At 49.8% G+C, this 282,384-nt stretch overlaps 8 protein-coding genes across 22 annotated transcripts in view; 5 read left to right on the top strand and 3 right to left on the bottom strand.

Annotated features, from left to right (window-relative positions):
- Positions 1-97,414, bottom strand: part of UNC13B (unc-13 homolog B) — a 199,285-nt gene extending 101,871 nt beyond the window's left edge. Inside the window, exons 1-10 of the mRNA XM_061376549.1 lie at positions 97,254-97,414; positions 70,958-70,987; positions 68,778-68,877; positions 65,243-65,360; positions 64,167-64,290; positions 55,640-55,710; positions 51,725-51,782; positions 32,075-32,297; positions 16,535-16,852; positions 14,545-14,635 (exon numbers count right to left, since the gene is read on the bottom strand). Coding sequence (XP_061232533.1) covers positions 14,545-14,635; positions 16,535-16,852; positions 32,075-32,297; positions 51,725-51,782; positions 55,640-55,710; positions 64,167-64,290; positions 65,243-65,360; positions 68,778-68,877; positions 70,958-70,987; positions 97,254-97,275 — 1,155 coding nt within the window. The 5' untranslated portion in view covers positions 97,276-97,414. The remainder of the gene's footprint in view (positions 1-14,544; positions 14,636-16,534; positions 16,853-32,074; positions 32,298-51,724; positions 51,783-55,639; positions 55,711-64,166; positions 64,291-65,242; positions 65,361-68,777; positions 68,878-70,957; positions 70,988-97,253) is intronic.
- Positions 97,415-116,580: 19,166 nt separating this feature from the next.
- ATOSB (atos homolog B) lies at positions 116,581-156,218 on the top strand. 8 transcript variants are annotated; one of them, XM_061376553.1, is made up of 11 exons: positions 116,628-116,670; positions 133,279-133,676; positions 146,316-146,408; positions 146,934-147,208; positions 149,029-150,288; positions 151,781-151,839; positions 152,080-152,176; positions 153,014-153,172; positions 154,252-154,320; positions 155,187-155,392; positions 155,685-156,218. In XM_061376553.1, exons 5-11 carry the CDS (start codon positions 149,209-149,211, stop codon positions 155,836-155,838), a joined length of 1,824 nt encoding a protein of 607 aa, XP_061232537.1. In that variant the 5' UTR covers positions 116,628-116,670; positions 133,279-133,676; positions 146,316-146,408; positions 146,934-147,208; positions 149,029-149,208; the 3' UTR covers positions 155,839-156,218. The 8 variants fall into 8 exon arrangements, with proteins under 8 accessions (XP_061232536.1, XP_061232537.1, XP_061232535.1 ...); XM_061376551.1 differs by lacking the exon at positions 133,279-133,676 and adding an exon at positions 122,581-122,802 and having other exon boundaries at positions 116,629-116,670; XM_061376552.1 differs by lacking the exon at positions 133,279-133,676 and having other exon boundaries at positions 116,581-116,670.
- A 725-nt stretch (positions 156,219-156,943) lies between these two features.
- STOML2 (stomatin like 2) lies at positions 156,944-161,713 on the top strand. Its single transcript, XM_061376528.1, has 10 exons — positions 156,944-157,032; positions 157,923-158,075; positions 158,356-158,455; positions 159,129-159,187; positions 159,474-159,575; positions 160,201-160,335; positions 160,444-160,588; positions 160,897-160,976; positions 161,171-161,299; positions 161,415-161,713. Exons 1-10 carry the CDS (start codon positions 156,982-156,984, stop codon positions 161,544-161,546), a joined length of 1,086 nt encoding a protein of 361 aa, XP_061232512.1. The 5' UTR covers positions 156,944-156,981; the 3' UTR covers positions 161,547-161,713.
- A 770-nt stretch (positions 161,714-162,483) lies between these two features.
- On the top strand, positions 162,484-176,320 carry PIGO (phosphatidylinositol glycan anchor biosynthesis class O). Of its 3 annotated transcripts, XM_061376539.1 has the most exons (12): positions 162,484-162,537; positions 162,842-163,335; positions 164,667-164,810; positions 167,026-167,149; positions 168,121-168,280; positions 168,715-168,888; positions 170,743-172,315; positions 172,815-173,018; positions 173,328-173,530; positions 174,287-174,357; positions 174,954-175,070; positions 175,322-176,320. In XM_061376539.1, exons 2-12 carry the CDS (start codon positions 162,843-162,845, stop codon positions 175,491-175,493), a joined length of 3,435 nt encoding a protein of 1,144 aa, XP_061232523.1. In that variant the 5' UTR covers positions 162,484-162,537; position 162,842; the 3' UTR covers positions 175,494-176,320. The 3 variants fall into 3 exon arrangements, with proteins under 3 accessions (XP_061232523.1, XP_061232524.1, XP_061232525.1); XM_061376540.1 differs by lacking the exons at positions 174,287-174,357; positions 174,954-175,070; positions 175,322-176,320 and adding an exon at positions 173,865-174,035; XM_061376541.1 differs by lacking the exons at positions 174,287-174,357; positions 174,954-175,070; positions 175,322-176,320 and having other exon boundaries at positions 173,324-173,504.
- Positions 176,321-180,246: 3,926 nt separating this feature from the next.
- On the top strand, positions 180,247-191,026 carry FANCG (FA complementation group G). Of its 3 annotated transcripts, none has more exons than XM_061376544.1 (14): positions 180,247-180,359; positions 180,496-180,577; positions 182,994-183,122; positions 184,036-184,229; positions 184,914-185,067; positions 186,064-186,194; positions 186,563-186,709; positions 187,513-187,673; positions 187,918-187,984; positions 188,366-188,703; positions 188,830-188,885; positions 189,367-189,504; positions 190,392-190,524; positions 190,869-191,026. In XM_061376544.1, exons 1-14 carry the CDS (start codon positions 180,273-180,275, stop codon positions 190,930-190,932), a joined length of 1,881 nt encoding a protein of 626 aa, XP_061232528.1. In that variant the 5' UTR covers positions 180,247-180,272; the 3' UTR covers positions 190,933-191,026. The 3 variants fall into 3 exon arrangements, with proteins under 3 accessions (XP_061232528.1, XP_061232527.1, XP_061232526.1); XM_061376543.1 differs by having other exon boundaries at positions 190,815-191,026; XM_061376542.1 differs by having other exon boundaries at positions 190,803-191,026.
- A 1,110-nt stretch (positions 191,027-192,136) lies between these two features.
- Positions 192,137-214,944, top strand: VCP (valosin containing protein). Its single transcript, XM_061376550.1, has 17 exons — positions 192,137-192,292; positions 197,684-197,795; positions 198,167-198,339; positions 201,393-201,535; positions 202,519-202,649; positions 204,291-204,422; positions 204,794-204,896; positions 206,632-206,765; positions 207,009-207,144; positions 208,174-208,286; positions 208,931-209,095; positions 209,199-209,321; positions 210,376-210,588; positions 211,795-212,103; positions 213,076-213,231; positions 213,467-213,621; positions 214,489-214,944. The coding sequence occupies exons 1-17, from the start codon at positions 192,276-192,278 to the stop codon at positions 214,592-214,594; spliced, it is 2,421 nt and encodes an 806-aa protein (XP_061232534.1). The 5' UTR covers positions 192,137-192,275; the 3' UTR covers positions 214,595-214,944.
- A 4,955-nt stretch (positions 214,945-219,899) lies between these two features.
- On the bottom strand, positions 219,900-233,400 carry DNAJB5 (DnaJ heat shock protein family (Hsp40) member B5). Of its 4 annotated transcripts, none has more exons than XM_061376561.1 (4): positions 233,353-233,400; positions 226,761-227,005; positions 224,118-224,716; positions 219,900-220,240 (listed from the first exon to the last, which is right to left on the bottom strand). In XM_061376561.1, the coding sequence occupies exons 2-4, from the start codon at positions 226,969-226,971 to the stop codon at positions 220,007-220,009; spliced, it is 1,044 nt and encodes a 347-aa protein (XP_061232545.1). In that variant the 5' UTR covers positions 226,972-227,005; positions 233,353-233,400; the 3' UTR covers positions 219,900-220,006. The 4 variants fall into 4 exon arrangements, with proteins under 4 accessions (XP_061232545.1, XP_061232544.1, XP_061232543.1 ...); XM_061376560.1 differs by lacking the exon at positions 233,353-233,400 and adding an exon at positions 230,813-231,020; XM_061376559.1 differs by lacking the exon at positions 233,353-233,400 and adding an exon at positions 229,861-230,759.
- Positions 233,401-250,230: 16,830 nt separating this feature from the next.
- Positions 250,231-260,405, bottom strand: PHF24 (PHD finger protein 24). Its single transcript, XM_061376537.1, has 8 exons — positions 260,011-260,405; positions 253,953-254,322; positions 252,548-252,733; positions 252,083-252,161; positions 251,790-251,992; positions 251,086-251,252; positions 250,867-250,968; positions 250,231-250,790 (listed from the first exon to the last, which is right to left on the bottom strand). The coding sequence occupies exons 2-8, from the start codon at positions 254,316-254,318 to the stop codon at positions 250,694-250,696; spliced, it is 1,200 nt and encodes a 399-aa protein (XP_061232521.1). The 5' UTR covers positions 254,319-254,322; positions 260,011-260,405; the 3' UTR covers positions 250,231-250,693.
- Positions 260,406-282,384: the final 21,979 nt, after the last annotated feature.

Here is a 282,384-nt window from a genome sequence, read left to right as displayed (position 1 = left end):
CTTCTCTAACTGAAGCACCCATTCACCACTTTTTAATCCAGATGTACAGGTAGATGAACTCATAGCAAATCTGAGCTCCTGCCCTGCAACTCAGTTGACTCGAAAATTTTACTATGTGAGTGCCCACATTTCAGAAACAGCTGTGAATCTGGCTTTTAAGGCTAGAGTCAGCTTGAATACCTTAGGTCAACAGGCAGTGAGAAAGCATCTACAGCAGAGAAAACTCTCCCTCTGCTGCTTCCTCCTTCAAATTACATCTCTCTCCCTCCTAATGGTATCCAGAACATAAGGACTTGGTATTTCATGCAATTAGAAAATTACAATCAATGTCTTAATTGCACATCTAATTAAATAATCAGCATCACTAAAACGCAGAGGCATCTGAGCATAGGCATGTGCTGGGGGTGGAAAAACCTGAAATTATACTCAATTATACTCTCAGTTAGAGCAGTAATTGCTTTTGATCAAGAAACCTGGGAATGAGAAGTTGCAGATGCTGTGAAATACAGATCTCAGGTAGATGTAACAGCCTTCAAACACAAAGTAGTTGTGACAAGCACAACAGAAGTAAACTATTAAGCATTTCTACTGTAAATACAGATACAGAAATAACAGGCTTAACTTGCAGCAGTGGAAAGCTAGGTTAGACATCTAGAAAAGTTTTCAATCGTAAGTATAAATGAGTGTGGAAGCTACAAAATCTCCATCCCATAAGGTTTTAGCAAGAAAATGTATTTTTCAGAGATGCTTATGAGGAAGATGGATGGTCTAGTTAATCTCTTCACATACTGCCTGGGTTTTGGCTTTACTGCTCCTTACCTCTGTCATTCCAGAACTTGTCTCAGGTAGGGAACCCCAAGCTAACACATGTACCTGCTTAAAAGGCATGAAAGTGTGCTGCTCCCCACAGATGGTCTGAGTGACAACCCAGCTGTCCACAACATAACAGCTTAGTTCAAATGCTTTTGAGCATGTTTTCCTACCTGGGCTTGACAGTGAGAACAGGGAAATGGTCTCTAACAACTGTTCATGCATTCTGCAGAAACACAGGTCCAGCATCCAAGGATGTGGCTACAGGAATTCAATGCCTTGATCCTACAGGGTAGCACCCAGTATGAACTTAAAAGTAGATTCTTTTTACAGTGCAGGTAAGCCTCCTTCTCAGGAAGAAGAGTGGGTATTCTCCTGCCCACTGAGCAAGAAACTGTTTAATATTGTTTTCTTTGTGTTATTCAAAGCATGACTGCATGCAGGATTTACTGTATCACAGCCAGGCCCTAAAATTACATGCAGTTACACCACTGTTCAATGCAGGGGGCTAAGGAGTGTTCTCTGCACTCACCACCATATTGCTCAAGGAATTCAAGCACTAATTGGTGTTTTCATAGCATACCTGTGAAGTGAGAAAGTCCCTATTACAATTGAAGAATGAGGACAGAGTCAGGTTAAGACCTTCTCTGTTTGGACAGCCATCCCAAGACAACAAAACCCTCATTTTTCAGAGTAATTAAGTTTGGAGCATATCAAACACTGTGAAGTCTGGCTTCCAGTGACTTCTCTTACTGCTCTGATGGCTCGTTTCCAGAATCTTAAATCTAATAACCAGAAATCAGTTCCTGGATCAGAAGGAGAGAAAATGGAAAAACCCTTTTCAAAAGCCAGCATGGCTTGTCCATCATCATGCAATAACATGCCAGAGGAGTTACAACTAGTGACCTGATGGAGTACTGCCCAGCTACCTTTGCTGACAGATTGTGCCCTATACCAGCACCTTCTTCCTCATTTGCCACAGATGCACCAACATTCAAACAGCAGGGAAAAAAAACGTTTTACTGCCCTACCTTCCTTTTTATGACTTCTGCCTTAAATAATACACTTTTCTCTTAGGCAGGAATAACTTCCTGTATTTATATTCCCCACAGAAGGCAGCAGTTGATTAACAAGCCTAAATATCCCATAAATAATTGTTACAGACCACATATAAGCCTCTGTCAGTCTCTGAGGACACTGTTAGCGTAGGCACTGAACACGAAAAAAGGGGCATTGCCCCACTGTACCTCTGACAAAGCTGATCTCCAGCAATCATACTCATATTAATAAGCCCACCCAGTAAAGACACTTGTCAGGCTCTGCAGAATGGTCCTGGATTAACCGTGTCTAGAAATCCAGTCAGTCTGCTCCCCTGATGGGAAGGGACAGGGAAGGAAATTTAATGCAAACAAAACCGGAGAATAACTGGATTTAGAAAGCATCTGCAAGGGGATGAAAACTGTACTACAAGGCAGGCTTTGATTACATAGCTGACCTAAGCCCAGTGTCTGGGAGGCCAATTAGCCCCTTCAGCAAGACTGTGACAGGATAGGCAAGCAGACTGACCAAAACACACCCAAACGAGGAGCATGGGTGGCTGGGGTCATTCCAGTAGCTGCTGCCTCTGCTATTTGCTCTCAAGTCACAGAAATCAGTCCACCTTCACCAAAACTGGAGAGAGGTGGATGTAAAGACGGTTAAAAAGGGATGATTCTAGCAGCTGCACACTGTTGTGTATTAACTAGCTATTACTACTGCGAGCTAAAATTAGTGTGATTTAATTAGGATGAGTAACATGTATCCATGTCACTAAATATGAAGGAGACTTGTACTTGCTTTAAATTAAATTCCTTAAATTAGGCATAACAAAATTCAGAGTGAATGCACCAGCCAATCTATACAGTTTTGTGTAGACAAAACTGGATCCTTCAAGTACCCGCTATATGAGATATCACAAAACCACTTGCATGCATTTCAATCTGCTGCACTAACAAGATACATTGAATAAATACAGAAAAATCTAAATAAATTGCAAAAGAATTTAGCACTCTCTGTTTCTCAATAACAGTTTCTCCAAAACGTGTGTGTTATTTTAAAATACAAGGTGAATATTGACTCATTAACAAAAATAAAAAACAGATGGAAATATGGTTAAAATAAACTGGTCTTTTACATAAAGCAGTCTCAATTTGTATTGCATTTATTTCTGTATGTAACTTCTTAAAGTAACCAAAGTGAGGCTAAATAGATCTATCAGTTCACAGCTAAATCTGAATACCCAGCTATCTCTAGTATCTCCTTTTTAGGGCACAGAGCCAATTCTGTCTTGATACTCCCTTGCTTTTCAAGCTCTCCTACGAAATAATTTTCCAGCATTAGCTTTTAAAAACTTTTAATGAACAAAGGTTCAATTGCAATTTACTGTCTAAATAAGCAACTGAAATCCCATGAGGAATTTTAGAAATCTCATTTAAGAATAAGCCTGTTTACAAACTACACCATATTTTCTGAAACTATTCCCACTTGAACATTTGTCAGAAAATAAAATTATATCTATGACAGGTTCATTATCAGGCATGAGTCACTAATAAGTACTGTTCTTCAAGTACAATACTTGAACCCTCTCGCTGTCTAGCATCATTAATGTCTATTGCGCAACTGCATGGAAAAGCCATCCAAGAAGGACTGCAATGTGATTTTCACAATTCTGTATCACTGACGGCATCTAAGTAGCAAATAACCTCTCCTACACACCTCTGGTTGTGCTCTGAAAACCACAGGGTCCTGCAAAGCGGCACAGCTTGGCAGCAAAGGCAGGAAGGTGGACAGCGTAAGCACAGGGAGGACATGCTGTGTAAAACAGTTATGGAGGCTGTGGGTCCATGGGCGTTTCTCACAGCCTACTTACGAGACTTTCTGGATGATGAAGTCCCATTCTTTGCTCCCACAAGTGACTGTCATACAATAGCTTTCATAAACAGACACAGTTTAGATTAATTAGAAACAGAAAGGGCAAAGAAACCCATTTGGAAGCTGTTCACTAACAATTAGAAAATCACTTTCTGATTTTTAGCCTGGGTTTGTTCATAACCAGCTTATAACCTTCTGTTCTTGTGCTAACATTAACCTTTATCTGAAATGGCTGTAAGCTTGCCAATGTTTACTCCCATGCTCTATTAGTACACGGCAGCAACATCCACTCTCAGCTTCCCGTCTGCTAGCTGAGACATACTTACTTGGTCTCATCTCACACCTTCAGCACCTCCCTTGCCAGGGCTTCTGCAGTGTCCCCTCTCCCACTTCTCTAACTTACTCTGTAATTTTTCCAATAGTCCCCATCTTCTTCAAACAATTTGCTGGCTTCCTACATGGCATATTAGACATATGATGGAAATACAGGCAGATGAGACCTACTGCCCACCTGGTATGTCACAGCGTAGCACTGAATATAAAGCAGCATGCAATTACTGTCTTCACTAATAGCCCATTTTCCAGGCAGCAACTTTCTTTCCCAATTGTTTCTACACCCATGCTAGTGAAGGCAGACTAAACGAGCCTAAAGGTAGCCAGTATAGCCCTTCTTTCTCTCTTCCTCATCCAGCACATATGAGTGGCTTAAACAGGATCCTCTTGTTTTTAGCAGGACAGTCCCATAGGCCAGAGAGTAGCACCACTGGTCACCTGGTACCACAACATCCTGCAAGCCTGAAGGCACAAGCCACCCTGTATGGCAAGACACTTGCTGCCTACAGCGCGCCAGTAAATTAGCACTCACACTTACAACAGCCATTCCAGCACCTGGTACCTGCATGCTTGAGAAACAGGTGACAGTCCCAAGCTACATTTGGGATTTCACTCCAGCTTTATGCCTAAATTATCTTTAGTTTCATGTCATAGAAAGGATGAAGGTGTCAACGTGTTCAGGAAACTCTCCCTGCAGAACAGATACGCCATACCTTGATGTTCTCCAGAGCCTTTCAGCAGAGGATGTATATTACAGACCCAGTTCACAGGTCACCAGGAAAGGCTGCAGGCATTTCTTACAGATTCAAAAGCCAAGAAAGGGAAGAACCAGTCCCACTTTTACCACACACTGGTTTCTAATGAGACCAGACCACCAAAAAGCCCTTTTGAAAGTTCCAGTGATTAACCATCAAAGCAATGGAAATGAACACACAGCTTGACCCAGGTCAGTCCTCCATAATGTCACAAAATTGTTCAGACTGTAAATACGAGCAGACAGTAGACAGCTTGTTGGTGGCCATTACATGGCTTAAAAGTCCTGTTCCGAATGCCAAGAAGGGAGTCTGGACGCAAAGAAAGTTCTTGTATCACCTGCCAAGAATTACATTCTCATGAGCAGCATTCACTTGCTGTACCAGAAGACCTTCAAGTGGCTTTAATTCTATAAATCAAATACATTTAAATGATTGAAAATAAAATTCAAGTGCTACTCTATTCTATAATCTATGCAGCACCAGCCAGAACTGGAGTCCTGCTAGCTTCAGGCATTACATTAAGCATTAATAACAGGACTTTGACTTCCAAATGCCACCTTTACAATGGGGGAGGAAAAGCAATCATTTTAAAGACAGATGCATGGTACGAGAAGATTTCGGCTAAAAAAACCTTACACAACTCCAGAAATTAGCTCAGAAGCATGCACCTAAAGAAGTTGTGTAACTATGCAGCCTGAAAAACAAGAAACAAGGAAAAACAACACTAAAAGACAAAACCGTCATGCACTAAGCCCCTTTTTCTGACCCACTGCCACCTTCTTTTTCTACAAAGTCATGATGCTATTCAAAGGGTTTTCTAACGCTGCATGAAGGGTTAACATTTCATTTATGATGCTCTCAGCCTGTGCTAGTTAGTTCATTTCTCCCCCAAGACTTGTGCTTTGTAAGCCAAAGCCCACTGCTATCTCCTCGGTGCAGCATTTCTTGCACAGATTGCTTCAGTAATACACAACACTGGGAAATATCCCCTCCTCCCACACAGAGCCTTAAAAATAACAGTGTGAAGTCTGGCTCTCCCAACAGCCAATGCTATTTTTAATGGCTGCGTATGTGGCAGGTAGGAGTCCCCCCACCCACCTTTCCCATTGCACCCCTATTCAGAGCAGGAGGAACTGACTTACTCCAATGCCAGATGAATCTCTCTTGATTTCTATTGATGAGCATGATGCATGCCATGGTCAGGACACCACAGGTTTCTGTGCCCCACTCCACAGCAGATAAAAGTCTCCATCAATAGAGCACACTTCTGTAATTCTTTCTGCCATTACACCCCCAAAACAAAGAGGGGAGTTATGCTTAAGGCAGCAATGATCACTTCATCTCCACCATTTTTAGTATTACCATACAGTCTTTGACATATACTATATAGAGGACTTGGTCCACTCTCCAAACAGGTCTGGTTCCATTTTTCTTGAAAGCTTTAGGCAACTGCAGCAGCAGGTCTTGGGAAAAGAAAATCACTTGTGCAAAGAAGTATTTGGATGAGTCTTGGTACACATGTGAGTGGAAGCTGGGCAGCACCAGGCAGTGGAAAAGGGCTCACTGCAGTTCACCCTGGTTCAGAGGTGCTCTGGGCACACAGATAATTCCTTCAGCCTGCAACATGCAAGTCAATTCTGCAGATAACAACAACAGACATTGCTGCAACCAGACTGCCTAAGAGAAATGATGCCAGAGACAAAAAGGCAGCAATTCTGGGTATGCAGTCTGACTGGGAAAACGTAGGTCATCTATCCCCACTGCCAGCCCAGTGCTGCTACCCGCATCTTGCTCTCTGATGAGCAGAGGTGCCACCTTCCATGGAGAGGAAGGAAGGTGACCAAGACACATTTTCCTTCAGAAAACACCAATTTGTCAGAATCAAAAATCTGATTTATAGGACAATGATGAATTTGAACAGGAGTATTTCTCTTGTCTAAGATGTCCAAACAGGTGAGGGAGCACAGGGAAAAGTGATTTCCTAGAAGAAATACACAAGCTGTGCGAAACCTAGATTAAAATCTCAGTATTGCACAGTTTAGGCCAGGAAAGAGAGTCCCATTCCCCCCTCATTTTAAACGTAGTCTAGCTTAAAATACTGGCTCTTCCACAGTGGGCTCTCCCATCTGTCATATCCCAGTCACTCTCAAAAAGTCAAAATCCCAAAGTCTAACCCCCCACCCACCCCAAAAGACCTCCACACTTTGCAAAACCAGCAGGCACTTTCCATCCAGCTTCACCCCAGAAGTCAAACACCCACACATAAAACGTTTCAAGTAAAAAAAATACATATAATGGCAGACTACGCACATGCCTTCCAGTAGTATCATTTTGACCTTTACAAGTCAAGAGAAGAAAAGCTTTTACACACAGTTCAGCCAAACAGATCTACTTGAACTTAATGTGCACAAAGTACAAGATCCACCCAATAGGGGAACACCCTATGTTTGTAAACTGTGTTCGGGCTGTTGCATAAACGGTTCCTCTCTTTATAAGCAAATCAATGGAATAAACCTTGGAAGATGAGTAAATTGCACTTGGATTCCCATTCAAAGGCTTCTTATGAATTTTGACTTACAGGTGTCTAGAGTTTACAATACAAAACTAGAGAAGCAAAGCTATAACCCTAAATAAAACTACAGATCAGGGAAAGAAAAAACATGCCAGGATTCTTTGCCTTCTTATGGAGGCTACCCCTGGTCTTGCAAGCCCACAGAAGTTTGCAGTGAAAAAGTAAAAACAGCGTTAGAGGAAAGTTAGGTATCCACACTGCAGACTACTGTTAATGACTGGAAAACTCCTCAATTTTGTTTGGTTTTCTTTTTCCAATGGACAACAAGAAGATATGGAGGAACTTGTTGTCACAGGAGGTGACAGATGTCCTGTGTCAGTGGAATACAGACCATCAACACCAGAGCTGCTTTTTAGCAGAGGTTAACGAAGTTGAGTGTCAGAACTACCAGTTGAGTGCTATGTTCAGAGAAGCTTGCAGAAAATCCTGTTAATGATTTAACAGGCTCATAGCTGCTGTGATCATTATGGAAAGTGTGTCTGACCAGTACATTACCCTACAAGACAGTATTTATCTTAATTTTAGCGTAGCTACTCTAAAAAGGTCAAGCCTGCTGATTTTTTGAGATAACGTTATCAAAAAGCGACTCAAAAATCACAACAGCAGTTAATTAAGGCACATTATTATTTTCCTCTATGTGCATACAAACATGTCTCTGCTGTAACATAATTGTGAATTTTCGCTGTAAAGCAGGTTAAAAAATGATAGTAGGTATCAAAGAATCCCAGTAAGGAGTAATAAACATGCATTTTATACCAAACAAATGCAAATAGGTATTTTATTCAAGAGACTTGAGGATAAAAGAAGCTTTTCCTCCTCTGAGTAAAGCATGTAGGCTGAACCTTTCCTTGCAGAGAGGGAACCAGAGGAGGCAACAGACACAGGTTGTTCAAGCATCAGGTAGTCAGGCACTAACAACTGCCTGGGGAAAGACAAAATGGGTTTTGGGGAGTCCCATAAGTCTTGCCAGCCTGCAGACTCAGACGCAACACAGGGAAATAAGACTTTACAGCATGCAGAGGTAGCAGAACAGCTCCAGTACTTTTGCATTTTTAAATACAAATGGTTTCTAAATAATTACCATTATGCAATCCGTAAGGGATCTGAAAGTCACTTATGCATTTTATAGATAAGGTGTGCAGAAAGCATTTTTGAGTGCCCTTGTGAGCACAGTCACCTGATAACAGTCTCTACCTACAGCCAGCAGTGACCTTTGGGTTGTGCCTTACCTACACAGATCTCTCATGCAGGAACAGTGATTTCATGTCCACAAGGGTGCTCTGCAAGTCCCCACCAACCCCGATCCCTGGGAAATTCGATTAGCAATGATGGTGTTTTGGTGGAGGTTTAAGATAACCTTCATAAAGAAAATAGGTGAAAAAGAAGTAAGATATTTAACTGGAGATGCCTGTATGAAGAGAAATTTCTAGCAACTGTTAAGAGTCACAGTGCTTCAGTTTGTTTCTTCGCCACTGTGTGGGAGGCTTTGAAAATGCAGAGCTTACTCATCTTCACGGGACTGATAAAAGGACACCTAGGCAACAAAGCTTAAGAGAAATAAAATGCCAAAAGTAAACTATTGCATGGACTGTACAGTTCCTGAGAGATGGAAGGGGCAGTTTCTAATCCTTTCATGACTGGCTTAAAGGAGATGTGTCCTCCACTAACCATCTGGGCTCAGTTGGGGTTGTTAGGCCTGGAGAAGAGAAGGCTGCATGGAGACCTCATAGCAGCCTTCCAGCATCTGAAGGGGGCCTACAGGGATGCTGGGGATGGACTCTTCATTAGGGACTGTAGTGACAGGACAAGGGGTAACGGGTTAAAACTTAAACAGGGGAAATTTAGATTGGATATAAGGAGGAAATTCTTTCCTGTTAGGGTGGTGAGGCACTGGAATGGGTTGCCCAGGGAGGTTGTGAATGCTCCATCCCTGGCAGCGTTCAAGGCCAGGTTGGACGTGGCCTTGGGTGACATGGTTTAGTGTGAGGTGTCCCTGCCCATGGCAGGGGGGTTGGAACTTGATGATCTTAAGGTCCTTTCCAACCCTAACTATTCTGTGATTCTATGACCTGGATTCAGATGTTAGGAGTAGGGTGAGGCAGGTAAGTTAAAACCAAACTAACAATCAAAACTGGAACCAGCTGGTGTCTTGCTGGTCCCCCCACTAACTGGAAGTCCAGAGAGGGCTCTTGAGAGCATCCTACAGCTATGTAAGATGAAATAGTGGTGGTTTACACCAACTGCTTGCTTTCCCAAAATAAATAAAACTGGGCTTCAGGCTCCAAAATATCAGTACAAAAACCTCCCTGGACCAGGGCTTTTAAAAGTGAGGCCCTGATGGTTTTTAGGTGTTTGCAGGTGCTTGATCAGAAGAGATGACTGTGAAGCTATGGGGCATAGGAAAAGAAAACTAAGGGTACAACTGGGTACTAAAGTCTGGCTAAAGGAGAACAAACACTTAGTCCTTCCACTGCTGGTGCTTATCATATTCCAGAAAAACAATTGCATGAACTGCACCAGTGTATGATCTAGTTACACAGCAGTCAAAAAGAACAGGCTATTATTTAACAGGCAAAGACAAAAATTAATTATTATAAAATGGCATCTAGAAGAAGAAAAAACAAGTAGGAAACACTGCCCAGTGACTTTGGTTTTGAAAAGAAAATGCGTAAATTGATGTATTTAAATTCGTGACACAAAAGAGGAAAACTATGCATAAGGCTTCTTCTCCTGTAAACAAATTCAATGTGAATGGATAAAATCCAAGACCCCACACCCTCTCGTAATACTTAAATATATTGAAGAGAATTGGTAGGGAGAGACAACTGGATGATTTGACTGAATTTTTGCTCTTCTCCACTCTGCCAATCCTTCTGTTTTACAAAACTTATGTTCAGATTCGTGTACCTTTAAAAGTCACAGAGCCAAGTCCCCAACTGAAGGCTATTTTGGTTAAAGAAGTTGCAGATGCAATAGATGTGTGTTTGTTCTTCTGGAAAAGAAGCTCTCACAGAAGGACTGCAGCAGATGAGCTATCAATTAATCCCCCTTTGTAGTCAAAGTTCTAAGTGTGAAGGTGAGAATTATTGAGTCATTCCTCCCAGGGCTGAGAACCCTAGTTTTATTCTGGCATAATTAAGTTTCTTCTTCACAAACACAAGAGAAAAAAGCAAAACAGCAGAACTGAAGGGGGGGGGAAAGTGCATGCCACCACAAAGCTTTTCTTTTTAATTTTTTCTTTAACATGCATGGTTACAAATTTCTGTGCCTTATAACCGACAAGTCTTAATTAAAATACAACATTTCTCTGACTCATGGTGCTGTAGGATGCATGTAATATTATTCACGTGAATATTAATCTGTTCCCAGGTAGGAGGCTGTATTGCCAAGGGGATTTATAATCCCATCACATACGGAAATTTCTTGGGTGTATTTTTTTCCCCTCCTTTTCTTTCTTTCAAATTTCAGACAGATCATTAACAATTAAGAGCCATAAGAACCATTCCAGTAGTCTATGTGAGAGGAATCGAGGAGTTCGGATCCATGAGCTGGAACTCCACACGTATTAATGAAATTATATTGCACATTGAGGAAGGGGAACACGGAAAAGAGCTGAGGGCAGCGCTTTGAAGAATAAGGACATAAGCAGCTGCTCTAAGCACTGGAACAAATGAGAAGGATACTCCTCTTGAAAGCTTTTAGGTAATGATAGAAGATGGGAAGATGTTAATAGGGTGACCACAGAAATGAGACATGACCTTTTCTAACTGCCACCAGTATTAGCCGTTTAGACTACTATCACAGAGACCTTTAATATCCTGATATTTATCTAGATAGTCTGTATCCATATCACTGACATTCAAACAAGACCTAGGAACCAAATGATGATACACAAGGTGAGAAAGCAACTAGCAGAGATGCTCTTCTGTATTTGAGCTAAAGTGCAGAGAAAAAGGGATGCAAATGCATCCAAGAAAACAGTCTTCCGGATACCATACAAGGAAAGGAATTAAGACAAACCAGAAAAACACAAACTGATAAAAACTCAGAAATCCGTAGCTAGAGCTCATGAGAAACAGGCTTGAAAGGAATAGGGAGTTCAGGAAGCTGTTAAGTTAATGAAATAGCAGTAAGAGACAAAAATCACAAGCTAACCCAGCGAAGAGGACGGAAAGGACCTGTCCCCTTCTTCAGAGGGTGTGAAGCCTCTCCTTGTGGAAGCTTTTAAAGACAAGCATGACTGCACAGGGAAGAAATCAAAAGGCCAATGCACAAAAAAAAATCTCCACCTAGCCATGAACACACAGTATGACAAAAACCCCTCATGGCTGCTTCTCATAAAGACAAAGCTATCATCAGGTGGCATTAAAGAGGCTGTAACATCTGATGCCTTAATTGCTTCATGTCTTCACTAGCAGGGACAACTGCATTCAGGCAGCTGGTAGAATTATTACTGCTCTTTGTTAAAAAAAAAAAAAGAAAAAAGGAAAGGAATACGAAAGTTCAGCAAGTTATAAAAACCAGGATGCACTAAAAAAAACCAACCAAAACCCAAATCTGAAAGAAAACCAATAAGGTAGTTATTTCTAATTCAGCTGGCCCTGAGAAATCTCCATCCTCAGGTACTAGACTACACACTAACAACCACAAAGCACTAAAAACTTGAAAAACAGGCAATGCACTTGAAGATTTGAAAAGGGCAAAACAAGCTTTTACGGTTAAAAATAGGAAAAGGAGGACTTGGACAACTATGAAAGCACTAACTTGACTTCTTCCCACACACCCCTGGGAATTCAAGACTGGAACAAATAATAAATTATTATCTTCAAGAACATAAAAAGGAGAGAAATAACAGCAAGCATGTTCTCTTCTTCAAGAGAAGAACTGTGTCAAATCCATTTAACTTCCTTCTGTGACAAGGTAAATTAGCCTTAGGTGCAGGAGAAGAACAGTAAAAGTTTTATATCCTGAGGTCTAGGTAACCTGGTAAAACAGATCCAAACACACTGGGAAAAAGTCACTACTTGGAGTAGCCAAATTCAAAGCATGTATGAAGCAGGGGTCCCTCAGGCAGCTCTGGCAGCACACAGCCTGGCAGCTTTGGTACCATGCAACTTTTCATACACAACCTGAAGGATCTGTAGGCATAACAGATTAGGCAGAGACAGACAGCAATGTGCTTAAGGAGTGAAAAACCACACAATTCTATAAGGAAAAGTGCAAAGCCATATTCAGCTGTAATCCAATCCAAATATAGGCTAGGTAAAAAACAACAAAGCCCTTCTTCAGAAGGAAGCTCAGTCCTGGAAAGGATAAGAGGCAAACTATGCATCAGTGCTAGTCTGTAATAAAAACGCACCATCACAGCGGGATACTGGTATCTTGGGATATCAGGATCACGGCCTGGAGAACAAAGTTGTCATTGTTCTGTAGTGCACATGAGCAAGCTCTCAGCTGAGAGCATGCTGAACTTCTACAGTCAGCTTTGGACACCGCACTTCATAAAAAACAAAGAAAGGAAGGGTGAGGGTGGGCAGCAAGAAGATAGGCTGATTAAAAGTGTCATTTCGTGAACTTGAAGTGGGGCTTCATCCTCTCTTTGCAGTAGCCCTTCACTATTTTACAGAGGGAGGGAAACCATTCTGCTCCTTTACTACTTGGCCTAATCATGAGAAATGGATTTATTCAGCAAAAGAAAGATCTAGAGCAGAGGTTAGGAAGCCTTTGGACAGTAAACACAGCTAAAACCTGGAGTAAGCCGCTGGAAAGCTCTGTATCTTATGGGTTTTGTTTTAAGGTAATTTTTGCTCAACAGGCGTGGTCAAGGCAAAGCAAGTCATGATATTATGGTATCATAACTAAACCAGTGTCTCTGTAACAGTCATCTCAAAGCATGTGTTCCATCCAGTTCTGCAGAAACACAAAGAATGATGCTGAAACACCTCACGGACCTTGTAGTCTCTCAAAAAAAAAAGGGACAGATATGCACAGGGAGACGCATCATTCAATCTTTTGTTCCTTTTAGTATGCTCTGCCTCATTTTCCAAAAGGCACAGAACTAAACTGTTTTGCTTGCATGCGCTACAAAACCGCAACAGAAGTTCTTAGATACTAAGGGTGTACTTAGATTTCACTTTCCATGTCAGTATGACAGTTTTGAACTAAATGCCTTCTGCTCAGAAGTGAAGTAACACAGTAATTCTTAGATGTGAAAGAATTTACAAACCAGATAAACCATTTCTGCTGTGGCACTTCAGATACCTCCCCAGATGCAAGGAATAAAGAATAAAAATTGTTTTCCTAACACCTTGCAACAAATCCATAAAAGAGAAGTCCAGCTATTGGTAGCAAGATGCTGTCAAATAATTCCTTATAGAAAACAAAACAGGGGAACTATAGCTGAAGGTAGTATTTCTAAATAAAATATATTAACTGCATTTTAGCTAGTAGGCAATAGTTTATCATCTATAGAATATGAACACCATATGTTATCTTTCTGTGGGCATACAGATGGATGAAAGCAGAAGATCCTTAAAAGAAAAACAACTTTTTAGGTCTTAATCGCTGTTTTCTAAAACAAGCGTGTTTATACTGCTGAAGAAAATGTCACAACCTTTTCCTTTTGACTTCCCAAATCAGGATTTTTTTATTTTTAAATCATACTTTCATGAGATGGAAATACCAAGACTTATTATACACCCACTTTCAATTAGTATATATAAAAATATTTGATGTAAAGTTTCCCAAGGAACATTTTCACATGAAAAATAATACAGAAACTCCAAGTAAGCTAACAAGCTATCCTCAAGTTGCCTTGAGAAAAAGTCTTAATTTTTAACAGTTTAACACAAACCGTTTAGTCCCAGACGTTATTATTACTATTTACAAATTCAGAGCTAATTTCTCTGCTACTACATTTTCTCTGATATTCATCTCCAGTTCCACACAATGATGTTCAAATTGTTTGGTAGAATTAGACAACTCTAATAAGACCATCACAACAGGCTGCAGCCCTATACAATACACTTGATTAAATCTTTCTCTGCAAAACATCAAAACTGTGAGAGGTGTCTTACAAGGAAGAAGAAATGAAACCTTTAGACACAGATCTAAAACCCAGGCAGGTTCCTTCCAGAGAAGGAACAAAGCAATACTCCATCCTACCTCTTGAAGCCTCAGTCGAACTTTGCTAATAGCTCTAATCCAATGGGCTCTTGCTGGAGGAAATGGTGGTGCCTCATTGTCACCGTGGTAGCTTAAAAGCAAGAAACAGAAAATCACTGTATGAAATACACTCATCTGTAGCAAAGATTTAATGTTACACAGTGCAATCACAGTTTCAGCTCTGGAACATGAAGTAACCAACAGCCTCCAGGCAACACAGGCCCGCACATGTTCTGGGAATTGAGAATCTAAAGCAGAGGTTTCCTTATACACAGGAACCACTGTGGAAACTGATGAGCTGAAAGATATAAGCCAGGCTACAATCCAGCTCCAGAGTAAGATGACTTTGGTCAGAACATCAAGAAATCAGCCCAAGATACCTGATCAAGCTGGCTCAACACACTGGTATCATAACTGCACACACCAAAGAGGCAGAAGGAAGACTTTAGATCCCCATGCCTGTTGCAGATCCCTTCTAACCACTGCCTCTTGTTGATCATCCCTACTGCTACAAATTCACAGGCCCTTCTCAGTGGAAACACTGGCCACAGGGCTCAGCTGCGGTTATCCTCATTCACTGCCCCTTTCTCTCTCCACCCCTTTCCTATAGCATTTCAAGGGGCATGTGTATCTGGCAGCAGTGCTCCATCTCACTGCCCCACAGCACATTTTATACTCCATAATCTCATCACACATTGGGCGTTTGGTTGCACTCCTTTTATATATTACTGAGATGCAAATCTCTGAAATAGACCTTTCTGTCTGAAAAGCACCCAGCCCTGCTAACAGTATAAAAAAAAACATAGCTGAGGGCATCATGCATCCATGCTGCACAACTAGATCAGATGCAACTCTAAGGTTCAATGTTCAGAGCTCAGTTCCACGCATACTCCATGGAGACAGTAAAGCATTGCCAGAGAGTGGAGAGAAAGGGAGCCAATAATACATGAGTACCCAAGCTAGATGCCTAAATTAGCCTGAAACAGACTATGTGAATAACCCTCCTTGTGAACAAATATAGGCCAACAGTTCTGGGACCAGACTCCTGCTGCTCCCTAAGGAGAAGAGGAAAGTGAGACAGAGTTGAAACAGTTCAACACTTTTGCTAGTTTTGTTTCCCTGTCTTCATTTTAAGTGTAAGGGTTGCCTACACAAGAACTGTTGCAGTTAATTCTCTCATGTAAGTACAGTGACATCAGATGTACCCTCCAAAGGGTAGAGACAGAAAGACATCTTTCTGTGGATCTCACTGAAACAGATAAAAATATCATACCTATATAAGTATACCCATCTTTACTCTAGGGGCTGCAATGACTTGATTACCTCAAGGAAAAAAATGTCACTCCCAAAGTTAAGTAGCAAAATTAAAAATTCCTGTAAAAAAACAGCCCCATTATAACACACATTACAACTTTTGAACTTTTTGAATTACATCTCACATTACAACTTCTTTTTACTCATTACAACTTTTGAAGCCTGTTTTCAATACTGTTGACAACTTGGAAAGCCCAAGTGCAAGGACAAGGCAAGCTGCCACACTGAGTCAAAGGAACGTGTCTATTCGTCATGTAATTCTACAACCTGCACCTACATAAACACTAATTGTGGTAGCCTACTACATAAGAAAGGAATTAGTGCAGCTCTGACCATGACTACAAGTAGTTCTTGGTTGCTCACACGTAAGCTTGATCACAAATGAGCAATGGAAGCAGGTATTTGGGCAGACTACATTCATGAAACCAGAAATGGTAAATACAGCACATGAGCTTCAAGGCACTAGCAGGCTTTCTTCTGTACATACAGAGCAAACACGGTTTAAGCTTACCCAATGTCTCATAAATAACCGGTCCTGCACATAAAGATGCTTCACAGATCAGCAACACCAAGTTAGCTTTTGGAGAAGGCTAAAAGTAACTTCCCCAGGAAATAGCGGAGAGAGGTATCCTCTTTGAATTAGGTGAAAATAACTTACTAACATAGTTTCACTTACCTCACATGGGCTCCTGCATCAACATCCTTGGGCTTCTCAAGTTCCAGAGCTACAGAACGGTCTGCACATTTCTCCTCTGTCTCATAGATCTTCCCCTCCTCTCCTTTGCCATGAGGTTCCTCCTGCTCCCTGTGCCATGCCTGACCATCCTTCTGGTAGCTGCCTGAACTGTGGTAGGAATGATTCGAGACTCTTTCCTGGTGATCATCTTCTTGCTCAGAGCCATGGGCACTTTCATGGGAATGGTCCAGCTCGCTGAGGTGAGAGCTTCCCTGGCTGACGTTACAAGAGGAGCCATATCTACTACTGCCAGCAGGACTATGAGAGAATAAGAAAGTCCATCAGAAAATAAACAGTGGCTTGGGGAAATACAAAGCAATCTGCACATCTAAGAAATGGAGTGGAACACGAAAGATTACTGAAAAGATGTGTTATAAAGTCAGATTTATCTATTATGCTCCCTGAAGTAGATCTAGACTTCTGAACCTCAAAAATCTGGCAGGCAGTAGAAATACTTCATACACAGCCTACCAGTATATAGACCACATATGCCAGTGGTCTTTTTTTCATTAACTAACTACTACTTCACCCTTCATTAGCTAGAAACTGCCAGTGAAGATATTCTAATAACCAGACAGGAATAAGAATGGAAACATAGCAATTCAGAGTGGAAGTGTTTCTGTCTTCTGCAGATTCACTGCAGCTAAGTTCTTTACCCTAACCATTTTAAGCAGACTATTATTGAGAAGTACAGTTAACTTTACATATATATATATGTTTATGATAAAATATATTGCAGTCAAAATCAAGGTTGTCAAGACTATCAACTTAAAACCTTTTACAAAAGTAGAGCAATGGAGGAAGCTACAAGTGTAGCTCCAATAAAGCTTGTTGAAGAGTTCACCAAGGGGGCATGATCTCTGTATTTCAAGACACCACTTCCAGGACTGAATTGCTAGAATCCTCAGACAAAATACAGTGGATCAAAATTTCTCATGCAGTCAGGAAAACTACAGCAAAGAATTAAGTAGCACTGATGTTTCTCGCACTTGCACGCTTAGGAGAATTTCAAGCTAGACAGGAAGTTTTGGAAGTGCAGTGTTGCAATTGTATGACCACAGGCACATGCTTCACTTCTTGTATCATGAAAAGTTTAGCAAGTCACTGCTTTGATTTTTGAGGGCAAATGTAACTTAACACATGCAAAAGACCGAATACAGACTGATGGAACACTAGTAACTTCCTTTAGTGACTTTCCTAGCTGCATGAAAAAACCTTTGCACAGATTTTAGGAAGAGAAGCATTAGAATACCTTCACTGATATCTCTGGAAATGTTTTTAAGATCTTCAATAATGTGAAATTAACCTAATTAGCTGTGTAATATATTACCAGTAAATCAAATTTCTCTCTAAAATTAAAAGCCTTTACCTTGCATTTTGAAAAAAAAAACAAATTAACCCTTGTTCTGTCCAACACATTCTACATACTGTTACTTATTTCTTAGCAAATACAACATAATTATCACTAAACAAGAAAGCAAAGTGATTGTATTGAGCAGAATTAACACACAAGGAATGTAGCTTCTGAAAAGCTAATGAAATTAGCAGTAGAAGCATCTCATTCAGCACGAGAAAAGCATTCTCACACACAGTGTGAGAACATGGGAAATTCAATTACATTTACAGAAAAAAAAAAGAGTGGAAAGAGGTGAGAAAATGGTCTAAAGGCCTATATGTAACTAGTGACTGCAGTTTGCCACATCCTCAGTGACAAATATCAGTAATACTACAAACACTTGACAACAAATAGCAGATGGAACTGGCTACAAACATCAGGCACCAAGGTATCTACTGCAGCAGTATTGCATTATAAATGGTCAAAAACTTGGAACCATTTATTATGCTTCATTTGTAACTAGCCTTTTCTCATTCAGTTGTTCCACACTATTCAGATCTGCAGCCTGTGTGCTAGGATGAAGCATTGCTCCCTCAGGAGCAGAACCAAGCTCAGTTTCTTTCAGTTCAGGCCCAGCTGGAGCATGCTCTTCTGCCCGATCTTCTTTCTGCAGTTCACCTGAAATCACATTCTGATGGTCTTCTGACTCTTTATCAACCTTCTCCCTCAGCTCTTTGTTGGATGAATCAACAGTGCTTGCACCAGATGGTTCTTCAGAAAGTTCATTGTCTACAGCATCAGGCTGATTTGAAGACAAGTTTATTTCTATATTTGCATCAGTCAGTTGATCTAAGACTGCAGATTCTGAGTTTTCATCTGAACTGACTGTTCCTAACACCTTGTCATCTGGTTTTGACAAAGCCTGTGGTGGTGTATGTGGTTCCCTTTTGGCAGAGGTCTCCCTGTTGTCTTTTTGCCAGGGAAAGGAGAAATCTAGCTTTTTCCCAAATACTGCTCCTTGGGCACTCTCTGGTTTACCCACCTTTTCTTCACTACCTCCTTCAAAGAGAGTAGAAGAAAGTTTCTTAAAGCTGGACATGAGGCCCTGATCTGTCCCTGCTTTATTAACTGAAGGTGGCTGCTGAGAGAAGAATGACCCAAATGGCTTTCCACTATCAGCAGATGACATAAAGCTGAATTTTGGCAAACTGGGCATGCTTGGTATTTCAAACACTGGTTTATTACTGTTCGCATCTGGAGGAAGACCATTAGGCTTCTTCAAGTCACATATGGAAGCAGTGCCTTTTGCAGGCACCTTGTCAGCTGCTGAATGTGCAGCAGCTTGCTGTTCTACCTCACTTGTCTTCTTTTCATCTAGCTGGAGCACATGAACACTGGGCTCATCAGCTGGAGGCAGGGGTTCTCTACCATTACTACTGATTGTGTCTTGCTGATCAATGCCAGCATTGGGCTGATCCCCTGTAACAACAGGCTGAGACTCAAGCGTAGCACTCTCATCCAATTGGGAAAGGTTTGTGTCTTCCCCATTAGCTGGGGCTTCCATTTCCACTGCAAGCTCATCAGTAGAGCCAGCCTGAAGGATGTCAGTAGCTGCGCTGTTTGTAGGAGCAGCCTGTTCCTCGGTTACATGTGAAGATCCCACATCAAGCTGGCATGTATCTCCATCAGTCTGGTCAGTGGCCTTAGCCTGCACTGTATCAATGGCATTACTGAAATCAGACTGGCATGGCTTAGTATCCACCACCTCAGAGGGCTGTTCATCATTGTCCAACTCCACAACCTCAAGGCACTGATTTTCAGTAGACAGTGCTGTTTCCGGAGTGATCATCAAAGGTTCCTCTTTACAGGTTTCAGAGTTCCTGTTTTCCTCAGCTTCTGTTTTCACAGCAGACTCTTTTGTGGAGTTCTCTTCTGTTGAAACAGGTAATACACCCTTCTTCAGAGAGCTTGTGACATCTCTTTTAGGCTCTCTGGCTGCAGCTGTGTTTTCTGTTTCTCTAGAGTCTTTTGGTGGAACAGATGCAGTGACATCTTTCACACTACTGCTTTGAGGTTTAGGGGTGGATTTTGGAGGCATCTCTTTTGGAGATTCTTTTGGACCTTTGAAGATGCCAAAGAGATCATTTGTGAAAGCTGGTGCTGGACCAGTTGGGAGGGATGAGAAACCAAAGAAAGAGGAGCTTTTCTTCTGTGCAGTGGGAGGTGCAGTAGCTTGAGGCTGGGAAAAGAAACCAGATAATGTTTTGGGCGGTTTCATTTTTGTCATAAAACTTGAAAACATTTCAACTGAAGAATCCAGTACTGATTTATCATTCTCAGGTTCCTTAGGTTTGTTTTGCAAATTAGAAGCCTCTGCCATTTTAGAAGGAGACGGTGGCTCTCGTGCTTCTTGTAACCCTTCACCAAGAGTTTGTTCAGGTAATTTATGTTCTGGCAACTCATTCTGTGAGCACACTTCTTCAGAGACCACTTCATTTTTAATGTCACTCACACTATTTAAGTCATTTAGACTCTGGGAATCCGTTTTGTTCCCTGAGGCCGTGCTATAATCCTCCTTTTCGGAAGTTTCTTCTTTTGAAGAATAAGTCTCTTCTTTATCAACAGGAAATACAACACTGTCCATTTTCCCTGTGCTGCCCAAAGTATTTTCTTCTAAAGAAACAGCCTGTTGGCCCTGAGAGCCCTCCTGCACACTGGGAGTCTGAAGGCAAGGACCAGAGGCAGCTACATTGCCTACTGCAGTGTCATCAGTCTGTGGAAGCTTCTCTAAGTCAGTCTCTTCAGCTACCTCAGCAACACTTTCTACTGTTTCCACTGCCAGCATTTCTGATTTGTTTTCTTGGATCATTTCTGGGATCGTTTGTTTGCCAGTCACTGCTGCAATAATATCAACCTCTTCTTTATTGTTTGCTTCCTGTTGCCTGGCAGAACTGCTAATTTTGACACTAGAGTCGGTGGCAATATTTTGCTTCACATATGGCTTGGAGTTCACTGGCTTAGCTGGTTTTCTATTATTCTCCTGTCTTGGAGCAGCTTGTGGTTTCTCATCCAAAAAGGATGTCAAATTGAAGAAGCTAAAGCTAGTACTTCTTTGAGGTATGCTCTTCTCAGCAGTTGGACCGCTGGAGAAGAAGGAGGGCAGATGAAACAGCCCCTCTGTTTCCTGCTGCTTCCCACTAGCAGGAGCAGGTGGTGAAGGCTTTGCCTCGTCTGATCCCGTGAAGAAGGAGAATATGTTCCTACTGGCTGGCTGTGCTGGCTGTGATTTCGAAGCAGTGATATCAGAAAAGCTGAATGGCAAACTGAAGCCTGACTCTTTACGTGCTTCATCTGGCTTTGGTTTTGGCTGAGTAACTGGGCCTCCTGGACGATCTCCTCCTTGTTGCTTTGGTGTCACCGTGGGTATGCTGCTTTGCTGCACAGCTGACTGACTCAGCTGGCCAATTTTGGGGTGTACACCCACTGCCTTCTGTGAAATGTTCCCAGGAAGCACTTTTTTACTCTCAGGAGACTCCTCCTCAGCTTTTCTGCTTCGTTGTTCCATTTGCACCCCAGAGCTAGGAGAAACCTGCCCATCCGTGCCCTCTGTTCTCACCCCTTCCTTCTGGGTGGAGGACAGACATGGCATGCTGGCACTCTGAAGACCCCCAGACTTCTCCTTCTGTTGTCTCGACTCAGTTCTGCTACCGGTTTTTGGAAGAGTACTTGAGGTTGGTTGAGCAGGCACAGGCTCCGCTTTGAAGAGATCCCCAAGGGATCCAAATAACGATGAGAAGCTGGAGGTTTCCTTCTGTTCTGGCTGTACCACCTTTTCCGGTTTATCACTTTGACTTCTTCCCAAATCTGGGGACGGCTGTGGGGCTTTGCTTACTTGTGTTTTAAAGAAGTCAAAAAATCCAGAAGCTTGTGGTTTGTTGGCAGTGGAGCTTGCAGGAGAATCTTCTCCAAGGCTGAATAGCTTCAGAGCGCTCTTAAATAACGTCTCCTCCGGCTCAGTGGTTGGCTGGCTCTGATTTGGCTGTGACCGACTCGATTCATTAATATTTGCATGCCCTTCAAGATGTCTGGAAGATGGTGTTGCTTTAACAGGCCTCTCTTCTCGTATGGGCCTGCCATCTGGAACAGTTTGGCTCAGCAGAGAAGGAGATTTAGTTAATCCCTTTTTTTTAACATGGAGGTTTTCGTTCTGATTTAAGTCTGGCTTTTCATTTCTAGCAGCCTCCAAATTAAGTTCTGATGAAGTATTTCTTCTCGGTTCTGACGTAACAGGAAACTTTATCCCTGCTTGTGCCTCCTCTGATTTCCTATTTGGTGCAAGCGATAAAGCATCAGTTTTATTTTCAGATGATACTGACTGTGTGTCTTTTCTTTTCAAGGCAGAATCTCCTGATGTCTCCGGGTCAGGACCTGAAGACTTTCCAATCAGTCCACCCAAAGCAGAAAATAAAGAGCTAACTTTGTTCACTGGTGTTTTCTTATCTTCCTCAGTCTTTTTTGCTTCTGCTACACTTTCATTAGATGCCACAGTTTCTTCAGTTTTAGGAGTAGACTGAAACAGATGGAAACCAAAGAATCCTGATGACCCACTCCCTGTAGCTGTCACAGGGACAGCCTTATCTGCTTCCTTAGTGTGAACTTCCTTACTCAGTGATTTATTTAAAGCCGCTCTGGAATGTGTTCGGAGATCAAGGGTTAGCGGAGATTCCTCTGAATATTTCAGGGTTTCCTTTTCAGGTCTAAAATCTACTTTGAGTTTTTGAAGTTTATACCCTGAGAAATCTAAGGGCTGCTCTCTCTGATAATAAATGGACTCTTCAAACATTTGTGAAAAGGTCTCCAAATTCATGTTCATTAGCTGATCACTCCTCTGCAAAGCTACTGACAGGTCCAGGGGCTTATTTGTTGTATAATCACCAAAAGACTCCTCTTCAGCAAACCAAAACAGCTCATCTTCACTGCCAAGAGGGACTTTAAAACCACAGACAGCAATCGTGTTGTCTTCTAGCATAGCACTTGGAATGGAATCCATCTGAAAATTATAACCCCAGTAGTCTGGATAGGAATATGCTTCGGGAGCACATACATAGACATATTGTCCAGTGGGATCAGTGAGCAGTGAATATACATACTGGTTATCGCTGTACATGTAATATCCACAGTCACCATCTTCTGATGGCCACCATATACCCTGCTCAAGCATCATCAGCCACTCCTGATACTCCTGGCTATAGGAGGAGTACGTAAAGCTCTCATCCATACTTAAAGTCTCCTGGTCAATTAGAGTCCACATAGTTCCATCACAGCCAGAGGAGTAGCTTAAATCCATGGGCAACTCTTCTAATGAGTAACTGCCATCTCTTTCAAATGGTGAAAAGTTATGGTAACTGTCATTGACAGAATCAGCAGTCCATGCATCGTTTTCTCCTGAACAAACATCTCGAAACATTAACTGGTCAAATGACTCATAGGACATCACACTTAAATCTAAACTTTGTCCATCAAAATTGGCATTAGTCTGCCAATCCATCACATTTGCATTCCCATCCTTCTTACAGAGATTCACTACCGCATCATTTTCAGGCCAGTCCAAGAACTGAGGGGGCAGAACAGAGTTCTGGTTTAACACATAGTAAATTGGTACTGCTATTTCACGAGTGCCAGCCAGCTCCCCCACTTCATATTCCCATTCAAAGCTAGAATGGCTTCTTGTTTCTTGATAAGCCGAGTACTGCTCCGTACTGTTACAGCTTTTATTAGTCAAATTGAGAAATTCATTTGATCCTTTGTTTAAAAGAGTTGGGAAAACTCTACATATTTCATCCTGGTAAGGGTTATGCCTACCATTTACAGGCTTTCCAGATAAGTCCTGTGCCTTGTCTTGAAGATTTAGAGCATCAGGGAGCAGAGGAGGCCTGCAGTGGGGAACATGGGGCTCAGGTGTTTTATTCTGTCTTGCACTGGACTGGTGGTCAGTCATTTTGGAAGATTCCATCGTTTTCACATTATCCAGTTTCTCCTTTGGTTTGGGCAGGAGATTTTTCAAGAAGCTGGAAGATTCCTGCTTTTCTCCAGTGCTGCATTGAGTGTCAGAAGCCATTCCTGAGTTGCTGGGTTTTGTCTCTGAGCTAGCATCTTCACCTCTATCAAAAAGCTTCATGAAGCCTAGAGGGTTTGTTTTCACCTTCTCTTGCTTACATTCAGACAAGTTTTCACTTAAAGCAAATTTAAATAAGCCAGAAAATAATCCAGGAGAAGTGCTTTTCTGGCCATCACTCTCACTTTTAGCAGCCAAGTCTTGATTACTGTCTGTGTTTTCACTGGAAGGAATGTGAAGAAACCCAGAAAGAAAACCTGGAGAGCGCTTCTTCTGCGTATCATCTGCACTTGCAGCTTTTGGTCCTCTGGCTGAAAAGGTGGGTTCAGCTGAGCTGTCATTTAAGTCTGGTGCATTGAGTTCTTCTCTCATCAATCCTCCCTTTAGATTTCTATGTTCTTCCTGAGTATTTGTAGTTGTTTGCTGCTCTCCTGAAGCCTTGAAGGTAGCAGAGGCACTGTCCTGGTGGTTTTTAATATTTATTTGGGCATTAGATAGGTTTCCTTTAGTCACGTTTTTTGTTTGTACAAGTTCCTCCCTATGGTCTGATAAATCTGGAACAGAGCTAGATTTTAATGAAATGGCATTTTCTGATTTACTGTTTCTGTCTTCGTGCAAAGCAGTGCTGTTAGGATTCTGATTACTTCTTTGGTCCTGTGAAGGTGCTAGATTTTCTGCGGAAGAAAATTTAAATAGTGAAGGAATAAAGCCTCCTTTATCATTTCTACGTTCCTGCTTTTCTGAAAAACCCAACCCACTGAGAAAAGAAAGTTTCCCAGAGAAAGGAAATGAGTGTTCATTCGATGAACTATTTTGTCTTACGTCCTCCTCAGACTTATGGCCTTTAAAATGCCCAGATGTACTTTCCTTCTGTCCTTGTTCAGCAGAAGGAAGCAACAACTGACTGAAAGACTTCTTGAGTGGACTGAAAAAGCTTTCAGCTGCTGTACTCTGATCTTGAGGCTGTGAATTAGGTTCCACATTATCTCTGTTTTGCTTGTTTCCTGGTCCATGACCTGTAGCATGCTGATCCCCTAAGCGATTTTCAGGAGGCTGCTCCCTGGCAGTGGGTGCACCCTCTTTCAGAGTGGCATCTGGCTGGTTTGTAACGTGATGCGAATCTGACTGCTTCTGTGTCACATCCTGCTGCTTGGGAGCCAAAAGACCATCAAAATTGGCTTTCAGACTGAAGGAACTGACTGAGTTTGTGAGCCTGCCAAAGATAGAAGACACAGAAGTGCTATTTGCGTTCACCTCTGCCTCATTTCTAGTCTCACTTGTCCGTGTCTCTGGAATGATGCTGCTGGTCTTAGCTGCCATCTCTTCAGATGGTTTCTCACTTCTGTTTGCCTCATCAACTTTCACAGCATGGCTGTCCTCTTTGGTGTGTTCCTCTTTTATGACTTCTTGTTTTGGCACTTCCTTCTCAGAGAAGACCTTTAAAGGATTGAACATGCCTAGAACAGAATTCACAACCGAATGTTTGTTCTGCTGGGTGTCGGTGGTTGTTCCTTGTGGTTGCCGGAGATCATGTGGCGTGGAAGCCTTACTGTCCACCTCAGTGGTTTCTGGCTTGCTGGGGTTTATGTTCTGGGGTTTTATATTACCACTCACCTGGGATGGTAGCAAAGAGTGAATGGAGAACTTGATGTCAGCTTTATTATCTGCTGTCACTCCAGAAGACGAACTCTCACTTTTGTACTTACCAGGAAAGATACTTGAGATTCCACCTTCTGATGAGTTTCTGGTTTCTGTTTTCTCTGGAGTGGCAGAAACAAGCTTTTCAACAGAGGCTGTAAGCTGTTTTGTGCTTGACCCCACCTTTTCAGTGAAAGAGCTGAACAGGGAATTCACTGTATTTTTCACACCTGACAAGTCTGGGAGAGATTCAGATTTGACCTTCGTACTCTCCTCTGCAGCAGGATGGTTGGTCTGTTCAGACTTCCTACCCTCTACTGAATTATCAGCATTATCCTGCTTCACTGACATGTTCTCAACATTTTTCCTGGTCTCTGTCAACGTACCAAATTTGTTGATTTCTTCTTCCTTTTCAGCCAAGTATTCTGAAACTGATTCTACCAGACACTGTAGTTCATCCATCGTGTCTATGTACTCCTCACTGGGCTCTTCAACAGGAGAGAGTGTTAAGTCTTGCATAGGATGACCATGCTTGCTCCCTTTAGCCTTGGGTTTTTTATCACAGCTAGCTTTCAACTGGGAGCCCAAATTTGCAGGGTAATTAACAGTGAGGTTTCTCAAATGGCTGATATCAGAATCAGACCATGTTTGTGAAAGCGAAGACAGTTCTTCCATTTCATCGTCTGAAACAGGTGAGTACTGGAACTCATCAGAAGCACTGCTGTCAAATTCCTCAAGGATATCCACAGGCACAAAAGTGTTATCTGGCATGCCTATTACTTGCATGTCATCACTGTTACTGAGGTGAAGTGAGCCCTCATGGTTCACTCCCTGCTTGCTCAGAGACCTGCCACTTTTAACCATTAAGCCATTTTTGTACGGACGCAGGATGGGATAAGCAGGCAACTGCTCCTTACTTTCAGAGCTACTGGTATATTTCCCAGTTCTATCATATACTGGGAAACCATCGCTAGATTCAGAACTAGTTGCCACACCATTGATATAAACCGTTTTCTCCTCAGGAAACTGCAGACCTTCATTACTTCGCAGGCTTATTTGTTCACTCTCATCAAAACGGTATCGCAGCTTCTTTTTCCTTCTCCTATCTATTGTGTCATATTCCTGAGGATACCTAGGGACATCTACAGACCCTGACTCCACACACGCATTTTGGCAGCACCTTGATCTTTCACAGTGGTTGAAATTTTCTCTTTTTGAGAGAGTTGGCATCTTTTTAATGTTTGTTTCCTGCCAACTTCTATTTTTATGACTCTTTTCTAAGAATTCCTCTATTAGCAGTTTTCCTAGTTCTTCATAGTTACTCTCCTGTTCTTCTTCTCCATCTTCGCAGTCAAATGGAATGATCCTGACTCTTTCTTTTCTAGCTAGAGATTCTTGTCTAAGATGAGAAATAAAGAGGGTAGGAGGGAAAGGAAGAAAGGCAGAAAAGGGAAGAAAAGAAAAAAAAAAGGAAAGGGAAAATAACATTTAAAAAAAGATCTAGAAAGGACAGAAAAAAATAGTAATGAGAAACCATGCATTAAATAAAGAAAAACTAAAATCAGAAACATCCAGAGATAACAAAACTGAAACCCTGCCTATCTACCACCATTACATTTCAATCAGTCAAAAAAAAAAAGCAGCATAGGTTATGATATTCCACCAGTTAGAGCTGCACAAAATTTAGAAATGCTTGTTTGAAGCAGAAGAGCTTTTTGTGATCAAGTGAGGGCACACAGCCTTGGCTGTATTAGTACTCTGCTGTTGCTTTTTTAGGCATGCTGAAAAAAGTCACTTATTACAGTAACAGGACTACTTTGAGATCTAGAGCCCACACACAACGCTCCACTATGCTGTGCATGCATTTTGGTCACTCTAGGCTGCAGAATTTGCTTTATCAGTATTCATAAGGCACACAGGCACTTTGTTTCTCCTAAGGGTGGCTAAGGAGCAGAGACTCAGGAGTCACTGGACGCCAGGGAAGTGGGGATGGGGGACAAAATGCAAACTGTACACAGCAGCAACATGAGGAGTTCCAGCTATTCCGCTCTTCAAGTGTTCAAAAAACACATACATGAGGCCCTTAGTGGCATGGTTTAGTGGTGGACTTGGCAGGCCTGAGATAAAGGCTGGGCTTGATGATCTTAAAGGTGTTTTCCAACCTCGCTGATTCTATGATTCTCTGCTGGGAGGGCTCTTGCTTTAGCTAATATCCTCAGGGGGCTTCCACCAACACAAAATGAAGGTCCTCAGAGCTGTTACTGATCAGAAAGCAGAACAAAACATTGGCTATGGATATTAGCCCATTATAAGCCTCAGATGCTTTTCAGGATCTATACTTCCCACATAGAACGTATCTAAGCACATTCAGCAATTTACACTTGTCCATTGTGGGAAACTTAATTAAAGCAGGTAATGTTTTGCTATCAAACGATCTGAAGCTTCACAGAAACCAAAGTAAATGACCCTGGGGATTCTGGGATTAGTTCCCAGATGCTGATCAGGAGGATTATCTCAATTGTTCAACCACATGAAGGCTAATAGCCAGAAAGCTTCCTCTCTAGATACATCTCATAAGAAGAGCTCCTGCCAGCTGCATAAAAATAAACAGGTAGAAAGGGAATGTAAAAAAATCCAAGTGCTCCTCTGAAAGATGTAGCTTTGTCTCACATCATTCATTGCTGAGAACTAAGGAGCATGAGGACACACCTGACCCTGTGAGTGGGGCAAGAAAAGGGAAAGGGCAAAAGGCTTGTGGGCATTGTATGAATGCTGCTAATAAAAGGGTCTTCACCTTGAGAGGTACCTGGGGCACCCCAATTTAAGATACTGATGGGATAGCCTTGGAAGAGAAACAGCTCACTGCATTTTCAGTACTGCTGCTTTAGTACTTCATTTCCACCACTATTAGCCAATTTACGCTAATTGGAAAGATACTCATTACTTTAAACGAGCCCTGTTGTACACAGTTTAGAATGCTTACTACACTTCTTGCTTGCAACTTTAGGCTGATAATTGAAATAATTTTCTTGAAAAAGCTAATGAAATTTAAAAGACTCCCAGGGCCACTATAGTTACTGGATCGAGCCCTTCCAAATCTCTGCTGCAAGCAATGGGAGCTACATGAATGCCTGAAGAGCCACTAACTGTAAATGCTGAATCAACAATTGACTAATTTAGGCATAAAGAAAATTACTTTTCTTCCTAATTGAGCACCTCCCCCACCGTGTTTCCCCTGCTATTTACTAGAAATGAAGTGATGACAAGAAGTCCAACACCAGAGAGGAGAAAAAGATGACAACATCAGCCTGGCATTAAACTAACACAGATCTGAAACAGAGCCAAGGCAAACAGCGAGTTGAGTATCAGCTGAAACGTTATCACAAGACCACTTTACAGCAGCAACAGCAAGGAGACAGGCACACAGGCTGCAAAGAGGTTAACCCACCTATCAGACCGATCTAGAGAGCGCCTGCTTCCTATCGAGCACTGGCGGCTTGTCATTTGACTAGACTCAGATGTGGACTCTAGGTCAGTTCGGCCACTCACAGTGGAATCTATGCTATCATATCGCCTTGGAAGTAAATAGAGCAAGAGCAGGGAGACATGGAGGACACATGGTTACACAAAATGAACATTGCAAAGAAAAGTTAGTGCTTTAAAACAAAAAATCCAAAGGGAAGACGTCTGCTAATTCTGAAGCCAATACTCCAGGGATAAATAAGAATAATGGTTGTTAGGAGAGGGGGGAATAAAATATACATATTTCTACCAAAAGAACACAATCATAGGTAGCAGCTAATAACGATCAGAAGTTTTCCAGCCAAACTCAAATGTTTTAACAAAAAACACCCAATTTCAATTGAAGCATTTCGGCATAAGTCAACTTTTCGTCCAATTCAAGACAGGTTCTAGCAGAACCTTGTCTGTTGCCTCTGGGTTTGCCCAGGACAGCCTCCTACGAGCTGTCATTTCCTCAGCAATTACCAACTGCAGCCTGCCAGGAACACTGATTTCATGAGGTCCTGCCTGGTCCACAGCACTTAGAGCTGCTAGGAGAGAAAGGCAAACACAATTTGGTTGTGCAGTACTTAGTGTTTTGAAAATATTTAAGATCCTCCCACATGCTTCTTTTCAGCCAGCTCTCATTAGAAATACATTTCTGATAAGAAAGAGAATCCCACATAGCTTCTCTGGAAGGCTTATTTGCATTTTCTAAGTTTTAAGTTTAAATATGTGGCAGAAAATCTTGCTGAGCATGTGGAAAAAGCACATGGGAACAGGAATGCTCAGAGAATCACCATGTAGGACTTGCCTTCCTGTAGCGGAAGTAATTTTAGACCAGAGCAGACTACAGAGCTCATAGGTTTTAAGTAAATTTTATCAGTCCAGATCCTTTCATATCAATACTTCCAGGAAATCATAAAAATCAGGAAAAAAAACCCAACAACAAATCCAAACATGTTGCATCTTAGTATTCTCTAACAATTCAAACCATACGTGCCTCTTCAGAAGGTCCTACAAACACATTTATCCATTACTTAGAGTTAAAAGTTCACCCCCTGCCTCCAAGCAAGGTGAGTCATGGAAGATTATTTGTATTGTCAACACCAAGAAGTCACGTAACTGTTGGAACACCCAGCCTTCATTAGCTTCCCCAATACTGCTGTTAGGCTTGGCTCTTCCATGAACAAAAAGCTTCAGTTCAACTTCCCAGGCTCGCAGTAAGATCTTCAGCAATTTTACCACTGCACACCGGCAGAACAGAATAGCATGGGAAAGGGAGTAATGTGCCCATACAAGGTATTTAGTGGACTAGGAAAAGAGCACCAAGAATGACATGTTACACTGCAGTAAATGCATTTTGTTGGCACATTTGCTCTGCTTCTTGAAATCTCAATAACAGTAACAACATTAAGTGTTACCACTGAACTTCAGCTTTTACCATTAAAGACCATAAGGCAAACAAGAATAAGACTTAACCTCAGTCATGCACCCATGATGACAACTGAACGCAGCTTCAAGCTTCAGGAAACTAGATCATTCTTACTAAGGGGGATATGGTAAAACAAATTAGTCATGTACCTCTAACTGTCACAGTGTTCAAGCAACTGCCCCCTCCTCCCACATCAAAGGCATAAGCAGCAGCATGGCAGGTTCTACACACCCATTATTACCAAGCCAACCAGGACCTTTTAAGGTCTTCTGCTTTCCCCTTACACTTACCTAACTATTTGGAACAGTGGTTTTGTAAAGTTTCCACAGTTCCCAGCACAACCAGCTCTAGCTCACAGCCACTGATCTTGGTAAGCTAGTGATGTAACGCTTTGGGGACTGGAGCACCTCCCGTATGAAGATAGGCTGAGAAAGTTGGGGCTGCTCAGCCTGGAGAAGAGAAGGCTGCGTGGAGACCTCATAGCAGCCTTCCAGTATCTGAAGGGGGCCTATAGGGATGCTGGGGAGGGACTCTTCATTAGGGACTGTAGTGACAGGACAAGGGGTAATGGGTTAAAACTTAAACAGGGGAAGTTTAGATTGGATATAAGGAGGAAGTTCTTTACTGTGAGGGTGGTGAGGCACTGGAATGCGTTCCCCAGGGAGGTTGTGAATGCTCCATCCCTGGCAGTGTTCAAGACCAGGTTGGACGAAGCCTTGGGTGAGATGGTTTAGTGTGAGGTGTTCCTGCCCATGGCATGGGGGTTGGAACTGGATGATCTTAAGGTCCTTTCCAACCTTAACTATTCTGTGATTTTATGATAATACTTAAAGATGATGTAAGCAGTTGTAAAACTACTGATGTATGGTCAAAAAGCTAATTTAAAGCAAGCAAACTATCTTTCATACAGCTCAAATGAAACCAAAAGAGAAAAAAAAACGCTATTTAATGGATCTAGATGGTAACTAGGTAAGGAAATAAAAAAAATAATAAAATAATTGGTTACAGACTTTCTTCTTGAATATGCTGCTTTGTCAGAGCTACTGGAAGAATAGAAGCCAATCCAGAACAGAAGATAAATCTGGCTCATGTTTAGAAACTCCTAATAGGATAACTCTGCTATACTGTGTTTAACTGGCTTGGGAGGCATACTCATGCCGTAGTACCAGAGCAACCAATTACCCAGTGCTCCAGCCTTCCAAAGGCGAGTTGAAGGTATGACCAAGACTAAATGAGCTCATTGGGGCACATCTTTAAAAGTGACTTCTTTAAACTGTCAGATCTGGAGTAACACATTGCATAAAGGGGCTTTCCTAGTTCACAGTGTTAACAAAACATGCAACACCTTCCTTTCAGAGCCCTTGAAGCGCCCTCCTCTGCTAGCCTCACACCTTCAGGCTCTGCTATGGCAAAAATCAATGGGAAAAGAGAAGCCACCCAGAAGACAGCGCCTACCTGATGGCCACGTGCTCCTGATAATCCAGATCATAGTTCTGTAAGGAGTCAGCACAGGTTTCCCTCAAGACCCCTTGCTGCTGCAGGCGTGACGGCACAGTGAACTGGTGCACAGAGGCATTGGGCTGCACAGTCGTGTGGTATGGAGGAGGAATGCTGTTACTTGTCTCACTGCGGTAGTCACTATCTCGATCATCCACAGCGCTGTCAGCATCTTCAAAGGCTAAGAAACAAAAGCAGTTAAGGGCATGGCTCCCTCGAGTTGATTTGCTTGGACACTGAAGCCCACTTAGTTTTTAGTGGGCTTTTTTTAGTTTAAAGAATGACAAAAACCCCTGTTTCTGCTATGGATATGTCTCCATCTGGTAGCTGGTTATAACCCCCAGTTCTCTCAAGTATGTGCCAAGGACTTCCAGTGATCACCTCCATACACCTTTTTCACACTTCCTATCATAGGAGGTTAGCTCTCTTTAGTCATTCCCAGTAAGTGGATAAGACATTTTTACTTAAAACAAACACCCCAACACCCAAAATGTTAGGTTCTTTGCTGCTGCCAAAATCAACATTTATATGTTGGGTGGAAAAAAAGTCAACCCACAATATTCTTTTATGGAAAGGAGCATTTTCCTAGAACTTTTCAACCTTTAATCTGTAATAATAGCTCTTCTTAACATCCTTATCCAGTACTTTGGGCTTCTGGATTTACCCGTTTTTTGTTTAGTGCCTCCTTTTTTTAAGTTTTTGGGTTTTTTCTTTAACTATTAGTTTAAGTTAAGAGAAACTAATGAAAAGCACTCAGTAGGAAAATCAGAACTGGGAAAGTAGCTCTGCTTGTAACTGATTATGCTACTTCTTACACAGGAAAATTGCTATATTTAACACACGCAGAGGTACATTAGCTTAAGTTAGTAGTGAAAGACTAATGACAACCTTCACAAAGGAAAAAAGCTCCTTTCCAGTGAGTCCCTCTCCTTGCAGAAACACTTCTGCTTGCTAACCCTTCAGGGAAAGAGAATGCAGAGTTACAGTGAGGAAAGGTATCAAAAATGCAATATTGGTGTCTGGCTGTGTTTGGCTGTGCAGGATGCAAGGTTATCTTTGCAAGCTTAAAGTGAAATACACACACCGTAAGGCAGCGGAGTGCATCATTAACATGCTTGAAACAAAGGGAAATAAGGATCAGTCATTATTCACTCTCTCCGCCACCAAAAGCCTGTGTAAAAAGGACAATCAAATTAAAGTCCCCTCTGGTAAGTTATTCAATGGTGTGTGTCCTACACAGCAATTCACCACAGGCTGTACAATGAAGGGAAAGTGCTGGTTTCATGCCAGATCCTTAAAGAAACCTGAATTTAACTGCAGAAATTCCAAGCAGATAGAATGCAGCACCAGGAAACACCTCTCTTCTACTGGCACTTCCCAAACCTCCAATTCAATTTTGATTTCTTTTAATCCAAGGTAGAGTTTGTTCTTAGCGATATCCTCAGTTCCTTCCCAACTAAGATTCTATCTGCCCTGAAGCAGATGGAGAGCAGAAAACAACTCCAGCAGAAAACGTCTGTGCAACACAAACCACTTGAAAAAGCCTGCCTCTACCCCCTTAATCACAATCAATTCAATTTGATTGTCCATACTGAAAATGGAGTTAAGCCTCCTGCTTTTTAGTATTTAAATGCTGCGGAGTTCTTGTCAGTCTCTAGTCAATTGAATATAAATGAACAGCAATCATATACTGCTTTATTCAGCTGTATTAAAAGCACAATGTCCCTCAATTTAAATACAGTTCAGCACATAGAAGAAACACTCAAGAAGTGCTACACAAAAATGATTTGATGTGCCAAAGGACCACTAAATTTCCAGCCTGTGGACCCAGGACCGACCTATTTGTAGATCACAAGGCACAAGCCATCTTCAGAAGGACAATGAGCTATTACTCACCTGGGCAATGTCACTGCTAAACACTTCAGTGATTACTGTCCAAGCCACAATAATTGCTTTTATTTGGACAGAAATACTGTTTCAAAGTGCCTTCTAATGCCTCACTTTGGAGCTTGTCTGATTTCTTCTTTTCATCAGATGCAACTCTCATTTAAGGTAAAGCCTAAATAATTCTGGTATGATTTAAAGTACTCCAGCTGTGGCTGCACAGTCATGATAAGAACTTGCAGGAGCTTAAATCAGCCCAACTGAGTTACAGGTTCTAGATCTGGCAGAAGACACCCCACCAACAGATTTAAACTATTTATCTCATCACAACACTGCAATAACAAATAAAAATCTGTAGTACAATTATCTGGGTCAGAAAACCAGTGAATGCACTAACTCACTAACAATGGGCTAAACTCAATGTCAGGGTGTGCAAAGACTTATACAATTATGATTATGAGGAAGCAGGAAACAGCTCCTCTGGGTCAGCAACTATGCCCAGTTGATAGGCTCAAGAGACTTCAAATTCCCTAATTAGACTGTTTCAGAAGCACTATCTGGATTTGTTAGCCTCTGCACTACCAAATGAAGATTTCCCATGTGAAGCACAGAATCTCTAAGCAACATGTAAAAATAGAATCATAGAATCACAGAATGGTTAGGGTTGGAAAGGACCTTATGATAGCAGATTAGTTTAAATGTTAATCAAACTTTTACAGAATGCATGTTTATACAAGGTGGCATTCTTTATGAAGAATTTCTTCAGCCTTTACTAGTGTTTAGCATGAGTAAGTCTCTTGGAGGTCTCAACACAAAATGCACCCCTGATGACGTTTGAAGGATGCAAGGCTCCACTTACCACAAATGTCGATGAGGCAGGAGCACATTGTTTCTCTGATATATGCACCTACAACATCCATAGATGTTAATACCAGGCAGAAATCCTCAACTGACTCATAAATAAAGCCCAGCTCTAGAAACTCTGGTTCGTACTGAATTTCACCTACTTTATGAGCAATCTCACTTCAACAAAAGCATTCACAAATCAAGACATAGCTCAGCCTGATTAAAGGCACCAAAACCTGGCCCATATGTGGCATATAGCACACATTACCTTTGCAAGAAACTATACTGTGAAATTCCTGCACATGGTGATGATCCTATTCATTAACATACTTGACACCTAAATTTTATCTAAGCAAGAGACTGACAAGAACTTGCAGAAGCAGCTTTGGGATGCAGCATCCCTTCAAAAGGAGGGGTCAGGCATTATTACAGCCCATGTTTCAGCAAAATAACCCTCACAACACACATTGTAGTGTGACAAATTCAAGCAGTATCTTCTTCAAACAGATGATACACCAAGTCTTCCATAAGGAAAATTACAGCTTATCCTCAGCCTCTGAATATCAGTTAATTAATAAGAACATACATAACAATAAACATAAAAAGCCAATAATTGGTTTATCCCAGTCTGAGAAACCTCGTAAACACCAAAGAGCTCTCAAGGGATGAAAACAGTTTCTTTGTCACTGGACACACTGTGCAGAGAGTGGGGGGTAAGGCTGAAGGGGCAGGACAGAAGCATGCTGTTTGTATTTAATAATTGAATATTCATGCATATAGGCAGCTTAAGAAGAAAACCCATCGGACAGTCACATCACACAGTAGGATTTTATTACAAAGAGCAGGGAAAATCAAGAAAGGGCATAGCTTCTCTGAAGCAAACTGCCTCCTGGAAACCATGTTATTCCTCCCCAGTCCTGCCTCCAGAATTGATTACACCACTGCTGCAGGGCAGAACACAGGGAGCTTTTAATACACTAACCTCAAAAACACTTTGCACAGTCCTGTCACACTAGCTCTACTGGTCACATTTAACCTCTGGCAACTTTCTTTACATCAAGTTTAGGAGAGGAAGGAAAGCAAATTATCACAGATGACTGGACGAATGCACTTTCAGAAGTGGTTCTGTTGTTTTAAGGTCCCAGTGCACAGCAGGAGCTCTTCTCAAGGCTGCAATCCTCTAAAATCGCCTCCTGCTTTTCTAGATGTGATGTATCATCAGCCATGGGAGCTGAAGTCCAGTCCCTAAGCTTTATCCTCCACAAAAGCAAGCAAAAACGTGGACAAAAGCACTAAGTGCAGCACACAGAGGCACTCAGGAAGAAGGAGGTTCACGTAAGGTTCTGTATCTCAAAATCCCCATCACTTCTCTAAAATAAGGCACCGAGCTTTCCACAGCTCTTGTCTATTTGTGTAATAGTAGAAAAGAAGAAAGTGTACTAACTGAAGCTATGATTTCCACTTTAAGTCCAGAAGAGATCTCTGGCAGCTCCACACCAAGGCCTTTGCAACACACCTTCCCCACTCCTCATCCATCTACACTGCTTTTCACAATAGCTGCCAATGACTTTTCTCCTTAAGTCTCAGACCCAAAAACTCCATTGTCTACCCAACCACTGGTCCCTTCCAACAATCATGTGCACTTTCTGAAATCTTATAATCAAAATTTATATTAATGATCTTCCGTATCTACCATAAAAATTCACAGAAATTATTTAAATACACCTTTACACTTCATTAGTCCATCCTATTGCCCTCATCAGTTAAAAATACATTAGAAACTTGCATAATTTTTAGACAGCAAGTTAGCAATATCCAGTCTTCAGTGTAAGAGCTTTCGTAACCCTTTTTTCTCCACTTGAAAGTACTTTCTGCTGCTGAAAGTCAACAGCTGGACTGATGGCCTGAAGTATAAAAAATATATAACCTACTTCTTTAAGTCTTTCCCTTTCCTTAAATGAAACCAGGAGGTTTTCATTCATCAGGAGGACAACTTAAGGAAAACTGTCCTTCTTTTAATTCCCCCTCTTCCCAACTAGTAAGGCTCAGCACTCCTCTTGCAAGAAGCTTTCACCAGTAATATCTTCCATCTACCAACATGCTGTTTCTGCTGCTTCCTTCTCAGCTCATTTTTAAGTTTACAATTAGAAGTATATTTTTTATTACACTGTCAAGCTAATGGAGTTCACTAGTAAACATCATCAGCACAGGCAGAGGCCTGTTTATCAGTATACTAACATGATTTCAAAGAGGACAGCACAGGACAGATGAAGTAGAGGCAGGGAGGGAGGGAGGGAGCTCCATGAATACAAGTACCATTTAAAACAAAAACACCATACACCAACACCACAGGTATACAGGAGAAATAACCTCTGCACAACCCTCCTAAATCTCTGACTGACCAATGCTTAAACATCCGAATTCCCCCTCAAACACACAAAATTAGAGAATAGAAGAAAGCTATTTAAGACACTGATCTTTGTTTTAGTACTATACAAAACTTCAGTTAGTTCTCAGTTATCACACCTGAACAATTGAGACAACCAACAGTGACAGCATGAGAAGCTGGGTCAACAATGTCAATGCCCAAAGAACATGTGATTTGATCAAATACAAGGGAACAAGGAGAACAAAACATGTTGTGGGGGGAGAAACTGGGAAGTCACTGTTGGAAGACTTCAAGAATGCAGAGCAGGTCCACGTGTGAAATGCACTGTAGCATCAGCTGGACCTGAAGTTACTTGACTGTAGTAAGTGTCCTCTCCAAATCTCATTGTGTCCTTTCCCAATTCCATTGTGTCAGAAATAGAAAAGCATCAGGCAGAATCTCCTACCTGCTGGCAGCAGTCACAGGGATCACTCTTTCCATGCTCCCCTCAGCATATTCCCCATGTCAATCCCTGTGTGAAACCTCACCCTTAGTTTTGACACAGGAAACAGATACCTTTGTTTTTAAGATTGACTGATCAATCTTTGCAGGTCTATAGGCAGTAGAACCCATGCACCATATCTTGAGCAGAAGCGTTGCTTCTTGGAACCTGTAGGACTTCCAACAAAGTGAAGATGTTTTGTGCACGTTTTTCTGGGAAAATTAACAAAAATTTTGTGGCCTCCAGTGGCCACCAGTCTTTAGGTGCAGGCATTAGCTCTGCAGATCACCGACTGCTGTGGTATCTGAGTTTTACCTTTCCAAGGCTGGTAAGCACCAGCTAAAGCAAACCCCAATCACTTTTGCCATGGTACTGTCTCACTGATCTGGAATAAGCTTTCAGATTTTACTTCTAGATTCTGAAACCCAAATTCTGCTTTCAGATTTACTCTTAGTTGTAGTATTTGGAGTTCCTGTGATCACTTCCTCCATATCCGTGCATCCTGGTAAAATGATTACTACTCATTCACTTACGGTTTTTGGTTACTCCACACACTGATTTGGGCTTACATGGACATGAAGGCCAACACAGAAGATGCATACAAGCATAAAAACAGAATCAACTTTGTTGATTAAAGGAAAAAAAGTCTAATTCTGCCATCTTATCCTCAAATTTCAGTAGAAGGTACAAACAACTCATTTAAAACATGGCCAAAACAAAGCTCAACAGTGAAAAAATGAACAACCATCCACACACAAATATGAAAACTCAGTGAAAGAAAATATAATGGAACAGATTTTCTATATGCATGAATATTTCCACTTTCCTTACACCGGAGCATGCTGCATCACTATAGGATCAAAAAACTTGCAAGAAATCAAACTGTTACGTACTCAGCTGCTCTCCCCATCCGAAATAACTCCAGTTGCCTGCATGTAACACAAATGGCAGCAAAGAATAGGAATGGGGAAAAAAAGCTTAGAAAAAAGAAACCACAAGCATACTTTCCATGTATTTAAAATGCCTTACGGGTTGCAAGTTTGAAAACATAATGATGATTTTTGCTTTATAAATACAACATCAAATTTATTTTGAAGCTTACTTGTAACTGTCCAGTTTGTTTATAAGACATTCTGAATATTTAAATCACTATAAACTCTAGGGATTCTTAAGCAATCGTGTATTTATTCACACTCGTAGACACAACACTTATCAACACACTAAGCAAGAGCAGTTAAAACACTGTTATTTCCTACATCAGTATCCAATTCTAGGCTAAACTGTGCAAGTCATGTCCAAAGTTGCTTCATGTTTCCATTTCTGCCCCCTTTCCAGAACAAAGTTAACCCAAAAGCACCATACCAGTAATACAGCATGAAAAACTACCTGTAAGCAAATCTCACTATGTTAGAATTAAAGGTAACAACGAATTTAGCTAAACTACAAGTTGATAAGACAGTTATTATTTATCAACAACCATGTTGTCACCCCAAGGTCATAGTTAGTATGATTAAGGCAACAAACTACTACATACAAACCTCAAAGCACCTCAGAGGCATGCACACAACTTGCTACTCCAAGAAAAGCTTCAGAACCAGCATAGCTAGAAAATGGTCTGTAAAAACACTTCAGAAAGTGAAGTTTACATACAGGAGTGTTGATGCGTATGCAAAGCAGGCAATAAACAAATCCTTCACATGCTGGCAGAGAACAGGAGAGCTTTCTGTCCTGAATATCATCTCCTAGCTACAGGCAAGGAGCTCAGAAGATTCAACAAATCCCTTTCCTTGGCCTTGTTAACAAAAGTCCCAAAGTTAGAATGGACTTCTTGCTTTTAGTTAAAACTGCAAAAAAGAGTTTTGGGAAAAAAAAAAAAAAAGAAAAAAAATCTTTGTCTTAAAAAATCACCACCAGAGTAGTACTTAAATAAGCAGTAACTGGTCCTGGTGAGTAACTTGGCTTCCCAATGTTTTAGTCCCTCTATACATGTACTGCAGAAGGGCTCTCCTGCTGTTTCAACTCTACTGGGGACAAAAAGGTGGGCAGGAAAAACAGAAACAGGCACAGATGTGGACTACTCCAAGGAAAAACAAAATCATAAAAAAAAAAGGCAAACCAGGTTTTAACCTGCTCTCCCTATGTGGGAAATAATGGCGCATCACAGCCACAACCAGGTTGCTCCTTTCTTCTCAGACATAAAAGTTTCACAAAGCAATGCAGGTCCCCAGATACAGGTCAGTACTTCAGTGTCCCTGTACTCCAGGCTCTCATCTCAGGCTTGGTTTTTACAATAAAAATCCATGGATTGCCTAGTGATCAGCTTTGACAGAGGCCTGAGTGTTCTTCAGGGGAAAAGGAGGTGAGAAAGAGGAACACACCACCAACGTGGCAAAGGAAACAAGGCAAAACACATGCAGCGAAGAGAGATAAGAAGGGAAGACAATCAGAAGAAAGTGAGAAAGGCTATTGAAATAAAAGGCAGGAAGAGCAAGAGCATCAGAGAGAGACATGGAGAAAGGTCTGAGGAAAAAGAGCACGTAGTTGACAGAACCTTGCAATGAGCTTTAATTTGCTCTATTAAATAGTGCATGTCAAAAAGAAGACAATTTGCTATTAATGTGTAAGTCAAACAACAGTTTATGTGTATGTCATTCCTGAAAATCTCAAGCAAGTAACACAGGGGATAGCAACCTCAGCACCTCCTTCCATCAAAACGTTCCTACTTAAGGTAAACAGTGAGAAGCAAAGGAAGCCACCATTCAGGCATTTGCAGCCTGGGTTACTATTAATGACCCAGAGTAATTCTGCAGTGGCACAATGTTGTTGCACTCAGATTACCTGGTAGTTAAACCCATGTCATTAGTCACAAATGCACATGTAACATCCCAAAGCAACTGAGGAAGAAATATCAGAAGATTCTGTAAATTTCCAAAATCAATATGCAGATCAGAAAAACTATGGAGGAAATGGAGCGTACCTGTCCTGCACCTTTTCCCAAAGTCACAACTCCCAAGACTGACAGCCTCTGCACAAACCACTCTAATCTGCACAGACGGAATGAGTGGCTCTTTAAGGGAAAACAGAGCTCTGAAACCACCTCAAACTCTCTTTGCCCTTGTTTTGTTGACAGCAAATGGCCCAATGGTTGGCACAACACTACCCACAGTTGCAAACTGCAACAAGGAGAATGCCATCAAAAGCTAAATCAAGCCTCGCAGATACAAGGTCTTCCCTGCTGGTAGAAACATTACCACCTCCAATAGACATGAGTCCTCAAAGTGCCAGCGATATCCCTGAGCCACCTACTTACCATACATCTACAAGTTCCTTATGAACAGCAGGAAAACCCCACAAACTTTCAAAAGCAGATTAGAGACAGTTGTTCCCATGCCTAAGACAAATGACAGTCTATGGGTGGAGACAAGAACAGCTTCCTTTAGACACCAGCTCCTTACCCTGCAAGTTTCCTTACATTGAGAAGTTGGGTCTTGGCTGCAACTAGAGAATAACTAGGAAGGTAATGCTGCAGAAGCAAACAGAAAGACATGCAGTAACACAAAGGGATCTTCAGCCAGAATCTCAAAACTCTGCTTTTGTTTGTTTTTACTAACACCCACTTCACTTCAGCATCTAACATTCTGGATAGAAGATGGATTTATTAAAGAGTCAACACATATGCTGCTTCATTTAAGATTCAGGAGCTAACAGCATATATCTCGGTCCTTCAGCATCATCGCAGAAGACCTGGGCTGACAGTCTTGATATTTTGAAGGTTAATGAAAACAGAACATCTTTTTAGCCTTTTCAAGCTGTTTTTCTGCTCCATAAAAATAATGTGCATGACCCCAATTTGTTAAGAAAACATCCTTTCCGGATCACCTTTAGAAACAAATTTAAGCCTGTAAGAACTTGAAGACACCAAGAAGTCCAGACAGACAGAACATGGAAAGTGGTAATGCGGAAAACACAAAACCACAACATACACTAACACTGGAATAGATGATACAGGCAAGTCAGCCTAGTAACTCTGTGTGCTCTTAAATACCCAACAGTGTGTGTCTTGGTTATCACATTATTTTGTATTCGTAAGTTTCAGTACTCAAAAAATGAGGTTTCATATAAACCTCCAATTAAGGACTAAGCGATGCCAGCAGCCTGGTGCCTTGGAAGCTACAACATTCTTGTCGTTAACACATTTTATAAAGCACATCTAAGTTCCCACAGTTAGCTGAACATAACATATGCTCGCTCTGTGTCTCAATTATGCAACTATTCAAGGAGGAACTCCTCCTCCCCACTTCACACTGTCAAGCCTTGATCAGCAGGGACACTGCAGAAAAGCAGAATATTCCAAGTTTTTAATGCAGTCAAATTAGACTGCCTGCGTGCCATTTTGTTCTGTTTACATGTCTCTGAGAGCGGCTGGATCTACTAATAGATAAGATACTTCCCCATCAGAACATTATCATTTACTGCTGTCCACTGCTTGAAGTCAGGCTGGTAAATTATTTAATCCTCCTGTTATATCCCATGCTGAGTAAAGACATGGGCATCTAAACAAGTTTATAGAAGTAAACTGAGATCAGGAAATCAGACTGTATTTGGTGCTGATAAATTACTGTTTATAGAATACGAACAGAGCAGGGAAGATCCTGGTCAGTTCTTTCTTCTAGATTTAATAAACCTCCTTTTCTTCTCACTAAGACCCTCAACACAGAGCTCACAGATCCCAGATTCCATAAAAATGTACATTCTTCCAGTATACTGGAAGTATACTTCCCAAAATTAAATGTGGTATTTTAGTGGGATAAGCTTCTAAAATACAAAACAAATGTAGAATAGCTTTTTAGAACGAAGCCAAGATTTTAGTAAGCAGCATACCAAGAGGGTTTCATAATAAGAAACACTATTCCCAGTTGAGTCTTGGAGCACCATAGAAGAGGGCCAAGACCTCTTCAGTAGGTAAGAAAGCACAAGAGGGAAATGAGCTAAAACGACCTGACAGAGATAAGAACAGGCACTAGAGTACAATACCAGAGTACTTTTATTTCACTAAATGAAATGACCCTTCTGGCCACTTTTACCATGGCTGAACAAAATCAGATTGAGAGCTGAGAATTTAAGCAGGGCTTGGATCACCATCAAACCATCACGAGTACCCACTAAGTTACCACAAGCTCGTGCAAGTCATTAATTAAAAAGAATCAGGCAAAGTGCCACTTAGTTTTATCTAAAATGGGAACATTTCTATCACTGCACTAGTACCTAACACAGCTGTCTCATCTTACAAATTTCTGGGCTACTGAGTCACGTAGGCTATTTGGCTAACAGATGTAAACACAACTGAAAGGTTTATACACTCCTCATGAGACACAATTTTGCATTACAGTGGATCACCTCACATTACATATAAGTGCAATAGCAAAGAGGAATATAGTGTTCTACAGCAGCTGAGATAAAAGTTTTGGTGCCTTTTTCCCTTCTGATTTTCAATCTTGGATTTTAAGTGTAAGCCTCATTGCTCAAGAACACATATTTATGTCTTGTGCACAAAGTTGAGCAATACTTTTTCCATCAGTTTAAAAATCTTTAACTTTTTTTAAGGTTATATTCCATTGTGGCAACAAAATTAATTTTCTGTTATTGCTATGACATTAAAGGATGAATAATAAAGGTTCAGGGTCCTTAAAAAAAAATCCTAACCAGGAAAACAAAAAACAAGCATTCACAAAGAGGACTAAACAAATTATGAAAGCTAGAGTGATTAACTGAGCCATTTAGTTTTTTTGATCACCGCTCATAGAGACACAGGTCGCTATTAGCAGTGTTCAGCATCTCAGTAAAAAAGAGCTTTAGGTCTGGGGCTTATTTAAAAGCCAAAGCTTTATTTCCTTGTCAACACCTTTCAGAATACAGCACGTACTCCTGGAAACAATTAACAAAGGACATTTAGAGGATCAGCAGCAAAACCACAGATTGCTTTCTGTAGAGTCTGTAGAGTTCAGCAGCGAGTCAAACCTTGTTAAAGCTTAATCTTCTAATACTTTTATTTTTACCTTCTATTTGCTGAGTACTTTCCCTCAGACATCCAGGCCTGCAGTAGCAGCTTTAGCCTAGAAATGCAGGCAGACATTTTAAAGAAAGACCCTGACTCTGTGTTCCTCTGAGCAAACCTATCTTGTCTTCAGCCAGCCCAGGCAGTCAAGTGCTGCAAAGCCACAAGAAAGCAAGTCTCTCAGATGGAATTTATCCTAAACGAAGAACAGGAGCTATCAGTTAACCAGAAGCAGAAAGGCCAAGGAGCTTGCTTTCCCAGCCCATCAGCAAACTACCACGAAACAGCCTATATAATGCTTTCACTTGTACAGACAAGAGTAGCTTTCCTTCTGCCCAGCTTAATTTCCTTCTTTTTTAAAAAGAGGTCATTCATGTGTCCTGTTTTGAATTACACTTACACTGTGGGGTTTTTTGAGGACTGTTGTAAGGTTACTGTTTGCATTGTGGCAAGTAGTTTTACTGGATCACAGCTTTCCAATAACAGCAGCAGGATTCTTAGTGTCACCTACCCTTGAGAAGGGTGAAATAATCACTGACCTCTTCCTCGCTGGCCTGGTCTACAGATGCTGTAGGTAGCTGCTACTTCTCTTGTTTCTAAGTGCGGAAGCAGGCTGGTAACCATCAAAAAAGAACAGCTAGAAGTATAGCATACACCTCAAGAACAAAGAGAGCAATTATCACCGCCCAGCAATCACAGCCAATACGCTGCCCACCACTGCACCACTGAAGATCATACATCTCTATGAACAATTAAGAAGGTCAACTTGTGGCTTGCTTAAAAGTGTTTTGATGCTACCTAGCATTGATCTAGTATAGCAGATCATTTTTGTATATATTGTTACCAGAGAGGGAAAAGAAAATAATCTCTTAATAGGTGATTTCAGCACATTTGCTGCCATAGGGTCAGTTTGTTCAGTTCAACTCTGGTGGGTGGCAGGCAACATTATTTTTGTCTAGAATAATTCACAGAAATAAACAACAGCACAAGATGGCATGCTCAAAGGAGTGCACGTGTAACCCTGGTTGTCTATGACTTCATTCAGGCTTCAAGGCATATCCTGACAACCAAGCTCTATAAGCAAGAGATTTACCCAGCTGTCTTGGACCCACAACCTATCAAGATCTCAGTGATGCTGCTCTATCCCACAGCCACATCATCTATGATGAGGGAATCCGAGCAGCAGGGTTCGATAGCCCCAACCCAAGCACACACTAACAGCAGCATAAAGATGCTACGTCCACACGCACAGTGCAGCATCCTAAGCACAAAATCACTGTGGATGTTTTCAGCGTTTCCTGGGGAGCTTGGGGCAGTGAAGGCAGTCATGTGGCTTTTTAACAAAGCTCCTCATCCGTGCCATGGAAAACACCGTAATCTCAGCATTAGTCAGCCTATGAAGAGGAACATACAAGCACTCTGATGCATCAGTGGCATTTGATCTCCTAAAGAGAACTAATGGATCAGGAATGAAACCTCTCAAAGCCAGCATTTGGTACTTTTGAAATAGCAATGCACACGTAGATATTAACTGAATTCTGCCTTACATATTTTGCAGAAAGAGAGCTCTTCAAATATTAATGAGAAAGAAGGGTCAAAGCAACAGACTGATGTGGTATCGAATTACAGCCATTCCTGCAACACATCTTGAATATTCTGCCAGTTTTTAAGTAGTTAAAAGACTGCTTATGTATCTACAGTTTTCCTGCATGCATGTGCACACACACACGTTCCAGACAGCACTTAAGGTTCCTTCTTGTTCGCCTAGGGAAATGTCTTGCTTCTTTCTTTCTGATCTGCTGGCAGATCAAGCACAGGCTAGCTTTGGTTCTGGTATAGCACTGTACCATTAAAGTTCTTTCTTTGTTATATGAACTCACAAGCCAGAGCCAATCAACAAATTTAACTTCTTCTGGAAGAAAAGAAACCCAACAAAACCCACAATAAAAAGAATAATAAAGCATCCCTGACAGCAGTAATAGACAGGAATTTTACAGAGCGAAGGACATGCAAGACAAAACTGTGGTGAACTGTGGTGCATCAGGCTCTTACTGTGGAAAGTGCAACACCGCAGACTCAACAAAGGGCAAATAAAAACCTATGCAGAGAAGAGAGGGCAAAGCATTCTCAGGTTATCAATAAAGGAGAATAAACACAACTGACTGATTCAGTAGCATTCAGGTTATCTTTCCTGATAATCATACTGAGCAAACCTGTTGTCTTCCAGATTTTAAACTGCCTGACAAAAGGTACAGGGCACTATTTACAGCAGTTGGCAAATCTTTTCCACAAAGATGAAGAATACCCTTCTCAACCCACTTTGAATGCTGTCTCCTCCAAGTCAGAGATGCAACTTAAATACTGACAGCGTGACTCACTTATGGATTATAATGGACTTTTATGTGCTTTTATGCCAGAAATTATCTTCAGCATACAAGGAAAATAAGTCTCTATCTACCACAATAAATGTCTTTGAACTTACTGACTCAGTAAATGCCAAAGTAATCACAGGTTTTTTGGTTTTTTTTTTGTTTTTTTTTATCTGCTTAATTCAAAGTGAATTTCCAGACAACAAAATTGTGTCACAGAATCAAAGAATGGTTGGGTCAGAACAGACCTTAAAGCTCATCCAGTTCCAACCCCTGCCACAGGCAGGGACACCTTCCACTGGAGCAGGTTGCTCCAAGCCCCTGTGTCCAACCTGGTCTTGAACACTGCCAGGGATGGGGCAGCCACAGCTTCTCTGGGCACCCTGTGCCAGCGCCTCAGCACCTTCACAGAGAAGAATTTATTCCTAATGTCTAATCTAAATCTCCTCCCTATCAGGTTAAAGCCATTCCCTCTTGCCCTGCCACTGCATGTCCTTGTAGAAAGTCTCTCTCCACATTTCTTGTAGGCCCTTTAGGCACTGGAAGCTGCTTTAAGGTCTCTCTGGAGCCTTCTCTTCTCCAGGCTGAACAAGCCCAGCTCTCTCAGCCTGTCTCCATAGGAAAGGTGCTCCAGCCCTTAGAGAATCTTTGTGACCCTCCTCTAGACTTGCTCCAACAGCTCCACAGCCCTCCTGTGTTGGGGAACCCAGAGCTGAACACAGTGCTCCAGGTGGGGTCTCACACGAGCAGAGTAGAGGGACAGAATCCCCTCCTTTGACTTGCCAGTCATGCTCCTTTTAGTGCAGCCTAGGATGCAGCTGGCTTTCTTGGCTGCGAATGCACACTGCTGGCTCATGTCCAGTTTTTTATCAACCAACACTCCAAAGTCCTTTTCAGCTGCTCTCAATCCATTCTCTGCCCAGCCTGTATTTGTTCTGGGGATTGCCTGACCCAGGTGCAGGACCTTGCACTTGGCCTTCCTGAACTTCATGAGGTTGGCAATGGCCCATCTCTCAAGTGTGTCAAGGTGGATGGTAACCCTTTCCCCCCGTGTGCCAACTACACCACACAGCTTGGTGTCATCAGCAAACCAGCAGGCTTGCTGAGGGCGCATCAATCCCACAGTCCATGTTGCCATCAAAGACGTTGAACATTGCCACTCACAACACTGACCCCTGAGGAACACCACTTGTCACTGGTCCCTACCTGGACATCAAGCTGTTGACTGCAACTTTGACCATCCAGCCAATTCCTTATACACCAAGTGGTACATCCATCAAATCCATGTCTTTTCAGTTTAGAGACAAGGGTGTTGTGCAGGACAGTTTCAGCAGCTTTGCACAAGTCCAGACAGATGACATCAGTCACTCTTCCCCATCACAGAAGGCCACCAAACTTATCATGCATGATTTGCCCTTAGTGAAGCCATGCTGGCCAACGCCACACACCCCCTTATTGTCCATGTGCCTTTGCAAAGACTCCAGGAGGACCTGCTCCACGACCTTTTTGGGAACTGAGGTGAGAGCAACTAACCTGTAGTTCCCCGGGTCTTCCTTGTGTCCTTTCCCCTTTCCAGCCAGTGAAACCTCACTGGGCTGCCATAATTTTCAGACACAATGGAGAGCAGCCTGGCCATTTCACCCACCAGTTCCCTTGGGCCCATGGAAGCATCTCATCAAGTCCCACGCACTTGTGAACCTTCATCTGCTTTAGAAGGTCTCAAACTTGATCTTTTCCTACAGCAGGGGTTCATCATTGTCCCTGTCCCTGCCTTTGCTTTCTGTGACTGGGGCAGTCTGGCTGGAGCTCTTGCCAGTGAAGACTGAAGCAAACAAATCACTGAGTACCTTGGCCTTCTCCATGTCCTGGGTAGCCAGGTCTCCCCTTTCCATTTGGAAAGGGCCCACATTTTCCCTTTTCTGCCTTTTATCACCAAGATACCTGTAGATGCTTTTCTTGCTGTCCTTGATCTCCATGGCCAGATTTAACCCTGTCGGGGCTTCAGCTTTCCTAACCTCAGCCTTGGCAGCTCTGACAGTTTCTCTGTGTTCCTGCCAGGATACCTGTCCTTGCTTCCACCCCCTGTAGGCTTCCTTTTGGTGTTGGGAGTTTGTCCAGGAGCCCCTTGCTCATGCACACAGGCCTCCAGGAGCTTTTACCTGACTTCCATTTTGCTGGGACAATCGTTCTTGATCTTGGAGGAGGTGACCCTTTAATGCTAACCAGCTTTCTCAGTCTCCTCTTCCCCAGAGGGCTTTGTCCCATGGCACTTTACCATGCCAATCCCTGGAGGGGTGAAAGTCTCCTCTCCTGAGTTCCAGGATAGTGAGCTTGCTTTCTTTTTTTTATTTGCATTCAATTTCAGGTTGTGAGTAAAAGGCCATATAAGGATGCTGCAGTTATCCAACAGTGAGGTATCAGGAAATTAAGAATTACAATTACATTTACTAGAAATAAAAACAAAACTGGATTCATGGGCACTATTGTGCTTTGCTTGTTGCTTGGGATCACTGAAATTGGAACCATGTGACCTTTCTGGGGCAGGAGAAATACAGAGGGAAGTACACAAGCTGGGGAGGTAAAAATGAAATGGCTAAATATGATGAAGGAAGACACAGGAAATGCTAAAATCAGTAGGGCTTAGAAGAGACTTCATGTACAAAAACAGAGCCACCTGCTTCATTTAAGAGTAGGTAGGAAGCCCAAATCCTGCATTACCTCAGAAATCATGGGTCAGACTCATCTATGAACAAAGCAGCATCTGAGACTGTGGAAGTGGGCTGAAAGCTCCATAATCTCCATGAAAAATTAGAACACCTCGTCTGGGCTGAGATTTCCTGTGGCACAATGCCGAGGCAGCAGCCTACACAAGACCAGAGATGAAAACCCACCCTCACAGATCAGATGCTGGCTTTCAGACACGGCCCAGCTTTCTTCCATCACATCCCGCTCTGTCCTTCTTCCTCTCTACTTGGCGGAGGTAACAGCAGAAATTGCATCTATGCAGGAAATGGGGAAACAACCATGCGAAAAAGGGGGTTTGGGAAAGGGAACAGAAGTATGGAAAATACAGAAACAGAACAGGGCAGAAGTATAATCTAATTTTAACATATAAGGGACATGTATTGCCCTATTTAATGAACCTGACTGCCTGCTGGAGTAGGATTTCCTCTAGTAGAGTGAAGAAGGCAGAAGAGTCTTCTAATGGCTGCAAGAGGGCTAAGCAGGACAGCAGTGGCATGTATCCTGTATGAAACATTTTGCAGCACTTCTCCTCTACAGCACATCAGGTTTTAAGATAATTTTGTATTTTTCAGGATTAGGGAAGATATTCTCGTGAGGCAAAAACTACTGACACCGATGAGGTCTTTTACTCCTTCTAGATACTTAATCTGTTGTCCAGCTGATAGTGTCCTGTGCTCCCAGTGATCATATCTCATCATAATGGAAAACTGAATGAGTGTTACAAATACCTTCAAGAATATTTTTTATTATATCTGAAAACATATCTATCAATTATTTGACCACATGGTAAGCATGAACACTTACTTACTGTATTTTAGGTTAGGGAAGGACACCCACCCTTCCCCTATTCAAAAGGGGTTTGAGCTCCTGTATCATATGCAAAGGTCAGATCAGCTTTCAACAGAGCTACAATCAATGCATCTTCCGGGTTGAGTTCTTGAATTCCAAAGGACTACGCTACATTCAGGCAATCTTCTGCACAGATTGATGCAGGCAGAGTTCGTTTTTCAGAAATGCTTCTGCATTAAATGTCTATTTTATATTTGTCTATGTAAATGATTAGATGTTTATAGATGTCAGATACTTGCAGGCAGTAGAAAGCAAAAGTACATGCAGTGCCACAAACTTTATTGAATTACTAGAAAATTCCTAAATACATGGAGCACATACTGCTATGGAATGTTAAACATCAATTCTAATGAGTTTTTTAATCCCATGAATGATTAAATTAATTCTTACATGATACTAATTGTCCAAACCAGGGGCCTTCAATTAATTATTTTAAAAGGTCATCTTCTAGCAAGATACAGGCTGTTAACAGGCAACAAAAAAAGGGCAGCTGCAGTTCCACTCTTCACTATGTCTATGGGAAAGAGCTGAGCTTGTGCTCCAAAGAAAAAACCAGCTACAAGAGCTTGAAGATGGAAAGCACAATGCTGTGGACACAGGTGCAGATACCTTCCCGACACAGAAACATTCCTCCTATTTTACTCATACATCTCAGTACCTTGACAAGTCAATCAAACCAGCTTCTCTTGAACCAAAGCAAAGCCCAAGGCATGCACTCATTTCAGCAAATTATACATTTATTTCTTGGACACTTCATATCAGACCGTTCTGCTTTTGCCAGTAGGTTTTCTCCATACTACACTAATACAATTTAGCAAAATACTAGTTTCTCTAACAATGCCTCTTATCTGCAGGCTTTACAAATCCATTGTACCCTTCTGACTACTTAAGCACAAGCAAACAAAAAGTGTTCTATTCTTTACATATACCTTTTAAAAAAGGGAGGACACATTTGGTATTAGCTAGGGTACCACTGTCAGAGTATTTTCACATAACTTTCCAGCTGCACAACACATTGCTGATTCTAGGCAACTGGTTCATGTCCATGTTTTGTTGAAGTGTTTCTGGATAACATAATAACAGTATACAGAAAAATAAATTCTACTCAAAAAAAGGTAAACAGTAATTAACTTTCCTAATGTTAATTGTTTTGTAGAGATCCTATAATCAGTCTAATGGATAAACAGCCTGCAAAGTGGAGTATGCACATCGCATAGGATTTGAAGTAGAGGATAAAGGATTTGTTTAAATTATGAGACTTGAATTTTATTAATGTTATGCTAAAAGAAGATAAGACATTCACAACAGACATCATTGAGCTTTCATCTACTTTATGTTAAAAGCAGTTTCAGGAATCTAATTTTGCAGACCATCAGATACAGTACATCCTAGGTTATTTTTCCATCCATGTTTTTAGAAGCATTAAAAAAAAAAAGCAAGATGAGATAAGCAGAAATTAGTAAAAATATCCTTCATCCATCATCACAGCACTGAGAAGTAATATCAAAGAAATCAGGCATCAAGTACACAAGCCTCTGGTGCATTTTAAAGGGCTACAGGCAGTATGCCACCATCTATTTTCCTCCTCTTAAAATGTCATGAAAATAATATTCAACACATGATGTACAGAGAGAACACAGCCTAACCTAAATTAGATTGAAAAAAAAAAATTAAAAAAAATTGGCATTTTCTTACTTGCACCAGTATTTCAAAATTCCGACAATCTAGGTGATTTTAAACATATTTTGACAGAGACTGAAAACTCAAGGACAGATTTCACATTCTAGAATCAGAAACTTTTAACCAACATTTTGAGTGGCACAGTTTTTCATGGCTGACAAAAGTTACTGGCTTCACATAGATCTGCGTGTTTTCAACAAGAAAATATTGTTCAGCTGATTTGATACCATCATTTGATAACTAACCAGAGAAGGAAATAAAATACACTGAAAGACAACACACAGCTCAGAAGAAATGCAGTCTAACTTACAACACTGGGAGGCAGCACTGGGCAACGGTTTCTTCTTGACTTCCTCCTGAAAGGAATACTGAAGGAGAAAAAAGAAAAAAAAAGGGGAACACAGAGAGGTAAGAAAAAAGTGATAACTCGTAAATGGTAACTTCAAGAAACAGCTTTCAGGGTACAGCATGCCACACATCAGAGGAAACATCCCTGGTAGTACAGCATTAAACATTGTCCTTAATATCCATGTTGAAACATACTTCCAGAAGCATTCCTGTTTGTTTTTTTTAATGCCAAAACCAGCTGTTAAATGTGCACATCCGGTTAAAGTAAGATCTGTTCTACTACGAGCACAGGTCCTATTCTCAATTGTTAAAACTTCAAATCAGACAGCTAAAAGATCCAGTTCTCCACACTACAATGTCACTGCGATGGGAAGCTCAGCACTTCGTAAGCCTGTTTATATTTAGACACATGAACACGACTTCAACAGTTCAAAACTCACCTTGCCTCGCAGCAAGGCTGCAGTAGGAGATTGAAGTGTTTAACTAATTAGCATGCCCAGCAGGGCAGTAACACAATGTTTGCCCAGCCAACACTTACAGACTCTCCTGTGATGCACCGCACATACAAAGTGAAGAGTTTTTCATCTCACTTAATACTAATTAGAGAACATAGACATATTTCAATTAATTAGCTTTGACTTTTTACAAAGCTGTTTGTTACAGCATCAAAGCATTCCCTAGAGGAACGCCAGTGGGTTTGTTTTGTTTTTCTCCTCTGTCTCATATTACAATAGAGATGTGAGAAATTTGGGACAACTGATCGAAATAATGAGAACAGTCTCCACTATGAAAAAAAGGTCTGATAACAAAAGAAGTGGCAAAAGTGCTGCAATCTGTGCAAACAGAGCCTCCAGAAAGCCCCTGCCTGGACTTGGTAAAGATTAATGACCAGTTCATTACATGGAAGGTGACAATCTGCAGACTTCAGTCATGGCTATCTTCCAATCTGTGCCATTTAAAATGCACAAGTGATCCTGAAAGGTGGTTAGTCTTATCATCAACAAACTGCCAACTCACTGAGTTAATCAGGACTGCGAAAACAAGAACTGCTGGATCTCACAGCACTGACTGCTTGTCAAAGTGGTGAGAAGAAGTCTGTTCATGAGCAATTTCAGCAGCACAGCAATGGGTTCCAAATTATTATACGCAAGAGATCCAAATTCAGCAGTAGTTCATTCTTTTTCAGGCATCAGCCCAACGGCCATCAGCAGTCCCCAAAAGAAGAATTAATATTAAAGTGTTTGTAGGAATCGAGCTTGGAAAGCTTTTTTATAATTCCTATCAGCTCCAAAAGAACCTGCTTCTGTTTGTCCATGGACTCAAACTGTGGATGGATTTTTAGCAAAGAATGCCCACGCTCCCAGGTCAACAAGTGCCTACGTGGAGCTCGATATGAACTGACGATTAGGAAGGAGGTGGGTAAGGAAGCAAGAGTAAGGGTGCAAGCAAGATAAGGAGAAACTGGACTGTGCTAAGATACAAAATAGTGAACTGTTAGCAAGTTTTAAAGGTTAAGTTTCCATATGCTTATTTGATTAATTGTATACTAGTTGCTGTGTGCTGCAAGAATACATATCAAAGCATAATATACTAAGCTATTGTATATGTATCTAATTATACTACAGCAAGCTATTGTATATGTATCCAAATATAATACAGCAAGCTATTGTGTATGCAGCCGTAGCTGCTGTGTGTTACAAGAATATGTATTCGATTATAATACAGCAAGCTATTGTAAGCAGATGCAGACAACGGCATAAAAAGGATAGATGCTTTGTAATAAACGGCTTTAGTCTGATCACATTGATCTCTGACTGAGGAATAGAGCTTGGAAAGCTTTTTTATAATACCTATCAGCTCCAAAAGAACTTGCTTCTGTTTGTCGATGGACTCAAACCAAGATAGCTGAACTTTAAAAGAAAATAAGATAAGGGCACAAAGTTGTCCTGTACTAAATACCATCACGCAGACTAGGACTCTGCAGCCCAAAAGCCATGCAAGAAGGCAAGGTCTCTAAGGCCGAGTGGTACAGAGTAAATGAATGAGGATCAATCATTCAATTTCTCCAAATGAACCTGCCTGCAGCTGGTTTCACAATGTAGGGCTTGTTTGCTCAGAGCAAATAAGATATTTCTTCAGGCAGTGCACAATTAAGGTGCTGAATTCCTATGGTGTTTGCTACAACACAACTGACCTGCATGCATTCAAAAGGCACCTGACATTCACAGAAGAAAAATCTACTGAGTGTTGCTAAGGATACTCCCCCTCTTGTTCTGGAAGATCCTGGGTTATAAATCGTTGCAAATCAAGGCAATATGCAATGAAGTTGACATCCCCATTCTGGGTCGCTGTCAGACATGGGACAAGATGAACCTTAGGTCAGGCCCTGCATGGGTGCTCTGACATGCTTTCATTTCTCACTGGTGACAGGGGAGGTCCATAATAAATGTGAGATCACTGGGTCACCAGTACAGGGTCAAATTTTATTACTAGGATTTAATAAAAGCACACACTTAGCATGCAGATGGATGGCATTCCAGGGAACGGGGCGTTTCACAAAGCCCAGGATGTTTTCCAGCAGTACCAGTTCAGGGATGCACTAGAGGGCACCTGTGCTTCACTGAAGTACCTGGCACAAGCTGCTGCTACAGTTCGCAGTAGCAGGGAGGCACCACAGCAGCATCACCAACAGAACACATCACAGACTGAGCTCTGCATCAACACGAAGTGGCACTCAGATTTCTAGGGAAGGCAGGACAGGTTGCCCTCAAGCAGGTACGTGTTTATCCACCCAAATATTGGTGTGTCCTCAGTCAAAAAGAAAACCCATCCTATTTTTCTTCATCTGTACAGTAAACTGAATGACTCACTTGAGGAGAAGGAAAAAACAGATGAAGGATCCCAGAACAAAAACCTCCTAAGTCACTGTCAGCTTGGAGGAAAGAAGGCTCTAGAGAGCGCTTAGAGCAGCTTTCAGTAGCTAAAGGGTGCCTATGAGAAATCCTGATTCAGAGAGGCTTTTTACAAAGACATGTAGGGACAGGACAAAGGGGAATGGCTTCACAGTGACAGAGGGGAGACTGACATTTGACACTAGGAAGAGTTCTTCCCTGTGAGGGTGCTGAGGCGCTGGCACAGGGTGCCCAGAGAAGCTGTGGCTGCCCCATCCCTGGCAGTGTTCAAGGCCAGGTTGGACACAGGGGCTTGGAGCAACCTGCTCTAGTGGAAGGGGTCCTTGCCCATGGCAGGGGGTGGTATGTCAAACATTATTTTGAAAACAGTAGGAACTGTAAAGAAATCTTTAAATCATATAACAAACTGACTTTAAAAAAAAAAATCAACTCTAATTTACAGCTGTTCAGCCAAGTACACACTAGGAAAGAGAGCAAAGCCATAGCTAGTAGGTATCATACTACAAGTTACATATAAACTGAGCCATTAACAACTGGATTAGGACACAAGCTAACAACTCCAACAGTCCTTTATTCCAAGTAACTTGCTTTGTCTTCTTCCTAGAGAAGGGCAACTGCAAAAATGTCCTTTTTGACTTGATTTCACAAATGATGAGAACCTACCACAGCTTTTCAGAAACAGCTTCACCCTGTTCCGAGATGAAAATACAGTATTACCCTTCCTTTGAGTGTACACGCATCCAACAAAACTGTTCTCAATACTCAAGCACTTCCAGCATGCAAAAAAAGTGTTCCTCTCCTAATACTAACAGTACACTTGAGAAAATAGAACTACAAAAAGTTCACGGAAGACTTGTAAATAATGAACATTTAGTAGTTACTTTAATCACAGGGATCCAATACAAAGAATAAAAGCAAGTTATAAGGCATTCAGGGCTACATTCATCTTCAATTTAGATACTTACCTCATCATCTCCCAGTGAATTTATTTGTTCTAATTTTCTGGTCCAGTATCTGGCCTCTTCTTCAGGGATATCTATACCAAAAAAGTAAGCCACACCATATTATTAACCAGTTAAATTTACATTTAGCACCAATAGCATTAAAACAGAGAGGGTATTCAAAGATCACACCACACAAAAAAAAACAACCCACACACAGTTTGAAGTTATAGGACTCTCTTGTGTTAGCACGCAGATGAAAAAAAAAGCAACCCACCATTGTAGACAGTTAACAGTTCAAGAACTTACATTGCTTTCTTGTTTAAAGGTGCACACTGCACAAAGGTAGGAAGGAGTAAGTCAGACTGATTCATACTCAATTCATCTATTAGTTTATTAAAAGCTATTTCACACATTAACACGCTTGCTATCTGCTTGATAACATATAGCAAGATCAAGAGCTTCTTCTGGAGGTTTTTACAACCTCAATAGAACAGGGCTCCTTCTGAACAGCACATCGTGCACACACACTTGCTGTAACACAGATTAAATACCAAAAAAGAAACGGTCTCTTGTATTCCTTTGCAGGCAAAAAGTCAAATCTTTTGAGGTAATGATCAGTGTTACAGGCAGTCATATTCACACGAAAGCACATTCCCATTTTTATACCACACTGCAGTTCATTGTGAAATGAAGTCACAACCACCCTTTTACCTTCTAGATTTGCCAAGTTGATGACTGACAGCAAGTGGAAAGCATTATCACCTTTATTTTGGTAATTATTTTCTGTTTCACACTTTGAAGTAATACAGTGTCCTAAATGGTTTGAAGAAAGCACAAACTTCTGCCAAGAAGAAGTTTCATCTCTCAAAGTGCACCCTTGGAAGTGCAGACTAACTGCTTTGGAAAGCTTAACAAAGGTAAGTTAGGTACAAACTGCTCAAGGAACAGAGCAAGAGGTGCACAGCATCAAGGGAAACAACCCACTGAAAGAAAACACATCAGCCAGGCTCTCAATCCAGGACAATTAGGTAAATTATTTAGGAATGGGATAGTATAAAATCATTGGAAAGATGGAAAAAAAAAATGGGATTTTTTCTGTTTGTTGGGCATTTTTTGTTTTTTTAGCCACTCAACATCCTCCTGACTGTAATGACTTCTAAAATTTGGCTAATTATGGCACAAAAACACACCAATGAAGGATCTTCTTAGCTCAAACAGGAAGAAGTGGAGGGAGTGCTCCAGGTAGACACCACCAACCCTGCAAGCTGACAAATGAAGGTAATACCAATTTATCAAGTTTTTCCAGCTCTTTTAACTCTTTACACTCTTAGGTGCCTCATTAGGAGCTAAGAAGTTTACATTTAACAAGTTTGTTTTCCTGCAATGAACCATATCCCACGAACACAACTGTAATCATACGGTAAGCTACGCATTGGCAAGAATGGGAGAAGTAGGCTGTAATGGTCTTCTGATGAAAAGGTGGTTCTATAAGTTACATCCATTCTTGCTCCTGAGAGAAATAAGAACAAGACTTACAGGCAGGTAAGCATTCCATTAGGACCTACAATGCTTTCGTATACTTAGATGGTATACCTGTCCTACACATGTCCTCTCTCAGCCCCATAAACCATCATCTCGTGAAGTCAATGACCCCAAAACATCTGGAGATAATAGTGGCCAGAATGCTAGAACACAAACTGCTTTCCACAACAACAAGGAACGTGCCAGATTTAGTGGAATTCGAGATTTTGGAAGCAGGGATTTCCTTGGACTATGAATTAATGGCTACGCTTTTGTAACACAAACACCACTGCATTTTTATGCAGCTAGTCTCACCCAGACAAGGAGGATAAAACAGGCCCCACCTGAGAAAGTTTTAGGGAGCTGGAAAATTAGAACCTGGCTCTAGAAAACCTGCGTTAAGTAGGAAAAAAGACAACCTATTTCTCCTTCCTTCAAGGGAGACTAATTTATTTTAGCCATAATACGCAGAGCTAGTTCTAATGTACAGTATATTGCTTTGTTGTTACATGCTATTAAGAAACAACAGAAACATAAGAAAGTCTTCCACAATTACAGGAGTTATAGAAAAATATACATGCTTTTGATTAGCAGGGCTATGGATCACAGCTGGACAGATTTATTAGATGAACTCTGCACAAGTTAGGGATGGGATTCAAAGGAAATCTGGACAGAACCAACTAGAAAGAAGACATCAATTAACTGAAAGACTATCAGCATACAACTTGATGAGATTTAGAAGAACAAACTCCCAACGAGCACCTGAAGCAAGCCAAACATTAAAGCAAAGCATATGGAATTTTATCTCTGAAAGCCATCATTTCTCTAAAAGATGAAAGAAAACCTCACGAACTGAGGACTAAAGGTCAGAGCCAAAACAACGGAACTCTGGAGCCTGAAATCAAATAGATCTAGGTGGGATGAAGCAATGGATTACCATGAACACTAAAGAAAATGCAGCTGTCTCAGGGTAGGCTTCAGTGTTGGCCCCACAGGCCACAGTCTAGCATGCCCAGGCACCAAGCAGCACCATCTTCCTTGGATACAAGATAGGAACAACAGCTCCATCCTCCAAGATGCCCATTTCATAGATAGAGTTATCAGATATTCAGGGCAGGATTGTTGCTATTCCATTGAAATAGCTTCTTATGCAAGTCAAAGATAAAAATCTATAAAAAAAAAATCTACTACTGTCTAGATACTGGCTGCCTTCAGGACATCTTCTTGACCTTAGAGAAACCCTTTTCATCAATACAACTGCCAGTACAGTTACTGCACAGCAAATCCTGAACATGAAAGTTTAAAATCTTAAAACAGCAACTGGCCTAGGAACTTGAGTCAAGTTACCTGCTCATAAGAAACACCCAATGAGACAGAATTCTCTATCTTTTGAGGAAACAGTTTAGAATTATTTTTCAGTTTCATCATCCATTTTCGTGTCATCTCAGTCAGCTGTGTTGTTGAAGCCAGTTCTTTGGAATGCAGAGAATGAAAATCCCTGTGGCAGAGATCACAGACTGACTGCTTGTAAGGCCATGTCCACTGGCCAGCTCCTACGTCACTGCTCAGCTTTGATTACAAGTGCAAGTTACTCCGCTACATTAACTTTTGCTTGCGAGATAAATAGCTGAACTACTCCAAACAGAGGCCACCTGATGCCAGCTCAGGACTCTGCTGACATCATGCTTAGTAAACAGAGGAGCAAGGCCATACATCAGTGAAACACTGCTGAAAAGGAAAGAGAGGAGATGAGCAGAGGAGATGAGCAGATACATTCACTAGCCTGATACCAACATGGAAGCATTGCAAGCTTTATTACCCTTGTTCCTACTGCCATCTTCAGTTGGAAGCTGAACCCAGTGTCTTCTATAGGCTTCTGGTGCTAGGGAGCAGTAAGGTCTGGATTCTCCCTAAAGGAGGAGAGGCAAAGGATACCCCATGATTGGCAGGGCAGAGGACTTGCCAGTCAGGGCCCCATCCTACAGCACCTGAGGAAGGTGAGCACAAAGACCAGGTTCAATCAGGAGCCCACATCTGCAGGTAGGTCTGAGGTCAAGCCAGGAAGTCAGCCCACATCTTGGCCTGGTTCTGTGGGTTCCATAAGCAGGCACAGACTTCGTAATGGCTGAGGTGGGGGATCAGTAACTCCCATAGCATCACTCAGGACTGAAGGCTCAGAGCTAAGCTGAAGTAGGGCTCCCAGGCCCATGAGCAGAGAGTGCAAGTGGTCACACATAAGACTGCTCACAGCAATTAGGACTCATCAGTGCCCCCGTGGCCCTGACACCTGGATACATTACAGAACCACAGAAGGGGACACAGCAGTATAGAGGATTAGCAGACTGAGGACAGAATTAGAGAAGAATTTGCCTCATTGTGCAGACCACTTCTTTCAGTTAGACCCCTCAGGTACCTAAACATTCCCACTTAGAGATTGCTAGCTTGGCAATAACCAGGAGTTTCAGCCCTAAATCTTTTCTTCACCTCAGGCTTGGTGGTCCATGCTCTACTCCTTGCACATCAACATGTGTCACCTGAGGTTTTCTCAGGCAGCAAGCCCTGGGCTGGGGCATACTTCAGGTTGGTAAGAATGAAAACAAGTGCTGGAAGTAAAAGTAATACCCCCCTCTCTCTCCACTTTCTTACAAGCCTTCACCTGGCTTCCTCTCTTCCCAGACCCAATTTCTCCCCTTTCCAGATGTACAGGAATCTTCACAGGTTCTCACTGAAATAACTTCACGGTGCTGAGCATTCCCCTTTCCGTACAGCTCCCAAGATAATAAAACAACAAAGCACATTTACTCCACCTGATGGCTAGATGCAGATCAGCATGCTCCTAGCCTGGGAGTGGCGAGAACACTAAAAGCATTTTCACTCCAATGATCTATAAAAACAGCCTGGCACAGACCCAAACTGCTGTAGTTCAGGTGCCAAAAGCATATTTGAGTTCTCTATCCTGTGAGGAACTTGCACACAGCCACTGCACTTCTAGAAAAAGGGGGGCAGAGTAAAATTGCTTTTGAATAGCACAATTTTACAGTCGAAAAGCAGCATCTTGGAAAGTCTGTGCCAGCACACATTCACTGCATCAAGAAAATAATAACAAGACTGTCCTTTTCCTACTTCCAAACTGTCTAATACCAAGAAGAAGAGTTGTCTCCTTTCTTTGGTATGTCTGTCTTGTTCCTGAAAAGAAACAGATTATGATCAGTGGAGAAAGCAGCTCCAGCCTGTCTTCACTAACAACAGCTTCCTCCCATCAAGAAGGCAGTTGGTTTATTGCCATTTTTAAAAGACTACCATGCATAAAAATGCTTTGCACCCTAGGGGTTAATATCAACTCTCAGTAACACTTAACATTGCAAATGCTCATGCTTTGCTGCACTTTTATAGAAGAGGACTTTCAGTCATTCTGTTTCTGCAAGATTTAACATTCAAGAACATAGGGCTGGCAGAGAATACTAGATGACAGTGTGGTCCCCAGCAGCATAGTCCATTTCACACAGATGCTCACTGTAGAAGATCCACAAATCTCTCTCCCGTACACCACAAGCTAATGTCATGCTAACATCACTACTGAACACAATGCAAGAGCTGCATCTGGAACATGCAATGGGACACATGAAGCACGTATCACGTCCACCACAGATGTTCTTTGTCCTGGTAGAAATCTGGATATTAACAAGGTTTAACTCCTAGATGACCTCAGGAAAGGTTATTTTATAACACCAGGAGCAAAGACTATAGCTCTCACCAGACTCTGTTAGGAAGTGACTGTGTCCCAACTCCAAGCCGGGTAAGCACCTGAAAACAACTTCATGGTGGTGGTGGGGGGGATATATCTGCATTGCCTTCATCATGTACTACCACTACCACATAAGCACATTCTGCATTTATTTCAGCATTAGCTGTTCCTAGTCTCCAAAGTGCCAGGGAGGAAGAATCCTGGTGGAAGCAGAAGCAGCAAATTAATCCGGGATAAATATAGTACGAACAACAAACCTGTTTCTAAACCTCTTTGCATATCGATCATATTTTACACCGAGGACTTCAGCTTTTCTGGTTTTCAAATTCATTTATAATCTTTCACAATCCCTTAAAAAGTTCTCAAGCTCCACCTAAATACAGTGAGATATTTTAAATACACAAACTGAATAACCTGGAGTACTGCATCCGTGTGCCTCAACTAACCTAAATGAAACTGAGCAGACAGAAGTGATAGGAAAAGTACAGAGAAACAGCCAAACAGAAGAACACTGTTTTTGTTTAAAGACACTATCCCAGACAGCTGTATTTTGCCAGACTTGAAAAGCAGCACAAGCTCTACATGTGCACACATATTACTCTGATTCTCATGTATCTACAATAGCCAGGAGATCTTCACCTGGGAAACAAAATGTGATACACAATGTTCCCAAGCATCACTCCAAACATGCTGTTATTAAAACATAACCTCTATAGCAACAGAGCTGCTGACTAGAGAACTTCCATAGCAGATCAGTGATCCATTTAGTTCTCCATGTAGGTTTAAACCAGCAGTTCCAGCTCATACAACCATTCTTACTGTGGGGCAGTAAGAGTCCATACTGCTATTTTCCCCTTCCAGGGAAACTGACTTACAAATCCATCAGGAGAGATGCGGAGGCAGTGCTGTGAGCTGAGCTACTTCCATGCATCCCTCCAAGTCTCACACTACTGCAAGAGCAGGGAGACAGAGCCTAACCCATGTTGCAGGGTCCTTCTCTACCCTAGACATGATGGCAGAAGACATTCAGTTGTGGTGTGAAGGGAAGCACTGCTGAAGAAGGGGCATGGATAGATGCTATCTTCTAGAGGTACATCCCGCACTCTTACTGCCTACCACTTTTTAACCTGCTTCTGACCTTGCCATGGCATGACAGACTGAAAATTGAGAAGATCCAAGAAAAACTACAGCAGTCTTCAAATGAAGAGCAGCAGAAGACTTGAAAAAAATCACTGATGCACCCATTTTTTCCTGGAAGTTATGGAACACTGGACAGACAACCTTCCACACTAAAATAAAGACCTTCAATACAGCAGAGTGGAGTTCCTGTTATTTTAGTATTTAGCATAATAAGCAAAGGAATAAAGTAATAGATGTGCTTTAAACGATCAGTTGTGTTAAAAACAGAAGAGCCACAAAAGCTGGTTATTTACTTAATGTTTTCAGGTTTCTTCATTAAAGCCCATTTCTCAGCATTCTATGCTCTATAGAATATCATACATTTTACAACAGTAGTTAAAAAACACAAAAACAAACAAATAGTCCTGTGTTTTGAGTATAGTTGTATGGAGAAAAGACACCATTACATGAAATATTTTTTTTATTTTTTAAACCCAGATGCTCTAACACAATGTTTTACAGGAGTCTGTTTTCCTGTACTTGAAAAACAACAGGCCAATCACAAACATAATGCACTCCAAAACATGAATTGCAGAAGCAAGCAAATTTTCTTCTGGATACTCTCTGAATACAGGGAGAGATGAGATCTTCCATTTCCTTTTAACCAGAGAGACTTTGCAAGCAAGAATGTCAGAATTAACTTAGATGAGAAGCAAGCAGCTACAAGCTTTGCCTTTTAGGTACACGTGCTGTGTTCTCTCTCTCCCAGAAGCCTGAACACTCACCCAAAGAACCAATGTTTCAGCTCACAAGGAAATCAAGCGAGTTGCTCCTCCTCTTACATTACAAGCAATTTCAGTAATAAATGTCCCACTGACAGGGTGACAGCAGCAGTGAATCACCAGAACATTTCCACGAGGAAGAGGGATGGCTCCTGAACAGCTTAGTTGTCAAGACAGCCGAGATGTCAGATACCTTTTCCCCTTCACGCACTGGACTGTAGCTAAAGAGTAGTGCCTATTACATCTGTAAAATGATGCACTCACCCTGAATTACACCATCCAGTGGACTGCACTCTCCAATTAGTGCACTCAGAGCACAAGATACGGTTTATATGGTCTGTAGTGCTGCAGAGCCAAACCCTGCATCCTCCCTGACATCCACAATGGGGGTATAGGATTAATAGATGACCTAACTTTTTCCCACAACAGATGGCCAATCCTGACAGTTGCTGGCCAAATGCCAGTGGGTGCACAAACGCTGCACCTGTGCTTAGAGCATGACAAACTGCACACTGCCATGGGATTGGCAGCAAAGAATAAGGAACAGACAGAGGGGGAGAGATGAGCCTTGCAGTGGCAAACACCTTTGAAACACATCAACGCTCAGCTCAGGAGAAAAATAACATGATCCCCAAACACAGCATCTCTGTTCTTGGTCCCAGGAGTCACCTAAATGCTGGAAAGAGAACCTGTGTAAGCCTTGGATTTAACCTGGCCAAGGGCTCACTTCTGGGGTTTGTTCATTTGTTTGGCAAATTTTGATGGAGGTTTCTTTAACGTAAAATAAAATAAAAAAGAAAAATAGATAAAATCACACAAAACTTTACTTGAGATGGGTTTGCTCCAATTAGCTGCTTTTCCATATTCTGTACTTTTCAACCACAAGCAACTGCCAGAAAGGCACTTTTTGTAACACCAAGTTATTTATATCTTCTGCTAATGATAATATTCAGGAGCACTAAGCATTAATGTTTCACTAACTGAACTGCATGCTTCTAATAGGGTTTAAGTGCACCCACCACAGACCAGCTGTAACAACACACCTGACCTCTTCTAGAGCCAAATTTGTCTGGATACAAAGAAGTCAATGTTCCCTGCTCAGGAACAAAATGTGTGACAGCACAATTCTGAAATAGTATTGATAGTTTCTTAAATTGTTGCTAGTCCAAATATTCCAGTACTTGGAGACCTTTAAACCTTTCCTATTTATTCTGATCTTGTTAGAAAGAAGCCCATCAAGAAATGAACGCCAGCAATTTCATTGTGCTGAACTGACTGATAGAAGTGAGAATGAGGACAAATGGATTACAAAACTCAAGTTGCTCTCAAACACTTTCTCTCCACTGCCAGCACCAAGGGTAACTTACTGAATTGTACTCACCGAACGGTAATTCGAATCTTGTGTCCAGCAAAATTTTATGAGGAGTCGGGTTTTTGGTTCCACAGATTTCATCATGTTTCATCACAACTTCTGCCTCCAGCGTAGACCACTCCCCAGGACCTTCCTGTGAATCACGAGCCACGGGTGAATTTACAAGCCTGCCACATCCCTATGCAGCAACTCTCACACATTTGATAAAAGACTTCAGAAAAAACCTTATAGTATTCTCAAGGCCTGGTAATAGATTTTAACATCAAATGACATCAATTCAGCACACACCAGCAGCTCTTCTTCTATATCCCAAAAGGCCTTTATCAAAACAAGCCGCAAACACCTCCTAGCAGAACCTTCTGAGTGGCACTGCAAAGGTAAGACCTCAAAGGCAGGTATCAGCCGTACTTGGACAGCCAGAAGAACTCAGCATCAACCAGACCTTACAGCCACACTGCTGGGCATCCCATTCTTTTCTTTCTATGGAACACGTAAGCTCCCTCTCCCTGCTCAAACTCAATAATCTTTCAAATAAATGTCCTGAAATGTGTAGAAAACAAACACGTCCTGCCTAGCTGCAAGTTAGGGTAGTTACACACATTGGCACACGCCACCTCCTACTTTTTTCAATGCATATTAACACCATTATAGCATCTAATACTACAACCAGAATCTTTAAGATGATGTAGATACGCTCTCGGCCTACCTCAAAAGCTGTCTTGTATTATCAGGACACCCTCTGTCTTCAGCTGGAACTCATACAAACTTGAGCATCAAACTAAACAGTCCTTAAGACTTCAGACATTTGTCAATCATGTGTATGCCTTAAACAGATTAAGCCCTTCTTTCTGAGTCCACATGCATGAAGTGAGACCAAAGACCTCTACTTAAGCCCAGTTTTGGTGTCACTATTGGCAACTTCTTTAGAAAACACAACAATGTGATGCCAACAGCCCTCTCCCCTCACCCAGCCTTCCTCACTTCTCAAGTGGAAGTTTTGCTGAGGAGTAAAGTCTCGGCCAGGTTTGTAACCCATTTACTATCAACACTGCAGCTGTCAAAATAAAGCTCCGTGTCAGCTTCACCTCATCAGATTGATGAATGGCCTTCAGAGCAATCCACACAGTCCCAACCAGGGTGTCCCAGATCAGCCCTTTGTTCCATACTTCAACGATCAGGCCCAGGTCCAACCGACTGATCTCACTGCAACAAAAGAAAAGGCAGCACAGGTGAGAAAAAAGCAGAATACAGTCAAATTCTCCTGTAGGTTCTGCATTAGCACCATTATATATGTGAACAAGTACACCAGTGAACGATTTCCACAGAGCTTTGTCAAGCTACAGGGAGCTTCTGGAAGCATGTGGTCAAGGTGGGTCATACTCACAAGGAACACTATTTTCTAATGACTGATTTCTCACAGTTTAACACTAACTACACAAAGACTGCAAACTAAATCTCTGAACTATGCATGAACTGCCAGCTGGGAACTTATACCTGTAGCCATGTACACAGGAGAAGGAAGTGTATCTTACACCAAAACTTAGAGGCGAGCTGTTCTTTGCCATCAGGCACCCCAGTTCTAACCAAGCAAGTGACTTTTTTCCCCTTGGCAGCACAGCCACACAACCATGCTTGGGCAGGTCCAAACATGCCAATCCTTACCTGTGGGTGTAGCTGCCACACGCCAAAAGTAACAGTCCCAAACCCAGCGTAGCTTCAGCAGCAGCACTGCCTATTGCTTCAGGGTGTGTTGCACTGCTTCTGCTTCTGCTCCAGCACTAGCTTCTTCCTTCGCAGGACACCACAAGGCTTTGAGCCATGTGAGTCTCTGGCAGCCAGTGGCAATGCAGCCACACAACCACCAAGTGCCAAGTTCTTGGAAATACTTATCTGAGGGTTTTCACACATATCTTTCCTCTCAGTAAGGAAAGGATGCACCTCAAAATTACTTCTTCCCAATGCTTCATAGCATTTGTGCCTCCCTCTTCCATGCCCACTTAAGAACAACATACCACATACACACACAGAGCCCAAATGCTGGTGAAAACAACAAAGCAGAGAAGAATCCTGAGCTGTCTGTTGATGCAAACTGTCTTATCATGAAGAAAGAATGCCTCTTGAGCTCAGGACTTCTCTTCAGTACACCCACTAATCCCCAGAAGTAGGTACCTTGGACACAGGGCTGTGGTCTGTCTGTCCAGATGTGCCCACATTAAGTTTATCACGGGAATTTAAAAGCATATTAGTGGCTAATTTCTACAGACTGCAGTCATGGCCAAAAAAAGCACTGCTGGAAATCCCAGCACCTATTTGAGCTTTGCCCTGGAGACTTTCTACAACTTTAGAAGAGAATATTGTATTTACAAGGTTCAAGACAAACCCTACAGCTACAGCAAAGTACATTAGTGTCTATTTTAAACCCGAGTGCTTCTGTTCTTGTTTAAGATACTGGAATTGAGGTCAGGAGTGTCCAGTACTTGTATGACTCATAGCCTAAATAGTTCAAAAGCTATTACACAGCCTTACTATAAGTTTACTGCTAGCATGCTGAAACAGAGTCTCCAGCTTCCTCTGTTTGGATATGGCTACTCGGTAAGGCCAAACTAACAACTACGCACCTGCACCATCGCTGATCTGCCCTCCCAACACTTGACTCTTGGAAGACGCAATAACTGATTGCACTAACTTGCACTAACAACAGAAATGACTGATTTTCTGCTGGCTGGACTAATGTGGGGCCAGAAAGGAAGAAGGAAGAAATTCTCTGTTTTCAGGCACACAGTAAAAAACATGATATTTACTTCAGCATACACTGACAGAGCAAAATATTGCTCTTAAGACACCCGACAGACTTCTGTATAGAACTCCTCAGGACAACCACCACGTAAGAATGAAAAATAAAAGGATTTTCAATATAGTGGCTTTGATTGCCTTCGTGTCTCCCTTTCTCCACCTTCTGGCTAGACTCAGAATAGCTTCAAAGAACAAAAGAACTGAGGAATTTGGTGTCCTTCCCTTTCCACACGCACACAGAATTTAAATGAAAGACATTTCTAAGAATTTCAACACCGATTTAACCATCATGTTCTAAACATCAGTTTTCACTTTCAAGAGCTGTTTGCTGCAAATGTGCAGTCTTCTTAAAGCTACTTCAAAATTAGAAAATGTCCCCAAAGAATACATTAAAGTGCTTTACTGGTCTGGTAAATAAGCAAATCTGAAACAACCAAAGAGCCCCAAAATCTGAAGTGTCATGTCTCACAAGAAAGCAAAAACAACAAGCACAGACAGAAAGCATTTTCTTGGTTGTAGCCTATTCTTCTATTATGCCTCATAAACACAAACAGTAAAAGCATTCTTCCCTCAGGGATAAACTACTGTGCTCAAAAGCCTCTTCCAACTCCACAAAGGAGTGAACAGTAGTACTGGAATATCAGCGTAATTTTGCCTGGGACAACTTAACAAACACAGAATCATGAAAAACATGTTCCCTGCCACTTGCGATGTATTTATTATAAAGAGACATCAGAACTGTGCCGTTGCCTGGCTAAAGCAGAGATGATAATGGCAAGGTAGTTCAGCTAATATTCTGCTTTCATATCCCCTAGCAACTAATTATGGAGCAGCACAGTGACCTTACAGCATGCTAAGCTCCCAGCTCGTATCAGACAGCAGTTCCAGCACCTGGTTGAGGGGAAGGAGGAGGAGTAACTGTGAAAGCCATCACTGAACACAAAGTGGCATTCTTAAATCACCGGTGAGCAGCCTCTGTGGCTGGCCATGTTTTTGCTCCTATCCATAGGATGAGCACAGGCATATGATTTGGCAGACAGGTACAATTCCCTGCCTCAGCCTTACCCCAGTCCTGCATGGTTTGTATCAGTGATAGCCACAGCCTCTGCCTGACCAGGAACTGCAGAGCTGGGAAGATGGTGGCACTCAGCAGCACACGTTTCACTAGACAAAGGAGAGGCTCCAGGCTCTATGCAGGAGCACACACCTCATGCATTGCTCCAAAAACAGAGCACCACAAAAACAAAGGAAACGGGAGCACAGCTATGATGGCAGTACTGCACTGATGCAGGTGAACTCCTCAACCAGAGGGAAAAGCTTCCACCAACTGCTGCTGCATTTAGAAACACACTCACAAAATCTCACGTGGGTCTCTTGCTACACATACCATGAAAACATCTCATGTTAGACTCCACAAGATGAATACTACATCATTATTCCCCCACAACAGCAGTGTCCATGCCAAGTTCAGAGAAAATCACTGGGGGCTCAAGATTTAGTAGATCTAGTTTGCTTTGTCTTACAATGTTAAAGAAACAGAAGCAGATGCAATACATCAGTCATTCATCCACCAGCAAAAGAAAACCAAAGGCCATTCTAAAGATACTAGGAAATCCCAGCTACATGCAAGACCATGAGGCCCAAATCAAATCAGATTCAGAGGTCAGTGTGTACAACATAAAGGCATTTAGGCTGTCACCAGGCTGTGCATTTTATCTATTTAAGTACTCCAACTTATACAATGCAACAGCAGTTCCATATAAACATCAGTGCTGTGGAAAGACTCAACCACAAGCACCCCTCATCACTGCAGAACACCATACTTACAACATGAAGTCCTGTTCCCAGCAGGGTTGATCACCTCGCACAGCTACTGTCGTGCTCTTCACATTTTGCACTTTCAGGGTCACATAGGTATTGAATTTATCTGGGGAATGGGAAACAAAAAGTTATCTCCTCACGTAAGTGCAACATTGCAAGATTTTCAGTCCATACATTGCACCTCAGGGAACCCAAAATGAAAAGTCCATACGCATGGACACTGAGTTAGGGACCCAGGATGTTTTTTACTTCATGTTAGGATGATTTTTACCTACCATCGAATTTTCAATCACAGTTTCATAGAAATTCACACACAAACAAACACTCAATTGAGCACTTCCAGCAAGTCAGGACAAATAAAGTAAAATCCTGAAGAACAAAGACACTTTGTGAGTAAAGAAGCTGTAACTGAAATGCAGACAACAGGAACAGAAGACAGTCTGAAGGAAGAGGGCCCATCATGCAAACTGAAAAACAAACTTGCAAAACATACAGGCAAGAAGCAGTTGGACTGATTGTACATCTCATCTCTTCCCTTCTGACCCAACTGCTCTCCTAGCTCCAAACTGGTTTTCCACCTATGAGTCTACACAGAACTTCACAGACCAGTCTGCAGCAGAAAGAAAATGCAGTGATTTATGACGAATGTGCTAAAACTGATAGGTCAGCTAGCTTAAGCAATACAGATGAGAACCAGATTACACTCACATTTTGGCAAGCTTTGTTCAGATGTTTTGCTTTTTATTTTAAATCTGAAGAAGAAGCCTGAAACAATTTTTTCCTAATGGCTGCTATCTTTTTGCTAATAAAATCAAAAGCAGCCAAGCACAGACACGTACAAAGTTTGAATATCAGTATCCAAGAATGAGCAAATTCATTTTTAAGAGGTGTTACCACCCCAGACCTATCTATCAGTTTAATCAAGCCTGGAACAAGACATGTGCCACATAGCTGGAAAGCGGTGTACATATCTTAATACTTCAGTGTCTTGCTATATTTATTCCCAGCATAAGACAGATCACAGTCCATTTTCATACTGTCAAAATTTGCATGCATCATTGTTGCAGGTTACTATAACATGTCCCAGCATATAGTTTCAAATACCCTAACGGAAATCAAGGAGTGAGAAACTACATGATCCAGAAGCTTAGGAAGAAGTGGAAGTCATTGAAAGGCAGATTCCCTCATATCTAGATACATCACTTGCATCTTCACGGGACACTGGACATGTCAGTGAAATCACACGCTTCAGCTGACTTGAACCTAGACTGCAAGACACAGCCATGAGCAGGCTTCTTGATTACAGAAAGGATAAGGTACACCTATCTTCCTTCCAGTCTTGGCAGTCTGCTTTCCTTGCATGGAAATTCAAGGTTGGTGCACACGCAGATCTTGACCTGACATGGTGCATAGACAAAGGGATTTGGAAAACTTTCCGCTATAACCTGAGGACAGCTAGATCAAGATAATAAAACTGAACAAATAAGTCATGAATACAGCTGTGTAATTGCTTCTGATATAAAACTCTGAGTAGGTGTTATTCCAAAGGCAAACTGCTCATTCTTTTGTAAACTGCACTTCAAATTTCATTCAATAAACATCTCTGCCTGCTAAGGGATTCCTTGCTAGCTACTGAACCGCAGTGAAATAGCTGCCTAGACTGTAAATTTTGGGTGTCACCAGCTGTTTGCTTTTATTTTATTACACAGACACAAAACCTAGCAGATGGGATTTCCATCCCAAGCAGGGCTATTATGGACTGCCACATAAGAGAATGAATCTATTCTGAGACACCATCAGCAATCCTGATCAGGATTGAGGGGGGTCTGCTTGGCAGACATTCTAATATCCTGGTTTTAACAGAGTTTCTTTAACATCCTTTAACAGAGGAAGGATGGGAGGAAAAGGACATGGTGGGGTGGGAACTGGTGACAGTAAAGGAATGTCTTTGCTCACCCATCACCAGGTCAAGTGAGCAGGTAGGTCCTTAGCACTATGACACCAGGTCACAGCCTTAAGCCTTCTATTAACTCAGGCTGCCTGGACTCTCAGGTTAGATTCTGTCACTCCTAAGGAGAACATGGAGGAGCCGAGAGGAGGCAGATGAAACTGGAGTAAGCAACATGAGCAGGAGAGAGGGAACAGGTATCCCCACGGTTGTGAACAAGCAGCAGAGCATGGCTTACCTGGTGGTCCTTGGAGCTTAGCTTTCTTTACTGTAAAGAGAAAAAAAGAAAAGAGGCTATTAGTGATTTGTCCTGCTACAGTCAGAGTCAAAGTGTCACAGGGCATCACATTAATTGTCAACACCCCACCTGAGTCCTGGTAGCTGGAAATCCACACTCATTTTAAGAGTTTAACAGATAGAGAAAAACCTCTTCTGCACTCCATGTCGCCTCTCTAACTCGATGCATTTAAGGAATAATCACAGAATTACTGTTTGGGAAGCAATGTCGTGTTGCTAACACACAGCAATTTCAAAAGCAGTCCTTTGCAAACAGAAGTTACTGATCCTTAGCAAGGCATACTTTCATGTCACCTCACTTAAAAAGTTACACTCTAGAAGAAATTAACATTTCTTTATAAACAAAGATTCTCTCCTAACAACGCAGAGCAGAATCCCAACTGCCTGAATAGTAGCTCTATCGAAGGCTGGCTGTAAATTAAATTAACCCACTACACCAAACAAGCAGCAGTCTAAACTCAAATGTCACTTTTCCTCTTGTTTATTTAATTCCGGGACAGTATTTATCAAAAACAATGGGTAAAACAGCACTGGTTCCTATCTCATCAGATAGAGAAGGTCCATGTCTAGTGGAGCTTTTGTTTACCTTTCTCTTTTAGAAGCCCATATCCTCACTGGTATTACCAAGTGTGAGACGGCATCTCTAGGCTAAAGCTAGTTTTCCCAGTGGAAAACCAACACTAGGAAGAAAACATTTAACAAGCTAGGAAGCACAATACACCAGAGAGCAAAAGTATTTAAAAACTGGTGTAGCGAGTTTTCCTCCAGAAAACAGAGCACACAAAACTTACTAAAGGCTCACAGGGTCCAACTTCCGAGACAAATGCTCTGGACAGACACATTAAAAAATAAAAAATAAATAAAATAATGCACAGAGCTGCCATGGAGTGTGATGCTGTTGAACACCCTTTCTATTTGAGACATTTTCTTTTGCAAGCATCTTCAGTGCAGGTGGATGTTTCCATGAAGGAAACACTGTACCAGGTACAGGATGAACCAGAAGCATCTCAGAAGAGCTGCAGCTTTTATATACACTGCCAAGGCTCACATGCCTTTAGGTGCAAAATAAACAGGTTCATTTTCTCCCAGCTTCAGGGCCTGAAGCATTCCTGAGGCCAAACCTAATGGGGCAAGCAAAACATACAATGGTGGGGGCAAGTGTTCCTGCTGACTGAAGATGTAGATTCCTTTTTAATCTCCAAATCAACCAGCCTGTTTAACCACTGAGAACAGGCAATTTACCCACTTTCTCACTGCCTGTGGATTCCATGCAAAAACAGGCATTTCATGAAATACTGTCCTCAAGTAGGCAGGCACCAGCTTATATCTGATCGTCCCCTCTCCCCTCCTTTGCAAGAGGCAGGAGACAAAGAAACCAATGCATGTGCTCGAGGGAAGTGGATGCCCAGTAAGCTTCAGCAGGTCCCTCTCCCTGTTCATATCAAGTTAGCAGGGAAGCAGAGGCAACCCCAGTGTGGAAGCTCAGCATTATTTGTCAAAAAACCAGCCAGAGTGGGCCAATGGCTCCTAGACACAGAGAGGAGATGATGTCTCTGCAGCAAAAGATACGCAAACTGAGACAGATGCTGTCTGTAGTCTGGATCCCTAAGTATTGAGGTTCATTTGATGAAAGGCAGCAAACCTGGCAATGCCTTGGCATGCTGAAAAGGGTGCCTGCAAGGGGCTTCAGCAAGAGCCATTCCAGGACTCACAGAATGGGATGCCATCTGAGACAGCATCAAGGATGAATGACGATCACAAGCCTGCTACAGACTCACCTAACAACGTGTTCTATCTCCAGTAACTACATAGAATGAACCCCATGCCTCTGGACAATCTGCACATAGTAAGTTACACCTTTAGTGGCAGAAGCATGTAAGCAAGAGCTGGATCCCAAACCTGGGAGTCTCATCACACCAGTACTCCTTTGCTCTATCAGCATGTTTATACAGTGTGTCCAAAAACGCTCCCAAGAAAAGAGACTTCAACATGTTCTAATTTTGTTAGCCCACCTTCCTAAGGGGGTGTGTAAAAATCACTGCAAAGGTGCAGCTCCCATGATATCGCAGGATCAGAACTGGCCATGAGAACCACAGGGTTTCCCCACATAACGAGTTCAGAGCTGGAAGGAGCTGTTAGACATTGCCAAGACCCTGCTTTCCAGCACAGGGAATTCACAGGTAGGGTGAAACACGCAGCACGGCATGCAACACGCCACTGCTGAAGGACCATAGTAAGGGTAGTTTCCCTAGGGAAACTTTTGTACCCACACCTGCTCCTTCTGTCTACATAGACCTCCTCTATGCTAAGTGCTTAAGAAAGAACACAAAGGACTAATGAAGTCGTGAAGAAGCCAGACCTATTAACAGTTAATTGCAGTGCTGCAACAAAGGCTGAAAATTCATTGCTACTCCAGGGCAGGAGGCTGAAATCAAGCCACGTGAAACAGTACATCTTATAAAATAAAACCTGTATCACAAAAGGAAGAAGTTCTATTAACACTCACCAACACCAAGTTCTACAGATACAACTATCTGCCTCTGCGTTGCCACAAAGTAAAATCCTGAAGACAAAAGTCTGTCAAAGGTCTAGATGAGAGATTTCCTGACTCACTTCCATTTATCCCATAGGCACTTCTTGGCAAGCTCATTTTTAAGCTATCTGGAAGTGTTAAATTCCACTCAAGTTTTAAACGGCTCCTCTCACCAAACTGGGCAGCACAGGAAGTCAACCCATTCGGAGGCAAACACTGAACTACCCTGAACCATAATCCTCCTACACCACCAGCAACACCCTATAGTAAGGATACCACGGTGAGAATGAATATGATGGAGAATTAGAAAGGGAAGTGAGACCTAGCCTTTGCACTACCCTGTACGAGCAATATATAGTACAGATGCACAGAGATGCACCTGCTCTCACTGTGCACACAAAGACTCATTCAATCACTGAAAAAGACTCAGTCGTATCAGAGACGCAGCTATTACACCTCAGTTCAAGGAGCTATTAGAAGGCAGATGGGTTGTGCTGAAATAAGCAGATGCAAATTAGACAGACAGATATAAAAGCAATGAAAATTGATGTAAGCATTCAATTCATCCAGAGATATTTTTTTCCTCTGTGAATCTCTCATCATTTTGGTGTTACTTTAAATAAAGAGACAAGGAGAAATTAAGTTGAAGTGTTGCCTGCAACTTGAAAGAAAAAGCTACAAAAGGATTTCCAGATACTCTACAGCTGTCAGTTACAAAAGGCTGGAGTAAGACAGACTCCTGAAGACCAGGAAAAGAAAACATAAGCCAGACACTGCAAAAAAGGTCCAGAATCATTGCGGAAGTGTGGAAAAACAACAGCACATTGTATATTAGAGTATTCCTAAACTCAGTTCTACAGAGAAATTCTTGCTATCCACTATTTTTCAATCTGAGGGACAAATCTTTTCTTGACTAGGTGCTCCGTACACCAGCAAGAGAATTAAAATCAAGCATGCCAGATTACTGAGGTTCAGACAACACACTGCCCGAACCTCCTAAGCAAGAGCACACTCGTATTGTTAAGGGAACCTCTGTGTTCTCAGTATCTGCAGATTCAAGATTACCTTTAACATCTGCCTACAAATCAGAGGGATGCAGACACAGGGAATGCCTGAGCAGATGGCCAAAAGATTACATCCTGACTAAATCCAGCACATGACTTACGAGCTGGTCACTCGTGACACTACCAAAACAACTACATCCTTAGACATGTAAGTGCCATGGAAGGGCTGTGGGAGAAATCAGAAGAATGAAAGGAAGCAGTTTAATTAGTGCTGTTAAAGAAATGCAATGCTGAAAGCATTCAGCGTGCACTTTCACCATCAGCAGTTTGACAAAGAGCTTCCTCTTCCCTGTGAAATGAATGCTCTGTTAATGTGTTTGCGAGAACACTTCCAACTTCTATAGTAACTGACCCCAGCTGAACAGAACAGCACAATCAATATGTGTTTCCATTTCACTCTGTGCTTTTTCCATCTTTCCCAGGTGTTCAGACTTTGTGCACAGTGATAGGCAGCACTAGGTGCAAAGGTTGCTTAAGCAACATAAATAAGAGACCACAGCAAGCGGCTCATACTGCCCAAGACTAAGGCCAGCACGCTAAATTCACAGCCTGCGTGCCTTGCAGCACACACACAGAAGGGAGGGGAATCACTCCTGGTAGTGAAGCACCAGCTAAGCAGTGCTCCAGCCCTTAAGGTCCATTCTGTAGCTGAGTCTTGGCAGTGATTTTGCTGTCTGAACCTTGCACTAACAGCTATAGCACATGTATTCATTGCAGAGCCAGAGTCACCACCTCTGAAACCTGTTTATAAAACCCACTACAGGCTGGCATGTGGCACAAGGCTGACACATCTAACAAGGACTGGGGTGTCCCTGGGCATCCAGCCCTGACACACAGGGACCTCTCCCTCCCCAGAAATCAAAACATTTGATATGCACAGCCAAAGCACATCCTCGCCTCCCACCTGAGGGTGAGGAACCCCTGTTTTTCCCACCACCTGAACCCAAAAGGTGCCCCAGGCTGGACGAAACAGAAGCCATGAAGTGACCTGACCCCTGATTTTAACTCAGGTCACTGTTTTGTTTCCCGTGATCCCTGTAAAAGTCCACCAACATCAGAGGTACACACTAAATGCAATTGCATGTGCCATGGAACTCTTCTCATTATCTCATAACATGAAGAAAGAACTGGATGAAACAGCAGTTTAATGGTTTTCCAAGCCTGTTATGAAGAGCTGACATGTTACAGCCACCTTGCTATTCCCAGTCTCAGGCAGGTACAAAAAGAAAGGCTCCACTGTATACTCATACATTCAGAAGGTAAAGATATCCCTGAACTAGCTCAGAGAAGGCATAATTAAGGGTAATTGCACAGGAAGCCCAGGGACCCACCAGCCCCACTCAGCAGCACCTCAACAGCCTCTGCTGTAACTACAGAGAGCAGGGTCTGCTCGGGCTCCATCTCCTTGGTAGCACAGCCCTACTGAGCTGGGGTCCTCAATGCAGCCTAGAGATTCATTCAGCCCCAGGGGCCACTGAGACACAAGAGACTGAAGTCACATTTACTACTTTATACTTTGTTTTTCTGCCAGGGAAAACAAACCGCTGATTTACATATGAACACTGTTCCACTCCAAGCAGGGAAAAGAGCACTTTATGCCCCAGTGAATGACGTGATGGAAACACAGCGGGTACCTACAGACATAAAAGCTGAGATTGCATTCACAGTAAACAGAGGATAACGTTTTGTTGTTGCTTGATGTGAAGGGAGGGCTGGGCTGACCAGAGAACTGGTCAGAAGGAAGAGCCACTGCCAAAATGGCTTACACTTTGTCAGGTAACTGCCAGAGAGCAGGAACATAACACAGATTTCCATCAGTACCTGATGAACTATGGCTGTAAGGGCATAATTATTCTGACTTGGTAAATGAAATAGCCCTTCAAAAATCCATCACCCATTTGACTGAGACAGTTGAGGAGGAATCCAGATAGCTTCAGCACCAAGCCATTAGTACCACTAAATTCACCTCAACTGAACCAAGAGAGTGATCTGCTTTAATAGGTAGCCCAGAATAAATATAATGGACTTAATAAGAGTTTATTAATTTTTAATAGTTCATCAAAATGAAAAGACAAAAGAAATAAAACAATAGAAAAAAAAACCCACCATTTTTATATTACAGTTCCCACTGATGTAGCAAAGAGCTTTCTTCAACGTGACCACTCTAAATGCCCACAGGACAACTTGACTCACCTGAGAAAGGCATTGGGAACCACATCAAACAAAGGGGAGGCATGCTAGCTTCATCAACCAACCACATTTAAAAAGCATCTATCCATCCCTCTTGGATGCTTCTCAGGAAAGGGGTTGGGGAAAGAGAGAAATTCTATTCTGTTGCCTGTGGTAGAGAATTGATCTACCCAAGGGATTTCCATTCTGCCAGATGTCTTAAGAATGAATTAGAATCCCTCCTAATTCACATGAATTAGCATCTTCGTGCTCAGACGATCTGCTAATTCACTACCCTGTCCAGAGACAGACAAAGCTACTATGTTTATTTGATTTACAATACAATTTCCAACAAACAGCTTTCTACCAGTCACTCCAGCATTTCTGCCCACTGGACAGTGACTGATAGCAGCTGGGACATGTGTGGCTTCTTGGAAGGGTTTTCCAAATTGCTGTGCTAAGAGGAAACACAGTCTAATACTAACACCACTTAACTTCAGCACCACTTCATACAGAAAACACAGGAAAGCAGTACATAAGTAGACATCCCAATAACCATCCATGCCGCCAAACCTCACTAGAAGCTCCACTATACATCTGTAAATTCTCAGATCAGTTAAGACTCAGGGCTTGCATGCACAGAAGTGTTGCAACCCACAGGTAGATAGTACTCCCCTCATTTTCCTCCATAGCCCATATACCCCATAACTTGTGGCTGACAGACATTTCCAGTCCCAATGGATCACTGCAGCTGGCGCCTGGTTCTGCTTGCTGAGCTTCACCCCAGCATTTGTTTCTTGCCAGGATTTTCACAGGCTCAGCATCCCACCACCTGTATGGGCCAAACTCTAGTGAGCAAAGTGCTGAAATCTACCCAGAAAAGCCTAGCTTTTATAAATCATTGTCTTGCATAAAGCTCTATTACTACCATAGCCCATGGGCATCAGAGCGACTAGCACACTGGCAGAGTATCTGGAGTATTCCCCACTGTTTCGTTCACATGAAAGTGGAACAACAACATGATGGACAATCTGCATAAAACTGAGCAAATCCACAGTTAATATACTGTGCTGAACCAGTATCTCATTAAATTGTCTAATTAAAGGTACATCTGACTATTTTGCTCAATCATCAAGTCTGGTCACCTTGGTTAACTAGGTAATTTTACACCTCCTCAGCTCTGATTTTGCATAAAACATGGCAAAATCAGGTCAGATTTTGCATAAAACATGGTAAGTGTGCACAGCACAGCTAAGCTTGCATCAAAGATTCATAATGTTCCACTTATTCCACCCTTACCAAAGGTACTAGATAAACAGAGGAAATTAAAAACCTTGGTAGGACACCCTTCCTGGCAGCTGCAAACACTGCAGTCAAAACCATATTCTCGCACTATATCTGGAACAGGGGAACAATTTGGAGACACTTTGGCAAGAGTTAACTGGGGCTTTGGGGGTTGCTCTTTTTCAGTAAAACCCAGTCCTCATCAGCAAGAGAAGCCTTCTCTTCAAATATCCTAATTCTCTGAAAGGTACTTCATGAAACAGAAAGGGTGCCTACTAGATTTACTTTCTGCAATGGCTTAATGTAGTAGGCAGTTAATGTAAGTAATCTTCTAAACACGTTCAATGACAAATCAGATTCAGACAGTTAGAGAGACATCTGGGCCTTGCTTACACATTAATCTGCTACCAGATTTGATTTGACACACTGACTTAACACTACACAGGTTTTCGACCTTCTGAACTGAGGAGTTCTATATGCATTCTTGTTTGTTGCTTAGCTCAAGAACTCACCTACCTGAAATATTGCTTGAACTATTTCAGTAACAGAAATTCACAGATGAAGAAAATGATACAACAATTTTTAAACTGCAGGAGATACGCCATGGGAAATGCTGCTGTGAACCTGTATCTCAAAGAAACACAAACTGAAAACAAAGCATCTTACCAGGAGAATATAGGACAGGAAAAATGGAACTGAAACTATACCTGTAACTTGTAGAAAGCAACTGTGACAGGGAACAAAATGCAAGAGGAAAACCAAACAGGTCTGCAGCTGGTCCCTTCCCTGACATTAGGATAGGCATCAGACTGCTCTTCCAAACCCAGAACTCCCCTCATCTCTGAACTTGTAATGGATATGGTGATCCTACTAAAAAGCTAGCACGGAACAGGATCTACACTGGAAAAATACAATCTATATACCATGACCATTAGGTACTGCAAAAGGATTCCAGCATGTTAAAAGCCTCAGGAGGTCTTACCAATAAAATGCTTAAAACATTGATAAGTTATTTTATAAACCACAGCTCAAAATATTATTATATTAAGTATTAGCATTTAGTGAAATTTCTGTTTTGCAGTAAGGAAGCTGCAAGAAATTCACTTACAGCTGATCCCAGAAAAAGCTTCCTCTGCATTACAGTAGGAAGCGTTCAATAGATTTCAGGTAAACAGCAGCTGAAATAAGCTTGACAATATTGTTTCTTCTGTTTGGAGAGAGAGGAAAAGGAAGAAAGAAAAAAAAAAAAAAAGGCATATTCATGAACTGTATAGCCAAGAGAAAACCTAGAAACAGATGCTGGGAAGCAGTAAGGAAAGTAGGAACATACAAGCCTTGAACTTTATAACCTCCTGAAACAGATTAGTACTTCCAGTTAATCCAGAGTGCCAACAGCCCATAAAATATTTTCCAGCTTTCATATTAAATATACTTGGGAATGGAAGAACTGCAGAAGCTTCCACTTAACAGGCAGCTTGCGTGGCTAAAAACTGCACAGGAGAGAAAGGACAGCAGTTTGAAAAGTAAAACATGTTGCACTGGAATTCCCAACACCAGGACACTCTTTCAGGAATTCCCATTAGGGCTATCTATGTCCACTTCTCCTGCCTGCATGGTCCCACAGTTGAGCTGGTAGGCAGACAGTCACAGGACACTTCCTCGGCCAACACAAAGCAGATCAACCCATTAACCTCAAGTCACCTTTCAGGTAACTAGAACAAGTTGAAAACCATAAGCCATCTTTTGCACACTTTAGGACTTGCTGGAATGACAGCCTTCCAGTGCCCAAACAAAAGTATTTCCTCTAGCAATGACCTCCCTGTCATCCTTAAAGGCTGCTCAGAAAAGCTCCAGTTCTCAAGAGCCCCCCAGCCTGAGCTGGAATACAAGGTGCTTCAAAGATACATCAAGTCTGTGTGCTGCTCTCCAAAAAAGCCCTTTCCTTCCTTACTCACCTTTCCAACTTCCCTGACAATAATCATGATCTCAATGCAAACTGACAAGTTAATTCCAGTGAGGCAAGAGCCAGCATACTCAAGATACTTACTCAGAATTGTGCTCTGCTTCTTCATAACCTCCCCACTGACATGTTAACACCTACCCAAAACACAACTTCACTCCTACCTGCCACCTCAACATCTCTTTGGAAGTCAAAATTGAAGGCCCATGCTCTGAGACACAGTTTGTGGAGCACTCAAGCTATCTTCAGATGGTTTTCTTCACCAAGGAAGGACCTGGAAGTGTCAGTTTCTATTTCTCCACCAAGAACTGCAACCAAGTCACACAAGAGTGTTCACAAATGATACTCCCCACAGAGACATTTCTGTCATCTTACAGATGTTTGCTTTGCAGTTACTGCCCCTCCCTTACCAGCACCATGACAGATTTGTCAGTCAGATTTGTAAACCACTGTTCCCAAATGTCATTTGTTTAAGTTAAGGCTGACAGTTCCACTGCTCAAATTGGATGCTCTAATTCCCCAAGAGCCACTTTGGCATCAGCGACAGTCCCACACCTAGGTCCCAAAACAGATGTCTCCTGCCTTGCTGACCAGGGGGCCCTTTGCATACCTTCTGCAGGAGTCTGCACTAAAAGAGGTTTTACCACGATGGGAAGGGCTGCAGTGCAAGCCCCTTTAACCTGGTATCTTGTCCATACAAACACCTAGACAGTTCCTAGGAAACAGCAAGACAGCAGTATCTACTCCCTACATTAATATGCCCCCAGCTTCTAAGCTTAGGACCCAGAGGTGGCATTTTTGGAAGCAGAGTTTCACACAGTCTGTTTTACCATCAGATCTCCTCTATTCCCAGTATAACTGCAATTTAAGGTTGCCAACAGCCAATCTAAGGTGCATTCCGCTTTGATATTTCTTCATCAGCAAGGAGGAGCGTGCACTTCAGATAGCTGGTTTCACAATTTAGCTTCTTTGCTATACATGCTTGCTGTCACCTGATTTAAAGTAGGAAGACAACACAAGCAAACTTACCTGACTTTCCACTGAGAAGAAAGGGACTGTCACTCATAAGGAGAGGCAAGATGCTTTGCTACCTGTTTGACAGAGCAAATAGAGTCACCTAGCACAGGCAGGTTGGCACCACCTCCAATTGATTGGTCTGGATCAGTTACATTTTCCTTGAGAAGTGGGAAAACAAGTACACACACAGAAGTTTTGTTTTGTGATTACACACCAAGAGACAATGCCTTTGTCCAAAGTTTGCTTTCCAAGTGGGATGGGGAAACAGTATGGTGATAGAGAAACTGATTTGATACTATTTGTGTAACAGGACAGCTTTTAAACAAAAAGGAAACCAAGAATGCAGGCAACTTCCCTGATTCTACAGGACAGCTCCACCTACTTACATTTACCATTCAAACACCAACACCAGTTGCTAAAAAACACTGATACGAAAAATCTTGTAACGCCTTGGCTGACCAACACAGACACACTGGTGAAGATACACTGAAGTTCTTGCTCAGCAGGTGCTTTGAACTGAGCAGTGAGGACCGGAACAAAATCTCTTATTCAAATCACAGAGATTATGAGAGGTTAATCCTGATGCTGGCAACATGGACAGCACTGTCAGGCGACCTGGTTCCCCCACCAAGAGGTAAATTAAGCAGTAATCCAAGCTGCCTCTTCCCTCAAATACCCTACTGCAGCCTTCATTTTATTACTAAAAGAGCATTTAGGGTGTTTTCTGGAGTGAGTTACTGTTGTTATTGTGAGGACTGGAGTGAGTTACTGAGTTTGTGATTCTCTGAGAAAACGTATTCTGAAAGACTATGCTTTGCTCACTTTGCTTTAAGGAGTTCCCTGCAGGTTACAGATTTCTCCTGAACTTCTGTTTTATGATCAGAAGAGACAGCAACTTTACTCTTGAATCTGACCCTGAATAGGAAAAAAAATTATATACATCCATCAAATCTTTCAGAATTTTTAGATATAGAAGATAAATAACATTGGCCAGAGAATAAAGGAGGCTTCCAATTTTCAGTGGCATAAATTACCCTTCTTTCAAGCTCTGTAAGGTTCAGGAATACATTATTTTAAGTGAGTGGAAATGCCTTAATTGAGTAAGGGAACAAAACCCACGCTACTAAGTTTTACACAAACCAGACTTCAACTCATATATGCCCCCAGCTTTCAAAGACTAAGGAAGTATGCATAATGAAAGCCACATCCTCGCACCAGAAGGCAGGAAAAGAGACAGACTGATAATGTATTAAGTCTGCTGGGAGACAGTCTGAGTAGCTAACCTGACTTTCCTAACAAACCAGTGGTTCAGCTAGTTTATAGGAAAAGCTTCAGTGTGAAAAACCCCACAAAACCAAAAAAAAACCCAAAACTGAACATAACAAACAAAAGCCAAAGAGGAGAAAATAAAAATAAATTAAGAAAACCCAAACATCATTCAGAAACGAGATCAGTAGAAAAAATTGTTTGTTTAGGTTGTTTTGGTTTTTATTTTGAAAACAAGATATACCTCTCACATCTTTACAGAATAATTTCCTCCAAGAAACAAAGCATATGCAGCTGCATTGCACGTACAGGTAAAACGCCAGTTAAGTTATCTGAATCTTGCCAGAGTTACTAGGTCAAATCACACAGCCTGGTCATGGCGAGGTAACAGCTGCTAGAAGACACGTTTATTCCTTGGCACGAAACGAGGAATGAAAAACAGGAATTACAGACAGAACAACTTGTGTGCTTTCCCTTCAGCTGGCATGTGCTTCTCTTCTCAAGTCAACAAGAACACTGAAGTCATCTGTACAGAATCCTGAATGACTCAGGTTTCCACACTCCCTGTTCAAATTTAGTTCAAACAAGATGCACCCTGGAACAAGAGATGCTGACTAATCACATCAGAGGTGACTGCCACTTAATCACAGCCCTGGGGTATTTTCTGGTAGTTTTGATTTAAGTTACAGGATTGCAAGCAATCAGCCAACTGAAACAGGGGCTACTTGTCAAGCAGGACTGAGCACCAGCTTGCCCTGAAAAGCATCGAGGTAAAAACTGATATTAGCAAATCTCATTGTTCAACTTCAGAAGTCTAGCATATTCACCAAAAGAGAAACTCAATCAAAGCAACAGCACATTTGTGGTGGATTCAGTAACTCTCTTATCTTTTTAAAAAGCAAAATCATCCTACCATACTACTGCAAATGATAAGCTTCCAGAAAAAAAACAGCACCTGTGTTTTCCTGTACCAAATAAAGAAGCAGGATTGGTCTAGTTTGAAAACCAGTTTTAAGGAAATATTATGTTACTTAAATATTTAATTGCTTGAGTTCACAAACCAGAGAAAAGATTAATATCTAGAAGATAGAAATAAGCTGACTATGAGCATTAAGAATGAATAAAAGAACTGTTCAGGATACGAGCTACAGAGGAACTGAATGAAAGTCCCAGGCAGGAACAGAATATCCAACAGAACACTGCAGAATAATTCTTTGGCTGAGTTTACTCAGCATTCACAAACTGCTCACACAATACTGGTCCCTGGAGGACACACACAAATTATAGAAACAGGAAACCATGGTTAGATTGGCAGCAACATTTTTGCATTGTTCATGTTGTTTTGGGGTTTCTTGCTTATGGTCTTGGGACATTAATCACAATATCCCCCAAGAAGAAAGCCGAAAATGATGGTTTGGGTGTGTTTGGGTTTTTTAAGTTAAGTTTGTAAAGGCAGAATGTGTTTTATAAAATCCAGCCTGGAGATCACCACCCAAGCAAGCGCATGAGTTTAACTCCATCTGGGAGAAGCACCCAAATGGCTGCTCCCCATGGCAGTTACACAGCATGTGGAAGAGCTGAGTCTCCAAAACATATCAGCACTCAGCTGCCAATACTTTTGTTTTAACACAACATGTATAGAGAGAACTGAACCACAACCAGGTCTTACTAACTACAACCACTATTCATGAGACTATTCGCCTGAAACCATGCTGTTTGCTTGCATTTGGGTCTCCATAAAAATTCCACCAGGCTATTCCATTAGAATCAAACCCATTAACTAAAATAAACAGCCTTAGGTAAGTTCTCTTACATGTAGTTTTGAGTTTTTTATCATTAAAATTTATAACTAAGCAAGATGGTACATCAAAACTTTACCTTAACATTCAATTATCTATAACAAATAGTTGTCATAGCAGTAATTCACATCCTAACAAAGTTAGTGCTGTGAGGATCATAGGACTGGAAGGGCCCTTTGGGGTCACCACCTCTAACACTGGCTCTCCCATCACCTGCCACTTAGGACATTCAAAATCACTCCTGACTTCCAGCTTACACTTCAATTAATGGCACATGTCTACCTTCTGTACCTTACATCAACACTATCCTCACCCATGTTTAATTTCCTGATGGTCTTAATGGACAGAAGTCACATAGCCCATTAATTTCTGGTTATCAGCACCATGGTGCTGATTCATCAAGCATCTCCAACACCTCTCCTTTCACTCAGCTTTGCATTTTTCAGAAACTCTTATCATTTGCATTTAAGGACAATAGCTCTTCCACGTAATATAAACACATTTTCATTACTGCTGTCCACAGGGTCACTGAATCCTTCATACATTATATTTATCTACTTCCAAACTGGTTGTGCCGTTATGACTTGTCATAAAACGAACTTTGACACACACGTTCCTCCTTTTCTTACCATGCCGTAAGTGGAAGACATCTATCTGCTTCTCCCACCAGTTCTCTGTACACTTTACATGGCTTTTGTCAATTCTTGATTTTCTTCAGAAAGAAATGCCTGGTATGGTGATTTGTAAGATCCTATGGTAGTCCAAACAGATGTACACTTTCAACTAGAATCAAGAGGTTGCCCCAGTACAGTCCTCCTCTTACAACCCATGCCGTATTTTATATCCCGTGGCCTTCCACACTGTTTTCACCAATCTATGAAGTTTTTATTATTCCCTTTTTAAAACTTTAAATCTTGCATAGTATCACTGTCTTGCCCGCTCTGGAAGATCTATACTCACCCATTATCATCACCCATCTCCTTACCTTCCCACCAACCCACAGACACCACCTTTCTTGTTCTCCAGTTAGGCAATGCTACTGCTTGCTTACACCAGGAGTTAAACTTCTGCTAAGAGAGTTCAGATTGCAGGTGCTGCATGGTTTAGCACTCTGGGCTACAGATTACCAGACTCAAATTCAAGGTGCTAAAAGTTTTGTTCCTACCCCATATATATCTGTGCATTATTTTCAGTGTCATCCTCTTAAGAGACTTTTCCTACAGTTCAGGAATCACATCCAGATCATCTTTACCCAACTCCCTGTCCCTGGCACAGCAGTACCAGTTCCTTCATTGGCAAGCCAGGCTGTCTCTCCTTTCCATGTGACCAAAGCACCTTCAGTTATTTGTTTTAATACCCTTTGCAACACGTCACTTTGTCTGCCGAGGTGAAATCCACAGCCTTAGCCCTGAACTTCCTGATCCTCAGGATACACCTTCCTTTACAAACTGATTTTTGCCCACACCTGTCAGAGGTTCTGTGTTTGCTCACCAGATCCTGACGCAATGATCAGGTGAATCATCAGCTCTGGGGTTGTTTCCTAGGTGGAGTCTTCTGTTATTTGAGATGCTAATATTTACCCCTGTAGCTTCACTGTATTTCATGCCTTCCCCCGTATCCAAGCTCCTCACTTCACCAGAAAGCTTCTTCAGTCTCGTTAGTGGCTTGACAGCTGCTGGTCCACATGTTTATCTGTTTAACTTATTACTTTAAGTTGTGATCACTGAAACCAAGTTCACTTCTAAGCCCAGCTTCCCCAAAGCATCTTCTGTGATTTTTAAAGCTACAGTTTACAGTTTTACACTTTGTTTTTTTAAGTCTACAGTTAACTCCATGAGTTTTATGGCTCCAGTCACTATCTGATGATGTAACCGCCAGATAAAACAGTCCTCTGTACCCAGCCATTATCAAGAGCGTTCATTCTCTGGTGTGGGGAGTTAGTCTCTCACGGTGACAATACCCAGAGGTACTTCCCTATAACCACATTACAAGATTTCTAGCCACATTTAAATCCTGGACTACGTGCTGCAGATCTCTCGTGCTACCACAGAAAAACCTCTGATCAGCTCTTCCCAATATAATTTCAGCCCAGCTGGTTCTCCTTTATCCACACTAATGCTGCTTTACAATTCTGCATCGCCAACAGAGTGGAATTTTCCCAGTCACCTTTATTCCTCTCTCCAGAACAGGGCATCCCCTCCAACATCTCTGTTCCCTTCATAACCCCTACTCCTCATGGCTCCTGCTAACCCTGAGGGCTCATTCCTAGTCCTGCACCAACAGCCCCCTTCATACCACTTTAAGTCACAAGCTCCTCACTCTGCTTTATAACATTAACGTGTTTGCACCCTCATGGAAACAGATTCAACACTACTAATTAAGTTGCTTTTCACTGTTTACTTTATGTAACTGTGTCACTTGTCATTTCAGGACCATATAATCCCTATTTCATCACAACACCAGCTCTTTCCTGATGCTCTAGGATTAAAAAAGAATACAATGCATATACATGGGATTAATTCATCTGTATTCAGACTTCTGCCACCTGCAGCTCTGCTCCAATAAAGCCTGAACACACTTTTATATCTTTGACAAAAGTGTCAAACCAGTAAATTCAAACTCAAGTTTACAACAGAAGTAAAAGGTTTGTTGGTAGAGCTCTGTTAAACCATGCTCCTCCAACCCAGGCAAGGCGTTAACAAAACACTGATTTAACACTGCGATCCGATAAGTCATGGCATGTCTTGATCTCTTTCCAGCCCTGGGAAAATATGTAAACACCTGTCATTCTAGTCGGATTAGTCATAATACAAAAGCCATGTACCTCTCTACTCAAGTAACAGACATTACCAAACTCCATCCTTCCAAATCCTTAAGTACTTGCAGAGCAAGTAGCACAAGTTTCATACTATACTCTCCAATCTAAGGAAACGCAAACCAACTTCTGCCGTTATGATCATGAAGCTAGAACATCAGTTCAGTCTAAAAAGTATAAAGTTGTCCCATATGATGATGACAGAAAGCTGCCAGAACTACAGAAAATCCTTCATCGATTTTAATTCAGAATCTGATACTTTTCTAGAAGACTGTACCTTGTTATACTAAAAAAATACTATGTCCTACATCTAGTATGTCCTACATATTAGATTATTACAACAATCCAGTCTGCCCTTATAACTACAGAGTTTATAAGCAGTTAATCTCCTAAAAAAATCTCCTACTAAAATGGAGCATACACAGACTCCACTTACTCAATTTGATATATCAAAATCTAATAAAATTTTCCACACTCAGCAAGTTATAGCAGGTAGAAAAGGCTGAAATAAAATTACTGTTTCACATCCATTTTTCCCTCCCCACCAATCCATACCCACGTTGTGTGCCAAATTCAAGATACACACTCCAAGTTTAGGTTCAGATCAGGAGTGCAATGTTGGGGGATGTTTGATCCAGAAAATATCAAGTATTTATTTTGTTAAAACAAGACTTTATTAATCTATGAAATGCATTATGATTTCAGTAGCATCAGAACTCCAAAACCAAAAACTGAAGCCAGCCTCAGCTTTCTAGTAGCTTTTGGCCCCTCAAACTCTGAAAGAGAAGCCACATGAAGTGTGCCTTCCACAGACATCAAATAATCTTATGAAGAACACTGTCTGCTTGCCTGTAAAGAATTCTCATGATGAAGAATAACTCCTGAAATTGGCAAGGTGTACAAAATGTGTGTAGTAGTTTACCCAGCAGTCAAATTCCTTCCTCACCCACAAGGCGATAAGCTACCCTGGCATTACCTCAATTTGTGTCTGGTTTTCCTGGCCCCATAAGAAAAAGCAGCTATTAAAGATTTCCAGAATCTACATATTGTAGATCTCCAGTGTATAATGGCAGTCACAACACTCCACAGGGACTTCATCTGCAAAGGACTATGGTTGTCACAAAAGAAGACTTTGTGACAACTAAATATGAACCATCACAGGTACTGGAAGTCTGAAGTCCCTGGACATTTCCTGAACACGTGTTCTGAGGTTTATACAACCCCCAGGAAAGGGAAATGTCTTTAAAGGGTTTCTCTTTAGAAACTGAAATAACTACATATTCATATATGATTAGATATGAATGGACTGAATCCCTGGAAACTGTTATGTTTGCTAAGCACGTTATTTTCAGTTTACAACATAGCTAGAGTGAGATCTGACCCAGAGTTTCTTCATGCCTAGCTTTTCCATCACTTCCTGACTATATTCTTCCATATAACTTCCCCAAGGAAGTTGTGAATGCTCCATCCCTGGCAGTGTTCCAAGGCCAGGTTGGACAGAGCCATGGGTGACATGGTCTAGGGTGAGGTGTCCCTGCCCATGGCAGGGGGCTGGAACTGGATGACCTTAAGGTCCTTTCCAACCCTAACTATTCTATGATTCTATATGGAACTGTTTTGAAATATCCTTAAAACATATTTTAGAGCCATTTAAAAAATCCACAGGACTCTGCCAGAACTCAATTTGCACAGCAGTTTTTGAACAATCTGGTCAAGGATTTTCTGAAAATTAAAAAAAAGCCTTACAGTAAGTAATCTTGTGATAGTTGGGATGCCAACAATCAGTATAGAGCAGAATAAAGCATACAGCTCCCGATGCTAGAAGTTTATAAGGCTGTATGTCCTTGATCAGGCATCCAGTGGCTCAAAAACTAATGAAGGGAGAGATCTGCTATCACAGAAGGAGTTCAAGCAAAAACTCTGGTCTGTTCCCAAGCCAAACAACCATCTCCCAGCCCAGGCCTTGGACAACAGCCCTATATCATCCTCCAGAACAGGTTTCAGGTGATGCTGTCCCTTCACCAGTTCACACTGCCTTATTCAAGCAAGCTGCATTCCTGCCCCAGGGCCTGTACCACTCTGCTGCCATAAAAGCTCACAAGAATGAAAAGTTTAATGGGCCACCATACTCAGCTCCACTCCTGTCCTCAGAAGAGGTCAATAAAGACAACAGCAGGTTAGGTATATGCAGCAGACTTCATCTGGACAGAAGGGTGACCCAAGAAGTCAGGTAATTAATTCTATTTTTTTTTAACTATGTTTCTTAAACCGAGTATTACTACATTGTCCTCAGCTGAGAAAATAAACACTGAGTGTGTCAATAATCGAAAGTGTAAATCTGCAGTTATCTTAAACCTAATAATTATGTCTCTGTGGTGGAAATGCTGGAGCCTGTTTAGCAGAGCATTTAGCTGTAAAGCATTAAGAGAGTTAAGTCACAGGAGCTTTAAGTAATACGGTTAAAACCAGTATTCCTTAAAGGGACACGGTCAAGGCTGGAAGCCAAACTTCTTTTAAAACACTCCAACAGTTTTAGGCTAGAGATTATCTCAAACAAAGACACCTCCTCTTATCTGTCATCAAACATGCCAATCCAGTCCAATTCACTTTCCATTCATATGGGACTGTTCAGCTGCAAGGAAAAAGGAATGCAAAAAGGGAACAAAACAAAACCAGTGTTTTTATCCCTTTAACATAGTTTCTAACCCACCCACCAGCCCAGCAATGTTAAAACATTGTTAAAACATTGTTAAAACATTGACCAATTTAAGTCTGGCCAGCAAAAGTGAATTCTGCGAACAAAGCCGGTGAGGCAACACCTTGATTTAATTCTCTCTCAACACAGGAGTTCCGTAAGCTGAAGGTCTCTTGTTTCCATGTTGAATGCAGGTAGCTGACTCCCTTACAGTTCTGTATTTAACTGGATCTGTGAACTCATCACAGAAGACAGCATCAGTCATATAAACACAGTTAAACACAGAAATGCTGCAGAGTTCATATGCCTACAAGTGCTTCTTCAACTCCTCTAAAACTTGTAAAAAGCATTCCAACTCAAAAACTGTTAACAGGAGAACAACTATTTTGGATCCACACTACAATTTACTTCTATAAAACAATTACACAAAAGTTCCCTGCAGTCACTGTGATCAAATCAAATAGAACATGGTGTGCCCAAAGACAATCCCCAGTAACAAAACAGGGACATTTCAGAGGGGGTGAATTCCATAAAGCTGAGGGTATTTATTCAAAAATTGACTGAGAAGAATAAATTTGAACTGAAACTGTGATATCAGATGCAGGACCCATTTATTCAGAGTTTTCTAGGGGGGCAAAAAGCAACTACTCCTTAAGCAAGAAGTACAGGTTTAGTCCATTCCACCTCGAATAGGTGTAACCCATGGTAAAATAAACAAGAAAGAAACAGTGTCAACACAGGTTGGGTGTAGGAAATTAGCTGCAGGAAGAAGGAGGAGCATTAAATATAACAAAAACTTATGTTCAAGGAAAAAAACACCAATAAGGATATTGCCCTCCCATCCCATTAATTGACTTTACTGCTAATGGTGAAAAAGCAACAGGCATCCATGCCCTGTGCCCATGGGAAGGCAAGTACCTCTGAGACCACATACTTCCAAGCCCGTCGGTAAGTGAAATGACAGTACATCCAAGATAGAAATAATAAAAATCAGAACAGCTAGATAATTGCTCCTCAGATGGCAAAGTCTGTAGCCCAGTGACATTTGTTTTCAATGCATCCTGAGAGAACAGAAAACAGGCTCCAAGGAGGACAGGTACCTACAGACCACAGAGAACACCAGGCAAGTGCCTGAAGTGTCTAACCAGTTAAAGTTCAGACAAAGTGATGCCTACTATTCAATACCCATTTGGTAAGGCTGATCTATACTGCACAGATTTAACATGCAGAATTTTTTGAGATGTATGACTTGCTAGTGCAGGATAGCCTCATTAACATGTAATGACATAATATGATGGAAAGCCAGTGAAACAGGGCAATGGTTAGCCACTTGAGACACCAGCCATGATTAGTAGGGGTCCCATAGCAAATGCCTTCCTTTGTTTTGACATTTTTGCTCCTAGAATGGGCATTTGCCATTTATAAAAAATCAAGCAGGACACAGCAGCCAGTGAAGAGGCAAATAATAAAAGCAGCATTATGCGCACTAACTTAGTCAGGTGTAAAGAGGGCCTAAGTGAAAAGAAAAACCACCCGAAATCCTGCTAAGTGCAGATAGATCTGATCCAAACACCCAGGATATACCTACAAAATAGGAATCCATACCACAGAAAGCATGTGCCAAATTTTACATGTCACAGTAGACAAGCAAAAAATTATTTTGGCAAAGTCTTTGGCAAAGATTGCTAATGCATGTAAAGATAAGCATGAGCTGGCAATAGGAATAAAGCAGGTTTCAGTTCTCTGCTTAATGATGATGAGATCAGCACAATACTAAAAGCAATTTTCATTTCTATAGAAGCTTTATAAATATGGTCAGAAAATAAAGACTGCAAAGAAGAGCAAACTCGGGTGCTAAAGAGAAACCTTTCAAAATACAGAAGTCCTTCTATCTAACAAGAGACAAGAACAGCAAGTTGCTTTCACACACTTTCACACCCAGGTACAAGCTTTAACCTGCCAAAAAGGCAGAGGAAAACCCTATGGCAGCTTCCAATCTGTTTGCAAAACCACACAGTGAATTATCTGAGAAAGCCAGAGAGCAAGTAAGAGTTACAAGGCACACTACTCTGGTTTAAGCTCTCCTGGAAAAGCATCGAGAACAGCTTTCACCAACTGATTCACGTATTTCTCAAAATATTGAGTAAAATTTGATCACAAGGCATTAAAAAAGGGGGGGGGGGGGGGAGAAAAAAAAAAAAAAGGCAGGAGGAAATTTCAAAGGAAACTTGCACAAGGATCATTTGCCACCAGTCATACGTATTTCACATGCCTCCAAGTCAAATATTTGAAATAAGGTCCTGGATTTAAAAAAAGCAGTCTCGCTTGCTTGGACTTTATACGCCATTATGTAAATTGCAACTAGCTCTCAGGCTGTTACAGTACAAAAACAGGATCTTTCAGCATTAGATTAAATCCAGCACTTCGTTGCATATTAAAACTATTTTAATGACTTTAATTAAAGTTTGACCTGGCAGATCCCAAAGCAAAGGAGTCAACTGAGAGGACACCAAGTGAGTTAAAAAAAGCAGATGCTATTAAAGTTCAGGAATTCCTGCACTTTTCCTTCATCCCACTGAAAATTACAAGGGAGGGTCAAGTAGCTCCTAGCTCCCAAATATTTAAAACAGAGATTCCACACTGTTTGTTGAAGCTTTTGCAGCAACAGCATCCAAACCTGAAGGAGCAATGGTTGGAAACAGGAAAATGAATGCATCACAAGCCAAACGTGGTTTGTAGGTTTTAAACATTCCTACTTAACAACAAAAGCAACTTGAAAGTTTAAAGGTTTTCTCTTCAATTAAGCCACCAATTAACAACTTTACAAACCCCAAATTTAAGTCTCAGTGCAAAGAAGGTCCTTTAGTAGCAAAGACTCTTTTATCTTAGTGTTACTATCCAGATTTCTAATGCGTTTTATTTTGTTCCAACACTACATAGACCGGTAGCTTTCTGACTAATTACAGCTAGAGGAGTTCATAACATTTACATATCAAATTATTCATGAAGCATTATACTTTTATTAATATCCCACCTTTATAACCTGTGCTTCTGCTACTGCTTTTAATGTCTAATTCTGTTCTTTCCCATTTTGATCTACGTAAAGACAAGCAGGATTTCTTTTCCAGTTCTGTGCAATGTAGGGAGCTCCAGCTAGAGACTTTCACCCTTGAGACAGAAAGAGCTGGAGGCACTGCATTCACCCTTATAGAGAATACCAGAGTAAGCCTGAGATTATTGCATCAGGGGAGAAAAAAAACACCTTTAAACACAAATAAAAAGCCCTGATGTTTGACTACCGAGCTTCTAAGTAATGGATATTTCTAAGTACCCCACAAGACAAACAAGTTTTCATTTCTGTTACTATTAGCATCCATTTCAGTTTTCTCTGTTCACTCCCTTCACCTGGATGTCAACAGAGTTGAATTTGGTGGCAGGCACTGGAAGATGAGTTTTGATGGCAATACAGAGACACGCAGCTAAGTTCACTGAGTAGTATTCCAACACTCCAACTGTTCTGATAAAATGATACCGCATGAACAAGTTTTTCCAACTCTTCAGAGCAGCAGCAAAATAAACGGTAGGTAAAAAAAATATAATGATACCGCATGAACAAGTTTTTCCAGCTCTTCAGAGCAGCAGCAAAATAAACGGTAGGTAAAAAAAAATATAACATCTGAGACAGCCAGACAGTGTAATTTCACATAGCAGTCATTAATTAAAGTTTTAGAGTGCAAGACCAGAAGAGATCACCTAACTCAGTCTCCCACATACCTCAGGCAGCCAAACCTCACACAGATACTGCGGATCAGGCCCCAAGACAAAAGCACTTTAAACAAAAGGACTATGCTCTCAGGGAACTAAACCGGGTACCATACACAGGGATGAGGGAAGCTCCCTACTGCCAATATCCTTGCAACAGCAAAGGATTTCAGACATTGACACAGTGAAGATGACAGGCAAGGAATGAGACAGAGACATGTTTTTTATTACTACAGTTATCGGATGAGGTTAGGAGACAAGTTAGACTTGAAGTTAGGAATACAAGGGAACTGTATAACAAATGAAGTTAGGAAGGCAAGAAGTTAGGAATACAACAGCACTGAAGAGACAGCATAAACTGTTATAAATCTGAGAGGAGGTAAAATAGAAGGGAACCGTTGCTATCTTGAGAGCAAGAGCTGTGGACAAAGTAAGATGCAATAAAAGTGAGCAACTGAAAGGGCCTGGTATCTCAGGAAAACAACTGAAACAGAGCAAAAAAACTGATGACAGAGCACGCATGACAGGGTAATCCAACTCCAGCTACAACCCTTGCAAGCTGTGCTGAGAAGAATAAATTTCATTAAGTTGAAATCTGAGGTAAAATCAAGACTTCCAGGAGAAGGCCAAGGAAGTTTAACAATGCAAGACTGGTATGAAAGACTAGACTGCTTCAGCAGGAACAGTTTTATTTAGTATGTACTATTTTCACAAATGCAACACTAAACGCAAACTAATAAAGCAAGCTATGCCAAGAGAAGATTACCAGACATAATCCAGACACAGCTGCTCTGAACAGGAGTATATGCAATCTCTTTTGCACTCTGGCAGTAGAATCAAAATACAGAGAAGTCTCCCCTAAAAGCCTCAGTCATGTAATATTCAGGATTTGTTTTCTCCTTCACTTCACTTACACCCTCTGCATATTTTTCTACTCCAAAAGAGTCCTTTAATTTACTCCTGTAACAGCCTGTTATCACTGGCTCACTTCACACACAGAATCATAGAACAGTTAGGGTTGGAAAGGACCTTAAGATCATCTAATTCCAAGCCCCCTGCCATGGGCAGGGGCACCACACACTAAACCATGTTACCCAAGACCCTGTCCAACCTGGTCTTGAACACCGCAATGGATGGAGCATCCACAACAACCTTGGGCATCTGGTCCTGGTTCATCTAGATTTCCCCTACAGTGACTGGGGAGAGACTGCAGCTCTCCAGTGAAATCCTTGTTATCCCAAGATAAGTTCTGAAGTTGCAGCAAGTGACGCATTTCTCTCCATTGCTACTGCAGGATCCTAAATGACTAGTTTGGATTAGACATCCTCTGAAGATGTGCAGGTGAGCCCAAACTCACAGTTCCTCTGAGCTTCGATTTTCTGTCTGGTACTTCTATGGCAAATACAGCTCAATAATTCTGAAAAGAAAAAAAACAAAAACCAACCAAAGCCCAAAATAAAACAAAAACACCCTGTTTTCTAAGAAGAAAATATAAAAGAAATGTACCGCTAACCATGAATCAAGAAGCCATGTATGTTAGCTGTGCTTTCAGGCACAAAGGCAGCACACAGACACGTTTGGTGTGTGCTGTTTTAGATTAGCCATTCATTAAAATACTATTAATGCGTGTAATTCAAGTGGGAGGGGGAGAAATAAATCAGTGAATTTATCTTTCTGTCCGCCAGGCTTCTTGTTACACTGCCACTCAGGGTTTTTCCACATTTCCCTTTATCTGTTAAACTGCAGTTGAGAGGCTATTAACAGTGCCCCAGTCGCCTACATTTATTTCACAAGATTTTTTAATTGTCTTTCTTTTTTTAATCCCAGGTCTACAGCATCTAACCCCATGCTACTATGCAGTCTTAAGCGTGCACCACTTTTAACGTATTCGTATTAAAAAGCAGTTTTTCCCGCTGTCTTTTCAGTAGGTGCACTGCTTTCTCAGAAAGGTTAGTTCATTTTGGTGGGAAGCTAAAATACAAAAGATATGGTTTTTAGTCTGATGGGGACTTTTTTTTCCCAAAGAAGTGACAATTAAGCCTTCTTCTCCTTGTATCCATTCTCCTGGTAACCGCTTTGTTCTTCAGACTGCTCTACCTCAACACACTTCCATTTCATGTTCAATGGGTTCACACTTGTGAGATCTCATCAGCTTGTTCTTGCAGTCACAGCTATTTCATTTCTTCAAGTTCAGTAAATTGACTGCATTCTGCATTCCAACAATAAAGTTGCCCAGTATCATCTGTCTAAATTACTGTTGGTATTTTCTACTGTCTTAGCACAGCAGATGGAAATGAAAGATGCAATTTTCACAATAATTCCCCATCACACATGGTCACCAGCCACCTCAACTTTCTTATTTTAGCTCTTTACACATAACCAAAGAAAAAGCCAAACAGGAGAGCGTACCGCTCCAGGCTGCTGAAACGCTTTTGTCCCAAAGACTCTACAGACCATGAATTAATATCCTGAAAAGGCAGGACAGTTCCAGTAACTCAATCATCCAGCTCACATTCTTTCACTACTCTTAGTAGATGGTGCACACATCTTTAACACTGTCAGCTTCACATGGCCAAAGCTGGATGGGGCTTTGAGCAACCTGCTCTAATGGAAGGTGTCCCTGACCATGGCATGGGTTAGAACTGGATGAGCTTTAAAGTCCCTTCCAACCCAAACCATTCTATGATTCTAAACACCACATTTCTTTAAAGGACACCCTGAGAACCTTTTGAGGGTGAACCACCAAAAAAGTGAAGAAACACCTGTAACTGAGAAGAATCTTTGAGCCAGTCAGAATTACCTTCAATGAAGATATTTTGGCAAAGACTTCAAAACAAACTGGACAAATCTACCAGACATGCTAACTGCACTTTGCAGTGTACACAGAACTGCATCAAAAGCGTTTTTAAGATAAACTTCACACTTGCACACCTCTAACTCCTTAGACACGATGTATGATTAACAAAAGGGCTGAAAGTTAATTTAAAAGCGCTCTCCCCAAAATAATGCACACTGAAGGATGCTCCATTAACACCACCAGCAAAACAAGGGGTTTTGATTCAAAGAGGTGACAAGCAGCTGAGTGAAGAGGTGCTACCAAACCACCTGATGCAAGCGAAAGAAGAGCTGAACTGTCAGCAGCACACTGGTGCCAGTTATGTTACCGTACCTGGGAAAGGCGTTGAGAACATTAACACTACACTTTAAAGCCGCAGGGCACGGCTGGCGGCCTGGGACACCCTGTGACCGCGGTGTTCAGCACGGAACGCTGACGGCAGGCACGTCCCAGCACCGTCAGTCCTGGCAGGTGGCTTTCTCCAGGGATTTTACTCTTTTCTTTGGCACAAAAGAGCGAGAAACTGAAAACCGCAGACGAGGGAGCAGCCGATAGCGCTGTAATCCAGAAAGTGCTGCCTGCCTTTCAGTAACCTGTTCTGCAAGGGAACAAAGCTCGGCAGCAGGATGAGAATCTAACCAGCAGTGTATCTGAAACAGTACGGCATGTGATGGGTGAGTACATGGAGAGTGACAACTGCTACAGCCCGCGACAGCAACCTGCTCCCTGCGAGCGCGGTTTCACTCCGCGGCAGCGCCTCACCTCGCGTCCAAACCACCTCCAAAGTCAAACACGGCTCCTCCCGGGGCTCGGCACCGGGCGGGACCGCTGCTCCCCGGCATCGCTCCCGACCCCCCGCCTGTCCCCGCTCCCACAGCCGCCGTCTGTCACCACAGCACCTCACGGGCTGCCCGCCTCCCACGGGGCATGGGGTCGGGGTCGGGGTCGGGGTCGGGGTCGGGGTCGGGGTCAGGCGCTCCCGGGGCACCGGCCACCCCCCACCCCGGGCTCCGCCCGGTAGCCACCGCCCCACTCACCTCGCACGCAGAGCAGCGACATGGCGGCATCCACCGCGCCTCAGCCGCGGCCCCTGCAGCCGCCCCCGGCTCCGCTCCTCATGCCGCCCGCTCCACGGGCCGGGCGCGGCGGCGGCACCCACAGCGGGGCGGGTCCGCGCCGCGGAGGGGAGGGGCGGGCACCCGCCATTGCCACCCCGAGGCGGCCCATAGGGGGCGCCGCTGCCGCCCGACCCGTCACCACGGCAACCGGCCGGGCCGGGGTGTTGGGACCCCCGGCCTGCTATGGAGGGACCGGGACACCGGGGCATCGTGTGCCGGTGGGAAGCCCCGGGTAGGCGGCCCGGGTCCCCTCCCGCTGCGTGGACCCAGCGCGGCAGTGCCCGTACCTCAGGAAAGGAGCAGGGGTTTGGTACTTTGCTTCTTTTTCTTCTTATTGTGCTTTTCCTGTTTTTTCTTTTTTTTTTTTTCCCCTGATTTTCTCTCTTTTGTTTGCTGATAGAACTCACTGCATAAGTCACAACCTGCCTGTGTATTTGAAGGAGCCATTCCCACCATTCACACTCCACCACCCTGGGACAGGCTCTGGTTTATCATAGACTTACAGAACAGGTTGGAAAAGACCTTAAAGATCATCTAATTCCAAACCCCTGCCATGGGAATACCAGGTTGGAAGTCACCTTGAGGATCATCTAGTCCAACCTTTCCAGGCAAAGCATGAGCTTTGATGTCCCAGCACCTTGTACAGCAGAGCCTTAAGAGTTGGGGAATCCACCACTTCCCTGGGGAGGTTATTCCAGTTGTTGATTGTTCTCAATGTGAAAACTTTTCCTCGAGTCCAGTTGGAATCTCCCCAGGAGTAATGTGTGCCCATTATCCCTTGTTCTTTCCACCTGACTCCTTGTGAAAAGGGAGTCTGCGTCTTTGTAGCCACCCTTTAAATACTGGAACGTGGTGGTAAGGTTTGCCCTGAAGGCTTATGGCTTTTGCTACCGTGGGGGTATATCGGTGGCTGTTGCTGTGCATCATCTGAGCTTCTTATGGGGATAGGGATTCATATGGGGTGGAACACAGTGCCCAGAGAAGCTGTGGCTGCCCCATCCCTGGCAGTGTTCAAGGCCAAGTTAGACAAAGGGCTTGGAGCAACCTGCTCTAGTGGAAGGTGTCCCTGCCTGTGGCAAGGAGCTGGAACTGAATGAGCTGTAAGGTCCCTTCCGACCCAAACCATCCCATGGTTCTATGATACAATGTGATTATTATTGTATTAATGTTTAGAATAACTCAAAAGTCTGCATAGAAAGTACTCCTAGCTAGGTGTTTCAAAGATATAACCCATCTTGCCAAAACTCAGACATAGACAGGAGAGATTTGATTTCTGCCCTGTCCACCACAGCATGTTTTAGTGCCCTTATGTTTGCCTCACAGAAGTGTATCACTCAAGGAAATGTGTCAAAAGTATACATACAGCTCCTCTGAGATACCAAGAGGAACAACTTGAAAGGACAAACCACGATGTTCCTGCAAACAGACAGGCAGACTGTGTGCTAAAAGTGTTAACAGAGCCAGTCTCCAGGGACTGGGAACAGTTCCACTTAGCAGTGTGAATGGGAACTGTCAGTGCAGGGAGCTGCGAGTGCCAACACTGAGGCAGGCAGGGAAAGAATCTCCTCTTCTTGCCCCTGAACTGGCTTCAGTGCTGCTGAAATTCTGCTAAATTCTTCAAAAGCTCTGGTTTGCTTCCTTATACTCTGTTCAGGTGTAGCAGTGGCAGGCTGTAAGGGCTCTGGCACACTGACCTCTGTGCTTTGGCTGCACATCAACAAAGCTTGCCCTACCTGGGAACAACACTGGATTTCAATTAACTTGAGAGGACATTAGTATTTTGCTCTAAAAAGGCCTTTACTATTTGTCTCCCATGTGTCTTAGGGTAGGACACCACGTCCCCAAAGCCTCAGAGCTTTTTATCAGCAAAAGATCTGCTCAGGGGTCCCTGAGCTGTTCTGGTGCCTTTCCTTTCCCATCTTCCTTTGCAGCCTTGTTGCAGACAAAAGCTCCTGAACTATGCATGAGCTAATCCCTGCCGTAGCCACACAATCCCTTTGTGACTGCTCCCCTCCCTTTGCCAGGCCTCATAGCTCTGCCCATCCCAATTTAAAAATGAAAGCCTTTGAGGACATGATTTTCACCTACTGCATCACACAACACCTGATATAGCAAGTCCCCTATCTTGCCCACAGCTTATAAATGCTACCACGGTACAGAAACTATCTCATCAAGGGCAGATGATGTCGTGTGCATTTTAAGATCATAGTAATGTGCTATTAGCAAGCGTGGCAATCAAGTAAGTATCTTGTAGCTAGCATGAGATATCTTACTACCAGCAGTAACTGAAAGTAGGGATTATCATGGATGTTATGAATTCCCTGCAGTTATGAGGTCTAATTAGACGCAAGTGTTTATCAAATCAAAAGAGATTATTTGTGTAACTCCTGACTCCCATATACAGTTGATAGTTGTGTGTCTGATTCTCCCTCCTCTCATTTCCATTTCAGATATCCTGGAATAATTACCATGCCACTACTGAGAAACTTCTGCAAGGTAGAATTGCCCTCTTCTAAATTATGCTTGTGCCTTGAAATCAACTTCCCTATGTTTTTTCCCTGCCGAAGTGGCATTCCCCAAAATAATCTTTCTTATTTTTTCTCTTATTTTTTCTAGTTCTTCCTCTGTTGTCATAAATATGAAAATAGTTTAGTGATTAAAAACACTGCAATAGAAAGAAGAAAAAAACATACCCAACACCACTTCCTGCGCTGTCCTAAACCTCTTAAATATGAATGATCTTTCCAGATCCGTTCCTATAAATCCACAAAAGGGAATGCCAGGTCCACGAATATTTAACTATAAGCAAAGCCTCAAATCCTGTTGTAGCAGACGTGATCTAAATTCTGCAGCTGACAGCATGCTCTGGAAGCACAGGCAGCACACTCTGTCAGCAGTGTATTTTTTTTTCTAATGAAGAATTCTGCTGAATTAAAGAGGAAAAATACAATGCAGTGAGTATGCTAGAGTAACCTCCATACACTGGAAATATATGCCTTTCTGAACAGAGAACTCTGCAAATTCAGAAAGAGGGAATTGCTGCCAGCTCCAGAGGGATACCCAGTTTTCCCTCTCTGCAGAGAAAGAGTTAATTTTTCCCTGGGTACCCAGACCCCAGCCACTGGTCTTGGTTCACCTGCTGTTGGATAGGAAAGTAATAAATGGGTGATCCTCCACTCACTGCAGCTTGCCAGCTTGTCAGCTGTTTTATTGCTGCCTATTCTCTGTAGTTTCCCTACTCAAAGAGCAATACTCTAGCTATATTTGGAGTTTTAAGTAAAAGGTGTTCTCTTCTTGTTCTTCTGCCTTTTCTGAGGTCTGTATTTCTGCTGCTGGAGAATGGCTCAAGCTGAAACTTGACATGTAGCAAATCTATGTGGGCTTTATTTTAAATCAGAGGGTTCAGATCTGTTAAACTATTTTCCTGTTATGCAACTCACAAAAAAAAAATCATCTCAGACCTTGTTTTTGGGGCTAAGCTCTAAAGATAAGGAAAAAAAGCTTTTAATTTACCCTATGACATTTGGCAGGAATTGAGTGCTGGATGTAGACTAAGTTGATTGATATTCTGATATTGGGAAACAGCTCTCAGATTTGGCTGTAAAGATAACAGACTACTGAAATGGCTTTTACTGGCATTTCTGGTCTATTTGCTTGCTAATAAAATGTAACATTTACAAAACAGTTAGAGGATCACAGGATCTTTTTCATAATGCTGCATGGTGTCTGGTGTGTGAGAGATATTTCAATATCGTCTTGAAACGCTGCTACCTCTGGAGTAGATCACAGCAGACGATGCACTACCTGAAGAACACCATATACATGTACCAAAACCTGCAGGGAAAGCAGCCTCCAATCCCCTCAGTTACACGTAAACCATAATGTTGGTTTTAACACTCAAAAACGCTCAAACAGCATGATCCCTGTGAAATTTTAAAGGTCCAGGAATGGATAGATGAACAGGACAGTAAGGGGCAGCAGCTCCCGTTGAACAACCAGACAAATTTTGGGCTGCAACTTGGGGCATCTTCTTTCCAGTGTTCCAATCTTGGCTTTTCCTAAAGACTGTTGACACCTGGAAGTGACAGTGCTCTGCCAACTGAAAGCATTAATTTTACTGAAGGTGCCTTAATTTTAATTGCCTTTTGAATCAGAGAATCGGCAACTGTCCTGTTCGATCTGCCACCATGCCACTGAAGGCCTCGTACTGAGTCTTTCCTTTCTGAATGCTCAGGAACTCTGTGCAGCCATTCAGCTTTCCTCCCTACATAGCATGGGCACTTGGGTAGGGTTTAGTCTTTGTGCCTTAATTCTCCATCCACAAAATAGAGGTTGTGGTAATTCTTCAAGGAAGCAGGTATAAAAGATAAGAGGTATCCTGATTATAAATACATTAACGATGATAAGATGCTTGGTCACCACATAACTATTTAAAATAGATAGCACAAAGGGATTTGCGTGTTTCAGATTACAAATCCATGCTCAAAAGGCTGGAGAGGCGAGAAGCATCCTTTCATCTCGGGGAAAAAACCCACTGCATAAGAGGGCAGCTTCCATGGGAACTGACCTTTCAATTACAGCTGCTCTGCAGAGAAGTCTTTCAACTGCTTCATGCCAGAATTGATAGAACTGAACCCATTTCTCATGCAATTATCCCTAGCATACCAAATACAGCATTTCTTGTTCCTACTGGGGCGCTTTGTCCTTGAGCAGCACAGCAGGATTGCACTGCAGGCTATGCTCCTGCAGCATGGGGTCTCTGTCTGTCCAAGCAGTGAGCAGCAAAGCTGGCAACACACGATTTGTGTGAAGGATAGACCACACAGGGGTTATTCCCCTGGGATCTGATCCCAGGGGGATGCTAGGAGTGATGCTGTCTGCTAGTGATCCCTCACTTGGCCAGCATGGATGCTCACAGTATTGCTGCTCCTCCAAAGTAGGTGCCATAACATATCCATGAGCTGAAGGATTTTCAGGTGCTCTGAAAGCCTCTGCCTTAGGCTGAAAAGTGATCTTTCTGGTCAGCAGAAATCCTGTCCTTTGGCTACATTCTACCCTTAACTATCCCCATGCCTGCTGTCAGGCAGTCAGGAATCTGGGACACGGGCACACAGGACTGAAGAGAACTCTGGGGTCAGAAGCCCTATCCCTACAGTCCCACTGCCCCCTTCTCCCCAGCCCTGTCTCTTTCACAAACAGCTAGGGGGTTGCTCTGGTACGTTACAGGAACCCCTCGGCAGCCACTATCTCCAACATATTCATGTTCTTCATCTTTCTGTCATCTTCACTTTTTAGCTAAAATAATGTTTCTGTCATCCAAATATTTAGCCATGAGACAGCAACCCCATCCCCTCAGTAATTTTGCTTTGCCAGACTTAAAAAAAAACCCATGTTTTTCAAATAGTCCAGAGACCACTGTCTCTGTATGATTTCCATTCATAGCTCTTACTGTTTAATGCTTCTCAAATACGGATGGCACATACTGGGCACAGCAGGTAGCCTCAGGATCAGGACAGTATTTCCTGATGTTGTGCCTCAGATTAGCTACACAGACCTATGCAGTCCTGGGAAATGGTCATCTTCTGACTTACAGGAATAAGTGACACCCGTTCTGCTATTCCATACTTCGTTTGGATTTGTATTTAAATTGAGCCATGGCTTCCGTATCACAAAGGGAGGGAATAGCTATTTTATTTTAGAGAAATCAGGTATTCTGCCTTTCCAAGAGGAATCACTTTTAACTTGGCACGGTTCAAAACCCCTCACCCCAGCCAGGCTTGTTTCCTGCCTTACAGCTGTGTTTAGTTTTTGTTCTGTTCATATTAACAGACATTTGAGGAGTGCAGGAGGTTGTTCTTCAATAGAGAAGCCTAGGGGGATAGCTTTTCTCTTGCTTTTGTAGTTTTTATTCATTGAAGAGAAACATTTGTCAGATATAAAAGAGGAGCTATTTGTCAAAGTTGAAGTTGTTGGCAAATATAGCTTAAGCAATGGGCTCTGAGGAAGAAGCACTGTGAGACTGCAAAGGACTCTTCTGTCTGCTTGGCCTGCTTCACCATCACAAGAACAGAGTCAGTAGTCACAGAGTCAGTCAACTTCTAGCAAAGAGCATCACAGGCCTAAGGGAAACCATGATAACCTCTTGGGCATACTGGATCCCTCTGTTTGCTGTGGAGCTGCTGCCAGAGCTTCTCCCCATCGGTGTCATTCTGTAAGGTATTTAGCTGTATTTATGAGTAACATAGGATTTTGTCAGAGGATTTTTATAGTGCTCTCATAAAATTACCTTCTGGAGGAATAAAAACATCATTGCAGGAAAAGACCAACCTCACACAGTTTAGCAGAGCCTCCAGACCTGTAGAAGTGGCCGAGTGACTGACATTTCCTATGCAAACAGGCTGTTTAACCTTCCAGCTAAGTTGTTCCATAGGCGCCAGAGTCCCAGTGGCGTGCATGTGTACCATGCCTTCCTGCTACGTGAAGAACAGGGGGAAAGCAGGCAGGCAGGCAGGCTCACCATCCCCCAGGCACACACATCAAGTTTCAAAGCTGCGATAGCAGAATAAAAGCCCTGTTGTGAACACTTTCCGCCACCAGCCTTCTCAGAGGGGTGTGCAAAGGCAAGTATTTAGCAATTCCACCCTCCCCGACTCACCCGTGAGTCTCTCTGGTTCTCATTCTGACTCTCCTTGTCTCCTTTCCCAAAGGATTTAGAAAAATCCTTTTCAAAAGAATTTAAAATGCAAAGATAAGAGAAGCTCATCCGTTTCATTAAATGCCCATGCGACGTCTAGCACTGTGCTGCTGATTCTTGCAGTTTAAGACAATGAATAACTAATAAGTAGGAAGCATCTCATTGTCCAGATTGTAATTTTTCCCATTTCTCCCTCAAATCCCTGTTTTAAAACAAAAAAAAATAAAAATTAAGGAGTCTATAGATTTTACTTATTTATGTCCATAATGCACAGCTGTGGGGCATGATTTCCTTAATAACAGAGTCAGCTGCAGGTGAAGATAAGCCACAGAAGATGTAGCTTTGCAGCCTGAAAGCTGTTGTTTTTATGGACCATAACTCTTCATTACCATGCTGCTGAACTTCACCTTGCATCCCTGCTGGTGGGTCTGATGGGTGGGTTTTGACAGAATAACAAAAATAGAGGATCCTCTTGAAATCTTCCTCAGGAAAGAGTGCAGTAACATCTGTTTGAACAGGATGAATATCACTTAGGGACTATTTCTCAATACTGTTTGATACACCTCTGAATTAAATTAGTGGCTAAAAAGGAAATACAAAAGCAAAATTCAAAACTGTGGCTAAAAATCCCAGATTTCCTGTTTCTTGGCTGGGTATTATCATTCTGTGTTGCAATCAGAACAGACATAACTCATGGGCTCTTCAAGCCTCTTCTTAGAGTTGAGGATAAAAAGGACTAAAATCTTTAAAAAGGAGGAAAATACTTCTCTTCCAAATAGCTTTTCTATCATAAAACAACAAAAAAGGGCAATAAGCCTTTACTCTGTACTAATGGAAATCCAACCCAGCTGTTCACATAAAGTTGCTTAGGAAAATCAGCAAAGGTTCTAGAAAAAATAGCCTGGCACAGATATGGTTGTTTAAACACTGGGGCTGTGATAAGGGGTCTGCAAGGATCCTGCCATGGTTGAGGTTTGCCTTGGCAGCAAGCTGTAAAAGCTGAGAGGTAAAGTCTGTAGTTACTAGATTGTAACTGTGGGGCAGTGGGGCAGACAGTCCTAAGCTTCATCATAATTCCCAGTACCCTTTGCAAGATACTATGATATGCCTGGGACATTTATCCAAACCCACTTAAAGGGAAGCAGCAGGAACCACCAGTGGCTCCAGCCCCCATCTCCAGCCTGAACAGCACCCACATTACCTTGGGGCTGTCATTTCCCTCCCTGCTTTTCTTCTGTTCCCATCTGCCTGAGAAGGGCTTAGCTGAGGCAACTCTCAGAACCTACAACCAGAGCAGGGCCTGCAAACAGCTCATGACTGGGGCTGGCATGAGTTTGACACATCTTGTCTCAAGCAAGTAACTGGTACTTCTTATTGCGGAAAGGGGCACAAAATCAAAACAACAACCCTGGGGATAAAGGCACTGACAGAGTAATGCCACTGAGATCAGGAAAGCGGAGTGGTGTACAGGGCGCTTGGAGAGCCGCTCGGGTCTAGCCTCCCATCCTCTGTGGGAAATGGACTTTCCTGGTCTGCTGGGATGCAATTCCCTATTCTCATTTGTGCAGTTTCTCACATATGAGCACTGAAACCACACAGCCGATAGCAACATCCACCTGTATGAGCTGATAGGATCCTGACAGGGATAGCCAACAGAAGATTAGGTTGGGGTCCATCATTGACCAAGACCTACCCCTGCCAATTAATAGTTGGGGTGTCTAAGATCTAGCAGGAGGCAGAAGTGGCAGCCTAATTTCTAGAATTAAGAAGCCATGAAGAAGCAATTTACCTGCAATACCATTTGCTTAGCCCAGAGCATTTTTGGCCAGTACCAGGCATGTTTTTTATTCTTTTACATTTGCCACTCACTGTTATAAAGCCAAGATCCCAAGTGCATGCACTCACCAGAGACCCTACAACCTTATCCTTAGAGTACTGCTCTTGGTCCCAGCATCCTGGCCAAACTCCATTTGGGCAATTAGACCATGATGAGCTAACTGCTTGTATATGCCATTCCCTTCCCTGTGGAGCCTGGCTCTGAATTATTTGGTGCTGTGGGGATTTCTAGTCATTAGCAAGGCTGTTTCTCTTGCCAATGGGAAAATAAATGCTGTCAGAGCCAGGGGAATGGCTCCACTGTAGATGGCCTGACTGTAGGATGGATATTGCCTGTGTGCCTTGGATATTGCCCATGGTAGTCAGAGGTCCTCCTGCCTTTAAGGGTGATGCTGATAGAGCCTGCTGCTGGAGCTGAGGTGTGATCAGTAAGACCGCCAACTGGGAAAAGAAACCAAGTGTCATTGTTATGCTTAGTGGGTAGGAAAGAAACAGATTGGCAGAGTCATTTACATGTGCTAGGGATCATTTTGTGGTTTGCACACTGAAATTTTTAATGGCAGTCATTACAAGTAGTTTGCTTCCAGATGCTGTTTGCTTTCATGTTGAGAGCTACACACATTAACATAGAAAACTCTACTTGGAAAAATGTTGAGTACTGGCAATCGCACAAATCTAGAAGAAGTCAGCATCCAAAATGCAGGAAGTTTCAGGCAAATTCCATAATTTTGCCCTGTCTTTTGATCTTTAATTGCTATCCGTTTACATCCCATGGGATATTTGTATATGTACAAAAATGATGATGGCTCAGAAAGATACCAGGTAGAAAGATTTTTGCTTCTATCACAAGATCTCTTATTCATCATCTGTCTCTTCTCCTACCCAGCAATTCCTCTCTAGTCTGCAGCTCTTATGCAGCCAGCTATCACCTCCTGTTCCCATCTGGTGGCACCGGTGCTGTCTTCTGTATGCAGAATAATGCAGAAGCTCCTTGCAGCCAACCTTGGCTGACACATCCTCAGGGAAAGGCCCAGTTCCTGAGGATGATTACAGCCTGCAGCATCCATGCCAAGATTGACTGTGAAAAGACATGTTCTGACACCAGAGCCCCCTATAGAAACAGCACAGGTGTAGAAGGAAAGCATCTCTATGTGAATCCATCTTCCCATGAAGCAGCCAAGTTTCTCTAGAGGTCTCCTGTGGAACTACCAAGCAGCCCAAACCCTGATCTTGTGTGCAAAGATCTACTAAGACAGCATCCAGCGGTGATAAAATGCATCTTTCTCTGCAGGATCTGGAGGTTTTAGTGCAGAGGCTGGAAGTACCAAGGAACCCTTTAGGTTAAACCTAATGTGTTTCTTCAGGGTTGCTCCTAATCTGAGGTTTTACCAGAAAACTCCCCAGTTTTTATGTTATTTAGGGAAAGTTCCTCCCTGTGGCCTCACCAATTTAATGCTGATAGAGTGAGTTTCTACAGCCCAAATCTGTAACTAAATGATGCTGTAAAGGCAACACAAATGCCCCTTAGGAAATCAGTTTTGTCTGCCTGTGAGGATGGAGGAGGTGGCATCTCAGCTTCCTGGGAGGAAGAGCAGAGCTGTTCTAGCACTTTAGGTGTGTGGTGGACCATCAGCCATGGACCATGAGCCGTTTCCAGCAGGGAAAAGGCAGTTGCACATTGTAATCTCTGCCAAAAGCCCAGCAGGCAGCTTAGCTCCCTCACTGAAGCAAACCAAGACAAAGGAACTTTCCCTTTGCACTCAGAGGTTTCTCAAAACTCATCTTTGCTCCTTCCTTCAAGGCCACCAGTGCTGAATACTCTCAGCCTCGTCATTTCTACATTTTATGTGTTCATACAGCCACACAGGCAGAGGTGGGATGTGCCAGTGCCTTGGACACGAAGCAAAAGCAGGAGTGGTCACTCTCCCGTGACAGTGAGTTTGTTCAAGCCTGTTCTACTGCTCTCCTCCCCTGCAAAGCTCCTGAGGGCATTTTCTAGCCCCTTCTTAGTCCTTCTGCTGTCCTGCTGCAGTGTTAGAGGGAGAGCAGATGCTTTGTCCTCCCTGATTTGTCACTGCTGCATCACTGAACATGTTTTTTTCCTGGAGAATCCATTTTCCTTCAGATTCTGTGTCCTCACCGGTCATTCCCTCAGAGCATCCTTAGAGCAGGCATCCCATGGGCTTTCTGTGAGATTCCCTCTGGGTCAGAATTGTGCTGGGCAAATGCAGGTGTCCACAGCATGAGTGTCTGTCTCTGAGCTCTTCTCACTGGGTCCCTCTTTATAATCCATGGAAACACTTCTTGGGACCCTCAGATACACGTTTAAACTAGATTGGATGCCCCCAACATACTTATTTTCCCCCAGTGTCCCTTGGTGTTGTCTCTATGTGCTGCTGTGTTTCAGATCACAACCCCTCAGAGACAGGTTTGTTTTTCTATTGTGAGCTTGCACAACAGCAGTTGAAGGACAGCCCCTCTGGAGCAGGTTATTGCTGCAATAACTCAGGCTGCAAGGACTGAAATACACTCTTTGCCTGATTAAATCTGAATAGGGATTAGTAATGGAGGAGGAAAGGGAACTTTAATTCACAAACATTATCCTCTTTCCTTCCCTCACCCATTTGTCAGCAAAGTAGATGCATGGCTGCAGAACAGCACTTTTATGAGAGCTACCTCCACCCGTGTTCCCATGTGTGTTTATTCCACCTGCAGCTAGCAGAGATGAAGCTCCAAAGCCAGCCCTGTCAGGGTGAGAAGCCAGCTTCTGGAATTAGCTCATCCCTGTGGAGCATATCCAGACAGCACAGATACCCCAAAAGTAGCCAAGTGGCTCCCACTGCAGCGCAGCCACCTGCACTTGAAATGAGATAACTGTGATCTCTTCCTGACCCTGCCCTTGGGCTCTCACACCGGACAGCTCTGCTGATGAAAGCTACCCTGTTTGTGCCTTTCTGCTTGCACAACATGGATATGGTGGCCAAAGGACTCACTTAATGGCATAAGGTGCATCAGCAGGTGACATTTATCAGCACTAGGTCACATGTGGCACGTATTTTTCCCCCACTCTGAACTAAAATCAAATCAGCTTTGCTAGTGGGGCTTTTCCTTTTGCAGGTCAAAGTGTGAAAGCTATGGAGGCACGTCGTCTGGGCTGAAAATTGCTGCAGAGAGCCCCAAAACACTTCCATCTACTTCAAGCATCCTCCACTTCCCATCCATCCATTGGTCTCACTGCCAGCATCTTCCACTAGCACAATGCAAAGCCCACAGACAAGAAGGATTTGCTCAGACCCCAAATCACTGTGACACCTCTCCAGTGCAGTGCTGGGGATCTGCATCCTGGATGATGCTTCCCAGGGACAGCCAGGGGCTGAGGCTTCTGCCTCCCCCATGGCTATGACCTGGTTTGTTTGCGCTGAGCTGGCAAGGCTCATCCATCGAGCCCCACGTGGGCAGCTGGCAGGGATTTTTGCATCCTTTAATTCTCAATCCTCCCAAGAGCCTGGTGAGGGATTGAGTACATTCACTGAAATGAAGGGCAGGCGAGAGGGGCAGATAGATCCAGGCACAGGAGCTGAAGAGGCCCAACGAGAGCAGTTTGTTCCCAAACATCCCTTTGAGTTGGAGATGCCAAAACAGGAACAACATCCAGAGTGGGCATTTCTCTGGCCAGCAAACCAGTGACACAGCCAGCAGCTCTCATCCTGCCTGCAAGCAGCTTTGGGAAGGGTCCCAGCTCAGTACAAGCAGATGTGACAGGCAGTGAGGGGAGGGTGGGAAGGTTTGTCCTCTCCACTACCAGCGGCCTGCTGAGCACAGAGATGCCCACGCTGTGGCCCTGTGTGTGTTTGTGCATCTGAGCACAGAGAGCAGCTGTATGCAGGTGGATGCTTAGACAGGGTATTTCTGGATGTCAACAGACACACTGGCAGTGCAGCAGCTTGCTTGTGCTGCCCAGCCCCAGTGCAGGTAGTGCAGCCCCTCCTTCAGATCTTCCCTTCTGCTTTCATGGGCTCCTTCTGACCTGGCTTCTTCTAGTGATGTAGATGTGCTTAGTAAGCACAGAGGTGAAGATCAACTGTTCAATGAGACATCTTTCTGCCATAGTTTCCTACAGACCTCAGGGGACACAGGTAAACCCCAAGCCTGAGCCGGGCACCGTCAGGAATATCAACTGAATTATCCCATAGCAGGAGCTTCTCAGCTTTTCTTGCTCTTACAAAAATGCACCTGGAGATCATGCATGGGCTGGTGGAGAGAAGAAAACGGGAGCCTGCTGTGCCTCCTCATGGCTGTACCATTGAACGTATCCACAGGGAATCTCAGGCACAAACCAGACTCCAACACGCAACACACAGAGGGAAACAACAGGATGCAGGAGTACACTGAACCCCAAGAAGTGAGATTTGATGTCAAAGAACTGGAGCCCCCACAGCATCATGACTTTGTAAAAGCACCTCTCTCCATCCCTTTGATGGAGGTGCATGGCCACATCAGGGTGAGATGCCTATTAGCACTTTTAATGCATCCTAAAACCCCACTTTGGGATGGTTATCACAGGCCTCAGGGTGTCCCTGCTCCCCATGAGGGAAGAGAAGAGCCCATCACTCTCTATCGCTGTGCTGGCTCATTTCCCCCATGCGTACAATGCTCGTTCTCACTCAGAAAGGCCCTGAAAGAAGGTCCTGGTAGCAACCATGTACTTGTAGTGGCCTCATCCCAAGCTCTCTAGTCCAGGAGCTGTGGGACTGGAGTTCACCAGCATGTCCCTTGTCCCCACATCTGCTCACAGAGGGAAGGTGCTGCAGAGCCAGGACAGACAAAATGCAGCCTATTGGTGCCACAGGCAGGGCTGTCCCATGCCTTTGGGTCCTCACTGTCACACATCTGAGCTCAGGGGCAGCCTGAGTGATATGGGTGCAGCCTTCACAGCCCTCCTGCAGGAACACCGAATCATAGAATCAAACAGGTTGGAAAAGACCTTCAAGATCATCAGCCATTGCCAAGGCCACCACTAACCCATGTCACTGAGGGCTTCATCTACACAGTTTTGAACATGTCAGATCAAGGCACAAGACAGGCACTTGTCTGTGCTCGCAGTGGACACACTCTGCAAGGCTTCGCGGAGCTGGCATGGGACATAAGGACACAGGGACATAGGGACATCCTCTGGACACAGGGATCTCTGCCTCCATGGCCACTTTGTCCAACTGACCCAAGGTGGTGCCCCCACTGCTCCCCATGCCCAGATAGGCTGTCTCTTGCAGTGGGGCTTGCAGCTGGGTACCACTGCCCCATAGCAGGGTGCAGCCAGCACTGCAGGGAGGACACACACCTCATGTCTGTAGGGACAGAGGTTCCCAAGCCCAGCTGCCCCCAGAGAGGTGCCGGTCATGGCCCTGCTGAACATAAGCTGGGCTGGGCTGCCACCTTGTGCCAACAGGCAGCATCCACTGACCGAGCCAGGCACGGAACGTCGTTTTCCATCACCCCCAGTTTTCAGTGACCGAAAAGGGAATATAGCCTCAGATGGCAGTTTCCAGATAAACCCTACTGAGCCCAGCCCCTCCCCCAGGGAAGAGGCTTTGCTGTCCCTCCACAGAGCACAGCCCTGGTGCCATCTTCAACCACAACCTAAGGGTTCAAAAATCCCATAGCTGGGATCCTGCCATCCAGCAGCCACATCCTCAGGGACATGCCCGGGTGCTGGAAATTGGGATGAAGCACCCCAAGATGCTGGCACTGTGTGGGGTGCAGGATCCCTGTGAGTGCTCTGAGTCACAGAGCTCAGTGGAAGGGCTCAGCCTCAAACACTGAGCAGAGGATCAATGGTTTGTATTGGAAGGGACCTTACAGCTCATCCAGTTCCAACCCCTGCCATAGGCAGGGACACCTCCCACTAGAGCAGGTTGCTCCAATCCCCTGTGTCCAACCTGGCCTTGAACGCTGCCAGGGATGGGGCAGCCACAGCTTCTCTGGGCACCCTGTGCCAGCGCCTCAGCACCCTCACAGGGAAGAACTGCCTTATATCTAACCTGAATCTCCCCTGTTTCAGTTTGAACCCAGGTCCTGTCATGGCTGGGGAGAAATGCCAAAATTTAGATGGAATCTGGTTCCTGTGGTGAGCAGCGTCATGCCCCGGGGCAGCCTGCAGTGGTGGGATGCATTTCTGGGTGGCCAAGGTGACACCAAAGGGATGTTCACCTTCTGCTATCAGCCCTGGCTCACACACTTGGCACCAGTGAAAGCTGAGGGCAGCAGCAAGGCCGAGATGTCACTGCCCAGCTCAGGGCAGCACAGCATGCACCAGCTCCGGCACAGCCCACACCAGCCGGGTGTATGGGGCCAATGCTATCTGCATGGGTAAACGGAGTTTATCAGTTCCTCTCTTGTTTTTTCCTTTCCTTTTTTGTTCAATGCAGGCACAAAGGAAAAGGGAACGTTTCTGCAGGGAAACTGCAGTGAGAGAAGCTTACGTGCTAGAAACAAGGGAGGGACCTGTTCCCACATCCAGCACTGGGGCACAGCACATCTCTCCCCAGGGCCCGCCCAGACCAGTGGCATCCTCTTTAGAGCCCCTCCCCACTGCCATCCTAAACCTGACCCAACTCCCCAGCTACAGGTCAGGGCAGAGGGCCATTGAGTGAAGCCAAACTGGCCGGAGCAATGGGTGACCTCAAAGGCTGAAATAGCAGCAGAGGGAAGTTTGTGTGGCCAGCAGTGAGGGGTGAGCAGGGATTATTTCCCTGGTGCTAAGCAGGCACATGCTGTCCCCAGGTGCTGTTCCAGCACTGGATATAGGGTGGCAGTTGAGCATCCCCTGAGCACTGCTGGCAGGGACATCCCTAGTGTGAAAACACAACACCAGATCTACTGTGGCTTTGTACTGCAAACCCCCGGGTGTGGAGATCCCTCACCTTGGTACCTGTATGGGGCTGCACATCTCCCCTGCAGAAACTCTTCTTGTTGAGCATCCTCAGCCTGCTAGGCTGCAACCAGCAGCCCTCATCCCTCATTACATTGACTGCCAGCAGCTCCAGGATGGTGCTCTTGGGTGCTGTCCACAGCCAAGCCCCACGTGCATCTCAGAAACAAAGCAGCAGTGGAATGTGGTGGATACAGCACTGGATTAAAGACTTGCATTCAGCTGCATAGCCCTTTGCTCCTTGGAGCCTAAGTCCCTCCATGTCCCATGGAGGTCATACCACCACCCTCCTCTGCAAGGAGATGGGAGATGGATGATGGGAGGGAGACAGTATTGGAGCTCTGAGGGTCATGTGGGGAGGAGTGGAGAAAGAGAGCAGTCAGCCTGACTGCTCATTAAAGCGGGATCAAATCCATCGTTCCTCAGCAGCACTGTCACCAATCCCCTTCCTGTCAGGGCTCTGAAACCCAGCAGACACCCCCAGTCTGGGACAATGCATCAGTGGGCACCAGGGCTCATCTGGATCATCACAGTGACTTCAGCCGTGTTGTGATCTCAAGACATGCGGGATTCCTGCAGTGTCAGAAGGGAACGCCACCCGTTCCCCACAGCCCTTCCTGGGGAGGGCTCCTCCAGCAGGAAACTCTACCAGTGTGATTCATATCTCCAGGTTTACAGCCGTGTTGGTCAAACAGGTAAACCGAGCACCTTGTGGAAACAGGTTCCAGTGGGGGAAAGGTGCTGCAGCACCAGCTCACGCTCCCTCGGGGACATCGCCTGCCTCCAGCGCAGCACCGTGGAACACCAGGATGCATCCCCTCCTTGTGACTGCCACAGGGAAAAAGAAGCAGGTTTTGGCCTGTCTCTCCTCTCCTTGGTAAACACGAGGAGGACAGAAGCATGAAAACCCCCAGAGGCAGCACTGCAGGCTGCGAGAGATAGATAAAAAAGCCTTTCTGCAGCAGCCTGATGAAGAGATGCCTGCACGGCACGCTATTAAGAGGGGAAGTGACACCCAACGCTCCTCTCGCACACCTGCCCCTTGGGCTTTCTCCATCTCCTTTGCCAGATGAGGCTATGAGTCACTGCAGGGTGCCTGGTTCAGCCCTGCTGCTGCTCCACACCCCAACAGCCTGGCACAGCTCACCAGGGGCCCCCCAGCAACCTGACAGCCAATTCCCACCAGCTTCCTCCAATGGCCTTTTAAAATTCCCTGCAATCTTTCCCTGGCAGGGCTCCAGATCTTCCCAGCCTTGCTTCTGCACACGGATCCTTTATGGCTTTACCTACACGGACTTGGATTGGGCGTGCATAGCGTGGGACAGCCTGCTGGTACAGGCAGCATGCGGGTGATGCACGCTTGGCATCACCCTTACGGAGGCACATCTTGCCCCATCATCTCTGGGAGATGATGCGTGTGCTTTTTGAGGGCGCCTGTGCTATTGCAAAACCCACCCACATCAACAAAAGGAGCGTGGGGACGTCACCCTTCCGTGATGAAAGCTATTGGATTCAATTAAAACGGCAGCAGGAACCTTGCTGGTGTCAGCTCCTCAGCCTCCTGGAGCTCTCCATTGGGAGCAGCCAGGCTGGCAAACAGGCCAAGCAGGGATGCAGCTAACCCAGCGATGAACTCACCGGCACCCAGTCACCTCACCAGTGCACCCTTCAAAGGGAAGCCTGGCAGGCAGCAGAGCTCATCACGGAAGGACGTCATTCCACCAGCCAGGACACCTCATCTTCCTGGGGAAACACCCTCCTCCCAAGCACTCCTGGAGGGACAGCCTCTGGAAAGTGGCCAGCCATGGTGCAGAGCCCTGTTTAACTTGGTTAAACCCCCATGCTTGCCTCCACCGACCCTTGTGGAGTCCTTCACAAGACCCCATCATGTGCAGGGAGTGGATGAAGCCCACTCCTGGCAAGCCCTAGGTGGGCTGTCCCTCTGTATGGCTCTGGCAGTCACCTTCCCCCCATCCCCTCCAAGGTTCAGTTGGTTTTCCAGGTACTCTCTAAGCCAGCACCATCTTCCACCTGCATCACTGTTCCCTATCAAATGGCCATGTTTGAGGTTCTGCCCTTCTCCTAAGAGGAGCAGGGGCACCCTCACCCCACCCAGACTGTTAAAAGGAGCTTTTACATCCTGCTCCTTAATCCTGTTTCTGGAACGAGAATGTGTTTTAAAAATCAAGTGGAGGTTGCTAAGGGACAGTGAGCTCAGCAGGGACATCGCTCGCAAACCCGCGGTGCTCAAAAGCAGGAGGTAAATAACTCGAGATATTATTAATCCTTCACTGCCCACATGATAAACAGAAATTTATTATTCTTGTCGAGGACAAAGGAGCCCATATTTCCCTGTAGCCGAGGAGCTGAACCAGCAAATCTTTTGGATTCAGCCCCACAGCGGGTTCAGCTGCGACTGAAGTTGTTCCAGTTCAATTCCCGTTCAGGCCATTAATGGTTCATTAACTGTTTGCTAACCCTGAGCTCATTTCAGCCAGCTTAACCTGGAAAATGCAGCCCGCAGAAGCAGCCATGCGATGGGGACTGAGCCGTTTTCAGCCCATCTGTGGTTTCCAGGGCTTCTGCCCCCATCCTGTTTGGACATCAGAGCTTCTCACGAGCTTGGCAGAGCTGACACATGGGGACAAAGGGCAGAAAAGCTCAGTATTGGCCTGGGAGCACGTACTGTGCTGTGAGGGAGGAGCTGGGTCACTGGCAAACTGACCTGATGGCTCTCTTCCTCCCTGAAACCAGCACCTGCATAAGCATGGTCAACGCATCAGCTCCTAAACCACCAAGTGCACGGACAGATTACACGTTCCCGTCATCACACTTGGAAGTCAAAACACTCCACGCATTAAATACCCTTTAATGGCCCAAAACCCAAACCTGAGGACAACCAGTGGCTATTTAGTAAGAAATCTCCCCCAGCAACAGGCTGAGGCCCTGGGAGGCGGTGAGGTTCTGTGTCAGCACCCACTGCATGGCCATGCAGCAGCACCATTTACTCCCTGCAGAAAGGCACGCGTAGGGCTGGGGTGTTAAAAGGACTGGATGCCCCAGCCTGGATTCCCCCCCTGCTATTCCCAGAGAGCATCCAGTGGGGCTTTATCCATGATGGTGCCTCCAGAAATAAAGCCCCCCCCTCCCAGGACGGCAGCAAGGCGAGAGGGGCGTCAGCCTGTTCGCATGCGGCTCGCAGCACGCCAGGAGACATCTCGGTTTATATTTATCATCCGGCGGTCCCGGCTATATTTAGAGCGCTGCTGCAGCTGCGAGGTGAGTCAGCCGGGGGCAGCTTCACCCCGAACTACCCAAGTCAGGGTGACCCCAGCGGCCCGGGGGGCCCCGCAGTGCTGCCCCTCGGGGCGCTGGCAGAGCCCCTCGCCTCGTTGCTGCTCTGGGTATCTCAGCAGCCATTAATGCACCCACACCGGCACCGGGGGAACCGTGTCTGTGGGTACCGTGCCCGAGGGGCCGTGCCCGGGCCCAGCGCCCCCAGAGCAACCGGGCTGGGGTCAGGGCGATGTCACCCCACCCTGCCCCGGCGCTGAGCCACGCCACGCCCCCTCCATCGGCTGCCAATGAGAAGCCGCTTCTCTTGGCCACGCCCCCTTCCTCGCTGTCATCACACACCCGCACGTGGAGGGGGCGGAGAGAAGGGGGGCTGGCGTCACCGCCTCTCCGCTCGCCCATTGGCTGCTCGGCTCCACTTTCGCCTCGCCCCGCGCCGTGCCCCGCCCAGAAAACCAATCAGCGCGGGGCAGGCGGGCACAGGGGGCGTGTCCACGCCGGCACCCGGAAGGAGCGGACTGAGCCGCGCAACACTCGGGGCCGCGGCGGCGGCGGCAGCAGCAGCGGTAGCGGAGGGGGCGCTGGTGGGTCCGGCGGGGCCGCGGCGGGCAGGGCCGGGGGACGCGGAGCAGGGCCGGGCCGCCTGTGAGGTGTGGGAAGCGGGTTGCGCCCCGTCCCCGCTAACTGCCCCCAGGTTGCAGGAGGTTTGGGGAGCCATGGGGGCCCTGACCGGGAGGGGCCACGGTCGGCGGGGACCGTCACCGCGTAGTACAGGGGAGGTCGTGATGGGATGGGAGGATGTGAGCGGGGGGGGGGGGTGGGGGAGTGACCGAAATGGGAGGCTGTGAGTTTGGCTGGGGGTTGGGGGGGGGGGGAAGCCCGGGACCAGCACGGGAGCCTGTGAGCTTTTGGGGGCAGTGACAGGGATGTGGGGCCGTGAGCGGGGGGGGTCCGTGACAGAAACTGGGGGCTTTGAGCTTGGGGAAGACAGTGACGGGAATGGGGGCTGTGAGCTTGGGGGGGGGGACAGTGGCCGAGATGGAGAGCTGTGATGTGGGGGGAGACCGGGGGAGGCTGTGCCCGGCAGTGCGATGTACCCAGCAGCGGAGGGAGTGTAACCGGGGGGGGGCACGGGGCGGCGCGACCGCAGAGCGCGTTTGGGGAGGAGGGGGTGTACGGGGCGCCCTCCCCTCCCTTCCCGCCTGCGGTCGGTGCTGGGGGGGCTGTGTCAGTGCAGTCAGAGGCAGGGCTGGGGGAACCGGGGGGTGCTGCACTGCGGCGAGACGTCTGTCGTCGTCGTCGTCCGTTCCGTTCCGTCCCCCCCCGGATCCCGGCTCCCAGCCGCCACCGAGCTCCCCGGCCACGTCCCCTCCGCAGTGACACGGGCAGGGATGGGGCCTCCCTCCGCCTTGTTCCTCCTCCGCGCTCAAGCGCGACCGCGGTGGCTGCTGTGGTCCCCCCGGGGACCATCCGGGGCGGAGGGGGGGGGGGGGTGAGGGTGTCCGTGTCGGTGGGGCCATGCCGGAGACCACGGGGGATGCGGGGAGCGGGAGCCGCGGCTCCCCCCCCCCCAGCGCTGCGTGGCCGGCACCTGCCCACCCCGGTGGGTGAACCGCAGGCTCGGAGTGGGGCTGCGAAAACAGCGCTGGAGCGGATGTGAACGGCAGGGAGAGAGGCCTGCTGCCCTCTGGTGACAGCCGCCACGGGCGGAAAGGACCTCGGGGGGGGGGGGGGGGGGGGTATTTACCCACCGACATCTGCAGTTACAGACCTGGGGGGGGAGGTTTGAAGCGTTCCGCTGCGGGCGAGGCACCCGATTTGTGCATAAATCACGCCGCGTGTTCTGGGCAGTGCCAGATGTTGTGTGATGGGAGCTGGGGCCGGGGGCTTCCTTCCAACCCACCTATGAATGGGATCCGTCAGATGATGTGGATGGAGGGCATGGAGTCCTATCTGGGGTTTATAGGCTTCCTTGTTTATCTAATGGAAGGAGTGTGCTGTGGAGCTGCTGTATAAAAGCCTATGGTAGAAGAATGCTGTGCTGTTGTCTTGAGGTATTTTAAAAGTCACTTTCCCCTCGGTGCTGCTTTAAAAAGCATCAAAGATCTGGTGACAGACCTGTCCTCTGCCTGAACTGTGTCTGTGAGCCTTAGCAAAGAGAATGTGGGACTTTGTGAGAGTATAGCAAACTTGAACCTGACAAAGGAGAGTATAGCAAACTTGGTAACACATGCAGAAGGTGAACAAGGTCTGGCAGGTGAAACAGGGGAAAACTCCCAGCGTCACAGCACTGGAGTCACTGTTGCCTGGGCTGTTTTTTAGGCGAGAGGCTGAGGATGGGGAGAATTAAGTCATCCTGTAAAGCCTTGTCACCGCCTTGTTGCACAGCAGCGATTCCCATCCTGCGGGTCTCGGCATGAGCGAGTGGTGGGGCCCTGGCAGGGACTACACGTCCCGGCATGCAGCTCCTGCACAGCCAGACAGCAGGCTGGGAGCTGCAGCCTCCTGGCAGCTCCACATGTGCTGAGGGCTCCTACAGGGTTTGGGTTGGAAAAGGATGATTGCAGAGGAGACAGCGCCTGCCTTCGCCTCCTCTGCTCCCATAGTGTTCTGATAGGCTCCTGCTGACTCTCATGGGGCCCAAACGCATCCCTCCCCATGGGGGTGGCCAGGGTGTGTGGGACAGCAGAGACCTCCTGTCCCTCAGCTGTAGAGCTGTGGTCCTTGGGGAGCTTGTGGACTGAGGTCTGGCCTGCAAGTGAGTAGGGCTGGGGCTGTGCCAGCTCTGCCATTCACCACCTTGTTTGTGTTCCCTGTATGGGAGATTTCGTACTCACTGCCAGAAGGAAAGCTGGGGGATCGTTCTGCATTGGCGTTAGGAGCCCTGCCTTTTGCAGCAGCCTGGGCAGAGCAGCACACAGTGCCCTGCTCTTCACGCCTGCACTATCCAGGAGTGGATAACAAATCATTTTACCTTTACTGATAGCGTTGTTCTTTCACTCCTCGTTGCTTCCTCCAAGGCAGATTGAGCCCCCCATCCATACATCCTCTCCCTGTGGTGCTGAGCTTTCCCAGCCTTTGTTCCTCCTGCAGTTTTGGGTCTTCTGAGCAGTCAGAGCAGGAGGAGGAAAGGAAGCTGCTTCCCTGTGTTCAAGGGACTTCTGGGGGCAGAGAAGCACATCTGAACCCCTGGTCTTCCTACCAGCTGCTTGCCCTGGCATGTTTCTCTATGGCCATGCTGAGTAGCAGAGGCCAGAGATGCCCAAACCTTCCTCACTGCTTCTGAGTCTGAGGGTGGTTCAAGGGGATAGTTATTGATCTGACACTTCAAAGTCAGTGGCTGTCCCCTCTTCCCAAGTCCTTTACCTGCCCTTACTGCTCTGGGTCTGCCCATGCTTGTCCCCTGATAGATTTGGTAGGCTCCATAAGTGTTCTGTGTGGAAGCACACAGTGTTTGGGGGCCAGGTCGCTTCCTGGGTGCAGAACAAGAAAACCTGTTGTCTGTAGGTATGTGAAGTGAAAAAGTGCAGCCATTGGTGTCCTCAGCACACAGTCAATGGAGCTGTAATCAAATTTTCAGAGGCTTCCATGGCTGGAGGAATTGAGTCGGGTTTGAAGCAGGACAAGGCAAGGTGGGAGAAATCCCAACAGGAGACATTTGTGTGTTAACAGTGGCTTGTGGAGGGTGTTGTTGCAGGTTACTTGGCAGTGAGTTTTCTGTAGGAGGATTTTTGCCTCATCCTCCCCACCTCACATCACTTCCAGGGACCGCTTCCTCTATGGAGCTGTGTGGTCCCTGCATCCTGCTAACACCATCGCGTGTTCCTGATGCTTCCTTCAGTCTGCAGTGCCATCAGTCTTCTGATCAGCTCTCTTCCTTTGGTTTCCCATTCTGCTTTCTCTTGTGAGCAAGCGAGCCAGGTAAATGTACCCTGTAGAGAGCTTGGTCCCGTGGAGTTTGAGGTTTGGTTTAACAGTGGTTTCTTTGGCTTTTTCTTTCTTTGAGTCTTTGCAAATCTTTGTTCTCCCTTTGGCTTTGCTCCTCTCTTCCACAGTCTCCCTTGCTTGGCCTCCTGAATGCCCAGCTGCCAATTAGCGTGTTTTCCCCCTGTTTCTCCCAGTGTCTTCAGCTGGTTGTGAATCCTGGATGAAGGGCAGCTGAGCTCACATGCTCTGCATGTCAGAGAGCTTTCTCAGGACTGGCCAGCAGTTTGCAGTCACGCTCGCCTGTGCTGTGGCCTGCACAACCCTGCAGCTAAGCAGCATGGTGGTAGAACAATACTTGGGTGGAAAGCCTTCAGAGGAGTCCTGCGTGAGCCAGTGATTCAGCTGCAAGGGCTTTCCAGTAACGAATCCATGTCCCAGGCCAGGGCTGATGTCAACCTTGTGATTCTTCCTGTTGGAAGTGGACAAAGATGCAAAGCCCTTTATGCAAGAGCCTAGGTGATAATCCAGATCCCCTGGCCTCAGTCCATTTGGGGTAATTGCATTCTTCCTGCATAGTGTTTTCAACCCGTTCCTGTTGGATGCATTGCTGTTGTGTCCTGAGCTGCAGCAGCATGTGTGTGGCAATACTTCAGCCATGTCCACAGCGATTCTTGCCACTGCTCAGGCATAGAGCCTTTTGATCCTTCTCTGGAAGATACTGTGGTAGAGCAGGGACATGGCAGGAGGTTTTATATATCTATATTTACACATACACATGCAGCACTTACTGCATAAGTTCTCCAAAACCATATCCCTGGTGGTTAGCTGGTACAGATTGCAGGTGGGACCTCTTACGGACCCTGGTGCAGGTTGACCTGCTAGCTGTGTAGGTGCAGGTGACATGGAACACAGACTTCCTGGGTGTCTCTGTGACTGTGTTAAGGGCTGGTGCACCAGTAAGGTGGTGTGGCAGTGCGTCCCCACTTTCATCATGTAGGTGCTGTGCTCTGCTCACTGGTCTGTGGCTCTGGTCAGAGCTGGGTGTTGTGGTTTAAGCCCAGAACCATGCTTGCTTCTCCCTCTTTTCTTCCCCCTGGCTGCTGGTGGGATGGGGAGGAGAATGGAAAGAATACAAATCCCACGGGCTGAGGTAAGAACAGTTCAGTAACTAAGGTACAACACAAACCCACTACTATTAACTGCTACTACTAAAAATAATGATAAGGGAAATAACAAGGGGAGACAATATGGGACTAAAAACGGAAGGAAAATAAACCAGCAATAAACAGCAGTGATTCACAATACAATTGCTCACCACCCGCTGACCAGTACCCAGAATGACCCAAGCAGTGATCTGGGCCTTCTGGGTGACTCCCCCCAGTTTCTGTACTGGGCATGACGTGCTGTGGTATGGAATACCCCTTTGGATAGTTGGGGTCAGGTGTCCTGTCTCTTCTTCTTCCCATCTTCCGAGCCTCTCCTCCCTGGCAGAGCATAAGAGACTGAAAAATCCTTGGTCAGGGTAAACATTACTGAGGAACAACTAAAACATCCGTGTGTTATCAGCACTGTTGTCAGACTAAAGCCAAAGCACAGCCCTGCACTAGACACCAGGAGGGAGAAACACAGCTGTTACAGCTGAGCCCAGGGCACTGCGGTATGCTGCCAGTGGTACCATGGGGGGGTTGCCCCTACAGGAGGGCAGGCTGAGGAGCTGGATCTGCCCCTAAGCAGCTTTATCTCATCCTCCCTGCAGCCAGGGGAACGTCAGACCTGGTTTGGGGAGGCTGATCCCATCCTGGTTTTTAGGACCTCCTGGGCACGAGGACCTAACCCCACAGTGCAATCTCCAGTAGTCTGTAATTACAGCATTGTGAGCCCGGGGAGGAGGCTTAAACACCATCTTTGTGACGCTGTTGGCAGGCCCCTCGGAGATTTCTATTAAGCAGTTGTCGTTTTCCCCCCTTTGTTGTAGCCTGGGAAACGCTGCAGTGCTGGATTTGGCTTGGTCTGTTTCGGTTGTTGGGAATGATCTTTTCCAGCAGTGATGCTGGCCCTCCCTGCCCTGGCTCTGTGTCTCTGTGTCTCTGCGAGGTGGTTTAATGGGTGGCTTGTGAGGACCACAGCTTGGTTTTGGCACCCACTCGAGTACCAGCAAAGCCTGTGTGGTGGAGCAATGTACAGCAATGTACAGCTTCTCCACCCTAAGAAGGGTGGAGGAGAACAAAGCAAACACAGAAAGGCCTCTGCTTCCCATTGGAATCTGGGGAAGGGGGATGGTGGGCATGACCATAGCATCCACCCAGAGTCATGATGACTGGGATGGTGACTGGGACCCCAGGAAGGAGCCAGGGCTGCAGCTGGATGGGCGGCCTCAGCACTGATAGAAGATGTAGTGGGATATTTAAGGTGCTGCCATGCTCGGGGTCTGTCTCTTCTGTGCACATGCCTCTAACTGGCTTGGTTGGATGAGCAGTTACTGCCCACCCAGTGTTTGGAAAGCCTTTTTGTGTGGACAGGGCATTGCCAGCCAAGATGAATGTGTGTCTGTGCACTTGTCTTTCCAGATGACTCAAGCAGCCAGAGCAAGCAACCCCACCACCATGCTGCAGGTGCTGACATCTGAGAGCTGCCCTTCCCCTCTGCTTCAGCCCTACACCAAGGTTAGCACCCGTTCCATCATCACTGGTTTCTCTTCCTTCACCAGGGCTGTGTGAAGAAGGAGGGGTGCCCCGTGTTCTCCTCTCTGCTGCCCATAGGGACAGCTCTGCAGGGTATGTGTCACCCAGGTGAGGTGTTCCCACAGCCCAGTGGGTGCTCCTGCCTCCCACCTGGCTGGCAGTGTGTGAAGGGAACCAGGATGTGTGCAACCAGCGCTGCCAGGACCGCTGAACCCTCCACCAGCTGGTGGGAGCTCAAGGGCAGTGAGTTTTAAGCCCCTGGGAACGTGCAGACTGTGCTGTTCTGCTGCACTCATGCTTCTGCATACTGACTGTGTGGAATGGGAGCGTATCCCAGCTGTTGGTCTCTGATGGTTGCTGTCCTTCACCTGAGCAAACAGAGCTAAGGCTTCGCCCAGAGCTCTCAGCAGACATGAGCTTGCTCTCTATCACAGAGTCATAAAATGGTTTGGGTTGGGAGGGACCTTAAAGCTCACCCAGTTCCAACCCCTGCCATGGGCAGGGACACCTTCCACTAGAGCAGGTTGCTCCAAGCCCCTGTGTCCAACCTGGCCTTGGGCACTGCCAGGGATGGGGCAGCCACAGCTTCTCTGGGCACCCTGTGCCAGCGCCTCAGCACCCTCACAGGGAAGAGCTTCTGCCTAAGAGCTCAGCTCAGTCTCTCTTCTGACAGGTTAAAGCCATTCTCCTTGTCCTGTCCCTACAGGCCCTTGTCCCAAGCCCCTCTCCAGGTTTCCTGCAGCCCCTTTAGGCACTGGAGCTGCTCTAAGGTCTCCTCTTCAGGAACCTTCTCTTCTCCAGGCTGAACCAGCCCAGCTCTCTCAGCCTGCGCTTTCTCAGTCTCCGTAGCAGAGGTTCTCCAGCCCCTGGATCACCTTCGTGGCCTCCTCTGGACTTACTCCAATAGGTTCACATCCCTCTTGTGCTGGGGTCCCCAGTGCTGAACGCAGTACTCCAGGTGAGGTCTCGCTAATCACCAGTACCTGCTCAGTGGTCTCTTGGTGATGGTAAAGACACGTTATGTTGCTAAGAACAGATAAAAGGGTTGCCCTCTGTTCTGGTGGAGCTGCTTGCAGATCCCAGTCCACCAAGCTCACAGCACCCTCTCAGGGCTCCTCTGCCTCTTGAAAAGAGGCATTTTAACACAAGGCTCACCATGTTGGATCCACTTTTCTTCCCTCGCCCTGCCCTGCTGAGCAAACAGCTTGATACTGGACAACAGATCTCCTATACATGTGTAATGCAGCAGCTTCTCCATTACTTGTTCTTGGCATGGACCTCTTCTCTGGTTCGGATATCACCTAACCCAGGTGATATTAGTGAACTTGTATTTGGGCTGAGTTAATCATGTTAGTTCAGTTTAGTGCAGCTGGCATTAGTTTGGAAGCTGGTACAACTTGCACACCCTTGGACAGACCTACAGTGCCTGTCTGGAATAGGATGGAATGTTTCACTGGCAGACTCAAAGGTTAGGCACAGTGGAGGTTTTATCTCCAATAGAAAGTGGTCAGCCCAACATCCTTCAGCCTGCTCTTAGCATGTGTGGGCTGCCATCACTCCTTGGTCCGACCAGCTCATCTAAGACTAGGTCTTTTTTCCACTGGAAACCCCAAGAAAATGCAGCCCTCCCCTTCAGAGATGGGGTCCTGTGTCCCATGTGAGTATTGGCACTGGAGTTATGCAAGGAATCCCCTCTTTGCCCTACCATCTTTGCTGCAAGTAGGTCGGGCATTCGAAGACCCTGTTCATGGGAGTGCTGGGACAGCTGGATTCTTGTTCGGTTCTTGCTGCTCCCAAGAATGGAGCAGAGGATCATCTGCTGAGGCTAATTTTAGGTCTCCGAACGTTGCCGGTGTCCCTCTGAGCTCCTATTTGTGTGCAATCCCACAGCTCCCTGCTAAGAGCTATGTGAGAGTCCCGTACCCTCGTGTGTGAAGGCTTTGCTGGAGCATAGCGTCCCAGGGGTTAGGAAGAACTTTGGATTCCTCACTTACCTAAAGCATCTAAGCTGTATCAGATGCATGTGTGACCCCTTTTTTTAGCCTTAGGACCGTGCACACTTTGGACATTGCTTTGTGGGTGCCCACACACTGTGAGGTGGGAAGCAGGATGCAGCTTTCCAGCCTTTTACTGCTAAAAACGCAGCATTCAGTTCCTGTTGTCTTGGATGGGTGCTGCGGAACCTCTGGGTATGGAAATACCCCAAAGCCCACAGCCAGGAGCGATGAGAGCCCAGCTCCAGCCCTCTCTGTACTGCTGAATGGCTGCTGCACATCTGCCATCCCCGTTCCCCAGCCCAGCACAGTGTGAATGAAGCCTCTTGGCCTTTATCTTGTTTGTACACCCTCTGCACTTTCTGTGTTCCACTCACTCAAGTGGAGCTTCATTAAGCGCTGAGCTTTGCTAAGTTTTACGTCAAGGCAAGATGTGGCTCTGCAGTTTTGGCCTGTCTTTATTTTTAGCCCATGTAAGACATGGTTGATGATATCGGAAGGAAGTTGCACAGTCTTCTGAGCTCTGTGACTCATGCTGGATCAGGACTGAGGCTTCAATAGCCTCTGCTGTAACCCACAAGTGATGTAACTGGATGTGATGGGCCCTGCTAGATTTGGGGAAGGACAGAAGGGAGAGGGAAGCAGAGCTTTAGAAGATTTTGGATTTTTAAGCCATTCTATTAAGTCATTGGATTAATCAAGTAAAAAATATGACATATTGCACATGAGCGTGGTTCAGGAGGGTCCTTTTTCTTCTCCTTGTACCCATATGGGAGAGGTGAAAGGGGGAGGAACTCTGCTTATATGCCAGGTTAGGTAACTGTTTAGCAGCACATAGGTAGACAGCAGCTTTTAGGACAGGAAACAAAGCAGGATCCTGTCTCTGGTTCAAGCCCACAGAGAGGTCTGGTGCAGCAGAACAGACCAGCCTGAAGTGGGAATGGGCTGGGACCGGAGAGCAGACACTCAGGAGGTGCCTGCCAGGCTGCAGCAAGAAGAGTCTGGGACCCCCATTTCCACCGAAAGCTGGTACTGAGACAAGGTGGAAAGAGATCCTGACCTGCAGGCAGATGTGTTGTGCTGGGCTGAGCAAGGGCTGTGAGTCACCACCATGGAGAAGGCAGCATGGGACAGTCAATGATGCTGAAGCATCCCTGCCTGCCACAGCACAATGGGGGTTGCAGCTAGAAAGGCCTCTACACCTCAAGTCTGGCTGCTGTGTCATGCATTAGGACCAGACACAGTGAGGTGTGAGGCACCAGGTACAGAGTAGGCACCTTGCCCAAGAAACATGTGGGGATGATGCTTGGGGTGTGTGCTTCCACCTCAGCTCCCTTCCTTCCTCAGGGTGATGAACAGGAGCACGTTGAGGCATTTGGATGTTGTGCAGCAGGTTTTACGTGTAGGGGAGGGGACAGCAAGGTTGGGGGAGCAGAGACAGAGAAGGGAGGCAGGAGCATGCTTGGGGGGATTGCTATGGCAACTTGCCACTGCCAGCATCGCTGCTCTGTGCTTTCCACAGCGCACAGTGAAGGAGTAGCCAGGGCAAATCTGCAACCTGCCACAGCCCTTGATGCAGCCCCATCCCAGCCACGCCATGGGCTCAGCACCACTGGGCCCCTGCATGGCATCCAGCATCCAGAGCCATTCTCATCCATCAGCAGTGTTTTGTCCACCTCCTCCCCTCTTTCGCCCCTCACTGGGGAAGGGTCAGGCAGCTCCTGTTTGCAGACCTGTTGTGTTTGAAGGCTTGAGTTGCAGAGCAGGCTAAACCAGAAAGAAAACCAGTCTCCTGAGCCCTCTCACTGCACCACCGAGGAAAGCAAGTCATTCTGCTGCCCTTGCTTATCCTCAGTTAATCAATGTAAGTGGCTCCAGTCATGCATGTGTCTTCCCAGGATGCCTGGCCCTGTACAGAGCCATCCACCTCTCACAGCCAGTTTGCCTTGCTCTGGGGTATCTGTACTGTGAGGGAGAGCAGAAGCCCTGGTGAGCCCTCTGAGGCAGGTAAATGAGAGGTTAGGCGTTTCTGAAGCTGCCTTTGGGCAGACCCATTGCCACGTGCTGGTGCAGAGCTGGCTCCTGTTGCTGAAGGAAGCAGGGAACACCATGATACTGCTGTGCAGAGAGAATAGGTCAGGAAACCAGCTCCAGCCTGGCCATGTTGTGTACTGTGACCTGACCTGTTGTCCGTGATTTGCCTAAAGCCCTGGGACAGGCTGGCAGCAAGCTACTTTGCCCATCTCAGTGTGGATGGCTGTGTGATCTGTAGAGCTCTCTCATGACACCTCCCGAAGGTCAGTGCTCACAGAGCTGCAATGCCCTGCCTGCAGCTCTGCATCCAGAACAGAGGGGAAGAGGCCTGCCCCACTGCTTCCACCTTTGGAGGATGCCCTGAGCTCACGTGTGTGGGGTTGCCATGGGTTGCTGCTGTGGTGCCTGTGATCAGTTTGTCTGGGGTTGGGATGTTGAGGCAGAACTGGGGAGGAAAGGATGCCTGTTTGTGAGCTGCCCATCAGCACTGTGCTCACAAGTGTTACTTCTCCATCCAGCCCTGAACGAGGGGACAAAGCCTCAGAAACTCCCCTGAAAACCATTTCACCATTCCCAATCTGCCATCATGACCCCTCCTATTTAGGGTGATTATAAGATCTGTACAGACCGTGCAATGCTGCGGTCCCAGATCACCCATTCAGTACTTAAAAGGGACCTATAAGAAAGATGGGGAGAGATTTTTCAGCAGGGCCTGTTGCAACAGAATGAGGAGTGATGGTTTTAAACAAAGAGGGAGATGGATGTGAGGAAGGAATTCTTTACAAAGAGGATGTAAAACACTGGCACAGGTTGCCCAGAGAGGTGTTGGATGCACCACTCCTGGAGACATTCAAGGCCAGCTTGGACATGGTTCTGGGCAACCTGATCTAGTTGAAGATGTCCCTGCTCATTGCAGGGGAATGGACTAGGTGAGCTTTCCAACCCAAACCATTCTGTGATTAGAACTCTTGAACAGGCTGGATATGTTTGGAAAATGTCCCCTGGCCTCCAGACCCTGGTGTTCCCAAGGGAGAATACCTCCTTATTTAGGAGGTGGAAGCTGGAACATGGTGCCTCTGGGAAAACTGCAGCAGAGAGCAGTGTGCTTCCTCCCTCCCTCCCATTTCCTGCAGGTTCCTTCCCTTTTCAGAAGGGAACAGCTTGCTTCCCATGGAGGACGCTGGGATGCTGGTACCTCACCCTGAAGGCAATTCCAGGTCAGCAGCTTGAGCACTGCTCTTCATATGTGTGACCTTCTGGTGTTTATAATATATTATGGGTGTGGATGATGGTGGAGAGTGGTCAGAATCCAAACTGTACTTTCCTCTTACCCCTCTTATGCATCCTGTTGTTTCTGATCTGCCCTCCAGACCATGGCCTCAAGATGTGCCATGAACCATACCATGAAGTGGATGCAGAGCCCATCAGAGAGGGCTCTGGGTTATGGATGTGTGCTGGGGTGTCAATGTCAGTTTCTAGGGCAGATGGTGCTCTCTCTGTTGCCATTTCTACAGCACCTTGCCCGAGACTCAACTCCTGGGTGCTGTGACCTGATGGGGTATAACTGTGTCATCTCTGAAGTGCTGCTCCCTTTTACTGCCTTGCCTGCTCCTACTGCAAGCACAAAGGATCAGAAAAGCCCAAAGGTGATGCGGTCACATACTCTTCCCCCAGTCTGGGGACTATTTAAGACAGGCAGTGCTGGAATAACCATTTAGGGAGAGGCAGCCAAGAGAGATTTCCTCCTGGCTGAGCCGTGGTGTTGAAGTTTGGAAAGTCCTGTGTGGGTTACGTGCTGCTGCACTTCACTGCTGCCATCGCCTTAGGCAAGTCGTGGACGTGCAAACCTGCTAATAGTGGGGACACCATGCTGAGCAAATGGCCAGTGTCCTTTCGGGCATCAGGAGCAACCTGAATGGTGCTGCTGTGGAAAGAGAGCTGGGGATTACAGCAGAGAGATGATGGATCATTGGAACCAAGAGGAAGCTGTGACTCGGTGGATGTTTCTACCTGCATCCATTAGCCTGTGAGGTGATAGCTAAGCCCAGCAGTGTTGTATGGATTGCCCGATCTGGAAGATGCATAACAAATAGCTTGCAAGAGCCAACTCTTTGCTCAACTTGGAAGTGGAGGAGATGCCTGGACTCTGTGCAATGGGGGTTTCTTGCTGCCATTCAGCAGAGCTGTAGTGGTGCAGAGAGCACAGCACAGGCAGGTTAGCACGGTCACTCTGGTCCTTTCTACACCAGTGTTTGCACTGCTGGTGAGGTTAACATAGCTGGGCCAGTGGTGTAGGGAGGGCAAGTTCAAAGTCCTCACTGCTGTGGCGTGTGGCAGAACAAAGCCACTATGGCATCAAGGACTGGGTCTGAGCTTTGCTTTCAGTTCATCTTCTAGGAGCAGCAACAGCATCCAGCATCAGTATGAGCAGTTTTTGAGGAACTAGAACGTTCTCAGGCTTTTTGTCTGCTGACATCCTCCCTGCGCTGACGGCCTGAGGTCTTAAGGTATTTGCAATGGTCTGGCCTGGTCCTGTGATAAATCTGGACAGAGAGGACACAGAAACCAGCAGCATCAATCTGGCCCCCTGAAAGTGCTCCTGTTGCTGCTGTGCCTGTTCGTTGTAACTGAAGGGCTGTTCTGTGGCTTAGATTTACTGAGGAAACAGAGCTCCTATCTTTCTCCTGTGCAGCTATCTCCTTGGCAGCTCAGGAGGAATGATTTACTATAGATCACAGCTCTGTTTAATTCTGTTTCCCTTCAGTATCATACTGTCAGAGCAGCAGAGCAAAACGCAGTAGTGCTTCCGGAGGAAGGCTGCTATCAGAGGCCACCTCTGTAGCAGAGGCTGGAAGCAAGGAGGAACAGTTTACCAGGAAATGCCTGTGTTCATGTGCTGGTCGCTTTGGGGAAGGAAAAGGCATCTCCCACTTGAAAGCTTCCTCAATACACAACCCCAGGTTGTGTATGATGGAGCTGCACCAGTGTGAGCAGTACCAAGAACACTCACTTCTTCCCTCCAGAGCCTGGGAAAGGTCTGACCAAAGTTGTGGTCTGAAAGAAAAGTCAAATTCTGTCCTTAATCAAGCCCTAAAGTGGGAGTTTTTGAGTGTTTTTTGTTTGGGGGGGGTTTTGATGGTGGTGTTTTGATTTGGTTTGGACTTTTTTTGCTACCGAAAAGTCATTACTTGCACAAATCCTTGTAAGGAAAGAGCAGGGAATTTCCTTTGGAATTTGCCTGCCTGACACTCGATATGTCTCAGATGTGTGTTAACAGAGAAATGAAAAGATTGCGCCATAAAGTGATAGGGGATAATGAGTTTAATCTCTGTTTTGCTGTCCTGGGAGACAGAGCTGGGGCAAGGGTATTGGCACTAGCGTTATGGTTTTATGGCAACCACAGAAAATACCACCTTAACGTGTTTCCCTGGGGAAGGGTCTGTTTTCAGGGTCCCCAGCAAGGTGGAATAAAGGAACCAAAAGACCTGAGCGTGGGTAAAGATGCCAGGAGATTTTCAGATGAGAAGGATATAATACCTGTGTATTTTCTGCAGCTTGATCTCTGCTTTCCCATTCAGTGGCCCAGAAGGGCTCTTAACCTCACTGTGATCTTGAGAAATGCAGTAAAAAAACCCTTAACTTTAATAACGTTAGTGACACATCTAACCCAGGGCCTGAATGAGCCAATCTTTAGCTTCTCTGCCAACAAGGCAGATAAATGGGTGGTGATTTGCTACTGCCATCGGACATAGGGATTTTAAAGGATGCTGGAGTGGGTGAGCACTGTTGTGGAAACCTTAACTGGACAGCAGGCCCTCAAAAGGGTTTCTGGAGGTGTGTGGTGGAAGCAGAGAGGTTGACATCAGTACCTGGAAACTCATTGGCTCTGGAGCTGGACCAGAATATCCAAGAGGTTATTCAAACACATGAATCTTTTCAAGTAAAGAATGCAACCACGTTCTGTCAAGGAGCGCCCAGTCCCCTACCAGCCTTTTGGGATCCAGGACACTCTTCTTGTTTATAATGCTCTATCTGGGTCTTTAACTTGTTTGGGTTGGGTTTGGGGCTTTTTGTTCCTATGTGCCATACCTTGCTGTTCTGGGCCATGCTAAGTTACAGGCACTGGTGCAGAGCCCTGCATGTTCCCATTCTCTCTGGCACCAGGGAGCATGTGGGTCAGTCCATGGGACCAGTTGTAGCCCAGCAGAGCTGGGTGCAGTCCGAATGGCCAGCAGCAGAGTGGGGCCAGCTTCTGCTCCAAGGGAGGTGGGAACAGAGGAGGCTTGTAATTCAGGTAGCTGATTAATGTGGGGCATGTGGGTATCCTTATCTCTCCCCATCGCTGGGGTTTTCAGAGGAGATACCGTCCTTGCCCTACTCCCCATGTTGTACTGGGTGCTGCCTCCCTGCTCCCTGTCCTTTCACTGTGACTTAGGTTCCCTGTGGCCTGGGGTGGAGCAGGACCGGAAAGGGGCATAGGGGAAGTTACAGCAGCTGGTAGGAAATGGCATTTTGGGGTGCTGCAAAGCAGCCCTACCCCATCCTGTCTGCAGAGGTGGTGTTTTGGGGTGCAGCGGTGCAAGTCTGCTCTGTCTGCTGTGGAGCTGTGTTTTGGGGTGCTGCGGGGCAGCTCTGTTCCATCATTTTGGGGTGCCACAAAACAGTCCTTGCTGCATACTGCCTTATCCTGTGCCAGGGATCATGCTAGGGGAAGGAGGTCTGGCTGCACCTTCCATCCCCTCTGCATTCCCATTTGCGGGGCATATGATCATGACAGTCTGTGGCACTGCTTCCTCCCTTGTGTGATTTATGGGCTGCTGCTCAGGATATGGCTCTGGGCTTGTCTCAGACAAAGCAAGAATCCGGCGTGCTGTCATCACCCTTACCTATGTGCAGGCTGCAGAGGTAACATCATGGCATCCCTCTCTGTCTCTGCTTTGGGCATAGGGCAGTGGTTGTAACTGGGGACAGGAGCAGAGGAGTTCCTGATCCTGTGTGCTTCTTTCCTCAATCCCATTTCTTCCTTGCAGCCCCAAATCTGCCTGCATGGAACCTGTTTTGCAATAAACCTGCTGAACTGAAGGCAGGCAGAGTAAAACCAGGAGGCTATAAAACATTGTGAGCTCAACCCATGTGTCTGCAGCAGTGTGGGGCACACGGTCCCCACATGTACATGTTGGTACTAGTTTGTACTGATGATGAGGATGGTCAGAGCATCACCCCGTGCTTCCCATTGTGTGTATCCGATGTGTCCTCCAAGCCACTGTCAGCACAGCTCTTTTGTAGGTCCAGCTTCCCATGGATGGCTGCAACCTGCCTTGCTTGTCTGAAGCAGGTTTTATTTGAGGCAGTGCCCTAAGGGTTAAGCCACAGTTGTGGGATAGGGTTTGTAGCAGGAACAAAGAGGGCTTTTAAGGTCTGCGTTGGGCTGGGAATAGAGGGAATGGATTGAGCCTTTCCCAGTGTGTTGAATTACAAAGGTCATGGAGACCCTTTTGCTGGGAGGCAGCAGTGGTTGAGGTCGCTGCTGGAAGAGAGAGAAAAGAAATTGTGAAACTCAGTGAGAACAACTTCATGGGGAGCTTTAAGAGCAGAGTGAAAACTGGAATTGTATCCTGAGATGAATGAGTGGTGAACACAAGGCTGGGAGCCAGGAGGCCAGGACTGCAGGCTTTGTGCAGGCCTTCTGCCCTGGGACTTTGGGGCGGGTTGGTTTTGTTTTCCCCCTCCATGTAACATTTGCAGCTGCCCTTACACATGGCATGTGAATTTGCAGCATCACTCCTGTAGCCAGCTCTTGGGCCTCTCCAACCGGCTCTGAGCTGACGGAGGATGCAGAGAATAAGAGGCAATGCCTGGAAGGGAGGATCTCTCCAAAACGCAGGCAGAGGAGACAGCTCTGGGTGCCTGCAGGCACATTTTGCCTGGACAGAAGAGGGAATTTGACTTTTCAATGCCTGCCCAAGCTCAAACTGGATTTCTCACATGTACTCAAGGGGTAAAGCCCAGTTATAGCCCCTCTGCTTCATGCCATCTATTCAGGGTGCCGTGCGAGGGTCCAGCAATAGAAGCCAGGGAAGGGATGGATGGCAGAAACATCTGTTTCCCTTCCCACAGCAAGGTGGGAAGAGGACACAGCCCCTTTCCATCTCCAGCTTCGGATGGCACGAGCCAGCCGGCCGGCCCACCCAGGACGTGTATGGAGGGCTGCAGGATGTGCTGAGTCAACAAGAGCATCCCCTTGTTGAGGGTGGGGAGCTGATCGGGGCTGTGGAACAATAAGGGCTTCCAGCCTGCAGGAAGGATGAGCGCCAGCTGTGAAGCAAACGGTGGGCTTTCCAATTTTAGCCAACTTGGATTTGTGTTACCGACCAGAAAAGGCGGTTTAGTCCTTAAAACTTGGCACCTGGCCTTTCAGCTCCATTCCCTGGCACAGGATGATGGAGATCCCCCATTTCATGTAAAGAAGTTCCACATCTGGTCTTTATGTTGGATCAAACGACCTTGGATGTGATTCTTGGAGCAAAAGGCTGATGCTTCACTGGGCTCTGTCTAGGAGGTGAGAGCTGATCCCAGGGAATACTCCATGAGGGCCACTGCATCCACTACCTGTCTTAGCAGCCTGGAGGCTGCTCTACTGTCCAGACACCATGGGAGAGCTGTAGGGAGCACAGAGCTGCTGTGAGAGCCCAGAAATGGAAGGCTTCAGGGCTCTCAGAGACCATAACATCTGCCCGCCTTGGTAGATGGCCTGTTCTCAGATTTGTGCTCTGTGTGCCTGTTCTTGTAACCAGGAACCATTTCAACACAAGGGTCAACTTTGTGTACTTGTTGCTGCTTAGCATTGACATTGAGAAAGCCTGAACTTCTCCATCTGCTGTTGCCCAAAATCCTCTCTCTCATCCCCATCTTCTGGCATCACCTGTGCTGCAGAAGCATGCCGCTAACATAAAGGTGGGTGAGTAAACTCCTCTCTGCTGACAGGTCCCAGCCTGCTGACCTGAAACCTGCTGTTTGAAGGCAGCGAGGTCTTGTCACTGTACTTTGGAGAGATGCTCTGCCACTCTTCCTAGCCCCCTGGGCTGCAGAAGGGGAACCAAAGGCAGTTGCGAGGGATTCCCTAGGTCTGAGAGAGGTATCAGAAGCAAGCGCAGCTTTACTGTCTCTTCTCTGCTCTTCTGGGTGCTGCAGATGGGGTGTTACCCCTCTGTTAGTCACAAATGGGGGGCTGGAAGGAAATCATCATGGTCTGTCTTAAACTGGTCTGTCTCATAAGGTGAGCACTGTGGACTCCCCATCCTGCAGCCCCCTTAGAAGGACCCCCAGGAACTGAGGCATCCCGAGAGAGGAGGAGTGGTGTCCAGGGGGACTGTTGTTTTCTTTGCCCTGAGAAGGGAGAAAGGCTCTGTTTGTGATGGTCAGGAATGTAAAACTCCATTGAGAATCAGCAGTTCTGACCTATAGTCCTGAACTTTGGCAGAAAATTGGGTTTTGTCCCTTTTAATACATGATAGCCCAGCCTGAAATATTGTTCCTCCTCCCTTGGCTAAAGGACAGTCTAGCCTGGCTTTAATTCCTGGATGTCAGGGCTTCCTGACCCAGCTGGAGCTGTGTGACCCTGCTGGAGATGCAATGGTTGAGTGACTTGTCCTACTGCAGCACCAGCAAGCTTTGTGTGAGCAGTTCCATGTGCAGGCAAAACGCTGCAGCTGGCCAAGTACTCCTGGGTGGAAGGGATTGGAAGGGACCATTAACCACTCCTTGTCAGCGTGACTGTGACCCGTGGGATGTGGAGAGGAAAGGGTGAGAAAAGAGCCTGTGTCTGATCCCAGTGATTTCCTCCTGCAGTCAATGGGAAACGGATCCTCCAGTTACAACAGGCAGAGGCACAGGTCTGTGACTGGGTGTGCTGCACAGGCTGGTGTTCTCTGTGTGCGCCAGCGCTCTCATGTGTTCCTTGACACAGATGGATGTGCTGTGGTACGCAGAGCTGCTCGCCGGCTGGGAGGTGTGTGCTGCAGCTCTCAATGGGCTCCAGCATGGCTGCAGTGTGCTGTCTGCCTCTTGTCGCCTCTGCTGCCATGGTCCTGTGGTGCTGGGGGAGAGGTGAAGGGAAAGGATGTGGGGTAAAGCCTCTTTGGGCTTCAGCCCCTAACATTAGGGGCACTGCTATCAGGATGCAGCCTGCAGAGGATGTGTGTACATGGCATCGTGTGTCTGGCTTGTACAAGCCAGGTCTGGGAACTGGACCATACAAGCCCGTGGGCCCTTGTCATGGCTTAAGCCCAGCTGGTAACCCAGAACCATGCAGCCACTCACTTATCCTCCCTCGGATCCAGGTGGGATGGGGAGGAGAATGGAAAGAATATAAATCCCATGGGTTGAGATAAGAACAGCCCAGTAACTAAGGTATAATGTAAAACTACTGCTAGTAATAATGATAATTATAAGGGAAGTCACAAGTAGAGAAAATACGAAACTAAAAAGGGAAGGGGGGGGGGGGATAAACAGCAGTGGTGCCTAATACAATCACTCACCATCTGCTGACCAGTACCCAGCCTGTCTTGAGCAGTGATCTAGCCCTTCCAGGTAACTTCCCCCAGTTTCTATACCGGGCATGATGTATTCTGGCATGGAATACCCCTTTGAATAGTTTGGGTCAGGTGCCCTGTCTCTGCTTCCTCCTGGCTTCTTGTGTCACTGGCAGAGCATCAGAGCCTGAAAAGTGCTTGTTCAGAGTAGACATTATTGAGCAACAACTGAAACATCCGTTTGTTATCAGCGTTGCTCCCAGATTGAAACCAAAACACAGCCCTGCACCAGCTATAGGAAGGAGAAAAAACAGCAGCCACAGCTGAACGCAGGACAGCCCTGCATGTGCAGTGGCACCAGCTGGTACCCACCGTAGCCTTTCTGTCCTCCAAGAAGCTCTCAGTCAAACTGGGAAGCGGCACAGCCCCATGGGGCATGTTTGGCTGTACCCGAAGGCAGGTTAGTGGTGTGGATCCAGGCTGTGGCATCACCGGTAACCCTCCCACAGCCGGCGGTGCAGGGCTGATAAAGAAAGCACAGGGCTTGCCTGGAAGTCAGCCTCGAAGGAAGCCCTCTCCCAGCATCGCTCCTTATCTCAGCTGGCACAGGGCAGTGCTCCCTCCCAGCCTGCCCTGGCTCCCGCAGTGGACCTGAGCCAGCGTGGCTCTGTGTGTGTGTGTGCTGTGGGAGGCACTGAGCCTCTGGCACGGGCTCCCTGCTCCGTTTGCTGCCCTGCAGAGCGTGTGGCATGGGTCGCACGCAGCGGCACACGTGTGGGTGCAGTGGTAGCGAGGGGTGCGAACGGAGGCGATGAGCCAGAGGGAAGCAAAGACACGTGCTCGCCCAGGGATGGGCTGTAAGGAAGAGCGCTGGGTCTCCAAGGGATGGGGTAGGGGATGGAGGAGAACTTGGGAAGCCAGGGCAACTAAGATGATTAAGGGAGTGGAGCATCTCCCTTATGAGGAAAGACTGAGGGAGCTGGGTCTCTATAGTTTGGAGGAGACTGAGGGGTGACCTTATTAGTGTATATAAATATATAAAGGGGGAGTGTCACGAGGATGGAGCCAGGCTCTTCTCAGTGGCAAACAATGATAGGACAAGGGGCAATGGGTACAAACTGGAACACAAGAGGTTCCACTTAAACTTGAGAAGAAACTTCTTCTCAGTGAGGGTGACGGAACACTGGAACAGGCTGCCCAGGGAGGTTGTGGAGTCTCCTTCCCTGGAGACATTCAAAACCCGCCTGGACACGTTCCTGTGTAACCTTATCTAGGTGTTCCTGCTCCGGCAGGGGGATTGGACTAGATGATCTTTTGAGGTCCCTTCCAATCTCTAACATACTGTGATACTGTGTGATACTGTGACGTTGTGTGTTGAAGCAGTGCCCATGGCTTGGGAATGGGCTGGGATCTGACTCAGCTGTGTGCAGAACATGTGCCTTGCACATGTAAAATCAACCAGGTTGGAAAAGACTTCTAAGATCATTGAGTCCAGCTCTTTCCCTGGGACTGCTAAGACTAACCCATGTCACCAAGGGCCTCATCTGCACCATGTGTGAGCACCTCCAGGGATGGTGACTCCAGCACTGCCCTGGGCAGCCTGTTCCAATGCCTGAGCACCCTCTTGGTGAAAAAATCATTCCTAATATCCCATTTAAATCTTTCCTGGCTCAGCTTTAGGCCATTACTTCTTGTCCTATGACTTATTACTTGGGAGAAGAGACATCTCCAGCCATGGATACCTTGCTGTCCCAGGATGGGCTGGGGCATCCTTAATGCTGAGGCCTTTGCAGGAGGGACCAAAGATGAGCACAAGGGAGCAGTGCACTGACCAGGTATCCCAGCCGCCAGTGCATGGGGTGGATCTTTGTCCCTGGGCTGTTCAGTTTCTATTTAGCTCTCAGTCGATCTCTTCAGAGTTTGGCTGCTGATGGTCCTGCCTATCACTGCTGAGGACAGGTCACTCATGGGCATGATGAAGATACCACAGCACTGAACCCAAAGCTCTGTGTATTTAGGACCAGACTTCCCAGAGCAGGTATTTGGGATATCCCAGCTCAGGATAACATAAGTTTGTTGCAGGTTTGCTATTGGTACCAACCAGGGCAAGGATCAAACACTGGAAACCAGCCCCCACTGCTCTCAGTGTTGAGGTGAATCTTTATATCCAACATCCCCAAGGTGTGCAAGTGCCTGCTGCATGCAGGTACCTCCTGTTTGCCCTGCTGGCGCCCTTGGCTGGGCAGGATGGAGAGGCCTCCAGAGATGCTCTGCCATGGGGTTTCTGATGTACTGAAGCAGGCAGAGCCTGAGAGCAGTGGGTTCAAGCAGCCTGGGAAAGGGAAGGCAGCAAAGGGGGCTCTCACTGCTGCCAGGAGCTGTGGGTTTGGAGAGAAGCCGGAGCTGGGCTCTATCCTGGCAATTGCCCAGGCACAGGACGAGCATTAACGGCACAGAAGGGAAATTACAATTAGATATTAGGACAAATATTTCCCCAAAGGGCAGTTGGGCTCTGGAGCAGAGCCCAGAGAAAGGAGGCAGTGTCCACATTTGGAGACATTTAGCCCTTGGCAGAGGTAAACCTTAAGCAACCTGCTTCAGCTTGGGACCAAACCCCCTGATGTCCCTTCCCACCATTGTTATTCCCAAGTTCTGCAGTTCTTGGGGTGCTTGGTGATGTAACTTCTCATGTTGGACTCACCAGTCCCTTCTCCTCGCTTGGTTCATCTCATCCATGTGGTATTAGCAGTGCTGGGAGATGGAGGCACTGCCTTAGCAGCACTGCCCAGCTCTTGGATTGAGAGAGAAAGTTTAGATGTCCTGTGAGTCTATTCAGGCAAGCATCGAGTAGGATGGAAATCAAATATCACCTGAAAGAAGGCAAGCTTTATTTTAAATTGCCTAAGCAAAATCTGCACAATGAAAGCAAGGAATGAAAAATGTTCCAGTTATATCAAGCACAAGCAGGCTTCTCTTCTAAGGACCAGAGCCTCTGGATCACTTTGTAGTAGATGCCCCTTTTCTTTGACTTTTCCTTTAGTTAAACTAATAAGCTCTCCAATCAAAGAGAGCTGCAGCACCCGTCTCTCCATCGTTCCCACCCTGTGTGAGCACAAAGAGCCAGCTGGCAGGGAAGCTCGGGGTGTAAACCACTCGTCCTGCTCTGCTGGCAGGGCAGAGCTGTGATCAGTACCGGGCTGCTGGTGCTGTTGGGATGCTGGGGAGGACTCTGGCCCCAGCCCTCCAGCTGGAGGGGCTCCCCTTATCTTCCCCTTGTCTGTCCCAGAGACAGTGGTGATTGGAGCGGCAGTCACCAGTGGCCTTTTTAAAGGCTCCAGCTGCCTGACCATCCTGAGCACATGGAGGTTGAGATGCACCCAAAAGGCTGTCTGGAAAGCATTATTTGCTCACAGCGTTTTCTGTTTCTTTGCCAGCCTTTTATTCTCATGGCTGCTCTTTTCCTCATCCTGTCCTGCAAGGCTGGTTGCTGGCAGCCTTATCAGCCTTGTCTTCAAGAAAACTCTTTGGTCAGCAGTTTATTGTGTCTCCGGGCTTTGACCCTGCTGCCTGACGTTGCAGAAGCCTGTGTCTGGTGTGTGAGTGCTCAAAAGGGGTTTAGTGTTCGCCCCATCCCGTGTGTGAGAGTGATAAACCAGCGCAAAGGGGGCTGTGTGTAGCCATGGTGCCTGGGTAGAGCTGACCTGCAGCAGTAGCTACGTCTGCCTCCCCATCTGTCAGAGGCTGGGACGATGTCCAGGTTCCCCAGATGCTTTTATGTGGGTTTTCAAGGTCTAGGGCATTCTCATGAGCCTGTGTTAGTCTCCAAATCCCTTCCAGAGTTGTTCCTTCTAGCCTTTCCCTTGGTTTTCATTGATGCTGGGCTGCTGTCTCGCTCCAAGTCCTATGTGTTCTCCCTTCCTTAACAGTCCACTCGTTACCCCATGATGCTCTTGGCAGCCTTGTGTCACTTGGATATCCCTGTTAAACCACCTGAACACATCAACAGCACCAGAGGCTGGTGGTCTGAAGCAGGAAGCCCCTGGGGTCTGTTTGCAGCAGCAAAGGTGGAAACAGCAGCATCCCTGTGTGCAGGATGAGCTGATCCTGGCAGTCCATGGAGAGCTCTCAGGTGTCTCCCTAAGAAGACCGGGTCTCAGGGGACACCTCTGTCCCCAGCAGCACGTCTGCCACCAAGGTTTAAGGTGTTTTGGACCCATCTGCTGTAATTAAGCTGTTTTCTGATGTTTTTGAGCTTTGTGTGCTCCTGCAGATGCAGCACAGCAAAGCATGGGCTGCACAGTGGCGGCGTGCAGTGCTTGCATGGGGGCTTTTGCCTCTTGCAGGCACCAGTGTGGGGGCTCATGTTCAGTGTATGAGGGTTGTCTGGGGATGCATCTGCCTCTGGAGCCTGTCCCTGTCCACTATTGCTTCTGTGAAGACCCAGGATGCTGATATGCCAGTGCCCTGGTGCTCTGTATTCCCTGCAGGCTGCACACACCAGATAGCCATGAGGACACATCCTCTCCAGCCTTCTCTTGACTTCAGGCACCCACTGAGCCTCTGCTTCCTCCATATCCATGAAGCATACAGGTGCCAAGCGGGTTCCCCCTTCCATCTGTGTGCATTGCTCATTGGCAGCCCTGGTGGATGCACTGGGCTCTGCTGTTGGTGGGGACAGCACAGGTGGTTCAGAGTGGGTGGACCGGGAGTTTTGTCAGTTTCGTGGGATGAAACAGGAGCCAAACTATGTCTCCCAGTGCCCTGTGTATGGATATGCTTACAGTCAGACATGCCGGTCCCTTCTACCCCCTTGTTCCATTTCAGAGGGGCTTGTGCACTCATATATTTGCCTCCATTATGGGTAACAGTATGCTTAGATGACAGCTGTGACATTCTTTTGCTAATGCCAGTAGGATGTTCCTCTCTCACCTTCAGTCCCATGGAAAGGAGAGACTTTCCATTTACAAGACAAGGCACAGGGACTGAGTTCATGGTGGAAATACCCCTTCATGGCAGCATCCTGCAGCTCTGTACACTCAAAGATGGACAAAGCCTCATCCTTATGGCCTGAATCCCTGCCCACCCCTTGTCACCATTCTGGCCTGTGCTTGAGCCTCTCTAAACTGCTGCTGGGGAAGGAAGAGTTGGGTGGATGAGCATGGCTCTGTGTGTGCGTGTAGTATCTCCTCCCTCTGTGACACACAGATGCCTACCATAGCGAGTGGAAAAGATGCTGAGTGTCCCCACAGCTGCAGCCTTATCTGCAGCCTGCAGCTTGGTAACACCAAGCCCGAGGCCTGATGCCTGTGGCCAAGCACCTCCCTTGGAGGGCTTTTATGGTAAAAGGAAGCATATCGCAAGAGGGGTTGTGGTGGGGACAGGCAGTTCCCACGGGGCAGATGCTGCAAGCACAATCCTTGCTGCCCTCCCCACTGCAGGCACTTCACCTGCTCCTTCATCCCATCCATGGCTTTGGAGCCTGTGCCCGGAGGTGACTATGGAATGCAACATCCTTGGGACCTTCTTTGCTGCTCTGCGGTGCCCTGGTGACCATCTGGGGAGGTATGGAAAGGTGACACTGCTGTGGGCATCAGGGACTTGTTAGTGTGGTGTGTGCTAGGAGATTGGGCTGGCAGAGCTGTATGGGGATGGGATGGGAACAAACAGGAGGATGCAAAGCCCAGTTGCCCTGTGAAGGATGTGGGGAAGGTGAAGTATTGTGCATAGCTACAGGGTCAGGGTACGGAAAGAGTTGTCTTGGTAAGGAGGAAAGCTGGGGCTGTGGATGGCTGTGGTGGTTTGTGGTGGTGACTGGAGAGGAGACGGCAGCGGTGGGAGCAAAAGGTGTCTGATCACTTGCTGATTGCTGTGCTGTCTTCTCTCAGCTCGCACAGCATCACCTTGGCTGCTGGAGCTCCCTGTCAGAGGCTGGTATTCCTGTAACTGGCTCATAATGATGGAGAGCTGGCTGGGCTGTTCACACTTCCCACATCGTATGGCCTGGCACAGGGAGCTGATGGGATTGGAGTTACCAGCAAGTGATTGCCTTTCCAGTGGTGTTGAGTTAAACCAGTTGGGGTAAGGTTCACAGGGCTTCTGATTCAGACACCAACCCCAGGGCATCAGTCCTCTGGGGAGATCAGATAAAAGGGACTGTTAATACTACATCACTCAGTGTGGTGGGGCTCTAGTCCTACTTAGACCTGGAGCGCTGCTCCCTCAGACAGATGTCCATATTGAACTCAGAAAATGATGTTCATTGGTGCCTTGGTTGTGGCCGGGGACCCCAGGCATCGTGCAAGCACAGAGCAGAAGTGGTCCCTGCCCCTCTGCCAGGACCTGTTTGCCTTCTCAGGGCTGCACACAGGCACGTGGCTGTAATCACCAGCAGTGGAAAACTTCCCATGGGTGGCAGTTGCCACCAAGGTCTGGAGCAGAGCAGCTGCTCTGTGCCCTCACCCAGTGCTCAAGGTCTGTGTCCCTCAGGACACTGCCCCTGGGGAGGGACGGAAGGACGGGAATGGAGCTGGCTGACATATCCCTGTCCCTGGGTAGCCGGGAGCTTACTTCACTCGGTGCATGTTCTTTGTTGCTCCGGGGTGATGCTGAGGCCACAGTACCACCTGCAAGGACCACGCCACTGGCGTCCATCGCTTTCCCTGGTGGCAAAGCCTTGCAGGCTCGGTGCTCCTTCCCCCGGGAGCAGTGGTGTCAGCAGCAGATACCCCGAGGTGCAAACACACATCTCTCCATGAAGCAGAGCCAGCCTGGAGGAATGTGTGGCCAGCTGTTGTCCTGGGCCTGGCTTGTGTCCTCCAGCACTTCCCACCCGGCACTACCCAGGGGAGGGAAGCGGGGCTGTCCCACCCTCCAGGCTCCCTGCGCAGGGCAAGCGGGTACCACCTCGGGCTGAACAGCCACAGTGGAGCCCAGCAGCATCCTGCTGCCTCTGCAGGGATCCTCTTGGGCAGCGGAGTTTTCCCCACCCCCAGCTCTGCCGCTGCCTCTTTGTTTTCTGGCAGAAGCCTCTGTGCCTTTTCATTGCCGTTGAGGCGGCAAGCAGGAGCCTCTCCATGTGCCGTAAGCGCGCCTCGCCGGGAGCGTGATGCGGGCTGGCAGTCCTGCCGGGACCGGCATCTCCCTCGCAGGGCTCAGAGCCCACCCGGCACCCTTCAGGGGTCTCCTTTCCAGGGGCTGTTCCTCCGGTCGAGCGAGGCTCTCCGTTCGAGGTCACCGCTTTCCTCCTCACAACCCCTCTCTTGCGCTGGCAGCGTTTCTGCACCTTGCCACAAGTGGAGTAAGTTGGGTGGGAAGGGGCCGGAGCCCAGCTCGGCTCTGCTGCGGTCCTCCCTCGCCCTTGCTCCCTGCCGAGGAGGTACCTGAGATCAGAGCAGAGACAGGGGCTGCGGAGCCGGAGCCGGCGGTGGCTGAGGATTGCTTGTGCTGCGCCTGCCTCTCGGTGTATTTGATCTCTCGACTTCCAGCGGGGACTGAATTCCTGTGCTGGATTCTGGGCTCGGCTCTTGTGAAAGGATCCAATTATTTCAGGGCTTTGAGCATCTCCATTTGCTGCCCATATTTGCGGCGCCCGGGTCTGTGCTGGCTGGAATTCCAAGTGATTAACGTGGGCTGTGACAGCCCTCCTAGGGGTGTTATCTTTGCTCGCTGTCCCCCACCGCCCCTCTCTTCCTCCTCCAGCAGCCAGCCAGCGAGCGAGACAGGCAGGCAGAAACAAAGGTCTGTCCTCAACCTGGGCTATCCTCTCCGTGAGCGGCTGCAGAATGGGATTTCCCTGTCCTGCCTGCTGCAGGTTTCCTGGGCTCGAAGGCTGGAGCTGGGCAGCCGAGGGCTGTATCGCTTGAGGTTTGATCCTGCTCTGGTGCTGGGTGGGCAGGGGGGGGGTGCTGCCTGCTTTGGAAGAGCTGCCCGATTGTCATGCTGGATTTTAAGCTGCTTTTTCATTCCTTGATTGTGTTTTCCTGGGAAGAGGGGCAGCGGTGCATGGAGGGGAGGCTCGGCTGGTGCGGAGGGCGGGTTGGACGTGGGGAAAAGCCATACACAGGTGTCTGTTGCATAGCAGGGTCTGCCTGCAGACCCCGCGAACCCCCGTTCCCAGCCGCGGGCTATTGTCAGCATCGCCGCCGGCTCTTGGGGCACCGGGGCAAGGTGTGCGGAGCTGATCCATGCCAAGACGTGAGGCATCAGAGGGAGCAGGGGTGAGTCCCCAGCCCCGGAGCTCCCGGGAGAGGTTTCATTGTGTTATCCGGGCTCAGCCAAGCGGAAGGGCTCAGTCCCTGCGGCACCTGAGCGTGGGGCTGGGAGGCATTAACATTGCTGGGCAGACCTCAGCCCCTCAGGCCCACTAAGGTACCCAGTGGAGAGGGCTCCCAGGGGCTTCTGCACCCCATGGGTGTCCCCTCCCATGGGATGGGAGGAAGGGCAGAAGCAGCACCTCGCAATATGGGCATGGGTGCTAAAGGGCAGAGCGAGGTGTTGAATCTCTCTCTGTAGAAGCTGTCCCTGGTGGTTTATAGGAGCTCGCACTCCTGATGTGGGCACTGCCTCTTGCCCCATCTTGGTCTTCCTCTCTATTGTCAGCACAGGGGCCAGCACTGAGCGAGGCTTTGTGGCTGCATAAATCTGGCACTGCAGGGGGCCTCCTGAGGACCCCCAAAGAGCAGCACTTGCCCTTGAGTGGGGCAGGGATGCTCCTTCCCTCTTCATCCTCCCTCTCTCAATCCCAGCAAGTGTGAGCTTCTTCCTCTCCAACCTGAATCGTTGCCAGAGCCACATCCACGTGGGTCACCTTTCCCTTCAGGCATGGTTTGCTCCTTGAGCATCGCTCTAACCAGCTTCTCTCTTCTAGGCATGGTGCTGGAGGTAGTCCCCAGTCTCATGTGTCTCCTCATAGTGATATACCTGGTCTCTCATGCTATGGTGAAACCCTTCTCTGGTGGCAGCATTGCTGCTAGTGCTGCTGTTCTTCAGGGCTGTGATGGAAACTTTCTGCCTGCTGGCGCTTCTCAAGCTCTGCTCTTAGCCTGTGCCAGGGAGCTTCTGGGTTTGCACTGCTGCTGGTTGGATTTCCTGCCCTCTGCTTGAGTTCAGATAGAACCAACAGAGCTGAGATTTATCCTCCAGGCAGTCTGTTTCCAGCAGCTTCTGTTGCCTCTTCTCTTGCCTTGTGCTCTGCTTGCACCAAGGGTGATTATTTGTTCTCTTATAATGACTGCCCCTCTCCTTCTTGGCTGTGTGGTTCCTGCTGGGCTGGTATGGGCTGGTATGGTGCAGCCCCTTGTGCTAGGTGAGCGCACTGCTGCCCAGTGCTAGCATCACCTGGTGATGGGTGTTGAGGTCTCAACTGGGATGGATTTATAGTGCCTCAGCCCCTCCTCATGGACCCATTCTCCTGAAAGGCAGCTGCTGCTCAGGAGCAGAGGTCTGTGGCTGCGGAGGGGCATGGGAGGGACAAAGAAAGAATGCAGGTGAAACTGCTTACTTGTCCCAGCACAGACACGCACAGGAAGGATGTGGCTTTGTCCTGCTGCATTCTGCTGACTCTTACTGCTGGTGCTGATGTTGCTTCCCAGTGCTTAACAGTACCATGCAAATGCAGTACCAGTCTCTCCCAGGGATAGAGGAGAGAAGCAGGCAGGCAGAACACAGCCTGTTACCACCTTGGTGTCTGCCCATTCAGGCACTCAATTGCTTTTCTGCCTGCCCTGGTGCAGGCCCCATGTAGGGTGCCATGAGCAGCCGATCTTTTACAAAGGGTTTTTGCTGAGGTTTCGGACCAGGGGTTTACTGTGTTGATTTCCCCTGCTGCAGGTGCTCCTCGGGAGCTGGTGTATTGTGTTACTGCTGTGGTTGGTCACCAGCAGTGCCTTTCCCATCTGTCCTGGGTTCAGCTGTAACAGCTATTATTCTCCTTCCTATAGCTGGTGCAGGGCTGTGTTTTGGTTTCAGCCTGAAAACAGTGCTGATAACACCGATGTTTTAGTTGTTGCTCAGTAATGTTTACCCTGATCAAGGACTTTTCAGTCTGTCATGCTCTGCCAGGGAGGAGGGGAAGCCAGGAGGGAGCAGAGACAGGACCCCTGACCCAAACTAGCCACAGGGTTATTCCATACCACAGCACGTCATGCCCAGTATAGAAACTGGGGGGAGTCACCTGAAAGGCCCAGATCACTGCTTGGGTCGAGCTGGGTATCAGTCAGCGGGTGGTGAGTGGTTGTATTGTGAATCACTGCTGTTTATTGGGTTTTATCCTTTCCTCTTTTATATTCTCTCCCCTTGTTATTTCCCTTATCATTATTAGTATTAGTCGTTTTACATTATACTTCAGTTACTGAACTGTTCTTATCTCAACCCATGGGATTTGCATTCTTTCAATTCTCTTCCCCATCCCACCCAAAGTGGGAGGGAGGAAAGAGGAGGGTGAGCGAGCGGCTGTGTAGTTCTGAGTTACCAGCCACGTTTAAACCACGACACCAGCAGTGTTGGCGATGCCTTTTGGGCTGGCTGACTCTGAGCATGCCTGTCTGATGATTACAAATCCTATTGGAAACGTAATGAAAAAACAGCCCATTTCCTGGGGCAGGTGAGGTCAGGCAGTGAGTGATGGCTCTACTGAAGCTGTCTTCACACCTGCAAGATGATGGGATGCAGAACTGGAGCATGGTACTAGAAAGCGGCTGCACTTGGGTGACCGGTGCCTTTGAGCATCCCTTCAGGGATTTTGTTCATCTGCCTGGCCCTGCTGTTTCCAGTCTTCATCAGTGCTTGGTGCTGGGGTGGGATGCCCAGTGGAACAGATGGTGGCTTGGCTCTGGATGGCCGCTACAGTGAGCCCCACACTGAGGCCACATAGGAAGGGAGGGCACGGTCGTCAGGATGGGCATCATTTCCTCTTTCACGTGGAGGTTCCTGGGCCATCAAAGCTCATAGGCTGCCCCTGCCTTGGAGGGGCTGAGCATGGAGTGCCTGAGGGCTTCTGCCCACCCTGAGCGTGTTGCACCACAGCCTGCTGCCCGAGCTGACTCTCCTCCTTGCCTTCTTCCAGGCATCAAAGCCGCGGTGCTGGTGGATTATGACTGCAGGGGAGCTGTGTTGAATCTGCAAATCTCTGTTGTGCATCAAGGACACATCTGAGCAGGTGAGTGCTGTGCACATGAAAGGACTTCTGTCTTTGTGCTGGGGAAGCTGGTGGGGGGCCATCATGGCTCAGGGCTGTCAGGCTCCTGGTTTCTGCCTTCCCTGCCAGGCATCTCAAACTGGAAGAAAACAATTGCAAAGCTCTTCTTGTTTGTAGGGCCAGAAGGCACTCTTTGATGTTGTGGGTGCAAGAGGCAGGAGGTGGACATGAGACCAGCAGCTAGCTGGAGGCCCAGAGGTTGCTGGTGATCTGCAGTGTCTTGGGGAGCAAGGCATGAAGTGGTTGCTAGAGCGGGGATCTGTTCATATGCACAGTGTTTCATACAGGAAGGCATGCAAAAGGGATGTAAAACATGAGCCAGGTATGAGAGTTCACAGCTTAGCTCAAAGTATTTGTGGTTTAAATGGAAATCAAGGTGATAGCACTGTCTGAGATCGCCAAGATGTATGTGGCCTTTGGGTTTGGGATGTTGGGAGAGATTGAGCCTCAATGCTGCCTTCTCTTTCTGTGTGACCCTGCAAACAGGCATCACCCTCCTGCCCTTCTGGAAAGCATTTGAACCACCCCAGCCCTGCATCTCCTGCTTTCCTTCCCTCAGAGCCACTGTGTAAACCGAAGAGCTGGAGAGGGCAGTGTGGCAGCTCAGAGGCACACCGTGATGGTGGGAGCCATTCCACGGCAGCCACGCCGCTTCTGGGGGGTGCCTGGCTGGCTGGTGTCTTCAGCTAATTGTGCCAACAGCCACCCCCTGCGGGACAGGGAAGTTAATCCGGAGCAACCTGGGGTTCTGCTGCAGAGAGGTGAGTGTGGGGCAGCCAGGACAGGCTGCGCTGTGGGGTTACATGGAGGGGGTATCTGGAGGTGATCTGGTCCCTCTGCTCAAGCAGGTGCACCCAGAGCCATTGCCCAGGACCATGTCCAGACAGCTTTTGAATTGTTCATGGAATCCCAGACTGGTTTGGGTTTTAAGGGACTTAAAGCTCATCCAGTTCCAACCCATGCCACAGGCAAGGACATCTTCCACTAGAGCAGGTTGCTCCAAGCCCCTGTGTCCAACCTGGCCTTGAACACTGCAGGGATGGGGCAGCCACAGCTTCTCTGGGCACCCTGTGCCAGCGCCTCAGCACCCTCACTTCTTCCTAAGAAGTGAGGGTGGTGAAAAGAACTTCTTAAATTCCTAAGTTCTTAGAAGAATTTCTTCCTAATGTCTCACCTCAGTCTCCCCTCTGTCAAAGCCATTCCCCTTGTCCTGTCCCTCAGGCCCTTGCCCAAAGCCCCTCTCCAGGTTTCCTGCAGCCCCTTTAGGCACTGGAGCTGCTCTAAGGTCTCCCCTTCAGGAGCCTTCTCTTCTCCAGGCTGACCCAGCCCAGCTCACTCAGCCTGGCTCCAGAGCAGAGCTGCTCCAGCCCTCACAGCATCTCCATGGCCTCCTCTGGACTAGCCTCAACAGCTCCGCATCCCTCTTGTGTTGTGAACCTAGAACTGAATTTCCCAAGGATGGAGATTCCACAGCCTCCCTAGGTAGCCTGTTGAGTGTTTGGTCACCCTCACAATAAAAAGAATGTTTCCTGATGTTCAGACAGAACCTCCTGTGTTCCAGCGCCTTCTGCCTCTGGTCCCATCACTGGACATGACTACAATAAACCCAGCTCTATCTTCTTTGCACCCTCCCTTCAAGGATTTATATCCAGCCTGGCCTACCACTTTCCCATCCCCATCGAGGTGGAGCCAAAATAGCACGCACAGCCTGAACCAAATAGCCTTGACCCACTCAGAGAGCTGATTTCCCTGTTGCTCACCTGTCCCTAAGCCTTTGCTCCACAAGAGCAGGCAAAGCTGTGTGGACAAAGGGCAGAGCTGCCACAGGCAGTTTGTCAGGCTCTGGAGCTCCTTGGTCTGCAGTGATTTGTGCAGCATCTCCTCAGCTCCTGCAGCCATTTCAGTACTTATCATGCCAGAAAAACTCGTGGTCAGGATCCTCACAGCTCTCAAACTGGGCTGAAAATCACAAGTGAGGGGCTATGCCTCATGGGGGAGGTCAGACCCTCAGGGCAGGAGCCCGTGGTGGGTTCTGCAGCCCCTGGTACCACCCAGATGCTGACTGAGGTGGTGGAGGGGCAGGAGATAACTGTGATGTTATGCCAGGTTCCTGTCCTCTGTATAGGGGTACAGCCCTGCGTAGTTCAGCTCATATGGCCAGGACAGGTCTTCTTGGTGAGCAGGGGGAGATCTTGTTGCTGTTGCTCAAAGGGGTGATTAGAGGCCGGAGCCCCTGGGACTGGTCTGACTTGCCTGACTCCTGCTCTCTGGAACAGTGCAAGTACGTCCCTGGCAGAGGGCAGGCTTCCTTCTCCCCACTTGTCCAGACTTGTCCCCCATAGTCTCCAGCCTCCTCCGTGTGCCCAGGCTGGGGAGGAAGTGCTGATCCTGCAGATGGGTGATGCTGCAGGGCTCCCTGGAGAGCCACAGCAGCCTGGTTCCTCTTCCCTTCTTGGGAGAGGGAGGTCTGAGTGAGGCTGTATGAGGACCTGTCTGTGCCACAGGAGGTCCCCCACAACCAAAAGCCAAGATGAGCACAATATCCGAGGCTGACTCCCATCCTCCTGCTCTCTCTTTCCAGATGCTGTGCTGCAGTGTATCCCATAGTGGAGGGCTCACCCAGGTATCCTGAGTGAGGGGAGGTCCAACTCTCACCCCCTGTCCTCATACCCTGTCCTGTGGCACTTTACCGTCTCCTTTCTGCTACTGCATGGGCTGTTGTGACTCCGGCTCCGCTCGGAGTCCAGGCAAGTGAGGCTCCATGCGGCACATCCACACGGAGACGTCCCTGCCCCCGGAACGCAGCGCAAACCCCAGCCTGTCCCAGCCCAGTGGAGAGGCACCCTTGGAGGCTTCCTCGCAGCACTGCACCCACCGCAGCATCCTCATGGGCTACAACGAGACAGAGATCAAGCGCCAGAAGGTTTATCAGGTCTCCATCTTCTCGCATCTCTCCAGCTCCTCGGGGAGCGCAGAGCAGCGGGCGGGCAGCCGGACGGCTGTCAAAAGGGGATATCCCGAGCAGCGCACTACAGAGGGAGGGCGAGACCCCAAACGAACTCAATGGGGTGTCGGAGGGGTGGATGGTAAATGCGATGTGGACCCTGGGCAGGCTTCCCTGGATGATGATGATACCTTTGAGGATGGTCTGTTGGTGGAGGAGCTCTCCCTGTGCGGCTCTGCACAGCACTTCTCCCACAGCGGGCTGCGGGTAGTGGAGCACCGGTGTGAGAGCAGCCCTATCCACAGCCCCAAGGCCAGCGGAGAGGACAAGTTGCAGGACGTCTCCTCTTCCTCCTGGCCCCAGCACATTGCCTGCAGTACTTTGCACACGAGAGACGGTTGCCCTGTCTCTTCTGGGGATCAGCCCATAGACTATGGGCAGAATGGAGAGCGGGCAAGTGGCCACAGCTTGCTTCACCTTGATTTGCACAATATTGCACACACAGCACAGCTGGACTCTGGTGGGAAGGAAGAGAAGTTGGGGAGCAGTCCGGCACACAGCAGCAGGGCTAGCGGAGAAGAGGGATGGTCAGCAGTGCGCAATGGGTGCAAGGAGCAGGCAGCTCCACAGACAGTACTAAGCCCTGAGCCCAGCAACCTGGGCTCCCTGGACAAGACACCCTGTGGGAGCAGCCAGCTCAGTGCCAGCAGCTGCCCGGCCAAGAGGAAGCTGCTGCCTGCTGGTGAGATTGTGGCTGACTCCTGCTCCGAGGATGAGAGCCTGTCCCCACCAGTAAGGAAGAAGAGGGTCCTGCCGTGCCATCCTGTGCCCACAGCCTGCCGCAGCACTGATGCCAAGGGGGCTCCTTTCTGGAATCACCTGCTTCCCACGGCCAAGGTGAGCATCGCTCATGGGCGGGATGCGGGGATGACCTGAGGACACCCAGAGCTTAGCGCACATGGCAGTGTGGGCCACTGTGGCACCATGTGTCCCAGTGCTGCAGCACTGGTGTGAGCAGGGCAGCTCACACACAGCCTGTAGGTTATCATTACCTTCTGACGTCTTGGAGGTGCTGCATCCTCTGCTTGCAACTAGCTCTTTAGCCTGGAGAGCCTTGCTTGGGCAGGACATGACCCCCCCCGACACATGGACACATGATGTGGGGCCACACTCAGTATTGACAGCTTTGTGTTAAGCTATACTTACCAGAAGGCTTAGGAGGAGTGGCTGTCCTCTGTCTGCATGATGAGGGAGAAGACAGGGGTGTGGGATGGCTTGGGTCCCTGGCCATGATATCCAACAGGACAAGGGTTTGGTGGCAGGAAGCAGGATTGGACATGCTCTGGCCAAGCAGTGTGAGCCCCAGTGCTGTGTGCAGAGACACCACTGTCTTTTCTGTAGTTCTGGGATGCACGTAGCATACCCCCATGGTGCCACCAGCTCTCAGAAACAGGGCAGACTCCAGAGGTTTGCAACCAGCCTGGCAGCCAAGGAGCTGCCTTTGATTCCTCCCTGCTTACCCACCCATCCTGACCAGCTCCTCGCCCTCACTGCGTGCTGCTGGCTGAGGCTGCAGCAGGCTTATGCCAGAGCTGGCACACTCCTCTCTTTCCCTGGGGCATCCCACAGTGCTGGCACCCCTGGAGGGCCCAACAGCAGAGCTTCCCTGGCTTGGAGCTGGGATACCCCATCCATGGGACACAGCTCCATCCCTAACCATGTGCTCTATGTGGTGCCCGTCCCCCAGCCCTGCTGCCTCCACCACTGCCCTCCAGCAGCTTCCCTCGGTTTTCCCGCCTGGTCATGCCAGCCAGCGCCATCATCCCTTTGTGTTCTGCTGCCCTTTGTGTGGCTTCCAGAAGGGAAAACCCCTGAAAAGGGGATGTCTTTAAAAGGAGGCTGCAGTGTGGCTCTGGCCCCACACGCTAAAGCTGTAGGAGTCTGGGGTGGGCAGCACGACCCTCTGCCTGGTGGCACTACTTCGCATGAATCTCCAGGGGACAGGGCTGTTCCTGGGCTGGTCAGGGAGCTTCACTGTATGTGTTACCATTCCCTGGGAGGTACAAGGAGTGTCACTGCATGGCTCTTACGGGGGTTGTCTTGTCAATGGGGCTGGTCCCAAGACCGGCTTTGCAAGGTGGGAGTTGTGTGATGCACTCTCAGCTTGGGTACCAACACCTTCATCCCCAGCAGAGCCATTCTGGGGTTTGGGCAGCCCCATGGCTCCACCAGACACCCCACCCCTGCAGAGGCCAGTGACAGCTCCCCATGGATGAGAGCCTGTCGCATCCTCCTGGAGCTATGAGGCAAGGCAAGGGTTGATGGCACCTCCCAGGGTCAGTCCCTGGTTGCTGCCCTAATGTGGTTCTCACTTCTGTGCCCCCTCCAGAGCTCTGTGGGCTGCACTGCAGTCGGGAGGAGGCTGAAGAGCGAGCTGCGCCTCAAATCGTGAGTGTCCTGGCAGCCCTGTGGGATGGACATGGGGGATCGGGATGCCCAGACACCCCAGCACCCTGCAGCCCCATGGGAGGTTCAGGCTATGGGGCGGTGGGGAGTTTCTTCTGCTCCTGAGGGGTAGGAAGGTGTGTTCAACCGCCACCAAAGAAAGGGACTGGGGATGTGGAGAAGGATCTCCAGGGACATGGGCAGCTCTCAAGTCCGACACAAATGTTCTCTCCTGTTTCAAAGGCGACATCTCCGGAGCAGCCTCCGGAGGGGCACCAGGTCCTCCTCAGCACCCTGGGCCACCACCACCATCAGCCATGCTCTGCTTGGCAACTTTGAGGTAACAGCACCCACCTAGGGGCTCCAGGCTGGGCTGGTGATGGGCATGAGAGGCTGAACCTGACCAGAGCCCTGGTGTGGGGCTGGGCTGAGCGTCCCCAAAGCCTTGTTGTGTTTTAAGCCCAGTGGCAACTGAGCACCATGCAGCCACTCGCTCCCCTCTCCCTCGCAGGGTGGGAGGGGGAGGAGGATCATAGGAAGGTAAAACCTGTGAGTTCAGATAAGAACCGTTTGATAACTGAAATAAAGTGAAATAAAGAGTACCTGGACCCTGCTGAGACAGCTGCTGCTCTTCCTGCTTCTCTGTGTGAGATGGATGGCTCTGTGTCAGAGTGAGCAGCCAGGGCGGCTCACAGGTGGTATCTGGTGAGACAAAGGGGCACAAAATCACAAAATGGGATATAGAAACTTTTATAAGAAGTTTTAAGTAATGTTAAGTTTGATGGCTTTGTAACAGTAGCAATGGAAAATTACTGGGGTGCAGGATACATAGAGAAAAAAACCAGAGTACAACTAGAGAACATACTAAGAATTCTCACAAGATAAATCGTTATAGTTGGCCTAGTTTTAAGAAAAACAGTCTAGAAGAACAGGACACAGGGATAAGGAGTATCTTGGAATGGCAGGTGTCCAGGATGGGCTACAGTTAAACTAACTGATAAGTAGGAGGATAGGAGGATTATTATGTCTCTGGTGCTAACGAACCAATTAAACTCTGGACACATGAGAGCAAGCAGAGTTGTGGTTGCAGCGGGGACGGGGGTGATCTCACCTGCAGCTTCGAGGCGAGGGGCAGGGCTGGTGTTTGAAGGTCCCTAACACCCCCTTCCTCTCTCAGGAGTCCATCCTGAAAGGGCGCTTTGCACCGTCGGGGAGGATCGAGGGGTTCACAGCAGAGATCGGCGCCAGCGGCTCCTACTGCCCTCAGCATGCCACGCTGCCCGTTGAGGTCACCTACTTCGATGTCTCTGAACACAGCGCGCCTTCACCTTTCCTGGTATGCAGAGAAGGGAGGGCTGGGGCCATGGGGGAGGTGAGTGAGGGCTGTACCCGGGCACCATGCATCCTGGGGATGCGCCTCTCTGGATGGCATGGCTCAAGCAACTACCTGCCTGAGAAGACCGCCACTGTGCTGGGAGCATGCTTAACCCACAAGAGCAAAGAGGGAAAGAAGAGGGAACCCCTTGCAGTGTCGTGGTTTAAACCCAGACGGTAACTCAGAACCATGCAGCCACTCACTTGCTCCCCCTTCTCCCCTCCCACCTCTGGGAGGGTGGAATGGGGAGGAGAATTGAAAGAATGTAAACCCCATGGGTGAGATAAGAACAGTCCAGTAACGAAGGTATAATGTAAAATTAATAGTACTACTAATGATTATGATGATGATAATAATGATAATAACAGAACAAAATAACTAGGGGAGAGAATATAAAACTAAAAGGGGAAAGGAAAAAACCCAATAAACACAAGTGATGCCCAATACAACTGCTAACCATCCACCAAACGATACCCAGCCCAACCCGAGCAGCGATTTGCCCTTTGGGTGACTCCCCCCAGTTTCTATACTGGGCATGATGAGCTGTGGTATGGAATACCCCTTTGGCTACTTTGGGTCGGGTGTCTGTCCCTACTGCTTCCTGGCTGCTTACAGCACTGGCAGTGCATGAGAAACTGAAAAGCCCTCAATCAGAATAAACACTACTTGGCAACAACCAAAACATCCATGTGTTATTGGTGGCGGTGTTCTCAGACTGAAGCCAAAACACAGCCCTGCACCAGCTACTGGAAGGATAAAAAAACCCTGTTACAGCTAAAATCAGGACATGCAGGCATAGTAACAGGCAGGCTGCTGCCCAGCCGTGTCATGGCTGTTGATTCTCCATGATCTCTGTATTGCTGCTTGTTCGTACCCTGGTTTGAAGAGGGGCTGAGATGGGCATCCTTACTGCCCTGTGCCAGGCATTCCCAGCAAGGGGAGCTCTTAGTGCCAGGCATTCCCAGCAGCGGGAGCTCTTAGCCCCATGCTGGGCTCCCAGTGAGGTTTCTCTCTCTCTCACATACTGTCTTTTGCCCCAGGGAGTGATTGACTTGGAGGCCTTGGGAAAGAAGGGTTACAGTGTCCCCAAAGCTGGAACCATCCAAGTGGTGAGTCCTTCCCTGGCCTCCTCCCTCCCCTCTCCTTTCTTCTCTTGTCTCTCCTCTCTCTTCTTCCCTCCTCTCTCTTCCCCTCTCCCCTCTCTTTTTCTCTCTCCTCTCTCCTCAATCCCTTCTCCTCTCCGTGGCAGTGGGGAGGGCGATGGTTGAGCTCTGCTTCCCTCCGGGTGGATATACTCCATCACATTGTTTGGCAGGGCAGCAGTCAGAAAGCTTGTGCAGAGGTGGTAGTCTGCCCACAAGAAATCTGGAGAGGGACATTTTAGAGAGGAATGTTCTAGTAATAGCACAAGGGGGAATGGATTTAAACTGACACAGGAGATTTAGGTTGGATATAAGGCAGAAGTTCTTCCCTGTGAGGGTGCTGAGGCGCTGGTGCCCAGAGAAGCTGTGGCTGCCCCATCCCTGGCAGTGTCCAAGGCCAGGTTGGACAAAGGGGCTTGGAGCAACCTGCTCCAGTGGAAGATGTCCCTGCCCATGGCAGGGGTTGGAACTGGATGAGCTTTAAGTCCTTTCCAACCCAAACCATTCTGTGATTCTATGATATACGGTCACCTAGACAGTACAGCAGAGATGAGCATGGGGTCCCTGGGGTGCTGGCAGGGAGACAAGGTGATGGGAGATGTAGGGAAGAAGGAGGATGGTGAGGAGGGACAGGGTCTTGTGCAGTAGGGATGGAATGTGATGGGATCACAGGAGTGGAGGTGAGTGGAAAGGACTGAACTGTGGGCTCAGGCTATGCCCTCTGGGGCTTTCTGGACCCTTGGTGCTGGTGCTGGCCCCAGATACCCCAGCCATGCCCTATGGCTCCATCCCTATATCCTTCCCAATCTCACTCCCTACCCCTTTGCCCCCAGACCTTATTTAACCCCAACAAGACTGTGGTGAAGATGTTCTTGGTGACATACGACTTCCAGGACATGCCTGCCAACCACATGACCTTCCTACGCCACCGCATCTTCCTGGTGCCCGTGGGGGAGGAAGAAGGGGCCACCATGGCCCCCAGGGACCCATCAGGCTCCAGCCCACCACGCAGGGTCCTGTGCTACCTGATGCACCTAAGGTAGGTGCATGGAGGGATGTGTGCTGCCCCACAGTCACCCCATGGCTCCTCACCCATGTGTCCCTGTCTCCCCAAAGCCTGCAGCTCAAAGCAAAGGGGATGGCAGCCTGAGACCCTCCCCTGGACCTGGGGAGGAGCAGGGACCCTGCCCAGGGGTCTCTGTCCCTCTGAACACAACTGGAGCATGGTCACCTTGACCAGGGGTTAAAGGAGGTGAGGGGATTGTGCCTCCCACCGAATCTCTCCTGCTCGTGCCCGGTGTCCTGACGTCCCTGTTCTTGTCTCCACGCAGGTTTCAGAGCTCCAAGTCGGGGAAGATCTACCTTCATGACGACATCCGGCTGCTTTTCTCCCGCAAGTCGATCGAGGTGGACTCGGGCATCCCCTATGAACTGAAATCCTTCACGGAGATGCCCAGGAACCCCTGCTACTCACCCCGGGCCTGACCTTCTGCACCCTCCAGGGCCACTGGGCAGCCTCCAGCCCAGCACTTCGGGCAGTGATGAGTGAAGGGCCAGCAAGCAAGCATTGCCTTGAAGGATCACCCGCCCCAAGTGCCGCTGTGCTTCCAAGCAGTGGGGACACCGTGCCCTGCAGCAGGGCTGGTGTTACCAACCTGGCTTGCGGAGCAGCCCTGGCGTTCCAGGGACATGGCCGAGCCCTTCTGGCAGTGCTGCTCCCACCCTGGACACTTGGCTGTAGCTGTGGGGGGGGGTGAAGAGTTGTGCTGGGGGCTCCGGGTGAGGCTGCCCACGCTGGTCCCGGGATTGGGAGCAGGAAGTGTGGAAGAGTTTGTATTTATTAGTATTTATTGTTGCTGGGAGCTCGGAGGGTCGGAGGTGCTGTGCTGTTCTCCCCATCCTGTCCGTGAGGGATAACGCCCCCGGCAGCGCAGGGCTTGGGGCAGGGATCATGAGGGTGACTGGGGATGGGGAGGGTGACTGGGGATGTGGATGCTGTGGAAGAGGGGGTGAGCTGCCACCAGCCGGGTGCAACTCCTGCACTGGGGTTGTGTTAACCCCCTCCGAGGGGCTGAGATCTGCTGGGCACGGGAGGGAAGGAGCAGGCTGGGGAGGCGGGGGCCTGTCCTTGACCCTTTTTAGGCCAAGCTAGACCTCAAAGGGGCTGTGGCTGGTAGGGACGTGGTGATTGCTGTGGTCCTTGGGCAGAGAGATGTGGATGGGGGGCCTGGGCTCTGCGGATGCGGGGTCTGGAGATTGCCAAAGAACCGGGGCCTTGCACCTCTGCCTGATGAGTGGAAGGGACGTGGGGCAGCGCTGGAGAGCGGTCAGGAGCCCTGGGGGACATCAACCAGGAGTCGGGACGGACCTTCCTGAGGGGTTTTGGGGATACACGGAGCATGGGGAGCTTCCCGTGTTTGATTCTAATTTAATAAACACCAGTTTGGAAACCGATCCCGGCTCCTGCCAGCGGAACCAGCGGCAGCGGCCGGCAGGGCGGCCCGGGCGGTGCACACGGAAGGGGCGGGGGCTCCCGGAGGGTTTCCGGGGCAGCGGGGCGGCACGGCCGGGCCCGGCACGGCAGGGAGCGGGGCCGAGGGGAGGGAAGGAGGGCGGGCGGCGGGAGCGATGCTGGCGAGGGCCGCGCTCCGGGCAGGGCCAGGCCTCGGGCTGCTGCAGGTGAGGCCCCGGGGGGGTGCAGAGGAGGTCTGGGGGCGAATGGGCACGGGGGGCAGCGGGGGTGGGGGGGCCGGGCGGGCTGAGGGGTTAAGTGGGGAGAGCTGAGGGAGCACCCGGGGGGAAGCGGGTCCTGGAGCGGGGCAGGAGGTGGGGAGGGACGGGGGAAGTGGGGGGGGAGGATGGGTCTGACCAGGGAGGCCGCATGGCAGCCCTCGGGTGTGTGAGGGGGGCTGGCTGCAAGGGTGGTGAGAGGGACTCTTCATCAGGGACTGTAGGGATAGGACAAGGGGTGATGGGTTCAAGCAGGGAGATTCAGGTTGGATATAAGGCAGAAGCTCTTCCCTGTGAGGGTGCTGAGGCGCTGGCACAGGGTGCCCAGAGAAGCTGTGGCTGCCCCATCCCTGGCAGTGCTCAAGGCCAGGTTGGACACAGGGGCTTGGAGCAAGCTGCTCTAGTGGAAGGTGTCCCTGCCTGTGGCAGGGGTTGGAACTGGGTGAGCCTTAAGGTCCTTTCCAACCCAAACCATTCTGGGACCATTCTAGACCGTAGGACCTGAGTGGGGCAGAAGAGACCCACACACACCCTGGCTGTGTCAGGGAGGTGTTATTCCTCCCCCAGAGTGGGAATGTGAGGGAAGGGGGGACATGGAGAAACCTCCAGCATGAGGGTGAGCCCCCATGCCTATGGGGACAGCCCACGGGCGCTCCTACTGACTCTGGGGCCCAGGTCTGCTCCCTGTGGGGGCAGCCTGTGTTCCTCACACAGCACAGGCGGGCTTGTTGGGGGCATCAGAGGTGCCCTGGTGTATTAGGGCTATAAGCAGTGATCCCAGATGGGAAAGCAGGGGTGGTGCAGCCGGGTCTCAATCCCTTTCTTTCTCCTTCCTGCAGCGCTCCCATCAGCTGAAGCGTGCAGCATGGCTGGCCCCAGCTCCGCACCGCTTGAACTCCAGCCTGCCTATGAATATTGGGGTGCTGTTTGTGCCACAGCAGGAGGCTTGGGTGGTAGAGAGGATGGGCAAATTCCACCGAATCCTCGAGCCTGTAAGGAGACACTTTTCTCCCCTTCTGGATTCTGCAGGTTTCTAAAGCTGTGCGAGGATTCGGGGGTTCCAAGCTTATTCTTCCAGATCTGTCTGTAGACTAATTTCCCACGGTGGGGTATTGAAAGCACTGAGAAACCTAAGTTCTCCCCATGTGTAAAGCATGCTTGTTTTGCCTGCAGTATGTGCAGCTTGTAGCATACTTTGTTTGCACAGCTTTCTTTGGGGGGGGAACAGAATGGGTTAGAGGGCCAAGCCATCTAATCCCACCCTTTCCCTAGGGTTTGAACTTCCTCATCCCTCTGCTGGATCGGATTCGTTATGTGCAGAGTCTCAAAGAGATCGTCATTAACGTCCCAGAGCAGTCAGCTGTCACCCTGGGTAAGGAACAGCTTCTGTGTCCTGCCCCTTTCCTGCTGCTGTGTTTGGGGCAAGCAGAGGACTTTGTGGGGACAAATGGAAATGGCACAGACTCCTGCACTCAGCCTTGTCCCTGGGTTGGCTGTACTGCTGGTCCTGAGCAGTATAGCCAACTGCAGTATAGCAGGACTCAGGAGGTCCTGACTGCCCTCTTGGGGCTGTAGCTGCCTCTTCGTGCTGGGTTGAATGTAGTAAGGTAACAATCTGGTTTTTAGATGTTTTCCTGTCTTGCACCACAAAAACCCATCTGTGTTTCTGAAAAAAAGATTTCAAATCAAGTTAATGGGCAGCTCTGTTAAAATTCTAGTGTTATGGTTTTGTTGTGTCTTGTTTTTCCTCTGCTTCTATCTTTATGAAGGTAACTAGGGCATGAAATGTTTTGCTCTGGAAACCTGAGACTTCTTGTTTATTAGAACAGTCAATATACAGTGTTTTCTGAGGCACGTCCTTTTTACAAAGCCTCTTAGACAAGGAGATCTGTTTTCAGCCAGTCCCTCTTCTGTGCCTACCTCCTTACACCAGGAAGGAAAGGGATGACCCTGCCCAGCTCTTCTGATTCTGCTGAGGGAGAGGGACTTGCCATGTTCTCTCTTTGCTGCTGCAGTAAACAGGATGTATTGTTCTCTCCTGGCAGATAACGTCACCCTCCAGATCGATGGTGTGCTCTATTTGCGGGTTATGGACCCCTACAAGGTATTGCCAAACTTGCAGCCTCTGAGCTATGCCCCACATGGTTTGTGTGTGAAGTGCTGCTCAACTGGCTCCCTTCTTCCATCAGCACACGCCTCACCCTCTGCCTGGCTTGATGTGCCCCATGAGGCGGGTGGGCTGAGCACCCAAATCCCTCCTGTGGCTCCAGACTCCGCTTCTCTTTGGCTGGAGTGTCTGTGGCAGGTTTCTTGTTTTCCCATCCTGCCTTGTTCAGGGGGTTCCTTCTCAGCACTGCCATGTGACTCTGTTGTTTGCTCCTGCTCTCCAGGCCAGCTATGGGGTGGAGGATCCTGAGTACGCAGTGACCCAGCTGGCCCAGACCACCATGAGATCTGAACTTGGCAAACTCTCCCTCGACAGAGTCTTCCGGGTGAGCTGGGGAGGTAGATCACAAAGCAGCCTCTCCCTCAGCCCCAGGGCAGGCTGATGGGCTTAACAGCAAAACGCCCTTTGCTTAGAGGGCTTCTGGCTTCTGTTTCCAGTTGACCTATTAGTGAATCCTTTGAGATGGGTCCATTTTGGTTATTTTTTTCCAACAGGAGCTATTTTTTACCCAGCCCTGGGTTAGTTGGAAAGGTTGATAGGGTAGCGTGTGCCCAGACCCAGCTGGTTCAGATGCGTTTCTCTTGAGGCGGTGACACTTTGCTCAAGCCCAGAATTAATGACCTGACTGACCTGGGTCATGGGGGCTGCAACCTTCATGCCGTGTTTGCTGAGCAGGAACAGGAGCTGTTGGCATTCCTGCACAGTGTTTGCATCCAGATGTACACCAGGTGCTTGTGTCCCAGCAATTTCAGCTTGGGGCACTGCCCTCCTTAGGAAATGGAGACCTCTTCAAGAAATGTGGGAAGCACGTGACACTGCTTTATGCTTGCGGAGATGGGGTTTTCTGGCTGGCTGTGGCCTGTGAGGGACGGTGTCTGTTTTCCCCTTGATCTCTGTTTCATCCTGAGCACCTCTTCTTTGCTCTCTGCCATTCCCTTTGTGCCTCCCAGGAGCGTGAGTCCCTCAATGCCAACATTGTGGATGCCATCAACCAGGCTTCAGACTGCTGGGGCATCCGGTGCCTGCGCTACGAGATCAAGGACATCCATGTACCCCCACGTGTGAAAGAATCTATGCAGATGCAGGTTTGGCTCCCTAGGAGGGTGGTCTGGAACAAGAGGGAAAAGTCTCTTGTCTTGCCCCATGGGTGGGATTTCTCCAGCATGGCCGTGGTGTCCAACCTGTGTTTGCAGGTGGAGGCAGAGCGACGGAAGCGGGCAACAGTGCTGGAGTCGGAGGGGACGAGGGAATCGGCTATCAACGTGGCTGAGGGGCAGAAGCAGGCCCAGATCCTGGCATCAGAAGCTGAGAAAGCTGAACAGATCAACAAAGCTGCTGGTAGTGCGCCTAGGCTAGGATTTGGGGGTCCATAGCCATCTGCACTGAGGGGTGATGCTCCTGGGAAGAGACCACATCACTGTTTGTGTGCCAGGCTTCCTCAGCCACGCTGATCCTTCCCTACTGGGGCCTTCAAGCTGTGTGTGTGGCTATCCCGCAGCCTGGGGCAGCAGGAGGTGTGTGGCAGGAACACAGCCACGCTGCTGTTGGGGAAGAGGAGGTTTTGCACGCATGAAATAGCCTTGATTTTTCTCCTTGCAAGTACTTTGTGGCAGTTCTGATGTGTGTTCTGTTGTGGTTCATTGCAGGAGAAGCCAACGCCATGCTGGTCAAGGCCAGGGCAAAGGCAGAGGCTATTCAACTACTGGCAGCTGCTCTGGCACAGCAGGTGAGTGATGGCTCCTTGGGGCAGCCACTGCTTTGGTGCTGGGCAGGTAGAACCATGACTGGTACCTGTCTTGCACACTTCAAAAGCAGCAAGCAAGGGATTTGCTATGCTGGGGACCATGATGAGCCAGGGGGGACTGAGTGATCCCTTGGTGTTACCTGACCCAGTGCTGAGCCCTCTCCCTCTGTCCACAGCATGGCAGTGCTGCCGCCTCTCTCTCAGTGGCAGAGCAATATGTGAATGCCTTCTCCAATCTTGCAAAAGACTCCAACACCCTCCTGCTGCCCTCCAACACTGGCGATGTCACCAACATGGTTGCACAGGTTAGTGTGGTTGGACCTTGCCTCTTGCCTGATGGGATGTGAAAGGGGCAGCCCAGTGGAATCAGGTCCCCTCCTCTCTTCATCTCCTCTTCCGTGGTGCTCTCATTCCCTCCAGGCCCTGGCCATCTACACCACGTTGACCAAGCAACAAACTGTGAAGACCCAGGATGAGGCACCTCCAGTGTGTGAAGAGCCCCAGCCTCCCACCACCGAGGTGTTCAAGGCAGAGCAGGCTGGCTCCAGCTAGCAGGGCCAGCAGCATCTCTCACCCTTGCTCGGGACCTGCTGGGATACGGCAGTCTTCTTCTGCTGTCTTCCCTGGTCAGGTGTTCCCTTTCCCTCAGTCCTTATTTTGTATTTGGATTTCAATCGTGGAATAAATCGTACCAGTGCTGGTGCAGTGGGTCCCTGGGAGCCTGACCCCACCATGTGCCATTGAAGAGGGGCTGTCGCTCCTAAACAGGCTCCTAACAGGAGCTTGCACTGATACATAATGATATACAGGAGTTGGGCAACCCTGTCCCAAGGCAGAGAGGCCTGATCCAGAATGGGCTGGATTGGAGAGGACCTTAAAGGTCATCCGGTTCCAACCCCTGCCATGGGCAGGGACCCCTTCCACTAGAGCAGCTTGCTCCAAGCCCCTGTGTCCAACCTGGCCTTGAGCACTGCCAGGGATGGGGCAGCCACAGCTTCTCTGAGTAATCTGTTTAGGGCCTCAGCACCCTCGCAGGGAAGATCTTCCTAATGTCTCACCTCAGTCTCCCCTCTGCCAGGTTAAAGCCATTTCCCTTTGTCCTGTCCTTACAGGCCCTTACCCAAAGCCCCTCTCCAGGTTTCTTGTCGCCCCTTTAGGCACTGGGGCTGCTCTGAGGTCTCCTCGGAGCCTTCTCCTCCAGGCTGAACCAGCCCAGCTCTCTCAGCCTGGCTTCAGAGCAGAGCTGCTCCAGTTCCCCATGGGGATCCTCATTGTTCCCTTCCTCTCCCACTAGCTGCCCCTCCGAGACCGCGGCTCCTCTGTAGAATGGAAGGAGGGGGACACCCCTATCAATCAATCAATCAATAAACTAATTAATCAATTGGAAGGGGCGCCGCGGTGGAGCGGGGATTGCGCAACCCTGGGGAGCTCAGCGGCTCCAACCCGCCAGGGGGCGCTGCCATTCCCAGCGCCGCCCCTGTAGGGCCGCCGGTGCCACACGCGGCGCTTCCGGGGGAAGGCGGCGGGCCCGAGGCGGCCGCAGGTGTGACGGGACGGAAGCGGGAAGGGTGAGCGGGGCCGGGGGGGTCCGGAGGGCCCAGGTGGTCTGTGGAGGGTGTGAGGGGCTGGGGGACAAGAGGGGAGACCGGGCTTCGGGGGTCCAAGGGTTTGGCTGTGAGGTGGTGGCCCGGGGTGTCAGGGCACGGCCCGATAAGTCGGGGTGCCCCAGGCTGGGCCGCAGCGTGTCTCGGAGTACCGGGGCCCGGTCGTATGCGGTGAAGCCGTGGGCTCGGGTTGGGAAATGGCGGGGGTGATGCGAGGCCCAAGCCTGCCTGTCTTCCCCTTAGGATGCAGCGGTGGCCGGTGCTGCTGTTCCTGGCCTGGGTCTGCCTTCTTTTCTTTGCTGGCATCGGGCTCTTCATGAGCGGCTTCTTGCTCACCCGCATCGAGCTCGCCAGCAGCAGCTCCTGCTCTGACCCGCTCCTGCCGCCACCCTGGGAGAGACAGAGCCTCCCGCCGGGCTCCTGCTGGGCACCCCAGCGCTTCTCCAAGGCCGTGCTTGTCATCATTGATGCACTACGCTTCGAGTTTGCCCGCTTCAACCCAGCCAAAGCCAGCCCGCTGCCCTACGAGAACAAGCTGAGTTTCCTGCACCACCTCACAACCTCCCAGCCCCGCCATGCCCGTCTCTACCGCTTCCGAGCAGATCCCCCCACTGCCACCATGCAGCGCATCAAGGGCCTCACCACCGGGTCACTTCCCACTTTCATCGATGTGGGAAGCAACTTTGCCACCTATGCAATCCAGGAGGACAATCTGCTGGCACAGCTGGTGCAGAACGGTAGGTGAGCAGGAGCTGTGTCCCATGGGAACAGGGCAGATCACTGGACCTTTATTCCCCTATCCTTTGAAGGAAGCTGCTTACAATACCTCCACTCTATCAGCTAACTCTTTAGCTGTACTCAGATGACAGTTACAATGTAGTCAGGGTTTCTCCATCTTGTACTGGGAGCAGGAAGGAGTTAGGACTATGGCTTCATCATCTTCAAAGATGATGAGAAACCAGGTGAAAGTGGCTGTGCTGATGGCGACTGCCACAAGGTCACCTCCACGAATGGCTGCACTAAGCCAAGGGCAGTCGGTTGTGTCGTGTTTGCATTCAGGTGAGCTGCAGTACGAGGGAGGAGCTGGTGCCTACAAGGAGGACTGTGCTGTGGGGCTGTCATTCAGGCACAAGCCGGCATGGCTGGCTGGCTGCGCCTGTTGGGCAGCAACCTCATTGCATTTTCTGTGGTGTTTGGTGCTTAGTGGAGCTATAAAAGGCTTGTTAAGTTAGGACAATGGAATAGAGAGACGGGAATGGGACACAGTCAGTGTTATCCACAGAGATTTCCTTCCAGGGTCAGAGTGACACAAATACTAGTGCTTGGGATTAGGTAATATGGCTGGGTTGTCCCCTACCCTGTGTGCAAGCGAGGAGGCCAAACTGAGCAAGTCATTCAAGTTGAAAACCAGAGATAGACCTTGTTCTGCAAGAGCAGCAGCCTTGTAGGAAATAGTTCTGCTCCAAGGCCAGAGAGGCTGTGTGGAAATATGGAGGGTTTGATGGTGGCAGGCAGAGTGAGCAGGGCGAGGGCAGTGGGAAGGACCAGTGCTTTTGCCTTCTCTTTTTTGTGTAGGAAAACCCACCATCGTAGTATTATAAGCTGGAGGCAGGGCTCATGGCTTCTGCTCACCCCCTGTCAGTGGTTATCTACTGCCTTGTGTTGTACAGGGGGGCCTTGAGCAAGGGTTTGTCTGCTTCATGCTGAACCTTACTAAGTGCTGTGTTAGTGGAAGCAGGTACTGTACTAACAGGCCTGCTTCCTGGCCTGTTCAACCCACTGGTCTTTCTGCTGGGGTGATGTGTCAGAGGTGGATTTGGTGCAAGTGGGCTTGGTGTGCGGGGCCCTGGTAGGATGAGAAACAGGGCTGGTTGCTGCCTGTATTCAAACTCATTTATCATCAGCCAGATGGTCATTTTAATTTTAGGTCACTTTTGAGTGTGGGTTGAAGCGGAGCCAGTGCTCCAGGCCCTGACCTGGATCTGCCCAGGCTCTTTGCGCTAGGTTGGATAACAGCATGACTTGCGTAAGCTCCCTGGTCTCATTAATTCCTTTCTTGCTAACTCAGGAAGAAGAGTGGTCTTCATGGGTGACGACACTTGGGAAGGACTCTTCCCAGAGAAGTTTTTCCGCTCCTATTTCTTCCCTTCTTTTAACGTGAAGGATCTTCACACTGTGGATGATGGGATCCTGCAGCATCTGTATCCAACTGGTAAGCAGCTCTTTCCCCAAGTCCTGGTTAAGTGCTGTACCTGGGTCAGGGCAATCCCAAGCACAAATACAGGCTGGGTGGAGACTGGGTTGAGAGCAGCCCTGAGGAGAAGGACTTAGGGTGTTGGTTAACAAGAAGCTCACTATGACCTGGCAACGTGTGCCACGAAACAGTCACAGGGCTGGAGTACCTCTCCCATGAAGAAAGGCTGAGAGTGTTGGGGTTGCTCATCCTGGAGAAGAGAAGGCTTGTAAGAGTCTTCTAGTATCTAAAAAGAGGGTAACAAGGAATTTGGAGAGGGGCTTTTGACAAGGGCAGGTAGTAACAGGACAAGGGGGAATGGCTTTAGCCTGACAGAGGGGAGATTGAGGTGAGGTGTGAGGAAGAAGTTATTACGTATGACAGTGGTGATACCCTGGCGCAGTGTCCTGGGTTCAGCAGTAGCAGTCATTTTTCTCCTTCTCAGTAGCTAGTGCAGTGCTGTGGTTTTGACTTTCAGCCTGAGAACAGCGCTGATAACACTGATGGTTTTAACTGTTGCTCAGTAATGTTTACTCTGATCAAGGACTTTTCAGTCTCTCATGCTCTGCCAGGGAGGAGGGGAAGCTGGGAGGGAGCAGAGACAGGACCCCTGGCCCAAACTAGCCAAAGAGGTATTCCATACCACAGCACGTCATGCCCAGTATAGAAACTGGGGGGAGTTACCCAGAAGGGCCAGATCACTGCTCGGGTTGGGCTAGGCATCGGTCAGCAGGTGGCGAGCAGTTGTATTCTCTTCCCTTGTTATCAGTGGTTTGTTACACCTTAGTTACTGGACTGCTCTTAACCTGTGGGATTTAGATTCTTTCAGTTCCCCTCCCCATCCCTCCTGGAGCTGGGGGAGGAAGAAGGGAAGGGGTGAGTGAACGGCTGCATGGTTCTGAGTTATCGGCTGCACTTAAACCATGCCACACAGGTTAGCCAGAGAAGCTGTGGCTGCTCCATCCCTGGCAGTGTTCAAGGTTAGGTTGGACAGGGCTTGGAGCAACCTCCTCTGGTGGAAGCTGTCCCTGCCCATGGCAGGGGTTGGAACTGGATGAGCTTTAAGGTCCTTTCCAACCCAAATCATTTTATGGTAATTTTTTCATTTATATAGGGGTCCTGCTGCATGTTTGGGGTAGGGCTCATGAGTTTTTCCTATTACAAAGTGGCACTGGGCAGTCACACACTGCTGCCTGAGGATTATAGTGCTCTAGCTGATAAGCCAGCTTTTGGGACCTGTAAACTGTTCCTGTTAAATACCTTTCCTCCGTTTGGGAGAGGGTGCAGCTTGGTGGGATGAGGTTAGGCATCTGCATCTATCCTAGATACACACTGGCAAGATGGAGTAGGAGGAGCAGCTTAGCTTTGACATGTGGTTGCCCAGGCAGGCACACAGTGCTCTCTCTGGGAAGTGCAGCCAGGATGCTGGGGCACAGTACTGCTGTCAGCAGAACATGGATAGCTCCTATCCATAGTCCTGGGAGGAAGGTGACATGTGAGATTGGTTTGTGAAATTTAGGTTATTTCAGACTCCTCTCTGAGATTCAGGGACCAAGGGGAATGCTCTTTGCCTTCTCTATGTATGAATCTAAGTGAATGAAGGGTGCAGTGGCCTTTCCCAGAGGTGTCCGTGTGCCTTGTGGCTCTGTACTTCATTGTTTACCTCCAGATATGCAGGTTTTCATGTGTCAGAGCCCTGAAGCAGGAGTAACTTTCCTGAAGAGGATGGAGTAACTTTCTAGCTATGAAGGGCACTGGTTGGTGTTCTGCGTCCATATCCTGACTGGGATGCAGAGGAGCATGTTGATGAGTCCAACTTGAAATATCTCCAGGCGAGGACTGGTGTTCTGGGTTCTCCTTTTTCTGAACATCCATTTGGTTTAGCACAGTTTGTGGGTGTTTGAGGTAAGGGTGTTTCAGTGTGACTTGGGTCATTCTGTTGCTGCAGGATGGTGAATAAAACCCATGGATACTGGGGCAGTGCTGGGCATTGAACTCCCTGTGGTATTGCTTGGCACCTGCAGACCAAGAGTGTGCCTCTTAAAACCTGCATCCATCTGCTTGAGAGCTAGGACAGGAGGGGAAGAAACAGCAGTTTCCAGAGGCAACCAGCAAGCTCTGGTGGGAGGTCCCAAGCATAGATCCTGTTCTGAACCCAAGGCTAGCATGTGATAAGGGTGCTCTTGTTTTGCAGTGGACAGTGGTGAATGGGACATGCTGATTGCTCACTTTCTCGGTGTGGACCACTGTGGACACAAACATGGGCCTGACCATCCTGAAATGGCAAAGAAGCTCACCCAGATGAACGAGATGCTCAGGTGATTGGTGTGGTGGTGCGGGATTGACATTCCTTCAGGCAGCTGGTGGGGTCTTCCCAGGGGATTTACGGATGCAGAGGGCAACAGGGAATTCTTACTGTGCCTCTTACAAGGAGAATGGCTTTGGCCAGTGGCATTTGAAATCCCAGCTGTGGTGTAATCTTGGTTGCGTAGACACGTGTTCATAAGAGGTTTGGTTTCAGAGGTAAGGCTGTCTTCAGGCCTTGGAGCTTTGGTTCTCAACCAAACCATCAGCTGATGGTGCAGCTGCAGTATGGCTGAGTCTCACTCCTTCGATCTCTGAAATGGAGACTGTCACATTGAGGTTGGCTATTGTTTGAGAATCAGCTGGAGAGCCCTGGCTTGGGAATGCTGCATTTACTGTGCAGGCCCATGGTCTACACCTCTGTGGTCAGAGGGCAGAAATCCTGATCACACAGCCATGCCTCAGCTCAGAATGCTTTTGACTCTCAGGACTGCTTTAATTTTTGATGTTACAAGGAGCAGGTAACTTGCCCTTCTGCACCTGAGAGTGCATACCTACAGCATACTTGAGGGACAAATCCCCCCTTTTTTCCTTAAAAATAAGAGATTGCTCACACAACATGAACCAATGTATAGGACCCAAATAGAAGCAGCCTAAAATCCATTCCTGCTGGGAATCCTTCTTTTGAATTGTGTTTTATCACAATCCCTGAAGGCACTGAGGGACCAGCTGCCATTCACTGGGGCCAAAGCAAGATCAGTTCACTCTGGCTCAGGCCTCTGCATTTCCAGTTTGGTTTTAAAGTATCTGTTGCTCTTGTACCTGGCTCAGCTACAGTTCTGCATTGTCACCTAGTTTTGCCCATATCTTTTTGTGGATTTCACCTCTGTGGTGCAGGCAGATTTGGTGGGCATATGTCCTCTCTTACTTGGGCTCTTTGGGCCTGTGCCCAGGTAGGAGCTAACCTTCCTTATCCCGGTGCCAGGTCCTTAGTGGATCACCTGGGGAATGACACGCTTCTTCTGGTGGCTGGGGACCATGGCATGACAGAGACCGGAGACCATGGTGGCGAGAGTGAGAAGGAAGTAAATGCAGCACTGTTTGTGTACAGCAGAACACCCCTATTTGCCACTGGCCCTCCGGAGGTGAGAAGCTGATCCTTAGTTGTCACTGCCTGAGGTGGCATCTGGGGTGAAACCTGCATCCTGGGGTTACAGAGCATAATGGTTCTAGTGGGATTGTTTAGGTTGAGAGGAGTCTGTCATCTTACCTAGGAGAACAGTGAAAAAGCTGACAAAGGATGCAGGTGGGTAAAGGGTTTGGGACCTGTGTTCAGGCTCTGAGGGGTTTTGAGGTGAGGCCAGGTAAGCTGTTAGACAGCCAAGGCCATAGCCAGGGACGTCCCCTCCACAGGGCCCTTGGGGATTGCAGAGCTTCTGCCTGCCTCTGCGTTTTCCACTCCTGGCTTCCCCAGATTCTTCTCTGAAGAGGAGATCATCTTCCCTATCACCCTCCAGCCCAAGTGAAAACCTGTGTTGTTGTGTGCTTCCTGAATTTCTGATTCCTCCCGTCTCTCCAGGAGCCCGAGGCCATTCCCCAGGTGAACCTGGTGCCCACTGTGGCCCTGCTGCTGGGTGTGCCCATCCCCTACAGTAACATAGGGGAGGTGATGGCTGAGCTGTTCTCTGGGGACGGTGACACTGCGTCTGCAGCCTTGCAGCAGCTCTCAGTCTATCATATCAACGCCAAGCAGGTACGCCCTACAATAGGTCTCCCACTGAACCAGAAAGGGGAAGGAATGTTTTTTTAAGGCCAAACCTATTCTGTTTGGTGGAGGTGGGACAGTGACATGGTGTTACCTTTATGGAGAACTTATTTTGAAGAGTTACCTTTTTGCGGTGTTTTCTTCAGTAAAAGGCGGCACCATTTTCCAAACAGAGAAATGAGATACCCATTTAGTAAACCCATTGAGATATACCCTTTTAGTGCTTGGTGTTGAGTGCAGTGGTGTGGAAAATACTGCCACCGGAAGTGGCATTCACTTCAGGATGAGGGTTGGTCTCCAATAGTCAGAGATGGATTTGGTAACTGGTGAGGCTGGTGTAGAGGCAGGTTCCTCAAGACTGAAGATGACGGGGGGCAAGTCTCATTAATGGGGATTCAGTAGCATAAATGGGTGTTTTGATGCTGCTTCAGTTCTGGGGGAGAAACAGGGTTAGCTATTCTAGATCAGTGGCAAAAGGAGAACAGTAACAAAGGACTAAATAAAAACCATGTAACGTGACAGTAGAGTGGGATAGGGAAAGAACAGTTAACAGCAAGCACAACAAAATACAGAACCCCAAAAGCTGAATGACAGAATTTGAGAGTGACTATACCAGGTGTAAAAGAAGTCCAGGCAATGAAGCAGGCCACATGCCAGGGAAAGCCAGAGCCTCCATGGAGGACGTGAGGGCCGTCTTGTGGCTCTCAGCATGCCTCGGAACCAGATTTGCCGCACGTGTTGCAGGGCATGTGTCAGCAAAGTGCCAGTGTGCCTTTGAAGGACTCCTGGATTGCAAGGAGCACAAGAATAACTCCTCCAGCCAGCTTCTCAGTGTGCCAGGTGTACACCTGTGAGGAGAGGATATGGTTGCTGATGGGAAGAAAGAAATGTTCAGCCTCTCTTCTGTGTATTTATAGGTCAGCAGAGTGCTTTGTCATTTAGAGGTGGTAGTTTATGTTACTGAGGACATTGATTATCATCAGTTAGAAATTAATTGTTATCTAGTCTGCCTGCTTAAATACTTGCACTCATTTGAGAAGGTTTCTGGCTCGATCATGTTGGTGTTGAAGAAGATTTTGCATACCAGGGAGGTCGTGCAGGCCTGCAAGAGAGCTGATGCATACATTTGCCATTCATGGACAAGAGCAGACTGATTCTGTTTGTGCTCTGAGGCAGCTGTAAGGCATGTGAAGACCTGGGTGTGTTTCTGGGCTTGAGCAGATCTACTGTTGAGCAGCTGAATATTTGTAAGGGCACCCTGCCCTGGTAATGCCTTTGTAAGACTTTTTTAATGACTTTGGGGTCATAGCCGCCTCTACTGCTGTTGTCTTGAAAGGAGAAGGAAACAGAACAAACTTTCCTTAGACTATACTACAGTGTGTTAATGTGCCTGTATTGAAGAAGGAGGAACAGTTTGATTTGATCCACTATAAGCTCTTTAATTTGATATCTATCCTCAGCAAACAAAGTAAGATCAACACTGGGTGCAGATTAATAGCTTGTAACGACCCAAAAGTTTAGCGGGACCTATACGAAGACTGTAAAAGCCCTTAATGATGCACAGTGTTACCAGAGGTACACCTGCAAGTGAAGAACTGAGAGGAGCCAGTTTGGCTGTTGGCATGGATACTTCACTTGAGAGGGATGTCACTTTGCCAGAGGGATTGTGTTCCTGCGAGTCACATCCTGGATATAGGTGACTACCTCTGGGTGATGCAGCTGGAGCTGGTCTGTCCCTGCAGGGGACAGCATACAGGGCCTGTTTCCATTCTGAAGGGATCTGTGTAAGGAGGTGAATCCCATTCCCAGTGTCCCTGTCTAACCCTGTGTCCTCTCCCACAGGTGGACCGCTTCCTGCAGTCCTACTCGCTGGTGGCTCAGGACCTGCCAGCAGAGCAGCTCCAGCACCTACAGGAGCTCTTCTCCAGCGCTGTGGAGGAGCACACACAGCTCTTGGACCAGGTGCAGGGGGCAGCGTTGGTGCCTCCGGAGCTGGAGTCCAAGCTGGGAAGTCTCATCAGTCGCTTCCAGCTCTACCTGCGGGAGGCACGGGCTGTGTGCACCCAGTCCTGGGCCCGCTTCAACTCCCTGCGTATGGTGGGGGGCTGCACCCTTATTGCTGCTTCCTGCTTGCTCTGCTACATGGCTGCAGAGCTGGCCGCATCATCAGACTCCTTCTACCGCAGCTGCCTCCTGTACCCGCTGCTCTGGGGCCTTGTGGTGGCTGTTCTGCTTGGGCTGGCCCATGTGTTCACCCAGGAGGGGCCGGATCTCCTCCTGGTGTCCTCATGCACAGCCGCTGCTTCTCAGCTGGGATTTTTCTGGCACTGGTGGGGCCGGCATCCCAAGCGAGGCCTTTTGGTGGGCAGTCAGCCGCCTTTGGCCAACATTGGTCTAAGGCAGAGGCTGCGAGCCTGGCTGGGGCTGGCATTCCCCATGGGCATTCTGCTCTTCCGCTGCGGAGCCATGTTCTCTGATAGCTTTGTCGTGGCCGAGGCCCGGGTGGCCCCATTCCTGCTGGCCTCGCTGGTGATGCTGCTAGTAGGGAAGCTCCACTGGGATGGCCGCCTGACTGTACCAGAAGGCCCCAAGCAGCAGGTCCTTGGCTTTAGCTCTTATCGGAGAGAGATGTGGTACCTGCTGTGCCTTGTGGCCATGCTCCTGGTCTGCGTGCGCCTCTCTGGTTTCTTCCACCAGTGCCGTGAAGAAATTCCTCAGTGCCGGCCTTCTCTTTTCCTCTCCCCGCTTGCCAGCCTCAAAAATACACGGGCCAAGAACCTCTTCTACCTCCTGTGTGTGGCCTTGCTGGCTGGGCTGGTCTATGCAGTGCGGAGCTGGCTGCGACACTATGGCAACCTCAACAGCTCAGACCCCCTTGTGCTCTTTGTGCGCTGGGGTTTCCCACTGGTGGTCCTCTGCATTGCCTGCTACTGGGCAGTTGTCTCCAGCGCTGATGACTCTCTAGGTAAGCTGCAGGAGCTGGTGCAAGTGGCAGTTGTTGCCTTTCCATGGGCTGTCTATGGGCTAGCATCCGTGGGGCTGCTGCTCCTGTTGTGCAATCCGATGACAGTGTTTGCGAAGGACACATGGGAGTCGGCAGGATCCATCGTCACTCCATACCTGGGAGTTCCTAGCTCTGAAGTGGACTTCCTCCACGTCATCCCTCAGATCTACAAGAGGATTCAGGAGTCTCAGAAGAGCCGCCTGGAGCAGGGCAGCTGCAGGGCCACTATCGCAGCATATGGGCTGGGCAGCGTGTATTCAGCAGCCCTGGTCATAGCACTCACCCTACTGGGCTTCCTCTTGATGCTTCTGCACAGTGAGCGGCTGAGTCTTGCCTTTCTGCTTCTCTTCCTGGAGGCCTTCGTGCTGCTGCACATCCACACACGTGCCAGAGGCCTTGCTGGAGATGCTGGTGAGTGAGGGCTCAGTAGGGCATCCTCTGGGTGTGAGAGCCGGGGCCTTATCTGCTGTGACTGTGTCTTATTTCCAGCAGGAGCAGCAGGGTCCGGTCTGCTCTTGGGGGGTGGTGTTACACTGATCCTCAGGGATCCTCCTAGCTGTATTGGAGCTGCTTCAATCCTCTAGTAGAGATGCATGCAGCAGGGGCATAATGCAGGAAGAAGAGTTGTCCCTTGTGTCAGGGAAGGGGCCTCTGTACCTATCCCTTCTCCCCAGAGTGCAAGCAGGCATCAAACCCCACTGTTGCTGACTGGATCCAGCAGAGGGAAGCAGGGGCGTGCCTGGCCCTTCGCTGTATCTGTGGTGGGAGCCTTACTGGTTTCTGTCTTCAAAGGAGACAGTATGGAAAAGGAACCTAGAAGAAAAGTCAAGAGCTGTTTTTTTGCTATGGATCTGTCTTGTTCCTCAATGTTGATATTTCTTCCCCCTCCCTTTTTCTTTTCGTCTCTCAGAGCCTTTTTCTGTGCCCTGGTATGCAGTCATCTCCTGGCTCCTTGCTGCTTCCCAGTTCTTCTATTCCACAGGCCACCAGCCCATCTTTCCGGCCATCCATTGGAATGCAGCTTTTGTGGGCTTCCACCTTGACCACAGCACCAACCTCCTGCCTGCTGTCCTGGTGGGCGCCAACACCTTTGCCTCCCATATCCTCTTTGCAGGTAAATCACTTTCTTCCTGGGCTGTTGAGCCTGAGCAGACACGGTTCACTGCTTTGCCTTGTCTGGAGGCCTGCAGGCTGAGCACGAGGCGATGAAGGCTCCAGCACCAGCTGAACAGCAGCATCTTCACTGTCCCCTTCTGGGGCCACAGAGATGCCCGTGGCCTGCAGCCTCCATGCAGTTATGCCTGAACAGCAAACTGGAGCTGGGGTATATGCTTCCTGCACATCCAGGGCATGATGGCAGAGCCTAGACTGCTCCTCACCTCCTGGGCTTGAGTAACTTCATGTGCCTTTGTCCTTGAGGTAGTTGGCTGCCCTCTGCTCCTGCTTTGGCCCTTTGTGTGTGAGATGCCCAGATTGCAGAAGAAGAAGTCCAAGAAGGAACCCCGAGAGGAACTGCAGGAGGTGGAGGAGCACATGATGGAGATGAGGCTGCGGGAGTCCCCAGAGAAGTTCTCCACTGCTCTGCTGCAGCTGGGGCTGAAGTACCTCTTTGTCCTTGGGGCACAGGTATGGACAGAGGTGGGAAGGCTGCAAAGAAAGCTGTCTAACACGAAATTGGTGTGCTGTGGGAATCATGGGGCACTGTGATGAGGGAAAGGGGTCAGGCAGGGCCCAGACAGGCCTATGGGTGCCATGTCTGGTGGAAGGGCAGCTGCACAGGTCCTCTTTTCAACCATGCCATTTGCTCTGTGCTTTGAGAGGGGCTCCAGCACAGAAGCCACAGTGCAGATTAAGCTGCTTTTCATACCTATCTGCTCAGAGAGGGAACGTCTGTTCAGAAACTGCAGGGTTGTAATCCTGCTCCCCCTCTTCCCCACCATGCCTACCTATTTTATACCAGCTCTGGTTTTCATCTGGTCCTGTGCTGTGGTGATATGGGGAGCTAAACACCAGGAATGTAATCCTGTGAAAGAAGCTAATAGCTTTCTGGGATTTAGCTCTTCAAATTGTTTTCCTGTATGTCCAGACCAGACACAGTGCAGGGGAGGGATCAAGGCCTGTAGCAGAGAACAGGAGTGAAATACTGGGTCAGGTTAGCCAGTGTGAGTCTTCCTCTGTACTGTCCCAGTCTGGCCTCAGGAGGGCCTGCGTGTGCCTCAAACTGCTTCTGTTTCCTGACCTGAGGACACAATGGAAGGGAATTCTTTTTGGGATGGTTATTTCTGGCATGCACAGTTTCATAGAACCTTCAGATGTGAACATAGGGCCCAGGAGGTCTTTCCAGGGTAACCTGTAACTTGTTTTTGATGATCTCCCCTGCAGCTTCTGGCCTGTGTTTGTGCAGCTATGATTCTCAGGAGGCATCTCATGGTCTGGAAGGTCTTTGCCCCCAAGTAAGTCCCAGGAGTTGCTCTGGTGCTGGGTTAGGGCTTCTGTCCCTGGTGTCTTGACTAGAGTTCATAGACAGTAATGCTGGAAGAGACCCTGTAATCGATCTTCTGACTGTTCCTGCCTAGCAGAGGCTACAGGACTGTCCTTAACTAATTCCTGCTTCAGGTTCAGAAGCTGGACTTGAACTAGAGCCTGGAAATTTCTCTCCTTATCTTGATTTCCAAAGACATACAGAGGCCACCTGGAAGCTAAAAATATTCAGGGCAGAGAGCCAAAGGCAGGGATACCAGACCAAAAATGGTAAACCCAGAAATGCTAAACTAGCAAACCTAATAGATTTGTGTTGGGTGGCCTTAACCTCTGAGGGATTAAGAAGACCACCTGGGTGTTGTCCTGAATGGCCTCTAAACTAGAGGCATGCCTGGCTTATAGCTTGCAGGCAGCAATTGCTGGGGAGTGAATGTAATTCGTGTTTTAGGGTCTGGGGTTCTACCAGCCTCTCACTTTCAGGATAACCAGCCTGCTGGGAATAAGGGTAGCAGCCTGTCTTTGCAGTCACATACCTGCCATACCCTTACTGCGTCTGTTGTACTTGCAGGTTCCTCTTTGAGTCACTGGGCTTTGTGGTGAGCAGCATCTGCCTCTTGCTGGGGATCTCCCTGGTGATGCGTGTGGACTGTGCTGTCAGCACCTGGTTCAGCCAGCTTCAGCTCAGGTAGCGTTGGAGATGTGGGGAACCCGACCTGCTCATTGACCGAGGCTGTGGTTGTCTCCTTTCCTCCCTGGGGCTGGGAAGGATCCGTGAGCCAGCAGCTACGAGTGCCTGCCGACAACACACAGGGTTTATCCCCAGCTCCCTGCCTCAGCGCTGCACAAAAGGACTGGAGCCAACTGTTGCCCGCTCTTCGTGATGGTGTTTCTCAGCAGTGGTGGTCAGAGCTCTCTATGGGTGTTCGTTGGCAGCAGGAGGACTCTGCTGCAGGAGCCCAAGAAGTGCTCCTCTGGAGAAACACCAGCCAGGGCGGGGTATCTTGCTGCTGCTTTCCTGACAGCTGTACCCACTGTGCAGCTTCAGTGGTCAGCAAGGTGTCACCGTGCCTGTGCAGAGACAGTGATTCATGGGAAAGGGGCCTGCTGACAAGGGGTGAGGAGGTTGGGAGGAGAAAGAAGGTTCTTCAGCCACCACTTCTCTTCACATGCTCAGTTTTCGTGCTGGAAGCAAAGCACACATGGTTACACATGCACAGAGTTCCTGGGGTGTCACTGGCAGCTGATCCCCTGTAAAGTGAGTTGGCTGCTCTGTAGTGAGGCCCCTTCTGCCCTACACTCACTCCCATTTTCCTTCCTCAGCCACAGGGAGGACACTAGGGAATGCTCTGGGCTACCTCATACAGCCTGAAGCAGGCTTAGCTTGTTAGGGAGTAGTACCAGGGAGAACTCTGTCCATGACCAAGGAACTTTACACTTGTCGGCCTCTTGGTGTCCCCGTGGGCTAGGCTGTAGCAGCCAGGGCTTCCGATGTCTTCCTGAGGTTGTGCTGCTGAATGCCAGTTGTTGATTTTGAACAATTAAGATGCAGTGACAGAACATTGGCTCATCCCCTTATTGGGTCTGGTCAGAAGGAAAGGGGAGTCTAGAGTAGTTGTCCCAGTGGCAGGAATGGCCTTGGCATGAGCTCCAGTGTCTGGTGCTTATCTCACTCTTGACCTCAGTGTTCTGCATGGGTCTTCATGCCACAAGTGAGCTACCCCAAACCCGCCCTTAGCTGCTCAGTGTATTTCTTCATGAGCAAAGGCTGAGGACAGTGACCATGGTTTCTGGACCCATCCCAGCTAAGTTCCCCCTGCAGTTTTGATGGGAGCTGGAAATCCTTACTGCCCTGAACCACTGTGTGACATTAATTGGTGCTATGAAAACTTCAGTCTCTTTTTGCTCTGGAAAGAGCTGAGGACTGCTTGCCTGGGATTCCTGTGCTGATTTTTGTTCTGATCCCATTTGGTTTTTAACTCTTGTACCGTCACTGCCCCTGAGTTCCTCACTGCAGACTGATAGCATAACTTCAGGCTCTTCCTGGAGGTACTGGTTCATGCAGTGTCCTGGGGAAGGTGCCTCAGCACCTCTCTCATCATTTCAGCACTTGCCATTACACCCAGGTGCCTGGTCACTGTGGAAAATGGCTTTTGAGGGCAGATAGCTCTTGTATTTTAACCCCTGCAATATGTTTGCTCAGGCTTTAGGGTGAGATTCCAGGGAGGCTTAAACTGCTCTAACTTCGGGCTTCAATTTCCACTGCCTGGCCTCCTGATCTGCTGGCTGTGCTGTTGCACCTCAGCCTCCCATATCCCCTGCATCATTTCACCCAACACAACCAGGGACTGTCTTATAGCTGGCATGACTCCCTGGGCTGCACAGTGGGGAAGCTGGAGAGGGCAGGAACAATTCAGCCCACAAACAAGAGAGGCTTAGAGTCCCACCCTTAAAAACAGATGGTTTGCTGTATACTGTGACTTCTTGGTGCCTGTATGGTTCTTGGTACTGAGGGACCATGCTGATGGGTGAGGGGTGCATCAATGTGGAGAGGAGGAAGGGGATGGAGCTAGCAGCTACCCAGTAAATTTCCATCTAATGTGAAGTTAGTCTAGATAATACCTCTTGCTAAACTCCAGTGCTGGATCCCAAATAGGTCTTCTTGTAACTTCATAACTTAGTCAGGAGTTTGCTGCCTTGGATGCCTTTGTGCTGGCAGGAAACCTTATGGTCACTAATGCTGTAGAATTGGCTTCTGATGTCCCCACAGCTGCTACTGAGGCCCATGGGCTTTCTTCTGGGCCATTTCTGGGATTAGTTCCTTTTCCAGTGGTCACCATAATGCTGCTGAGCCTTCCCATGCTCATCGTTTGTGGTCACAGCACTCAGCAGGCGCTTGGGAATCCTCTCCTTATCTCTCCACAATTCTCCTCTGCCTGCCTACGGGGATTTATGGCCACATGGTGGAGCAGCGGGGACAGCAGAAAACATGCACATTCATCTCGACAGAGTCCAAGCAAAGTTGCTTTATTTACAGTAACAAAGCTTTTACTACGTTTGTGCTAGTGATATAGATAGCAGTAGCCTGGAGAACATTAAGAAGGACTACAGAGCCCTTGGAGACGTGGTTAGGGGCTTTGGAGCTCAGACAGTGTTTTCATCAATTCTCCAGGATAAAGGGGAGGACCTTAAAAAGGCTAGGCGGATTTGCCAGGTTAACAAAGGGTTAGAACAGTGGTGCCATAGTCAGGGGTTTGGGTATTTAGAACATGGGACTCGATTTGGGAGGCCAGGTCTACTGGAGGCTGGTGAAGTTAGGGTCTAACGGAGGGGAAGAGCGGTTTTGGTAGGAGGCTTGCCAGGCTGTTCAAGGATGCTTTAAACTAGATGTGCTGGGGAGGGGGGGGGGGACAACAGAGCCTTGGGGGACATGGTTTAGTGTGAGGTGTCCCTGCCCATGACAGGGGAGTTGGAACTGGATGATCTTAAGGTCCTTTCCAACCCTAACTGTTCCATGTTGAGTGCGCCCTCAGCAAGTTTGCCGTTGACACCAAGCTGTGTGGTTCAGTTGATACGCTGGAGGGAAGGAATGCCATCCAGAGGGACCTTGACACACTTGTGAGGTGGGCTGATGCCAACCTCATGAAGTTTAACCATGCCAAGTGCAAGGTCCTACACCTGGGTGGGAGCAATCCCAGGCACAGCTACAGGCTGGGCAGAGAAGAGATTCAGAGCAGCCCTGCAGAGAAGGACTTGGGGGTGCTGGTCGATGAGAAAATGAACATGAGCCGGCTTCAGTGTGTGCTCACAGCCCAGAAAGCAACCGTATCCTGGGCTGCATCAAAAGGAGTGTGACCAGCAGCAGGTCGAAGGAGGTGATCCTGCCCCTCTACTCTGCTCTCGTGAGACCTCACTTGGAGTATTGTGGAGAGTTCTGGTGTCCTCAACATAAAAAGGACATGGATCTGTTGGAACAAATCCAGAGGAGGGCCACGAGAATAATCAGGGGACTGGAGCACCTCCCATATGAAGACAGGCTGAGGAAGTTGGGTCTGTTCAGCCTGGAGAAGAGAAAGCTGCGTGGAGACCTCATAGCAGCCTTCCAGTATCTGAAGGGGGCCTATAGGGATGCTGGGGAGGAACTCTTCATTAGGGACTGTAGTGATAGGACAAGGGGTAATGGGTTAAAACTTAAACAGGGGAAGTTTAGATTGGATATAAGGAGGAAGTTCTTTACTGTGAGGGTGGTGAGGCACTGGAATGGGTTACCCAAGGAAGTGGTAAATGCTCCATCCCTGGTAGTGTTCAAGGCCAGGTTGGACGAAGCCTTGGGTGATACAGTTTAGTGTGAGGTGTCCCTGCCCATGGCAGGGGGAGTGGAACTAAATGATCTTAAGGTCCTTTCCAACCGAAACCATTCTATGATTCTGTGAGTCTACATTCTTGTCACCGCAGAGATGCCAAGGAGTGCTGACTGCTCGTCCAGGGCAGACTGGCTACAACACCAAAGAATTCAGAGTCAAGAAGACAAGTTTTCCAAGGGCTGGAGATTGTTCTAGTCATTGAACCCTGCTGGGTCTCTCCTGGAGCAGCTCTTCCAGATGGTTTATTCTGGTCCTTGTGTCCCTTGTCTGAGTGTGCAGGGGATGTGTCATCCTCATGCTCAGCATCACTGTTTCCATTGTACACTACAAACCTGCTGAGAGCTCCACTGGGATGGTATGTCCCATAGTCCTGGCATGGGGCTGGGATCAGTTGTGTCTCATTTATGCCACATGGAAGATGGCAACCAAAAGCTGCCACCTGTGCAAAAAGGTTGTGGCTGTTGGGAGCATCTCCTGCTCTAACCCATAGGGATGCTTCGGGTAAGTCAGGGCTTTGTGGATCTCCATTCCCATGCCTGTTTCTCCATCCCATCTCTCTCTGTTCTTCCCTTAGCGCTTCAGGCTGCTTACTGATGCCCAGGCATGGTCTAGACGTGCATGTTTCCCTTTCCCTCAGGAAGCAGCATTGCCTGCCTGCAGGAGCAGGGCTGGGAGCGCTGCCTTTCCTCGAGCTCTGACTGGACTCACACATGTTTTGGAGCAAGATGGTTGTTTTATTTTTCATTATTAACCTCTCTGTGCCTCAGTACCCTACTTGGGAAAATACTTAAGGGGATAGACCCAGGTTTGGGACACAATTTGGAAGCTCTGCATGCAGTGCAGCGCTACACTTTCCTGGGGATCTTTGCATATATTTGGCTGTTAGTGCTTTTGTTTCCATTCAGCAGCTACACCTGGATGGTGGAAGGGAATTCTGGACTCTGTTGGGAAGCAGAGCCTTTTTTCCTTCAAAATAACCCTAAAACAGGCAAGTTGGCAGTGCTCATTCACTGACAGCTTCACCTCCAGGCTGGGCCGTGGCGGCTGATGCCCCGCGGACCCCCGCTTGCCATGCTGGGCTACCGCGGACCTACCTCGGCGTGTGGGAGGCTGTGGGGAGCAGGCGCTTCGTTATTAAACGACTAATTAATTACTTAATCGGGTGGTGTGAGGAAGATTTGCTGCCTGATGGTGGTGTGGGGCTCTGGGCGGCTGCAAAGCTGATGTATGTGAATAAAGCCGTGAGATCCAAGCGGATCGTGCTCGTCTCCTCCTTCAAGCCCGTCTATAGCAGGGTGCCTGCCGGCAGGATGCTCCACGTGTCAGCCTCAGGGAGGCTTCGCTCATCAACGAGGTTTGTCCCTCTGCGGCCACCGCCGCAGTTGGGGGGACGGGGACCTCTTCCGCTGCACGCGTGGCTGTTGCCTTGGCAACCGCCGCTTCCGCTCTATCCCGCTCGCCAATCGGAAGCGGCGGAGAGACGGGCGCCGGCCAATGGGCGGGGAGGCGGGAGCGGCGCGGCGGCCATGAAGCGACGGAGCGGTCCTGCCGCGGAGCTGGGCTGCCTGCAGGCCTGGACCGCCGAGAACCGGGCCCTGGCAGAGCGCTGGCGGGTGCGGCCCGGCCCGGCCCGTCCCATCCTGTCCCGTCCTGTCCCGTCCCGTCCCGTCCCTCAGAGCCCCGGGGGCTGCCCCGGCCAGGGCGGTGGCCCGGCGGGTGGGTTGGTGAGCGTCTCTCCCTTCCTTGCAGGAGGCGAGGAGAGCGGGGCCCGGTGCAGCGGCGGGGCGGCAGCAGCGGGGCGGCTTCGGGGAGCTGCTGCTGAGGATGCGGGGTGAGTGCCGGCCCCGTGCGTTGCCTTCACCCTCCTTCCTGCTGTCACCGAGCGCCGGGAAATGAGCTCTTTAACCAGAATGGTTTGGGTTGGGAAGGACATTAAGATCCAGTTCCTCCCCTCCCATGCCATGGGCAGGGACACCACACACACTAGACCCTGCCACCCAAGTCTCTGTCCAGCCTGGCCTTGAACACTGCCAGGGATGGAGCACTTACCACTTCTTGGTTAGCCTGTGCCAGTGTCTCACCACCCTCACAGTAAAGAACTTCTTCCTTATATCTAGCCTGAACTTCCCCTTTTAAGTTCTGTTTAAGTTTTAACCCATTACCCCTTGTCCTATCACTACAGTCCTTAATGGAGAGTTCATCCCCAGCATCCCTGTAGGCCCCCTTCAGATACTGGAAGGCTGCTCTGAGGTCTCCATGCAGCCTTCTCTTCTCCAGGCTGAACAGCCCCAACTTTCTCAGCCTGTCTTCATACAGGAGGTGCTCCAGTCCCCTGATCATCCTCGTGGCCTCTTCTGGACTTGTTCCAATAGTTCCATGTCCTTCTTATGCTGGAGAAGGCTGAGGTTCTCAATGCAAGTGCTCTGGCCATGCCACTCAAGTCTTAGAAGGCAGATGCAGGGACTGTGAAAATGAAGACCTTAGGCCCACTGTAGAACATGATCAGGTGTGAGATCATCTTAGGAACCTGAACATACACAAGTCCGTGGGTCCTGATGAAATCCATCCGTGGGGCCTGAAGGAGCTGGCAAATGAAGTTGCTAAGCCGCTGGCCATCATATTTGAAAACTCATGGCAGTCAGGTGAAGCTCCCAACAACTGGAAAAAGGGAAATATAACCCCCATTTTCAAGAAGGGGAAAAGGGATGATCCGGGGAATTACAGAGCAGTCAGTCTCACCTCTGTGCTTGGCAAAATCTTGGAGCAGATTCTGGAAGGCATGCTAAGGCACATGAAAAACAACAAGGTGCTTGGTGACAGCCAGCATGGCTTTATTATGGTACCGGGTGCGTAGAGGATCGCTCTGCTTACCACGCACATCAAGAAGAGACAGATTGATCTTATATACCTTTATTTTAGACATATTCTTCATAATTCTGTGAAATGCCCACCCAATTCCCATTACTCGTTCCATATGGTAATTAGACAAGGCTGTGGCGCAGGCACTGTGAATTTGAGGAGCAGTGTCTGGGGGGTCATGGTTGTCATTTGGGGCTGTTGTAGAATCATAGAATCAGCCAGGTTGGAAAAGACTTTTAAGATCACCAAGTCCAACCATTACCCCAGTAGTGCCAAGTCCACCACTGAACCATGTCACTGAGGGCCTCATCTACATAGTCTGTGAACACTTCCAGGTATGGTGATTCCACCACTGCCCTGGGCAGCCTGTTCCGATGCCTGAGCACCCTTTTGGGGAAAAAAAATTCTTCCTAATCTTTAATCTAAACCTCCCCTGGTGCAGCTTGAACCTGTTACCTCCTGTCATAAATAGCCCCACTCATTTTACCCTTTTACAGCAATCCGTTAGTGAAGGACACTGGAATGCATGTTTAGTCTCACAATTAACTGCATGTTCTTGTTTGGGTTAATTTATGACCCTGAGAGGCTCATCGAGCTGCTTTCTCTTGCAGCTGTTTAGCTATTTCTCAGGCACTATCTAAAGGAGGACTGCCCACGTTGATTGGAGGGAAGGCGTCTGCTGCTCTTGTTGCAGCCTTCCTTTTCTTGAGACTCCCTGTAGCCTTGCCTATGTCTAAGTTTCTACACACAAATGAAATACTTTAATTAAGTATCACAGAATCAATTAAGTTGGAAAAGTTGCTGCCCTCCCAGACCAATGGGTATGTGGCAGGCTGCAGTTCCTGGTAGCCTGGCATTGAAGGGAGAGGAAAGAAACATTCCCTGCTTACCTAACCTGAGCTTGGCCTGCAAAAAACCTCTTCTTAATCTTTCTGGGGGATCTGGCCAGAGCTTTGGGGTTTCTGGAAATAAATGAGGCAAACTTTGTCCTGGGAAGCTGGGGAAAGGGGTCCCTGATATAACTGGTACAGAGGAAGCCTGTCAAGAGGGAGAGAGACACAGTGTGGAAAACCTATTCAAAAGGGTGTATTTGTTCTGGAAGAGGGCAGGCTATTGATGCTCTTCTGGGAGAGCTGAAAGGTCTCAGTCTTGGAGAACTGCAGCTCCCGGATAGCTGGGAATGGTGTTGGGACCTGGAGAAGTGATGCCTGATGCATCTCTAGCTACTGCAGTTCCCAAGCTGTTAAATCTCACCACCACCACAGCAACAAACAAACAAGAAAGGACAGTTCTGTTGATCCAGAGGTGGGTGATGATACCTTAGCGTGGATGGATGTTGGATGTTTCCTAGCCAGCTCAATTTGTTGTTGGGTTATCTGTTATCACAGGGCTGCCAGCCACCCTCCCCACCTTGCCTCTGGAGCTTACCGTCCTCTACAACTCCCTGCTTTTTACAATGGGAGCATCCGACTCTGCCATGGAAGGACAAGAGGCAATACACCAGGGGCTCCTCAGGGGTAAGATCGTCCTTTGTACAGGGCAAGGTGGCATTCTCTGTGCTTTGGACGTGTGTGGTGACTGACTGCAGGGTGTCAGCAGGGAAGCTTTGCTCTGTTGGGAAAGGCTGGAATGGGGTGATTTGCAGCCAGGGGTTATGTACAGCTGTCTGTCTGCCTGCTGCTGCCTGCAGGGGTTGGCCACAGGGTTTAAAGACAATGGGTGTTTTTAAGGTGTAAGGTGCCAAGTTTCTAGCAAAGTTCTAATGACAGCAGTAAATGAGTGTTTTCTTTAATTATGGTGTGCTGGCTTCAAAGAAAACTTGCTGAAATAGGCTGCAGGCCAGAGGGGGATCTGCAGTGTTGCCACAGGCTTGCCTGGGGGCAGGTGACCTCAGCAGGACCCAGCAGAGCTGGAGTTGTAGCTCTGTTGCTTCCTAAGCATGCTGCTTTTAACTCCACTGTCAGAAAGCTTGGTTTTCATGCTGCTGAGGCCAGGTCAGCCCTGTCATAGAATCACAGAATGGTTTTTGTTGGACAGGACCTTAAGATCATCCAGTTCCAACCTCCTGCCATGAGGAAGGACACCTCACACTAAACCTTGTTGCTCAAGGCTCTGTCCAACCTGGCCTTGAACGCTGCCAGGGATGGAGCATTTACCACTTCTTTGGGCAGCCTGATCCAGTGCCTCACCACCCTCACAGTAAAGAACTTCCTCCTTATATCTAACCTGAACATCCCCCGTTTAAGTTTGAACCCATCACCCCTTGTCCTATCACTACAGTCCCCAGTGAAGAGGCCCTGCCTGGATAGAATCATTCCCTCACTATGAGATGCCTGTGCTTGTCTGAGACCTCCTCTCCCTCTTGGGAAGGTCTCTATTACAGGGCACCAAACTGTTGTCTCAGGGCTGGGTTTTTGTGTCTGTTTTCAGTTCTGGAAGCCTGTGGGGCTGGTGGGCAGGATCTTAGCAGTGAGGAGCTGTGGCAGAAGGTGCTGCAGGAGGTTACTGTGGCAGAGCTGCAGACATCTCTGCATCAACTGGGGGCCCTGCAAGCAGCGTGGTGGCTGTCCACTGGCCGCCTGGGAAGCATCGCTAGCCTCCTCAGGCTCCTGAGCAACCCTGAGGTAAGTGGGCACGGGCAGGTGCTGCACAGCTCCCAGTTACCTTCACCAGTGTATCTGCACCAATTAAATACACACACGTTTGCTAAGGGAGGCAGAGCTCTCATAAGTGCTCTTTGTCACACACATTGCAAAATGCTGCTGTGGCATTTGGAGACCCGAACCCACCCGCACTGCCCAATAAGCATGTGTAATCCTCTCTCTGGTATCCCAGCATGGTCTAATGGTCCTGAGTGTGTTAATGAGTCCCATAATACCTCCTGCCTCTCAGGGTCCCAGACCTCAAGGTGCCAGAGAGGAGGCTTGGGCAGGCTGGAAGGGGGCTGCAGGTGGGCTTGGAGGGAGCAAGCTGTGAACAGTGGGATGCAGAGGAGCCTTCCCTGCTGATTGTGCGGCTGCTGAGGGGTCCCACCTTTATGAATGCCCTCCAACAGCATTTGGATCTGCTTGTCCAGGAGCCCCTTGAGGTGCAGCTCCCTCTGAAGTGGGGAGGTACTGCCCTCGGACAGGCAAGAATCACTTCAGCAGGAGGGTTGTAGTTGAAATGATGGGTGGTAGGACATTGCTCCCCAGCACAGAAAGAGCTGTTGAAGGGTTTGGTGGGACTTCTGTTTCCCTGTGCCCTGGGGTCAGTGTTTCCTGCTTCCCTTCAGCATTCCCTGCCCTCTCATCTCTTTGTATTCACAGGACCTGGGAAAAGCTCACTGGAGCAAGGTGGAGAACGAACTCCTCTCACTGCTCAAGGCATGGCGAGTACCTTCTGAGGTGGACTCCCTGCACCTTGTACAGAGCACCAGGGAATTGAAAGAGATCCTCTGCACTTCAGCAGCCTTCCTGCAAGGTTTGTGTGGAGGAGGTAACCACGCCAGCACAGCCTCCCATTGCGCTCCTGTCCCAGGAGCCCTCTCCCTGCCCTTATCCTGGGCTCTCTTCCCAAGCTAACAAGGGGATTTCTGGGCTGTTCTTTTGGAAGAGTGCCTGGGCTGAGCCTCTGGGTCTCAACGTTACCATTCAGTATTCAAAGAGCTTCTCTGCTTTTTCCCCAGCTAAGCCTTTCTCTGCACTGTCACAGGGTTCCTCTGCTTGTCTGTGGCTTTAGGTAGGTGTCTGGGCCACGCAGTGATCTTGTATAAAGCAGAAGGCTCACAGGGAACTTAGAAGGATTTTCCTTTCTCCTGTCTTCTGGTACCTGCCTTGTTGCAAGCACTTTGTTTCCATCAGATTACCATGCTGCAAGAGCCATGCAAAGCTGTTGTGCAGCTCTGTACCCTGTGTCACAGCCTTTGACTGCTGTGTTCTGTCCCTCACTCACTGTCATGACAACCCCAGCAGCTCCAGGGGCAGCTGGGCAGCTTGGCAACAGCAGTTCCAGAGGGGAGATGGCAGGTGTGAATGTGATGCAGGCACCTGAGAGGGAAGCTTGAAAGGGGGTTGAAAGAAAAGCAAGTACCATTCACACCAAATATTAATGCATTAATATCCCAAAGCATCCTGCTTGGAAATGGCCCAAAATAGTCTCTCTGAGACTCTGTGTGTGTTTCCCCAGCTGCCCAGCACCTACCTCTGTCCTTGTTCGGGGCTACAGCAGGCATCTTGCTATCTGGGCTTGGAAGCTGCTATTATTTCTGCTGGACATTACCATCAAGTGGCTTATTCTCTTGCAACACCATCAAAGCAAAGAAGGCAGCTTGGCACCATCCTTTTGTGCACTGCTGGGATCAGACAGGCACCTATGGGGAGACTTTCCCACTGGGAAGAAAAGGATATGTGTGCCTGTTTGGGGACCATGTGGGGTGGGAAGGGGAGCTGCAGAGCTGAGATTCTGGGTCTGTCCTAGGGCTGCAGGAGTTCGAGGCTGGGAACTTCCCCACTGCCTGCTCCCTCCTTCAGGAAGCTGCAGGAGGATTCTGCTCCAAGAAGGTTCTGGCCCAGATCTACACCTGCCTCAGCTGCTGTGCTCAGCGAATGGTAACAGCCAGGGGGGAGAAGGGAAATGCAGCCTGGAGCAGGATGGGGAGGCTCGAGTTGACTTCCACACTGCCTCTGTGTGGTCCTAGGCTGCTGCATAAAAGCAAGGTGTTATGCTTTTATGGGCCCTTGTGATCCCAGTTGTTTACAAGGACAGTTGCAGAATCCAGGCAGGGATTTTGGCTGAGCATAAAGGGTTGCTGCAGAGAGAAACTCAAAAAGCAGCTTGAGGAGTGCTGGTTTTGTCTACAGTGCAGCCTTTTCTTCATGGGGATCATTGGGGAAGCAAAGCAAGATCTGGATTACACTGAGCGGTAAAGATCTCAGCAAGATGTCCTTGCAACATGCACCTCTTCCCATCTAATTAGGGCAAGCCTCAGACAGCTCTTCGGCACCTGAAACAGGCCCTCCAGGTAGACTTCCACTGCCTTCCTGCCCTGTCCCACGTGGCAGCAGTGTACCACGAGCTGGGGGAGACCGATGCGGAGCTGCAAGCCCTGGCTCTGCTCTATGAGGTTAGTGTGTTTCCTGTAGTTCTGGGTTGATGTTTGCCCAGTGGAGCTTGCACAGAGCTTCAAGCAGGCTCCTGACTTCTGTATTTGAGCATGGAGGAGTCTCCCAGAATAGCCTACAGTGTTCCAGCCATGATGCTGCTTTCAGCAGTGGCCAGGATGGAGCCCAGCATGATCTGAAATTCCTGCTTGGCACTTTGCAGTTCATGTTCTTGGCAGCTTGGAAAAGAGGTTACACTCATGTTGTTAAGTATCAATCTCTTAATAAAGTACCTAATAAGAGGCTAAAGAGGCCTTTAAAAGGTAGACTGTAGCTGGGGGGTGGGGGAAGGGGTATTATCCATAGCAACCTTGGAACGCCTTGAGGGATTTGCTGCCTTGACTCTGCTGAATTGATAGTGTTTCACACCAAGTTAGCACTTAAGCTGTTTCTGATCCATAAATTATAAACCCAACTGTGGAGAGGGATCTTTCTCACTGCAAATGGCCCAAGATCTGGTCTAGTTCTGCAGCTGCAGTGGGACATGGTGTTCCAGGCAGCTCATAGCACCTTGAACTGAAAACCTGAGGTGATACGGGTGATTTTGCAAATCTGATGCCATGTTGAGATTGCAGTCTTGCCTGTGCAAGCCTGGTTGCTTTTCCTGAATTGAGCTGTGCTCTACTGAGTAAGAGCAGGGTAACTGCTTACGAAGTGCAGAACTTCTCATCTGGGTGCCCTCTAAATGCGAGAAGTGGTAAGTGATAGCAGCTGCATAAACTTGACCAGCATTGTGTTGACCATATTTTCTGTTCCTGTTTCCCAGGCTCTGGAAAAAAACCCTCCAGCAGCTGCTTCCTCTAGCCCGTATTTCCTAATCCAAACAGAGCTGCTTGTCCACACACCAGTACTGGCTTCTCTCCTTCGCCATAGTCACCTCTCTGAAGTGAAGTACCTCCTGGCACAGCGGTGTCTCCAGAATGGGAGGTAAAGGCACCTCTGGTCTACTTGCAACATGCTGCTTGTTTGGGCTTTTGTGGTTCTCTTTGTGCTCTTGGGAATCATCCAGTTCAGTACTGCTGCTGTAGGTCTGCTCAAAGCATGGGTATCATGACCAGAGTGAGTGTGGGGCAGGGGGAGCCTGTGGGCTGGAGATCCAAGTTTTGCCTGGTGGTTGGCACTTCTTGGAGTCCCTCTGCTCTTTCCACCGCATGTTTTGTCCCTGTTGCAGGGTGGCTGATGCGGTGGAACATTACCTGGATTTTCTGGCTCTGCTTCAGGAGGGGCCGCAGCAGCAGGTAGGTGGTGTCCTGCTGAGGTGACTTGGTAGATGAGGTTTGGATCCCCACCCCAAGGCCTGGGCCCAGGCATCACCCCTGGACTCCAGGATTCAGTGTCCAGTTTGAGATAGAAAGGAGATGAGGTGGGGACTTTCACCTCTGACCTGTGGCATGTCTACTTTGGATTCACACCAGAGACCATTTGCTACTGCTGTTTGGAGAAACAGCTTTTCCTTCCCTTTGGGGAGCAGCTGACAGGCCTGGTTTAGGATGTCCTTCACTTGAGGAGTAGGGATTTGCTGCCTTTATTGTGCTAAACTGGTAGTGCTTCACAGTTCCTGCCTTGTCTGATGGGCTCTGCAGTTCTGTGTCAGCACTGCCACCACTTTTGTTCTCCAGGTGCCCCTAGATGGTAGCTCAGCTGTTCCCAGGATCCCTGAGGTGTTCTTGGAAGCAGCATCTGCCTTGCAGCAGGCTGAGAGACATCAGGATGCCATAACTGTGTGTGAGGAGGTCATCAGCCGCACGACTAGCCTGATCCCACGAGTGTTACTATTGGAGGAGAGGCTGGAGCAGCCAGAATGCCCATCACCACAGGCAGGGCTGGCCGGTGGACCCCTGGCTCAGAAGAAGGAGAGCCTGTCCTGCCTTACCTGGAGAGCAGCTGGATACCTGCACCAGGGGTGGGCGTGGGGAAAGCTGGGTGAGGTCAAGCAAGCTGTAACACAGTTCAGCAGGTAAGAAGGGGCTCCCCAGCAGGCAGCAGTGGGGCTGGTGGGGCCAGAGCAGGGCTGGATGACAGCTTGCAGCTTGCTTCCCCACTTGGGAGCTGTATGAAAGCTTCTCTGTCCTCACGCCCGCAGATGCCTCGAAGAGCTCTTGCGAGTCCAGCTTTATGGGCCTGGTATTGAACCAACAGGTAGGACACTGCAATGCTGGGACTGGCTGGGTTAGGATCTGTGTGCTTGGCAGCAGGGGGCACTGAAAGAACTGGCTGGAGCAGGGTTTGGCCTCTGCTTTGTGTCCTGCCCCATGGTCTAGGTGACAGTTAAATAGGCTGTGAAGCAGAAAGCTTCTCCAATCCAGATTTCAGGGAAGAGATTTCTAGTGGTTGTGCAGATGGGCAGCCAAAGGCCAGGCTGCTGCTGAGGTCACTGCTCACCATAGCCATGTAATGTACCAAGCTCTTGGTGTTCTTCCCTGTTACCCTCTGCCACTTGTGGCCTCTTCCAGCCTGGCTGAGAGGCTGATTTCACCAAGGTTTCAGGGAGGTGGAAGATGAGCAGCCCAAGTAAACATTTGGCCTGTCCTGACTGCAAACCTGGCTCTGCCTGCTGGGACAAGGGAGGGAATATCTGGAGGATGCTGTCTTCAGGTACGTGCATGTCTTTCTGTGCCAGAGAATCTCCTGCCAGAAGTGGAGATGCTTCAGAAGATCAGGTTGCTCGCTCTCATTGGGAGAGGTACGCAGTTCCTTGAGCTGGGGAAGCACAAGAAAGCCTTGCTAGATTTCCAGCATGGTTTGCAGGTTTCGCCAGGTAAGAGGCTCATTTTGGTGAGGGACAGGGGGGAATTCCACAGATTTGTTCTGGGCTGTTTTGCTCTCTTCAGAAAAGCTTTATAATCCACATGATTATGCTTTAGACCATACTTATTTGGACATCAAGGACTACAGTAGTGCTACAAGCAATTTACATATTTGAGATGCTTCTCTGGAGCCTGGTCAGCTCACTGCCTTGGAGCAGCAGACCAAAACTATTGTTAGAGGAGTATATTGGAACCCTTCCCACAGCCTGTGCCTTGGGACAGCTTGGAGATTTTCCTTCTTCCTGCCCAAACCCCAGCCTTGTGTTCAGCCTTTTCCCAGACAGGGTCTGCTTTCCCAGACAGAGGAGCTGGAGCCTTGCTTCATGCTGGGAAGCAGCATGTCCATGCCTGGCAGCCCAGAGGCTGAGAACAGAGCCCTATCAGGGAAGAGGGGAGTGGATCAGGAAGCTGTACCTCTGAGTACAGCTGAAGTATGTCTAGTGCTGCTCCCAGGGGTGACCCCCTTTGTTGAGCTGTGCTCACACTGCATGGTGTGAGCTTCAAGAGAATCTGCCAAACCTGCTGCTCCTGATCCTGACAAAGCTCCCTCCACTTGGAGGTGCAGACTTGCCTGCAAGGAGAACCCCAACCTGTGTGCAAACAAAGGTGTGTCTGGCTGTGCCCCAGGGCCAATGACATCTGCCTTGATTGCCATCCCCAGCCTTAATTAGAGTCTGATGCAGCCAGAACGGTCTCCTCCCCATTACACCATCTCTCCTTCTGCTCTCCCCCCTTGTCTGGCTTCTGACCTTCCTTTGCAACAGCCTGCAACACACAGACAGCAGCAGGGACCTGCTCCTCCCCTGCTGAAGGCTGAACCCCATTTTGTGTCTTGCAGGTGACCCAGCTGCTGCCTCCTACCTGGTGCAGGCCTTGTGGAACCTGGATCGAAAGCAGGAGGCGGCTGCTCAGTGGCAGAAGCTCTCACAGAGGCCCCCTAAGGAGGACGGGCAGCAGGAAGGACAGGGAAGGTGTGTAGAGGGATGTGTGGAATCTCAGGTAGCTGCATGAGAGCTCTAGCAGCACAGCCCATGTTTCAAGTTGGACAGTTGAGCTCAGCTCCTACCAGCCTGAGTGCACAGCTCAGGTGTGTCTGAAGAGCTTACCCCCTTGTCTGCTCTGAGAGACCATGGGCTGTGGCTCTGCAGGGACTCCCCACGGCACGGAATGGGAGGGCAGAGGCTGGGGGTGAGCTTCTTAGTGAGAATGTGTCCAGGGAATGCCACAGTCCTTGCTCATGCAATGACAGCTTCTCTTTCAGGCCTGTCCCTTTGTACCTGGATTCGTGTCTGAAGCAGGCAATGTTCCCACACAGTGATGATCTTGCCAGGAGCATACAGAATTACCTAGGGAGCACAACACAGGACCACCCAAGCTAACCCAGTCCGTCTTGCTGCACGGGGCTGGCACGAAGCCTTTCAGGACTCCTCCAAGACTCAGCGTTACTCTTGAATGAAGCTGGATTCCCAAAGGCCTGAAACAGAACTGATCTTTTGTAGTAAAGTGTAGATTTTTGCTATGAGAGCCCTTGGCTTTCAAACTCATGAGCTGTAAAACCCCTCTGTTTAGTGTAATGATACACTGGCTGATTTATCCACAGAGCCCACACCAGGTACTGCTCTGTGTCAAGCCATAAACCTTTCAAATTGGAATGAGAGTGCTGGGGCTGGTAATGCAGAAGCAGAATAAAGGCAATAATGGTTGATATAAGTTCTTTACTGTGAGGGTGGTGAGGCTCTGGCACAGGTTGCCCAAAGAACTGGTAAATGCTCCATCCCTGGCAGTGTTCAAAGCCAGGTTGGACAAGAGTCTTGGGTGACATGGTCTAGTGTGAGGCATCCTTGCCCATGGCAGGGGGTTGGAACTGGATGAGTTTAAGGCCCTTTCCAACCCAAGGCATTCCATGATTCTATGAAAAGCCTCCTGTCTGTGTACTTTAAGGGAAGGTTTTGTGCTCTTTTTCCAGCACGCACCTTTTGAATCCTGAATGGTAAAGTCGAGACCCAGAGGCTCAGCCCAGACACTCGGAAACAGCGCAGGAACCTCCAAGGGCTGTTTTGCTTGGGAAGAGAAAGCGGGATAAGGGGAGGGGCACAAGAAGAAGTTAGCGCTGCCACGACAACCTCCTCTCTGCGGTCCCCGCACCACGCTCAGCATCCCCCTGCGCCCTCCTCCCGCTCTTTATGATTGGCTACTCCTCTGCCGCCCGCCTCCCTTTCCTTGGCCACTGGCCAGTCGCGAGGCGCGATTCATCCCGGACAGCAGTGGAGGCGGGACTTCGCCCTAGTAAGGATTTTGCCATTGGTGGATTCTTGCCATTGGCTGCCCGGCCCGTGTTGCTAGGTAGAATGGACACAGCGGGCGTGGCGCTGCGATTGGCTGACGGGTGTGACGATTGGGGAGGGGAAACGACAGGGGCGGGGTGCAGGAGGAGAGCGCTCTTTCCCTTTTTCTCCTCGTCCTCGCCCCTTCGGTCCCTCCCATTGGCTGAGGCGCTGGCCGGGCGGAATTTCCGATTGGTCCGCGCACACTGTTGCTAGGCAGGCGAGGCGGCGCGCGGCTGAGCGGGGCGGTGCTCCCCCTTCCGATGAGTCGCCGCTGAGGTTCAGTCATCGCCGACAGGCCGGAGCCGCCGCCGCAGCCAGCCCGACCCCCGCCGCGCGCCACCCGTCCTGACGAGCCGCCGCCGCCCGCCTCCCCTCGCCCCTTCCCCCTCAGCACCATGGCCTCGGGATCCGAGTAAGTGCGGGTTGTCCGCCCGCCCGCCGGCAGGCCGCGGCCTAGGCCTCTCCGCCACGGCGCTGGGCCCGGTCCGGCCTAGCTCGCGTTACCTCGCCTCTGAGCGGTGCAGCCCGGGCCCGCTCCGTCCCACAGCCACGCTGTGTCATGCAGGCCCCGAGCAGGCGGAGGCGGTGCCGGGAGGGGGATGGGCAGCTCCCGGCTGGGCCTCCCCGGGAAGTGTCGAGTCATGGGGCTGGGGTGGGGGCGAGGCGAGGCCTGGCCTGGCCTCCCACTGGGCCTGGGCCGTGTTTCCTCACGGGGCCGCCGGCCTCCTGTGCCCCGGCAGGGCCCGTTCCGTCCCGCCAGCGCTAGGCCTTAGCCAGGGAGGGCTTTGTCTTCATGCCCTGGAGCGGCTGCCGGGGCAGCGAGGAGGGGAAAGGCATGTCCCGGCCTCCACCCCGCAGCGGCCCTCGGGCCGGAGCTAACGAGTGACTTGGCATGAGCAGAGGCAGACATGTTGTGGTCGCTGTGGCAGCTGAGGCAATCGGCTATATTTTCATCTCCGGTGTCTTGCTTCACTCTGTTTTCAGTTCCAGGGTGAGGATCATCTTTCGTCCTCCTCAAAAACCATTTGAGTAACAGTGGTCTCTTGGATCCCAGCCCATGTGTGTGAACCACTTCACTACCCCGTGAGAGAAGTGGAAATAGAGCCTAAAGATGAATTTCCCAAATCCAGGAATACTTGGAAGTAACTTTTGGCCTTGCCAGAGGCACTTTTGGTCTCTTTAGTGTCCCTTGTTTATGTTCTCCTTTTCGTTTGCAACTCCTAAAATTTAGACCTTCTATGTTCCAACAAGAGGTGCCAAGAATTCAGTGTCTTTGGTAAAACTTGTGATGGAAGTGATCCTCTCAGGGGCAGTTTTGCAGTGAGCGAGGTGAACAGTGTCATTAAAAATTAATTTCTACTCGAGCAAACTTCTGACTACACAGGAACCAAAAAAAAATTTCCCCAACTGGAAACCAGTTACTTTTAATTGCCGTTTTTTGGGTCAGTGCTGCTGGCAGCCATCTTGCTGTACTGAGGCCCAGCATGGCGAGTAGCATTTCAAGAGCTAAGAGAGTGTGGTTTCCAAAGGGATTCTTGTTTTCATGTGCCTGTCTGCCTGAAACAGTGTTTGAGAACTTGGCATCTGAAGCAGGGGTATGAACTCAGCACTTGGTTGTCATGAGCTGTTCCAGTAAGCAGCTGCAATCATAGATACCTCACTCGTTTGCTTCCATAGATAAAATGTTTCATGTGTATTTTGAGGGGGTTTAATTCCTACCTGGGGAAAGCAGATCTGCCTGTAAAATGGATGCTCAGGGGTGTAAGAAGCCTCAGACTGGTTTTATCTCGGAAGTAAGTTGATGAGGACATTGATAAAAAGGCACACAAGCGTGCAGAAGGCCTGACTCTTTTCACTTTCATTACTGCAGCTGGAATCACTTTGAGTCAGTGACTTTTTGCTATATTTTTAGCACAGACTTGCAGGAACAACTTGTTTCCTCAGTATAAGTAGAGCTGTGGAGGTTGGTAGTTGTTTTTGAGAAGAACCACTAACTGATAACTACTTTATGCTCTTGCTCTTCATGCCACCTACCATAATGCATAGCTGCTGGGCATTATCACATGCTGAGCAAGGGGAGCTGTGACATAGATAAAAGCTATGAATTGATATTAAGTTGTAACAAGTTCCCTCACCCTTCTCCTTTGTCAAATGGGGCTGTTGTGACTGCTCTGAGAGAGAAAAAGGGAATGAGGATGTGAATGGGCATCCCATCAAATTTGCTTCAGTTTTATTCGTGGCTTATTCTTCGTATGCAAGTTTGGCCATTAGCTGTGCCATTATGGCACAGGGGCAGGCTTGATACAGGCTTTAAATTTCCTTTTAATTCCAAAACGCTCTAAAACTATGTTTTGTGTTTGGTTTATCTCTTTGTTGAGTCAGTGAAAGAAAGGAGCAAGAGTGAAAGTGTGTGAGGGAGCTGACCTAAGGGGCGAGTAAAGGAGATGATCTGGAGGATTTACATCACTCTCTGACAGGAAGCTCATTGAGGAGCTGTAAAAACTACCTGGGTTAGCTGTCTGTCCTGCCATTTGCTGAAGTTTACCAGCACGCATAGGAAAGTTGGCAGGCGAGAGCCTCAGCCCATGCCTTGGGCTTTCCGGCTTGGTGTTCCAGTTCATGCTCTCCTTTGCTGGTGGTGGGTGTCTGGGATTCTCTGAGGATGGTTGAGGTGCACAGGTATATTTTGCTCTGTCATTTCAGTTACACACTGGAATATGTAACTCTTTGTGAAAGCACAAGGAACCCCCAGGAGAGATGCAGTGAGGGCAAATAATTATAATAGTCATACTCTAAAATTGCTCCTGGAACATAAGCAGTGTTTGTCTCTCAAAGTCTGTCAGAGGAATAGCATCACTCTGCTCTGTAGCTGACATGAAATGTCGTAACACCTGTGTTTCTTTGCCTGCAGAGCTCTCGGGTCAGAAAGCTGAAGCTGACCTTGCACATGTAGATGCCTACATCTGAGACCTGTGTTCCATTTTTAATGCGTCCAAGCTTTTCGATTGCTCTAAGTGCAGTGATGTACTGACAACATTGATCCAGCCCTTGCTTCTTACTTAGGAAACTGTAGATTAAGTTCTTCAGTACTAAAACTTTTCTTCTCCCATTTAGCAGAACCATGTGGACCTCTTGCTGTGCTCTTCAGTGGTGTTGCATATCTGAAGGTGCCTAAACTTTCTTTCCAGATTCATACAGCTTTCTGTTTATGGACAGTTTTGGTCCAGAAACTTCCACTTGCTGCCCAGTTCTTCTTCCATTTATGTTTATCTGTCCCATACTGTTTTTCAGACTGCCTGGCAGTGACTGCATCCCATGGGACAGACACTCAGTTTCAAGGAGAGTTTATGTAGCCAAACTCTGGCAGTGGTTTTCTTATCAACAGGCCTTTGGATCCACATCTTGTGTGCAGAGGGGTATGAGTTACATGCACACTTTCAATAGGCTAAACAGGAGTATTGTTTCTTTCTGTTGTCGCTTAGGTAAAGTTCTGAAATCTTTGTGCTAAATTAATTTTCTATGGCCAGGAACTAATGCTGAGGCAAGGTCCTTACTAGTAGGTTGTTTGGTTTAAGCACTGATTTAACCACAAGATCCTCTCTTGGCTCGACAGTGTATTGTTTCAGTTTTCTTACTGCTTGCTCAGTTTTCCTGGAAATCCCAGACTTTTTAGGACTCTACTAAGACCACATGGTATGTTGAAGATGAAATTCATGAGCTCCTTCCACAGTGTATCCAGCAGCCTGTTTTGTGTCTTCTTGGGTTTGGAGATTTATCTGTTAACATCTTACGTTGAAGGGGATGGATGTTAATGGCTTAAATCTTGTGCCCTTTCAATGAAGACAGGAAAAAGGTGACTTTCACAGTGCTGGCAGTCCACAAAACACATGTTTTGCAACTACTCCTTTTGTTGACTAAAAATAACATTGCCTGTCATTTGCAACGTATTTCCCATGCTACCAGGGCTTACGTGAAGCTTGAAAACTTCTTGGAAGCAAGCTGTCTGCCTTCCAAGGCTTGCTTGGTGGTGTTCCCCTTTTTACATGTAAGAGAAAGGACCCAATAGCGTACAGCCAGTCTTGGAAAAACCTCTGCTCTGAGGAGTGGGGGGGCCTGGGGTAACATTACAGGGTACATATGTCACCCCTCTGTGATAGACTTCTAAAAATGCAGTGAGTGTGCCAAGTGACACACTGCTGCCACGGTCTGTCTTCTGCCACTTACAGTCAAGGCTTGATTTCTTTTGGTTATTTTGTCCTTAACAGAGTGAAATCATAGAGCGATAGAATGGTTAGGGTTGGAAAGGACCCCCCTGTCATGGGCAGGGACACCTCACACTAAACCATGTCACCCAAGGCTCTGTCCAACCTGGCCTTGAACACTACCAGGGATGGAGCATTCACACCTTCCTTGAGCAACCCATTCCAGTGCTCACCACCCCCACAGTAAAGAACTTCTTCCTTATATCCAATCTAAACTTCCCCTGTTTAAGTTTTAACCCATCACCCCTTGTCCTGTCACTACAATCGCTAATGAAGAGTCCCTCCCCACATCCCTATAGCCCCCCTTCAGATAGTGGACGGCTGCTATGAGGTCTCCATGCAGCTTCTCCAGGCTGAACAGCCCCAACTTTCTCAGCCTGTCTTCATACAGGAGGTGCTTCAGTCCCCTGATCATCCCCGTGGCCTCCTCTGGACTTGTTCCAACAGTTCCATGTCCTTTTTATGTTGAGGACACCAGAACTGCACACAATACTCCAAGTGAGGTCTCACGAGAGCAGAGTAGAAGGGCAGGATCACCTCCTTTGACCTGCTGGTCACACTCCTTTTGATGCAGCCATAGTGTCGACACCATTGTCCACAAAGCTTCCTTCTCTTTGCTGGTGCTTTCTTCTTGCTTAGAACAAAGCCAGACTTCATTTTTTTTGTCAGAATCAAACCAAATTGCAAAGTTTTCTGGACTGACCCTAGGCACTGGCACACCTGGAATACTTGGAGAAAGCAGTCAGGCATGCACCAAGAGAGGTTACAACAGTCCACCACTGTTGTGGGTGGCTGAAGGGCAGCTTCCAAGGGAATCGATTGGTTCGAATTCATATTTATTCCATAGAGGAATTTATTTTCTGTATTAGATTTTGAAGGAAAATACTCAATTTGCCTTTCTTCCATTTCCTTGCTGTTTGGTTTGCTCCATTTTGTTAAGGGGGGATCTGTTGTATTTCTTGTGGCATACTGGGCTGGAGCTTGCAATGACTTCTGTGAAGGTATCATGGAAAGGTGCTTACCTTCTATAAAATAAAGAAGCCCCCATTTTGAATATTTCTACTGGCTTGCTAGGTTTAACTAATAAGCCTCAACAGGGTAAACTCTTAACAACTCTTCCTGTTAGGGGAGCTGCAGCATTATCCTTTAATTCCCCTATTTATCTGGGATTTGACACCAAATAGACTTGAACTTTTGTCTTGGTAGCAGCGATTACATGTGACTCCAGATGAGCTTGACTAATTCTTTAAAGCAAAACATCTTGCAGTCAGCAACATTTCACTGACCACTGCTGTTCAGAGATAGTTTCGTAGCTATTTCCATTTGAGGCTACTGAAGTAGTTATATTTACTGACACAAAATACTGTGCTTTGAACTCCTTCAGCAGGTGCCTGGGAAAATGTTTACCTTTGGCTGAAAGTGTAGTTTACAAAAGTCAAGGTAACAAAGAAGCCTGTAGAAAATGGAGATGAAAACAGGTGGAGGGTGGAAAGGGGACAGCATTTATCACTCAGACTCATAACTTCTGTTTTCTTTACCAGTTCTAAAGCAGATGACTTATCGACCGCAATTCTGAAGCAGAAGAACAGGCCCAATCGGTTAATTGTTGATGAAGCCATCAATGAAGACAACAGTGTTGTGTCACTGTCCCAGGTGCGTCATCTGTAAGAGCAAAGCATTTAATCTGGTAATTTGCAAGCTGTTGCTGTGTATTGGCTTGAAAAGTAATTTTGCAACGTGAGTCTGAGTATTTGTGTCAGCAGCTGCAGCTGTGGTATGTATGGGGTGGGTCTTGTCTTGTTTCCTCATGCTCTTCCATGGTAAAAGTATTTTTTGATCTCAGATTGTGGAATTCAGTAAAACTTGCTTCCAGGATTGACGGTTGACCACCTGAGCAGGAGTTGGTCCTTGTGGATTTAGTATTATTGTTCCCAAGATGTTACTCTCCAAAATCAAGTAACTCCTTCAACTGCTTGAAATCTTTTTTTGTCAAAAGCTTTTGCTAATTCTGTCACTATTTACAGGCAAAAATGGATGAATTGCAGCTGTTCAGAGGAGACACTGTTCTGCTAAAAGGAAAGAAGAGGAGAGAAGCAGTCTGCATTGTTCTCTCGGATGATACCTGCTCAGATGAGAAGATTCGTATGAACAGGGTTGTTCGCAACAACCTGAGAGTGCGCCTGGGTGATGTGATCAGGTAAGGATTTGCTTGCTAATCCTTGCCTGTCCTGGATTACCTGAGTGATCTGTGTGGTGGTTCTGAACTGACTGAGTCAGCAGTAGAGTCAGGGTCTGCAGGAAGTTCTCTTACATCTTCCAGGGGAGATCACAGAAATGTTTGCAAGATCATACAATCACAGAATGGTTAGGGTTGGAAAGGACCTTAAAATCATCCAGTTCCAACCCCGGTACCATGGGCAGGGACACCTCACACTGAACCACGTCACCCAACACTCTGTCCAGCCTGGCCTTGAACACTGCCGGGGATGAAGCATTCACCACTTCCTTAGGCAGCCCACTCCAGTGCATTATCAGCCTCACAGTAAAGAACTTCTTCCTTATATCTAAACTTACCCTGCTTAAGTTTGAGCCCATTAGCTCCTGTACTACCACTACAATCCCTAATGAAGAGTCTTTCCCCAGAATCCTTGTAGGCCCCCTTCAGGTACTGGAAGGCTGTTGTGAGGTCTCCATGCAGCTTCTCTTCTGCAGGCTGAACAGCCCCAACTTTCTCAGCCTATATTCAAATGGGAGGTGCTCCAGTCCCCTGATAATCCTCATGGCCTCCTCTGGACTTGTTCCAACAGTTCCATGTCCTTTTTATGTTGAGGACACCAGAACTGCACACAGTACTCCAAGTGGGTTCTCACGAGAGCAAAGAGGCAGGATCACCTCCTTCGACCTGCTGGTCACGCTCCTTTTGATGCAGCCCAGGATACAGTTGGCTTTTTGGGCTGTGACCACACACTGAAGCTGGCTCATGTTCATTTTCTCTTTGACCAGCACCCTCAAGTCCTTCTCCACAGGGCTGCTCTGAATCTCTTCTCTGCCAAACCTGTCCCAGGTGTAGGGCCTTGCACTTGGCATGGTTAAACTTCATAAGGTTGTCATCAGCCCACCTCACAAGCGTGTCAGGGTCCCTCTGGATGGCGTTCCTTCCCTCCAGCGTATCAACCGAACCACACAGCTTGGTGTCATCGGCAATCTTGCTGAGGGCGCACTCAATCCCACTGTCCATGTCACAGACAAAGATGTTGAACAAGACCGGTCCCAACACTGATCCCTGAGGAACACCACTCATTACAGGTCTCCAGGTGGGCTTTGAGCCATTGACCACAGCTCTTTGTGTGCGGCCATCCAGCCAGTTCTTTATCCACTGAGTGGTCCATTCATCAAATTGATGTCTCTCCAATTTAGAGGCAAGGATGTCGTGTGGGACAGTGTCGAGCGCTTTGCACAAATCCAGGTAGACAGTGTCAGCTGCTCTACCCCTGTCCATCAGTTCCATAGCTGCATCATAGAAGGCCACCAAATTCGATAAAGGATCTCTCTTTAAGTGTTTCTGCTGTATGCATATTCAGATTAATATTATCAAATTATTCTGAAGATTCTTGAAGTCTCTTTAGGACCCTCATAAGCTCAGGTCCTGTTACTAAACAGAGTTGTTCCTTTATCCCACTGCTGTCACATCCCAAATTCACATTGTTAGGTGAACTTGCAAACATTTCTTGTCTAACTTTTTCGTGTCCACAGTGTTAACTGTGGAAGGCATTAAGCAGCACTGTAGTTTATCTTGTAGTATCTGTGGCAAACAGAAGTTAAAATGTGTGCTAGAAATGAGTGACAAAAGCATGCAACAGTCAAATAGCCAGGTTAAAAATCCTCGAAGGGTGTTTATATTCCAGTTTTCCATGGAAAATGTTTGTATTCCAGTTCCATGAGAATGTCTCATGTGTTCTGGGAGAATTGAAGCCTGGTTTCTGACAGTACGCTTTCTGAGGCAATCTCTGGAATAACCTTTAAATGCAAGATGTGTTTCATATAAACTTTGTAGAGGGAAAAAATGAGGCTGTTCCACCCATCCCTCTACTAGTAGAAAATGAAAGTTTTAAACACCACTGTAGTTGGAACAGAACAGTGCTTTGTGCCAGTCTGGATTTAAAATTAAGGTGAATCTTTACTTAACCTCATGCAAGGTAACTGTTGGAGTGACTTGTGACAGTTCAGCCTGTGTTCTCCCCTCCTCTGCTGAGGCTGTGTCCGTGTACTTCTCAGCCTCCCAAATCTGTTACCAATTGTCTTAAATTCATTGTGGGGGTGAGAAAATTTTAACACTTCTTGACCTCAAAGTTTTTCTTGCCAATCTCTTAACTGCTTTAGTGTGTTAGTTTCTGTGGTTTGTTTTTTGCCAAAATCCATACTCATGCGCTAATAACTTCCTGCTTGTAGTCTGCCTTTTCCTTTACCCTTCTGCTGTGTCCTCTGTATAAAGCATGTGGTAGAAGAATCCAGTAAAAGTCTTTAACAAGACTCACATACGATGAGGTGCATTTTCAGCTGAAGTTCCACATAGGCTCTTACTAGCTGGCAAAGCCAGTTTGAGCTCTCTGCCACAGCCTGATACTCTGTTGTCTTAGGCTGCAAAGTAATAACTGCAGTGTTTATTTAAGAAGGAGGGAGGGGCCTTCAGACTTTTAAGCTAAATGTCAGCCTCTGTAAAATGTGGCAGACACCTGGCTGCCCCTGGCTGGTGCTGCAGGAGCCCTTGCTCAGAATCAGAGTTGTTGGCCACAGGGGCTCTGCTGTCTGTCAGAAATTGGAGAGAGGCAGGAGGAAAGAACTGCTTCCAGCTCCCTTTTCCCTTGCAGCCGGTTCAGGAGTAGCTTGTTGTTGAAAAAAAAGTTAGCTTGCGACTCTTAGAGTTCTTTAGGGTGGATTAGTAACTTGTAAATGTGCCATGGAGATAACAATGAGGACTACAGGAGAGCAGAAGGGTCAGAAAAAAGTAGGAAACTCCCCAGTGGTCTTGGTTAAGGTTAAGAAGAGTGAAGGAAAGCATGTGTTGTGAAGGCTGGCTCTTGATTGGTATGTTTTTTGCATAGTTAGCATTGAAATGTTCTTATGCAGGTGGGAAATCTCATCAGGGCTTTGGAAGTTCTTTCAGGTTTTTGTACTGGCTGGGGAAGGGCATCACTGATGTTTCCAGACTGCCAGCGTGATGTGGCTAACTGGAGTTTCCTTCTGTTGCAGCATCCAGCCTTGCCCAGATGTGAAATACGGCAAACGTATCCATGTGCTGCCAATTGATGACACTGTGGAAGGGATCACGGGGAACTTGTTTGAAGTCTATCTCAAGCCGTACTTCCTGGAAGCATACAGACCCATCAGGAAAGGTAATAATGCCTGTTACTGAAGTCCTGATGGTGGTGAGTGTGAGCTAGTCTTGAGACTGAATAAAAAGACTTTCTATCTGCTCATACAGATCTCTCTGAAGCATTAGACTGACATCTGTAGAGTGAGATTTTGCTGGTGCTGATTTAATTTTTCTGGTCTTCAGAAGAAATGGTGATTGCTGCTGCTGTGTGGCCGAGTAACTTGATAGTTCTGGGGGAGGTTTGTGCTACATGAGATTGGAGAACATGAGAAAAGGCTCAGGTAGAACTCAGGAGAAAATCTCATTAAACTAAGTGGCTACCACGTGATGGAACTGGAGAGTTCCTTCCATAGAATTGGGGATTTGTTTGGATGTACCAGTTGGCACCCTGATTAAATTCATTTCTTCAGAGTAATTTAATCATTAATAGGGAGACCATGCAGAAATCCAGATACACTTTTGGAGCTGTGCTAGCAGCACTTCTGCTGGTACAAGAGGTCCTAATACACTGTTGCACAAGTTGAAGTTAATCCAGTTTCTATACCCCAGCTTAGTGAGGAGCAATAATGCAGTATTATATCATTCTACTTTTGGAGATAACCAGCTGTAACTAGTAAAAACTAATTATCCAACTTCAAAATGTTTGGTTTTGTGTTTTGGTTTTTTTTTTTGTTAGGACTCTGTTTCAGAAATATTAAATTGAAACTGATTGAAAAAGAAATGTGATTCCTTGCCTTTGTACTGTGTATTTAGGCAGCATTCTATTCTATTGTTTGCTTGGTTTGTTTGTTACTGGAGGAAATTTGAGAACTTTAACTGCTGTGGATCTAAACTGTGCCTGGATCATCACAGTACATGCGGCTCTGGAGTTCAAAATGCAGAGCATGCCAGCAGCCTATGCCTGTAACCCCCTTCCCTGTCCTCTGGCACTGCTGGTAGTATAAGGGTGGACTTTTTACAGATGTCTGTTGAAGCAGGCTACTGAAGTATGGGGTTTTACAGGTGACATCTTCCTGGTACGTGGAGGGATGCGTGCAGTGGAGTTCAAAGTGGTGGAGACAGACCCAAGTCCGTACTGCATAGTGGCTCCAGACACAGTGATCCATTGTGAAGGAGATCCCATCAAACGAGAGGTGAGCAGACTCCTGCCACGCAGTTCTACTACTGACTCCCCTCTGTCTAGAATCTGTGACCGTTCTTGAGAGAAGCAGTGTTTGTGGTTCCTGTTTTGGCATATTGTTATTGAATATATTAGAAACTCTGGTTTCGATAGATATGCTGCTGCTGAAGGTAGTCAGAGAAATGTATTTTCAGTGTCCTCCTTCATATGCTGAGGTAGCATCACTGTGTAGGTTTGCTGAAGAGATGCCATACTTTGGCAGCAGCTGGTTTTGCATTTGCTTCCAGGTATCTCATGCTGGAGTTAAATCTTTGAATTCCAGAGTTCCCTTGATGCATAGAAGGGAGAGCTTACAATGCTGCTAAATTCCATGTGAAAAGAAAGCAATTAGTGCTTTTTCAGTGATAAATTTGAAATCCCCATGATTGACACTTTTTAAGGTGTCTAGCCTTGAGTGTACCAAGCTTAAGACAGCCTGAGTTATCTTGTCTGTCAGGTCTTAGCCACCTTGCTGTTACACAATAAAAAATCTCAGAGAAATGAGCTAAGGTGGTTGTATACTTCATAAAAGTAAGTGTGTTTTTACCACCTGCACATCAGGGTGAGGGCTGGTTTGTAGTTAGCTGCCTTATGAAAAAATTGACCTCCATGTGACACCTGTGAGCCTGCATCTGGACACCCCCATGAGTTGAGTTAGAGTTCTTCATGACACAGCGGAGACACTTAGAAGAAAGTTCAGCCAAGGCCACCAAAGTGATAAGGGGCTGGAGGCCAGAATGAATGAGGAGAGGCTGGGAGAGTGGGATGATGCAGCCTGGAGAAAGGAAGACAAAGGGATAAAACTGCCTGATGTGAAAGGTAGATGACCAGGCTGTTGTAAGAATTGTGCCCAGGTAGTGGGTCAAGAGAAATTCCCAGTAGATACCAGGGAAAAGGTTTCCCCCAACCCTGGAGCAGGGCCCAGGATGGGCAGGAATCTCCAAACTTGGGGACCTTTGGTGTTAGAGAAAGCAGGATGCTGAGTGACCTGCTTGAGGTAGGAGTTCCCATTTGTATGTCTTGGACTGAGCCCCTCTGAGATTCTAGGCTGCCTTATTTTATTATTTTTAGTATGACCTAATGTTACAGATACATGGGGCCAACAGAGATCTGGACAGCCAAATGAGTGACTACTGTAGAGCTTTACTGGAAGAGTTGGTTACAGTTGCTCTTATCCGAATGTCTGGATCATAACATTCTCAATCAGTCCTAAAAGACAACACTACATCTGAGAACTGCATGGCAGCTTGAGTGTGTCAAGTAGTTAGAGGTATCACAGCTTAAGGAATATATGTTTTTTATACTGAGCTTCACAGTCTTTACTAGTGACATCAGAGGGTCACAGAGCTTGTTTTGTGCTGGAGTCTGTAAGGAATCTGGCAGTAGAGTCTGTTATTCAAGGTACATACAGGCAGTTCCCTCTGTAGGTCTGGGAAGGCAGAGCTAAAATACAACTGGAGAAAACACCAGGAAGACTTGAAAGTCTTTCTGGATCTTGAGGATCTCAAGACAGCACAGAAACGCCTACAAGCAAAAACCCAGACTCCTGGCTTCTGTGGCCTGGGAGGGGTTCTTGAACTATTGTTTTCACTCAGATATACTTCCTTCCTGGTAGGATGAAGAGGAGTCACTGAATGAAGTGGGCTATGATGACATTGGTGGCTGCAGGAAGCAGCTGGCTCAAATCAAAGAGATGGTGGAGCTTCCCCTCCGACACCCTGCGCTCTTCAAGGCCATAGGGGTGAAGGTAGGTTCCTCTTGATGTCAGAGGCTTGTGAGGCATTGGTGTGGAAATAAATAATTGGTGAGGGCTTTTTTTTTTGTTTTTTAATGCTTGTATTAGAAAATTATTTCCTTACGTGTTCTGGACATATGTACTGGCAGCTTGTAAAGTGGAGCGATGCTTTGAATCAGTGCTGTCAGTTACTGGCAAGATTTTTGTTTGTGTGTCATGCAGAGTAGAAAGGGTGTTGATGAGCAATGCTGGGATGGCAGCTGTTGCATGAGTTTGCATCACAATTTTGGACTGGCTTTATCAAATGCTTACAATTGCACTGTGAAGCTACTTACACATTGAAGTACTAGCTCACCACTGAAGTCCTTTGCCTTTGTCCTCAGCCTCCACGTGGGATCCTGCTGTATGGTCCTCCTGGCACTGGTAAAACACTGATTGCCCGAGCTGTGGCCAATGAAACAGGAGCTTTCTTCTTCCTGATCAACGGTAAGTTTTGTGGCTGATTTGGCCCCAGATCTGCTATGTGCTCATGCGTCTATCTTGTGGTAATGAATAGTGTCAGTAGGGCTCATAGAGCCATGTTGTCTCTCTGACATCCTTCCTTACCTCTTCCAAGTGTCTGGAAACATCTGTAGTGGCACTTCCCTTAAGCTCGATTGTGTTGTGTCAACGTGTTTGAAAGTTAGCTTTGGACTTGGAGTCTGTCTGTCTGGGTGTTCATTTATGTTGATGAGGACAGAGCTGGGAGTGAAGCGCTGAGGTTATTCTGAGTGTATGGGGTCCAGATCTGTTGCTGCCACTACGTTCCATTCAGAAAAGAAGTGGGTCTGCTGTGGATTACTTTCATCTCAAGTAAAGCACAAGATCTGTTTTGTTTCATGTATCATCAACTGGGGAGAGCTTCCCTGGAAGCTATAATGAGTACCTTAGGACTTAGCTACAAGTGGCAGAATCCGCTGTCAGTAGCTCTCTCCCAAACCAGCTGGGATGGTTGCTGATTGTGTCCAGTAAGGACTGAATTCCTCGCTTCTTTTACAGTCAGTGCTGGAATAACTGAACATTTGAACTTAAGGTGTACTCCTTTTCTTTTCTGATTTCAGTCACACAGACCCATGAAGGTGATAGCAAAGGAGTGTGTAGCGCAGCATGGAAGTAGGGAAGTGACTTCCTTTGTATCTCGAGACAGCAGATGTAAATGGGCTTGTTTTAACCATATGTCGCCCTTGTCATATACTTCCTGAAGTGTGGAAGCTGTCACTGAATGCTAATGAGCCAGCCGTTTCTTTAGGCACTTTTACTCCTGTTGCATAATAAAAATAGCATTGTTGGAGTTAGTGGTGGGTTCTGTCTGCTGATCCCAAGCCTGGAGCTGTTGTAGACAGAGCTGGTGAATTACCTGTAATGGTACTCTTAGTACTGGTGGCTTTGCCAGGCTTCCGTCAGCTAGCAGCTTTGTGCTCCTGAAGGTCAGGTTTCTTTCTCTTGGGTCCTTTAGAAACATACTTTGATGACACTCTCATCAGCATGGTGGGAGAATCTGTAAAAACAGAATAAATCTGTAAGCCTGCACTATTGTTCAGCAGTTGTAGGAGATCTCAGGGGAATATGTCCTTCCTTGGGAGTTGATGCTTACACATTCTTAGGGTTTTATTTTTTATTTATCCTCTGAGAGGAGATGGGGTTTATTGTTAGTTTTGGTTGTTTTTTTCTTTTTTGTTGGTTTTGTTGGGTTTTTTTAAAATCATTTATAGGATTTTACAGAGGTATATATATATATATATATCTATCTATCTGTGTGATATAAGCTAAAGGCAGCTTCAGTATCTAGAGCTTTTTCCTTCCCTACTGTGACAGTTTATCACCATATAATTTGATTGCTTCTCTTGCAAGCTAGGACTGGCATTAACAGTGTGCGGTGTCTCACTGCAGAGAAGCTCACCAAGTGTGAAAATAGGGTAAGGAAAGAGGCAGGTAAAGGTAGCTCATTGACTAGCGCTGCATTCTGTTAGAGTAAACTGAAAGCATCAGAATAATTATAGAAGGTAATTCTGCACGCTGTTTTTGCCTGTTCAGCTGCAAATTTAGTGAACTCCGTTGATAGTATTTGCTTTGGCTTGAAATATAGATTGTCCCATGTGAAAGTTGTACCAAGAAAGACTGAGCTCTGTGTCTTGAGGCTGGCTGCCCTTCTTCTGGGTGCCACAGTGCTGCTATTTTTCAGGTCCTGAGATCATGAGCAAGCTGGCTGGTGAGTCTGAGAGCAACCTGAGAAAAGCCTTTGAAGAAGCAGAGAAGAACGCTCCTGCTATCATCTTCATTGATGAACTGGACGCCATTGCTCCTAAGAGAGAGAAGGTAAAGAAAACCTGAAGGAGGTAAAGTAGTACCTCCATTTTGATAGGAGCTGTCATGAATCCCTGCATTTGACTGCAGGGTAAAGCAGTATTTAACTTAACCCCTGATTTCAGTTGGACATGAGAAGAATCGAATATAGTTCTATAAAAGCTCATGACTCATATCTGTCCACTCTGGTGCCATACTAGCTCCTGTGCTGTGTTGTAGAGCTTTTGATCTAAGCACTGCTTTCTCTCCCCATAGACCCATGGAGAGGTGGAACGTCGCATAGTGTCTCAGCTGTTGACTCTTATGGATGGACTGAAGCAGAGAGCACATGTGATTGTCATGGCAGCTACCAACAGACCGAACAGCATTGACCCAGCACTCAGGCGATTCGGTAACCACAGCTGCAGTGCCTGTCCTGTACATCATACACTTTGTTACAGCCTGTGCTTCAAGGGCTTTGGAAGGATTAAGCAGAAATTAATGCTAAACATCTTCCATATGTTACATAAACTATTGACTTGCCTCCAGCTGCTTGCTTGAAATCCAATTCTAGGCTTCCAGCCTTTGGTATCATTTTTCATGCCATATTAGGGTAGAAATCTGTAGGAAGAAAACCCACTTTGAAGAGAAAAAGTATGTTAGCCTCTCTTCAGTGAACCTATTTGAGGACATACTGAAGGATTAAATGCTAATGGGGATGTTCATGCCTTCGGTTGCAGAAGGTTCTGAAATGTCTGATTCTGTTACTGATAAGAAGTCCATTTCTGAAGTCCAAGTTTTCAGAACTTTGCATTGTGAATTAATGTCTGGTGTCAGAGCAGTTGGTAAGGTCTGTACTAGCAAACAAGTAAGTGTGCGGGGGGAAACGGCCTCTTAAATGTGTAGTGAGCCATTTGAATGCATAGCTATGGCTAGAGGAAAATGATAGTGGAGGTACCTGACTTAATATCGTAGTTGATACCTGGGTTTCCCAGCTCTTCAGACACTGGGACTACTTGTACTTCTGTGAAAGCTTTGAAAAATAGAATTTCTTGGTATTTGTGTATTTTTGTGATGAGGACACAAAGGTAGTAATAAACACAAATGAGTCATGGTACATTGGTTGAGGAAGGCATATTTTCGTGAAAATGAAGCTTAGAAAAAGTTACTAAACCAGCAATGCTCAGTGTTACATAATCTTGAACTCTAGTTGATAAGTAGTCTCACTTTCCCTACATGTCCAAAGCCTTTCCTCCTTCTCTGATCTGACTCTGCTGTCTACTGTGCTGACAGATGCTGCAGAGAAACCCAAAAGTCTGGCATTTTCTGAAATGGTATGTTTGTGGCTTGCCATCGTGTTGTTCAGTCAGAGGAAGGCAGCAGCTGCAGCTCTTCTAGTTTGCAGAATCAGCAGCTCAACATCATGTTTTGTATTCCCCAGGTCGTTTTGACAGAGAGGTAGATATTGGTATCCCAGATGCCACCGGGCGCCTGGAGATCCTGCAGATCCACACAAAAAATATGAAGCTGGCTGATGATGTGGATCTGGAGCAGGTGAGTAGTGAGCTATTGGGAAAGCTTGTCTCTGCAGACAGGTGCTCCTGATGCTCTCTTTTATAGTTGAGCAGTTGTTAAGGTTTTGATCACACAACTGGAGTTGCTCACTTAGGACAGCATGACACTGTGTAAGCGTGTGATCTCTGGGCTTCCTCCTAACCAGTTTACCAGTGACCAGAAATCATCGCTCACTATTATGATTAAGTGAAACTAATATGTGTCAGTTCACTGTGGACATGCCATACCACTGTTCTCCTGGATTTTTTTGCTGGCACATTCCCTTTTAAAGTAAAACAAGCTCACACAGAGCTGGGTGAGCATTGTGGTGGCATTGGATACCACATGTAAACTGGATGGTTCCTGTCATCTCTGTCCTGAATGAAGAACTGCAGTCCTCTGGGTTAACGTTCTGCAAGCCACCTGAATTCCAGTTGCAGCTTTGATCTCAAGTAAGAGGCGGAACAGGAGTGTCTTTCCCTGTTAAATATGTGGTAGCACTTGTCTTGAATCTGCAGCAAAGTACTGATGTTGGTGTCCTGCATAGCTTTGTTGCACTTCCCAGCGGGTGACCAGAGTATGCATTGCACTTGCAGTGCACTTGCTTGTATCCCTGTGAGTCATAGTCAGTGCTCTGCTTTCAGGTGGCAAACGAGACCCATGGCCATGTTGGTGCTGACTTGGCTGCTCTTTGCTCAGAAGCTGCTCTTCAGGCTATCAGAAAGAAGATGGATCTCATAGATCTTGAAGATGAAACAATCGATGCTGAAGTGATGAACTCCCTGGCTGTGACGATGGATGACTTCAGGGTAATGTGCCGTTCTCTTTGGCGTGCAATGTCTTAATTGCTTATCTGAAGCAAGTGAATGTAAACTATCAGCATTCATATAATGCTGTTTCTTCTAACAACAGTGGGCTCTGAGCCAGAGCAATCCTTCAGCTCTTCGGGAGACTGTGGTGGAGGTGCCACAAGTTACCTGGGAAGATATTGGTGGTCTAGAAGATGTAAAGAGAGAACTCCAGGAGCTTGTGCAGGTAAGGGTTTCCAGCAGATTTTTGCTTAGCATTCTTGAAAGAGCATAACAAGATCCAGTTCTTCAGATTCCCATTTGGACTGTGAACAGGATAAGTGCACAGGTTTTTATGGTATTTGGACTAAAAATATCATGCTGTCCATCTTGGTGAACTTGGAGAGGAAGACGCTGGGAAACAGCATCAGGCTTTCCTTACCTGAGTCTCCTATGTCGCCTTGGGTATGTGTTGTGTTCTATGCAGAAACAGCAGCAGTTCTGCTTCTCTTAAGTGGAGATCAGCAGTGCGACCACTGCTGAGAATCCTTTCAAGGGCTGGCTTTATGTGCCAGAAAATGGATGAAGATCCTTATACAGAGAGCCTCTGAAGGGCTTCTCATTGGCATTACCACAGGTACAGGTGAGAAATAATTGTGAAGCCTTCTATGAAGGGAAAGACTGGGACAGAAAGTCGTGAATGAGCTGTAGAAACTCCTGGGGGCTCTATTGGGGTGGTATGGGCTTGATACATTCCTGCTTTCAGTTGGCCCTGTAGGAACATCCTGTCTGTGAATAAAAGAATCTTAATTTTCAGCCTAATTTTCCGATGTTGAAATAGTCACCTGCCTCTGACCTCGTTGCTGAGGATAAATGCTCACATAATACACCTTGCCTGTCTCTGGAGAGCAGAGTGAATAGGGTAGATAATGAGATGTTCCCTTTTGCTTCTGTGGGGCAGAGAGAAGTTGGGATTAAGTTGGAAAACTACCTGAACTGGTATTTAGTTCCTAAGAGGTGAATAGGTTGTTTAAGGCAGCTTTCTAATTTAGCTGTGGTGCTTTTCAAACCAGCTTCAGTTTAAAGACTCCAGCAGACAGGATCTTTTATTTAACCCACCAGAAATCTTCCTGGTAGGAGGAGAAACAAAACTGACCTACAGAAAGATGTCCTTGCCTATGTCAGAGGCATCGGACTAGATGACCTTTGAAAGTCCCTCCCCACCAAAACCATTCTGTGGTTCTAAAATACAGGCCTATTCTGCTTCATGAGAAGTTTTTGTTTGTTTTGATCTCGTTCAGTATCCTGTGGAGCATCCAGACAAGTTCCTCAAATTTGGCATGACCCCATCGAAAGGGGTTCTGTTCTACGGGCCACCAGGCTGTGGTAAGACACTGCTGGCCAAAGCCATTGCCAATGAGTGCCAGGCAAACTTCATCTCCATCAAGGGGCCGGAATTGCTCACCATGTGGTTTGGTGAGTCTGAAGCCAACGTGCGTGAGATCTTTGACAAGGTGAGTGCTGCTTCTGCTCGCTGTGCTGTGTTTGTGCTCACGTACCCCTGTTTCTGCTGCATCTGTCGTACTGGCCTGGTGGTTGGTTGTGTCTTTTGTGTTTTCCCCACTTGCACTGAGAGCAGGAGCTGCTTTCCTGCTGTTAGGGAATTAATCCTCTTCAGCAACATAGCTAATTTGCACTTGTTCTCTGGTTGCAGTTTGCATCTGTTGTTACAGGACGATGGATGCTCCAGTGCCCTAGCAGTGAGGCCAGTGTTAGGATGGCGCAGGATACCCTCTGCACCCCTGAGAATTTACCTTAACACCTCTTTAGCTGTCACCACCTAAAGATCTGCAAAATACCCTGTGGGTTCTTGTCCTGCAGTAGACATGGCTTAGGAAGGAGCTCCCTCCTGCCCAGTGCCCTGTAATTAGAGTCACCTCCTGTCCCAGAAGGTATCAGCATGGTATATCTTGGGAGTCTTTGCCCATGTAGCAAGGGAAGGTGCTGCCAGGACAAAGTAGAACTGAGAGTGAGAGAGAACATTTTAGGGGACCTCAGAGGCAATCTAGTCCAGCTGTTTGTCCAGAGCAGGGAGATAACTTGGGAATTTGATCAGGTTGCTCAGGGCCTCGTGTTCTGAGCACGTGCTAAGGGTGGAGAATCCCTGATGTCTCTGGACCTGCATGCTAATGTTTGAGCTCTCAGTGTGAAGAATTTCCTTATGTCTAGCTGGAGTTTTCTTTGCAGCAGTTTGTGCTGGTGGGCTTTCATCTTTTCACTGCACATCTTGAAGAAAAATCTGAGTTTTCCTTATAACTACCTATAAGGTAGCTGAAGACAGTTATTGGGTTTCCCCCTTCCATTGGATATAACTCACCTGCCGATACCGGAGTGCCTGAATAGCCAGCTGACATCCCCAGGTCTTGCAGGGGCAGGTTGGCTCCAGCTTTCCCTCTGGTCATCAGAGTTATCACACTTCTGCCGGGCTCACCACACACCCAGCTGTGGGGAAATTCAGCTTGTGTTTCAGGAGAGTCTGACTGAGGGTTTGTGTGACAAGAGACTGTTCTAGAGCAGCTCCTCCAAGCTCTTCTTGCTGCAGCAGTGCTCTCATATTCCTCTTAGGTACTTGTGTGGTAGGGTAGGCATAGTCTGAAGTCATTGTGCTCCTTGCTGGGTGTTATTAACACGGACTAATCGTTCCATTTTGCTTTTTGCAGGCCCGCCAAGCAGCTCCTTGTGTGCTCTTCTTTGATGAGCTGGACTCCATCGCAAAGGCTCGAGGTGGGAACATCGGTGATGGTGGTGGTGCCGCAGACCGTGTCATCAACCAGATCCTGACAGAGATGGATGGCATGTCCACCAAGAAGAACGTCTTCATCATCGGTGCCACCAACCGGCCGGACATCATTGACCCAGCCATCCTGCGCCCCGGCCGTCTGGATCAGCTCATCTACATCCCTCTGCCTGATGAGAAGTCCCGGGTGGCTATTCTTAAAGCCAACCTGAGGAAATCACCAGTTGCTAAGGTAGGACCTGCCCCCTGGCCATGTCTGGCTTTGGGTTTGCTGTGTGCTGCACATGTCTCTCACAAGCTGGGGGCAGAGCTGAGGGTTGGGGGCCACTCCAAGTGGTACTTGGTACAACTGGAAAACCTCCAGTTCCTTAAGGATGGAAATGAAGAGGTAGAGGGAGGCTTGAGTTCTGAAGTGTCCGTGTGTACATGCAGCAGGTCTTTGTCACAAGGTGGAGTTCTGCCCACCGTGCAGTAATAGGAAGGCCTGTACAGCGAGACAAAGCAAGAAAAAGATACAGCAAGAAAAGATTCCTGCAGTCTGAAAAAAACATAAATGTAGAATATTTACTGGGGGTGGGAAATGGAAATTGGAGAGGAACCGCTGCAGTTAGTTATTGCTGAAGTCAATCATAGGCGAGAGCTGTGTCCCTTGCCTGGGGCGGAGGCAATAATGTAGCTGATAGTTAGTCATAGAAAAGCAAATGTCCAGTGAGAACTCAAGCTTTTTTATGTGAAGCTTACCTTTCTAGGTTCTGTTGAGAAGAAAAGCTTCAAAGGAGATTGCTGTACTACCCCTTCAGTTGAGGGGAAGGAGGAGGAGATCCCTTCATAGAATAGTTAGGGTTGGAAAGGACCTCAGGATCATCTAGTTCCAACCCCCTGCCATGGGCACGGGTGCCTCACACCATTGTCTTGGTCTGTTGTGCTCTGCTTTGATTTCCAGTCCAGCAGTGTTTGTTTGACTCCTTATTCTGAGACCCAATAGCCTGAATCCACAAGAGCAGAGGCATTTACGGAGGCACTGTGAATTCTTGGCGGGTGGGTGCCTGCCTTTGTGTGCAGTTAACTGCTCCCCTAAACAAGAAACTGAACAGCTGATCTTTCTAGGATTGCCCAGAGTTAAGGCAGCACCTTGATACCATGGGGCCTGAAGACACCTCTATCTGTAAGGTGCTAAGGAGGGACATCCTGTTTTTTTCTGTAGGATGTAGACCTGGATTTCCTCGCTAAGATGACAAACGGCTTTTCGGGAGCCGATCTGACAGAGATTTGCCAGCGTGCCTGCAAACTGGCCATCCGCGAGTCCATCGAGAGCGAGATCAGGCGGGAACGTGAGAGGCAGACCAACCCCTCTGCCATGGTGAGTGGGGCCCTGAGCTCTTCCTGCTCACCTGAGCGAGGTGTGAGGGGTTCCTCCCTCATGCTTGTGCTCTGGGGGGCAGACCTGCAGCACCTTGGTCTTGTCTTGTGGGAGGTTGAGGCTCTCCTGGACCGCTTCATGGTCAGAGGCCCTCTCCAGCCCCCTGCCCTGATATGGGTGTTGTGGCCTCCTGGCCCAGAGGGAGGCTGTCCATGGACCCTCTGTCCTGCTGCAGGAAGTGGAGGAGGACGACCCTGTTCCCGAGATCCGCCGGGATCACTTTGAGGAAGCGATGCGCTTCGCCCGCCGCTCGGTCAGTGACAACGACATCAGGAAATACGAGATGTTTGCACAGACCCTACAGCAGAGCCGTGGCTTTGGCAGCTTCAGGTAACCCCTGGGGAGAGCCCCAGAGCAGAGCAGTGAGGCAGCTTGCAGCTGGGCTCTGGGCAGCAAACCTCTCTTCTACCGCACTTCCCCATTCTCCCCAGCATGCACAGCAGAGAGCACACTGTGGCTGTGCTGGAGATCCACTGTAGCTGCTCTGTTAGTGCTCCTGAGGCTCATTAACCTGTTTTGATAGAATCCTAGAATGATTTAGGTTGAAAGGGACCTTAAAGCTCATCGAGTTCCAACCCATGCCACAGGCAGGGACACCTTCCCCTAGAGCAGCTTGCTCCAAGCCCCTGTGTCCAACCTGGCCTTGAACACTGCCAGGGATGGGGCAGCCACAGCTTCTCTGGGCACCCTGTGCCAGCGCCTCAGCACCCTCACAGGGAAGAACTTGTCCCTTATATCTAACCTAAATCTACCTCTGTCAGGTTAACCCCATTCCCCTTGTCCTGTTCCTACCTGCCCTTGTCAAAAGCCCCTCTCCAGATTTCCTACAGGCTCCTTTAGGTATTGGAAGACTGTGATTAGCAGAGGTGCTCTGGCCCTCTGATCATCTTCGTGGCCTCCTTTGAACTCAAGCATGTCCATATCACACTTGTGTTGGGGGCCTCAGAGCTGAATGCAAGACTCCAGGTGGGGTCTCACACGAGCAGAGCAGAGGGTCCGAATCACCTCCCTTGGACACAGGCAACAGGCAGCAGCTCCGTGAGCCTTTTGCATGACCTGCCCTAAGGCTCCATCCCATTTCCATTTGGGGGTGTCCTAATTGACATGGGGTGTTGGCGTGGAGGGAGGCATGGTGCTGAGCTGTGAGGAGGCTTCTGAACAGGATCTATTCTCTTCCCTTTGCACCGCTGCACACAGGTTCCCATCCGGTAACCAGGGTGGTGCTGGTCCCAGCCAAGGCACGGGAGGTGGCAGCGGGAGCAACGTGTACAGTGAAGACAATGACGACGATCTCTATGCTTAACTCGCTGTCCTCGGTGGACCAAACTGCAAATCAGGCCACGTTGTACAGGGGAAAATCCAATGTTAAATGGACTCTTGGCTTCTTCCATTCCTCAGTCAGAACAGTGTAGCTGCGCGTCAGACTTTGTACAGAGGATGTTTTCTGCAGACACAGATCCAGACCGTTGTTCAGTCGGGAGGCAGACAGTGCATTAACAAGGAGGGGAACTGACTTAATTTCTGAGAAATTTCTGTTCTAGTTTATGTGGCAGAATCAGCAGCTTTAGCAAAGGGTACAACGCTAGCCTGTATAAAAAAAAAAAAAAAAAATCACAAAAAAGCACCATAAAAATAATAAAAAAATAATAAAAACTCCCACAAAACTCCACCCAGGCCCCAGCCCTTCCTTTGTGTGGTGCTGGGGCTGTCTGCAAACCCACCCCTGTCTCTCTACTGTGGTGGAGCCCATCTGTGTGCACCCGCTCCCTGCTGCCCCCAGGCTTGCTCTTCCTTTTAACACCCATTAGCAGAAGGAATCGCTTTGGAAGCAGCATCTGTGCTCTGGCTGCAAGCACTGAGTATGAGAGCCTGGCTGCAGGTACCTGGTGTGTCCTCTGTGCTGGTCCTGAGCAGAGTTGCTGCTTTGGCTCCTCTGCAGCAAAGGGCTTCAGCAAGTCCCGTCTTGTCCACCCTGGCTGAGGGCAGCACGAGGGGCACCGGGGCTCTCATAGAATCAGCATGGGGAAGGGCTTAAAGGTACAGCTCTTCCCAGCACTGCCAAGGTCACCATTAAACCATGGCATGGAGGGTCCCATCTGCATGGTTTGTGAACGCTTCCAGGGATGCTGATTCCACCCCTGCCCTGGGCAGCCTGTTCCAATGCCTGGGCATCCTTTGAGGAAGGAGTTGTTCCTGATGGATGTCCCATCTAAACCTCCCCTGGTGCAGCTTGAGGCTGTTTCCACTTACCCTGTCACTTGTTTCTAGGGAGAAGAGACCAACCCCACCTCACTCCATTCCCTTTCAGGCAGTTGTAGAGAGTGGTGAGATCCCCCTGAGCCTTCTCCAGACTAAACCCCCCAGGTCCCTCAGCATTCCCCATCACACCTGTGCTCCAGGCCCTTCTCTGGTCCCACTCCAGCACCTCAATGTCCCTCCTGTAGTGAGGGGCTCAGAGCTGAACACAGGATTCGAGGTGCAGCCTCAGCAGTGCCCAGTGCACGGGGATGATCCTGGCCCTGCTGCCACACTATTGCTGGTACAGGCCAGGATGCTGTTGGCTGCCTGGGCACAAGCTGGCTTATGTGGCACCGCTGTGGTTAGGGTAGAGGGGAGCTTCAGCACATCCCCTGCATCCCCTTGCGTTTCTGGGGCCAGCCAGCCCCGTGTTGTGCCCCAGACTCGGGAGCTGGGCTCTGCTTATGGCTCTTCCATTCCACTTCCACCTCAGTGCATTGCTCCATGGCTCGTTTCCCTTCTCTGAAGGATGTGCCACTGCCGTCCTTGTTTGTGTTTCATGGGAGACAATTGGCTCTGTGCACAGGAGCAGGGTGGGGAGGCTGCATCCAGCCAGCCCTGAGCCTCTTTGGGGCAGCGTCTATGGGATGCACAGAGCAGTGCATCCACAGCGCTCTTGGCTTTCAGGGGTGGGAGGACCTGAGGGTGTCTGCGAAGGGATAAACACAGGTGGGGTGGCAGAAGGTGACCCCAAGCCTTGGGGCTGAGCCGGGAAGGAGAGCGCCCAGGTGGCAGAAGCTCCTGGCCCAGAGCCTGCTCCATCCAACCAGAGGGCAGAGCAGTGTCTGGATGGGGCTACCCACGAGAGGGGGCTTGCGTGTGGCAGTGGGGAGAAAAGAGTGGAATTGGGAGCACCGTGTTTAAATAGCGCCTCTGTGCTGGGGCGGAGGCTGGGCAGCCCCCGGGGAGGGTGCTCTGACCTACTTCAGAGCTCTGCTGTCCTCACACCACCTCTGCCTGAGAAGACACTGCTGCTCGCTGCGGGGGACTGACTCCAGCCATCGGCTATGGGGCAGCAGGGATGGGGATGGGGATGGGGATGGGGGTCTGGTGCCACCCTTCCCTGCACCAGCCCGTGCGGGACTGATTGGAAACTTGCACCTCAAGGGCTGCTTCCTGTTCCCACCAGATGCTGCCGCTGCTCCACCAGTGCAACCCCAGAAGATGCAGCTCCAGTTGGATGAGCTGGGAACCAGGCGCTTCCCAGCCACCCGGGAAGGGGAAGCTGCTGCTCTGCGCCCTGCAAGAGCTCCTCAGGACTCCCCATTGCAGCGAGTGGCCTCTTGTCCCTGCGGTTGGGACCGTCATCACCCAGGCAGTAAGATCCATCCCATCACCTGTCTGCTGTGGAGGTCGGGACAAGCAGGGCACGGGATGCTCTGTGATTCCATTCGGGGTGCGTGTCCCAGCTCCCCCAGCCCTGCTGCCTCCCCTGATGGCAGGTGCTGGTTACATCCAGCAGAAGGGCTGCAAACTCTGCTCTGTCTTCCCTGACACCCGTGGGGCGCGGTGGGGAGCAGTGGGGTGAGGGTGTCCACAGTGCCTGGAGCTCGGCCATGAGCCCCAGGAGAGCAACTGTCACCAGGGGCCACCCCCAGCACAGCCCCTGGTAGCTGCAGGGGCAGGAGCCTTCCATGCGCCCTCCTCTCCTGCCCAGTGCAGTGCTGAGGGGACTGGGGAGCCCCCAGAGGCACTGGGGAGAGAGGAAGGGGCTCTTGGCCGGATGGGGCTCAGAGGGTCCTGCCGCACTCCGAACCCTCCTGGCTCCTGCTAGCAGGGGGTGGGCAGCGTCCAGGCTGCTCTATGGACACCCCCTCGGCTATCCCTGTCACAGCGGCATCCCTTCTCCATGGATCCAGCTGCACGGATGTGCGCTCCCTATCGACATCCCCTGCCCCACGGGCATCCCATCCCCACGTGTGTTCCTGCTCCAAGGGGTTCTCCTCCATGAGCATCCCTGCCAGCCCCCGTCGCTGATCAGAGGAGGGGCCGTTCCCGCTGCTCTCTGCTGCGTGCGCTGCAGGGTCAGGTTTTGCTGCCGTGGTTTCACAGCCCTGAGCTCTCAGCCGGGGGGGGGGCAATGATGCAGGGCCCACACCTGGGGTTTGGCAGCCTCCTGGGGCACAGCGCCCGTGGGTATCGCTCCAGTCCCCTGCCCTTGTGCTGCTCCTAACTGGAGCCCAGGGACAAGCACATCCCGGGATGAGCAGGATGTTCCCCACCCACAGCTTGTGCTGCTGCCTCTCCCACGCGGGAAGAGCTCCATTCACCAGCCCCAGCCGCAGCACTCCCTGCCCACATCAGCACAGGGAGGCCACCGAGCCCCTGCTCCCAACCTCAGCTGTGCGTGGTCCCTGGCACTGGTGTTTGCGATGGCACCAGCACAGGGTGCCCGGAGAAGCTGTGGCTGCCCCATCCCTGGCAGTGCTCAAGGCCAGGTTGGACACAGGGGCTTGGAGCACCCTGCTCTAGTGGGAGGTGTCCCTGCCCCATGGCAGGCATTGGAACTGGGTGAGCTTTAAGGTCCCTTCCAACCCAAACCATTCCATGATCCACCCCCATCACACACACACACTCTCAAAGGAAGTGTATTTTTTAAAATACTTTATTTCTCTTCTTCTCTCAATACTGACATTACAAAAAAAAAAAAAAAGGAGGAAAAAAAAAAAGAAAAAATAAAATTACAAAAAGAAAGAAGCACTATAAAACATTCAGGTCTCATTGAAACCGAGAAAACCAAAGCAGCGCAGGCGCTGTCCCGTCTTCTCGCTCACGGTGTCCACCAGGCTTCTCTACCTCAAACTCCATAGGGGACCAGCGGTGGGGACCGGTGGCAGTGAAGGAAGGGGTGTCCTCAACCCGGCCCCATATGCACTTGTGGGGCTGTGCCCAGCCCCACGCTCACCCTCCTGCCCCACGGGACCCTGCTTGAAGTCATTGGGTTCAACCCTGTGAATACAAAACCCGTGTTCCCTGGGGTGGGGGGGATGCTTTGATGGGGGGGTTTCTCGTGGTGGTGGATGAGGAGCTGTACAAAACACCCCACGCTGAACGCGCCTCCCGCTCCCTGGGAGCCTGGTTTGCATCCTGGGAGGAGGGAAAAACGGGGTGGAAAAAGGACGGGCGCGAGGCAGAGCGTGCCGAGAGAGGGTGGGAAATACAAAAATTCTCCCGGTGAAAATCCAAAGTTTTGGGGTTTTTTTGTTTGGTGTTTTTTTTTTTTTTTTGCGTTTGTTTTAAAAAAATACAGTATTTGAAGGTGAAGCCACCAAACGGGCTCTGCCTCACGCGCCTCCCATCCCGGCCTCCTGGATGATCCGTCCCTGTAGAAAAAGGATATATACACACGCACCTCTCTATGACTAAAATCCCCATGTTTGACCTTAAAATGCTAGCGCACCCTGCGGCTCTGCTCGCGCGTGGCTCCGGTTTTGCACCCAGACTTGTGCTACACACACACACATCCCCTTTTTGGGGGGGGGGGGGGTCGACGTGTTGTTTGGCTGAACCATCGCCCCCCCCCCCTTTGGAAAGAATAGGAAAGGAAAGAGAAAGGAAGTCAGGGTGCACCACGTCGGGAACCGCGGCGCGGGCAGAGAACCGCTGCGGCGTCTATCGAGCAAGCTCTATATATAGGTACTTAAGAAGAGGAGGAAAAGCAGCAATGCAAACTCAACACATCTGAACAAGAAAGCTCCACGCTGGGATTGCCCCCCTCCTCCTCCTCCTCCTCCTGCTGCTGCTGCCCATCGGGCACCGGGGACAGAGCCGGGCAGGAGGATGGATGGGACCGTCCCCACGTCACTTGGCACAGCCGAGGCTCGGTTGTAGGCTTAGCACAGGAGAGCGGGCCACGGTCGGACTCGGCACCGTGGTCCCAAGTGAGAAACAGTCCGGCTACGGGGCGGGAGGCCACCCATGATGGGCACAGCGGGACCCCCAACAGCAGCAAGTATCAAAGAGGGGAGGAGAAAAACCAACAGCGGGCACGGCCGATCCTGCAGTCCTATTTACAGTGCACCGGGCCCCGGCCAGTCCAGTCCAGTCCAGCCTCTGGTGGCCTCAAAAAGCAGGTGACATTAAAAAACCCAACATGTGACGCACCCCCAGTGCTGCTGGCTTGTGCGAGGTGGGAAAGCTGGAGCTCGGGGTGGGAATAGAAAAGCTTCGGCAGCTGGGATGGGCAGGAGCTTCCCTGCTGCTGGAGTAGAAAACAGGCCAGGAGGGGTGGGTGAGCGGATGGATGGATGGATGGATGGATGGATGGACGGGGCGGGTTTTGGGGGGAAAAGTGTTGTTTAGGGTTGTTTGTTTTGTTGTTTTCTTTTTGCATTCGACAGTGCTGTGGCACCTCTGCTCCGCGGTGCTGCGGCACGAGCGATGGGAGTATTGCTGCTTGGAGAGGAGTCCCCGGGCTTTAGGAGCACGGGAGGTGCTGCTTGAGGATCTGTCTCGTCTGAGGAGCTATTCTGTCCGGGAAGCGGATTTTGAACTCCACGATCAAGTCTCCTCGCTGGCTGGGGGCCTTGGGGAAGGGCAGCCCTTCCCCGCGCAGTCTCTTCACTGTCCCCGGCTTGATGATGTCGTTGCAGGGCAGCGGGATCACCCGCCCGTCGATGGTGGGAATGTTCACGGTGCAGCCGCACAAGGCCTGTGGGGAGAAGAGCAGACAACGCCGTCAGGTGGGGCTGACACCCCAAAGCATCCCCGCACTGGGTGATCCCATCCCTTTGGGTCTCTCCTGGTGCCCCCCAACATGACGGGGATGGAAATGAAGCACGCTCCATCCCCACCTCCTGTGCTCCCAGGAGGAACAACCAGCGAGCGCCCCACCACTCGCAGCAACAGGACAGGCTAAATTTAGCCCCTTTCCCAGCCTCCGGCAGCCGAAAATCCAGCTGAGATCATCAGATGCCGCCGTGGTCCGTCAGCTGTCACCCCGCAGAGCAGCCCGGCAGCTCTGCCCCGTGCTGGGTTATCTATAGCACAGCCTCTGCGGCCTTTTCTCCCCGCAACAACAGCCACAAAAGGTTACACCGGTGTGAGGCAGCGCTGCAGCGCTCCTAGAAGCCAGAGGGAACGGTCCCTGTCACCAGTCCCTGGTGGTTTCATAGGATCAGGGGATGGTTTGGTCTGAAGGGGCCTTAAAGCTCACCCAGCCACGGGCAGGGTCACCTTCCACTAGAGCAGGTTGTTTGGGGGGCACCAGCCTGTTGTACCCCGGCAGCAGCCACCCTGCATCGGCGACACACGTGATGCAGGAATGCAGCAAGAAAACCCTCATGTCCTTAAATAACTCAGACAGCTCTGGCATACACGTAGGCAGGATCGTCTCCAGGCTCTCAGCAAGGGCTGAGGGAGAGATGCTTCTGGAAGAGGAAAGGAGGGGGGGTACCAGGAGCACATCCTTGAGATTCCAGGTGGGGGACTGGCCCTGGGGTCCCAGCCATCCCAGAACACCCTGCAAAGGGAGGGGAGGAGGATGCAGTGGCTATTTCTGGGGTAGATTGGGGAATGCTCTGCATTCCCATCGACAGGAAAAGCCTCCAGTGGCAAAGCAACAGGCACCAGGACAAACATTTCTTCCCATGCTGGCCATGGGCTCGGGGGGATGACGGATGCGGGCTCTGCAGCTGAGCCAGGGATCTGTAGCAGCTATCGCAGAGGGACCCATGCCAGAGCCTGCATGGCAAGCAGAGAGCAGGAGATGGGGCTGTCTCCTTGCACAGCTCATCTGCATTTGGTCTCCTCCTGGGAAGGGTGTCCTGCAGGAATGAGCTTTTCTGGCTGTGGGAGGATGGCTGTTTCCAGCTCCATGCAAGCAGTGGCGGCTTGGCTGATCTCCAGCAAGTAGAAGAAGGGGAAGAAAGGATGCTCTGCTCCATCAATGCACCACACAGGGATGCTGGAGCCCTCCTGCTCCCTGGTGCACACCGCCACCCACCGCAGAGGGATGCATGTGTCTGTGTGTGCCAGGGAAAGGACATCTCCAGCCACAAAGTGGGAAGGAGAACAGGAACTCGCTCCCTGTGGAGCACGTGGATGGGGCAAAGAGAGGGATGTGAGCAGGAGCGGGCGGTAACAGCGAAGGCAGACAGGATCTTAATGTTTCCTTCCTAGAGCCAAGATGCAAGAATCCCAGGCAATCACTCCTCCACCGTATGTCCCTGTTTTTAGTTCCTTCTTGCTCAACTCCTCTGGCATTTGGGAAACCGGTTGCTGAAGTAACCGCGGGAGCTGCCCCGCATCCTAGAAAGAGGCTGGGTTTATCCCTGGGGATGAAATCACCCTGGGTTTGGTAGCTGTGAGAGCAGAGCTTTATCTAGGTCAGCGCTGGGTCCTCCTCCGCTCCCAGCGGAGCTACTGGGGGGGGAACGTCAGCACCGGTTGTGCCCCAGCCATCCGGATGCTCTGAGGAAGGTGACGCCAGGTAAAGGATGCAGGCGTTAGGCAGCAAAGCCCCTGAGGTCTGCCTGCCAGGAGCAGTGTGATTTCTCCCTCCCCCGGCTTCCCACTGCGACACAAGCCTGGAGTTTTAGGAAGAGACGCTTCCTTGCAGTCCCTCATATACCTCTGGTAACCAGCCTGCACCACTGCAGTCCAATGGGGCCAGACTTGGGGGCTGGGAGAGCGCTGCACCCCTCAGTCACTCTCCAGAGGGTTCTGAAGATGGAGGAGGATGAGGAAGATGCTCTCCTGAGTGCCTAAGCACCACGGAGTTTGCTCCCTGTGGCAGCAGGGTGCTGGTGAAGGGTCTCCAGCACGGCCATGAGTGCAGGCTGGCACTGTGCTGTGCTCCTCTTGTGGCAGTGGAAGAGGCTTACAAGAACGAAGGATGCAAGGAGAGTAGCCAAGGCTATGGCTTGGTGATGAAGAGGCTGCATTCCATCACATTCTGAGGTTGGTGGCATACGGAGCTGGGAAGCTCCTGGCACCTGCTTGTGCTCCCGAGTACTTAAGGTTCTTCTCCTTATGGAAGATAAAAGCAGCAGAGTTATCACCCTACCCTGGCAAGCACAGGATGGGGATAGCAGCCAGGCTGGCAGCTCCCTGAGGATGCTGGGTTTGCGGTGGCGGAGGACAGAGACCACAAATTCTAGCTCAAAGAGGGGAGGAATTTGCCCAGACCAGCAATTTTCCACGTTGTAACTGCATTGTGCAAACCAAAGGCCATCACAACACGCCCTGCTCATCACAGGGATGAGCACCGTGGCTCCTGGTGCAGCAGCACGTGGAGCCAGAGCAGGTTCCTCCACTTGCTGCTCAAGGGACAACTCCAGGCAAGAGTCCCTCCAGCCTCAGCAGTGCATGAACCTGGGCTAACATCAGCACAGCCAGCTTGGGGTTAGTTCTACAGATAGATAGATAGGGGAATGCACAGAAGGAAATGTCTGAGATATGGCATGCTGGCTCCATAAATAAGGCAATCTCTCCTGAGTATGTCTGGAGCACCAGGGAAGCCAGCCACCACAGGAACAAACCTCTGCACTGCGAAGGACAGTTAGCTCCTGAGTCAAGATTAAACTTCAGCTTGAGTTCTTCCCAGGAGCACCAAGCTCTGCTTGACCTGCGTGGCTGCTCCTTTCCCCCAGAGCACCAGGTCACAGCCCCAGCAGGGACGCAGAGCCACGACAAAGCTCCTCTGACTCACTGGCGATGTTTCACAAGCTCATGTTTCCCTACCTCAGGTCTGGCCCATTGAGCTTATTTCTATGAAATGCATTTGAGAACATAAATCTGTCTCCTGGAAGAAAAGAAATCAGCTCATTAAGAAGACAGACAGCGTCTACAGTCTGAAAGGAACAGCAAATGGCAGCTGCACAAAACGTCAGTGTTAAGTGCAGCTGCCAGCTGGGATTTATTGAAAGGTACTTATAAAGCAGCAGTGGTGAATGGCACGTCTTGTGCCGGGTTAACCTGCCCTTCCTCTCCCACCTCACAGCAGTTTGCTGGCGCTGATGGATCCAGTCCCACCATGACCTGCAGGACCTGATATATGCTGAGTTTTGCTAACTGCCTAAGGCTTTGTTCATTTGGTTCTTTATGTAGGGGAGGCAGAACCAAGAAAAACAGGTAAAGAATTGCTCAGGGAGGGCAAGGTAGCTGTTCTTCACATGAAGAACATAGCTCTCTGTGCTATCCTGGACAGTAGCTAAGCCACAAGCAGGCTCAGCTGCGAGAACAAGCAGGGACCAGACTCATGCCAACCCAGGTTTTCCCTTGTTCCTACAGAGGATCTGGGCTCTCTTCCACATGTGAACACCCTCTGCTAAAATAGGAAGATGAGGCATATGGGGAAGGGTAACAACAAACAAATGCCACCTTGTACAGGCCCAAGGTGTGCTCAGCAGGGGCCACAGCACCTGTGTCCTACACCCAGCTGCTCTCTCCAGGTGTCTTTGCTTGTGTTTCCCAACCTACCTGGCCCTTCCTCATCGTTGCAGGAGAAGAAACAGCTCCTGTCTCGGTGCCAAGTGCCACGACCCAGAACCACCTCCCACCCCTCGGAATTTCCCACTCATACCCACCTCTTTAAGACTGATGTTTGCCGTGTAGACCACGTTCGTTCCATCCCTCTTGAAGTGCGAGTGAGGCTTGTCCTTGAGGATGAAGACGATGTCAGCAGGGATGTTGTCTGGGGTGGCATCCCCTTCTTTGGGGAATGTGATTTTGGTTCCCTCCTTCCAACCCCGTTTGATGACAATGTTTAGGATCTTGTCCTCAGTCCGCATGGTCCGGCCATCAGCATTGAGCCTTCTGCGCGTGATCTTCATCCTCTTGGTGGAGCCGTGGTAGATCTCTTCCAGGGACACCTTGAGCTCGTGGATGACCGGTGGGTCTTGGACCTTCCTGCGTGTGTGCAGGGACTCTTGGTGCCGCCGGTGAACCCCGTTGATGCCGTTGAAGCCAAACCGGCCGAAGGCACTGAAAGGGTCGTCGTCTTCATCGATGTCCATGTCTTCCTGGTCGAAGCCGTTGAATATTCGGGAGCGGCTGCTGGCGAAGAAGATGTCAAAAGGGTTGGAGCCTCCGAAGAAAGAGGCAAAGGTGGCATGGGGGTCTCCATGGAAGGTGTAGTGGAAAGTGTTCCCTGAGCCACCTGAAGAGCCACCTCCAGTTTTGAGACCTGGAAGAGAAAGGGGAAGACAACACATGAACGCTCTCTGCAAGCTGATGCCATGCTGGGACCGCACTTTCCAGGCAGGATCATGGTCTCTGCTGGCTCCGGGCAGACCTTCTAGTGTCTCCTAAGGCTGCAGGTCACCCACTCCAGCCAGCTGCAAAGAACATGGGGCAGGAAGGTACTCGCTTAACCCATGACAAACAAGCTCAAAACAAACTCACCAAGCTCAAAATCTGATCAGGTTTTGTCCCTGCTATCCCTACTGAAGTTCTTATTTGGTCATCTCCACCCAATTCATGCCCTTTACGCATTTCCTGACCATCCCATCTCCATTCTTCCCCATGGGCAGGCTCCCTTCTGTCCGAATTGTCCTGTCTTTTGGGCTGCACTGACGGCCACAGTCCAGGAGCATCACATCCTGTAGCTGAGAACAGCCTTTGAGCTCACGAGTGACCATGCAGAGTGACCTCGAGGTCAGCACACAGCTGCCTGCGTACAGACTGTACAAAACACCAGGTAAGCTCAAGGTTAGGATCCTTTTGCAACCATTCCCATGGGAAATTCCCCTGTCAGGTCCCAGGCTAAGCCTTACGCCACTGCAACTCCCCCAAGGTCCCAAGCAGCCAAGGCACATGGTAAGTGCCCCTCCAAAGAGGTCACACACGCTCTGTGAGGCTATTTTTGACCAGGAGGGTTGGGAAGGGTTAAGCCAAGCCTAGCTCTAGGACTATTTTCAGGGCACAACAGTGACAGTGATGGGACTATTTCTGACAGGCTGTTCCTTGTGCCAGATCCCCCCCATCCCTGCAATGGGGCAACTTTGGGGGTCTGATCGATGAAATTAATATTGTGGGTGCGTTAGGGGGGCTTTCGCTTCACCTTGCCCACCACATGGACGCAGAAGCCCTTCAAAATGCTGATCCCCAAGACATGTTGCTCCAAAAAATGTCACCTGATGGGGAATGAAAAGGTTTCCATGGGCCACGACACTGATGGAGCAAGAAGGGGGCTGCTCTTCCCTCCCTCCTTAACTCATTCTTTATTTTAGGTGTCTTCAGGTGATGGGGATTTCGCCGAATCCCCAGGGAGCCCCTGTCCCCTAACAGACTGTACAGCCAGGAGGTTTCACCTTTAATCCCATGACGCCAGCCCGAGCTGGGTCCGATTTCCTCGGCATTGCCTCTGGGGAAAGGCTGGTTTCCCACTTGAGGCAGCCTCTTCTCACTTTACAGGGTGGCAGATCACTGCGCCCGGTGCATCCATCACAGCCCTGACATAACTGACGGGTCAAAATTAACCCACTGCTGGTTAATTCTGCTGGTAGCTCATTAAGAGGATGCACCTGCCCTTTGACAGGGCTGCCTCTTCCACCCAGCAGCCTGTTGCTGCCAGACCTCCTGCTCTTTTAAGCACCCAAGTCCTGGGCTGATTAATGCAGATGCTATTCGGTGCTCTCCTCGAATGGGGTTGCGCTCTTCCATCTTCGACTAATAAGGCCGCCTGTGGTTGAGCGGCTCTTCTCCTCCTCCTCCTCCTCTGTGCCAACCACCAGACAACAGCAGCCACTTGGTTTCAAAACAAGGACCTATTACTTAAATTGGGAAAAGCTTTGAATACTGTAGGTCAGCCTGTACCAGGGAGGACAGCGGGACCAGTGCCCAAATGCGGGGAGAATGTGGACAAAAGCAACGCTCCTCTGCTAGGATATTTAGGTCAATTAAAGCGCCACTAACGAATTACCCCAGGTACCATCCAGGAGGTCAGGTGAACTCCTTCTACCTCCCTTGTCTCAGCTGGGTTTTGGGCAGAAGGCAGGGAGAGCCCTGCCATCCCAGGAAGCAGGGTGGAAAACCAGGGTGACCCGGAGAGAAACGGGATGAAAGAGGATTCCTGACACCTGTAGAGCCTTCACTGTCCCCAGTTCCAAGCTACCAGCCCCATTTTGGGTGCAGGCACGAACCCTCTGTGTGAAAAGCCTCCCTTGCCTACAAAACCCAATCTGGACCACCGCTCCTGCCTCCAAAGCAGGCAGTGCTTGACCACTTACCTTCCTCCCCATACTGGTCATAGACAGCTCGCTTCTTGGGGTCACTCAGGACATCGTAAGCCTCTGCGATCTCCTTGAACTTCTCCTCGGCGTTGGGGTCTTTATTCTTATCGGGGTGATACTTGAGGGCCATTTTCCGATAGGCTTTCTTGATTTCATCCTCGTTGGCACCGGTCTGGATGCCCAGGATCTTGTAATAGTCCTTCCCCATGACGGCGACGCTGCCGGGAGCCGAGTACTTATTCCTGAAAGCAGAAAGACAGCCCTGGGTAAGGCGAGCACCGCACTGGGCTCGGATGGGGATGGGACCCACACGCACTTATCACGGAGCTGGTGCTCCCTGCGTCCCAGCGGCCAGCAGCACCACAAGTCCACGCTTCCCAATGGAGGTCAGAGCCCTGGTGCCAAGATGTGTCCCGGCTCCACCTGTAACCCTCTGAGCCCTAAGGCAGGGACAGGGACACTCATCTCTGAGGCTGAAGGGAGTAGGGAGAGCCTGAAACAGGGCATGGCGTTATAAAGGCCACGCCACTGCTCACGTCAGGCCGGGATCATGTCCTCCCCCTGCCCCTGGGTGGGCCCAGAGGGCTGAGCTATGCCTATATGTAGCCAGCAGCCCGTGTGTGTCCCCTCCTCTCCCAGCCAGGGAGCTGGGATGGGAGCTGGGGTGGTAACAGCAGGGCTTTGGAGGCTGAAAGCAGCGGCAGAGACCACGCTGCCGCCTTCACCTTAAAGGAACTTCAAACATTTTGTTCTTGAAAGCAATTGGCATTCAGCTAGAGATAAATGCCTCCGGCTGTCAGAGCCATAATTTGTATTTAGTGAAGAGGGAACGGAGCCGTTAGACAGAAACATCTTGTGGTGGTGGGAGGGCTTTTTTTTTTAATTTTTTTATTTTTTGTTTGAAAAAAAAAAGAAAAAGGGAAAAAAAAAATTCCCCACCAGTTTCTCTCCTGACTTGCACTCCCCGAGAGCCTCCAACTGCATCTCGCAGAGAGCCAGAAGCACAGGGCTCACTCGCTCCATCACGCGGGGGCCGAGGCTGGGGCCATGCCTATACTAAGGCATGGAAAATCCAGTGGCCGTAATTCATTCCCCAGCCACGCTGCTGAGACAGAGTGAGCAGAGACCCAGCGAGCAATGGGGAGGGCAGAGGCTGAGCGAACCCCACACTCCTACAAGGCCAATTCCTGCTGCTTCTCGACCTTGGGTTATCTGACCGAACTCCAGACACCCTGAGCACGGCCTGATCCTCCCTCACAACTCAGTGGTTGCTGCGTGCCCGCCTCCTCTCCCATCAGACCTCCTCCCCCATTAAAGCCTTCCTGCTCACATCTAGCTCCTTGCTACCACCCAGGTTTCACTCCATCCTTGCTCCAAACACCCCTGGGCAGCCTCAACCCATCACGACCGCCCCCCTGCAGACGGATCTCCGCATGGGGTGTGAGCCTTGATCCTGTCCTTCACCACCATACAAGCTGCCAGATGTTCTCCCCCATCCTTAAGCACCCATGGAGGTCACAGAGGGATCTTCCAATCACAGAAGCTCAGATGTGAGTGGCCAGGGCCACCACAGCACTGCATTGAGCCCCCAGCGTTCACCCACGGGTGGCCTTGGGTCATGCCATGGGCAATCACCCCTTTACAGATGGGTGTCTGAAGAGGGGTTGGAAATTGACCCCACAACCAGACTGCCAGCCTCTGGGGCAAGTAACTGCTCCCGGCACGGAGCGGGTGCTTTGCTGTAGATGGGAAGGGAGCAAAGGCAGGCAAGGCACAGATCTCTGGAGGACACAGTGAGGTGAGATAAGGGCACCCACGGATTTGTGTGGCACAGAAGAGGTGGGAGAAGGTCCCCGTGGGTGTAAAGAGCATCCGACAGCGTCTCCCACTGCAGCTCCTGCGCAGAGCCGCCGGCGGCTCCATCCCACGCAGGCGCTGGGGGATGCTCTGCCCTCGGTCCACCTCGGCTCTCTTCTGCCCTTCCCATGGGAACAGGCTGCACAATACCCAGGGATGAGCAACAGGAGGGGGACTGAGGATAACCTGCCATTGTCCCCACCAAAGGTCACTCCAATGCAGCCCTTGGTGTTGGCAGGGGCTCCCCATGACCAGCACCAGCACCTGGACGAGGATTCTCCCATCTGGATGATGCACTGAGGACAACCCCATCGCACACTGGCTTGAGAGACGCACACCACAGCACCCAGCTCCAGATCCAACCCCACACAGCCCAATCCAACAGCACCACCAGCACCCCCCTCACCCAGCCACAACCCCACGGCGCTTCCCAAGAAAGCATCTCCTATCCCGGCACAACGCTGTTGCCCCCTCCAGAATCCCCTGTCCTGCCCACCGAGGGGTCTTTGGCTGGGGTGGGGATGCAGCCAGGGATGCTTTCCTGGCCGGGGATCCCTTTGTGTGGCTCTGCTCACGGAGGGTGGGATTTGCTGTCCCGAAACATCCCCCCATGCATGCTTTACCGTGAGGAGCTGGCGGCAGGTGACCCGGTGGGTTAAGACAACGCTCCGGAGGCGACGCTCACATGTGCGATGATGATGATGATAAAACACGACTCTGTCCCCGCACAGCTTCCCTCCCACCTCCCTGGGATCAGCTGCGCCTTGCCACGGCTCCTCTCCCCCTTCTGCTCAGTCATCTGCCTTCCCATTTAACCCCCTCAGGAGCGGGGTTGGTGGTGGAGAGATGGGGGGGGGTGATGGTGGTGAAGGAAGGCAGGTAAAAAAGCCATTCCCGCATCACCCACCCAACAAACCCACACCTGGTAGGAGGACACAAGCATCCTCTGCCCCGCCCTGGGGAACCAGCCTGGCCTTCATCCCCCTCCTGTCACCGCACACATGGACCCGAAATGAAATAATTAAGTCAGAAACAGCGGCTTTGTTCCATCCCTGCACATGACATCAGCTGAATAGCGATCCCTTGACATAATCCCTGTGCCCGGCAGTCCCCGCTGGAGGGATGAGGCTCACCCTGGGCAGCGGCACCGGGAAGGGGAGCTGTGCTTTGTGTCCGTGTGTCCATCCCGGGGAGCAAGGTCACGGCAGGACGCGCGGTGCGGGGGCAGGAACCCACTTACCGAAACTTGACGAACACGTTCATAGTCCAAGCCGACCTTTTCAAAGGCTCTAGTTTGATTTTAAACATCCCCGTTGTCCACAGGTGCCCCGGGAGACGGTGGAGAGTTGCCAGGAATGCCACACGGAAGGATGCTCCGGTGGCCGGATCCCTCCGGCACAGCAGAAAGGCAACGGTCAGCACCCGGGATGGCTCCGAAAGGGCTTTAGGTGGTGATGGGTGAGCGGGTGCCGGGTGGATGCTGCTGGGAGCTGCCGTCCTTTGTCACACACGCACGGGGACACCCTTCAATGGAGTCGCTCGCCGTAATCTTCCTTTTAATTGGCTTCTTGACGCTTCCTCAGCTCCAGCATCCTCCCTCCCCACTGCCTCCCGGCCGCCCCGCTCCTGTCACACACGTCCCCCGGTACTGTCACGTCCCCGTTACCGTTACCAAGGAGCAGGGAGGGAGCGCACCCAGGAGCTCCCCCCTCCTCGGTGTCCCCAGAAAGGACTCTGCTCTGCACCCAAAAGTAGGACGGCAGCGGCGGCAAGGCGATGCAATGTGTTAGAAAGTCACATTGACCGGGTTGCACCTCCCCAGCTTTCCCCCTGCGGATCCCCGCGACACCGGTGCCCCACAGAAGGGGTCCCAGCACCCGGTGAATGGGGCTCCCGGTGCAGCGTGGCACCGGGATGGAGCCGGGTCCGAGCACGGAGCCGAGCGGCGGCACAAAACCTACTTCTGAGAAGTCACCTTCAGGCGCGCCAAGGAAATCCAACGGCACCGCATCCCCCCATCACTCACCAGCCACTAAGAGCATCCCCTCCGGATGCCCCACAATGGAATCAGGCAGCCGTGCCGGGCAGCTCCTGCACCCTACCCTCATCAAGCACAACACCGCATCCCATTGGAATAGGGGTGTCTGGTGGTGGGAGCCGGGATGGATGAGCCGGGATGGATGAGTGCATACCTCTCGGCGCGGCTCCAGAAGAGCAGGATGGCCGGCATGGCAGCGTATCCCGGGTTCAGTCAGGGATGCCGGCGGGGATGCGGGACGGGATGCGGGATGGGATGCAGTGTGTCGGGGCAGGCAGAGCCACCCGTGCCCGTGCTGGCTGGCAGCCGCAGGCAGCAATGTCATGACTACCCGCAATGAATCATCCCCTCCCCGGGCCCCCACACACAGTGCCCGCCCCCCCCCCCCCCTCCGCCCCACCACAGCCCCACTGGGGTGCGGGCACCTGCGTGGGGATGGGGTTAACCCTCCCCTCGCTGCCTCTGCTCTGCCTCACAGCCCCCACCGGCAGCCCCCGGCGTGGGGAGAACGGGGCAAGACCCCCCCTGATGTCTCCCCATAGAGGGTCCCACATTCCCATGCCCACTCCAAGACACGCGTGCTGTCATCCCCCCAACTCCAGGCATGGTCTCCCATTCCCAGCCCTACACGGTGCTGGGTGGTGATGGGGTCAAGCCCCCCCCCCACTTTGCTGCTTCCCCATGTGGGTCTCCCCCTTTTCAGCCCCCAGTGAGGTCAAGCACCCTTCAACACCTCTCCATACAGGATTCCCCCTTTCCAGCCCTATGGTGCTGGGTCCTGGGTTGGGATGGGGTCAAGCCCCCTCCCCAGTGTCTCCCATGTAGGATCCCAGCCCCACTGGGGTACTCACACCAGTGTGGGGATGGGGTTAAGCCCCCCTCAATGTCTCTCCATATCAGTGTCCAACATTTCCACCCCCTCAGTGTGTGTCCACCCCCCAGTGCAGGATCCCAGCCCCACAGTGGTGTGGGGACAAGGTCAAGCCCCACGTGCTGCCTCCCAATATGGGGTACCCCTTTCTAGCCCCACCACAGTATGTGGGGAGGGGGTTAAACCCCCTCATTGCTTACTCTGAGCCCCCTGTGAAGCCCCAGTGGGGGAGCTAAGACTTGTGTGTGGATGGGGATAAGCCCCACTACAGCCCCCCAGGCGGTGCCCCATTTAGGGGTGACCCATATAGGAGCATGGTGAGAGGTTGTTACCTATATGGGAAGGGGTTCACCCCTCTGCTGTGCCTCAGCCCCACCGGTTAACCCTTTCCTGCCGCTCTCCTGGGGGATGCTGTCACCTCCACTGGGGACAGGGGTTAACCCCTTCCTTGCTGACTCTGTCATTGTCACTTGGGGGCTGCAGGGGGTGTTCATCCACTTCACCTGCCAGCTCAGCCCCACTGGGACACACTGGTACCCCCGATGTGAAGGGAAGGGGTGGCGGTGGGGTTAACCCCTTCCTGCCCACACCACACGGCTCCAACTGGACACATTACCCCCTCCAAAGCGGGACGGGACAGAGGGGTCAGCCCTCACCTCAGGGTCCTCTCCAGCCCCATAAGGCTGCTCTGTAGCCCCATGGAGGGGAGGGATTAACCCCTTTCTGCCTAACTTGAATGCTCTGTTAGGGGGCAAAGGGATGAACCCCTTGTTCTCACCCCCTTCAGACCCATGGAGACATGCTGTCATTACGTAGGGCTCCACAGCTAACCCCGACCCACAGCCCCAGCAGGTAACCCTGCCACCCCATGGGGGCAAAGGCACCAGTCCCCTCTTACCCTGTCTTCACCCCACAAGGACACCCTGCTACCTTATGGGGACAAAAGGGCTAATGGCTAGCCCCTGTTCCCCCCCTCCCCCCATGAAGGGATATAGGGGCTCACCTTCCCTGCAGAGCCCCACAGCAAAACCCAGGCACCCCATGGGGTAGGATGATTTACCCCCATGGGGTAGGAGGATTGACCCCAGCCTCACCAGTTACTCCGTGGGGCAAAGGGACTGTCCCCCCGACCCCAAAGGGACAGAGTGTCACCTTATGGTGCAGAGGGGCTGCCCCCCGGCCCCTACAGCAACACCCTGACACCCCGTGGGGCAGAGATGGAGTGAGCCCCACAGCAACACTGTCACCCCACGGGGCAAGGGGTCTGACCCCTTAGTGACATCCTGTCACTGCATGGGGCAGAGCCACCGACCCACAGCCCCACAGCAACAACCTATCACCCTATGGCACAGCGAGGCTGACCCCCAGCCCCACAGCAGCACCCTGGCTCACCCCACAGGGGAGGGGTCCTGACACCACAGTGACAACCAGTCACCCCATGGCGCAGGAAGACTGACCCCCATCCCTATAGAGACACCCTGTCACTCTATGGGGCAGACTGACTGAGCCCCACAGGGCAGGGGGGCTCACCCCCTGTACCCCCACAGCAACACCCTATCACCCCTCGGCGCAGAGACACTGACCCCCAGCCCCATAGCGACATTCTGTCACCCTAGGGGGTAGGAGCACTGACCCCCTTTAACCCCACACCGACTCCCTGTCACCCACCGGGGCGGGGGCACTGACCCGCAGCGGGCTGAGGGCCCGCGCCACGGTGTGGGGCGGGGCGGTGTGGGGCTCTATGGAGCGGCTGTGGGGCGGTGTGGGGCAGGGGGGGGCAGCGCTGTGGGGCGGTGTGGGGCAGGGCCGCCCCCGGCACTCACCGCTCGCGCTGTCCCGGGGCGCCGTGCGCTCGCTGAGCCGCCCCCCCCCGCCCCATCCCAACCCTCGCTATCTAGCTCCCCCCCTCTCCGCCAATCCCCACCCTCCGCTCTCCCGCCTCCGCCCTCTACGTCAGGGGAGTCCCGCCCACGCTCGCCACGCCCCGTTGGGCCGGCGGTGTGTCCGTCACCGTGTAGTGCCGCCTCTCATTGGCTATTCCCTGGCAGGGGGCGGGGCCAAGAGGGAGGGTTGGAAGCCAGACCTAACCCTTTACCCGCCCTTTTCACCCCGCCTCCTTAATACCGGTTCCTATTGGTCCATTCAAGCCGGCACCTCCCCTTTGGCGCTCTCTCATTGGCCAGGCGCTCTGGTTAGGAGCGGCGGGGTCTCTGGGGGAATGTTCTGGAAGGGTGTGACGTCAGCGGGGCGGGGATTCTCACGGGCCGGTCCCGCCCGCGGGTGAGGCAAGGGAAGGGAAGGGAATGGGACGGGATCGGATCGGGACACCGGGAACGGGACCCGGAAAGGGAGCAGGGAGCGGCCTGGGGCGGGCAGGGGGAGTCCCAAGGGGAGGACACAGTGGCGGAGGGGGGAGATGAGCGACCCCTGCCCCTCAGGCCGCTGCCTGGCCAGGCACCCAACATGGCGGAGCGGGGCTGAGGTGATGTGGGGATGGCGCTGCCCCTCGATTGAGCCCCGGCACAAGGGCCCTTCCCAGGGCCGTGTGGTTTGGATCTCGCCCTCTGAATATCCCCCCCCCTTGGTCTTCCCAGTGTCCTGGCCCTGGTTAAGCATCGTGTTGGAGGGGGTGTGTGGAGACCCTATCCTGGATTTTGCGCTATAAACGCAGCACATGAACAAGCCCGTGTCTTCCCCCCCATTGAGGTACTGTGTTGGTGCAGAGCAATGGGCCCTCTCCTGCCTGCAGGCCTGTACCGGTCGCAGGGAAAGGTGCTGTATGTGCTGCAGCTGCTGGTGAGCAGTTGGAGCCATGTTTGTCATCATCACAAGGTGCTCCTGTCACCACTGTCATCATCCCCTCACTGGGGAGGTGTTAGGGTGGGCTCTGACTCACAGACAGGCCTTCCCCCGTGGGCTGGTCACAAGTGTTGTCCTCTCCTGGGATGGAGGCACAGCATCGTGGAATGGTTTGGGTTGAAAGGACCTTGAGATCACCCAGTTCCAACCCCTCTGCCTATCTGTGACTGTCCAGAAGCATGCGGGCGCCTTTTTTCCCCCCACTGAACTCTGTGGAGCCTTTCTGTGCTGGGAGGGTTGTAGGTCTCACAGTGTGCCCCCTCAGCAGCTGAGTCACGCTGACACCAGACCAGCACTCCCTGTTCCCCGTCTGTTTCATTGTCTGTGTGCCTGGCGTGCGCAGTCATGCCAATTCCTTGCCTTGCAAATGCTTTTTGTTCAAGCCTTTCATCGCAGGGTTATGGAGGCCCTGGGGCAGGGGAGCTGGTGTTGTGCTCACAAATGATCTGCTTCGTGTGCAGCTGCCTGGGCACAAACAAGGGCTTTGGTCCAGTGGGTGGATGCAGCCCCAGCACTGGGGCACGGCAGGGTCAGGGCAGACCACAGCCTGCCTTAACCAGAACTGTTCTTCCTTCGCAGCCCGTATGCCTGCCGGCGCTTCCGCACCCTTGTAAAGGCACGCCGGGAAAGTGGCAGGAATAATTAAAGGTACGAAGCCGTTTCCATAGAAGGAACAATTACATAAACGGGCTGTCTTCCGTCTGGGGGAAGAGATGACTGAGGGAGGCATGACAGGGAATGATAAAACGCTGTGTGGCAGGGGGAAAGCGAGCAGGGAAGGGTTGCTTCCAGGAATGGGGAGTCTCATGCCAGAAGAGATGTGTTGCTCCATCCCTGGCAGTGTCCAAGGCCAGGTTGGATGGAGCTTGGAGCAACCTGGTCTAGTAGAATGTGTCCTTGCACGTGGCAGGTGATTGGAACTAGATGAGCTTTAGGGTCCTTTCCAGCCCAAACTGTTCCGTGATTCTATGATTCTATGAGGCAGTGACCCCTCACAGAGAGTGTGTTTTGTGAAGCAGTTGGGATTGACCTGTGGAAGTGGCAGCCTTGTGGGGAGGGATGGAGGGAAGAATTGAGAAACGCTCAGAAGGCAATTAAGCAAAATGCTGAGAAGAGAAATCCACTGCGGGCTGGTGAGCCCAGTGCTGGTGGTTCTGCTGTGGGCAGAGTCCACGAGTGAGCAACACCGTGTGTTCCCCTGGAGCTTCAGCTCTTCCCGAGGCTCTGGCTGTGGGTCTCTGTCCCGGAGAGGATGCCAGGGCAGGGAATCACATCCTGGGCTGTTCTTCTGTTCAAACATCATTACCCGGTGTCTGAAGGTGAAGCAGTGGGGAAGGCCACCAACTACAGAAACCTCCTACCTGAGCACCAGCGGGTGCCGTACCGCTGCGAAGGAGACAACCTTCCTTTTCTAAGTCACAGACACCTCTGAGCTGGATTCGGACCTCCCTGTGCTGAGCAGACAGGGCAGGAGTTGCCATGCTCCCCCCGTCCCCGTCAGGCTCCCCTGCCTGGCTGGGTGCGGGGAAGTCTCTGTCAGCTCTAGCTGGATGAGCAGGGGAGATGCATCTGAGGACACTGGGATTGGCAGCAGCAGGGTTTGCACTCTGTTCTCCGCGGCGAGAGCAGCGCCCACACCTTCTCCTTCCTGCCTGTTCCCATCCTCGGAGATGCTGCCCGCCTTTTCTAGCACCCTGAGCTTCAGGATGAGGAAAGGGCTGCGAGAACAAATCCGTGCCTGGCGCTCTTTCTTTTCATGGGATTAATGCCTTCTTCCCCACCTGCTGCTGTCCTGGCTGTGGTCTTAGGTTGATGCCTCTCGAAGGAGATGCTGGTGGGTCAGCTTCCAGGTCAGGCCTTGGTCTTAGCACCTGCTGAAACTGCTGTCTATGAAAGCAAGCTGTGTCCTGAGGCCATGGGGACTTCCTTCCTCAGGGCTCATCCAGCCCCTGGTGGGTCCCACAAGGAAAACACCAAACCTGTGTGGCTCTCAGCTCCCAGACAACCCTGGCTTTGTAGACCGAGTATGCTTGTGCTGAGCTTGTGCCCACCTGGCTCTGAGCATGGGGTAATCCAGATGGGAATGGTCCCAGATCAGTCTCATGCTCCAAGCAGGGTCAGCCACAAGAGCGGAATGGGCAGTTCAGGGCTTTATCCAAGCTGACCTTAAAAAATGCAGACAGTACTGGGAGAGCCTGTTTCCAGCAGCATTTCCCATGTCTTTGTGGTGCTGCATCTCACCAGAGCCTGGTTCCAGCCCCCAAAGCCGTGCAGGGGGAAAGGGGTGGAAGCTGCTCTGGGCCATAATGATGGTGTTTGGTTTGTCCTCCCCAGCTGGGGCCAAGGACCCACTGCCTCCCCCCGTCAGCGCTGCCGATCCGGCCTCTCCGCTCCCAGCTCTGCACCAGCGGGGGTGGCATAATGAGCCGTGTCCTTGCCTCAACCTGCTGCTTCCTCTCTCTCCCGTCAGCGTCTGTGCTGCCAGCTGGGTTATTTTTTCCTTTTTATTCCTTTTTTTTTCTCCTCTCTTCCTGCCTCTATTCTCAAGTGGTTCCCAGGCGGTGCTGGCACACAGCCCTTGCTGGAGACCTCCTCTCAGGGTGACCTTTGCAAACCCCATCAGATGAGCGCACCAGGGCTCTCCTGCCACCCACACCGAGGATATGGGGGAGATGCAAGAACTCTTCATGGTGGTGGGCAGCAGTGTGTTGGAACACTCAGTCCTCTGGTCTCCTGCTGCTCTGGCTCTGCTGGAGTGGCCAAAACCTGAGAGCAGGAATGATCAGGAGGAAAGGGCAGTGTGTGGGATGCTGCAATGTCTTTTCCAGGGCGAAATCCTACTTCTGGACACCTTGGTTTGGCCTGACTTACCCCACTGGGTGTTACTCTGAAACACCAAAGCGCAGGTCTAAACTGTGTGCGGAGTGAACTGGGAAAGCCTCTGCAACCCCTGTGTCTGAGCAGGTGAAGGAGGAAAGGCAGTGTCCCCACCCTGACTTGTGGATGCTGCAGTTTGGCAAGCTGTCCTGGGTTGCTGTGGGAAACAGCAGCAGGCATGGGACTTTAATCTGAAGCATCTGGACTCTGGTTGAGGTGCTCCGTGCCAAGGCAGGGCTATGGGAGCTGGCAGCTCTCCTGCAGCTCCCTGGCATTTTCTTGCTACCCACCCATGACATCATGCATCCCCCTGCAAGGGAGGCTGGCCCTGCTGTGATGTCCAAATAGCATCAGTCACCCCTGGGGACCTGTCTGCATGTGGAGGACATGCGCCAAAGTTTGGCTTGGCTCCATTTCAGCTTCCAGCTTTTGCTCCGCTTTCCTCGACAAAGGCATCCTGTAGCACTTGATGGTCTGTCCTGAGGGTGGCTCTCTCCAACTTGCACTTTAACCATGTTATTTCTAGTGTGTGTTTGGGTGCCAAGCACATTTTGCTCTTCCAGTCTCTCAAGCCGTACCATCATTTGGGGAATTTTGGCCTTGAAACACATCCTAAGTCCCTGTTTCCCGGGGCAGGGGCATCCAGCAGGAATGCTGGACCTGAATGTCAGGGCTTGAGGTAGGTCATGTCCAGGCTGCAGACAAACCGTGCTGCTTCTGTTGCGAGTATATCCTGATGCTCTTCCTTTGGAGATCTGCCTGGCATCTAATCCTTAATTTGCCAAATGAGTTGGCAGTAGCAAGATGTGATGGGTTGATCGGAGGACAGAGTGGTACCCAGCCTTTATTCTGGTCTTGCCCTTTCTTCAGTGCTTCCCAAACTTCATTCTCTGTGGCTGCTCTGACCTGATGGTTGGTGATGCTTGGAGAGATGCAGGTGATGTTATGCTGGGAACAGAAGCAGCAGTGCAGGTTGCTTCCCTGCCTATCCATAGCCTATAACAACAACCCCTCTGGTTTTGCGGCTTCCTGAGTATCCCATCTCCTTGGACCAGTGGGTTTATGGATGGTGAGTGAGTAAAGCCATAAAGTTCCCTGTGCAGGAGGAGAAGGGAGAGGAGGAAAATTTCCAAGCACCCCATCTCATCTTTGCAAGTACATGGAGACACGTGGGGCTGCCTGGCCCTGGGCATCTCAGCTCCGTCTCATGGGGCTTTGTGCCTGCCAGCCCTTGGCTCTGCTGCATGAGACTGCGACAGTCCTGTGGTGGCTGTGTGGATCTTGAGGTCACTGCAGGGAACAACTTTGCCTGGAGCTTTTCATCAGGAACCTGAGATTCTGGCTGGTGTTGAGGTTGAGGTGGGAGGGAATGTGGCAGTGAGTGAGCTGAGGATGTTGGCAGAGGGTGGGTGAGCCTGGGGACCTCCTGGCTGGAGGCTGGATCAAGGGTGGTTTTCTTCTCTGCCGACTTCTTACTCAAAGGTAGGTTGGGGAGGTGGGGGTGTATGAAGTGATGGATGAAATGGCCAGGGCATAATAGTGTGTTATATGTCACCATAGAGTCACAGAATGGTTTGTATTGGAAGATCACCCAGTTTCAACCCCCTGCCATGCGCAGGGACACCTTCCACTAGAGCAGGTTGCTCCAAGCCCTGTCCAACCTGGCCTTGAACACTGTCAGGGATGGGGCAGCCACAGCTTCTCTAGGCACTCTGTGTCAGGGCGTTACTGCCCTTGTAAGTGAAGAATTGTTTCCTAATATCTAAATCTCCCCTCTGTCAGCTTACAGCCATTCCCTCTTGTCCTGTCACTACCTGCCCTTGTAAAATATCCCCCTCCAGCTTTCTTGTAGCCCCTTTTAGGTATTGAAAGGCTGCTATATGATCACCCCAGAGCCTTCTCTTTTCCAGGCTCAACCAGCCCAGCTCTCTCAGCCTGTCTCCAGAGCAGAGGTGCTCCAGTTCTCAGAGCATCTTCGTGGCCTCCTCTTGTGCTGGGGACCCAAGAGCTGAATTACTGTCAAGCAAGTCAAGCAGCTTTCTCATGTGTCTCTGGCCCAAAGGGAAGCCAGTGGAGGTTTCTGTTAAATCTGGTCTCCACTGGTGCCCATCACTGTGGTATTTGGGCACATTAATCTGCTCCTGTGTGGTGAGAGATGTCTGTAGCGGCTCCTCTGTGCATGGGTGTTTTTTCTGGATATACTGCTCTATTGCTTCGGGAAGGGATGTTGGTCTTGCTCAGGTGACCTTGAAAGCATCTGTTCTGCTCCTCCTATGCTTGCTCAGGATGGAATGGGGCTTCTGCTCATCACCTGCATTGCTCAGGGCTGTGCTTGGCCCCTTCTGTAACCCTGGCTTGGGAGGACACCCTGAGAAGCAGGAAGAGGCTCGTCCTCTCCTCTCCACCCAGACCAATGGACAGGGCAGAGGCTTTGGCTGTTCCCAGCACCCACCAACCTTTCCACCATCCCTGTGAGCTGGGGCTCCAGAGAGGCCAGATCCCTGGGGATGTGAAGGAAGCCCTGCACAGCTGACCACTTGTGGGGCTACGTTTGGAGCATTGGGGTTCTAATTCCATGTTACCCACGGTGAGGATTGCAGTGCAGGTTCAGCCTGGCACACAGTGCCTAGAGCTGCTGCAAGGCACCAAGATAAAGCTGGTTGTGGTTGTCTCTGACAGGACAAGCGCAAAGCAAATATATCCTGTTCGGGGATGGGGTGGATTAAGGTGAAAATGAGACTTTGCAACCCCCACGCTCCAATTTGCTGGAAGACAGCAAGCAAAGAGGGAAAAGTCACAGTGCTGCATAATTAGGGAGCAAATGAGGAGAGCTGCATGAGAAGGGGTTGAAAGAATTAACGCTTGAGAAAATACAGCCCTCAAATAATTCCCTGTTCTTCTTAAACCTTCACTGGGGGCAGCAGCACTGAACGTGCAGCCCCAAGCAGGGTGGAAAGTGGGAGGGAGGCGGGAAGGAGGAATTATTGCTGCTGGAGGGGAACAAAACCACAGAGAAGTCAATGTTCTGGGGTATGGAGAGGGGCTGAGCTGCACCATGGGCCTGGGGTTGCTGTTGCATGTAGGGCATGTTCTCTTTGGCAAACCACTGGCTTTATAAAGTGTGGATCAGGCTGGAGTGCTGTTGAATGACCTGTGTTCATGAAGGAGGAGAAAGTCTGGGCAGATCCAAATCCCTGTGTCTGATCTCAATATCTAGGGAAGGTTGGGTAAAAATAAGGATATTCAAAGTCAAAATGGAAGAGCAGCCATTTGAGGGTAGGTAGGGATGTGGCACAGGCTTTGGGATTTGGATGCTGTTGCTTTTGCTTCCTTGAGGCATGTGCACCTCGAGATCCAGTGCCTGTGTCCTCGGGTTATGCCAGTGTGTACAGCAGTCCTGCTGTAAGAAACTCTCCCTGCCCAACACAGATGTTGACATGTGTCTGTGCCAGTGATTAGAGGGAGAGCTGAGCTTGGTGCCTGGCCTGCAGGTCCTGGGGTTCCAGCAGGTCAGGTACAACTGCAAGTCCTGGAATACCTGCAGGTTCATCAGCACTTCTATAGTAGGAGATGTAGAATAGGATGAGGGACATGACAGCTGACCATCCTGGAGGCCAGGACCTGTCCTCCAGGTTTGGAAAGGGGCCCTAGCCAGGGCGTAATGCCACACTCAGTGCTGCACACACGTGTTGGCTGTCGTCACTGCACCAGAGCTTGATGCTGCTGTGAGGCTGTCGGGTGAGGAGGCAGGGGGTGGAGATGGGATGTTTTTCTCCAGCACCTCATGAGACTTAAAAAAGTATTCTAGGAAAAGAAATGAGCTGAACCTGCTCCATCTCCCTGCTTCGTGTGGTGGCTTGTGCCACGTGGTTAGGTAAGGACATGCTGGCAGAGCGGGCAGAGGCATTGCTCTGCCCTGCTGCTGCCTGGCCCTGTGCTGAACCCCAGAATGGGGTCTGTGGAGCCAGACGTATGCACGTGCTTGTGGGCACATGTTGCATGTACCTGGGGTTGCATGCAGGCGTGTGCTGCGAACCGCTGTGCCCCAAGGATGTTTGTTGGGTGACACCACCAGGCTGGACCTTCCACTTTGGAAATGGAGGTTCTGTCCATGTACATCCCATGTGGATGTATTCCTGGGCTTTCATATATTACATGCTATGCACATACATGTCCCCCATGCTACGTGTGTGCCATGCCTTGCACAGCTTCTGCCAGGTCTTGCTCAAGGTTTAGAGGATTGAGTGGTGTCTGTCTGTGCTGAGGGGTATTTGCTGCAACATCATTCCCTGTAGAAGGGTGTCATCTGGGCCACGGGGGCAAACATGACTGGGAGGGCTTATGTGTGTGCTAAAGGGGCATATATCACATGTGAGATTCTCTGGATTTGAGACCAAAAAGTGGCTTCATCCCCCAGGGAGCACTGATAACCCCACCCCACCATGAAGGTCCATTGTTCCATCCAGGGTTCCCTGCCGGCAGAGCTGGGGTTTACAATGGAGGGACAGCAGATCCCGTTTGGATTGTGGAGCGGGTGTTGTCTGGGGAGGGACGGGGGGGGGGATTCCTTGGAGGGCGTAGGGATGCGCGCACGTGTCTGCCACACAAGTCTCCCCGGCTCGTATGTTTGCATGTATGGGCAAAGCTTCCGGAGGAGAGGGTGAATGAATGAAGCAATTCACTATTTTTCAGCGCTGGCTCTGGAGAGGCTTTTCCTTTAGAGGCAGGCAGGCGTGTCGTGTGTGCGCTGGAGCAGCGTGGGCTCCTGCCTGCGTATGAGCGTGGGCTCCTGCCTGCGTGTGCAGGTGGGTGTCAAGGGGGCTTCGGGAGATATTTGCCACGTCAGGGAATTCACTGCAGCCCCCGCCGCACTCCATGCCTCGGCGGCTTGGCGCAGCGTTGTGTAACTTCCGATGCCCTCACCGGATCTCCTTCCCCGGCAGAAGGGGATGCGCCGCTGCCCTCCCGTCCTTGCTGCTGGAGAGACATCCCCCGCAGCTAAACTGAGTGTGAGGGCAGCCCTAATGTCCCCTCCCTGAGGATGACAGACAGGCAGAGGGACTGGCTGCAGGAAAAAGCCTTTAACCAAACCCCAGATGAAGCATTTTCCTGGGTTTCACAAATTTATGCCCCTCAAACCAGTGTTTGCTTTGGAAGAGGTGAGGAGTTTGTGGTCTCAGCCCACAGGGGACATCCGTGTGGTGCTGTGGCTCTCCCTGGATAACACGAGCTGCGAGACCTGGGCTGAGACCCAGCAACCTGTCTCATGCAGTGGCAAGAGGAGGAGGTGAGGCTGCAGGGTGCATCGTGCCCAGCACACACAGCCCATTGGAAGTATCCAGGGGACACAGGGCAGTTTTGCTGCTCCAGGAGGTGAAGGGATGGCCATGACAAGGGGGGATGTGCCTGACATTTTTGTCTCTGCACTAGCAGCCGCGTTGCTATGCTGGTAATGCTGTTTCTATGTCAGTATGGCTGTTTCCATGCTGGTACTGCTGTTGCCAGGCTACACTGAGGGTGTTGGAAAAGGATGTCAGGTTGCTTTGAGGATGAGAAGGAGGGAGATAAAGCTGGGATATGCTCTGCATCCCACCTCACTGCCAGCCCAAGGAGCTGCTGGGCACAGGCCAGCTCAGAGGGGACTGAGTGGTGGCAGAGATGTCATTGCCTGGGGGAGCTGGTGTAATGGGTGGAGGTCCGCAAGGCTGGGTGCTGGAAGGTCACTGGCCTTCCAGAGCTGCCCTGTCATTACTCAGTGCTCCAGAGGCATTGCTTGGTGTTCAGGATGACCTGACAGCAGCCTGGTATGTCTATGGTGATGTTTTAGCAACAGGATTTATAAAGTCATCTCATAAAGAAGGCAGGATTATTTGTCAAGCCCACATGGGCACATGGGCATGAAATCATACAATCACAGAATCATAGAATGGTTTGGGTTGGAAAAGACCTTAAGATCATCTAGCTCGAACACCATGCTGGGTTATAGTCCTGCTCTCACAGCCTGTAGATGTTCGATTAATGGGGCTCATTCCCACTCCCTGACCCTAACGTTTCAATTCTGCACTGTTGAAGTGAGAGAGAGACCCTTGTGACACTCCTGGCTGCAACTGTTTGGGGCCTTCTGGGTTAGAAATGGTGCTCCCCTTGCAAACAACCTCGTAGGCTGGGAGGTCTGGAGGGCATGCAGGTTCCTCAGCTCCATTCCCCACTCCCCATTCATAAGGGAGCCTTTGCTGGGTTAGGATGTTTGTGCACCAGTTATGCTGCAAATATCTTTGCAGAGTGGGGAGAGGAGTTGCAACCTGAGGGCCATGAGACAGGGTTAGGCCACTTGAAGTGTCAGCAGGAGCTGTGGTTCCATATGCTTGACTTCATAGAACCACTGGGTTGCAGAATGGTTTGGGTTGGAAGGGACCTTAAGATCAATCAGTTCCAACCCCCTGCCACGGGCCGGGACACCTTCCACTAGAGCAGGTTGCTCCAAGCCCTGTCTAACCTGGCCTTGAACACTGCCAGGGATGGAGCAGCCACAGCTTCTCTGGACAACCTGTGCCAGGGCCTCACCACCCTCATGGGAAAGAAATTCTTCATAATATGTAATGTAAATCTCCCCTCTTTCACCTTAAATCAGTTCATCCTTGTCCTGTCACTACATGCCCTTGTAAAGAGACTTGCTGTTCTCCATCCTGCTACAAGCCCCTAAAGCACAGGGTAACCCTGGAAATTGGTACCTGTTAGCTATAAGAATAGCTTGGCATAGCAGCATCCCTTTCTTCCTGGGAGAAGGGATTGGTCCCAGAGGATGCTGATCCCCTGTTTCGCAGCATCTTCTCCCCCTACCTTTACGATGGGGGAGCTGCTGACTGCTCTGCGGCTCCCATGGCTGGTCTCCGAGCCAGCGCCTGGCTGTGGGGTTGCGGCCAGAGTAGGACACCCCCTTATCTGGGAGCATTTTATCCCCAAAAGCGAGCCGGGAGCTCCCGAACCTCAGCTCTTGAGCTGTTTGTTCCCAGCGCAGCCCGGGTACTCGGTGTCCCTCCAGCCGAGAGGGGGAGCGCTGCCAGAGCATCCCACCATCCTCCACCTTCCCTCCTCCCATTTCTTTCCAGCCCCCCTCTCCCTCCGCCCCCGTGTTCCAGCCTAAATAATTCCTCCTCTGCCTGTCGGTGTGCAGACTGCTCTCCTGTCCTTCCCTTAGTCATCGCTCTGTCGAGCGAGACAGATACTGTTGCGTGCGGCTCTTCGTGGATCAGTCATTGCAGCCCCCGGATCGCTTCGCTGCGGGTCGCAGGGTGCACGGTGCCGAACACGAGGTGCCTCCCCCTTCACTACCCACATCCTCGCTGCCAGAGCACCTGCGTGGGGAGCGAGTGGCCCCTGTGATGCTGCATGGGTTGGCAGGTGACACAGACGGGGCTACACGTCCCTGGCTGGCTGTGGGATGCGTGCCAGCACAGCACCAGCTTTCTAGGGTGGCTCGGATCCAAATCCCTGCTTTCCAGGTATCATGGCTGCCTTCCTCATTCCCTGGGCAGCCAGGGTACGCCTCGTCCCCGCTGTGCTCCCACGTTAGTTCTAGACTGATGCCTTGTCACCAGTGTGCTGACATGGGAAATTCGGGGTAGAGGGGACTGTGTGTGCTGGCTTTGGGGTCTGGGGGTGCATCCCAGATGGAGAGAGTGCATCCCAGGTGAAATAAGGCAGGAAAGGATTCTGGGGCATGCAGGGACATGCATGACACTGTACAGTCACCTAGAGAGACCGTCGGCATCTGCTCCCACAGCAGCCGTGGGGCTTAGATCTGCGCAGCCAGACTGGGAAGGCAGGTTCTTCATTTCACTGTACCCCAAACCATTTCACTCCCTGCCTTATGTGACAGCCGCACCAGGCCTGGCGCTCGGTACCAGCTGCTTAGGAGCCACCGGGGTGCTGTGGAGACGGGAACAGCGAGACACGGGAGCTCAGCGGTGGGGCCACCATCCCCGGTGCCACCTCCCGGTCCCTCCGTAAGGCAACAGCCACAGGGAGGTGCGGAGGGAGGCACTCGGGTCTTGCGGTGTTAACGCGTTGCTCCCGCATGGCCTCGCACGGAGGCAGGAGAGGACCAGGACACGGATCCTGCGTGGGCTCCCAGCGTGAGTCACAGCCAAGCTGCCGCGGGGAGCAGGATGCGCACCGTGCCCGGCACCACCACGCCGTGTCCCCCGCCTCTGCAGCCCTGGCACCACGCAGGCTCCCCGCGGCCCCAGCTGTGCCGCGGGAGGGAAGCGGGAGCAGAGAACAGGAGGCGGTGTCTGGCAGCCCCGCGCGGTGTCGCACAGCGTGTGCCGTGCACAGCCCCTGCGTGGGTTCCTGTGGATGGCCCCGGCCAGCAGCATCCTCCCGGGGCAGGAGCACAGCGCGTCCATGGCGGGGTGCCCGTGGGGCTGTGTCCTGCGGGGGCAGACCGCCCTGCAGCTCCAGGCGGTGTGCGAGGGGAGGTGATGGGGTGGTGGTGGTGGGGAACACCGTTTCTCTGCTCTGGTTCCTTATGTTTCACTCCGGGCTGCACTGTGGAGCCAGGCAGCATGGGACTGGTCCCAGGAGGTGGTGGGCGTCGCTGTCCCTATCCCTGTCACCATGCCCAGTGTCTGGCTGCATTTCATAGAACCATAGAACGGTTTGGGGTTGGAAGGGACCTTTAAAGCTCATCCAGCTTCAGCCCCTTGCCACGGGCACATAATAACGGAGGAGGAGGATTCTATGGGGCAGAGACTGGAGTCAAAGCTGAGTGGTGGGGCAGGAGGAGAAGGGGGTCACGAACCACCCTGCAGCATGATTTATTGGGACTGAAATGAGTCTCTGCATCCCTCCTTGCGTGCTGCGATGTGTTTGGGACCCGTGCGTGAGGATGGCGGCACTGCCCATGTGGTGGTGTCGGGACGGTGCAGGATGTCCCGGTGCCCCGGTGCTCTTGTCCCCCTGCCCGTGCCGGTCCCGCGGTGCCACCGCCAGCTCCTCTCGCGGTGCAGTGGCGACCTCCGGTGGCCACGTTTCTGCTGGGGAAAGGGGGAGTGTGTGTGTGTCACACTGCAGCCCCTCGCACCCCTCCCCAGCCCTGCAGCCCGCGCGGAGCCTCCCCAAAGGGCTTTGGTCCCTCCATTGGTCCCTCGCTTGGGGTTGGGGGTCCTTGTTGGGTGCCCAACCTCCTCGTCCCAGTTCTGTGCCCCAAATTCCCTTCCCTCCTTGCCCTGCTCACATCGGGGGATGTTGCTATAGCGGGGGGACACTTATCGCTGCTCTGCGTGGTCATTCCTGCTGTGGCCGGGGAGGGGAAGCATGGTTAGTGCCACCAGGGTGGCAGTGGCTCCATGGGCTGTGGCTGCTGCTGTCTTTGTCACAGGTGGACCAGAGAACCCTCATCTCCTGTTTGTGATCCGTGGGTGCTCTTGTGGCAGTGGTGGGATGGGGCTCTGACATGTCCCAGCGATGGCCAGGTGCCACAGATCATGGTGACAGTGTCTCAGCCCTCTCTCAGTACAGCTGCCCGCACATGTCCCCAGCATTCATAGGATCATGATTTGGGTTTGGGTTGGAAGGGACCTTAAAGCTCACCCAGTTCTAAACCCCTGCCATGGGCAGGGATACCTTCCACTGGAGCAGGTTGCTCCAAGTCACTCCCCTTGGCCTGTCACTACGTGCCCTTGTAAAGAGCTCCTCTCCAGGTTTCTTGTCATACTGTTCAGGCACTGGAGCTGCTCTAAGATCTTCCCGGGGTCTCTCAGCCTGGCTCCAGAGCAGAGCTGCTTCAGCCCTCGGAGCATCTCCATGGCCTCCTCCGAACTGGCTCCAACAGCTCCAGATGCCTCTTGTGTTGGAGGCCCCAAAGCTGAATACAGCACTCCAGATCTGGAGAGCACCGGTTCTGGTGTGGGGCACGCTTTGGTCACCTCCCCTCTGGGACACACCAGACCTGGTGGCCAAGTGCAGGGGAACCCCGGGGACAAGCCGAGGTGCCCGTGCTCGGAGGAGTGCGGTACCCTGCGCTCTGTGGTGCGGTCCAAGCACCCATCTTCCCCACCGCCGCGGTGTTTGGGTGGGATGCCAGCCCTGTGCAGTGACCGCGCACCCCAGCAGAGGGTGCAGCCTCCCCGTAAAGCGGGACAGCGCTACCCGCGGACCACAGCCTCGGGAGGAGGGATGCTGGGATGCAGGTCTGGGGCTCGGGACCCCGTTTTCCCCGCGGAGCAGCCCCACGAGAGCACAGCACCCACTGCATGGTGACGGTTGGTGGGACAGCAGACGGGTGGGCTGCACAGGCACCATCGCTAAAGCGTGAATGTGCTGCTCTGGGATTGCCTTCGTTGTGGGGTCAGTGGGGAGATTGTGCCGGGCAGCCGGTTCCTGCCCCAGCCTTAGATCCTATAGGAATATCCTGATTCTTTGGAGTGCGACCTATGGGGCTTTTGGAGGGAAGGGTTTGCAGTGGTGCTCAGAGAAGGTCTGCATCAGCACCTAGCACTGGCATTTGTGTGGGTGGTTCATGGAGAGGTTTGCACCGACATTTGAGTGGGTGGTTCATGGAGAGGTTTGAACCATCATTTGTGGGGATTCGTGCAGGGGTTTGCACCAGTGTTTAGTGAGAGGATTGCATGAGGATTCAGGGTCAGATTTACAGCAGCATTCAGGTTTGCACTGACATGCAGGGGAAGGTTGCACCAGCAGTCGGGAGGGTGGTCAGGCCACGGGGTTTTTTTGGGGCTGGGTCTGTGAGATCACCTCCAGTGGAGCAGGTGACAGCTAAGAGATGCTGGGGGCACCACCTTGCCCATTCCATCACCATGTCCTCCTGTGTCTGCCCAGGTCAGCTGGGAATGGTAAAGCTGCTGGTGCCTTGTCCCCAGTGTGCAGAGTGTGACTGGATGAGGGTTGAGATGGGTTCTGCCCTCCCAGCTTGGATCCTGTGTGGTGATCAGAGGGTGGTTTTGGGGTGCTGTCAGTGGGCACCTCACCCCCAGGGTCCCCAGGACCTGTGCTCTAGCTCCAGCACAGGAGCAGTAGCACAGAACTTACCACCATCTCGCCAGGTGAGGGTACCCCCCATGGGCAGAGCCCGTGGCATTGCCACCTGGAGCATCCTGTCCTCAGGCACACAAACCGCACCAGCTCCTTCTTTCTCCATGTGCCCATTGTCTTCCTCAAGGAGATGGATGCACCTCCAAGGAGCTTTCATGGCTAATCCAGGGACTGCAGTGCTCACTGGATGTTGTCTGGGGGCCAGCTGGGCACCACTGCTGTGGTCTGGATGCAATGACGGCCCACTGCAGCCATGGGGATGGAGTGAAATATACAAGTCCAGCTTTTAGCAGCAAGCTCTGTGTCCTCACAGACCCTATGGATGCTGCCAGGGTCTCCCTGGATCCAGTTCTCAAGATGTGTCCTTCCAACCTTCAGCATGGGCACTGTGCAGTGAAACATCCCCCATGGCAGGCGAGCCCCCTTTGCAGCAGCCTGGTTCCCACAAACCACCAGCAACAGCCACAGCTTTCCCTGCCTGGGAGCTCCATGGATGCACCTAGCACTGGAGGAGCCTCCAGCCATGGGGACTGCTTTCCAAACACCTCCTCCTGAGACCCTTGGTGCCTCCATGGGGTTATTTGGGGGTTGCCAGCACCACTTCAAACAGTCTATTCCCAGCATCCAACTGGTGCCCAGTGCTCCAGTGCCTCTGTGGGCAAGGATGGGTACTGCAGGGGCTGGGGCCCTTGTGGTGTCAGCCAGGCACTCTCCCTACTGCCTGCTGTCCAGGTGTGACATAGGGCACCCCAAGTTTGCAATGAGGGTGCACCCTGGCTTCCCTCCATTGCTTCCATGCAACACTTAAGGGGACACAAGGCGCAGATGGGACAGGGGCCCGAGGCTGGGTCAGGGTGTTGAACAGAACACGTGGGGTGCCCAGAGAGTGCCCATAAGTGTACGGTGCTGAGGCTGGTTGGACACAGCTGTTTAATGGATGCTTCTCAAGTACAGAGCTGGGGTTGCGACACACGCAGCCACAGCCGCCTCTTCGCCATGGCCATGGCTCTTATCCCCATCTTGGACCTAACATCCGAAATATCCCCATTGACCTGGCACGCCAGGGCGGTAAAGGAAGGTGTCACGGCACTGGCGTGCCTCCCGGTCTTGTAGCGGAGAGAGTCCCTGGGAGAAGGGGACCTGTGCCCTGGCGAGGGAAGGGGGGGCCGAGCGGGACAGAGCCCCCATCGCATCGGGGTGGAGGTGAGGGGGGAGTGAGCAGGCTGCTGAAGGTGCACCCCTGGTCTGTGCATGCCTTGGGGCACCCTGGGTTGGGGGGGACAGGTTGAGGGCACTGCAGGGAAGGGGTCTGAGGGGCCAGGAGACAGCGTATGGGGCTGCCGTGGGGCCTGGGCATGCGTGGGGTGAGGTTTGCAGGGTCCCTGCTTGTTCTCCTGTGGGGTGAGAGCATCCATCCACCTTCCTGGGACATTGGGTATCAACCCTGCATGGTGAGTGCTTCTCACCCCCAGCGGCTCTGGGCTCTGTCTCTTCCTCCTCCTCCTCACCCCAAGCACTGATGCCCCAGTGAGGCGGGGATGCCGCTTGCCATGCTGGAAGGGAGTAGGAGCAAATGGGGGACTGGAATGCTGAGCAGAGGGGAGAGCATCCCGTAGGACCAGGGAGACAGGAGAGGATGAGTGATGCAGGTGAGCATTCCTGCACATCCTTGCTCTCCCACCCCCTGGTGCTTTCTGTTCCCAGTGACTCTTCCCATACCCTTCATGTTGGCGTGAAATGGTTGGTCCCCAGACTCGAGACTCAGCCATGAGCTGTGGGTGCAAGGATGGACTTACTGTGCTCCAGCACGCACTGGAGCCACGCAGGGAGAAGCCAAGTGAGGGTCAGCACCAAGGATTCACAATGGCCATGAGCTGAGCCAGTGCTTGCCGCAGACCCGTGGGTGCAGAGGTTCACCCGCACTGCCCCACAGCGCTGGGGACGCGTGGAGGCTCTGCTCTCACCCCAAACCTACCCAGACTTGGCCACAGGAACAAAGCAAACTCCACTTCTTCATGGGGACCTGTTAGCTGCAGGGCTGGGGGGTGACCGGGTGCTGTGGGGCTGGGGGTCATGGGGACAACAGCTCCCTGTGCCCCATGGCATCCCCGCGGTGGGCTGCGGGGAGACCATGGGACCACACCCTCCCCCTCCCCACCAATCAGAGATCCCCAAAACCGCGCCCCTCTCCCTCAGCCAATCAGAGCCCGGCACCCATCCTCTTCACAGCCAATCGAAAGCGGAGGCAGGTGGAGAAGGCGGCTCGGCCGCATCCTCGCCAGCCAATCACCGCTCAGCTCCGCCCTCAGGGGAGGGCAGGGCGGGGTGGTGGTGGCGGGAGAGGCCAAGGTGGCGCCGAGGGGGGGGGTTGGTTTACGCGGGGGGCAGGAGGTGCAGGGCGGCGCTGTTGGGGCGGGCGGCCAGCACGAAGGCGACGTTGTCCCGCAGGAAGCCGGGCCAGTCCACGGGCCTGCGGGCACACACGGGGTCACTGCGGCTGCCCCACGGTGGGGGCATCCCCCCCATCGCCACCATCCCCGGCTCACCTGGGCTCCTCCTGCTCCAACGCACGCGGGGTCTTCTCCAGGCTCCTGCTGCTGCTGCTGCTGGCGGGGCTGCTCTCCGATATGGGCCCCACGTGGCTGATGCTGTGGGGAAGGGGGGGTCTATGGGAATGGGGCACCCGTTTGTGTGCCCAGCACCTCTAAGGGGTGATGGGTTGTGGTGGAGCCCCGGCTCGCTCCAGTGCGGGGGTATCCCCATACCTGACGTTGCAGGATGGTGTCTCCTTGTGGTGCTTGCGGAACCAGGAGTGCCGGGCACGGCGGCACTCGGCCTCCCCTATGAAGCCGTCGTTGTCCTGGTCCAGCGCCAGGAAGGCTGCTCGCACGCGCTCCCGCTCCTTGGCCGTCAGCAGCCGCAGCAGTGCGTTCTGGGGGACACAGAAGGGAATGGGGAGCATGGATGTCATGGGCATGGGTGCTGGACTTGGGTATCATGGCACAGGCGCTGGCTGTGGAAGCTGGACTTGGGTATCATGGTTGTAGGAGCTGTCCTTGGGTGTGATGGCCATGGGAGTTAGCCCTGGGTGTCATGGCAATGGGACCTGGCCATGGGTGCTGGCTGTGGGAGCTAGCCTTAGGTGTTATGGGATGCTGGCCATGGGTACCATGGCAGGGGGTGTTGGCCATAGGAGCTGACCTTGCGTGCCATGGGCATGGGTGCTGGCCATGGGAGCCAGTCCCAGGTACTGGGGCCATGGGTGCTGGCCATAGGAACTGGACTTGGGTGTTCCAGCCATGGACGCCATGGCCATGGGAGCCAGTCTCAGGTTCTGTGGCCATGGGTGCTGGCCGTAGAAACTGACCTTGGGTGCCATGTGCATGAGTTTTGGCCTTGGGGGCTGGCCTTGGGTATCATGGTAATGGGTGCAGCCCACTGGAGCTGGCCCCTGGCCCCACAGCCGTACCTGTGGCCGTAGTTTCTGCAGCAGCTGGATGGACTCATGGGAGAGGAAGTCGTGCCACTCAATGTGCCCCTTCTTGTCAGGGTCCAGGGCAGAGAACTGCAGGGTTGCTTGCTCCTCCTGCGCCTCGGCCATGGGCTGCTCGAACTGCTGCTTGTGCACCAGGTGCTTGTAGTGCAGGAAGTCATCCAGGGACAGGGAGGTCTCTGTGGGGCACACATGGGCTGTGCAGTGCTCGGGATGGGAGGGATGCACCTCCCCATCCGCCTGGGACCTGCTGTTGGTGGAATACACACCTGGAATGATCTTGCACTGCTTCATGGTCTCCATCAGGCTGTACATCTCTTCATCCGTCAGCAGCAGGTTGAGGTTGTCCTGGGGTGTGGGGCAGAGAGGAGCAATGGGGCAAAGGTATGGGATAGGGGGAGCACCTGGCTGTGCTGTGGTACAGGGATCCCTTAAAGGCACGTTGGTGCAGGCACACAGAAGGGCATGGAGCGCTGCGTCACCCAGGGGTGCTGCAGTGGGATGGCTCCGCACCCCTGGCCTTTGTGTGCCCAGCAGCACGTTTGTGGTGCCGTATCCCCACCAAGGTGCTGTGGGGCTGGCTGCAGCAGAGGGGACGTGCCTCCCCATCAGGCCAAAGCAATGGCAAGAGCTGGGGGGCAGCAGGTTCCCCATCACCCTGCACCTGCTCCTCACCCTGTGGAGCACCCACCCCGCAGCACAAGCCCCTGGTACCCCCCACCCCATGCACTCACGCAGTAGTAGCAGCTCCAGCCCGTCTCGGTGTGCGCCGTCTCGGTCACCTCCACGGCGCTGTTGTTCTGCAGGTAGCCCATGCGGCGCAGGCAGCCGTCGTGGTACACCCGGCTGCAGACGCGGCACGGGAAGAGGCTCTCGGCCGTCCACACCTCGCAGATCTCACACATCTCGTCGTTCTGGACCTGGGGGGACATGGGCAAGTGCTCAGAGGGGCAACGGGCACAGGGGGTGGCTTCTCAAGGTAGGGAGTCAAGGTGGGGATGGGTGTTGGATGGGAGGGTGGGATTATGTGGGGCTGGTGTAGGGAACCGGTGGTGGGGTTATAGGGGGCATGGCTGGTTGGGCTAGAGGAGGGTGAATGTGGATCATGAATGGAGGATGGATGGTTGGAGGCACTGTGGGGTTGTTGGCTCTTTGGGGTGCAGCATGGTAGGTGTGGATGGTGGGGCTGTGGGTTGTAGGGTGGCTGTAGTGTTGAAGTGATGATGTGTGGGTTGGGTGGTTGTAGTTGTGGATGGGTTAGCTGTAAGTAGGATGGGCTGGGGTGTAATCTTGTTGGGGTGGGTGGGTAGGGGGGTAGGGTCACGGATGAGGATGGGTGGGCTCTAGGACTGTGGGCATAGGCAGATAAGCTGTTTGGTTGTAGTGGGCTGAGCTGTAAGGGTCTCGGTGTGGATGGATGGCTTGAGTTGTGGGCTGACAAACATAGAATCACAGAATACACTGGGTTGGGAGGGACCTTAAAGCTCATCCGGTTCCAACCCCTGCCATGGGCAGGGACACCTTCCACTAGAGCAGGTTGCTCCAAGCCCCTGTGTCCAACCTGGCCTTGAACACTGCCAGGGATGGGGCAGCCACAGCTTCTCTGGGCACCCTGTGCCAGCGCCTCAGCACCCTCACAGGGAAGAGCTTCTGCCTTAGATCCGATTTAAATCTCCCCTCTGTCAGATCAAAGCCATTCCCCTTGTCCTGTCCCTACAGGCCCTTGCCCAAAGCCCCTCTCCATGTTTCCTGCAGCCCCTTTAGGCACTGGAGCTGCTCTAAGGTCTCCCCTTCAGGAGCCTTCTCTTCTCCAGGCTGCCCCAGCCCAGCTCTCTCAGCCTGGCTCCAGAGCAGAGCTGCTCCAGCCCTCGCAGCATCCCCATGGCCTCTTATGGACTCCCTCAAGCAGGTCCACATCCTTCCTGTGCTGGGGGCCTCCGAGCTGGAGCTGTCTGTGCCCAGCAGTGACCTCTCCTCCCCACCACAGGTTCCCTCCAGCGCACAGTTTCACACTCCCCCCGCATGACGCCTGCAGCAGCCCCACTGATCCCCTCCGTGGGTCTCCGCCGTGCCCGGTGTCCCTGCCGCTGCTCCGTGCGCCCCAGCGCTACCCGCACCCCATCCCCTCGCTTTGCTCACCTGCTCCCGCTGCAGGCTGATGTCGGGGGGTTCATCATCGCACAGCTCCCGCTTGGGCCGGATGAAGGCGGGAGGCGTGAACCTGTTGGCCCGGTCGAACTCCTCCGGCTCCACACCGCGGCCGTCCCGCAGCCGTTCCCAAGCCGCCTTCGCCGCGCTGGTCTCCTCGGGCTGCGAGGGCCCTGCCGACGCCTCGTCCTCTCCCTCCTGCACCGACTGCTCCAGCGTCCCCCGACGGGCGTCCCCTGCCCCTGCGCGCCGCCGCGTCGAGGGCTGCTCCCGCAGCCCGTCCTTAAAGGCTGACACGGCCAAGCTGACCTTCTGCACCTTCTCCACCGTCTGCCGCCTGGACATCAGCACCCCCATGGCTCTGCACGGGGGGAAGGAAGGTGCTCAGAGGTAAGGGTGCTGTGCTGCTGCGCCCCATCCCTGCGCTGTGCCCCTGGCACCGAAACGGGGTACCCCAAGCTTAGGGTAGGGATAAATGGGGGCTGCTTGGTAAGGGGGTGCTGGAGTCATCCGTGGTGGCCATGGGGAGGTGGGCCTGAAGTAGTGTGGGGTTCTGGCTATGGAGGGTCTGGGTGCTGATGGTAGAATTGGGGCAGCAAGCAGGGAGCTGGTCTGGGGCACCCACATCCTGACTCCACATCCTTGCTCTGTAGATTCCACCTTAACAAGGAACACATCCAGGCCCTTTCCACACCAGAGCAGGAATCCTGGAGGGATTTGGACCAGCTGTAACCCTGCCTTTTGTATGCATCTCCTTTCTGCCTTGGAGAAGGCTTTGTCCAGCATACCGAGGGTGAGAGGTGTCCGCCCCACAGCTCTGCCCAGGGCTAGGGCACAGCAGAGCTGGTGCTGGGTCTCACCTTCCTTAAATCTCTTCTTACCCCCAGCCTCTCTTGGGTTTACATGCCCATGTGTACGTGTGTGTGCTGCTGCCTTGATTGCTGGCATCCTGCATCCTTCCAACATCCGTGTGGAGAAGCTGGGCCACGTAGGAGGGCTTTGAGGATCTGGGGCGCATGGGTCCTGAGAAGGGGGTTTGGCCACACGACTTAGGGTAAAACAGGGAGGGCAGCAGCAGCAGCAACAGCAGGTTGGGGTGATCTGAAGCTGTGGAGAAGCAGGATTTGCTCTCCATCAGTGTGGGGCACTGGGGCTGCGCTATGGAAGATGCTGCAGCCAAGAGAGGCATTCCCAGCTGGTGCCCAGGGATCAGGAGGCATCACTCGCTGGGGGCCCATCAGCGCATCCATCTCCTGTGCTGCCAGCCACAGCAGGGGAGTCCCCAGGTATCGGGATAATGAGCAGCAGCGTTCACACTGCGGTGCTGGGGCCCTGCGCAGGGATAATTGCTGCTGCCCCACACCCGCGGTGCTGACGGGCTGGTGCTGGCAGGCGGCTCCGACATGTGATGTGTGTGATTCCCAGCCTGCCCCCTCCGCCGCGGGACCATCTGCGTGCTCGTTCCCACGCGGAGCCGGCTGTGGGACACACATGAAGGCCCTGTCCTGGCGCGCTGGTCCAGGCACACCCGTGGGAAGGGGGTATCGGCACCCATGGGTGCCCTGATAGTACCCGGGCCTTGGCAAAGGTTGGGAGCGGGGAAGAGCTGCAGGCACGTGTCCGAGCCACAGCAACAGCATCCCTGCGGCTGTGCCAGCGGGAGGGAAGACACCGGAGCCTCCTCACCGTGCCACCACCTCATGCCTGGATGGCTCAGGATTCATCAGCCGTGGGCAGCATCAGCGCTGGTGCTGGACAGCGTTTTGGCTCTGCCTTTGAGTCATCGGGCTGGGGGCACTGCAGGGGGATCCATCCCAAAGGGCTGCATTTGCAGCGCTGAGCATTGGCCAGATCCTGACCTTTGGCAGAAGCAGGGTGGAGAGGGCTCAGAGGGGCTGTGCTTATGGAGAAGAGCAAGAAGAGGGGTGTGTGTCCCAGCTCTGGCCACACCAGTCCCCTAAGTAGCTAAACTGGTGATCCTGGTCCCCAGTATGATGGTAGCATCTCCCCACAGTGCTGTGGGGCTCAAGGTGGCACCCTGCAGCATGGCAGGGCAGCCATAGGGTGACTGGAGTATGGACCTGCTGTAATCCCCTTGTAATGAGGTTCCCCTGGTGTTCATGGCATGGTCACCCATGCCCCGTCACTACTGGAAGATCCCAGGCCATCTCCCTGCTTCCTGTCCACTCCCAAGTGTGGTATCACCAGCTGTTGTGTGCCTGGAGCCTGAAGGCATCACTCCTGTCACAGCTTGTGTCTGTTCTCAGTGCTGCAGAGCTGGGCCCTACCTGCACATCTGGGGGCTGAATGGCTTCTGTCTCCAGGCCCTGCTGCTTCTCCACAGTCTCCAATGCTCCTCAGATACCCCCAAACTGGTCTGCGCTCCCCAGGCCCCCCTATTCCCCATGTCCTATCTGACCCCCACACAGATCCTGGCCAGGCTCAAGGTCCTGCCAGGCTTGGGTGGTCGCTCTTTTCCCAGGGTCTCTGGATGTGGGGAGGGGGTTCTGTGGCACCCCATAGGATCCCAGTTAGATGTCTGTATCCTCACACGTTCCTAGGGGACATTCATCTCTGCTGTTGTTTCTGTCCCCTGGCTGGGGACCCTGCTCATCCTGTCCCGAGGTGCCAGGGCAGTGCCCTTGGTGCTGGGTGCCAGCATGGGGGCTATTTTTAGGTCCTCCCCCTGGAGGAGCTAAATCTGTGCACGGGCTGGAGCTGCCTGCAAAGAGCTCTGCCAGCACCAGGGCCTGTCGCAGCGGATGGTGGGCACGTTCCCACCCCCTTCCTGCTCCCTGTATCCTTGCCCCGTCCCCCTGGGCAGAACCCATTCCCCACACTCCTCTGGTGGGGATTTGCTCCTTGGTACTTCATCCCTGCAGCAAAACACTGAATCAGGAGGCACTTTTATCTCCCTAGCACCCATTGACTCATCTTTCCCATCCCCATGCATGGGGAAACTGAGGCTCGGAGGCAAGGCTGGTGCAGCTGGGGTGAGGTTCAGCCTGGTTTAGGTGGGGATGGGGCGCACTGGTGGGACAGGGCTGGTGGCTCTGCAGGAGGAAGCAGCAGGGCAGAGCATCCCGATGCAGAGGCAGCGGTGCTTGCAAAGCCTCCTCTCTATCAACAGGAGCGGGGAGCACCTACGGCTGGTGCTGAGGTTATGGGGTGCAAGGGTGGTGGTGGGTGACGGGCGGGTGACGTGTGGGTGACAGGCAGGTGGGTGTATTGCAGCGCAGCCGGGTGTTGTGGTGGCTGCGAGCGCAGGATGGATGCGGCGAGAGTGCATGTCTGTGTGGGGTGGATGCATTAGTGGCGGATGTGCTATGGGGTGGATGTATTAGGGATGGATATATTAGGGATGGATGTGTTAGGAGTGGGTGTATTAGGGGTGGATGTGTATGGGATAGATGTGTTTTTAGGGTTGGATGTGTTAGGAGTGGATGTGCTACGGGGTCAATGTGTTTTAAGGGGTGGATGCATTAGGGGTGGATGTGCTATGGGGTGGTGGTATCCGGGATGGATGTGTTAGGGGTGGATGGATGTCTGTATTAGGAATGGATGTATTAGGGGTGGATGTGCTATGGGGTGGTGGTATCAGAGATGGATGTGTTAAGGGTGGATGTGTGTGTTAGGGGTGGATGTGTCTGTTAGGGATGAATGTGTTAGGGATGGATGCATTAGGGGTGGATGTGTTAGGGGTGGATGTGTTTGGGGTGGATGTGTATGGATTGGATGTGTATGGAGTGGATGTCTTTTTAAGGTTGGATATTTTTGGGGATGAATTTGTGTGTATGGGGTGGATGTGTGTGTTAGGGGTAGATGTATTATGGTCTGGATGTGTTAGGGGTGGATGTGTGTGTTAGGGGTGGATGTGTTAGGGATGAGTGTGTTAGGGATGGATGCGTTAGGGATGGGTGTGTTAGGGATAGATGCATTAGGGATGGATGTATTAGGGGTGGATGTATTAAGGGTGGATGTGTATGGAGTGGATGTCTTTTTAAGGTTGGATATTTTTAGGGATGGATTTGTGTGTATGGGATGGATGTGTGTGTTAGGAGTAGGTGTGTTATGGTGTGGATGTCTTAGGGGTGGATCTGTTTTTAGGGGTGGATGCACTAGGGGTGGATGTGTGTGTATGGGGTGGATGTGTTAGGGGTGCATGTATTTTTATGGGTCGATGTATTAGGGGTGTGTGTGTGTTAGGGATGGATGCACTAGGAGTGGCTGTGTTAGGGGTAGATTTGTTAGGGATGGATGTGTGTGTTAGGGGTGACATGGTCTCGTGTGAGGCGTCCCTGCCTGTGGCAGGGGTTCGGATCTAGGCGATCTTAAGGTTCTTTCCAATCCTAATCTGACCGTTCTGTTATTCTATGATTCTATGTGTTAGGGGTGGATGTGTGTTGGGTAGATGCATGATGGTGTGGCTGCATTAAGGGTGTATGTGTTAGGGATGGATGTGTTATGGGGTGGGTCTGTTAGGAGTGGATGTGGCTCGGGTGGATGCATGTTTTAGGGAAGGATGCATTAGGGGTGGATGTATTAGGAGTGGATATATTGGGGTGGGCTTGTTAGGGTTGGATGCTTTATATTGTGGATGCCTTAGGGGTGTATGTGTGAGGGATGGATCTGTTATGGGGTAGGTATGTTAGGAGTGGATGTGTGTGCTAGGGATGGATGCGTTAGGTGTGTGTGTTTGGCATGTATGTGTTTGAGGGGTGTGTGTGTTGGGGTGTGTGCGTTGGGGTGTATGTGTTGGGGTGTATGTGCTGCGGGGTGTATGTGCTACGGTGTGGCTGGCAGCACGGGGCGGGTGTTAGGGTCGGTGCGGGGTGAGGGCTGGGGGTGTTGCAGTGGCTGTGGGCACACGCAGTGGGTGCTGGCTTTGGGTGCAGGGGAGTTGCAGAGCAGTGGGTACGAGGTGGTGGCTGAGGCTGTGCGTGGGGTGTGCTCCATGGGTGCAGGCTGTGCTGTTGTGGTGCCTGGTGGTGCCATGGGGAGCTGGGACACAAGCCGTAGTGTCCAGGCTGCTGCCTCCCTGCCTGCCCCACCAGCAAACCAAAGGCCAGTGGGGTGCTTGTGCTGGTGCACACCATGAGCAGGGTGCCAGGAGCAGGACCCCCTCTGTGGCTCCCTGCTAGCAGGGGAGGATGCTCCTGGTCCCCATGCCTTCCTGTAGCCCAGGCCTTCTCCCTGCCCTTGCCAGGCTCCTGCTGTTTCCATCCCATTCCAGTGTTGTGCCTGCAGGAGGGACCTGGGGGCAGAGGGATGGGGTCCCAGTGGGTAGCACACCCTGGGGACCCAGGGTCTGAAGGGCATGGAGCAGGGCTGGGAGGAGCTGGTGTGCCTCTGGCACAGCCCTGCACGCACTGCCAGCACTGCTGCCTGGGGAGAGCGGGGCTGGGCAGCACCAGCAGCAGGCTCTGCTTGGGGGGGGGTCCGTATCGCACCCCACTGAGCTAACTGGGGATGCCCAGAGGGGTTGGGCATCATCCCCTTGTCCCCATCTCCATGGCAGATAGCACTTGCTTGGTGCTGTGGGATGCTGCTGCGAGGTGACCCGGTTGCCATGGGGCAGGGACTCCCTGGATGGTGGTACCCTCCCCTTCCTCTGCAGGGATGGGGGGGGCTGGAGCCCTGTCTGTGCTGTGTCCCCACCCTGGGGACACGGAGCCGGTGCTGCTCTGGCTGCCGCGCCATGGCAGATTTTATAGGTGTGTCACACGCTTCCATCTACCAGAGCGGGGTGAAAATGCCGTGACAGCAGAGTCCCTTCCCCTGCAGCAGACACGGCTCCTGACCAGGTCCCCCTTCTCCTCCTCTCCCTCCCCAGACCCTCTCCCAAACACCCACATGAGGACCCCGATGCTTGGGCAGGACCCTCCCATCCCATCCCTTTCCCTGCTCCCAGTCTCTCCATCCCAGGGAGCCAGCATCCCGGGGGGGGGGGGGGTAGCAAGGGGACCCACCTATGAGTACCATGATGTGCAGTCAGCCCATGCCATGCCCCGGGCAAAGCGCCAACGGCAGCAATAAAAAAGCCACTTACCAGGGTCAGGGTCTGTCTGGGGAGCACGAGCCCTAGAGAGCAGTCCACACGATGTCCATCACCGCTGCCTCTGGCCACGACCACCCTGTCTCCACCTGCAGATGCTCACCGCATCCCGTGCCCAGCGTGCAGCTCCCTGCTGGGGGATGGAGCAGGGATGTCTGGTACCCGGAGAGCCAGAGCCCTGCACTTGCTGCTGGAGGATGCAGGAGACAGCGAGATGCTGTGAGCGGATGCCTGTGTCTAGCGCACACTCACACACACACACACACACACACACACTCACACGCACACGGAGGAAGCAGGGAGCTTGTGACTGGGGCTGAGCAGATGCAGCCTGGTTTGCTGTCCCTGTACCAATTGCTGCCTGAGCTGTGTTAAACAGCTCTATGAGACACGAAGCATGGTTTTTTTTTCCACCCGGGCTGACGTTGGCTGGGAGATACCAATAAAAGCATTCCCTGCATCCCCTCTGGCCCCGGGGGGATGAACCGCCTTTCCTCGAAGCAACCTGAAGGGATACAGAGATGGGGATGCATCAGTGGAGGAGCAAAGGTGCCCCCTGCACACCCATGGGGTCCTCCCTGGACCCCATGGGCTATGTAAAGCCGCTGCTTTAACCTGATGGCTGCTGGTCAGTGCTGCAGGCGGGCTGTCCTTGCCGTGCCATGGTGCAGCGGGGACGTGGGGACTCCTGGCTACGTGCAGCCCTGCGTTCCCAGTGCAATGCAGCATCAGGGGGTTCAGTTCTACTGGTCCCCAGGACCGGGTATCACCTGTATGGGCGCACTGCAGGGCTGGGGGCTCGCTGGGTGCAAGGGAGGTGATGGGGCAGAGGGAGGATGCTGGGCTGGAGAAGGCACTAATGCAGCGCTTCTGAAGGTGGGATACCTGCCCAGTGTGCACCTCCAGCTGCCCCACACTGACCTGGTGGAAATGGTCACCTGGACCCCCAACACCCTCGTGGGATGGGGTACCCCTGGCTGAGGGGCTGTGCTTTCCCTTCAGGAGCTGCTGGCTGTACCTGAGGATGATTTAGGGTGCAAAAACCTTTCAGTCCCTCTAGGAACAGTGTCCAGGCAGGCCCGGGATTAGCACTGAAGGCTACAGCAGAGGGGCCTGGGCAGTGCCCACCGGGTCCTCTCCTGGCTAATGCAGAGGGATGCTCTGCACAGCCCCACTGTGTTGTTCCTGTCCTTGATGAGGGGGGAATCCCACATCCCAGCCTGACATCCCAGCCATGCCATCCCCTGTGCCCTCCATGGGGCAGGGCAGACATGCCAGCCCCACGGATGAATGGATCTGTGTGCATGTGTGTGTGTCTGCACATGGGTTCAGGATGCTGTGGTAGAGTGGTGTGCTGCAGTGGATGGGGGGGAACGTCATCTTTCCCATGGGGAGCATGGAGTAGGAGCCATGGGATGAAGGGCTGATGGTGGCTGAAGCTTGCTGGCTCCCAGGGGATGTGGAGCATCACCCTTGAGGTCTTCTCCACCTCCGGAAAGGCCTGTGCTGGACCCAGCATCCGACACCAGCAGGAGCAAGTGGCTGGGGCAGGGTAGCCTCGATGGGTGCTCCCAGCAGTGTATATGGGGCAGGTTTTGCTCCAGCCTCAGTGGTGCCAGGCTGGTCCCTGACCCCTGTCTGTGCTCCTCACCCTGTGCCAGCCCTCTCTGGACCTGTGGGCACCAGCACGGGTCTCATGATACCAGTACCTCCCATCACAGCCCCTTCCTGCTCAGCCAGGAGTGAACTGGGACCATCTGCATCTCATGTCATCCACAAGCAGACCAAGGACTGGGAAAGGCCATGGCTGTGTGCTCTGATGGGACATGAGCTTCCTTTCCCGCTGCGTGGAGATGTTCAAAGCCAGGATGCAGACAAGATTTATCTCCTTGTGGCTGTGAGGTCTTGCCTGGCTTCAGTCCATCAGCAGCGGGAGCCTTACAAGGATCCTCCGGTCACTCTGACCTGTCCCATCCTTCATCCTTCCCCAGGGATGCTTCCCTTTAGGGTGAATCACATTCTGCATTATTTGACCTGGAAAAGCACTGTGATGCACGTGGGGTGGGGAGCATGGAGCCCGTCTGTGAATGAGGACAGAGGAAAACATGTTTGCAGGCGAACCCTGGCCCTGGAGGACTGGGGAAAGGGGAAGCGGAAAGGAGGAGTGTGCCAGCGCTATGTGAAAGCTTTAAGTGCCTCTGCAGGGAGAGCCTGGACCCAGGGCACCCAGGGCTGAGTTCCTGGAAGAGCAAAAGCAAGGAGGAGCCTCAGCAGTGCTCCTGCTTGAGCTGCACTGGGGACGGCGGTCCTGCTGTTGTTTGCCATGGGAAACACAGCTATAGCATGTATGGTGCTGGCTGGGCCTGAGTGATGTATGGCAGCTCCTTGCTCTCCATTGTGTGCACCATACACAGCCACATCCCAAATCCCCTCCTTCAGAGCGCTTTGTCCATCACCCTCCGCCCCGTGCGAGATGCAGGATGCTGGGGGCGCAGGAGCACACGGTCCCCCCCCGCCTTGCCCTGCTTGCACAGCCAGAGCGTGGCTGCGGGTGCCTGTCAGCGGTGGCAACAGGCTGGGAGAGCTCTTGGCAGCGCCGGCAGCGAGGAGGGCTGCAGGGGCGGAGGTGAGAGCTGAGCCGCAGCGGGAATGTGCATTTTTGTCAGCTCCCCCCCCCCAGCTCCGAAATCGCACATGACGCCCGCGTGTAGGTCACTGGCTGCTGCAGCGACGCCGAGTGTGGGCTCACCATCTGCGGGTGCTTCTGGAGACTGGGAACGCTGCCTCCTGCCGCCGCCGCTTCATCCTGGCTACCCCGGCCGTGGGGAGTCATCACCTCCGGGAGAGGGCCCTGCGAGGAAGGGGTGAAGGGTTTGTGTTTGGGTGGATGAGGGCACCCAAAGTTTTGGCTCCTGGCGGGGAGCGGGAGCATCGTCGCTGTAAGCAGCATCGGCGCCTGCGCAGCCGGCGTTCCTGCCAGTCAGCGGGGGGTGATGGAACGGGGAACCTGTCAAAATAGCGAGAGATCTTCCTTCCTTCAGGAGATTGCGAGTTTGGCTGATGGAGACAACGGTGTTGATGCCGCTGCGGGGAGGGTGCGGAGAGGCACCGGTGCGCAGCTGGTTCAGGAGGGGAGCGTGATGCCAATGTCAGCATGACACGGGATGACAACCAGCTGTGTGATGGGCTGCTGTGTGTGGCTGCGGGGAAGGGATGGCAGAGCTTTGCCCATTGCTGGGAGCAAGAGGTGGTCAGCAAGGGGGACCATGCATGGTCCTTTCCAGCTGCCCCAGGCCGTGCCTTTTATCCTAATGCGGGGTCCACATACTGGAAGGGGATCAGAATTCCACCCATAGACCCAATCCACCAAGGATCCTGCTCTCCACCAGCGCATCTCCTGGTGCTGGCTCCTGCTCCGCTGGTGGCTGCTCTTCATGCCCACTGACAGCTGTCCATCATAGAATGGTTTGGGTTGGAAAGGACCTTAAGCTCATCCAGTTCCAACCCCTGCCATGGGCAGGGACACCTCACACTAGGCCAGGTTACCCAAGGCTCTGTCCAACCCAGCCTTGAACAGTGCCGGGGATGGAGCATTCACCACTTCTTTGGGCAGCCTGTGCCAGTGCCTCATGCCCACTGACGTCTCCCCATCACTGCCCATGGGCATTCACACCGGGGTATTGGTGTCTGTCTATCACATCCCTGTTCATCAACTCGGCTGTGGGGCTGCAGTGCTGATTCCATTGCAGACTGTGATGAGGTGGTGGCTGCTTTGTGGCTCCTACTCCCTTCATTCACCCTGCCATGGCATCAGGAATGATGATGGGATTAGGGACAGATGCTCGGGTGCCCCGAGCAGGAGCTGTCAGTTGGTGCCAGCATGGGCACAGCCCCTCCTTTGGCCGCTGTCAGCAGCAGCGTGGCAGCAACCCAAAGTAGGTTAAGATGCTGCAGATGCTGTGTGCCTTGTGTCTGTGGCACCGTGTTTGATCTCAGCTTTCCCCTCCCATCCCAGCACTGGAGCGCACAGCTTTTGCAGAGCAGCTTCATGTGCACTGCACAGGGCTGGCTTTACCCCCTCCTCAGCAGCTTTTATGGGACCCAGAGCCCCCCCAGAACAAAAGCCCATAGCAGGATTCACCTGATGGAGCTATCTTCAGCCCCACAGCTCCACAGCTGCAGGCTGTATGGATGCACGTGGTAGCTGAAATCCCTGCTGTTGCATGGCCAGGCACTGGTTTGCATGGGTAGGAGGCACATCTCCTTTGCCCTGTAGCAATTTTGGGCTGAGCTCCCACTCCAGCCCCATCCAGCATCCCTTCCTGGGCTTCCTGGACCACGTTGTGGTCCCCAGCGTGACTTTAGCTCCATGCAGAGCCCTGGCCTGGTGCAGAGCTGGGTGCTGAGCTCCTCATCCTCGCCTGTGTCTGGCCCAGCCCTCACCACCCTGTCCCTCCCCACACTCGCAGGGATGAGCCTTGGTGTCCCTGGATGTACAGCCCTGAGTGGACAATGCGCTCCAGAAGCTTCTCCAGCTGCTGGAAGGAGGAGATCCAGCCTGCAGCCATCCCCATCCATCCTCTTGGATGAGCCCCTGCCTGCGTGCTCCTTCCTCCTATCCTGCAGGGGCAGCTTGTCCCTCTACAAGACTGAGCTTTGGGGAGCTTCAGGGAGAGTGTGAAGTGCTCAGCACCATCCTACCTCATGCAGCCATTGCCCCTTCGTGAGCTGTCTTCACCCCTGTGATAAGGAGGAAGAGCTGGTGAGGAACAGTGTTAGGGCCTGGGGATGGAGAACAGAGGAAAGATGTGGTCAGATGGGTACCAAAATGCCCCAAGGGATGCACAGGGGTGAGGGCAGCAGGAGGTGGAGCAGGCAGCAGGAAGCCAACAGCCCATCCTGCCCCAGGGGGCTTGCCCCATGGTCTGGGGTCTGCAGGAAGGGGTTCCCCAAGGCACTGCCTGGGCTTACCCTGGGATGCCCTTCCTGGGGATGGCGCATCCCTGCAGAGCAGCCAGGACAAGGAGCCGTGGGTCTTTTGACCCTGTTGCTGCAGCTGGCAGCTGACCAAGCCTGGCCCTGATGAGATGAGGATGCTCCCTCTGGACAGATAATAGCTGAGCACTTTAGAGCTCTCTAATCCAGGAGTACTCTTGTAGACATTAGCTAAATCATACAATCATAGAATGGTTTGGGTTGGGAAGGACCTTAAAATCACCCAGTTCCAACCCCCTGCCATGGGCAGGGATGCTGCACAATAGACCTGCTCACCACAAGGCTCTCCCACGGGGCAATTCCAGCTCATGGCAAAAGGCTGTTCCCTACAGCATGGTCTGTTCCTTCTGTCTGCAAGTCCCAGTAAAGGGGCAAGGATGGACCTCATGGCTTTCCATGGACGTGGATACACCCAAAGAAGCAGAGCCTGGTGTCCCCCAGGACACTGCAGGGCTCTGGAGACCAGGATGAGCCCTGTGGATAGGGAGAAGGGTTGAGCCTGGGGTGAAAGGGGGAGCACCAGGACTGTGCGTGCAGGTTATACATCCCAGTGCCAGCCCCACAGCACCTTGCAAGGGACACGCTCATCCCCATAGGGAAGCATGGGTGGGGATGCTATCCCACCCTGCTCTCCTGGGTGAGCCCCTGCAGCATCACCCATCTCCATGTGCTCTCTTGGAGCAGCCATCCCTGCTGCAGGCTGGTGGAGCATCCTCACAGAGGAGCTTTTCAAGTGGAACGGAAGCGCCTAATGAAGGCGACTTCATTAACCGGGGCTGTCATGGGGATGATTGCTGCCTTCCTGAGCCGCTTTCTGAGCAACAGAGCCCTGCGAGAGGGGAGGAGGGCAGGGAAGGGGGACAGGGTGAGGGGAAGAGGAGAGGCAGAGCCTGCCCAAATACCTCTGCTGTGCTGGTGCAGAGCACCATGGCCTGTGCTGGGGCTGGAGGCAGATGCAGAGCCCAGTTGGCACCAAGGGAGCATGGCTGGTGGAGCTGGGAGTGCTGGATGCGACCACTGCAAACCGCTGGGGCAGGGCTGGGTGCTGTCCTCTGTCCTGCTGTCCATGTAGGACATGGTGTGACTTGAACCCAAGCCGGGTGCTGTGCAAGGCCCCTGGGTGCTGCTGTTTGGATAGGGATGTGGTGCTTGAGCTCACCATGATGACAGCAGCAGCCTCATTGTTGGTTTTGGTGTCTCCATCAACCCCATTGCCAAGCCACAGCATCCTATGGACTGGCTTGATGAAGAGGCTTGTCATCATAGGATAGTTTGGGTGTGAAGTGACCTTAAAGCTCATCCAGTTCCAATCCCTGCCATGGGCAGGGACACCTTCCACTAGAGCAGGTTGCTCCAAGCCCCTGTGTCCAACCTGGCCTTGAGCACTGCCAGGGATGGGGCAGCCACAGCTTCTCTGGGTGCCTCAGCACCCTCACAGGGAAGAACTGCTTAAGAGCTCATCTCAATTCATGTTAAAGCCATTCCCCTTGTCCTGTCCCTGCCTGCTCTTGTCCCAAGCCCCCTCCTCATCTCCTGTATCTCCCCTTTCAGGCACCTGAAGCTGCTCTGAGGTCGCCCTGTTCCTTGTCCTCTGCAGCCTGAACAAGCCCGGCTCTCTCCATCTCTCCAAGGTCCTTTCCCCACGTGAATGCCTGCGGACGCTGCCTGCGCCCCATCCTGCCCCTAGTGCCGCTCTCTGCCATTGGGGACCCCCGAGCACCCCTCAGGTGGGGTGGATGGGGACAGCCCCATGCGGTGAGCAGCACAGCCCTGGCACAAGGCTGCTGCTCTGCCTCTTAATCAGCTAATTGTGTGTTTGGGGTTTGAGGCGAGGGCCCCAGCCTGGCGTTGCCATACCAACAGCATCAGCATCGCTCTCAAAACACTCACCGAGCAGGCTCGAAACGCGGGGATACGGGGATTAAAAAGGGAGAGGAGGCCAAACCGGGTTTGATGGTGGTGGTGGGGGTAGAGTAAAAAGGGCTCTTTCAATTACAGTGCGCTGAGTCCTGCAGGGCAGAAAGCTCTGATTAAAACGGCTCCTGCTGGGATTCGGAGGCTTTTTGGGGATAAAGAAAATGCCCCTGCCTGCTGGAGGCTGTCTGAGGCACTGCTGGTGGTGGGACCATCTCTGTTTCATCTGCAGGGCTGTGTGGCAAAGGTGCCCATGTCTCTGGGCAGGCAGTGTGCGGATGGGCAATGGGTCCTGGCCCCAGGGACCCGCTATCCCGAAATGGATGGGCAATGGGAACCCACCATCCCCAAAGCGGGCAGCCCCTGGTGCAATGGGGTAAAGGTGGCTGGGGGGGAAATGTGGGCAGACTGTACAGCTCAGAGGGTCTGGCTCTATTTGGTCCCCAATCTGGTGTTGTCCCAGGACCCCAGCATCACAGGGGTCTGGTCCTTTCTCCCACCTTCTGAATCCATCTCTTTGCAACCATTGGCCTTTCTGTGAGCTGGATCAGGCCTCTCCAGCACCTCCTGCCCATGGGTGGGATCTGGGCTGCCTCTGGTGTCCTCATCGGCCCAGAGCATGGGTATTAGTCAAAGCAGAGCCACGTCACAGGCAGGAGGCATTGGCTGCTGCAGGCACACAAGGGACACAGGGAGGGCAGGCTCGAGGAAGGATGACGTACAAGGAAAGGCAGTTGGTGATGGTAACATGTGGCCTTTTGGCATCCTGTGTCATGGGATGGCCCTTGCTGTAGCATCCGAGTGCCCCTGCCCAGCTCCTCTCCATCCCAGCATCCCCTGACTGGGCTCTGACATCCACCCAAGCAGGATGTGATGGGGCACAGGGCCAGTCCTTTTAGGCTGCCTGTGGCTGAGGCTTCAACGTGCAGTGCTGCTTCGCTTTAGACCCCTGCTCCATCCCCTGGATGCTGTTGATGTGGCTCAGCCATCTCAATGGGTGAAGCTGCTCCATGGGTGGTTAGAATAGAACCAGCCAGGTTAGAAAAGACCTTTCACATCATCAAGTCCATCCATTACCAAGGCTCTGCCAAGTCAACCACTGAACCATGTCACTGAGGGCCTCATCTACATGGTTTTTGAATGCTACCATGGACGGTGACTCCACCACTGCCCTGGGCAGCCTGTTCCAATGCCTGACCACCCTCTCTGTGAAGTAATTGTTCCCAATACCCAATGTAAACCTCTCCTGGCACAGCTTGAGGCCGTTTCCTCTTGCCCCATCACTTGTTACCTGGGATAAGAGACCGACCTCACTTCACTATAACCTCCTTTGTGGCAGTTGTAGAGAGTGATAAGGTATCCCCCGAGCCTTCCCTTCTCCAAGGAGAAGAGGGTTGCAGGAACACGTACCATGCCCAATGTCGTGGGGGACCCCGCGCACCCCACATCTCCTTCCACCAGCATGCGGATCCCCTGGGACTCCCCCATCCCACCCGTTATTCCCATGGCGCTGGGAGCCGCTGGAAGCGGCCGCGGGCTGCAGGGTGGCTGCTCCGAGCAGATGCAGATGCAGAGGTCAGGCTTGGGGATTGCCTGTGCTGCCCGGGGGCTTTGCAAGCAGCTGTGAGACAGCGCGGCGGGCTCGGTTAGCGTGGTGCCAGCCCTCGGCTTATCAGCATCTCCGAGTGGTCCAGATGGCTTTGTGCTGGCACAGCGCAGCCCGGGCACCTTGTGTCTGCTGGGGACGGTGTGCGGGCAGCATCCTGCCTCCTCCCGTGTGCTCAGTGCCTGGTGCTGGGCTCACCCAGAGCTGGACACAGGGCACAGCAGGGCACCAGCAGGGCAGGGAGGCAAATCCCCCCCTGACCAGGCTGTGTGTGTGTGCTCCGAGATGCTGCTGCTCTGGCAGGTCTCAGTGGGGTACCTGTGCTTGCTGGCAGCACCCTGGGGTATCTGTCCCAGGTACCGCATCCTCCCTGTGGCTTCCCTGGAAGCTATGGACCAAGCACCAGCTGGGGCATCCCCTGTCACAGCTGCCAGGATAGGCTGTCCTGCTTTGCCTTGCTGTGCTGGGAGCATCATGGCTTGTTCTTCATCCTCACCAGGTTTCCTTTCGACAGGGAGAAACCATCCGTGAGCTTTCTCCCCTGCACCTTCAGAAGGAAATGGCCGGTGTGACCTCCGTGGTGAGGGGGAATGTGGTGTTCCAAGACCCTCCATCACACACCAGCAAAGCCTGAGCTCCCTTCAAGCACTCTTAGACTTCAGAGGGCTGGGCATAAGGCTCCTTTCCAGGCAGCTCCATCTGTTATTGTTTGTGGTTGCCTTGAACATCTCCAAAGGACTGATTTACTGTAATTCCTCTGGAAAGCAACTTTTGTGATTGCTAGCCTGGAGATCTCAAGCTGGACTTAAACAACAGGATCCTAAAGAGGCCATGAATAATTGAGCCTAATAAATATTAATAACTCGCCTGCATGGTGGCAGGGCTTGTAATTGCAAGGAGTGTTCTGGAAGCACAGCTCCACAGGCAGTGTGTGCTCCCGGCAGGGCCGGGGCAGAGCCTGGTTAACACTGATGCTGCCGGGCCATGCAGAGCTGTGCCATAGTGGTGGCCAGGGGCAGGGGGTGCTGGCACCAGGTGAGTATTGAGCTGTCCTCAGTGGCCTCTCTCCCTTGAGCTTGTTAAACCCAAGCAGACTTGCAGCATCTGCTGGAGCATCACTCCATCCCTGCGCCATCCTCATCCCTCGGGTACCCAGAAGCCTGTCTCATGCACAAGCCACATGGAGGTATGTCCCAGGCTGGAGTCAGTCTGCGGATGGTCCCTGTTCTTTGTCCTCAAGGATGGGTGCAATATCTGTAACCAGACTTTGTACAGGGCTGTGCTATATATCACAAAATAAAATGCACTGCAAAATCCAGCTCCCAGTGATACCAAGAAGGGTACCAGTGTCATATGTTATATGTTATATATAACAACTGTATATACTTGCTGTGCAGTCCGAGCTTTGCACAGCACAAGTGGTCCAAAGTTTGCGTGCGGGGGGTTTGGATAAGTGAAGACATGAAAGAGGGATGGGATATTCAGTGATGTCCTGCAGGGAAAGGCTGGCCTTGCCATTCAAACCCTTGCTGGGCATCATGGAGCCATTGACCAGACCCCGTGCAAGGTGCAGGATCCAGCCCCAAATAGAGGAGGTTTTTTGGATAAAATACAACCACAAAGCTCTAGACAAAATCCAGCTGTTATCCTGTGGTGCTCTGGTCCCTTGATGAATCACATGCCTGAAATAACACTCATGCCTGTGGCTTTGTCAATGCTGATCAGATCTAGCATTTCCCAGGTCTCAGCTGTTCAAGGCAGATGAGAAAGAAGATTCTAGAAGGGATCACAAGCACTTGCATGAAAGGGCACAGCCTGCAAAGCCTCAGGATTGCTGTGAGCAGGGTAGAAACGTGTACATGGAAGCATTGCCAGAGCTTTCTGGATGCATCAGTTCAGGGTGGGGAGAGCTTTCAGACCTGCCCCATTGCAGACCACTGTTGGCTTTGCTACCTAATGATGCTGTGTGATGAAGTGTCCTACCAGGCATACAGAGGAATGGGATAGAAAACCTCTCAGCTTATATAAAGGGCTGGGGGGGGGGGGGTGTTCGGGTAGGATGTTACCTAAGCTTCCTGCTTGAAACCCATGGTGTTTGGGCAGCTGAGAAGAGGCCCTGCGAATGCTTGGCAAGGGTATTGTGAGGCTCTATCCCCTGCAGGAGCTTCTCCCACACCGAGCAAGTGCTTCTTTTCCCCAAAGTGCCTGGTTGTTGAGGCTGCATCTTGCAAATGCGGTTTCAGACAATAACAGCTTGCAATTATGCCTTGCTTTCAAACCCAAGATATCCTGAATTTCGTTAACGTCTTTGTATAAAACTAGCTGAGGCTGCTGCTGGGATGCAAAGCTCCAGCCTGCGCGGAAACGTTGCAGCTGGGATCACCCAAAGCTGTCCTCTGTGCTGGGAATGGTTCATCCTGAAGGAGATTTTAGGGCATTGCTGGCTGGCTGGGACCCAGCGCCTGGGCTGGCAAGCAGAACACAGGGGAAAGAGGCATCTTATGTTCTCTGACCCCGATTTCTGTGTTCTTTGTGGATATATGGTTGCAGGAGGAGGACTGACTGGTGGTGGGGATTATCCATCCGGGAGTCAAAGGGCTCTGTGCTCTCTGGGGAAGGGGAGACGTGACTTGGCGAGGATCAGTAAAGGGAGCTGTAATTGCTGTAAGACCCAATACGGAGCAGAGCATCTCGGAAGACATTTCTGAGCATGGAAAGGGCAAGCAGGGATTCCCCAAGGGAAAACTGTACTGGACTCCAAGTGTGGCCACCAACAGCTCGACAGCTGGTGGCTGTCCAGTACTGAGTGAAGCACTCAGGGGCTGACACAAGGGCTTGCCATCAGCAAGGGGGGCACTGACACAGGATGGACCTTCAGCAAAGCCTCAGGTGCCACTAGATGAGGGTGGCTGACACCTGACATAGCCTCAGTCCATGAGGGATTAGGTAAATGTGAGCATTGACCCCACTGAAACCCATCAAGGGAGATGTCAAGTGCATCACCGAGGCGCAATGAACCCAGGCAGCGCTGATGGGGAGGACCCCAGTGTTATCATGGGCACTGGGCTGAATATGAGCCAAGAGAGCACTCTCATCATGAAGAAAGGCAAACCACATCCCAGGGCACATTAGGAGGAGCATGGCCAGCGGATTGAGGGTAGTTATTATCCCCTCTCCTTGGTGGTGGTGAGGATGCACAGATTGCGGAAGCCATCCTCTGTAACAGCACCTAACATCATCTCTCCCAGCTTCCTTTGTTAATAAAAGGATGTGAAAATACAGGTGGTGTTACAGAGGTTGCTGCAGGAGGAATAAAAGGGAACGGTAGTGTTATCTCAAGGCACTTGGAGCACTTGTTTGGGAAATAGGTGGTCTTTCTTGAGAGTCCCAAGAGTTTGAATGAGACATTTTGGGAAGCAGGGAGCTTTACACTTAAGTATAACCACCTCTTTTGGATGAAAAATTAATGAAAGGCTTGGCTGAAAGGAGCCTGTTTATTCCTGTGGTCACAGATACCCCAAAATATGAGAATATCAAAACCATTCCAGTCACTTTGGCTGTTGTGCAGTCACTCCATCACTGAAAAAGAGTAAAACGCAGAGTCTGCTGGGCTGCTTCCACACTAGAAACCTGCTTCAGCACTAGTGAAAAAGCAAGTGGTCAGTAGCTTGGCCATCCATTGCTGTGTGCAGCTGACACTGCCGGGCTCTGCAAGGGATGGGCAGCACACAGGAGTACTTGCCTGGGTCTGACTGCCCAGTCTCTGTGTCGCACAGACCCTGCTCACAGCAGTGTTTTGTTCAGTCCTGATTTCCTTCCATCTATGGCCAATTCAGAGTTCCGTCTGTCGCAGACGGGTAGAAGCACTGCAGCGCGTTTGTGCCCCAGCATTAACTTCATCCCCTTTGGCTGAGAGGAGCTCGCATCGTTTTGGTGGCTCCCTGTGCAGGGGGTGAAAACCACTGGGGTGCGTTTTGAGAGGTCTCTAAGGCTGGTGACACTTGGCAGCGGTCTCACTGCTGGGTGAAGTGATCACCATGGTGCTGCCTCTGCGGAGGGACATGGTACCATGCAGCCAGGCCAGCAAGGAGGAACACACCGGAGAGCCGGTACCATAGGCTGGTGACAAGTATCTGTAGACACCTTCATTCAACAGGAGAACCAGGGCAGGACTGCATGCCCAGGGCACATTCACCCCCAGCTTGTGCCTTCATGGGTGATTGCAGAGCATCAATCTTCAAATTGCTCCCCATTAAAAGCTTTTAGGCTCCCTGGGCTCTATTATGCTCAAAGGCAGCTGCATGAAAGAGTGTTTTCCCTTTGTAAACAGTCAGCATCCATCCAGCGAAGCTGGGCTTCAAATACAATTTGTTTCCATTGTACCTGTGAAGAGCTGGTAAATTGATTTTCAAGAAGGAAAATGTATTGAGAGTGATTACAGATGATAAATATAATTTTAAATGATAAGACGAGGCTTATGATCACTGAATTGTTCACCTGAGGGATGCAAAGATGTACAGTAAAGAAAACTATTTTTCCAAGACAACACTTAAAGTGCTGACCTGTATGTTTCATGAGATGACTCTAATTTCCATGTCTTTTTCAGGAGAGGAAGCCCTGGGAAAGTCATGGGAATGCAGCTGACGATCCCTAAACCTGCAATTTATGTGACTGTTATAATCTCCGCACAACTGTAACTGATGAATATGCATCACGTAATTTCTATGCACAGCGGAAAGTAACCTACTTCTGGCCCCCAGCAAGCTGCAATAGGTCTGGCTGCATCTTCCTGCAGCTCTGTGCCCATGGTGTGGCCGTGGGATCTTGTGCAAGGTGGGGATGCTGTGGGAAAACATGGAGTCTAGACGCGGTCGGCCCATCCATGCATCCATCCATGCATCCATCCCTCCCTCCCTCCATCCCTCCCATGGATGCTGGGCATCCTGCTCTGTGCCTGCCTCTTCTTAAGACCCATTTAATGCAGAGTTTTGGGGACAGTGAGGTGTCAGCCTTCCAGAGGGGAGTGATGGTGGAGGATGGTGGCCACCCCAGAGCAGCCCTGAATTAACACCTTGAAGCAGAAGTGGCAGAGATGTGATAGACACAGAAGAACGGCCAAGTGACACTGTAATGAGTGTTAATGGGAGGCAGGAATTAAATCCTGACGGCTCATTAGCATGGGAAGAGGTGCCATCTGCCATGGCTGGCAGGTTCCCTACTGCCAGTTGAGGGGGGGCTGCCTCTGCGGGGATGTGGGGAGGAGAGGCTGGTGCCTGGGATGGTCCGTGCTGCTTTGCCTGTGACAGCCAGGAGCCAGGAGCTTTGTGTATAAGAGCCTTCTTCACCCAGATGGGGGCTGCTTCAGAGGGAGAAGGGTTCCCTGTGCACTCTTTATCTTGTCCATGGACCCCCTCAGCCCTTCCCAAGGCAGCTTCCATCCTGCCAGAGGAAGATGATCACCACTACCCGGCCTCTTTCCTCCCAGCCTGCTGACAGTGGCACAGGGACACCAGCTGGGGTCCCCAGGCGCAACCTGTGGGTCCTGATTAACACTAACCCCCCTCAGACTGGGAGATCCGGGGCTGCAAACCAGATGATGGAGCTGAAGATCTGCTCATAGGGCTCTGCTCATCCATCGCTGGGGAACACTCTGCGCAAGATGCCTCTTCTCTTGGACTGAGGAAGAACTGCTGTGGCCTTTGTCTGTGGTTGCCCCAGCCTTACCAACGCAGCAGGACCTGAAAAAGGATGAGCTTTGATGCTGCCAAAGCAAAATGATGGCAAAGACCGACTTTGCCACCCCACGCCCATGCATGGTTGAGGATGGGAGCCAGCTCCACACTGCAGCTCGTGTTGGCATCTCAGGTGTTGAGCTGAGGCAGGAGGTGCTCAGCAGGCTCTGACTGCACACAGCAAGAAATGAATGGAGATAAAGCTATGGAGCTTCCTGGGGTGGTGCTGTGGTCCGTGGAGAGGCTGCATCAGCCACTGCCCGAATCCTTGCACGTGGTCATTGCTCTCCTGTGGCCATGCTGCACCCGTGGCACCCTTGCTGAAGCCAAAGCAGAGCAGCACACGCATCAGCAGCTCAGGGCACCCCTGCATGGCAACACATGGGCCTGTGCTGCATCCCTTGCCCCTCCAGTGCCCACTGATTGTCAAGGCAGCTGTTCCTCCATGGGTTGCTGCCTCAGCCCGGGGAACCTTCTTCTGCTCCCTATTGCTCCACACTCTCTCCCCCTCCTCCCCACAGCCTAGACAGCCCTGTGGGGCAGAACCGAACCTCAGTTCCCCTGGGAAACATGGACCTGACCCAGAGAGAGAACTGCAGAGCTGGGTCTCCCTGCTCCCTTGGACCTCTGCATGGCTGTGAAACCCTGTGCAACCCAGAGCTGTGTCTGGGGGCCATACCTATGCTGGTGCAGGGTCCAGCAGCGAGCAGTGCTGTGACAAGGATGTTCCATGCTGCCAAAGCTCATCTGGACAGGGAAGACCCAACCCTAGGCATGGTGCAGTCTGTGCCCCTCTTTCTGTCTCTCTTTGGCCCTTGTCTTGCTATGGATTGGAGGCTGGAACCATGGCAAGGAGCACATTGTGGTGAGTGCACCATGCATGCTTTGGAGGACCAGCCCCAGGAGCACCCTTAGGAACAGGGAGAAGGGCATATGGTGGCCTTCCATAGGCAAGGACACCCTTGGTGTCTGTGCCATCCTAACCCCTCTGCTCCACTCTTGTGAGACCCCACCTGCAGTCCTGCATTCAGCTCTGGAGCCCCCAGCGCAAGGAGGATGTGGACCTGCTTGAGGGAGTCCAGAGGAGGCCATGGGGATGCTGCGAGGGCTGGAGCAGCTCTGCTCTGGAGCCAGGCTGAGAGAGCTGGGCTGGGGCAGCCTGGAGAAGAGAAGGCTCCTGAAGGGGAGACCTTAGAGCAGCTCCAGTGCTTAAAGGGGCTGCAGGAAACGTGGAGAGGGGCTTGGGACAAGGGCCTGTAGGGACAGGACAAGGGGAATGGTTTTAACCTGGCAGAGGGGAGATTGAGACGAGCTCTTAGGCAGGGTGCCCAGAGAAGCAACCCCCGTGGAACAGGATGATCCTTAAGGTCCCTCCCAACTGAAACCATTGTGTTTCTGTGGTCCTCCAGCCCAGAAGTGACCCTGGGCACGACAGCTCCCCTTGGCAGGAGCAATGCAAGCAAACTGTGGGAGCAAACTGCAGTGTCCCTGCCACCAGGCACTTGTGCTCGTGCTCCCTGTGCCATACTGACAGCACTCGAGGTGCTGCTGCGGTGCTGACCAGCCGCCGTCTCTGCTCCGCTTGGGAAAAGCGATGGATAAGGAATTGGCTGGATGGCTGCATCCCAAGAGTTGCAGTCAGTGGCTCAGTGTCCAAGTGGAAACCAGTAACGAGTGGTGTTCCTCAAGGGTATGTACTGGCACCAGTACTGTTTAACATCTTAACATCCGTGGGATTGAGTGTTCCCTGAGTGTGTTTTGCGGCAGGCAAAGCAGTGCAGGCTGAAAACACAAGAGTGAAAGGCATGTGCTTTAGAAAGGCGTCATCCGAGGCTGTGCAGTGAGAAAGGGGATTTCACTGGTGGTCTCAGCAGAGAAGTGGGAGCAGCTATCCGAAACGAGCAGGGTCAGCGTGAGCAGATGCAAACGGGAAGCCAGGAAGTGTGTAAAGCTGTCAATGCTCCTGGGAGATAGGCATGGCTGACCACAGCGGTGAGGAGGAGGACGACAGCTTTACTACCAAAACACGTCCTCGACTCTTAAATCTGCTTCCAGAAAGAATAAAAATGCTATTACACAAGGCAGAGAAATGAAGGCGCTATCTGTGTTCAGTGTCTGGGAAGGAGCAAGGAAGAGTGTGAAATGATGTCCAGTTTATTGGGCACTAGAAGCGATGCTAGAAGACGTACACTGGGGGCAAATACTTCAGGGGTAGCTGCACAGACAAATTGCACCCAAGAGCCCTAAAGGAATGAGCTGAGGGATCTTCGCTGCAATGGGTTTTAGTTCTTCTACAGCTGGAATTTCCCTGGTGTTCCCAGGGAAGGAAGGCAGGCATCTGCTGGGTATCTTCCTGCTCAGCCATCCCTGTTCCCTGGCACGGAGCATCCTTCACGTGAGTCAGGCACACAGGGATGGCACGGTTATTATTACAAGTGTATTGAAGGAAGAAAGGCTGTTTTAATGGGAAAAGCCCAAGCAGCCTAAAGCAAAGCCAGTGCAACTCCCACATGAGGTTTTAAAGGGGAATGGGAGCACATCCCATGGGAAGGGACCCTTTTGCCCACCTCTGCCTCCTCCACCCCAGGATGGTGAATAAAGATAAGCAGTTTGTGGGGAAAGATTACTTCTCCCTGGACATGGGGGCACCCTGCAAGCTTGCTGCTGAAGAGATCATCTCTTTGTGGTGCGTGCATGGAATCGATGTCAACAGCTCTCCTTTTGTCTGTGGCCCTGCAGAAGTTTGATCACCGGTCTGCCCTCCACAAATAAAGCATCCTAACACAGCTTAGTCACTGTTTCTTGCCAACCTACCTCACAAAGCAAAGCCTCCAGAATAGCTTCCAGCTTGCTTTGTCCATCCTGCATCTTCCTGCAGAGCCTGTGGCATCTGCACGGTTTAAACTCAGAGGCATTGTATAACCTTGGTTGCAAGCTGTGCTGCCATTCCTTGTCATCCCCTGTGCTGTGATGGATACTGTGGGTACCCCAGGAAGTGTAGTGGAGGTGGAAGTCCCTGTGACACTCTGGGGGCTCCAGGTTGCTCTGAGATGAGGAGGGGCAGGAGATGATTCAGAGCAGCGTGCGTGACCCAGGGCACTTTTATCCATCTGCAGGGCAGTGGAACCTGCCAGCCTATTCCTCCAGGACCAGTTCTGGAGCTGATGACATTCAGCATGATGGGAAATGAATATTAAATGGTTGTAGATTAAATCTGCAGGCTCAAGGAGACAAGCAAGGAGATAAAACATCGCAAGGACTGGGTGCAATGCACACCACCAGTGAGGCTCAGGGCTGTGAGGTTGATCCGGTGGCTCCCTCTGGCCGCAGGCTCTGTGAGGCTGTGGGAAGCACATCCTGCCTCTGCTCCATTCCCATAGACACCCAAAGAGCTGGGACCTTGTTCCTCTTCTGGATCTATTGTCTGCAAGAGACCTTCTGGGCAATGCAGAAACAAGGCTGGTGCGGTGCTGGGCATTGCCCACTGGTTCTTTCAGCACACAGGAGCTGATTGTCGTTTCAAGGCAGCCAAAGCAATAGTTTTGGCAATGCATTTGAGTTGGTAAAAGGCAAATGGCTTGGGTCTTTCCTGCTGACCTTGAGAAGTGACTGTCCTCCTCTGCTGAGCACTCATTACACTGCACCTTGGCACTGCGTTCAGGTTTTGGTTGCCCCAATACAAGAGAGACGTTGATAAACAGGAGTGAGTTCAGAGGGGGCCACTAAAACGATAGGGGCTGGAGCTCCTGCCTGCAAGGAGAGGCTGGAGGAGCTCGGCTTGTCTAGCCCTGGGAGCGGATGGCTTTGGGAAGTCCTAAAAGCAGCCTCCCAGCACCTATGGGGAGATTATTGAGAAGATGGAGCCAGGCTTTTATTGCATGTGCATAATGGGGACATGACAGAGAGATCCCCATGTATCCCCATGGGGACAGTAAGGTGTTTGAAGAGGGACCTGCATTGCTGGCTCTTTGGCCTTGGAGGATTCCAAGATGCAGACAGGCAAAGTCTTGTGCAACCCAACTCAACCTAAATGATTCTGTGATCCCACTGCTGTGGGTGGGAAGTTGGACTTGAGACCTGGTTTGGTTTGCGAGTCCATGGGATGGATTTGTGAGCCCATGAAGGTGGTGGGAGGAGATAAACAGTGGAGAATGGTCTTGGGAAGAGGTATCCTGAAGGAGGGATGGGGAAATGCTGGAGAAATGCCCGCCTTGATGCTTGCTCTACCCAGAGTCTCGGTCTGAGCCTGAAAGTGGATTGGTCTTGGCCAGGACCTGCTTGGAGCACAAGGCTCTTTGGAGGTTGTGGAGAGGAGCTGGACCAAGCAGCCTGAGGAGTCGGATGAGTCTGGACAAGAAATAAAGCTGATTTCTAACATTTCCTTCTGGATTCGGACTTGTCCCAACGTGCTCTTCTGCCAGCTCCAAAGGAGATGGGAGAGGGGATCTAATGGAGCTGCTGGGAATATGCTTGTAAATACTTTGGCCTCATGCAGAGGGCTGCAGGGCAAGGGGCCGAGGGCAGTGTGGGGCAAGGGGGTCCCATGCAGGCCATGTCCTGGGGCTGGGGGCTAAGCTGCTGGGATGACAGAGAGACGGAGCTGCCAAGCAATGAGATACTGATATCTGCGTCGGGAACAACGCAGGGCATGGGATTACATCCATGTTCCAGCGGTGGGAGAGTGTGACTCAGGGAATGTGCGGGGTGCACAGGGGATAGAAGCTGGCCTGTCTCAGCCCCTGGTGGGACCCTCGTCTGTCAGTGATTGATGAGAGAGCTGCTGGGTCCAGATGAGCTGACGAAGGGTGCGCGGGAAGGCCACCACTCGCTTCAGCCAGCTGGCACCGAGCAGATCAGGACCAAGATCCCTCATCTCCAGACCGAGCAGCCGCATCCCCTGTCCCTCGAGAATGGTCCCTGACCCCGCTCACTCTCATACACTTCACTTGGTTGGCTCGAGAGCATGCGAGGGAGCGTGCACACAATTTACCAGCGCACGCAGGGATGCTCCGCTGATGCCAGCGCAGCCTGAGCATGGCTTGAGAAGGACAGCATTGCTTCAGTGCTGCTGCAGCAATGAATCAGTAAAGCAATACCAATGGAAGAAGCTTTTCTGAAGCTACAGGCAACCCCTGGTTCCATGGTTGAGGTGTGGGGCTGCGGCTATGGATATACCAGAAGGAAACGGCACAAGCTCTATGGCCACCGCATTTATCTCTGCCCAAGAGCCGCTATGTCACGAAGTTGAGAAATTGAGTCTATGTGATCTTCTCTCACTCCCTGCATCCTCCCTCGCCCCTCATCCACGGGCAGTTAGTCACCCAAAAAGCTTCTCTATCTGTCATGTCCCTGTGATTTGCTGGGACGCTTTTGTCCTCCTGACTAATGGGAAACAGTTGTGCCTCTCACCACGGTTCACGGCAAGGACATTCGTCAGTGCTGTGGGCTCCCAGGGTCCCCTGGTCAGTGTGGGGTCCCCAGTGCTCCTCTGGCAGCTCCCTTGGCTGAAAACCCTTGCTTTTCACCCACGTGCCTTTCAGGAACGTGTTTATTAAAACAAGAAACAAACCAGAGGAGAATTGAAAATGCTTTTTCCTGTTTCTTCCTCCAATTGTCCTCCTCAGTTAAATTAATTACACTGTTTGTCTCGAAACCTCCCCTCTGTAAATCAGAGCAGTGTTTCTGGTTGAAGTGACCAGGTTTTGGGTCCAAGTTATCCTGTTTGTGTTATCGGCGAAAGCTTTGGACTGTCGTGCCTGGAAGACATCACACAGGGAATGGCAGGCCATGCAGGGAAAGGGAGGGGATCTTCAACTGAGATACCACAGATGGGGCACGCGGTGGGGCCCATGCACCTGGATCACCCCTATCCTCGCTCACTTTGTGCCCTGCTGAAACACAGCCATGCTTAGCCCAAGCTTTGTGCTTTGCATTGGAGCATTGCCCGTTGCCTGCATGTAAGCCACTTGCTGCCGGGCAGAGAAGATCCTGGCATGGCAGCAAGAGAGGCTAAATGTGTGCAGCCATTTGATCCTGCTGCACATCCCCTGCCTTGTGTTGTGCTGGCCTGGGGGAGGATGATGGGGCTGGTGTTAGAGAGGGGAGGAGAGGACAGACCTCTCAGTTTGACATGCATCAAGCTGGACAGGCTTGCTTGGGACCCTGTTTTGTCAGACAAGCGGGTTGTCTGCTCTGCTCCTGCCCTGCAGCTGGCACATCACCCACCCCATGTCCCCAAAGCACATGGGCATCAGGGCAGTGTGTGTTAACCCCAGGCCAGGTTGGACAGGGCTTGGAGCAACCTGCTCTATGGAAGATGTCCCTGCCCACGGCAGGGAATTGGAATTGGGTGAGCTTTAAGGTCCCTTCCAGCCCAAACCATTCTATGGTGATTCTGTGATTCTATGATTTTATGACATATCTTCCTCACCTCAAAAGCAGCAATACTAGGGGACCTTCTCCACCATGCTGGAGGGAAACAGCACACTCCAATCATAAGCCCCTCTTACGGGAGCATCTAGCTTCTCTCTCATCCCCAGCTCACCCTTCATGTCCATCCTTCGGGACTCAGAGCCGAATGGCTGCAAAGGGACATGTTTGTCAACCGTCCACCATACACTGCTGTCCACCAGGACCCCCAGGTGGCCACACCACCTTCTTTCCTAGGCCAGCTGCATGCTGCTTGCTTCGTACAGTGACAAACGTGGGGCTACGTATGGGCTTGTGGAGTTCAAAGCGATGCCTCTTGCTTGTTAGTAGAGGGAGGACAACCTGTTTACTTTGACAGGGACAGCAGCCTGCTCAGTGGGTGGCTGCAGGAACCTCAGCACACAGCTGGACAGATGCAGGATGGCTCCTCTTGTCATGTTGGCTTGGAGTCTCATGGCCACAAGTGTTTGAAGGCTGCAAAATCTGGAGTTAATCTAGTGACTAACAGCTCCAGCCAGCAGCTACTGCCTGCAGGCTTGGGGCAGCATGAGGACAGGGAACTATGGAGGTGAAGGACTGGGATGGAGGTTCTTTTTTACCTTGGGATGGCTGGTCAGCTCCACTGTGCCCTGCTGGGATGATGGGATCCCCCTTTGTAAGGGGGTGAGTGTGCCAGTGTGCTTGGGAGGATAGAGGTGACAGACGTCTTGGGGTCACACGGGACACTGGGACCCATGTTGTGTGGTGAGGTGTGTTATGGACGTACGATATGGTAAGATACGATATGGACATGAGTCCTTTCTGACATGATGCTCTATGGGCATCTCTTACTGCCTCCCTTAGCTTCTTTAAAGGACTTGTGCCTGGTGACCCCATGGTTTACGCATCCCTAACATGGTGGCTGGTTCCTGCATGGGCTGCGCTAATACTGAGCCCTTGTTGGGAATTCCCTGTGCAGATGCCATGGTGTTTATTACCCTGTGTGCTTCTATTCAGGAGCGTGATTGTAAAAGCTGTTTGCAGAAACAGGCCAGAGCTGTTTGCAAACCTTCCAGGCTGGGTCTTTGCCTTAATCTCTGTGATTAGCTCAAATGGAAAGGAACAGCTGGGCAGCTGGGGAGCCTGGGAAGTGGGACAAACACAGTGAGATCCAAAGCTTCCCAGAAATTGCTCTGTGTTGAGTTTAGTGATGAGGCAACAGGGGACAGCAGTTTGTAGGGGGGCATCGTTCATCCCCGTATGGAGAAGGGGCAGTTGTAGTGTTTTAGTGGCTTTGTCCTGATAGCCAGGGATGGTGAGGAGAGCTTTGTCTGTGTGCTGAGGACAAAGGAAGACGAGGGTGCCACATATCCCCTTGTTTCTTGTTCCTCTGGGCTTTTGCTCACATGGTTTGGTCATTCTGGTGTCCTCAATATAAGAAGAACATGGAGCTGTTGGAGCAAGTGCAGAGGAGGCCACGAGGATGATCAGGGGACTGGAGCACCTCCTGTATGAAGATAGGCTGAGAAGGTTGGGGCTGTTCAGCCTGGAGAAGAGAAGGCTGCATGGAGACCTCATAGCAGCCTTCCGGTATCTGAAGGGGGCATATAGGGATGCTGGGGAGAGACTCTTCATTAGGGACTGTAGTGATAGGACAAGGGGTAATGGGTTAAAACTGAAACAGGGGAAGTTCAGGTTAGATATAAAGAGGAA

This window comes from Neopsephotus bourkii, unplaced genomic scaffold (genome assembly GCF_033783945.1).
Source record: "Neopsephotus bourkii isolate Nb327-2 ecotype Australia unplaced genomic scaffold, CSIRO-AGI_Nbou_v1 NB_1721, whole genome shotgun sequence".
NCBI classification, from domain to species: Eukaryota; Metazoa; Chordata; class Aves; order Psittaciformes; family Psittacidae; genus Neopsephotus; species Neopsephotus bourkii.
This window is presented reverse-complemented; position numbering and strand designations above follow the sequence as displayed.

Bases quoted from the DNA above. Each gene is read 5' to 3' on its own strand.
- FANCG (XM_061376542.1), top strand. From the start codon at position 180,273: ATGAAGCGACGGAGCGGTCCTGCCGCGGAGCTGGGCTGCCTGCAGGCC. The intron at 180,360-180,495 runs GTGCGGCCCGGC...CCTTCCTTGCAG, and splicing joins CCCTGGCAGAGCGCTGGCGG to GAGGCGAGGAGAGCGGGGCC. The intron at 188,886-189,366 runs GTAGGACACTGC...TTTCTGTGCCAG, and splicing joins GCCTGGTATTGAACCAACAG to AGAATCTCCTGCCAGAAGTG.
- STOML2 (XM_061376528.1), top strand. From the start codon at position 156,982: ATGCTGGCGAGGGCCGCGCTCCGGGCAGGGCCAGGCCTCGGGCTGCTG. The intron at 158,456-159,128 runs GTAAGGAACAGC...CTCTCCTGGCAG, and splicing joins GCAGTCAGCTGTCACCCTGG to ATAACGTCACCCTCCAGATC. The intron at 160,589-160,896 runs GTAGTGCGCCTA...GGTTCATTGCAG, and splicing joins ACAGATCAACAAAGCTGCTG to GAGAAGCCAACGCCATGCTG.
- DNAJB5 (XM_061376559.1), bottom strand. From the start codon at position 229,928: ATGTTTAAAATCAAACTAGAGCCTTTGAAAAGGTCGGCTTGGACTATG. The intron at 227,006-229,860 runs GTAAGTGGGTTC...TTCTGCTTTCAG, and splicing joins AACGTGTTCGTCAAGTTTCG to GAATAAGTACTCGGCTCCCG. The intron at 224,717-226,760 runs GTAAGTGGTCAA...TTTCTCTTCCAG, and splicing joins TGACCAGTATGGGGAGGAAG to GTCTCAAAACTGGAGGTGGC.
- ATOSB (XM_061376552.1), top strand. From the start codon at position 149,209: ATGCGGCACATCCACACGGAGACGTCCCTGCCCCCGGAACGCAGCGCA. The intron at 151,840-152,079 runs GTGAGTGTCCTG...CCTGTTTCAAAG, and splicing joins AGCGAGCTGCGCCTCAAATC to GCGACATCTCCGGAGCAGCC. The intron at 153,173-154,251 runs GTATGCAGAGAA...CTTTTGCCCCAG, and splicing joins GCGCGCCTTCACCTTTCCTG to GGAGTGATTGACTTGGAGGC.
- PIGO (XM_061376539.1), top strand. From the start codon at position 162,843: ATGCAGCGGTGGCCGGTGCTGCTGTTCCTGGCCTGGGTCTGCCTTCTT. The intron at 163,336-164,666 runs GTAGGTGAGCAG...TTGCTAACTCAG, and splicing joins GGCACAGCTGGTGCAGAACG to GAAGAAGAGTGGTCTTCATG. The intron at 175,071-175,321 runs GTAGCGTTGGAG...CGTTGGCAGCAG, and splicing joins TTCAGCCAGCTTCAGCTCAG to GAGGACTCTGCTGCAGGAGC.
- VCP (XM_061376550.1), top strand. The intron at 207,145-208,173 runs GTAACCACAGCT...TGTATTCCCCAG, and splicing joins CCCAGCACTCAGGCGATTCG to GTCGTTTTGACAGAGAGGTA. The intron at 209,322-210,375 runs GTAAGGGTTTCC...GATCTCGTTCAG, and splicing joins AACTCCAGGAGCTTGTGCAG to TATCCTGTGGAGCATCCAGA.
- PHF24 (XM_061376537.1), bottom strand. From the start codon at position 254,318: ATGGGGGTGCTGATGTCCAGGCGGCAGACGGTGGAGAAGGTGCAGAAG. The intron at 252,734-253,952 runs GTGAGCAAAGCG...ATGTCCCCCCAG, and splicing joins TCAGCCTGCAGCGGGAGCAG to GTCCAGAACGACGAGATGTG. The intron at 250,791-250,866 runs GTGAGCCGGGGA...GTGTGCCCGCAG, and splicing joins TTGGAGCAGGAGGAGCCCAG to GCCCGTGGACTGGCCCGGCT.